At 40.6% G+C, this 268,181-nt stretch overlaps 19 protein-coding genes and 1 long non-coding RNA gene across 33 annotated transcripts; 10 read left to right on the forward strand and 10 right to left on the reverse strand.

Annotated features, from left to right (window-relative positions):
• Positions 1–6,155: 6,155 nt before the first annotated feature.
• Positions 6,156–16,486, reverse strand: nfil3-5 (nuclear factor, interleukin 3 regulated, member 5). The gene is made up of 2 exons (XM_042394028.1): positions 16,002–16,486; positions 6,156–10,312 (listed from the first exon to the last, which is right to left on the reverse strand). The coding sequence occupies exon 2, from the start codon at positions 9,653–9,655 to the stop codon at positions 7,802–7,804; it is 1,854 nt and encodes a 617-aa protein (XP_042249962.1). The 5' UTR covers positions 9,656–10,312; positions 16,002–16,486; the 3' UTR covers positions 6,156–7,801.
• Positions 16,487–20,373: 3,887 nt separating this feature from the next.
• Positions 20,374–23,565, reverse strand: LOC121881256 (NFIL3 like protein-like). Its single transcript, XM_042388956.1, has 2 exons — positions 23,452–23,565; positions 20,374–22,751 (listed from the first exon to the last, which is right to left on the reverse strand). The coding sequence occupies exon 2, from the start codon at positions 22,655–22,657 to the stop codon at positions 21,413–21,415; it is 1,245 nt and encodes a 414-aa protein (XP_042244890.1). The 5' UTR covers positions 22,658–22,751; positions 23,452–23,565; the 3' UTR covers positions 20,374–21,412.
• Positions 23,566–32,453: 8,888 nt separating this feature from the next.
• klf1 (Kruppel-like factor 1 (erythroid)) lies at positions 32,454–35,563 on the reverse strand. The gene is made up of 3 exons (XM_042391835.1): positions 35,229–35,563; positions 33,701–34,559; positions 32,454–33,598 (listed from the first exon to the last, which is right to left on the reverse strand). Exons 1-3 carry the CDS (start codon positions 35,298–35,300, stop codon positions 33,423–33,425), a joined length of 1,107 nt encoding a protein of 368 aa, XP_042247769.1. The 5' UTR covers positions 35,301–35,563; the 3' UTR covers positions 32,454–33,422.
• A 2,532-nt stretch (positions 35,564–38,095) lies between these two features.
• Positions 38,096–41,137, forward strand: c2h22orf23 (chromosome 2 C22orf23 homolog). Of its 2 annotated transcripts, none has more exons than XM_042433480.1 (7): positions 38,096–38,221; positions 39,340–39,433; positions 39,578–39,640; positions 39,810–39,983; positions 40,179–40,316; positions 40,473–40,573; positions 40,752–41,137. In XM_042433480.1, the coding sequence occupies exons 1-7, from the start codon at positions 38,156–38,158 to the stop codon at positions 40,866–40,868; spliced, it is 753 nt and encodes a 250-aa protein (XP_042289414.1). In that variant the 5' UTR covers positions 38,096–38,155; the 3' UTR covers positions 40,869–41,137. The 2 variants fall into 2 exon arrangements, with proteins under 2 accessions (XP_042289414.1, XP_042289423.1); XM_042433489.1 differs by having other exon boundaries at positions 38,097–38,221; positions 39,320–39,433.
• Positions 41,138–59,278, reverse strand: micall1a (MICAL-like 1a). Its single transcript, XM_042433429.1, has 16 exons — positions 57,742–59,278; positions 54,566–54,614; positions 51,793–51,934; positions 51,432–51,532; positions 50,068–50,216; positions 48,302–48,912; positions 48,152–48,212; positions 47,514–47,941; positions 45,070–45,461; positions 44,851–44,985; positions 44,629–44,755; positions 44,215–44,305; positions 43,548–43,621; positions 43,130–43,244; positions 42,979–43,025; positions 41,138–42,666 (listed from the first exon to the last, which is right to left on the reverse strand). Exons 1-16 carry the CDS (start codon positions 57,885–57,887, stop codon positions 42,527–42,529), a joined length of 2,808 nt encoding a protein of 935 aa, XP_042289363.1. The 5' UTR covers positions 57,888–59,278; the 3' UTR covers positions 41,138–42,526.
• A 74-nt stretch (positions 59,279–59,352) lies between these two features.
• Positions 59,353–68,402, forward strand: LOC121911685 (ADP-ribosylation factor-binding protein GGA1-like). Its single transcript, XM_042433440.1, has 17 exons — positions 59,353–59,431; positions 60,160–60,244; positions 60,659–60,734; positions 60,915–61,013; positions 61,536–61,659; positions 62,428–62,528; positions 62,744–62,824; positions 63,135–63,272; positions 63,373–63,454; positions 63,589–63,699; positions 63,817–63,960; positions 64,318–64,361; positions 64,580–64,770; positions 64,975–65,234; positions 65,370–65,539; positions 65,786–65,896; positions 66,656–68,402. The coding sequence occupies exons 1-17, from the start codon at positions 59,389–59,391 to the stop codon at positions 66,764–66,766; spliced, it is 1,971 nt and encodes a 656-aa protein (XP_042289374.1). The 5' UTR covers positions 59,353–59,388; the 3' UTR covers positions 66,767–68,402.
• LOC121911690 (probable ATP-dependent RNA helicase DDX17) lies at positions 67,905–78,116 on the reverse strand. The gene is made up of 13 exons (XM_042433454.1): positions 77,776–78,116; positions 76,664–76,823; positions 76,251–76,347; positions 75,805–75,938; positions 75,395–75,460; positions 75,121–75,262; positions 74,715–74,875; positions 74,429–74,601; positions 74,131–74,241; positions 73,938–73,999; positions 73,730–73,789; positions 71,251–71,484; positions 67,905–71,099 (listed from the first exon to the last, which is right to left on the reverse strand). The coding sequence occupies exons 1-13, from the start codon at positions 77,826–77,828 to the stop codon at positions 70,603–70,605; spliced, it is 1,950 nt and encodes a 649-aa protein (XP_042289388.1). The 5' UTR covers positions 77,829–78,116; the 3' UTR covers positions 67,905–70,602.
• A 133-nt stretch (positions 78,117–78,249) lies between these two features.
• On the forward strand, positions 78,250–83,139 carry ntan1 (N-terminal asparagine amidase). Its single transcript, XM_042433468.1, has 10 exons — positions 78,250–78,469; positions 79,290–79,392; positions 79,931–79,996; positions 80,094–80,202; positions 80,306–80,379; positions 80,473–80,526; positions 80,619–80,672; positions 80,765–80,862; positions 81,472–81,585; positions 81,749–83,139. Exons 1-10 carry the CDS (start codon positions 78,389–78,391, stop codon positions 81,917–81,919), a joined length of 924 nt encoding a protein of 307 aa, XP_042289402.1. The 5' UTR covers positions 78,250–78,388; the 3' UTR covers positions 81,920–83,139.
• A 149-nt stretch (positions 83,140–83,288) lies between these two features.
• On the forward strand, positions 83,289–88,502 carry LOC121911716 (mpv17-like protein). Its single transcript, XM_042433502.1, has 4 exons — positions 83,289–84,410; positions 85,128–85,198; positions 85,589–85,618; positions 86,164–88,502. The coding sequence occupies exons 1-4, from the start codon at positions 84,107–84,109 to the stop codon at positions 86,407–86,409; spliced, it is 651 nt and encodes a 216-aa protein (XP_042289436.1). The 5' UTR covers positions 83,289–84,106; the 3' UTR covers positions 86,410–88,502.
• A 1,739-nt stretch (positions 88,503–90,241) lies between these two features.
• bmerb1 (bMERB domain containing 1) lies at positions 90,242–102,857 on the forward strand. Of its 3 annotated transcripts, XM_042430583.1 has the most exons (8): positions 90,242–90,325; positions 90,450–90,539; positions 94,107–94,227; positions 97,017–97,090; positions 100,295–100,409; positions 101,761–101,843; positions 101,946–102,060; positions 102,564–102,857. In XM_042430583.1, the coding sequence occupies exons 2-8, from the start codon at positions 90,452–90,454 to the stop codon at positions 102,610–102,612; spliced, it is 645 nt and encodes a 214-aa protein (XP_042286517.1). In that variant the 5' UTR covers positions 90,242–90,325; positions 90,450–90,451; the 3' UTR covers positions 102,613–102,857. The 3 variants fall into 3 exon arrangements, with proteins under 3 accessions (XP_042286517.1, XP_042286536.1, XP_042286526.1); XM_042430592.1 differs by lacking the exons at positions 90,242–90,325; positions 90,450–90,539 and adding an exon at positions 92,622–92,695; XM_042430602.1 differs by lacking the exon at positions 90,242–90,325 and having other exon boundaries at positions 90,398–90,539; positions 101,946–102,857.
• A 1,194-nt stretch (positions 102,858–104,051) lies between these two features.
• On the reverse strand, positions 104,052–121,255 carry LOC121909810 (meiosis regulator and mRNA stability factor 1). 5 transcript variants are annotated; one of them, XM_042430572.1, is made up of 27 exons: positions 121,151–121,255; positions 120,322–120,532; positions 118,762–118,980; positions 117,753–117,915; positions 117,231–117,445; positions 116,855–116,972; positions 116,592–116,761; positions 115,740–116,270; positions 114,333–114,487; positions 113,652–113,813; positions 113,300–113,486; positions 112,937–113,115; positions 112,723–112,803; positions 112,367–112,606; positions 111,905–112,024; positions 111,623–111,801; positions 111,267–111,487; positions 110,981–111,123; positions 110,627–110,760; positions 109,999–110,201; positions 109,513–109,740; positions 108,926–109,162; positions 108,529–108,780; positions 107,900–107,960; positions 107,655–107,759; positions 107,301–107,477; positions 104,052–107,037 (listed from the first exon to the last, which is right to left on the reverse strand). In XM_042430572.1, exons 2-27 carry the CDS (start codon positions 120,475–120,477, stop codon positions 106,898–106,900), a joined length of 4,776 nt encoding a protein of 1,591 aa, XP_042286506.1. In that variant the 5' UTR covers positions 120,478–120,532; positions 121,151–121,255; the 3' UTR covers positions 104,052–106,897. The 5 variants fall into 5 exon arrangements, with proteins under 5 accessions (XP_042286506.1, XP_042286487.1, XP_042286479.1 ...); XM_042430553.1 differs by having other exon boundaries at positions 115,740–115,871; positions 118,084–118,980; XM_042430545.1 differs by having other exon boundaries at positions 113,300–113,429; positions 118,084–118,980.
• A 982-nt stretch (positions 121,256–122,237) lies between these two features.
• LOC121886235 (pannexin-1-like) lies at positions 122,238–128,137 on the forward strand. Its single transcript, XM_042396188.1, has 6 exons — positions 122,238–122,696; positions 124,904–125,025; positions 125,181–125,380; positions 126,449–126,950; positions 127,061–127,220; positions 127,319–128,137. The coding sequence occupies exons 1-5, from the start codon at positions 122,516–122,518 to the stop codon at positions 127,208–127,210; spliced, it is 1,155 nt and encodes a 384-aa protein (XP_042252122.1). The 5' UTR covers positions 122,238–122,515; the 3' UTR covers positions 127,211–127,220; positions 127,319–128,137.
• A 672-nt stretch (positions 128,138–128,809) lies between these two features.
• Positions 128,810–135,026, forward strand: LOC121886241 (nuclear distribution protein nudE homolog 1-B-like). 3 transcript variants are annotated; one of them, XM_042396208.1, is made up of 9 exons: positions 128,810–128,988; positions 129,407–129,502; positions 129,643–129,796; positions 130,280–130,428; positions 130,628–130,764; positions 131,548–131,718; positions 131,829–131,914; positions 132,006–132,160; positions 132,768–135,026. In XM_042396208.1, exons 2-9 carry the CDS (start codon positions 129,417–129,419, stop codon positions 132,859–132,861), a joined length of 1,032 nt encoding a protein of 343 aa, XP_042252142.1. In that variant the 5' UTR covers positions 128,810–128,988; positions 129,407–129,416; the 3' UTR covers positions 132,862–135,026. The 3 variants fall into 3 exon arrangements, with proteins under 3 accessions (XP_042252142.1, XP_042252150.1, XP_042252135.1); XM_042396216.1 differs by having other exon boundaries at positions 129,412–129,502; XM_042396201.1 differs by having other exon boundaries at positions 128,811–128,988; positions 129,375–129,502.
• Positions 135,027–135,370: 344 nt separating this feature from the next.
• Positions 135,371–165,148, reverse strand: myh11a (myosin, heavy chain 11a, smooth muscle). 3 transcript variants are annotated; one of them, XM_042396175.1, is made up of 43 exons: positions 165,046–165,148; positions 161,094–161,458; positions 160,677–160,833; positions 154,822–154,849; positions 151,283–151,382; positions 151,128–151,154; positions 148,885–148,977; positions 148,636–148,699; positions 148,226–148,324; positions 147,796–147,939; positions 147,222–147,317; positions 146,943–147,061; positions 146,645–146,797; positions 146,347–146,520; positions 146,026–146,199; positions 145,740–145,854; positions 145,206–145,399; positions 144,621–144,742; positions 144,418–144,487; positions 144,126–144,286; positions 143,786–143,894; positions 143,466–143,597; positions 143,052–143,258; positions 142,788–142,925; positions 142,556–142,679; positions 142,258–142,429; positions 141,895–142,107; positions 141,610–141,754; positions 141,283–141,489; positions 141,084–141,188; positions 140,801–140,953; positions 140,319–140,567; positions 139,877–140,089; positions 139,531–139,743; positions 139,259–139,420; positions 138,228–138,356; positions 138,054–138,142; positions 137,838–137,961; positions 137,542–137,750; positions 137,262–137,370; positions 136,978–137,150; positions 136,567–136,599; positions 135,991–136,077 (listed from the first exon to the last, which is right to left on the reverse strand). In XM_042396175.1, exons 2-42 carry the CDS (start codon positions 161,433–161,435, stop codon positions 136,575–136,577), a joined length of 5,832 nt encoding a protein of 1,943 aa, XP_042252109.1. In that variant the 5' UTR covers positions 161,436–161,458; positions 165,046–165,148; the 3' UTR covers positions 135,991–136,077; positions 136,567–136,574. The 3 variants fall into 3 exon arrangements, with proteins under 3 accessions (XP_042252095.1, XP_042252102.1, XP_042252109.1); XM_042396161.1 differs by lacking the exon at positions 136,567–136,599 and having other exon boundaries at positions 135,371–136,077; XM_042396168.1 differs by lacking the exons at positions 136,567–136,599; positions 151,128–151,154 and having other exon boundaries at positions 135,371–136,077.
• Positions 165,149–170,355: 5,207 nt separating this feature from the next.
• Positions 170,356–174,111, reverse strand: cep20 (centrosomal protein 20). The gene is made up of 4 exons (XM_042396229.1): positions 174,005–174,111; positions 172,294–172,491; positions 171,404–171,488; positions 170,356–170,960 (listed from the first exon to the last, which is right to left on the reverse strand). Exons 1-4 carry the CDS (start codon positions 174,063–174,065, stop codon positions 170,831–170,833), a joined length of 474 nt encoding a protein of 157 aa, XP_042252163.1. The 5' UTR covers positions 174,066–174,111; the 3' UTR covers positions 170,356–170,830.
• A 311-nt stretch (positions 174,112–174,422) lies between these two features.
• On the reverse strand, positions 174,423–196,910 carry abcc6a (ATP-binding cassette, sub-family C (CFTR/MRP), member 6a). Its single transcript, XM_042395430.1, has 29 exons — positions 196,824–196,910; positions 196,569–196,694; positions 192,110–192,247; positions 188,509–188,631; positions 187,342–187,403; positions 187,071–187,202; positions 184,343–184,520; positions 183,937–184,098; positions 183,728–183,820; positions 182,965–183,168; positions 182,230–182,376; positions 182,020–182,107; positions 181,379–181,448; positions 181,166–181,292; positions 180,900–181,076; positions 180,624–180,791; positions 180,213–180,396; positions 179,959–180,043; positions 179,739–179,856; positions 179,397–179,604; positions 178,927–179,237; positions 178,424–178,623; positions 178,069–178,195; positions 177,722–177,823; positions 177,462–177,608; positions 177,175–177,333; positions 176,849–177,015; positions 176,481–176,675; positions 174,423–176,087 (listed from the first exon to the last, which is right to left on the reverse strand). The coding sequence occupies exons 1-29, from the start codon at positions 196,848–196,850 to the stop codon at positions 175,979–175,981; spliced, it is 4,134 nt and encodes a 1,377-aa protein (XP_042251364.1). The 5' UTR covers positions 196,851–196,910; the 3' UTR covers positions 174,423–175,978.
• Positions 196,911–215,110: 18,200 nt separating this feature from the next.
• Positions 215,111–220,756, forward strand: coq7 (coenzyme Q7 homolog, ubiquinone (yeast)). 2 transcript variants are annotated; one of them, XM_042422759.1, is made up of 6 exons: positions 215,111–215,306; positions 216,273–216,451; positions 217,710–217,824; positions 218,206–218,345; positions 219,927–219,995; positions 220,436–220,756. In XM_042422759.1, the coding sequence occupies exons 1-6, from the start codon at positions 215,225–215,227 to the stop codon at positions 220,511–220,513; spliced, it is 663 nt and encodes a 220-aa protein (XP_042278693.1). In that variant the 5' UTR covers positions 215,111–215,224; the 3' UTR covers positions 220,514–220,756. The 2 variants fall into 2 exon arrangements, with proteins under 2 accessions (XP_042278693.1, XP_042278683.1); XM_042422749.1 differs by having other exon boundaries at positions 215,112–215,306; positions 216,270–216,451.
• Positions 220,757–230,781: 10,025 nt separating this feature from the next.
• Positions 230,782–238,162, forward strand: notum2 (notum pectinacetylesterase 2). The gene is made up of 11 exons (XM_042436380.1): positions 230,782–231,116; positions 231,300–231,352; positions 231,870–231,965; positions 232,083–232,143; positions 233,263–233,375; positions 233,485–233,587; positions 233,966–234,154; positions 234,329–234,429; positions 235,660–235,807; positions 235,936–235,983; positions 236,564–238,162. Exons 1-11 carry the CDS (start codon positions 230,794–230,796, stop codon positions 236,865–236,867), a joined length of 1,539 nt encoding a protein of 512 aa, XP_042292314.1. The 5' UTR covers positions 230,782–230,793; the 3' UTR covers positions 236,868–238,162.
• A 1,196-nt stretch (positions 238,163–239,358) lies between these two features.
• rps15a (ribosomal protein S15a) lies at positions 239,359–243,790 on the forward strand. Its single transcript, XM_042399596.1, has 5 exons — positions 239,359–239,459; positions 240,338–240,475; positions 240,629–240,708; positions 241,152–241,237; positions 243,658–243,790. Exons 2-5 carry the CDS (start codon positions 240,343–240,345, stop codon positions 243,749–243,751), a joined length of 393 nt encoding a protein of 130 aa, XP_042255530.1. The 5' UTR covers positions 239,359–239,459; positions 240,338–240,342; the 3' UTR covers positions 243,752–243,790.
• A 16,463-nt stretch (positions 243,791–260,253) lies between these two features.
• Positions 260,254–262,868, reverse strand: LOC121883772. Of its 2 annotated transcripts, none has more exons than XR_006092265.1 (4): positions 262,421–262,868; positions 262,261–262,342; positions 262,001–262,045; positions 260,254–261,807 (listed from the first exon to the last, which is right to left on the reverse strand). It is a non-coding gene; the product is annotated as an uncharacterized LOC121883772 (long non-coding RNA). The 2 variants fall into 2 exon arrangements; XR_006092264.1 differs by having other exon boundaries at positions 261,974–262,045.
• Positions 262,869–268,181: the final 5,313 nt, after the last annotated feature.

Here is a 268,181-nt window from a genome sequence, read left to right on the forward strand (position 1 = left end):
CGCGACAGTGTTTTCCTGTTCAGCTGCAGTGAAAGGATCATAACAAAAAGAGGGAATTTGGCACTAAAAATACTGTAACTTTGAAAGATATTGAGTTGATTTGATTAATTTGGTCAAAAGGAGGACTGCGGATTTTGGTCCCCATCACTTACATTGTGAATGTATATGAAGGGATCTTCTAATGGTCAGTATGAGCAGGAGGAATGATTACAGCAAAAAAAAACAAAAAACGTGTGTCAGTGTTCAATTGGGCTCCTGACTGTTGTTTTATTTCATTAAAAACCAAAACTGTCAACCTGATGGTGGCACTTGAGAAAAAGTGAAATGATTATCAAAGTCAGTAGAATTATGATCCTCTGGGGACCATGAATGTTTATACAAAATTTCATCAATCCATCCAATAGTTGTTTAGATATTTCAGTCTGGGACAAATTGTACCAACTGACAGACAGACTGACATCCTTTGAGCTACGCCATCGCTTTCATGCTACTGAGACTATTTTATACAAACAAATCCTCAGTTTTCCCACAGTTAAAAAAAATCCTTCTCTAACTTTATGCTTTTATCAACATCTCCACAGTGATTAGCAAACAGACACCAGTACTGGTCTTTACAGGTATTTGTTTTTCCACTGTGCTTCATAAAAGTATTTCACTTGTATTCAGCCAGGAGAGCTTACAGTAACTTCAGTTTCACATTACTGAACACAATTACTCAGGAATTTTAGGACAGATATGTAATGCAACCATGAACGATTTAGTCCAGACATGAAAGTTTCTGTTTCCATGTAAAATGATTCATAATTGTGACGTGTTTGTGTACGGTAAAAATATTTTACTGACATCAGTGGAGCACTAATGGATCTTGAAGACATTAGCTCAAGTGCGGTTTCAAATACAAGTTACTCCCCCGTGTTCCATAAACATCACTGGAGATCAATAAACATAACTGAACACAGAGAGGCAGGAGGCCACCTGCATTTATAAGGAACTCCAGTAATACTTTAGAGTAAGTTTTATGTTACTCTACAACATGCTCATTATCATTAAAGCGTTTGATAACTTAAGTGCAATAAACCTTTAAAATGCAAAATAAAGAGAGACTTTCAGCTGCCAGGTGTGTTTAAGTCAATGATGCCTTTGGTTCGATTGCAGGTTAAAATTTCCGTTTGATTTATGAGAAAATACTTGCAAAACTAACAATATATTCCAATCAGCCTCAGCTGTACTTTGTGTTTAGTGATGATTTGTAAATGTTAGCATGTTAACACTCTAAAGTAAGATGGTGAGCATGGTAAACGTTATACCTGTGAATTACTGCGCTTACATTAGCACTCAGCTTAACGCACAAAGCTGAACATGACTGTAGACACTTTACTTAGATTAATGAAGTATTGCCTGATAATTAATACTTGAATCCCTAAAGAATGTCTTAGTTCATCTCTAAATATTTACTATAGGCTAATCATGAATGATTTGTTTCTGACTAAAAGTGGACGAGATGATTTCTAAAAGCTTCCTTGAGGGATCCTGTGAAGGTAACTAGAAAAACAAAAGCAAAGCCCCAAGAACACTTTTCAAAAAGCTGTTGTGAAGCAAAAGTTTGAAAACAAGTGAACATCCAGGTGACAAATTCAACAGGCAGATAATGGATCGCTACAGTCAGACATGCCAAAAGGTGTATCGTTATCCACACCTTTCATTTGGACAAACACACACACACACACACACCACCAGGCTACTTCCTAGCACAGGAGCACAAGATATGGTAATGGGACCCAAGGGCGGTTTAGCATTGCATAACAGAGAGCTGATTCATCTCTCTCTCTCACTCTTTCTCTCTCTCTCACTCTCACTCACTCTCTCTCTCTCACACACACACACACACAGAGTTATTCCTACTGGCCTACTTTCATTTCCAAAGTGCACAACTTTCTTGTGGCCTATTTTTACATCGCGCTCTGAATGCATCGGTATTGTATATGTGTGTGTGTGACTGAAGTTAGCAGTCCTCAAATCATTGTTACACATCTGTAGCAGTGCACACACACACACACATGCTGACCTATTTTACAGTGCTGTGTAGGACAGAGGCAGCAGGGATTGAATGGGTCATGGCAGGCAGCATAACTCTCTCCTGAACTGCAGCCAACCAAACATGTTCAACAGAGGAGTCGTTTTTCTCTCTCTCTTTGTTTTCTCTCTCAGGTTTCCTGCTGGCGTGTTTCAAATCTGAGCCCCATTTCTTGCACTGGAAATAAAATATATATTATTTACTATTTGTACTAATATCACACTGACCAGCAGTACTGTATCCACTTTTATTCCTCACACGGATTTATGGCTTTGAAAATGTAAAAAACATCAGAACTTGCAGTCAGGCAACAGCACACTAAGACCATATATTCATTTAAATTATTAATTATCATAATCTACAAATAATAAAACACTGCAAATAAATGAAATTCAGAGGACACCACCTGAAGTTTATTAATTGCTCTTATGTAACTCCTTGAGGGAACTTGAGACTCTTGATCATTCGCCATGTCCAGCCGTGCTGGAAAGTGTTTAATAATTGATTAACTGCATTCCAGAGTTATTCTTCAACTAGATAACTTCCCAGTGTCCGTTATTCATGTGTCTAAAAAACAACATAATATCAGGTGTTATACTGAAAACTATTTGTCATCATGGTTAGCAGCATTTGGATTTATTTTCACAACAAACACGGCACAATATGTCCTGACTGATCTGGATCAAATCCAGACCTTTACTGGCCTTTCAGTGCATGCTGGTTGTTTGATATGATCACCAAATCTTTTCTTTCCACTTTTCACAAAACCATGTCAATATAAGTTTCAAAGTTTCTGAGGATCAGATTGTAAAAAACAAATATCAACTCTATATACACCAAGTTAATGTTTAAAGGTAGATCAGTCTGACTCCCTTGTACAACAGGTTCAAGCTTGTGATGATTTTCTCCCGTCAGTGTGTGAATTAAACGCTCTTTCAGCAGAAATTTCTGCAGTGAGTGATGGTATTTGACATCAGCTCAGCATGATAAAAACTGCACAAACAGCTCCAGTGACTCAAACCTGAAATACAGACGTGTGAACGCACACACACACACACATGCACACACAAACACTCCCTGGCTTCATCCTCCTTACCCCATCCCTGCCCCTCCCTGTGCTGCTGACCTACATACTGCAGCATCCTGGTTACATAACCAGCCGGGCTGTTGATCACTGCAGGCAGCACCCCCCCCAACCTCTCTCTCTCTCTCTCTCTCTCTCTCTCTCTCTCTTGCTCTCTCTCTCTCTATCTTTCTCTCTCTCACAGACACACACACACAAATATATCACTCGCTATGACCTACCAGCTTACATGAACTTTGTAGGAACACATTGTAGGAAATTCCTGGGTCATATCTTCACTGCCGCTGTGCACCCACCTGAGGGACAGGTGGTGGGTCAGTATAATGAAGGTGTGTGAGAGAAAAAATGAGACCAAACTTTCAAATGAGGTCAAACCAAAATTTCCACAGTTTGTTATCTAAGGGAAGCTGTCAGCTGCTACTATCACGAGTCACTCTCATGTAACTCTACCTGGGATCTTTTGAGTGACATTAATTGAAGTGGATATTTACAATTATCCTCGGAGGTATACATTTCTGCGCACCACCCACATTCCATTAGAAATGATCATCTATAATCATGTGAAAATGTCATGGAGCTTTGTGAGTGTAATTTTTAATAAATGTCAGCTAGATGTAAACTGATGCATTAGTGTAACCCTAGTGTGTGTGTGTGTGTGTGTGTGTGTGTGTGTGTGTGTGTGTGTGTGTGTGTGTGTGTGTGTGTGTGTGTGTGTGTGTGTGCTACTGACCTGCTCCCTCAGGCAGCAGCAAGATAGAGCTTCTTTCTGAGTAGTTTGCTCAAGTTTACACTGTAGAGGCAATATGACGTAACCCTCCCTCTCTCCCTCTTGCTCCCAGCCCTTCACTCTCAATAACCCCTCTCTCTCTCCTCACCCCCTCCTCTCTCTCCCTCATCCTCTCCTATCCCTCCTCACTGACCTACTTTTACTCTCATGGCCCGTTTTCACAAGCCTCCGCACAATACAAAGCAGCTCTTACAGCTCAGAAAGATGGGTTGGAAAAAAAGGAAAGGGGGCGTGGGGTGAGAGAGAAAACAAGAGAAAAGGAGATACTGTGAGAGGGAGGAGGGAGTGAAGGGGAAAAGGTGTAGGAGAGAAAATGAGGAGTGGATGGTGCACTATAATAAAGCACTGTGGTTTTCTCAGGAATGTCACCTTGTCACATGGCTGGCTGATGGGTAGCATGGAGGGCAGAAGTGACAAGACTTTACGGTTTCATATTAATAGCAGAAAGCAGCAGGTATGATCTGTGGTCAGCTGCACACATCCGTCCTCCATCCACTGACATGCAGCTTCTGCTTTTGCACACAGGAAAGTTAGTGCGGTGGAGGCATTTAATCTACGTCACAAAATCTCAAAATGTGAAGCATTCTTCTCATAAAACCGCCTTTGTTGATATTTTCAGACCAGTGCTTCTTTCCTGAGATTCTAGAGAAGTTTGGGCGTTTCCCTGAAATTGCAACACCTCTGTATCAGATAGGCTCTCTTTCCTGTAAAGGCTCTTATGTAACCCTTGTCAGTGGCACACTCAGCTCATGCCAGCTTGTTGTTCCCGTTAGCTATTGTTCCATTAACGGTTGGGTCAGATGGATGAAGCTGCACTCAGTGCAGTCTGACGCAGTTTTCTCCCAAGACAGTTGTGTAACTTGTTTTTGCTTGTTTCGGGCTGATACATTCGGTGATTTGTGATTTATTGGTTCATAGCATTGAGCAATTCTGGGCTAAATGGAAAGTAAACAGTTATAACTTTTCTTAGTACTTTGCTTATGTGGAACTGCTTTTTTTTCTCTTCTAGTTGAGTCACTGTAAAAGTGACGAGTTTGTTCATATTATTAGAGTTTGCATCAACTTCCTGATGCATTTAAAATACATTGAAAAACTCCCCCTTTTTCTCGTGCCTTTCATTAATTAAAGCTTTGTTGCTGAGCCCCTTAACCTTTTTTAGCACTTTATTGATTATTACACTTCTTTCTTGTTGCTTATGGAATTTCTTATGGACTTGTCTACTTCCACTTGTTTCTTACTTTATATAATATAAAAAACAAAACCTTCTGTTTAGCGCTCCTTCTCATCACACTTATACCTGGTCAGCTACTTGAGAATTTGTACCACGGCTCTAACACTTGATTGTTTTGTCTCACTTTGGATAAAAGCATCTGCCAAATGACAAAATGTGAATGGAAACAAGGTTTATGTGAGTGAACCAAATCTGTAAAGTTGCCATTTATAAAACCAAGACAATGAGTTTAAAGACCCTAAAAAATTTTACAAGATTATTTTCTATATTAAACATGTATGCATTGTAACTATATTGCTTGTCTATAACTGATAGTTATAATGTATTTTATTGCCATGTTTAGAGCTCTTTAAATTCCCTCTATGACTTGTTTTGCCCTGCTCACAAGCAGTTAATCGAAGCTATTATTGACTATTTATGTCATGTTTTATTCATTCAGTCCATTTCTATTTGAGCCAATTACTCAACCTTATTGTCAGGAGTTCAGTAAAGTGAAAAGTTTAATATTCAACCAATTGAATATACTCTTGCGTCTGAGCAGACGGCTTTTTTATAAAATATGAGGTGTACTTTGGAGTTCAAATTATATTTATGTGTATTTATGACTGTTAAATATAAATATATGACATGAATATTCAGGCTGAGGTTAAGTTTAGCCCACAGATTTGCTCCAGTGCTGCCGTGCCACACAGTCTGCGTGTTGTTCTGATGTTTCATGCCAGTAGGAAATGTGAAGTGATGACGTGGTGAAACAGTGAAGTTATTCTGGCTATGTCGGCTCACACTGAGCTGTACTGGCAGACTGGGATGTTGCTGTCTGACTGGTGTGAGCTGTGAATCAGCTAGTTGATCTTTTGTTAGAGACAGACTGGTCTGGATCAGTCTATGTGTGTGTGTGTGTGTGTGTGTGTGTGTGTGTGGGTATACGTGTGTCACTTTCAAGAAAAGAACAACACATAAAGTTTAAAAGAGACATCCATAAATTCAACAACCTTTTTATTTTTTCCCCACTTTCAATCTTTCACAATTAAAAATGAGTATTTTTTTTGTAACCATTTTGCATATCCACGTGAAGTATAGCAATACAGAATCACTTCTGGACAAGCCTTAATCAGTTTTTTTTTTTCTTCCATTTTCATAAAGCCTTTTGGCGAACAACAAAGGTTATACAGTAACACAGAGTACAAATGGTAACTGGGCATAGGGTAGCATGGGTAAATACACAGCACAACCAGGAAGAGCACAGAGCAAAATGACACAACAGGATGACAGAAAAATACATATAATAATAGCCAAAATAATAATCCAATATAATAGAAAATAACAATATTAATAAAATAATAATAAAATAATGACAGCAGTATACAAGAGATAGAGAGACAACTTTACATTTATACATAGTGGCCAGAGGCAGGCACCAGGAAGTGAAACAGTTAAACTTGTACAGACTGTATGATCTACTGCAGCTACTGTAGCTAAAACAACTCAGTGCGGAGGTGAGTGGGATCGTTAAGACATTGGTCTATGTGGGGACGAGGGACAACACAATAAAGAGGCACCTTATGAAGAGAGAGCAGCTTTGCTGGTTGCGACTAGAGAGCCATTTCATTTATTAGACAGACAACTTTTGTCTGGAAAATACAGATGTGTTGATTTTGTCAAAGGGCTGGCAAATGAGGCTCACCTTGTGCTTGTCAGGTTTTGCCAACAGCAATGTGTGACTGCATAGCCTTGACTGATATGCTCAGAACTGGCCTTGACTGTTTTAACAGTTTTCAGTGATGAAGAGCTTGGATCACCTGAACGAGGAAATGATCCATACATCTGAAAAAAGTGTACCTTTGTTTTAAATTTTTTTTTTTTTTTTTTTTTTACAAGTTGTGGCTCATACTTTCAGTTGAAAGAAAATCTTTGAGGCATTTTCTAGACAAAGAGGGACTGTACAAGGTGTCTCAACAAGAACAAACTGATCACCTTTAAATCTACGACTTCTGTATCCCATTGTTTTTTGTTGTTTTTGCCACATTTTTCTTCTTAAAATATATACTCCATATATGCAAATTTATATGTCACAGTAATATACAATCTAAGTGCTTCAGAAGTGAAAAGGACTTTTGTGCAGATGGTAAAGAGAGTGGAGGATTAAATCGCACAGATGTTTTCAGAGGGAGGAAGAATGTAACTGCGCCAAAAAAGGGAGACACTAAGGAAGGATGTGTATTCTTTGGTCAAAGAAATGTTCCCGTAATGCCACAATAAGCGTATATACGCTGGCCAGCCACCAAGGCAGTTTACAATGATGAATAATTGAACAATGTTTGAATTTCCCACGAGAGGAATATCCCAGACTCTAGCTCCAGAGAGTTTCATTCTGTTCCCTCACTCTTTAAGTGATGTATCATTTTAATCGGAGGGATGTGTGGGAGGTAGGAGAGAATAAAGGGAAAGGGGAAAAGGTGACACAGTGAAACTCGATGGTGAAATCACATCCTATCTACACCTCACACAGACCACTTGCTTCTTTACTGTTCTGTAGGGTGGCGATGTGACCGTAGTTGTAGTTGCCTGTCTGCTGTAGACAACAGAGAGGTGACAAAGAGTTGCTTAAGCTGCTCTTATTTGTCCTTAATCTCGCCTCTTATTGCGTCCACCCCTCCCGCTGCTGGATCCCTTTTTTCCTCCCTCCTTTTTCGCCTCCGCCCTCTCATTCATCTGAGGTTTGACCTCGTCCGCATACTCAGTCTCATTCTCCTCCTTGCTCTCCCCGTTGGCCTGGCTGTTGTGAGGGTTGTTGGGGAGAGCCAAGTAAGGGTGTTGGGGCAAGGTGGGGGAGGGGGACATGGAGATGCTGACCGGTCCCTCCACCTGTGATCTAGCTGCCCCATTTGAAAGAGCTCTGTACTTTAGGCGGAGCTTGTGGGGCAGGGCAGTGCCTTTGACCTCAGCTTGGCACTCACCGTGCAAACCGATAGCCCCCGCCGGCTTCTGGTGGTAGCTGCTGATGTCTGAGGAGGACGAGGAGGGGGACTCGTCATCTGTGGAGCCCTCCTTGTCAGAGCTACGGGGGTCGCCATCGCTGGATGAGGTGTCTTTAGCAGAGGAATTCTCCTGGTAGAAACCGTCAGCCCGGGGGCCTCCCTCGTAGGTGAGCACCGGGGGCTCTTCGTCCAGTGTGTTGAGGTAGCCGTTGTGCTGTGGGAAGGAGGACTTGCCCTCCTCAGTGCTGTGGATCAGATCAGGGGCAAAGGGGTTCTGGTGGCTTTCAGCATGATGATGACTGCTCTCCTGACTCTGGTAGCTGTAAAGTCCATTATGGTTCTCATGTTGCTGCTGGGCGTTGGGATTGTACCTGTGTTGCAGCTCCTCTGCTGACTCAGCATGACCATTGGTGTATTCATACTGCGGTGAGTCCATGGTCTTTGTCCTTTCTAGCTTCTCAGCAACCTCTCTGATAGTCACTGAGCAGTCAGAGAACTTGGAGGTCAAGGTGTGCTGGCCATGCTGTTGCAGTCTGCTCTGCTGGGATTGCTGGTCCTCTGGCCTCTGGCTCTCCATGGGGTAACAGCCACTGCTGGAGCGGTACAAGATGACGCTCCTCTGTGCAGAGGTGGCCTGAGGAGGTGGGCTGGAGGCCTCCATGTGACACTGCTGTTGGTGGTGCTGGTAGTCCATGGCACCATCAGCCAATGAGGAGCTCTGCTGGTGAGGAGAAACCAGAGCAGTGTGGTTGCCATGGTTAACCCCATTGGGCATCACATTAACAATGCCACTGGGAATCCCGCTGCTTTCCAGTCTGGCCATCTCCATACTTGAGGGCTCCTTCTTTATGCTGTAGCCCATTGGTTCAGGGCTGTCTCTGGAGGAACCGTCAGACATGTCAGAGACGGAGCCCCTCGGGGAGTACTTGTGGAGCGTGCTGTGGTGCTCACCACGGCTCGACTGTTCAGTCTCAGAGGAGTCAGAATTCAGCATCACCTGGGATGCACTGGAGTAGCCGCTGCTTGAGAGGTAGGCATTACTGTTGGGGGTGCCGTTGCTGCTCCCATTGCTACTAGTGTTACCACTAGCAGCACTGCTGGAGATCTGCTGACTTTTCTCCATGTAGGAGGCTGTGCTGATGAGGCCAAAGCGCAACTTGAGCTGAAGGAGTTCCGTTTTTAGACGAACGTTCTCCTCATTCAGTGCCATGACCCGGTTCTCTAGCACCATGTCATTGAGGCGACGCTTTTCCCTTGAGCGCTTGGCCGCTTCATTGTTCTTCCGCCGTTTTTCCCAGTAGGAATCATCTTTTTTCTCATCAGAGATGAACTCCCGCTTGCGACGGGACGCCACAGAGGCCTTGGGACCTTTAGCCTGGCGGCTGATCCGTGCTCCACCTTCTGAAGGGGATGGGATACTCCCATTGTAGGGAGAAAAACTGTCCACTTCCATGGCGTTTTTGTTGCTGGTGGATGGGAGGTGTATACTCAGACTCTCCATTTTTTCCCAGCTGGGAGCCAGAGTGTAATTCTGGCAAAGGGCAAAGGGGGGGAAGGGAAAAGATGTATAACAATATAAGCCAACCGCTCTATTACAACGGAGTTTGACCTATGTTGCGGGATCAGCAAAAACTTCTGGATGAGGTATTTGTGCTCCTCTAAGAGACAGCCTCATTGATTTCTGTTACTTATTTTTCAAAATCAAAATGTTCAAGTGTCCAAATTAGCCAAGAAGATTAAAAAGAGATGGAACTCCACAAAAACCTCAGACATACTAATAATAATAAATACTAATACATTAATTTATACAGCACTTTTCTTAGTGAAACTCAAAGTGCTACAGTATTAATAGAATAGAACTTTTTTAAAAGTTTTATTAAACTAGTCTTCTGAACGAAGAACTGAAAAAAAAGAAACAAGTTTGTATTTTGAGAAAAGAGTCTTTCAGCTGTCTTGGCAAATAGTTCAAAGCAGTCTCCAGAGTCTCGCTGGAGTTGATTTTGAGTTTCTCGGCGTCTTCCTCAATCTTCAGGAGAGCTGTGATGCCTGTCAGGCTGCTGCCCTGCTTTTCTGTGTCTTACAGAGGATGTAGGTCAGTCCGTTTACTTCGGGGCTCCCTGAGGATCCAGCTTCAGTGCTGCTGTTTGCTGACCACTAACTGGGTTATGGAGACAGAGAGAGAGAGAGGGAGAGAGAGAGTTAGATTAGTTATAAAAAAACACTGTGGCTCATTGTGGCATATATTCACATTTCAGTCAGGTCAAATTAGATTTATAAAGTGCTGTACAAAGGTGAAGTCCACTTGGTATCACCTGTAAGGCTTGAGATCAATATGCTATCAGTTTATCACAACACAACTTCTGCCAATGACAACTTCTGTCTATGACATAAGCCCCAAAGTTACACAATGTTTGTCTTTCATGTCTTTGTTTCCTTGACTTTACAGGGAGGAGGAGAAGGAGGGGGAGGAGGAGGAGGAGGAGGAGGGTGGATCAGAACAGAGGTGAACAGACAGTTCTGTGGCTGTGTGCCGCTACTGCAGAGCTGTTGTGTAAGACAGAGCGCTGTCATAGTCAGATAACGAGGACTGAGGCAGGCTGACCTGGTGCCAGCTCTGCAGAGACTGACAGATAAATGGCTGAGGAACGCAGGGAGGGTACAAAGAGGCAGCTGTGCAGAGCGCCTCAAACTATTTGTGGTTGACAAGTCTGACGTATCATCACACATACTCTGTGATACATTTAGTATGGTGTGAGTTGAAACGAATTATGTGTAATTATAATATCTGAACATTTAGTCTTTCAAAAGTTATCATGAGGGTCTACAAAGACAGTGGAGAACGCAGAAAATGTTATTGGCTGAGATGGGCCTGTGGGAGTCATCAAAGTTAGTGACACATCTGACAGCTGATAACATCGGTGTCAGGCTGCCTATGTGTGTACTGTATGTGTGTCTCCGTCACAGTGGCAAAGTCTCGGTTTCTCTGGTAGTCGTCACACTGTCTGTATTACACAACACTGCAAGCTACTGAGCTTCCTTATACAGTGTCAACATCGTAGCTCAACAGGAAGTCTTGCCCACCCAAAATGTCTTGCTCCATAAAGTTAACAATAATACTGAAGGCAGTGCGGATGTTGACGGCAGTCCCACGTTATGTAATAACTAGATCTGCTCTCGTTTTAGGCCAGATTCTTCTGGTTCTCTCACTGCACAGCATTACACAGTTGATATGCAGTAATTAATAACACGTCATTACACTGTGCTCTGGAGTCTGTTAAAACATGACAGCATCACAAACACAATGTAATATCTAGGTCACTGTGCCTGCGGTTAACAATGACTCTTATGGTGTCAATTTTCATTTTGCAACACTGAAATTCAACACAAATAGAAAGTTTTATCATCTGTGATGTTTTTATTTGTCTTTTATTGCTCCAATTTCTGCTATTTTTTAAGGTGCCCAAATCCAAACACCGAAATCATTGAAGCACAATTACAGTTTAATGGACATTAAGTTGTCTAAAGGAATTCAATTTCAATCTGTTCAGTTTTACCACAGTTCAGCCAATTTTTTATTCTTGAATCAATGCAATAATTGAAATGCAGAGTAGGAGCACAAGTACAAAAATAATAGCTTAGTACAAGAATAATGTTAAGAATTCATGTTATGCAAAAACAGAATTCCCGCTGAACGTTTTCTGCTTGTTTTTGACTCAGAAACAAAAATGTATATATTAAGCATCAGTTAAGGTGTGTCCTATAGGTGTTTCCCTCTTTGAAAACTGCAAAGGTGAAGTCTGGAAGGGAACAATGCAAAGGAATTTGGGGTTGCCGCTGATGATACAACAAGCAGCTCCTGATCCCCACTCATGTAATCCATCTCATGTTCTCTCTGTATAGTAAAGCCTGGAAAATGAGACCAGACATGGCGCGAGCAGCGAAAGCAGACCTGAACAAAGAAGCTCCACCGACTGTTGTTTGCTGACTGCGACGGCGAAAGGGCAAAAAAAAGCACAATCCAATCCCAAAAGGAATAGAACAAAAGTGCTCCGGTTGAATGAAACTGACTCACAGTGACCTTCTTTCACTGTGCTGCAGTGTATTGTCCCCGTATCAAAAACCACTTACATTATAAACCACTTATATTAGCCTAATTCGCACCAGCGAGCCAATGCCACATAACTATTTAATCTAGTGAGCCTAGTCTTCTCCAGACTGGTTACCGCATTTCTCTGCTTCCCCTGGAGACAATGGCCCTGTTACATAATCTCAAATTTAAAAAAAAACACAAACAGTGACCTTGAAACAGCTTAACTAACGCTGTAAATAATTAACCATTTATTTACTCGCGCATGTTCTGTCGTAACTCAGGGACTAAGTCTAGGCATGCTGCAGGCTGTTCTTCAAATTGAATTTTCCCTTCACTGGCAAAACTAGGTTTTTTTGCGATCTCTTGTTTGTCCCCCTTTTTTCAAAGAACTAGAGTAAAGCTACGCTGAACAGAAAGGGATTAGGACACAACCACCAACAGATGTGGAAAAATGTAGGGTCAGCCCCCCCCCCCCTTCTCTCTCTCCCCAGCCCTGAATAATTTTCATAAAGACTTGGAGGGGAGGGGCGGGCAGGGAGGGGGGGGGGCGTGAAACAAAGGCGGGCGGGAAGGAAGCATGCATACGTCTGCGCTGTCCCACTGACCTAGAAACGACGCTAAGCAGTAAACACTCCTCCTGTCTTTGACGGTGCGCCATAAAATAGGTCAGTGGGACTGCAAGGGAGGGAGGGCAGGAGAGAGAAACAGAGTATTAGAGTGCACTCTAAAAATAGAGCAACAGAAAGAGGTGAGGGAGGGAGGAAGCAGAAGAGGTATGGGGTGACGGGAGGAATTCAGTTGGTGGAAATGAGATTTCTCCTGCAGCGGGAGGAATAAAACAGACAAATGTGGACACGTCACCAGCCTAAAAATCAGATTACAAAAGCTCCCCCCCACCCCCCGTGATTTTCATGCAACATTAATTCCTGTACGCTCCAGAAACCCCTACGACACCTATGCTGCGTATATAAAAATATGCATCCGAAGCAGATGAAAAAACGGTAGTGAGAGATCGGGAGACGGCATTGACGTCAGAGCACACGCCCATCTCTGCAGCCAAATTCACACATAACAGCCTCTCTCTCTCTCTCAGGACTGCATGGGGAGGGGCTGCTGTTGTTGCTCGTAACGTACGTGCTCTGAATTTCTCTTGTTGCGGTGCAAAGCTTGTGTAACACATGCATATTACATAGCAGCAGAAGCTACAGGTTACTGCCCTGCAATCTCTCCTTTCACTGCCCTCTCTGTGCATGCCGTGCTCTGAATAAAAGCCAAGACTAACAGCTACAAAATACTTCAACCTAAAAGGAGATGATGGAAATGGCACATTGTGTGACAGGATTATTCCCCATTAAAACGAATGATTCACTGCAGCTACTGTGGGCAGTTTGCTCTCTGTGTTTAAGTCTGAGGAAAATGTAGCTGTGAATCTGTTCCCAGGCACTTGCTGCCCGGGAAGGAATGCTTCACCTCTGACCCCCTCTGAGGCAAGTGTGAGTAAAACACACGGCATCCTCTTTCCCCCTCCTCCATCTTTTAAGTGATCCAACACCACACACGTGGAGGGGCCCGAGCTAGGAGCCTCCATTTCGCCCTGCGGCTTTGTGTCACGAAAACAAAACTAGGAGACAGGAATCCAGACATTCCAGGTCACTTAGAGAGTCCTATACCAGTGCGTGCCATTTAACACTTCCTCTGAGTAATATGTGACTGAAAACATTCCGACCTGTACAAATGATTCGTGGAAGAATACTAAAACTTTCAGATTAAAGTGTTGAGAAACTAGAATTTATACATTTATAATATCCTGTTTACAGTTTTAAACTCCCTGCAAATGTTTTTGTAATTAGTCATACAACAGCATGTGACCTACATCTTTTTCACTTAGATCTGATTCCCTGCAACATCTGCAATTAATATTTATTATATATGGATACCGCAGAGACAGGTATGTATCTTTACTTACAAGGCTTTAGCTACTTACAGTCAGTAGATAAGTGCTGTGCAGATTCATAAAGGAACATTAGCAAAAGTTAAGAAACAAATGAATAGATTAACAGCCATTAAAGTTAATAAAGTCTGCATGAATCTGTGGTCTTGTATTCCTAAGAGTGACGGACAGAGGACAGAGTGGTCAAAGTAGTCCACGACTTGCCCCCTATACCTCATGTGTCTCCTCACCCAGATACAGGTCTGACCTATATTCAGAAAGCTGGCTGGGACAGAGCAATGCAGACGGCTCTGAAACCAGACCAGCTGGCAGCAGGCGGACTAAGAGCTCACCAGAACTCTGCCTGCCTCGCCAGACAGGGGTTTCCATGCATTGCATCACATCCTGGTTGTTCATTTGTTATTCTAATTTCACAACAAAGTCACGCCACAGCCTCGCCGGGAGCTGTGGAGGCGAGCTTTGTACCTAACAAGAAAGGTTGTTATACTGGTTTTGCCTCGATCGTTTCTCATTTTTCTGTTCTCATCTTTGAGGAGGAAGATGAGTTAAACATAGCTCACAGACACTGAGCAGCTGTATTACATCATTTATGAAAGCATTTCCAAAGTGCAACTTCCACTCGTTTTTATTCAATAGGCAGGTTCATGCAGACTTTGTGCTAAACATCTCTCTGCTTTAGAAATTAGGATTTGCTGTTAGTCTGCGTCTGAATGATGAGAAGAGAGCGCAGGGGTGTGAACGAGAATCAATTACAGGCCTCTGTGTCCCAGGAGAGAGCTGCTGTTTATTGCTTCTCCCTGCTGTGTGCTGGTTATGTCATACCCTCCAACTCTCTGAAAGCAAAGCTCTGTGCTTTACTTAACACACCTTACAAGTAAAAAAATAAAACAAATCAACTAGTGACTCACTTTTAATGGGAATCAGACATTTTGAGGGTTTTTTTTGTTTGCTCCTTTTCAACTTGAACATCTACTATGTGATGATGATGTCACCTAAAAACAGAGGCAACTAAATGATGTGCACATCTGGCGCAAGGGCAGTTAAATTATAAAAATGACTCATTTATAGATTATTTTAGCATACACTCAAGTTTTCCCCCTAATTTTTTAATTATAAAATTATATAATTGTATTTTTTTGCATATAACTTCTATTTATGTTTCCATAACATTCACTCTGACATGGATTTCAGACAGTTTTATTGAAAATATGCCATAATTAATAACCTTTAAATGAAGTAGTATCCATACTTTATTCCAGTCTAATATTTGCATCAGCCAGGCTGCTACACAGATATGAACAAGATATGATGACCTACATAAAAAAAAACAAGTTGCACATACAAACAGCAGCACGCCACGTGCAGCAGCTGTTAGTGCACTGTGTCTGCATTAAGCAGACAGCAGCTGCCCCCATTCCCTGGAAAACACCATGAGGGAAATTACCTCGCCTTGACATTGAACACGTAATGTGGGACACGGCCAACCACGTTTTCCTATTCCCATTATATGTTTCGTATCAATAACGGGACGAAAAAACCGCAGCAATGCGAGCATATTAGCTTCGTGCTTTGTCGGACAAAAACAGCAGCACACGTCTCAAAGTCACGGACGGGCGCGCGGGATCTGCCGGCGGAGCTCGAGAGTCGCCATGTGAACAATAACCGGCCATAAGCATCATGTCCTCATCTCAACACGCACTCACACACACACACGAAAATCCCTCTAGCATTAAAAACACACCGAGCGGAAACTAATAGACAGGCAACATGAAACAAGAGGCAAAAAAAGCGGCAGTCAAAACATACCTTTCCATGTCCTGGAGGAGAAGATTCAGGCTTCCCCGACACAAAAGCTGTCTCGCTCCCGTGTCCTCCTTCCTTGTCCCTTTAGATGAAACCTCCCAAAAAAACGAGAGAAAAAAAGTTGTGCTCCTTTTCCTGTCGTGTTGTGGTTGAGTCAGCCGGTCGGCTTGATGCTGTTTCTGTCTCTTGGCTCGGGCTGCCTGTGTGTTGCGCGCTGCCGGACACTTTGCTCCAGTTTCTCCGGCTCCCTTTCTAGAAATATGTGTTAGTAGGTCAGCGGTTGCATAACAGCTCTTAGGCTGCCTAGTCACGTTTTTGTCCTCTATCTCTCCGCGCGAGAGTAGGCTCTATGTGTGTGACATTAGGCCGTCTCCTCTCCACCCCTTCATCCTTCCTCCACCATTAATAACCGTGTCTTCTTACACGGGAGTGGTTAAGTTTATAACAAGTTCACACAGTCACCATGTTACCGAGAGCTCCATTAATAGCATGTAACAGCATGTCCTTCAGCTGCGTGAGTGCGGGGTCACTGTTACATATCCTCTCATTCGTCATTATTGGCCTATATATTTTCTCCTGGTGATACTCTTTTGTTAATGAAGCAAATTAAGATTAAATTAATGCTCATAATGCCTGGAAAAGATCTTCAGTGTGTCACTGTCTGGGTGTCTGACTTTCACAATATTTTATTACACAACATATAATAAAAGTATTACATCAGAGTGCAAAAAAGAACCTTTGGTATAAAAGACATTCATATTATTTATGGGTTTAAGGCTTTCTTGTTAAACAGTTAATAATGATATATGATATTAATAATAAGGTGGAATAAGGTTTTGCTTCTCATTCTTTCACCGTGTTCATTTCCTTTCTGCTTTTCCAAACTTACACTTGTTTTTGTGTTTCTGAAATTCCAACAAACTTTTCTTTTCTCGCCTCTTCTGTGACAGACTGTACAACAAAGTTTGTGATACACTCCATAGATAGATAAATAGATAGATAAGTAGATTACGGCTGCAGTAAATGATTATTTCCATCACATTTTCTTGATAATTGATTAATCATTAAGTATTAAATTTAAAAAAAAATAGTGAAAAAATGGCATTCACAATTTCTTAGAGGCCACATCGGTGTCTTCAATTTGCTTGTTTTGTCAGACTAACAGTCCAAAATCTTAAGATACTCAATTCACCGACACTTATGACAAAGAAAAACAGAAAATCGTCACATATGAGAAGCTGGAACCAGAAAATGTCGTTGATGATCGACTCATCGATTAATGGTTGCAGCTAGTAGATAGATACAATTAGTTTAGACTTTAATTAATGTAGACCTTGAACATATGTAATTGCACTAAATATGAGTTTTGGCAGAACTTTCACAGAACATCATGAGTCTTTTTTCCATCCTGTAATGAATGACTGTGAAACTTTATTAACACCATTTTAAGGAATATTCCCTTTTTTTCTCCCCACAATGAGGTCAGAGATCAGGGTCACACAGACACTCAGCGTCTCACTCAAGGACACATCAGCAGGCTGTCAGTAAAAAAAAACGCCAGTTAAATTTTCCAACAGTTAAAAGTTGCTGTGTCAGCTTACTGAACTCTGTATTAACAATCTTTATGTGCATATAAGCAGAAATTCATCTTTCTGTTCCGCTTTTCTTAATATATCCTGTTGCACTTGAGAGCAAAACAGAAGCACAGATTTGAAACTGAAAATTACATCAGAATGCAAACATTTTTGCATAATATTGATGAGTTATACAGACTGTGCCTCTTACTGTGGTGTGTAGGAGGGTAAATGTAATGATATGTGTAACCCGACTGACATCATAGTCTCAAGTAGGGCAGGATTCAGATTTTGGGAAGACATTCCTGCAGAGACATGCAGCAGGAGTGTTATGATCTGTGTGTATGAGGCAGAACAGTTTGTTGGAGATTTATGTTCTCACCAAAACATTAATTACACATATTTCATAAAACATAATAGATGTAATGGCTGTCCTCTATGCATTTTCTTTATTCTAGTTTTAGTTTTAGTTTTCTCTCTCAAAATCACACACTCACACGTAGTACAAATTCCCCCTGATAAGTGTTGCACTACATTCTTACTTTCAGTATGAGGTGTGTGTATCTGTAAGATCAGAGTATGTTACCAGAGTTGTGTTTGCAGTGGCAGATAACACAGTTTAACCCTTTGTTTACACATAACGCCCTGAAACTATACTAAAAACCGAAGCTGTGATTTAGTTTTAGTTTTCCTTTTTGCTGCAGAATATAAATTTCACATTAATCGCCATTTATTAGGCTTTTTATGAACATTTAAAAATATTAGATTTATATTAGATATATATTAAAAATAATGAATAATGGATTATATCCATCTCATCTTCCTGCAAAATGTAGCAGATTTTGTCTCATATATTTTTTTTAAAAAGATAGAAGAAGAAAAACACACACCTTGAATCCCTTTATGACTACCCATTTCAGATCAAATGAAGTGAAGGAGGAGAAAACTATTTTGAGTAAATATATCATTGCAACATTATTTTTCCCTCCATCTTTCTGTTTATCTGCAGAGGAAAAGGAATTGTATTATCTGCTTAGGAGATTTCCTGTTATCCCACAAAGCCCGTTGTCCTCATCGCCACCATATTTCATGAGCAGTTACGTCAGCCCTGCTTCGTATCAGACACGCAGCCACTTCCAACCCACTTTCTCACTCACATCCCTTCCCCCTGCTTTGTCTCTACTAACACATGTGCACCTATTCACCACACACACACACACACACACACACACACCACCACCATCATCACCACCATTAGACCATGTTAGGGAAACGGCGGCCTTGAACTTGTCTAGCTCCTCCCCCCCCTCCACCAGTCCTCTGTTAAAACCACCAACCCCCAACACACTCCTCCATCTCTCCAGCTGCCTCTGCATGCAGGCATTCCCTTGGCAACTGTGTTGTGGTGGTGCCTGCCTAGCAACCAGAAGGCTCTCACTCCTTCCTATTTGGCTTATGGCAGAGGGGGTTGCAGACGGGGCTGGATGAAGATTGATCACAGGCAAATGACCTGATGTGTATCTGTTGTTGTTGTTCTGCAGAGAGAGAGAGAGAGAGATTCAGGGCCTGAAGAGCAGATCTAACTTGACCTATTTCACCTCCATCAGCATAATTTGTATTGGTTTTCTTTAAACAAGGTCATGCAAATGCTTTTTTTAGCCCATGCCTCATGCATGCACTGCAATTTGTAAATGAAAACAGATCATTTGAAGGTGTGAGTCCAGCATTTCCAGCACAAAATGACTGTACATCCTTTGCTTATTCTCCATTTGCAGCATGTGCTACTACAGTAGGCACAAAGAGGAGGAAACGACCTCTGTAGTAACACTGTTGTGAATGAATGAATGGATGAATGAGAGTCAGTGATCCATGGTGATGAAGGCACTTGGCGCCACCTGGTGTTGATTTTTTTTAAAAATCACTGAATACTGTGAAAGGAAATATTCAGGGATGTGTTACTGTAATGCAGATTAAGGACATCCTGTTAAGTGAGTCACATTCTCTGACAAATATTAAAAATTCATTGCAGCTTCCTGCCCCCCCCCTCCCCCACCTCGCAACTATCAGAACATATTTCACAGCCACTTCTCTGATGTCTTTCAGCAGATTTGTACTCCTCCAGGTGTGAATGTATTCTGAACCTGTAGCCTTCACTTCCATATGAGCCAATCAGTCTCCACAACAGCTGCTTCAATGCTAAAAATAGCTTTCCTACCGCTGACGTGATAGATGACTCATGCATGAGTCTCGCCCTTCTCCCTGCATCCATACGCCACCCCTCAGTCCGTGGCACTGTCCGACAACCCATCGGCCCCCCTTCATTTCAGTAACTGTAGTTTAGTATGGGTGCACTAACACCAGGATGATATTTAAAGCGACAGACGATGTCACAGTGATGACAGGCAGGCTGTAAAGGACACAAATGACATCAGTTAAGCTGAAAAAGAAACTTGTGACATATTCATATTCTTGCGCAGTGCACCATAGCTCTCTCCTTTTTTTTTTTTACACAAGACACACTGAATCTTTCATCTAATGCAAAATGCAGTTTAAAAACACTTAAAACTGTCTTGCATGTTGCATGTTGAAGGCTGTATCTCTTAAAATGCGTGACCACCACAGTCTGTACGTTTTGATCATTTTTTAAATTAATTTCACTGTTGTTAACATACATATTAGAACCATATAAGAATCTGCAATGCAGAGATGACATATGTTGTGTTCTGTGATACTAAAACTAAATGTCAAATTTGTATGAGTACAGTTGAGAAAATCTTAATTTGACATAAAAGATTCACCAGTCTTTTATATAAAATGTACATTTATTTTCAAGTACAGTTCACAAAGCCGTACAGTTGATGAATACACAGAAGTTGGTCTAACTGTATTTTATGATATGTGGAGCTGTGTAGGCTACTGTATGTGTTTTCTTTGTGCACTTATGTCCTTTATGTTTGCACTGGTGTTGTATGTGATGTATTGTTACAGCTATTCTGTTTGTACTGAGATTAATTCCATCAGCCTAGACATGTTTTAATAAAAGAAACTTGACTTGATTTCAATTACAATTCTGAGCTGTGAAGAAATATTCACTTCTACGTACCTTGCTGTCGCAACATAAACCTGATACTGTACAGATGCAGTAACATCACACAAAAAGATCACAAAAACAAGAGTACACTTTTAAAAAAGTGTTTTTTGAAACACCAGTGTGTCGTCTTTGGGACTGTGTACATTTGTGTACACAGTCTTTTTAACACAAGATAATATTATTGATTGAACAGTATTCATGTTGAAAAGCATACAAACAGTATGATGTCCAAAAGAAGACTCAAATGTGTTAAAATATTACATCCACATCTGAGTCACGTGAACAAGGTGAGATGGAGGTGTATCAAATTATAACCATGTGCTTTGTGTTGTATTTAACATATTCTTCCAGTGTTTCTGACTGACCTGCTGAGTCAAGTATTCAGACATGTAGCGTCCTTCAAATCAGTGAGAATCAACATGATTGAAGGACATAAATCACACGTAAATCACTTTTAGTTTTGCAGTCATTAATCCTGATGATGTTGATGAAAGTTACATGTGTGGATGTTTTGTCTGAGCTGTGGTGTTGGTCATCACAAAGACAAACAGGTCACTAAACTAAACCTCTCCAGTGAAACAGGTGTCATGAAGGAACAAAAGCATCAGGTTTGTCATTTCACAGGTTGAGGTTTGAACTGGTTCCATGCTGCACTGTGGAAATCCGCAGTCTGTGGGAGCGATGGTTTGGAGAAAATTGTGGTGTGAAATCTGTCTGTTAGCTTTAGTCTGGTATTTTCTGCTCAGGTTTTAAGCGATCTTGGAGAGCAGCTGCTGAGAGAAGAGCTTCTTGAGCTGAGCTACTTCCTGAGACAGACAGCTGATCTGAGACCTGAGACTGACATCCTCTGTCACATTCTTGGTGTCCTTGGAGGTCTGCAGAGAGGAGGAGTTATAACATTTAGAAGACGGACTCTGATACTTCTGCCCAAGTTCACTGCAGGCCTCCTCCCTGGACCAGATAGCCTGACTCTCTGCACGACTGTCGCACCCCACCTGCTGGTGGTTCCTCACCTGGATGTTTGGCCCCACTGTGGCTACAGGTGGTCCACTGTGTCTGCTATCAGTGGACAGAGACATGTCCCCTGCATCGCTGCCTCCACTGGGGGCTTTGAAGCGGAGCTTGTGAGGGAGACTCCTCAGACCCTCAGGTGAGTCTTGTCTATTTACACACGGACTCTCGTTGACCTCCAGGGGACAGATGTTGGAGTCGTAGCCCTGCTGCTCCTCCACCAGCTCTCTCGGAGACGGTCCACCACGATCACTCAGTGTCTCGTCAAAAAACACAGGGCTGCCCACATTTGAGCTACATGAGGTGGAGATGCCAGACTCCTCGGACACACTGTGGCTTGACAGAGGCCCTGCTCCCCTCGGTCCATAGATGGCTCCCAGCTGTGGAGGGTGGATGTGATGGGTGCTGGAGCTGTGCTGTGTACTGAAGTATGGGGGTCCGTCACTGTGAGGCTGGTGGTATTGTGTTGTGCTGGGTGTTGGATGAGAACCGAGGGGTGCAGACAGCGGCAGGATGGACACGTCAGACGGGTCCTTGACCAGGCCAAAGCGAAACTTGAGAGCCAGCAGTTCGGCCCTCAGGCGGGCATTCTCCTCCAGCAGGCCCAGGACGCGCCTCTCCAGCACCATGTCATTGGCTCGACGCTTCTCTCTGGATCTCTTGGCTGCCTCGTTGTTTTTTTTCCGCTTGTCCCAATAGCCTTCATCTTTCTTCTCATTTGGGATGAACTCCCGTTTGCGGCGCACATTGTTGCCGTTGTCTTCATCGCAGCTGCTGCCAGCCTTATTTTCAGCGTTGACAAGGTTCTCTTTGCGTTTGAGGGCAAAGGTGTGACCCAGGAGGGTTCGGGCCAGCTGGCCTGTGGAGGTCAGGATGGAAACAGCCTCATCAGTGAAGGACCCGGCCCCGCCCAGAGGCCTGGACTCCAGTCCCTCCACGGCCAACAGGTCCTGGATGATGCCTCCCACAGTCTGACCCGTCATGTTCAAACACTCCTGATGTGACAGCTTGGGGAGCTGCAGGGTCTGAGAGGAAGTCACTGACAGTTGGTGGCTCTGGGTGATGTAATGGCTCCGCCTAGTGGCGAAAAAACATAAATATACGTGGTGAGGGGAAGATTTGTTTACAAGGTTGCAACAGATTAAAACAACATTATACTGTAACGCTGTGATGCACTGAATAGCAGGAAACACTTAAAAACATATGAAGCTCTCATACTAAATACATCCTTATAGAAATATCACTCTAAGATAAAGCTACAAAAACACTAGGCTACCTACTTTGATTTAAAAAAACAATTTGATTTACATTTCACCAGTTCATTTTGAATTCATATTTATTCATACATATTAGGCCTAAACAGTAATCACATTACTATACGCAGTTAATGAGTTTCTGGTAGCAGAAAATGTTCTCAAATGTTGTATTAGTCCTTTAAATTTTTGACTATCGATTTCAGGATCAATAAGATTGATTAAGAGGTAAACAATTTGGTAGCCAGTGATAACAACCAAGCATTTACAATCTGTGTTTTCACCACCAAAATGTTTTGATTAAACCCAAAATCCTAAATAGGTTTATAAGCCCGAAACGCTGCAGGCGATTTTATTGTTAACATAACAATAATTAAAAAAAAAAAAAAAAACATAGACCCAAATTTGTATCAAAGACTGACATATTTTAAAAATCGTTATAAACTTTCTTAACAAGTGCCTGCATGACAAGAACACATTTCGGGATAAACTATACTATAAACTATAAAGCGGATCTTACTTACAGATCAGTCAGTCGCTGAAATCTTGGATGAAATCTCAGTCAGAGAGAGAAAGAGGAGACATGTGGAGCTTCACAGGTCGTCTAAATGTTTCTGCTCCTAAGCTCCGCATCTGTCGTTCCCCCCCCCCCTCTCATCGGTTCAGCTGGGGTCGGATCCTCACCCCGCCTGACCCTCCTCCTCCTCCTCCTCCTGCTAACGGGAAGCCAGCTGAGCCAACCAGCGGAGACACGCAGAATAAACGGCAACAAAAACGAGCTGCTTTCAAAAATAAATCCTAACAGGTTGTTTAAATGATATTTGTACTGCTTTGATACAGTTGGCAGTTCTCTTGGTCGAAGGAGAACATTTAAAAATGAACTGTGAGCATGCACTCAAACTCAAACAGTTAACTGAGAATATGTTCAATTACAAATAATGAAGAAAAAAAACACATTACAGCAAAAAGACGGGCAGATAAAAGCCCATCTGCCACAGTCTTGGCACCTTTTTTTGTGTCAGTCTTTGATAATCAGCCACATAAAGGCGGCATGAAATTGGCTCAATTTCACCTCCACACATTCCCTGCTGAAGTTTAGACCAGTTACAATAAAATTCATTGTAAACTGAATACTGTTAACAGATTATTGTATTATGGTATTATGACATAATCTTGCTCTTGCTTTTGCTGTGTCATTGTCACAAGTAAGGCTCTTGTGCATTTGTTGCAAAAATAACTAACTGAAATTTGAACACGCAAAATATTGTAATAGTCAGTTTAAGCCACAGTTATTTTATACTGGTGACCAATGTGGTCACATGATCAGTGCCTTGAACCCCCAAGATGCCCCCTCAAACGACATCTTATAGACCCATACGTCCTTCAACAACAGTAGATCAATGGAAGAAAGCCACATACTTTTAGTTTCTCTGTGTCTCTTCATCTAACACACAAAAACAAATAGGCCATAAATTGATCAAATTACATCCATTGCATCCATTACAAGTTAAAATCCTGTATTTAAAATCCCACTTAAGTAAAAGTACACAAGTATTATCAGTTACATTTACTAAAGTATTAAAAGTAAAATTACTAGGCCCCTCTGACTGATATATTAAATACATTTAATAAAGTACATTGTTAATACTGATGCATCAGTGTGTGAGCAGCATTTTACTGTTTGAGGTGGAACTAGATTAAACTACTTTATATATACTTTGTACTTTTTACTCCACTACATTAATGGAGTAAAGCCTCTGAAATGTAGAGGAGTGGATGTATCAAGTAGCATAACATGGGAATACTCAAGTAAAGTACAAGTGATTCAAAATCGTAGTGTGTAGTACAATACTTGAGTAAACATACTTAGTTTCTTTTCACCACTGTTTCATGGTGACTTCTAACCTACATTTAGTTGTGTTTCCAAAAGAAGAAGATGTAATGTGAAGATAATATTTCATGTGTTTAACACCTTCTCCAGTAACAGGTTTCTATGCTGTCCATCAGTTTTACATCATAAAACTTGTACTTTTATATTCACACAGTTATATGAGGTCATCCAGTTCACAAAAAGCCAGTGCGAGCGCAGTCATGGCTTGAGTTGTCCTCAGTTGCTCTTTGCAGGTGAGCACCTGTAAAAGAGGAGTTCAAGGTAACACGGTTACATTTTGGTTACACAGCAAAAATTTTGCGTACATGCTCTCTGTGTTAAACTCACACACATACCTGCACAAAAAGAGCATGTGTATGATTGTTCTTAATACTATCACAGCTTTAGATATTAACACACTAGTTGCCATTATCAGTCTATTTTCTCCCTTTTTCACAGACTGTTGGCCTCACTGTGCAGGATCAAAAGAAGCTAATCTAATCGCTGTGTTACTGAATCTGTGAGATAATCTATAAATTATATAACCATGTACTGTAAATGAAGAATGTAAAGGCAGCAGGCACAGAGGGATATAGAGAGAATAAGTCTCTTGAATGCCAGTCGCCAGTGTGAATGGAAAAGAGAGCTGTTACGTAATACACACACGCACACACACATACATACACAGAGCATGTGAGGACTGCGCGGTGCTGGAAGTTCAGTTGGGGTGAGGTTGCACAGAAAAAAAGAACATTGTTCCATGAGCGATCTGCAGGACAGTGATACTTCCTCCACGCACATGAAAATGCCACACACTGGACCTCTCTGTCTCTTTGTCAATCTCACTGGTTCCTCCAAAACAAGGCAGCTACCGAGTAAACTTCTCATTCTTTCAATTATATATTCTCTCCGGATCAATTACTGACAACAATACCACTATTGACTTGATACTGTAACCTTGGACAGATCAGTTTGAACATGTTGGCGAATAGTTGTGACATGCCGAGGTTGGGGTGAGATTCTGTGAAAAGAAAACTGTAACACTGACCTGAGTGTCACAAGCTGCCAACAAACTAGATTAAATGAAACATTTTGATTTCAGTTCTTGCCTCCTCTTGTCAAGGTTAGCTATTCTTTGGAAAATATTTTCCCAGAAGTGCCAGCAGCTTCCCGGAGCATGGAGGGGAGGTGTAATGTGACAAAATTGTCTGTTTCAATGAGTCATTGTGTCATTATGAAGTATTCAGTCTTAAAAATCTCATTTACTTAAACAAACAAACAAAAAATATCACCTCAAGGCTGAGACTGTTTCACCTATTTCCAGTTTAAATCCACTTGTTTTTATACACTGAAGTGCAACAAACTGAATTATTCTGCTTTGAAAATTTTTTTTTTCTGCAATAATTTCTCCACAATTTCTGCCAAGACGTAAAAAAAGTTCTAGTTCTGGGTGCATTTTGCATGCAACTGGGCACAATCCATACCCATGCTTTAATACCTAATAAGTCTGCCTAAAAAGAATACACAGTGTACTATTTCACCATTGTGTGTCTTTCTGTTAAACACGTATGTATATATATGTGTGTGTGAGTGTGTACATACAGGCACTGAACAGACTCACCTTTGAACATCAGCTCTGACTCTCTCTCTCTGACTCAAGTCAAAACTCCATGTTGTTGAGTTGAAGGTTGATGCTGTAACAACTAATATTGGCCACATAACTGGACAACAATGTGTCAACTCTGTACCATGGCTTATGTAACTGAAATATTGTGCAAAATATGAAGGCAGCGCAGAGTATGTTTGTGTGTGTGTGTGGGTGGCTGTATATGAGTGTGAACCTTGAAACCTCAGGCAGAAAGCGACTGACTTCCAGCACACTGGATGAATAATGTGCAGAGGGGTGACCCCTCACCTTTTTTACTCTAAATGCAGTGATAGGCCCACATTGTAGATGATAGAGGTAATCATGTAGTCCATTTTCATGTCATTGTGTAACAAATTTTTACTTGTTTTTTGTTCCTGGGTAGTAAGTGTTATTTCCTACTTGCTCATATCTATAAAGTTTAGAAAGTGGCTATTATTCCCTTCAAACTTTGCTTTTGTGACAAAGACAGTGATATTTTGAAATATACCTATTTCCACATTCATATTCAAAGTCAGAAAAAACAACATATGAATCATCGGATACAATGATGAGAGACTATATTTGGGGGCTGATTTGTGTGTTCGTAAATCTTGAAAAACTACTCACTTCTAAATCTTTTGTGGTCACTTTTGTATAACTTTAGTATAAATGCATGTCCATTTTGATTCATAAGTTGTTTTTTCTGACTTTATATGAGTAAAAATGTGCATACTCACCCGTTTTCTCATTGGAAAAAGGTACATTTCATTGTCCAGGTCACAAAAGTAAAGTTTTTAGGGGAATAATAACCACTTTCTATACTTTTATAATTAGGAAATAACACTTATTACCCAGGAACAAATATTGTGTTACATAGTGTAATGTACAGGACATGAAATATGAAAATGTCTTTTATCTGTGTCCCCAACTGCCTCTTCAAGTATCTACTGTACATATATTTGATGTCATTACAGTGGATGCAGGCATTATATATTACTGTAATATTAAAGGATCATATAAGTAGTCTTGTATGCTTTTTAGCCCTTTAACTATTACTGCCAAACAATATATATTTTGAAATAGATTTTTGCTGGTTTCAGTTCATGCTATGAGCTTTTAGAGGCTTGAAAATTGCTCAACATACTATAAGTAATCCATTGAGAAGAGAACGTTTAGCCACTTTTGTTTTTAGAAAATCATTATTGCAGGTAACACTGTATATTTGAGGTCTCTTCCTTGTTGGTGGAAAATGTAGACACCAGTGTTGCCAAAAGGAAAAGATATCAGATTAAAGGTACTTTGTAGAGTTTTTGACCACTACTGGCACTATGGAGCAATGTTTTTATGAGTGGGCTGCTGTTTTGTTTGTCCAGCATGTGCACCCACGCAGCTAATTTAAGACACACATTGCTGTAATGCACCAAGACATGCAGAAAGGCAGCAAAAAAGGCATGAAAGAAGAAGATGCAAAGCTAGTAAACAACAATGCAGGTTTCAAAATTATAAATAAAATTATATTCACATTATCCTTCTTATAATGTCCTTTAAGGCCAATTGACATCTTTAACAGCTACTAGCTATAAGAAGACCGGAAGCACCTTTGCTTGTAAAAGGTAACAGCTATTTCATCATAGATTGCGTTGTAGTAATTTGTATTTATCTTTATTGCTCTACATGTGAATATCGTGTGATACTTTACACCCTGGTTTTTATAAACCTCATATAGATAACATCAAAGGGTAGCGTACTGTATGTTCAGAACTACTGTATGTGTGTGTGTACGTCTGTCTTCATTGAGTTTCAGAATGAAGACACGTCCTCACTTCATCAATAAGGTTACGGTTGAGGTTCAGGTTGAGGTATGTTGTTGTGATGGTTAAGGGGGCACACCATCAAGTTTACACATCAGAGTCACTTTACGAGCCATGAGGGGAAAACAGTTGTATAATGTCCTCTGTGGCTGTGGAGGGGCTTTGTCACATCTAAGAAATTTACTTATAGACATTGCTTGAAATGTTTTAGCTTTGGTCTGAAACTGTAAATGTTAAACTGAAAGTCTGAAAGTCAAAGACCTGGGCAGGGAGATTCTAATGAATTGACACGATCAATATGAAATATAGGAGGTGTTTTCTGCATTTTCACAATTCTTTTTTTAATCTGTCTCTTGTGAGCCCCCCAACTTTATGGAAGTGCATTTATGTCAGCGAGGGTCCTCAAAAGTATAGAAGTACAAATGTGTGTGCTTTCATGCGTATGTAAAGCTTCATTAGATCCTTGAACACAGAGGCAGAAAGTAACTGACTGCTCGCGCACAGTGGACAGTGGCCTTGTTTGACTTTGTGTGTGAGTATGCTAAAGTTCAAATCAGGAGACTCAACTCTCCCCCCTCCCTTTCCCTCTCTCCCTCTTTCTCTCTCTCTCTCTGTCTCCCACTCACTCTTTACATCCCTCGATCCACTTGGACTCACAGTTCCCCTCAACAGCTTCAGCACTGCAGCAGCTTTCACCACTATAATCCTCATCCTGCTTTTGGACATCAGGCCAAGATTCCCATTATGTGACGTTGTGTAATAGCTCAAACAATATGGTCGATAATTCCACACATTCATACTAACTTACTGTAACATGCATTAAATGAGTTAAATCAAGAGTGAGAATAGATCCTAACTTGTTGTGCTGGTAAAGTTCATGAGCATTTAGAAATCCTTACCTCTCCTATTACATGGAGGGTTGCCAGTTTGGCTCTGTTTGTGAATTTGCAGCCCCTGAAAAAGACAAATGGGACGAACCCTAAACTCTTAAAAAAAAAAAAAAAAGAAGAAAAAAACAAGGTTTAATAATGCAGAGAAAATCCAGTCATAGATGCTCTTGGAGAGACAGAGCTCCTAAAATATTAAAGCTACAACATACTGTACAGACAGTGGTGTCTAAGTGTGTGTTTCTTTGTGACTGCGTGTGTGCATTTGTGCGTGCAGAAGTTGGTTTGGTGAACTGAGGTGGCTCTGCTGAATCAAAGATGTCACTGCTTCCTCTCAGAAACACTGCTGTTCTGTGGAGTTCACACAGTGTGACCATTCACAGGATTTGCCTGCAAACAATGCCATGTTTGAAGGAAGTTAAAGCACAAGTGTTTGCATAGCATTGACTACAATGACTAAATTCCACAGTAGCTGTATGTTATTGTTAAAATATCATGTGATATGATATATATCCAGGACAAAAACATGTTTTTTAAGCAGAAGTTTTAAGTAGATTGAATTAGATAGTTTTGTGGCCTCTGACCACACAAGGTTTACAGAAAAGCAAACACAGAAAAGCTTGTTATTTATACCACAACAGCTTAATACATAGCACGCACATCACGATAAGTTTTTAAAAGCTCCTTAACAGTGTCCATAAATTCTTAAAAGTAGCTGTAATTGTTGTATATCTTTTCCCTTAATGACCTGATTAGGATTTGAATTGACTGATCTTATCACATGTGTTAACTGAAGATGGGAGCACTGCCTCATCTCTGCAGCTTTTCTCTCTTTCCTTTTTTCATCTCTCTACTTCCATATGATTAAATGTGTGTCCTGAAATGTTCTCTGGAAGGCAGAAAACTGATTAATCTGTATTTCTCCACAGAGGAAAACAAGAAAGACAGAGGGAGGCAATTTAATTACACTTCTGTCCTCACCAAACCTCTCCCCTACTTCTCCACATTCAAGATGTTTCTCCCGTGTTTCCATGTTGATGAAAGTCTGTCATGGAGGGTTTGTGTGTGTGTGGTTTTCCACACTTGGTCTGTGGGTTCCAGGGAGGGAGAAAAAATGATGCTTTGGTTTGTAATTCTTGGTCTGTAATTATTCTTTTTTTCACTTCTGTGTCTCGGTGGGATTTTACAGAAAATGTCATTTAAACTGTGAAGAAATAAGCAAAAAGAAGCTAAATGCAAGGAAACACTTTGCAATTATGAAAACCACATGGTATTCAGATTTAAAGCCTTGACCTGGTCACAAGGTCGTACATTATGATGACATTTTATAATATTTGGCCTGTTTATGCTGCTGTCCCTTGTTTAGATAGAGTGGAAAGTGGAAAATATTTTATGTTGTAATATTTGATCTCTTGCTTATGCGTCAGTGCTTGTTTTGCAGACTCTTAACACTTGAATCATGTCCTGAATGCGCAACACCCGCATAACACCCTCTTTAGATGTATTTCATGATGTGCAGGAACTAGATAGTAGAAGTAGAAATGGGGTTGGTTTAAGAGTTTGTTTGTTCTTTTATGGGGCACTACGGGTCAGAAATAAGCCTCTGTCTTCACATCACCACTAAATCCTGAATCATTTACCCTCAAACACATCTCATGACCATCACTAACCTGTTTGTGAAGTGTTGCGGATTAATATTCTGATGTGTAACATCTTTATGTGAGGAGAGTCTCAAAGGATAGCATATCGTTTCAAGTCCGTGGAAGATATCAGTAGCACAGTCATTATCATGTGTGTATATTTGGCTGTAAATTGGGCACTAATGTGTTATCATGCAACACTGGATGAGCAGGTTTCACAATGGGCAAAACTACAAAGTGCCCTCTGTCTTGTTCAACGAGAGGAATTGGTAGTGATATCAATAAAAAATAAACAAGATGAAATGCTATAGGATGTAATTCACCTTTTCAGATTAGAATTAGTCACTTTCAGAGGTTTGAGTGTGATCATTTTAAGTACTGTAGACTCTCGTCATATATCCAAAGTATACACACAAGTACATACAAGTGTACACACAAGGTAACTCCAGCAGTTGAATAAATCAGCAGTTTCTTTATGTGGGTGGATATTATATTCTGTGATCTGCCTATAATGACCCTGAAAATGGAAATCTAGCTATGGATCATCCTAGATGTAAATAAACCTTAAACAAAACCGCCTCCTGTTATTCTAACATTGCTCACTAAAGAGCATGTAAATACATTTCTCTGTGTGTGTTGCAAATGTTGGTAAGTGAGTGTGTATACATACATGCCTGTGTATGCGTGTGCGTGTGCATGACAGAGAGAGGGAGGAAGAGGGAGCTCCATAATGTGATGACGACCTCCATCATCTGACATAATCTGGATGAATCAGTGAGTGCTGAGTTACATAAGAAGATTCTCATCCTAACCTCATCCTCAACCAGATTACAAACATTGCAGACACAAGTGCCAACAGCCTGCTGATACCAGCCTGCAGGCATCATGGTCACTACAGTGTAATAATAATAGAAGGCTGCCCCCTACAGGCCAAACTACACTTTTTGTTTTCTCACTTTTAGAAACCGAGTTTTCATACTGTGAAAAGAAGCATGTGGACTTTTCAGAATGACTCACAAACTTGTTCATCATGGTCCAGATGTATTCAGTGATTAGAGTCACACAGGGAAAAAAACACATTTGATCCTGCTCTATGCTGGCCAGATTTATGCGGAGGCCTTTAGAGCTCAACAAACTGCAACTTAGAAAACATGCTAATAGACAAAACAAAATCAAATAAATAATTAAAAAATAAACAATACAAAAATAATTGAATACATCTTCACCAATTTGACAACAACACATGAGCTGTATTTAGAAAAAATGCTGCAAAGTGAGAAAATACAGAATCATGCTGCAAACACAGAAAACACAACTAAATCCAAATGTTTTCTGTATTTGGTTTGAGTTCTGTATTTGTTGTGTATTTTTGTATTTGGTTGAGTTTTCTCACTTTGCAGCGTTTTTTTTTTCTAAATGCTACACATGTATTGTCAAATTGGTGAAGATGTTTTTCTTCATTTGCTTTTGTTTTGTCTGTTAAGTTGCAGTGCATTGAGCTTTCAGGGCCACCATAGATTTGGCCATCAGAAAGACGCTTAAAATGTCTTGTCACATACAACGAGAGGCAGTTTTTACAGCACTAGAGGTCTTTATTGGAATATGACAAACAAAACATACTGCAATTAAATCATTTTAAAACACTTTTTATAATATAAAAAACATTGTAAATTATATAGTATCTTCTGTTGACTTAAAAGATCATGTTAATAAATATGTTGCTCACTTTGAGATGATGATAAACAACTGAGAAAAGTGTAGCTTATTTACAGCTATGAGACAAAAAAGCATACATATTTTTCTTAAATTAAAATTCCCCAAACAGACACAAATAAAAAGTTGACAAAAATTCACAGCCATAAATTTACTGTATAATCACATTCTTAAAGTTACAATCATTATTACAAAGGAAATCAAAGATATCATCTCAGCAGTAATGCAACTAAGCGGTCATGACTTTGTCAAGTGAGCCATGACTTCCTACAGGATATACTATTATAACCTGTTACACACATCTTTCAGTAGGTCTTTTGTTAGTGTTTAAGTTTCTGTACTCTACTGAAGGTCCTCAATGTAAAAACGTGTGTGTGTCTGTGTTAGGGTTAGAAAGAGAATAACTCAGTCCAGCATGTAGTCAAGTCCCGACACTTCACTGTGAAAATAACCAAAGTTGTGTCTTCATGATGTCCAATTAATCAGTCAGAGTTCCAGCAATCTGGACCCAATCTAATTAAAAAGAATATAATCTGTCACATTAAATGTTATTGGTTAATAAGTCACTATCTGATGGTCAGTCTTAATCACTGTGGACGTCAGTCATTTCATTTCATTTTAAAAAAAAATCTGAAATTGATATATAGTCGGCTTCTGAAATAGATTTGAGTCTTTTAAACTAAACAGACAAACAAATCTGAAAATTACATAATCAGCGCTGAAATTGTATTTTAACAGTGTACATTGACTGGCCTGTATAGTTAACCAACCAGATAATCAAGTACACATTTAGGGTTACATTGATGTCAGAGGTCATTGAGTCTCAAATTCGAGTGCTCAGCATACATGTCTGGGTTAGAGTCGAAGAAAATCCAAGTCATGATGTGTCGTTGGGATTGGAGTGCATTAAAGCTGGATTATTGGCACTGGTGTTAGTGTGTGAGGCATCAGGTGTGTCTCTTCATGTGCAGAGCCAGGTGGTCGGAGCGGGAGAAGGCCCTCTGACACAGCAGACACTCATAGGGCTTTTGCCCCGTGTGCTTACGGTAGTGACGCGTGAGCTCATCTGAGCGGGCAAATTTCCAGCTGCAGCCGTCCCACGAACAGTGATAAGGCTTTTCCCCTGATGAGTAAAGAATAATGCAAATGTGATCAACAAACAAATGAATAAAACCAAATGTGACAAACCTCTTTGTTGTTTCTGTGGCAGAGCCATGGAGTTTACCTGTGTGGGTACGGAGGTGAGCCTTGAGGTGTGAGCTCTTGGTGTAGGTCTTGCTGCAGCCAGGGTACTCACAGCTGTGGATCGCAGGCCTCTTTTTCCCCGTAGTCCTTCGACCACGCTTCCCCTCCAACCCACCAGGAGGCAGCTGGGGTCCAACCAGCAGGGGCTGCTGATGAAGGGGCAGGTGACCAGCAGCCTGGCTGTGGGTGTAGTCGCAGAAAAGGTTGGTGTTGTGGTTAAAGTGGGGCATGTAGCTGTAGTGTCGAGGGTCAGAGGTCACAGCTTGAGGTGGGATGAACCTGCTGTCGGGGAAGGTCAGCAAGGAAGGCTGCTGTTGGGAATAGTAAGGGTTGAATTCCCATGATGCAACCTTACTGAGGTTTCCTCTGCTGTGTCTCTCCACACTGCTCCCCAGGGGGAAACCAAACTGATCTACACTGTGACTGGGAAATGAAGTCCGACCTGTTTGGTCTTCATTATAACCACGGTGGTACAACTCTGGCTGGACAGATACTGTTGTTTCAGCGGAGGACAGGAGTTCAGCCATGAGGCTGCTACCACCCTCCATCTGCAGACGCTCCTGTACTGGTTGGTCCTTGAACATGCCTGCCTCTTGGTACACTCTGCTCGGGTCGAGCTGTGGGAGCCGTTGATTGTTGTTGTCCAGGGAAGGATTGAGGTCAGGTGATGGGCTGCTCCAGTCAGCCAGCAGGAACTCAATGTCCCAGGATGCCTGGCTGTCATCGTCCAGGAGCTCCTCTGTCATTTGTTGAGAGACCTGCAGCTGCTCAGAGCTGTTTGGCGACAGTCTGTTGTTTAGAGAGTCCAGAGGAAGAGAGCCACCCTCAGACTTCCACACCTATGATGTTGGAGAGTATTGAGAAGTGATGATAAACAAGGAAAACATAAAACTCATGCTTGTAGCAAGTCAGCACAGCTGGATTAACCTGCACAGGGCACTGGGTGAAAATATGCTGCTGGGCCCCAATTAACCTCTTCTTTGGGAATATGCAACAGAAAATAAGCACAAAACTTTTATAGTATAAGGTTAAAATTTGATTTTGACAGAGCAACCATCAAAATTAGGTATGAAAGCAGGCCTTTAGGCCTTTATCATGTAAGTATATGTTGTGCATATCGGTGCATATTCTCAAACAAATTTTCAATGTCACTAGCACAGTCAGTTGACACACAGTAAACCTGGAGCTTTTGGGGCCACAGGAATTCTGGGGCGAGTAGTTGCTTTGCCCAGTAACTGAGTGTTATTTTAGGACAAGTTCAACATCATAGTCCATTTTATAGACAGATACAATTGTCAAATAAATATTAAGTAAAATACATTTTACATTATCTGTAATATTACAGATAATACACACAATGTACAACAATATACTACTTTTCTCAGATATAAAATTACATTAATTGCTTTGGTTCCAGTTTAGATAAAGTGACTTGACCACAGTCAAATTAAACTTACTGCTCTGTCTTTGTGTAGTAATCAAACAAATAAAGTCAAAACAATACTTACTTTCATTCCGCCGGAGTGAGCGAGGTTAGAGAAGGAGCTGAAGGAAGGGAGCACAGCCTGAGTAACAGCCATTAAGCACTTTGATATGAAGCTGACTGACAGTGGTAGCGAGGTTTCTCTTTTCTTTTTTTCTTTTTTTTTGCTTTTTCTGTCTTTTTTTTATTTTTTATTACAGCTCAGCTAACAGAAAGTAACTCACAAGCTCACCAAGTCACTCATCCCAGTTACAGTCCGCTCAGTGCTAAAAGGCCGCAGAAATAGTTTCTTAAAGCTCCATTCCTCCCCTGCTATCTCTCCCTCCTCTCTCTTGTCTATCTCTGTCAGCTGCGAGTCTAACTTCAAATCTCTCTTTTTCATGTAGGTTTTGACCGTTAGGAGGTGGAGCGTATGATGTGTGTGTTACTTAGCTGGCTCCTTTTCTTTATGTCTTAAGATTGTTCATTTACAATCAATAAGAAACTCTACTATCTCACCTCAACTCACTGTCTTCCTGTTCTGTGCAAAAAGTCAAGCCAAGAGTCTTTATTCTGTTAATTGCATGCTTATATACAGACTAATAACTAAATATTAATGCAATATTAATGATATGGTCAAATCCCAAATAATATTTTCAGTGCAGAAGTCTTTTAATGAATCATTTAAGGAAAATAAGCTTCAACACTTGCTGAAACATGTGTTGGGAAGCTGCTTCCAAAGTACAGTTTTACAAGGGAATGGTTACATCACATAGGAAATAGTTGAAGTATAGCAAATACCAACATCTCTGTACAAGAGAGGAATCAAAAAAGAAATCATGTAATGATGAGGATGAATAATTGTAAGTTATTTGAATTAAAGTGCACACCAAGAATGATTTATGTATTTTTAATACCTGCACTTCAGACGGTTATATCCTAGAAATTCCAACAAACACACCCTAAACATCCTGTCTGGGTTTTTAACTGGAAGATGTGAAAGGAAATGTAACTTCATTTTGCACTTGACATAGATCAGTAAACATCCTGAAATGGGCAAACTCAAACAAAATAAGGAAGGAATGTTAAACTCTATTGTAGGTAAACTTTAAGACAGTGGTTTTGTAAATTTTTTTACTTGTAAATCCTTGACAGTTACACAAATAATTATAAACAACAACTGAAATTAATAATTATTTTAAAGAAAAATGCAAAAAGTATCAGGTAGCTGTAATACATTAAAAAGTACACTAAATACTAAGTCATACAAAGTTATAAAAACATAGAACTATGATCCACACGTTATTTAAACTAAACCAAACTTCTTCAAAAATGTAGTTAATCTGCTATAAAATGCAGTAAAAATTACACTCCACTAAGGCAGTCCTCTCTATGTTATTTTTCATTCACAAGTAAACAAGTCATCAGTCATTATCTGATGACTGGCCACTATCTAATAAAGCACGCTTTGGCACAGACAGCAGAGTGTGTGTGTGCATGTACAGAGAAGCATGTGCATGTTTCATGTTAATATGGGATGCAAAGTGTTCACAGAAACAAAACATGTTTAATTTTCTATTATCTTTTATTCCAATGCTGCTTTCAGTGTTTAAACATATAAAAATAACAAACACATAATAGTGAACAGGTAAGAAGATTGATAGATAAACATATACTCAAATAAATTCTAGATATGTAATACATTTCATGATTCAGGTTTCAAGTCTACAGTAAAACCTCATCCCTTTTATTGAGCCACTACTGCTAATAGGTTCTGTCTTCTCTGTGAGGACATGCTGCTCTGACTTCTGAGAAGACCTGTGTGTGAAAGGTGATTATATTCTGGCTAGTGTTTATCTGTGGACATGGGGCAGAGGCAGACTGCTGTCTTCTCACAGATAATGGACTCCTGACTGCTGCTGATCCGCGATGACTAGCCCACCACTGATAAAGACTCTCTCGTTCCCTCTGAGTGACGACTATACACAAGACATCATCTATGCAAGCTGAAAGCTGTGGTGGCCCGGCTCACAAAACAGCCTCTTTATTACCTTAAAGACATTACACAAGCATCTACATTTGCATCTACAGTTTATTTGATTGACAGAAGAAAATTGACCTCCAAAAGCCCCGGACTAACTTTTGTGAACTTGTGTGTGTATCCTGTTATTATAAGAAAATCAGTCAGAAGAGGGAGAGACAATGTGTTCGTAATGCACTTTCTGTAATTTATGAATTTTAAAGAGACAAATAAAAACCCTAAAATGTCTGGATAAATCTGGAACAAAACATGAAAACAGTTGAGCTTTTTAGGCTAAACATGCACACAGGGCCACACAATTTCAACTTTACTGTGAAAGACAAATACTTTTCAGTATTCTAGTTCCATGTCAGAGCCGTCCTCCCATACAAAAAATCTTTTAATATTCCAGTTGGATTTCATGACATGGTATGAATTTGTTTCATGATCCCTCATGGGGAAAGTGCACCTTTGTATCAGAAAAGCACAAATTAGAGAACTTCAATAGGCTATAGTTACAGGATGTAGTTGTTTTTTTTAATTTATTAATTTAATCTTGGATCATCAAAATAAAGACCAATCTTCAATGATACATCTGGTCTAGTGTGAATAATAAAATATTTTATGTTGTGTCACAAACAGGAACATATACAGTTTATCAACCCAAACAAAATAACCTTTGTGTCCATCTAGTGGTCACATGTTGTCAGTGCGCCTCTGGCTTTATAATAAAAACATAACAGGTGAGTACAAAAAAGAAGAAGAAGAAGGTTGCAGCCAAACATTAAGTGTTGGTGTAAAAATGAAAGTTGTTGAAATATGTATATATATATATATATATAAATCTGAAGTTAGGAACAAAAAGTCATTATTACGTCGCTTTAACAGGGAAGTGCTTGTTGCTACTTGGTTGCTATAGCAACAGGCTGTCGCACTCTGTTGGACTGGAGTGGATGTTTTCATCGTGGCTGAAATTAGCGATTTTACGGAGGATTTGTCTTTTTTTAAAAAGTGTTCGAGTAAGTCCTCTCTACTTTCTGCTTAGTTATATGTTTTCCTGTCATGAATTTCTTTCGTGTAAAGTCAGCTGGTTATTAAGCCAGCACTAACGACCGTAACGTAAGTGTATCGAAACAAGTTAGCAAACGATTTGAACGGTAACGTTAGTTAACATTTAGCATCACAATCATATAACTTTCTCCCTGCTCTCAGATGACACGTTAGAGCCGAGCCATGAATTATTATTTATTTATTTATTTTCACATTATATTAACAATACATTAAGTTTTATTTGTATGTTGACCTTACAGCTTTACTTTAAACCCCCCATATTTAGCATTTATAAACATAATTGTATAAACGATAAATGGTTCATAAAGTAGTTGTAAGAAGATATAAGTTTATTAATATAGCTATTTGTCAACAATTGTAACTCCTCCTGTGGTTACACATAACTGAGCGCTGGTATGTAAACAGATAATCAACGACAATATTGTTAAAAAACAAACAAACAAAAAAAAAAAACAACAGCAACAATAAACAGCAATAATAATATTAAATATGTCTTCAAATGAGAAGTTATATTTGTTGACAAATACAGTACATTACCGCTTTCCTTACAGTACATTTCCTTACCGCTGTCGCCAAGTGCTTGCTCATGGGGGAATTGTTGGGTCTCTGTATATTAAAGAGTACGGTCTTGACCTGCTCTATGTGAAAAGTGCCTTGAGATGACTTCTGTTGTGATATGGCGCTATATAAATAAAAATTGATTGATTGATTGATTGATTGATTAATAAATACTTTAAAAGTCCTTATATCTCTTTATAACTACATTTTAACGTGTTATAAACCATTCATTAAATGTTTATACACTGCTTATAAATGCTAAATAGGGGGGCTTGTGAATTGGAAATCTCCCTATATCCCATTTAAAGTATTAAAAAAATCTGTGATAGTGTTGTAGGAGTTCAACATTCATGTCTATGAAGTATCACCACAGTCTGTCTCTCTGCTCAGAGACTTGTTCAAATTCACAAATTGTGAATTGTGAAAACTGTATAATTTTACCTGGCCTGCGATGCATAGAGTGTGGTTATTGTCCCTCTGTGTGACAGATAACAACGTGGAGACACAGATGGAGACCTTCTCACAGAGTCGAGTCAGCGGGGGACTGTGGAACACCCCCAGAGCCCCCCAGTACAGCAAGGAGACCCAGGATATGCTGAAATGTGAGATGATGCTTTTGTTGGTGATGGTTGAGTGTGAATGGGACCAATACATAGTTGAAATTATATATATATATGTGTGTATGCAGATATACTTTCCAAACTCACTGTAATGTCACTGTAATCATTCTCTCTCCTGGTGTTCAGTAATGATGCAGGAATCAAAGCTCACCAACCTTCAAAGAAAACAGATCAACGAATGCGTAAAAAGTGAGTTTGAGGCCTAAGGATGACAAATCGCAATGCACTAATTAAAATACACAATTTCTCAATGAGCATTGAACTGACTTTGCTGCTGCGCTACTCCCTCAACACATTATCTGAAACATTTAGCAGTACTACATTTTATATGTTTGCATTAAAAACTTTTCCCTCACAGATGGAGCAGCTTTGCCACCGACTTCTGACCTCACACAGTCAGCTACTCCACCTCAGCCTAAAACCAGGACATCTGTCCAGAAACGCCTGCCAAGCAAGCCTCAGAGGCGCAGCGCCGACTCTTGTCGTTCTGGGAACAGCTATGTCAGAGAAAAATTCCGCCCTGGTCCCATACGTATGTTACTGAAGCTGACACTCTTAGTTGACACCCTACATTTATGTGTTCTTCTAACAGGCCTATATTTCAAATAATTCCATCACTAAATGTGAGTAAATGTGTAGTTTTTTTTTTGTTTGATTTTCTGTTTCTCCAAAGAAATATTCAGTCTTCTTGTCACTCTCTTTGTTTCACTTGTTTTTTTTAATGTAGGAGACTTAGAAAAAGAGAAGAGGAGGCTTCAAAATATCCTGGCAACAGGACAAGAAGAGCCCACAGCTGCATCTTCCCAGAATGATGCTGCATGTCGTAACCCTAAAGTGACGCAGGAGAGAGACAAATATCAGGAAGGTGAGGCTGACTGACTGCAGAGAAAAACATTTGTGGAGAAGTTACAGTGACAGCTGTAAATTGAGCTTATTCATTTCACCCTGACTTAAATTCTGCTCGACCTCATATATAAAGTGCCTCTTAAATAAGTCAAATGCTGATGTGTTTGTTTTGCAGTACTGGATGAAATAGAGGAAAGAAGACAGTTTCTGGCAGACATGGCCTCTCTGGGAAAGGAAAAGCAGTACATCAACATCATCAACACTGAGATATCACAGGTAAACAAACAACAGTATATACGTTGCTCAGTTCAAATCAGTCTACAGTGCACATTTTTAACCGCAGTGACTAATAATGACTTCAAATCTATTGGACACAACATGAGTGCACTGATGCTGTTAGAAAACCCAGCTTCATCTTGCATAAATATCAGATTGACATTTTACTCCCATCCAGAAAATCAGAGAGCTGGAGGTGCTGGATAAAACCCGCAGTCCCCAGAAGGCTGCTAAGACATCTGAGAGGAGGGTGGAAAACGCAGAGACAGGAGCAGAGAAGACTGACCGCTGCTGACCAGACAGGTTTTTGTCAGCTCCTTTGAACTCTTCACTTGAAAGTCAGGTTTAGGGAATACACCTTTGAACCCATTAAAGCAGCCTTCTGACTAAAATTGAAACTTTGCACGGCATGAGTCGGGTGTTATACGAGTGTGAAAATGATGTTTTTGCAAAGAGGTTACAGCCGACGTGTTGCAATGTGGTCGGATTGTATAAGCGGCTGAGGTGTGATAGCAAAGCAGTGTTCTCAGGCAGTGAAAGCATTAAATGTACAAGAAACATGAACTACTTGCATGAATTTATTTTATTCGTCTGTCTTCCAGTGTCAGTATTTTTTTTAGAATCCTGCTGCCGTTTTAGGACGATGAATAGCTGACAGAAATGTGGCGCTGCAGAAGCCCTTAGTTTCAGCTGGACAGGAAGACAGGCACAGAGCAGAAACACACAACAGATCTCAAATGGAGGATAAATACACTTAAGACGATCTAAACGACAAAACAATTACAGAATGAGCAAACAGACATTTACATGAGCTCGGACAGATGACATTAATCCACATGTACACAATTAAATTAATGGCACTCGTACAAAAAGGTTGTTCCTATCCACTGTTAAGGCAAAACATGGAAACACACAGAAAGGCGTAGTAAAATATAAATTAATGATTGCATATTCAGCTTTTCCCCAAAAGTTAAAACGCTTATAAACTGTTTTTTTTTCTACAGTTGTTAAAATATATCTGCCTTTTCTAATATTCACTATTGCATGTGTGACCTTTCATGTTAATAAAACTTTCTAGCAGTTTAATACTTTCTCTAACGCTTTCCTCCACGCCTCACATTTTCTAAAATCAACCGCTTTTTTTCCAGACACACTCATAAATACTGTATCTACGTTCATCCACGGTGTCTTTGATGATGAATTTATATACATGATACCGTTGCAGAACTACCGCTGAAGAGACTAAATACAAGGAGACCATAAATGACCGTATCATAGCAGCTAGAGGAGCTCAGGTATCCACTGTTGATTGATCATTTCAAGAGGTTGCAAAATTTAAAGCAACGTTTATTTAAAAAAAACAAAACTAAAAAAAAAACATTTTACTTTCACTAGTACCACAGGCTCAAGCAAGACATGGAGTAAAACCTTCTCACATATCCATCTGCTGACCTTTGGACACGAGGAGCAGACGAACAAGTCGGGATGAGAACTTGATGAGGAAGAACATGTTAAACCTAAATGGATATCAGGGATTAACTTGCATCCAGCTGATGAATCTTTGTTGAACTTTGATGAAGGCAGGGATAGTGAAGCAACGACATACAACAAATCAGTGCAGTAATTTAGAAACCTACTCTATGCTTCACTAGCTTGAATGGTCGAGGAGCTTACACGTACGAATGCATTCGCTCTTAAAGCACTTGAGTTGTTATACTGTCTCTTTCAAAAACACATAAAGGCAACTTAAAACAGACTTTTTTTGGAGGAGCATCAAGTAAGACGTGAGCAGGGTGGATTCTGGATTGCACTTCAAGTTATTAGTATCAGTTAGAGGAGACTTCATCTTTTCTCCTTGACCTGATGTTATTTCTTCTCTCACATCCTTTTCGTATTTTCTTTTTAAAATAGTCTCATATCCTCTTGGAGGAGAATGTGTCCTTTCTCAGCTGTTCAGCTTTTCTCCTTGCGGGGGCTGGGGCTTTTACCAGGTTCTCCTTTATGGCTCAGCCGCTTAAGAACCTTAATGGGTTTGAATTTTGCCCCTTTTTTCTTCTGCTGCTGCTGCTCGCTGTCCGGATCCTTATGGAAGTCTGATGTGGATGAAAAAGGAAAAATTAAAAGGTAAAATTAAGATATGCTTCACATGGCACATAGGACACATCTCTCTAGTGTGATTTTTATCTCTTGTCATTTTTTAGTTTAAATCTCTTGGTCTATAAATGTAAAAAAATAATGGAAAATGCTGATCATAATTTTCTTAAATCCACAGTGACGTCTCCAAATAGCTTTTTGTCCAACCAACAGTCCAAAACTCAAAGCTTTTCCATTCACTGTCACATAAGAATTAGAAAGGCAGCAAATCCCCACACAAGACTTAACAGATTGCTGGCGTGTCATCCTACCTTTTTTCTTCAACATGGCTTCCATTAGTTTATCCTCCTCTTCTTCCCTGTGACAGAAGAGCTGTTAGATTGCTGGTAGTTGCAAAGTATCACCTATTAATACACTCTGGTTCATTGCACAGGTACACTGTAACTGCCGCTTATTGATTACCTCTGTCTGTCCTGGTCCATGTTGTTGACAATTTGGTTTCGCTCTTCAATGATGGTAACGAGCTCAGCCATGAGCTCTTCCTCCCGGTTCTTGTCCTCACCAGTCCAGTCTTTCTCTGAGGAAGGAAGGGATGATGGAAGATTTAACATAGGGTTAAGATGTTGTAGAATATAATGAAGCAAATGCTGTGTAATTGTGTAAGTTTTATTGAACAGGTGTGGAAATGCTGTTGTTTTCTGTTCCAGATAATAAGACTATAGTGGTTATTGTTTAATGTAATCTGTGTGTCGATGTTACACACAGATTACATTACAATAACAGGTCAAATGAAAAGTGGATGTGGCGGTTTATTGCTTTGTAACATGAGTCAAGTATAACAAACAAACACATGAGGCCATTGAATCTGACTAGAACACACCTGGTTTGTTGAGAAGACACCTCAGCTCGTACTCCACATCAGCTTGCCTCTCCTCCAGATTCTGCTGCTTCGCCCTGCAGTACACACACACACACACACACACACACACACACACACACACACACACACACACACACACACACACACACACACACACACATTACAAACTGGTAAACTTTGATTTACTTTTTTGAAAACTACTTGTCTTTTTCCAAAAAAAATAATGATGTGAAATAAAAAAGGCTGCAGAGGAAAACATCTCATTCTCCATAAATAACTGAGCTCAATTTTTCCCCACAGTCTGGTGGTTATCTGCACTGAATATGTCAGTGCTGACTGAGCAACCCAAATTCACAGTTTTCAAGGAGCCCAGCACATGCAACATACTCGTGCATGACAGGATTTTCTGGAAATTTACAAAAATACTGCAGCAGTGTTTGTGATGTACTGACCATGCATGACTAGTCAGTTTTTTTTTATTTCTTGTTTTCGAACATTTTGATACTGTTTTGATACTAAAAGTAACTTCCAGTCAACATTGTTGTTTCAGGAACTGCTTCAAATTTGCATTGTCATAGTCATGCGGGTGGAGTGTTACTCTGATGGCTGACTGGTATTCAAGTCCCATGATTCTAATGTTTTCTTCCTGCTGCAGTCTGATACTTACGTGTAGACCAGCTCAGCTTCTCGTCGGACTAAAAGGTGTTTCTCATGAATGAGGGTGAACCAGTCCACCAATAGGTGCTCCTCATCCTCATCTGAAAGCACAGCAGAGGAACACACATATATACTTGAGTATAATACTCACATATAATTACATTTATAGTATTACCTGTTGGTCTTTCAGGCAAAATCCAATCATCTTGGCTTAGTGACATATTATCTCGTTAGAAATCTTATTATTTGTGTATAAGATGAACTAATATTGTAAAGTAATATATCTGTATTGTTTCAATTTTGCATATAGAGAAACTTTCCTCTGCACAGCATGTGGGGATAGTTTCATATCTTTGAGTTGTTACATATTAAAATGAAAAATTACAACCAGTACAATTCCCTTAGGAGCACTGTGATGTGATACCATTTGGGTTGTCTCTCAGCTTCTTCTCCAGCTCGACCCCCCTCTGCTCCAGCTCATCCAGCTGTTTCTCCAGCTGACCCATCTCTCCGTGGATGTCCTCCACTGGGATGTACTGATCTGACTGCACCTGGGTGAATGTTTGGATGGGGTTAACTATTTGAGTACTTCTTTGACACATGCTTTCTATTTTGAAAACATATATTCTGTCTTGAGTTTTTGTACCTTGCGTTTGATAAGTGGGAAGCCGTGGCCAGGGGCCGGAGGTCTGGCAGGACGAGGGCCTTTTGGGGGTCTGGTTTTGGATTTAGCAGGGGAGGGAGAAGCTTTCCTGTTGAACGGATTCTCCTTACAAATCCTCTAAAATGAGAAAAGAGACACAGCTGGAATATAATGTGTAAAGTTTATTGCTTTATATTGCTTATTTGGTGGTGGTCTTATTACCTTGTTGTATGCAAGGCCAGCCCCTGAGGCCAATGGACTGGGGGTCGTTGTGGGTCGTGGTGGGGGGGCCCCAGCCCCTTTGGTCCCCGAGCTGCGACTGGTCTGTGGGGTGGCTGGAGCTGAGCTGGCGTTTGACGGCATGGGGGAAGGGGAGGGGCTCGGGGAAGGATGAGGCAGACGCTCGGTGGAGGAGGAGGAAGGGGAGGCCGTAGAGTTGCACGGTGAACAGATGGAAGGCTCTGAGACGCTTTTGGTGAAGGAGTGTTCCTGGTCGCTGCTGGCACTGCCACCCAAGGGGGGCTGGGAGGAGCTGTGGTCTGAGCCAGAGGACAGACTCTCTATGCTGAGAGCTGGAGAGGGAGAGCAAGAGGAGGGCTGAGAGTGAATGAGAACTGAGGAAGAAAGAGGGTTCAGTGAAAAACGAAGAGCAGAAATGAAATCAGATTTAAAATAGTTGGAATAGATTGAAATGGAGATAGGATGGGGAGGGAAGAACAAAAAAACAATGAATATCTACAACCAAGATCTCACTCTTCCTGTTTTTAGTCCATCAGTGTTTTTGATGCAGGCAACGTTTTGTTCTGTTAGTGCTGTACTTTGAACTCCTGCACAGCTGAAGTGAAACAATATCTATGAGGTGGAAGTGCCAACTTTCATTTTTCGATTTGAGGTTGCAAGAATCCACATGAAATGTACCATGTAAGAACTGAAGCCTTTCAGTTATATAAACTGTACATACACTCACAATTACAGGGGAGTAAATGTAATTTTATGACTGGCTGCTAAATGCTAGGCAGGTGTAACTTGTTTCATAATTACTTCATGGACAATGCCAGTCATGCAGGCTTTTTAACAAATCAATCAGAAATACAGAAAAAAATGATGCAAATCAACTGTGTGGTACATTAGTGTGAAGCAAGAACACACTGATGAGCAGATGTGAAGAACCACTGACTACTGTAGTGCATCACAGAAGTAGGGCTGCAACTAATGATTATTTTCATTAACAATTAATTGTTCAATTATTATTGAACAATTAATTGTTAATGAATTATTATTAATCGATTAGTCATTTGGTCTTTAAAATGTCAGAAAATGGTGAAAAATGTCGATCACTGTTTCCCAAATCAGCAGATGAAACCTAAAATGTCTTATTATGTCCTGACCAACAGTCCACAACCCAAAGATGTTCAGTTCAGTATCACAGAAGACTAAAGAAACCAGAAAATACTCATATGGAAGCAGAGAATTTTACCATTTTTCTCTTTAAAAATTACTCAAAACAGTTGGTGATAAATTATCTGTCGATCGTTGCAGCTCTAGACAGAAGGATAAGAAAAACTTCAGTCAAGAAAACTCCTCAGGATGCACAGTAAGTGACGAGGCCAAAAACAAGACTACATCAGCATAACCTCAGAGGTTCACCACAGGAAATAAACCCCATGGTACGCCTCAAGAATTGAAAGGCCTGGTTGCAATTTGCAAAATAGTACAGTGAGTCTGTTATGAAACCAGCACTGTAGCTGTACAGCACCTAAAAAGACATTTTACCACAAGCAAATACATGAAAACTCATGGGACAGCACTCGTCACATAGCAGGACAATAATCCTTAAAGCCCAGTTCAGACTGAAGATTCATGACGAGACAAGTTGAAACTTGCAACTACTTGCAATGCACCGGTCTGAAAAACCTGCCAGTTTACACCAATGCGACTAGACGAGACAGTGTATCGTTCCCAAGGCAATAACTCTGTACTTCTGTTCTATCTGGCAGCTTTTCAGGCTTTTTTTTTGTAGCTGGATATAATTTGTAGCATCTTAAAATATGAATGATAGTGATAGTGAGTTACTTGCTACAGTTGCATTTCTAGTATTGATGAAACGGCAAAAGCATGAAAATACAAACAAACAAAAAAGAGGGTCAAGGCTCTCTTTTCCTCCGTCCAAAACTCTGCCATTTCAATCAGCTGACTTCGCTACAGGCTGATTGGCTGTTGAAACAGGTGACCTGCCTTATGTTCTAAAACCAGCCACTGGCAACGTGACAAGCACCGCCATCAGCCAGCTTCAGTCGAGCTGAGACGGACCGGTTCACACTGCTGCTGCTTTTCCCCACAACATTCTAAAACAGTTTCATCTCATCGTGAATCTTTGGTTTGAACTAGTCCTGACATACAGCCTTAACATTAAATGACATTATCTACTGTGTTTACATTCATTTCTCCAATTACATTTGCTCCAATAAACAGAAGAATGTATAAAAATAGCTATAATTCTCACATAAGATGGACAAAGTTGTGAGTACAGACTGACTGAGGTGAGGTGGTTTCACAGTACAGGTGACCTCTTTGCATTTTATTGCTATAGAGGAACAGAAGGCAAAATGAGGTATCTTCTCAGGGTTTGTACAATGCAATGCTGCGGCTAGCTGACATTTCCTCACCTTGGTTACCGGCAGGTGGCTGCGGAGCACGCGGCGCCGGCCGCTTCTTGCTCCTGCCGCTCCCTGGGCTGGCAGAGCGGGACGTGCTTCCTCCATTGGGGGGGGTGTCTGCACCTGTGGCCTCAGCTGCCTGAGTGATGCGGTACCACGGGTGAGTAGCCGCCAGTGTGGGTGGAATCGCACTTCCTTCACTCCCCTCTTCTTCCTCTGCCTCGTTTTCATCGTCGTCGTCTTCGTCAAATGGGTTGGAGGGCGGAGGGGGCGTGCTGGGTCTGGAGCCCTCGCCTTTGAGAGAGGACAGAGAGCCTGCATTGGGAGGTGTTGCCAGTCCTGCGGGGGGAGGGGGAGGGGCTTTCTTCTTCTTGTGTTCTGACTGGACCAGGGCGAGCCAAGGCGGGTCTTTGGGTTTATGGGTGCCACTGGACAGGCTGGACAGTGAAATACACAGATAGGGATGGAGGGGTTACAGAGGGTAAGACAGCACGATACATCCAAACAGAGGCGTGGAGGGTCAAATGATTACATGCTGTGACAAGATGCTTTTCAGTATTCAGACAGAAAGCAGATGATGATATGATTGAGGTAGATGAAATGAAAGAAATGGACAGGAAACAAGGTTTTAATAGAAATTCTGTTACCTTCCAGGAGACTGGGATCTTTCTCGAGGTTTGGGAGGAGTCGGAGGCTTCTGATGTTCACCTGTGATTCCAGATAAAATGTCAGGATGAATATCAACAAAATTCTATTTTCATCTTCACAATTGTTTACATTCTGCAATGAGAACGCACCGACTATGAGGCTGTCTGCTGTGCGTGGTAGCCTGACCCGAGGGCAAGGGCGAGGAGGAGGGGCGGGTTCAGACACCCGGCGGGGAGCCGGCACTGGCCGACTGACACCTTCCTGATGACTGACGGGTGCAGAAGGGATGTCCCCATTGGCCTTGTGTTTGTCTGGTGTTTGAGTGTCTTCCTCTTTTACGCCTTCATCCTCCTCCTCCTCCTCGTCACTCTCGTCAAAAGGGTTGGGAGGAGAAGAAGAACGTGGTTTCTCCTCTGTCTCTTCACTCTCTTCCATCTCTTTTGTGTTTTCTAAAGAGTCTGCTTTGTTTGTTGTAACAGGAGTGACTGTGACAGAGTTGTTGGCGGGCGCGTCAATATCATTTGCTCTGTTCACTGGGGGTGGAATCTTTGTCTGGTCCCTCTCAGAGGCCGAGGTGTGAGGGGTCGTGCTGCGACCAATCCTGACAGACTGAACTACAGCAGGTCTCTTACTAAGATCTGGCCGGCCATTCTGATCGGCTAAAATATGCCTTGTGAGGTGATGTGTACAGACCAACGCCCCAGAGTCGCCTCCTAATTTGTAGGATCCAGGAAGCAAAGTGCTATGACACTCGGTGCACCTGAGAGGACAATGACACAGGAGGACAGTAAGCTCTACAACAGGTGATAGATATTGTTGACACAAGATGATCACAAGCACAAATGTGACAAAATAATACACACAGTAATCTGGTATTCCTTTATATGTACAAAATCTAACTGTTGATTCATTTCTTTCTGCTGTTAAAGTTATAATCCTTAAGATTTTTATGACATCAACCCCATTTTAGATGCTGTTTATGGTTAGCATTTTTTAGGCAAAAAGCCATTCAAGCCACAGTGAGCAACAAGATAAATAGCTGCAGGTGACTGGCTGCACAACTCTAACTCCTCCACAAGGTAACTAATGCCTTTTACTGCTGTTGTGTGGAAAACCACTCACACAGTTTGCAGCATGAAATCAGATTGGGGTTGCTTATAGCATGCATGGATGTATTACATCCATGATGGCACAATGACATCTTTATCAAAAGAGTACTCCACTGTTTTAGCACTGCACTACTATAACACTGTCAGACTCACAATGGATGGTTTTATAAAAAGGAGAAAAGTCGATGCAGCTGAACCAGAGATATCATTCTTCTTCTTCTTCTGTGTCAAAACCTGCTGCCAGCATTACCCACACAACAACTCAACTCGATTCACTCGTGTGTACAGATTCAGGTGTGTTAACAGTAGCTGCTAATGTAGCCTTGCGCTGCTAGCCTCAAGCAGAGTTCAGGAGTGGGCTACAGAGGTCTGGTAGCTCACCTCTGTCCAACTCCACACCCCAAGATTTTTTTTTTTAATTTTCAAACTTGTAGTCTTCAGCGCCAACCAACACAGACTAATGGAAATATTTTAACATATGCAGTAATATTTCTTTTTAAACAGGCTTTGATGTGTAAAATCAGTGGAATTCCCCTTTAATATGACTGGAGTTTGTTTGGCTGCATTGTTAAGAGATACATCCGTTTCTCTTGTATTTCAGTGTTTGCTGCAGTGTTAAACCACACTTGCTGTTACCACCAGTAAACAAAGGTGTTGCCATATCAACCAGGACTGAAATTTCAGGGATTATAACTTCAAGAAACTTAAAAGAGTTTTCATTGAGTTCTTACGGCACCACAAAATAATTCACTCATGGTTAAAAACAGTGTGTGAGACACACACTAGTCAGTAGCTGCAGTGTTCACCTGAAGCAGTTGCGATGGTAGAGCTTGCCGTCCACCAGAAACCTCTGCACCAGATGGACGTGTTTTTGACAGGCGGCGCAGGTGCTGCTGAGCGTGCTGCGCTTCACCGCTGCAACCGCTTCTATACCTGCCTCGGCAGGCTTGTTCAGCTAGTGCAAGCGACCGGGACGTTGTTTGAAGGGAGGGGACATGGTGGAGACGTCGGGGGGGAAGGGGGGAGATGGAGAGCAATGGGGCAGGAGGGGGGAGATCAAACACGGAGTCAGGATTTGAGGATGTGGATTCTTCTGTTTAGCTTGCTACATCTACTTGTTATGGTAACATCTACTCTCATTGATTCATTACTGCATTTCTTTTTAATTTTAAAACATCATCTGATTGATATAAAAATGTAGGTCATGATAAAAGTTTTTATTAGTAAAAAATCCAAACAGCTTGGGTTAGTACATCTGGGAGTCATATATTTTAGATATGATGGATATATTGTATCAGGCATTTGGGCTTTTTATTTGAGTTGAATAAATAAAGGGGTTAGCAGCAGCATATTCAAAAACTTGGCACACAGTGTTAGGATAATACAATGTTAGTCATTTATGTACAAAAGGTGGTTAAAAAAGACTGACCTATCTGTTTTTGCTTTCACCTCCTAGCCCACCCACCACCCCCATCCTACTGCCTAGGCTCAGGACCAGAGAGTGGAGGGGGGATCAGATGTGAGGAGGAAGAAGAACAGGAAGAGGAGGGAGTGGAATGGATTTCCATCTAAAGAGGGGGGGGAGGGAGGGGGGGGCGGTTGAAGTTGAAGAGGAGGATGCCAGTACATGGGAGTACGGGGATGGAGGAAAGAAGTTGAGGGCATGCGAAAGAAAAGAGAGACAGGATACAGAGGCTATCTTTATAGACTTACTCTACCTCTGTTGTTTTGCTTTTCCCCTGCTGTGCAACACAAAGCCCACGCAGGGAAGTGGTAATTATAAAATACATTCGTGCTTATTGTACATTGTTGTACTGAAACGGCAGGATGGGATTTGTATTGTACAGATGTGTTGATTCAATACCCCCAAACAACACATGCAAAATTATACTTATATCTTCCAAGGCTTCGGATACACACCAATATAGTATTACAGCATGTGAGGTTTCAGTGTGCTTATCCAGTCCACTACAGGACTTCATTAATAAAATAAAACCTGAAGAATAAATTAACATGCAGCTGCAGTGGAAACTTCATGCAGAGCTTGTAGAGTTTAGTGCGGCCTTAAGATTACCAGGCTGCAGAAATTGAAGAAAATCTGAACACATGCATGAGGGTGATTCCTGCTGGTCTCTATGTACATTCTCCTGGTGCCAAGTCTTGTTCTTACCTCAGACTCAACCGCTTTTTCTTCTAAAGGGGTTGGAGGCCTTTTCTGGGCTGGCTCATTGTGACTGACCGAACTAATCCTCTTCATACAAGGAGGGTTTGCTGCGGGAGAAGAAGTCATCAATTAAATGATATAAACTAACTATAAACTATGTAAGTTAAGCTGCTCTATGTCAAGATGTGCGGGGGGCGGACAGTGTTTATGGCTCTGAAATTATTATCACATGAAAAACATACTAAATGTACATTTTAGTTAAGTAAATGAATAGATCTGTCAAATGTATAGTCAAAAATGTTTTGTTTTTTTTTTTTAAAGGGAGTTCACACTGCTGCAAGTGAAAGCCCCGATTCAGTGAACCAACCTTGAGACTTGTTATTGAAAAAGTTGTAGTACTGGGAGACGTAGGTGATGATGCTGAGCCTGTCAGGCACTTTCATGGAAACCATGTCCTCTGGATCCAACAGGGCTGGAATTCCCAGCTGTGTTTCGGCCACTTCAAACGCCTGCAATGTATCAAAGAGGGGAAAAGGAGGCAGGGCGGAGCAGTAGGAAGGGTAGGAGATAAGGAAGATGTAGATAAGTATGGAGCAGAGGAACAATAAGCATGCCAATACATGCATGCCAATGATTCTCAGTAAACCTTGGAGACTTAAGCAGACTATCAAACTATCCTTTAATCATGCTATCAAATAAATAATGCACACTCCAATAATTTGTCTCCACATAAACATACTGAAAGTGAGGATAGAATGATGCATGTGTGCAGCAACCAGCAGGTACACGACACCCTGAGTAACATAACTCTGCTTCCAAACTATTAGCGTGTTATACCATCATCACTGGTTCATAATGTCATGTTTTGTCCCTTTAGGATATCCATCAGTCACATGAAAAATTCCACTGAGGAAATGAGAATGTGAGTTAGGTTACACAACAACCCGGATACAATCCTTGGCCGTCACACGATACTGAAATCCAGCCAACAAATGCTACACACGAACAAGGTGGAACTAAATGAATCAAAATGCATTTTACTGCACTGTTTAGATAACACCTGCTTCATGGCTGAATAGTTCTCTCTTCTTGGTTCTCTCTTTGGTCTAATGACCTACTTTGCTGCAGTTCATTTAAAACAAATGAATGTTCTACACTAATGATGCAGGGTTTTCCCTGGATTTGTTTGAGACAAAGGTGGCAAAGGCTGGAGAACGTGCATGGTGTGGCGTACACAGTTTGTTCGCCCACCTTTAGAATGCTGTGCGAAAAAAATCATGATCCATAGGGATTTAAATTTTATACCAAGATATATATATATACAAAAAGATAAAAAATAAAGGTTGTGACAAAAGATGTTGATTTTGTAGGCCTGGGATGATATGCTTATCTCCTGGTTCAATACTATCATGAAACTTGGGTACAATTTCCAGTCTCTTGCTCCAGTTCCATGTTTGCCAAACCATCCACTGATGTCCTTAGTCCACTGAAGTTCAATATGAAACAGAAATGGCAGATAAGATAAATGGTCTGCAGAATTTTTATTTTAAAAAGTTAACTGCATTAATTAATTAATTTGAAAGCATCTTACAGTCTCCTGCCTGTATGGGAATAACAAAACTAGGTGGAGTCTGAGTGCTCTTAAGTGTTATTAACGTCCTGTCTCCAGCAGCCTCTCTGCTGCACCATTAGTTCCGGGGAAAGACATTGCTGTCCAAGACGCTGATCAGGCGCAGGGTTTATGAGGTGAAACAGACTGAGCACCGACTTATGTCCTTCACCTCAGAGTTGGTTTAAGATGTTTAATGCTGCAGTGTGCGTTGGTCAGCCAGTCTTGTTTGTTACTGCTGATCGCTGCTCTACTCTGCTAACGTTAGTCTCTGAGTGACGGCGTAGAAAGTTCACGATAAACTTCATGTTCGTCTCGCAAAAGTGATTATTTAATCAGTAAATCAAAAAAATGCTTGCAACCGCTGCATTTTTTGAAGATAAGCTACAAGATCATTCTAGTGTGTAAAAGCTGTAGACTGTCCAGGTGCTGCACTGCCCTCACAGTTGCGTTCAGCCTTTTTCGTTCCATCAACATCACTTTCAAAGGCGGTGGCCAGTAATGCAAAGGCAGCCCGCCTTTGAGTTTGATAGGCAGGGAAAACCCTATGGAGGGAAGTAAAACTTACAGTGGCTTTATTTGTACCTCTGTAACACAATTCATTGAGATTCTATTGTTAGCAGCAGTGTGTGAACTATAGTAGCAGGCTAAGAGATTAACATGTGAAAGCAGTCATATGAAAAGGGTCAAACATGGGTTGAGTGCCCTTGTATATTTCTACAGTATGAAAGGGGAATTAGTAAACCCTGGAGAGACAACCAGGAACAAATCTGAGGGGTAAAACCTGACATAGGAGCTTTGCATGCTCTCTACATTTACAGTCATACCTTATTGATACAGTGAATTTCTTGCTTTATTTAAAAACCTACAATGACAGCCAGCAGACTGGGAGTTTGTCTCTGGTGCTACCACCAACTGCTTCACTTCCCCTGAAAGCTGCATGATAAAAAAGAATGTCAACAGCAGCAAAGACCTGCCAAAGCTTAGCTCAGCCTGAAAATGAGGAGACTCCCATTTCATCCCTCAATGTCCTGTTGGCTTACAGATGATGTGGAAAAACCCAACCAGAGAAACATGTTTTAAAAAGTTTTGAGCTGGTTTCAACCCACTTAGAATGTAAAGCTGCAAAATAAGCACTTTTGGACTTACAATCCCAGATAGTCTCTCCACAGGCTCATGTCAAGAGTTTTCTCCTCTCTCCTCACCCTGTATGCTCTTACTTATTCCTAGTCGGGATTCATCAGGATTAAGTAACACGGTTCTCCACACAGACAGTCAAATACACTTAAGTCACACCCGCCGTGGCTGCATGTAACAAGGGTTAATTATTTTAGGGCTGAGTAAAGCACGCGCATTAACAGATGCAACGGCTGAAGCTAAGTGACAGATAACAGTTAGGTGCACCAACAGGTGATTTAATTCAGCCACCCTTTAGGCGCAGAGGGGAAACACAGCATGGTGTCAGGCAAAATATCAGTATCATCCAACACAACATCAAACCTCAAAACATAAGGCTGTAAAATTGACTCACCAGTTGGTTGTTCTCGTAGACATTTTCTTTAGACAGCGAGCCAAAATCTCTGCAGTGACAAGACAGAAACAAATGTTAAAATTCAAAACAACATTTGAGATGAGGCTGCAGCTCAGCTCAGTACAGTCAGTGTACTGTCATACAGCTTGCAACAACCACAACTCATGGTATCTCCTTTTAGGGCAACACCATAAAGAAATAACTGTCCAAGCCATGCTGATACAGGAGAGAACTGTATTTAGCTCTCTGACCTATTTCCACTTATGTTATGAACCATCAAAACGCTATTATTGGCTTGACAGCATGACAGATGGAATTGGTGAGCAGTCATGCTTCACAACTGGTCCAGTAGACAACGGTCCCAAACCACACATAAATGATGACTGTTATGAAAAACCCGCAAGGACAAAAGGGAAGAAGCAGCGGCACCAAACAGGAGCGATGGGGTGATAATTACAAGGCTCGGCTTTGAAATGCCTGGAGCGAGGAACTAAAGCCAGGCTCTCGCCAGTAAACATCCTGCAGTAAAAATGGAAAATGTCTGAGGTGTTTCCAGGATGACATTGTGTTTGTTTGCATAAGTGAAGGTATGTTGGCAAAAGTGTGTGGTAGTTTGAACAACAGTATGGCGGAAAAAACAGCACCATGTGGAACTCTCAAGAAGGAAAAACTCTCTGAATGAGCTCCGTGTTGGGAGTCGCACAAAGAGAGAAGTGTTCTCTCTAATCTAGTTCCCATGGTCACAAACACACTGAGCAGCGGCTCTAATATCAAGATCGTGTCAAAACAGGTCCGCTGTGTCAGATTTACTAACATAGCCAGATAAAACAGTGGCAACTTTTAAAAAAAAAAGTTTATTTAACTGTTGTTTGGCATTTCGGACCTCACAGAACAGAGGAACCTGCCGACATTCACAAGGATGATGGAGTGTAGTGTGTAATCTGAATTGCGAACTTAATCCACTGTGACTCGAGTCTCACTCCAAGGGTTTATTTTGGGAAAGAGCACTGCTGACGGAAGGTGTGTGTGTGTGTGTATGTGAGACATTGAAAATCCACATGATCAAAACCTGGATGGACCAGTATATCTGCTAAATCTGGTTCAGTCAGATAAAAAAAGGTTTGCGCTTACTTGTGAATATAGAGAATTGGGATTTGATCATGTCATGACAGTTAAGTTTATAAATACCTCAAATACCAAAAATAGTTTTAGTCGAGGAGCAGGTGAGACAAACATGTGCCTTCTGTAAACGTTTTAAGTCACTGCGGCAAAATGATCTAAAGTGTCTGATAAAGTGTGAACAAGAGCTGCATATTAAGCACTATTGAATTTAAATGTGATTCTGATGGCACTGTCTCATGCACTTTGGATAGCTAGGCCACAGACTATGTCCTGCAGTCATAATATCAAGTCCCTCTTCAGTGGGTTGAGTGACAGTTGGTCTCAGCTGAGGAAATTCAGATGAGGCCATTGCTGTACTAACGTCTCTCCGCTGCATCTCTGTAATGTATTTTGATGAGAATACATTGGCTGCAGAGCGCAGAGCAGCACTACAATGGCCGAGCCCGGCATTAGAGCTAAATCCAGTTTGACAGGCGGAGGTCTCAGCTGCAGATTAGCCTGATGGACTGTCTGTCTGGATCAGAGCGAGTTCGACTGGCCGCTGCAGCTACTGTACACAGAGAACTGAACAGGGAGGCATGCTGGGGCACAAATTGAAGAGGCAGAGCTGAAAAGCTTGGGTGTTTAGGATTTGTCCACTCTTGTACTTTCAGCTTTACTGCTGTGCTGTGTGTGTGTGTGTGTATGTAGATAAATTCCACTTCACTGACTTGTCCTTCAGTGAGTGGTCCAGTGAATGTTTGCTCCAGTACCATCCAAGCGTAGTCCAATTTGCTCACAAAAGTCGGGATCATCTGAGCGGTAGACAGCAGCATGAGCAAGACGCTTATTGTCTGAAATCATTCCGTCGCATCACATTTCTTCTCCTCCAGGACAGAGGAGGGACATAACATGCCATTTACTGGATGATTTACACAATCCTCCTACAACAATAAGGGTCGTTGAGTTGAGCTGTTTGCAGTAGGAATCAAACCACTAATCCTGATGCTGTCAACATCATGCTCTACCCACTGAGCTACACACAGAGCCACATTATGCTACACAGGAGGACTAGTGCTTTTCCACGGATTTGCATGTCTAATGTGAGTCATGTGAAGGTCAGAGTTTCTGTGTGTATTTCCTGTCACACTGCAAATAATGGAAACGCTTCAAATTAAATGATTCACCTGTCTCGATCAGCACTGCAACACCCTGCCAGCCCTGGTGAGGATCTAATACATGATGGCCCTCTTATATAAGAGATGGAAGTGATGAGAGTGTCAGGCTGTGCCTCAGTAAACAACACATACCAGCAATGTCTGGTTGAACTTACGGAACTGTATGTGAGACTATCTATCATTTCCTCAACCCTGTTTTCATTTATTTTAATCACACTGAAACTGTGGCTGTGTAGAGACTGATCTGTGTGTGTAGGTGTAAAATGCCTGGAGGAGGGGTGTGTTGTTACAGACATGTTACATGGCTTGTCAGACTGCGTTAATTACAGCACACTGGTCTCTCACTCTGTAATGTTGTATAAAAATATTATTACAGGTGCTTTTGGCTATGGTACATATGCATGCACATTACTAAAACATACACACACATAAAAACACAAATGGCAAAGTTGTTGCTTGTGTGTTTATGAAAAGTTATCTAACCACTGACAGAATCAGAAATCTAATCTCATCTTTGTTGATAGGAGTCTTACACAATCCCAGTCCTTATAAAACTTACCATGAAATAATTTGGAGCATGATGTTCATGAGTTCAAACTGAGTGTGTATTTTGACTGGATTATCATTACAGTCTGAATACAAGTTCAAAGACAACAGTTAGCAGCCAGTCACTCCTAAAGCTGCATCTTTTGTGCAACATCAAGGTTGACATAAAATCATAACCTAATGCAGCTATCATCAGCACCATCCCTATCAGTAGCCCTTATGTTATTGTGTTATGTACAAAATCCGTTGTATTATTAGTAACTATAACACAATTAATAACTATGACAGTATATTATCACAGTGTTATACTATGAATAACAGTGTTATACAATTAGACGTCGGGTTACTTACATCAGCTCTGGTCTGTAACGGTGTATTATGGCACAGAATGCCAAACCGTCCCGAAAGGACGTTGACATGTCCTTTATTTCCACCTCATTGTAATTTTCACACTGTATCCGACACCACTCCTGCAGAGCCTTCAGAGATCCCATCATACTATTGTCATAGAATTCCAAGTATTCCTGTTAAATATAATCGATGGTTTTGTGTCCCAGGCGTGACAGGAGACAATACAAAGTCTCTTCTCCGGTCATACACGAGACATCGGCAGCGTTTCGGTGGAGGGACGACAGCCAGGCAACACCCGATGTCGGGATAAGTTACGTCACATTCATTTACAGCCAGTGAGTCACGTTAAAAACTTGTATGGTTTGCAAGCTAGCAAGATGTTAGCTTACTTTTGCAACTACAACGTGCATTATGCCCCCATTGTATCTGCTGTACGGAGGTATTCTGACAGCAATGGTTGTAATGTTATCCAATACCTGGAACTTTGGCCAGAACCCAGCAGATTAAAAACACAGCTGATATCTAAAGTAGATAACGGTATCTTGCCAAAAAAAGTTCTTGCCGTAGCCAACTCAGCTAAGTAGCTACTGTAGCCTGCTGCTAGCTTCTCTTTCCCGTTTTCTAGCGAATGAAGCTTGTCTTTGTCCGTTTAAAGAGACGATACCGTTTCGGTCGAAGCAGAGGTTACAATTTACTCCTTGTTTGAGATGAGCCGCCACACAGCTCTTGTTTGTTGGTGCAATGACGGTGCTTCGATTTAATGAGTGACCGTGTTATCTGGTGACTTTCGGCCGAATGTGTCCGTGGTTGTCGTAGTGACGGGCAGAACACGTAGGTGTCCTTCTATAAGCCTTAAATTCTCTTAAATTCAATGTTCAATACAATATATATTAGTCTAGTCCCTTTTATCCTACAACAAGAATCATACACCTTTCGTAGTTTCTTTTTATGTGGAGAAAAATATAGATAAGCAGAGCAGCTAGCATCTTATGAGAAATTTGACACTTATTATACAGGTTAATTAGTTGAATATGTGGCCACTTTCCGATTGAGGATAACTGTATAAAATCCCAAGATAGGCTAGAACTGCACTGCCAATTTATAGGCTAAGTTACACTTTGTTTCCCACATTATAAGAAACGGTGAATGCGTCTTGCTGAATACAATTTAATTTATGTAAACGGTTAGCGTAGATAATAAACACGGATGAGTATGTATTTAAAGTTGGTTTAAGTAAAACTGAAGACTGTTGAAGCTGCCGTCACCACGAGCAACCACGACTCATTCTGCTGAGAGTCACCAGTTAACTCGGTCACTCGTTAAACCGAAACACCTGCAATGGCGGTTAAAACTGCATTTAAAAAGTCTGTTGCTACTCGCGACGACACAATTAACTTAAAGCACACTGCAAATAAAATCATCACGGACGATCGAAGTTAATCAAAGCAGGCCAGCCCCGGTGCCAAGCTATCCCTGTTGCATTGATTGAAGCGCTGGCAGCCTGCCGACTGTCCTCCCCCATGGACACCCTGTCATGTTGTTGTTTCTCTTCACGCCCAACAGATGGCTCCAACCACTGTCCTCCACTCACGCGATATGTTACAAAAATCACGCGATAGTTGAGTACTTGTTTAGAATTCCCGAAAGATGGCGGCGCCTCCAGATGAGGCTAGCCTGCAGTCTCGCATCAGTAAGTCATCATACATTATGATATCCCATTAACGTTTGAACGTCAAGCGACAGGCGATACTCTGTTAAGAAATATAGATGAGAAATTGTCAGTTTGAACTTTCCGCTGTCGGTCACAGCGCTCTCCCCAGGGAATAGATTTATTTTTTTGCGAGTGTCATCAAATCAAAAAGTGCAGTTGGTGACGAGGAACGAAACTCATTCAGATAATGTGTCACTTTTGTTGTAATGTGCTCATATGCGCTCTCACTGTGTTACCGCTGATAGTTTGAAGTTAGTGATGATACATGAACATGGTATTTGAATTAAAAACACACAGGAATGTCCAGCTGAGTGCTAATCACATCGACTAGCTAGTTTAGCTGCTGACTGCTGACCAGAAGGACCAAGTCAAGCCACTTGAACGAAAGCTAAACCGAAACCTTGAAGTACTTCTTGTGCTACAACCGTAGGACACCGCCACATTTTCTGCAAACATGAGAAAGCTGTCTTCCTCTGCTCGAAACCACACAACTCATTACATATTGTAAACAACCAGAGCTTACAGCTGCAGATAGAGACTCACAGGCGTAATATAGGACTTGAGATTTAACATTAATCTTTTGCTCTTGTGAGTGTGCGAAGACATCACAAATCTTTACAGAATAAACCGATTAAAGAATAATAGGAGACTCGTGTGTTTTGTTGTTGCTGAATGTAAGGTCAGAAATAAATTTTCCTTTTACACAGACAAGGCCACCAACCCCCTGAATAAGGAGACTGACTGGGACTGTATCAAGGGTTTTTGTGATCAGCTCAACAATGAACCAGAAGGGTGAGGAAATGATGAAGAATGTAATGATGATGTAGATGATGAAGAAACATTTTAGAGTAGCTATTCTCACTGTCAATATAAAGGAAACGTGTAACTGATCAGCACTATGCTTGTGTTTGATGTACACAAATTGCTTTCATGCAGTTTAACAGCTTTTACAGCTGTACAGGATTTGCTTGGTAGAAAACATCCTATGAGCTGTGAAATATGTTGTAACAGCATGAAGCATGTCTGACCATTCTCATGGTTTTTTTTGAATGTCAAGGATTTTGCCTCACATGTTGCTAAATCATCTCTGTATGTTTGTAAAAAGTGTTTTTTTTGGCATATTTCAAACTCACTTCATGCATTATTCTTGGCTTCTTTTTATGTCTGTCAGTAAATTTAAGGTCACAGTTTGTTTTTATTGGTCAGTCCCCAGCTTGCAACCAGACTTCTGGCCCACAAAATCCAGTCTCCTCAGGAGTGGGAGGCTATGCAGGCGCTTATGGTAAGAGATTGCCCAAGACCATTTTTCATCAAAACTTGTATGTTATGTGGCTAACAAGTGCAAAGGCCTACAAAAGACCACATTAAATTCCAAGTGTCATTATTTTAACAATTTAGGGTTTTTTTTTGTGAAGGCTTGTCTGTAAAAAGGTTAAACCAACAACCTTTGAAAAATTCCCAGGTTCTTGAGACGTGCATGAAGAACTGCGGAAAGAGGTTTCACAATGAAGTGGGAAAATTCCGCTTTCTTAATGAGCTCATAAAGGTGGTCTCACCCAAGGTAATGATTCCTGTTTTCTATGCTGTCAAACCAGTTTGACTGCCACTGTATGTCTGTAATACTGTAGTTCTTTTTTTGTAGTGTTTTTTAACTAGTGGAAATAGGATTTTAGTGGCTGTAGAAACTTTAAGAGGATAGTTGAAAGTCAACTGTCAGTGTATGAATCTGCCTTCATAGCTCAGGCTGTGGCAGCTAATGATATCCAGTTTGTAGTAATACCCTGTGATCTTCAACACACGACATAGTTCTAACAAGCATTAAAAACACACATGTTGTATTTAAGCTGCCAGTTTGTTTTAATACAGCCAAATCTCTGACCACAAGACTGGCCACCTAAACTAATGTCTGCACATCAGTATAATTACCTTTATGTAATTTGTGACAATTAAATCACTTTCTCTTTCAAATATTTGATTGAAGATGATGAAGATGTCAAAGAATTACAGTATTAATCATTCTTTACTTAACAAATACCTGAAATATTACTTTATTTAACCATGGTTAATCTCCTATCCTCTTCAGTACTTGGGTACTCGGGCTCCAGAGCCAGTGAAGAAGAAGGTTTTGGAAATGATGTTCAGTTGGACAGTGAGAATGCCAGAAGAGACCAAGATAGCGGACGCCTATCAGATGCTGAAAAAACAGGGTGAGTGCTCCGTCCTATGAGGACATGAGTAACCGACAAGACAAAGGACTTTCACAAGTTCTTAAGCTTGAAGGTTACTAATTATCTTAATAGTTAGACATATATGGTGTGTTACTCCATACAGAGTGGTTTGTGCTTGTGTTTTTTAGTTCCCTGTACCCCACTTATGTGTTTTGTGGTTCCCTACGTTTTCCTTGTTTTAACAAATAGTGTTTTGTACAAGTTTGTATCAGTTCTTCTTTTTCTGGTGATGATGAGTCACAAGCATGAGACTTGATGAGAGTCCTTAGTCATTCTTAGTTGAATGCAGTGCAATCTTAACAGTTGAGTTTCCACCAAAGTTACAGTTATCTTGAGTTACTTTAGTAGAGTCGTACTCATGCAGGGTTGCGTACTGTATGAGCAGTGCCCATTTGTGCCATATTGATTATTTCTTTCTGTAAAGATTTAAAGTAATCCGAAATCTTTGAAATATTGGATTTTCTGACTGCAGTTTGCATTAAATGACAGGTGAACAATTTTGCAAGTCTGTCTTAAAACAGTCATGTGACTATATGTCTTTTAATCTATGAGAAGTCTCAAGTACAGTGTTATAGCTCCAGTATCACCAGTATCTTACGTCATTGGACAGTACTCCATGTGCCCTAAAATGTGACTGTTCTTTACCAGGCGGAGGTGACCTAGATGCTGTGAGTAAGATCTACGTAGTGTGCTGTTGGCAGACAGTGTATTCATATAAGGTTAATAGGTGTCCTTGTACCCTTCCAGGCATTGTCAAGCAGGATCCTGTGCTTCCTGATGACAAGCCCCTCCCGCCACCTCCACCCAGAACCACAAGTGCCATCTTTGAGGATGAGGAGAAATCCAAAGTATGTAGTATGAGTGATGACGAAGTGCCAACCACCTTGAAAAGACGTCCAAAAGGACATAGTTGTATATTTTATCACTGTCATGTCAGTGATTTAAAAAAAAAAAAAAATCTTTTATTGAAGTGAAACTCGTGGGAAAATCATTAAACAGATTACAAAAATTCTCTTCCTCTTGTCTTTCCTCTTCCCTCTCATGTCCTATCCTGTTTTTGTAGATGCTTTCTCGCTTATTGAACAGCACTCAACCTGAAGATCTAAGAGCAGCAAACAAGCTAATTAAGGAAATGGTTCAGGAGGTGAGTCATCGGCTTTGTTTTTACCCCAGGTGGTGTACAGTATGTGGTCTCACGTGCAGCTGTATTTGTGCTTGCCTATCATTGTGCAGAAACACCCAACTTACTTTCACCAATTGAGATATTTATTGTCTTTCACTGTAAAAGGCCTTTATCACCATTATATTTTCCTCGTATGGTGTCACTTTGGTCATAATCACATTGATGAACAAATTTAGTCAGGAAATAGTGCAAAAGTGCTGCAATTTTGAGATTTATAAAGGTTTTTATTGATCCGGGGCAATGTGTGAAATCCTGTCATTCTTTTTCCTAGGACCAAAAGCGAGTGGAGAAAGTATCAAAGCGGGTGAATGCCATCCAGGAGGTGAAGGAGAGCGTGAGCCTGCTGAGCCAGCTGCTAGAAGGCTACAGCAGAGAGAGCTGCTCCCAGAGCAACCAGGAGCTTATTAAGGTCATCACAGCTCAGCACATTAAAACAAGCTTCAGCTACACGTTTACACTCCTGCTGGTAACACTCAGTAGAGGTGTTTTAAACATGTGTCTGTTTACAGGATCTTTACCAGCGCTGTGAAAAGATGAGGCCTACACTATTCCGATTAGCTAGTGATACAGAGGATAACGATGAAGCCTTAGGTAAGTTCGCTCATAATAAAAGGCAGAACAAAGCTTTCATTAAATCTTTTCCTCTTATGGTGTCAGCCTGACTCTAATGCAGGAGACTGGAAAACCCCTTTGGTGTTGCTAATACGTCTGTTTCCTGCTTACAGCGGATATCTTACAGGCCAATGACAGTTTGACGCAGGTCATCAACCTGTACAGACAGCTGGTAAAGGGGGAGGAGGTGACAAGTGATGGCATAACCATGTCCTCACAACAAGGTTTGTCCACGCATTTGTGTTTTCAAGGTCATCAGTGCTTAATAATCTTTATTATTTTACAAATTCAAACATTTCTGTAGACCAAGATCACAGATGGGTATTCTCTGTTCACATCAGGCAGCAGTAGTTCAGCACTTGTTGACCTGGCAGGGCTTAACGCATCAGCCAACACAGCACCGTCCAATCCAGAGCCCTCCAGCCTACAGATCCTGACTCAGAATATGGGCATCAGCCTCTTGGATGATGAACTCATGTCACTGGGTAAGCACAAAAAAGCTCATCTGGCTTGTAAACACAGAATTAGATTACTGATCTAATGTTTTCAAGAAGCCCCGAAAAGGTTGTATCAGCAGTTTAAGCACAGATCTGTGTGCGCAGCACAGTTTTGCCTTTTTTCCATTGCTAGGTTGTAGCCCTCCTGTTTCCTGTGTCTGGCTAAAACCCAAAATCTGCAGAGACAAGCCACACCTGGCTAGACCACAACAAAGCCAGACACATTCACAGCCTTCCTAGATTTAGTCAAACCTGTCACAACAGATCTTAGCAACAAATAGTTTTTGATTTTAATATTAACTAGTAATAACCACCAATTAACCTTTTTTGTTTCTGCTCTTTTAGGACTGAATGTAACTGAAAACTGTGATCCTCAGAACACTTTCCAGGTGGGACTTGTAAGATAATAGTGCACACACTCACATTAAAGTCACTTTGAGTAGAATCTGAAAGTTTCCGACTTTGCAACACTTTTAGACGCAAAAACTGTTACAAAAACACAAATTCGACACAGTGGCTTTAATACTGACAATGATATTATTTTCGGTCATCTCTTCCATCATACAGTCACGACATGCAAACTTTAACCCTTTGTTTGTTCTCCCAGTCCTCTGAGGGCACAGAATCATACACTTCATCAGTCTCAGCCACAGTGTTGCTGCCGGCTATGGCCCAAACTCTGCAGGCCCCACCAGTAGGGGGACCCACAGCTGCTCCCAAAGCCATGGATGAGCTAGACTTGCTGGGGAAGACGTTGTTACAGCAGTCCCTCCCTCCAGAGAGCCAGCAGGTCAAATGGTAAGATCAATCTCAGGGTTTATAAGGGACAAAAACAAGAGACAAAATTAAAGCGTTTTTAATCTCTAGGTTCTTTCCTAATGGAAGTCTGTTTTTTGTAGTGCTAGGAATTGACAGAACTATCATGTAATTCTAATGAAGATCCATATTTTTCTCATTCTTTAATGCTCCTGATCACTTTCCCGTTGTTACTCTTATATGCAGGGATAAACTCCAACCTCAGTCAAGAGTCCCCTTACGAGATCTCCAGACAAAGTCCAGCACCAATTCTAGACCTGCTGCTACTCCATCCACATCCTCCTCCGGGCCGACATCCAGCCTGGCTGCGCATTATGAACAGCCTGACTCTCTCCTCTCCAATCCCGGTCTCACAGCTGCTGAGAAATGCTCGTTACCTGCTGCTGACCTCCACAACAACATCTCTCTAGCTGACGTTACAGTGCCTCTGGAATTAATCAAACCAAGTAAGCACAAGTCAATCAGAGCAGTCACTCTGGGTGTGTAAATAAGTGTAACAAAATGTCATTTTTAAAGTTAAAAAAGTCACTTTCTCTTCATCATGTTCTGTTGTTTTGTTTTTGTCTGCATATGTGTTTCAGGTAGCTTGTTACCAGTGACTGTATTTGACAAACACAGCCTCCGGGTTTTGTTCACGTTTGCCCGTGACTGTCCACCATCACGGCCTGACATTCTGGTTGTTATCATCTCCATGCTGTCCTCAGCCCCCATTCCTGTCACCAACATCCGCTTTCAGGCAGCTGTACCCAAGGTAGGTTCATGATGACAGACGCACGTAGCGGTCAAAGATACCATCACGTACCTGAAGGGTTTCCAGTCCAGTCAACAAATATTTGACTTTTCCAAATGAGCCTCTGCCTACTCTGTTTATCTCAGTATTAGAGTGTCATGTCTGAACATTCAATCAGGTGGAAACCATATCTGTTGACTAACTGATTAATTGTGGATATCACTTGTTAATGTGGTTTTCATGTGTGTGGTTGTCTATGTTGCCTAGGTGATGAAAGTGAAGCTGCAGCCTCCCTCTACTACTGAGCTTCCAGCCTTTAACCCCATCCTGCCTCCAGCCACCATCACACAGATTCTGCTATTGGCTAACCCTCATAAGGTACTCTGTCACATGACCACTCCCAGTATCATATGGCCTGCCTGTCAGAGTAGGGCTCAGTTCAGGACAGTTGTTGTGTTTTACTACAGTTCCATGAATGTCTTTGACAATAGTGGATGAAGGAATTTAAGGAAACCATAGAAACACATAAGATGGATAATAATCAAATCTGAGGGTCAGACAGCAACTTTTTGTACTTTAAAAAAAAAAAAAACATTTTAAAGAGTGCCTGTTGATTTCTTGCTGGCATGAACAGTTTTGGTATCGCTTGTTCCAGCTTTTTATTGAAGCTACGGCATATGATGTTTACACTGAGTGAAATATTCAAACCCAAGACTCCATGTTGTTCATGGCTGCACCTTCATTTGGAAATATTGTAGATGCCTTGTGCATCATTTTAAACATATTTCCCCAAAATTCAGATAAACATGTTTGATAACATGTTTGTCTGTAAACTTATGGATCTCCAGTAAAATTTAAAATGAAATCTGCTGCACAGCATGAGTTTGTCATGACTCATTACAGTTTTTAATGACTCTAATGAGTTTTCAATGCTGTTGCTTTTTCATTAAAGACACTGAAATAAATAAATACATTGCATCTAATTAAATGAGCACTTGACATATACCAGCTCTATGTCATCAGTGCATGTTATACACACCGATAAACCTCTAATGACCTTATAAATTAAGCATCAACTGAGAATCACCCACCACTTGTGATGTAACATTGTACTGACACTTGTTTCTTGTGTTTCAGGAAAAAGTGCGTTTGCGATACAAGATCACGTTCAACCTTGGGGACAAATCTCATGATGAATCTGGTGATGTGGACCAGTTCCCACCTCCAAACACCTGGGGGAACCTTTAATGAGGAGGAACCACCCTCCCGTCATCTGATCTGCTGCTTCCTTTTAGATTTAGGTTGAAGTTGTCCGTTATCGCTGGCTGAGGCAAGACGGCCTCATGACACTTCAGTGGTTTCATACTCTGGCTTGGTGATACAAACTGACATGAGACCAGTTGTGGGAAACGGCTTCTACCTTGTGCCTTCCTGTCCTTATCTGATCATCTCCATGTTCCTGTGTTTTGTAGCTACCTTTTCTTCTTCCAGCCAGTCCAACGTGGTGATATAAAGCAAACTGGCAAAAACATTGATTCATTGCAGTGACTTTTGGGAAAACAGGTTGAGCCTTTTAGAAACCGAATGTGTGCATTTGGCTGATTTACATACTGTTTAACATTCTTCTTAAATGTCTTATGTGGATTACATTTAGAAGACATAATTTCTGTTTTTACAATCACTCAAACAAAAGCAAGTGTCATATGCACACAGAGTCGTATACAACAGCCAAAAACCCAATGTGTTTAATTTAGGAGATGCAATAGACGGTATTTTACTTGATTAATCTGTATTGAAAGTCATTTCCTATCACATGATAATCAGTTTCAGAGCTGCTGTTCAAGAAAGAGGTGCAACAGTGAATTTAACAGTTAAATGGTATCATGCTTAACTTACTAGCAAACCAGTTAAATGTACTGTGATTTAGTCAAACACAGATCTGCATAAGGAAATGATGAATCTAAATGTATTCATGAGAATCAAATTGGCGTATCTAAGGAGCCGACCAACATAACGATTTGGTTTTATCACTTGTGTTTTGGCATAATTCCAGTTGTGTTGTGTGTGTCTAAGATGTGACATTAGGGCTTTTTCACAGCAGATGTTTTGATTTGTCATAGAGGGAAAAGCACAGGTGTCACTAATAACATTAACGAACGCTCTGTTCTATTAATTAAGCTGTAACAGCGTGACAGTGAGGCAGCATGTACTACTCCAGGACTCTGATACTGAAGCAGCTTAATGGAATTCAGCATTCATTAATTTTATCATTGACACCTGTGCTTTTCCTACTATGATGTGTCAGAATGTGTTCAGTATAAAAGGCAAATGAAGGAAGGGCACTAAATCTCTGCCCCTTTACAAATGCTGATTTCTTTTTTCTCTTTTGTTTATTCTTTTTTTTTTTTCAAAAGATTTGTAACACTTTTCTACATTATGTTTCACTCAGGATTATGATTTATTTTACACAACGTGAACTATCATGCACTTATTTTGTTTAAATTTTGCACGAGACATTCCCTTTCATAGTATGTTTGTCTTTTCTCATTTGCTGCCTTTCTGCTGTCGATTGACCCAAAGAGTGGACCAGAAGTCCTCAGTTGACATTGCTGACATCCGATTTGATTCTACCACATGTGCCTGAGATGAAACTCTTAATTTCCTTTTGCTTTGTACATATACTGTATGTAAACAAATGACCTAATCTTTTTTTTCTGCTTTAATATGTTCATGTCCTTATCAGAAAAGACTTTGTGAAACAAATGATGCATCAAATGATGGAATAACTGTAAAAATCCATGTTCATTGAGTTAATCTGGAGCACGGGTCTATGATCACTTCTTAAATTATACAGACTAAAATAAAGGAATTGGAGGCAGACTGAGCCACGTGAGCAGTGCCATTGTGTAACTACAGTAGGGATAAAGCTGGAGAACCAGTGATATTAAGTTTTAAATAGCATGAGGGATCAATTTAAGAATGATCCACTGAGTAATATTGATTCAGTTATACATCTACTTGAAAGCAAGTGTTAAATATGTGGTACATAAACCTACGTCAATAAACAGTCATCAGACAGAACCATTAACCATTCTGATAGACTGTTTAGTACATACTATAAATCAGCTATTTCAGTTCTGTAGAGACGTAAGATTTATTTATTTATGGATACATTTACATCACTAACTTGTCAGGATTGGCAGGAGGAAAGAAAGCAATCATGAGACAAAAAAAAAAAAATCCTTCGGTCCTTCCTGGCCCAAGCAGATTGTAAATGAATGAATGTTCCCATGATTCACTGTAAATTATGCATTGAGCAGGTAACAGGTTTGACAACATGGTCAGATTCAGATTAGGATAATTACAGGCTTCATCTTCTTCATCAATACAAGTGTGACATGGAAAGCAGCACATTCTTTGACTGGAGTGGTTGTAATGATTGTGACTAAAGCTTGCTCTTGTTGACTTGACAGTGGTCCTGGTTTAAAGAATTAACTCAGCGAGTCATCTGTGATTTGGGATCCACATAATATCATACAGACAGATTCACTGACTGCGCCTGAGCTACCTGCTATCGCACCAGGAAAAGTGTTATGTGCTTGAAACATGAGACAGGTGGCCTTTGTATTGTAGCCTTCCCGTTTAATGTCTGGGTTTAGTTTTCATTAAGGTGCCCTTAAAAAAGCAGTTACAGGAACAAATTCCTCCACTGTCTTTGATTTAAATAACATCTATGCAGTCACTGCAAGAGGTCGTTCACACATGATCAAACACTGTGCAATGCCGTCACCCTTGTCCAGATTAAAAATCTGTATATCAGGCTGAACCTGGTTTAATTGACAAGACTGGATCCACATTTATAAATTAATACTTTTTCTCTCTTTATTTGTGCTCTGACAGTAAATAAAAGCTTCATGCCATATGTATATTTTCCAAAAGTAGCAAAGTGCAAGTACATGCCACTGGGTATAAAATGAGAATGTATTACAAATGTGTCTTTATGCAAATAAAGGTATTTGTATGAGGAATTCATCCGGTGAATCAATAGAGAATACAGCTTTACTTCAATTGCTCTTTATTGAGAAATACAGCACTGTAAAAAGAAAACAATGAGTAAAAGAGAACAAACAAGCATCGACTTGCAATTAAGTCAGAGATCTGCATTGAAGGCTCAACACATGCTCAGTACACCCACACAGGTATTTACACTTATTTTGCCGAATGAGACATTTTCTGAAGACTGTGTGGGTATGTACACTCTGGGCTTGACTGGCATGTTAACTTGGTTGCACCTGTGTGGGCTAAGATATTACCCCTTTATTATTATTTATTCTGGTTCAACTACAACCTGGGCAGACGTGAAATTACCCTGAATAAGTGAAAACACTCTTGTGGGTGTGCAGAGCCTTTAAAATGAGTTTGTATCAACTGATCTGCTTATTAAATCAGTTAGAAGTAAACAAAAACAAATGTTTTTACTTGCTACAAGATAGAGAAAAGTAAAAACATGCATATTTCCATTATATCAAAACCTAGTATGACAGTCCATTACAATGCACTGCTTCAGTGTTTAAGATAACACACAAACCCCAAATCAAAACAAAAACTAATAATATATAATATGGTCCCTGTTAGAAATCATTTACTTTTTCCCCCATAGACCAGTACTCTAAACCACAAACCATTGACGTGTCATTGGATGTAAGCTACTTTTCATTCTGACCAAATCCTAAAACAGCTGATAAACTACATGAAGCAGGATTGTCAAATCCACTGCTGTAGTGTTTGACTGAAATGAAAACACAGGACACTTGTTCCTAAATGTGTCATATTTGAGAGAAACTTGGAACGCAAAGAAAAAAAGATGAAAAATGAATGGTTGATGTTCAGGGTTTCCTTTTCCATTTCTAGAGGATAAGTTAAGTTCCACACATGTAGGCTGTATTAAAAATATGAAACAAATAGAAAATATAAGCCCTTACCTCCTCAGATAATTCCCTGTTCATTCTCCAGCCTCTTTGAGTTGAGTTGGAGAGCAAAAATTAAAAATTACACACTAACTATTACAAGTTAACTCTGCTTTTCTACTTCCGGGGAGGTGGCGGACCAGGAGGATGAGGGGGAGGAGAGGCAAAGGAGTATGGTGGTTGTGCTATGAAGCCCATTAATGGAGGCTGTGGTGGAGCAAACTGCTGAGCCATCAGATGCAGTTGCCCCCCTGATGGTGGAGGTGGAGGAGGCTGACCAAACTGGCCCTGCGGCTGGCTAGGCTGATCCTGACCTCCACCGGCACTGGACTGTGCTCCGCTGCGGGAGTTGTAGCTCCCGCTGCTACTATAGCCCTGGTAGTGATCTGAGCCGGAGTTGTAGCTGCCCTTGTGATCCCGGCTTCTGTCCCTGTAGGAGGAAGAGGAAGAAGAAGAGGAGCGGTCTCCATCACGGTTGTTGTGGCTGTCGCGGCTGAAGCCACTGCGGCTGTCTTTGCTGCTGCCTCTAGCAGAGCGCATGCGGCGATCACACTCTTCCTGGTACATTAGGTTAGGGTTGGTGGAGTTGTTGCCACGGTAACGCATTCTGCCACCTGTAAGAAAAAAAAAATGGAAAATCTGTATAATTTTTACCTGTTGATTACAACCTCTCCTCTTCAGATCTTAAGACATATCTCAAATATTCAAATCCATTCTGCTTTATGTTTGACTGTGAGGTGAAAAACCTGTGACAGTCCTTCTTACCGCCTCCTCCACTGCGGACCGAATCCACAAGCTGAAGCAGTTTAGGATTGATGGCCTGCCGGGCCTCCTCCAACACTCGGACAAGGTCCCGAGCCTGCCGCAAGTTCCCTGGGGTGAAGAAGGTGTAGGCAGTGCCCTTGTTGGTACTGCGGGCTGTACGTCCAATACGATGGACGTAATCCTCAGAGGAGCTGGGATAGTCATAGTTGATGACGAACTTGACATCTTCCACATCTTTTGCATTAAGAGCAAAAACACGATCATTTAAACACGATCTTTTGAGGACAGGATAAAGCTTCATGAAAGGACTGATTGTTTGAGAGCTGAAAGTTTCTAATTAAATAAAGACATATTTGCAATTACATTAAATATTTAGTTGTTAATATTTTAAGTTAGAAATCAAGAATCTACTCAAATAGTTTTACTTACCTGCAGACACTGTGCAAATATCCAAGATTTGTTTCACTTAAACACCATGGTAACTCATTTAAATCCGAAACAACTGTACCTGAGGGTGATTTCAGGGTTTCATGCTCACTTGATATACACTGAGCATGACATAGAGGTAAATAAACCATGTTTAGGCATCATAATCTTCACACCATTGTGATTTCTGGCCAAAATATTTTAACAAGGAGTCTGTTTCTCATTACAGAAGACGTGGGGCTCTGACAGCACTGCTGAGTCTGATCAATAAGTCTCCCTTCTCCCCTCCATCATGACAGACAGAAGCCACTTCATCAACCAGAACCTGCTACATCACAGATTTACGATGTGCCATGATGGATTTTTTTTTTTTTTTTACTAAAATATGAGGACGATGGAAGTACCTGCATGTATGGTGAGTTCATGGAGGAGGTAAAAGACAGGGGTGGTGAGGTACTTACCCCCTTCATGTTGTTTTTACAAAGGTAGTCAGTCCCCCCTGATCAGTCCTGGTTCATAGGGAGGGGCTGAGGGGGAGGGAGGCAGGATTCATCCCTCACCTGCTGCGCATCCCAGCAACGACAGGCGGGAGCAGAACCGTTTAACCTCAAGAGACACACGCAACGGCTGGTTCTGTTGCTCTCGCCGCATTGCAGGACCCTCCTCAGACCCTGGCCAGGACTGGATCCAGACGAGCCCGTCTAACTTTCTCTCCCCTGTCTGTCTGCTTTTTTTTGGACGGACCGATGGGCAGACATACAGGCAACTCGGGTTGCTCCCAAGGAAGGCTCGTTGGATTTACAAACTCTGACAATACTGGGCAGGGGGGATCTTAGTTACCCAAGAGGAATAAGAGGGGCTTTAATCCCTCTAAAACTAGCCGAGCTTCTACTTTAACGTGACTGAGGGGGCAGTGACAGCAGCACAGACTGTTACAGCTGCCGTGTGCTGCCAAACCCTGAGAGGAGAAGAGGGGAAAAAAGAACAAGAATACAGTCATAGGAATTTTGGCAAGTCAAAGACACTTCACTTATCCCCCCTTCTCAGATATATCCTGCCAACAAATTAGAGGTCATATCCTGCCTTCCTGCTGTCTCTGTGAACACACAGAAAATAACTCAGCTGTCATTGTCCTGCACTCCAAACACATCTGCAAAATGTAACAGTATATAGAATTTTGCAGAATGATATCAATAGAACAACTACACAATTATTTTATATGTGGAGAAACGAGTAATATGAGCAACATCTGCATTTAATTTGTACAGACACCATAAAGAAGACAGAAGAAAAGGTGCACAGGAGCATCTGCCCCACACACCTCTCCTTTCAGGCAGCGTGCCAAAGAGCCCCGGTTGAAGGAAGCTTTCTAATTGCAGTAACAAGAAACAGACTATAAACCCAGCGGACCAGAAGGCCAGCAGCCTCCATACTGGACGTTACAGTTCATTAAACTGTCAGGTTATAATAATGGGGGTGTCCTAATATATGTGTATATATATGTAATGTGCTGATTTCATTTCATTGTTCACCACTAAATTCAAACTGATTATACCTTTGTGGTATTTTTACACTTTCAGGTAACAGCAATACTACGTATTTTACCAGTTTTATATTATGGACAATTCATAGTGAAATACAATATATAAAAAGGAACACACTGTCATAATATTAATATTTAAATAGTCAAAAGAAGACAACTCTGTCTTTAATGTTGTGAAAGAAATTCATAAGGTTTTAGGCAAATTCATGAGCTGGACTGATTTGCAGCAATAAATGGTTATAAATGGTTCTTAACTCTGCCAGTTATAGCCGGTGTCATCAGTAGTATACTTACCTATTGGTTAGGCCAATGTTTCAAAAAAAAAAAAAAAGTCCAACTTCATTTTTGAATTCACATGAATTTGACTGTGGCAACTGCACTTGTTTTATTCTATCATGTATAATAAACTTAATATTATTTACAGACAGATATCACTCAAATATTCACAAATAGATGAGACAATATTTAGAGAGATTAAGGAGCATTATGTGTAAGTGTGAAGAGACATACCCAGACCACGAGAGGCAACATCAGTGGCAATCAGAATGGGAGCTTTGCCACTTCGGAATTCTGTGGGATTCAACAAAAAATTGCAAGAAAAATGCATTAAAAATTAAACTGCACTGATCATATTCTACACTGTCTGCTGGCACTTCAGGTATGAGAGATATAACTAGAAAACGTGATCAACAATAACAAACGGCTATATTTATCTTACCTGTGAGTACCCAGTCTCTTTCTGGCTGGCTCTTGTCTCCATGGATACACATTGCTGGCCACCTAGCAAGAAAAACAACAGCGATGTGTAAGTGAGGAGTCTGAGTGCCTCCTGACGATGAACTATTTCCATAGCTCATTGTAGGATTGATGTCATCACAGTGTAAATATCTCTCCATGTCTTGCTTTCTCACCCATCCCTCCTCATCTTCCTTGTCAGATCATCACAACGTTTCTTGGTCTCCACAAAGATGATGGTTTTGTTCTCCTTTTCTGCCATAATCTCCTCCATCAGCTGCAGAAGTCTGTAGACAGGGAGAGGCAGAAAGTCTGTCAGGACAGTTAAAGAACAGCAGCACTACTGAGCTCAGTTTCAAATGTGTCAAAGGATGAGTTTGTCTTGTAACAATATCAGAGTGGCTGATGACAAGATCACAACAAATTGTCATGTTGCTGCCATAGGAAATATATTGTCACACTGGCTTTCCTTACTTGTGGTCCTTTTCGTTCTCCATGCAGACATCAACAATCTGCAGGATGTTGTGGTTTGCACTGAGCTCCAGGGCACCAACGTTTATCTGGACATAGTCCCTCAGAAAGTCTTCAGCAAGCTGCCGAACCTCCTTCGGCCAGGTTGCGCTCCACATCAGGGTCTGTCTGTCAGGCTGAGAGACAGAAACCCGAGGAAGAGAAAGCATACAACTCAAAAGCACTTCTACACTGAAAATTCAAGATTACCATATGAAATGCAGTCATGGTATCTGAGCCTTTCTCCTACCCTGATCTGTTCAACTATCTTGCGAATCTGCGGTTCAAAGCCCATGTCCAGCATGCGATCAGCCTCATCCAGCACTAGGTAGGTGCAGCGACGCAGGTTAGTCTTCCCTGCCTCCAAGAAGTCAATGAGGCGACCAGGTGTGGCAATGCAGATCTCAACACCTGAAGATTTACAAAATCATCATGAGACCATGTAAAATCAAACTAAATAGACATATTATTAAGTGGTCAGGCAGATCATTTCAATAATGCTCTGTGTGTTTGCTGGCTTGTCCAGACATTCTGCCACAGACAGTCTTACAATTACTGCATGACAATATGACCACACACAGTTGTTTTATTGAAATGCTGAATTTCAAACTGTTTTGAATAAACCATTAGGTGTTCCTGCCTACAACCATACCCACCCCTCTCAAGGTCTCGAATCTGCGGCCCTTTGGGTGCTCCACCATAGACACAGGTGCTTTTGATTCGAGAAGACTTGCCATAGTCATATGCCACCTGCTGAACCTGCTGGGCCAGCTCTCTGGTTGGGGCCAGCACCAGACACTGTGGAAAGAGGACAAAGGGTTTTACAGACTGACTGAAAAAAGAAAAAAAAGTTTCACGTATACTTTCACACATCATTTTTAGATAAGACACTTCACCTAACAGAGTGACATGTTTAGCATATGTACTTACAATTGGACCATCTCCTCTCTCTAGATAAGGCTGATGATTGATGTGCACAATAGCAGGAAGAAGATACTGCAGAGGACAAAAGACACAAACGACAGCAAAATAGTTTACTTTCAGGAACAATAGGTAACCCAATTAATTCTCTTTAAATCCCTGAAAAAATAACAAAAAAACCCCATTATGACTCTCTCATCTAAATTATCTAAATTTTCTGTCCTGCTGTGGAAACTTCATTTCTTCTTGTATTCTTCTTCTTTATATTGTATTTCTTGTGGTTTATGTATTACTATTCAGATTTTATGTTTAGCTTTCTGAACATTCTATATTGTGAAATGTGTCATGTAAATAACGTTAAAATGAACTTTCAAATTAAAGTGTGATCGTCATGCAGGATAATAGGCAGGCATCCTTACAGCCAGTGTCTTTCCAGAGCCGGTCTGTGCAATCCCCACCATGTCCCTGCCACTCAGGGCCACAGGGAAACCCTGAGACTGGATCGCTGTGGGTTCCTTGAAGTTCTGCTGCATCAGCACATCAATCACATATTCTAGTAGGAAGACAATCATCAATCAATATCTCTCGATCATTCAATCAGAAGAACAATCACTGAAAATATTTTCTTCTTCTAAACAGAACCTTAGTTATTGTACAACACATTTTACTAACAACACAACTGGTAATTTAGATTAGTTGTACTGTTCTGTTTAGATTAACCATGTAAGTAGCTTCAACAAAAATGCTGACATTTTGAAGTCACTGGATGCTGGAGTGAGTGAATGAATTATGTATTGTATTATATATGTCAATACACAGATTAATTGTGCAGACATTATCATTCGTGTAATGTATGTTTACTGACGTGGAAACTGCGCCTGGTGAAAAGCAGTGATCGCCTTTGGACAGCCAGAGCCTCTGATGGTGATCTCCTTCTTTCTGCTAAACTCTTCCAATTCATACTGGATATGGCAGCAGAAGAAGAAGAGGAGAAGAAAGAAGTCAAAACATACATGGTTGGACATTGGTGTAATAACTCTGACCTAGTAAAGAAATGTGATTATGAGGAGGCATTACATCACACATGACTGTACCATAACTGCAACAAAACTGATGACAGCAACCATGATTTCAGTGAAAATTTAAAAAATGAGGAAAATTAAATGAAACACACTCAAATCCAACACTTTTTCATGATCTCTATTTGATATGTAAGATCTATGATCCACTCGAGTTTTCAACTTATTGACTGAATGAAACAGAAATATATTGATTTACCTGACTCATGCGTTGGATATCAGGATGTTCAGTGTAGAAGTTCTTCTCAAACTTTGGCAGCTCGTCCATGTTCCACCTCTTCTTGCGGAGATGTTCCCCTGGATTCCCAAACTTCATGGGTGGGGGGCCACTGCGACCACTCATGGCTCCAAACCGTGGCCTAAGAGATAAGGGTGAAGAGACAAGGAGTACTTGAAAATCAACAAAACGGGGTCCAATTTTACCAGAATGATGTCCTGTATGTTTTGTTACATGTTTGCTTCTGTCATGCCAATGAATGGCTATCAACATTTGCTGGTTCAGTACATGTTCCTATAGCTGAATCCAAATGCCCAGACTTCCTGAACTTGCAGATTTTTTTATTTTCATGATGTCAAGAGTCCACAAGGGGGCTCATGCAGACTAATGCAGACTGTCTATATCAGACCTCTACTGATGTCAATCTGCTGATGTAAGTTATGCACAATTTAAATAACACTGGTGTGTTGTTGTATTGAGGTTTGATAATTGGCATTTTTTTGCTATAATGTGCAGAGACAGACTGGAAAGTGTTAGTTTTCATAAAACTAAAGAAAAAAATTAAGAGTGATGATTTTCAGATGAGTCGAGTGAGTTTATTATTATCAGTGTGCTCAGCTCAGTCTGCAGGTTCAGATAGTTGACAACTGAATTCAGCTTAGATATAGGCTATAACAAGTGATATAACTGTGGTGGTCTGCGGTGACTGTGACCACAACATTTGCCGAGAGGTGTCACACTTCTGAAGAGAAAACAAATCTACATGTTCAAAAGACTAATTATAGTTTTATGGCCTGACCATGAGCCATCTGTGCTGCAGACAGTCTACTGCCTTTGTTGACAACATGACCTTTACCTTGACGCCGCCCTAGGTCAATTTTAGCCTAAAGGCTCACTTATAAATTAAATATATCATCTCTCAATCGGCGCAGTGTTTACTGTGTTGCATGTATCGACCTATTGCTATTGAGTCTCCACCCTGCCGTGGCCCCCAGTCAAACTTCCTGTGATGTCTTCACATTGTGCAACACTTATTCTGTGCTAAATGTGTTTGTGTTGTTTTCATTACTGTTAAATTAACTAAAAAAAGTTACCTGTCCCGTCCACGGTCCCTGTCTCTGTCCCCATAGGAGGAACTCCCTCTCATATTGGCGAAAACAAACTCCTCTCCGCTGTAACGTTATTTCGTTAATGTTGGCTAGTTGTAACGTTTGACACCAAAGTGAACTGGAAAAAAACACAATTTATGCTTGCAAAAAGCCGAGAGACTTCCTTCGCTTATAACTGCATGTATATTAGACGACAATTACGATTAAATAAGGATGATAATAAACAATTGTCGTATGCGTCACGTCAACGGCCGTTTCTGCTTCGCCCCTCTTCCCCCGCCCTCTTTACCGACGTAAATTGAACTAGTAATTGTGCGTAGTTGGAATTCAACAGAACGGACGCTACGTACAAATGTCCGCTAAGTAATAATGGTGAATTTGGTTTCCCCATTTGTTCTTCTTAACGGTTGGTGGCGGTGTGTTACAACAGTAAAGTCATTAACAGAGTAGAGGAAGAGATAGCCTTTCAGGAAGTGCAAGCTGTAACACAACACTGCGATATGTGTAGCCTAGAATAGATATCAAGCTATAAAAAATATGAAGTTACTGGTCTTTGTGTTAGCATGGTAAACCGTTGAAGTGGACGTCGAGCAGGGAAATGCCTTTGTTTGTTCAAAAAAGAGGAGTTGACTGCTTAAGCTCGACAGCGGAACTGTTCGACAGATACCCACATTTACAGGTTTGTTTTCCAGGGATTGTGGCTAAAATTAGCTTCCTGAGAAGCTGTCACCACCAGTTAACAGTACTACTTTTCTTTAAGCAATGGCTCTATGGCAAATGGACAGTTAACCTTGCAATGTTGGTACATTTTAGGTACAAGGATAGGCTGTGACGTGGTGATGGCAGACGCATATCAGTCAGGAAGTTAAAACAACTATCTCAGTGTAACTAATTGTTAATTCATTGCATGTGTCCTGGTCGCAGGTAACGTGTAGATAGATATTGCAATATCGATATTGCGACAATATTGTAAAGATGACTATTGGTGTTTTCATAAAATATTTACACAATGAGATTTTTGATAAATAATCATAAGTACTGTGGATATAATTACTAAGTGGGTAAAAGCAAATAATAAATCAGCTAGAACCGTCTGGTAAGTTCAGAAAATTACATCACTGTACTGAAATTCAGCCTTTAACACTTATACCATATGACGATATTACGATATCCAAAATCTAAGATATCCAGTCTCATATCACAGTATCAATATTTAATCAATATATTGCCTAGCCCTGCTATCTCTATATGACAGCCACATGACTTCATTGTACAGTTAAAATGATCTGTATTAAGACCAATCAGATCCCAAAGTTTAAATTATACAGTCTGGATAATTACCACTGCTACTCATATGTTGTGCTTTATTTCTTGACCCACTTGTTCTGTAAATTAGTTTGATAATTATGAAGTTGATCGAGGGGGAAATGACCTGTGAATCAGCACTATGGATTATCCACAATTTGTGTTTGGTAATACATTTTACTCTCGGGATACAGGAAAATGCACGAGCATTTCGTTCCAAGCCACTCGTTGACGTTGACCCAAAGTGCCTCCTGTATGTCCAACAAAGAGAGTTTGCTGCAACAACACCAGCAGACAGTAAGTAAAGCTAAATGGTTTGAAGGTTTATTGTGAATTATCCAGTAATTCTTATAAAAAAAAAACAATCTGGCATAAAAAATGTATGCTTTAAAAAAATAACAGCCATTGGTAATGGTTTGGAAAAATATTCTGGACAAATGTACTTCATTCACTGTAATGTCACATCACAACATGATATTTACAGCAACTTTAAGCACACTGAACTTCAGGAGTTTTGACGGTCTCGCTAAATTAAAGTGAATGGACTTTACCATTTTGTAATGATACTCAGTAATCTGACAGGGTGAAATCTGTCATGGAAGAAGCAGAGACAGCAATGTCTTCATCAACAGAAGCCTCAATAGTCTGTAATGCAGTGAACATAACCACTAAACATTTATGAATGTATAGCAATGGCTTTTTCCTGACTGACTTTTTAGTATGACACCTGTCAGTTAAACATTTGTTTGCCTCTAACAGACTCCTAGATAGTACTCCAGTTTAACCAGTCTGGATCATAATGATAATACATGCTTTCTTGTCTTCTCTATTACAGATTGTGTCTCAGTCATTGGATCTGATGATGCAACCACCTGCCATTTGGTCGTGTTGCGACACACCGGTAACTTTCCTTTTACTTGGTTTATACTTTGTGCCTGATTCTGCCTGTTTATGAAGTTAGATCATGTTTACCATGATTTCATTTTATTATGTCTCAGGTAGTGGAGCTGTTTGCCTTGCTCACTGTGATGGCTCCAGCACCTGGTCTGAAGTCCCACTCCTTGTGAAAACTGTCACATCACTGAGTAACGTCAGTAAGGAGGGAAGGTATGAAACACACAGACAGACACACATAGGCAGTTGCTCAATTTGGGCATCCGATTCACGTATCCTTTTTTTCTTTTCCTTTTCTTTGTTTTCCACTTTGCAGACTTGAGCTCCATCTTGTCGGGGGATTTAACGATGAGTCGAAGACATCCCATAAACTCAGCCTTAACATATTGGGTAAAGTCCTTTAAGTTACCACACCTCTTACTGCAATATTATGTTGACAGAGTTGGGCATCGTTATACTAAAAGGACGCCTTTCATTATACAGCAGCATTTCAGAAACAGAAAGAGGACATTCATCTGGAAACATGTTGCATCACAGGTAACTTTGATATGACTTGTTTCATATTGTTTAGAAATATTCCAGCAGCCCTGCCTTCATCTAATCAACCCAACTGCTCTCTGTTGTTGTAGAAATGAATGACATTGTTGTCGATGAAACTCATAGACCTGTAGTATATGGAATAGGTAAGTGATAAAGATAAAGATAAAGAGATGCTACACTTTTATGGCATGCAACCTCTAATATGTTGTATCTTACTGTGTCTGTTTCTGCAAAGGTATAAATGTTAAAACAGGAGAAGTGTTCCCTGCCTCATTCCCTCATAAAGGACCTGCAGAGGAGCTGCGTTCAGCACGGACCTTCACTGGGGGACAGGTACTATAAGAAGAGAAATGTTGTTTTCTTTTTCTGAATGATGCATGTGACACAAAGATATTTTTATTAATTTCTAAGTTCAAATGCAACACTCATTATTGATTTATTTGTCCATTTTTATATGAATCGATTATTGTTCAGTCTATTAAATATCAGAAAATAGTGAAAAATGTTCATCACAATTTCCCAGAACCCAAGGGGACATGTTCAAATTGTTTGTTTTTGTCAAAACAAACAGGCCAAAACAAAAATACATGCAAATAACAAAGACATATAAAAAAGCAACATATCATTACATATGAGACATTCGATTATCAAAATTGTTGTAATTAATTTTCTGTTGATCAATTCATCAACTAATTGTTTCAGCACTAATTTTAAGTCTCTCCATTTCATGCCATGACCCCAAAAGTTGTGAGTTGTTTACTGTCCCATGATTGGCTCCAAACTAGTTGTGATGTCACAAATCATGCTTATAGGAAGGCCCCTTCAACTTCAGTTTTTTAAATAGTTTTCATACGCACACAGGGACACAATGTCATTGCTGAGAAAATGAAACGAATGTCAATGTCTATATTATTAATAAAGTAAATGTGTTTCCTCCTGCAGATGGCTGAGATATATGACTCAAGCCGGAGACTTGTTAAAATCGGCCCTTGCAAGTGGTCTCCCAATCTGGATATTGCCTTCTGGTTGGCACAAGATGATGACACAATTTTAAAGGTAAAGAAACTGGAAAATAACTGCCCTTAAAAAGTGATCTGCTTCATCTTCTGCTCTATTTCATTATCTCTCATGTTTTATTCAAGCACATTTTGTTAATGAAGTGTGTGCTGCGCTCCATTAAGCGGTGTACTACAGACTTGTTTTTCTCTCTCCTGCTCAGTACCTGTCCACCTCTCCAATGGCTGAGCCGCCGCACTTCGTCCAACACATGAAGTCCACCATCCAGTTCCTTTTACAGCACCCCAACTCTGACAGTCTGTTCCCCGGCGGTCAGCCACAGCTCTACCACAGGACTGAGCGGGGTGACTGGGAGAGGGCTGTCCAGTCATAGAGCCCCAGTCCCACCTTCCACTAAACCTTAACATGGAACGTGACTGTTTTTGCCTCTCAACTTAATGGATACACTGTGATCCACCCTCCCACTGTCTGTTTTTTGTTCATCGTGTCTTAACATGGGGTTAACCCCCGACTGGATCTTACATGTAATGAATAGCTCTCCTGACTCATCTGGCTGGCCCAGTAGAGAGCAGAGGAGGTGCAAGTGATTCTGTTCATGCCTGTTACATTTAATTTTTCCACTCTTGTGAGGTGGTATAAAGTCTGCACATTACATCACATACTGTGTTGCAGAAAGTCCAGGTTATTGTCCTACCATGCTTCACTGTTTTGATTAACGTTGTTGTCTAATGTCCGCTTAAAAGACCATACTTATTGTTTTGTACATTTTTAGTCCATAAACTACAACTGCTGGCTGCAGAGTTTTTATATTGATTTCCTACTTTACATACTGCCATTGTTCTCTTTATACCCATTCAAATTGAAAATTAACTTTCAAAATTCAAAATTCATTTAATTCCCTTTATAGTTTTTTTCAGCTACATACTATTGTCTGTTGCTGTTTTGCCAGAAAATCAAACCTTACCTATTTCAAGCAAGTTTCAAACTCTAAATGATCTTACATTTCTGTGAGGTATGAAATCAAAAAATAATTCAAAATAACCTAAGTATGCTTTGGAAATATATGCACAATATGTAGTTAATGGGCTAAAACATTCAAAATCATCTGTATGGCCCTTTTTAAATGTAGAGTTTGGCCTACTGAAAATAACACATGGGGCACTTAATGCAGCAACCATAAGGAGTAAATGTATTTTGACACTTTGTTTAACACAGTGAAGAGAATACAAACTACTCAGCTCTGCTCTGTTGAGTAGTGAGTGGTATGCAGTACTTCATCACATACTCTACATACTGCTGTATACTCGGCTATGAATGTGTGTTTAGAATCTGCATGTGTAAATGTGTACAGTGCTCTTCTGCAAGGAATGATATGGGTTCTTGACAAATGCAACAACATGATTTTACTAGTTATGTCTTTTTTTTCAAACTGTAAAAAAAAAAAAAATAGATTTCTGAGCAGCATCTAATACAGTATAAGGCCTTTTCATCAGTTGTGTTAAGGTTGCAAGGTGCTTAAAGCATTCAATGCAACTTGTTGCAACTTGTGAACATACAGTATGGGATGTGAAATAAATGTAAATATCAAATCTAGTTTGAAAAGTTTATGTCTATATTTATTGTTGTTAAAGGTCGAGTGAATCAAGTTGAGGGTGGAAAATTGAATTTTGGAGTTAGACACTTTAATAGAAGAATAGAAGGTTTTATTGTGCCAACTGTTTAGTCCAATGACATTTGAGAACATTGTAATTAGTGAGTTTCACTATATCACATTACACATTAGAGCCCCACCGATATATCAGCTGATATAAGCTTATCACACATATATCAGTATCAATGTGTCAGCCGATAACAAGGAATAGCAGCGCAGAAATGCCAAAGATATGTCTGATGTTATTTTGAAACTCTGCATTGTATTGTTTGTCCATCATGGAGCACAGACAAGTTTAGCTGTAAAATGCCCCACTCAGAACACTTCTTGGCCATAACCTTCCCTTTAAATTCACTCATTTTCACAGCTTCCACTGAGGTATCACGGTCGGTTTAAATAAGGCTCCATTTCAAAACTAAACAAGTCATTTGAGATGAGACTCCTGGGTGTAGTCGTCGTGAAGTGGTACTCTGTCTAGATGTACTTGATCTTTACTGAAGGTTTTCCGTGTCGCTCCTCCCTGCAGCTGTGCTGTGATTTGTTACGTATGAAGGGGCGTCACGTCAGTTTTTTTACGCAGAATGAGCAGGAGCTGTCCGGCCAGTGAAAGCAGACTCTCAGGGCCCGCGCCGGGTGACGGATGGTACACCACTAGCAAGTATCTTGTCTAAAGATTATATGACTTTATGACACCCATTATATGAGAGGCATAACCTACACTTTTGTCGTTGATAAGAGTTATTGGCGCTTTATATGGAAAACCGGACGGACATGCACAGTACCTATGATGCCGTGAAGACCGTCAGACAGACGACGCTCGTCCAACCGTTACCGTAGTTACATTTGACGCCGGCTAAGCTCACATTACTTAATATTAAAATTTCATTGGGCGACGTTAAACGTAAAATAATGCGCAAGGCGTTTTTGAGACACGTCCGTCGGTTTCCTTGGGTCACCAACGTCACCCTGTACGGCTGCCTGTTCGCCGGTGGAGACTTCGTCCACCAATGGTTTTCTCACCGGGAGAAAATGGACTGGAGCCACACGCGGAATGTCGCCGTGGTCGCTTTCAGTTTCCATGGCAACTTCAATTTCTTCTGGATGCGGTTCCTTGAGCGGAGGTTTCCCGGGAATTCCGCCGGGATGGTGATGAGGAAGCTGCTGCTGGACCAGACCACGGCGGCGCCCTTGGCCACCAGTGTCTTCTACACAGGTCAGCTGACAGCTCGGTTAACACCGGGGACAACACTGAAATCCTCCCGGACAGTTAATGGTTAACTTCCAAACACACATCACATATCTGTCAATCTGTAACTTGAGCTCTCTTTGTGCTGTTGTCATATAACTTAGTGTAAAGATCAGCATGACTAGCAGAGGTCACATGAAAGACACACCAGAGCAGAGGTGTTGAGATTGATTATCCACGGAGATAAACTTCAAATAGTCTTTATACAAGTTAAGAACAATTATAAACACCTACATAGTAACAAAGTGATGCAAGACAGCCAATAACTTCCTAGTTCAGTGGTTGTCAAGCTTCTTCATGTAATGGACCCCTAAACTGACACAAATTAGACCACAAACACCCATTTGATAAGAGTTTGTCCCAGGTTCTCCCATCTGGTAAGACTTTTGCTTTTAGATGCTTTATTACAGAACGTGTATGAAACCCATGACAAAAATAGTCATACAGTCTGTCATTATGTTACTTATTGACGGAATTAAAGTGAAAATAAATGCTTCATCTTTTTGCTGGGGACCCCCTGGAAATCCCTCAAGAACCCCTGCACTGCACTTTGTGAACCACTGCCCTAGAACATTACAGGCCTGATCATGGAGGTTCCCTTATTTGACTGGACCACGCTTAGTGAATCTTTCTGCAAGCCTTCAATCAGAGAATGAAGTGTCATTTGTCTTGTGTGTCCGCCAGGCGTCAGCTTCTTGGAGGGCAAAGAGGACATCACGCAAGACTGGAGGGAAAAATTCCTGAATACATACAAGGTGAGTGTGAGCAGAGACAGTCTGTCACAACATGCTGCCAGCGTCACCTTCAAGTGCTCATTGTGAAAATATACTGTTGATTTAGCTGTGATATGTTGTGACAGTTAGCTTGTTGAAGTGTCCATTCATAAAACTGATGACTAGTGGAAGACAGTTTATGAACTGTACACCCATCATTCCGTGTATGCATGACAGTTGCTTAATTGATGATGTATTATTTGGTTTTGGGGGAGCTCTTCTGACAGCTGAATGATGAAGTTATCTAACTCTCCTACCAAATCACATGCCTCTCACTCACAAAAATTGAAAGTAAAGTAAACTTTAGAGATTTTCTTGCCTTTCTACAAGTCTAATAATGATTTGTGTGCTTTCTGTTTTCTCTCTTTTCAGACAGGGCTAATGTTCTGGCCATTCATGCAGGTAAATATTAAAATCTCCCATGCATAGATGTTAATTCTTACCACTTGACATTTTATGGTGAAGAGAATCTATGCTGAAAGGTCCACTAACTAATGATTCACAGCTGTCAACCTCATCTCACACCTCATGATAAACATGTGGGTTAGTAAGTGGACCTTTCAGCTTAGATTAAAATCTTCAATTTTCTCACATTTAATTTCTTTAATTCCTTTAATTTAATGGCTGGTATGATATTGAAAGTGGCCTAATCTCAGTGCTTTTTGCATTGTGATAAAATTTGAAAGACAAAGCTGTCTTTTCAAATATTAGACCGATCCCAATTATCACAGTACTTGGGATAGGTCTAATATGACAGAAACTGACACAGTATATAGAGTTTAAATTTCATGAACACATTTTTGTAGACTGAGGAAACTGAGTTACTGTGTGAGAGCTTAGAACATAAATGATTTATTTTTTTGAATCTAGTATCCAGATAATAAATCCTGAATTATTCATACCAGTGTAAAAAAGAAGCACAGTATAACTCTGTCTGTCTCCCTCAGTTTCTGAACTTTGCCTTGGTGCCTCTGTACGTGCGGACCACCTTCACCGGCTGCTGTGCCTTCATCTGGGCCACGTTCCTGTGCTTCTCCCGTCAGAGCGGCGACGGCACGGCCGCTGCTGCCCTAGCTTGGTTGTTCCCCCCCAAACAGGATGTAGAAGAACCCACACAGGAGAAAGTAGACTCCGACGATAAGGCAGATGCTCCCAAAGAGGGAACAGCAGCATCTAAACCGACACAGAACTGAAACATGCAGAACCAGGAGGTGTAATGGAGGGAGACACACAGGAAAGCCCCTCGTGGCACTCGTGCGTAGCTCAGTGGTTGACGTTGCAGTAACACTACCGGGGTCAGAGGTCGGAAGTCTCACTGGGATCAAACTAAAAATGTGCGTCCTCATGATGCTTTAAAGTGCTTTGGGAAACAGCATGCAGCAAATGGAATGTATACAGCATATTTTTCAGTATTCAAACAACATATCAGCTGCGGAGGAAAATATAATTCAGTCCTATCTTTCCATCTCATCAGGTTTTACTTGTTGTTTTCATAAATGCAGTCTTGTGTTATCACATTTACAGCAGGAGAGTGCCCCTTATTTTATTGGACCATGCTTAATAATACTGGAATGATTTATTCAGATTTCTATGTCTGGGACTGAAGCTGTGATGATGGAGAGATGAATGAAGTGTTTCCTCTGCTTTACGTCTAAATGAAAAGAGTTATTTCCACTATGTGGAGTGGCAGCTAACTTTCTAGTGTAGACTTTAAGCTTCATAAAATTTGAGCAAAATTAGAAATATTTAGATATCACATCATATCTCTTCTTCAGCAAGAGAGACTGCTGCGACTGCAACAGAGTGCCTGATCTCTGAGATCTATAGGACTGTCTGCTTTGGTTTCAGTTTACACTCTGGTACAAGTGCCAAATACAGACACAGACAGGTGTCAGTTATCTATGAAATTATCAAGAACATGACTATGTTTATTATCATTTATATCTAAGTACTTTCTACCAACAGATTAGTACGACAATTAGAATGACAACAAACAAGGACAATGATTCAACTGAGCTACGCAAACACAAAGCAACCAGAAAACACTAAAGCATATCTGACAATACATAGCATTTTAAACTATTTTCTCTTCACAATTGAATATAATAATAATAATGATAAAGCACTACTGAAGATTACTTTAATGCCTAATGGAAGTCATCTAAAAACATCCATTTACTTGAACATTGAAAATGCTTCCTGCATGTCTTTGTGCTTTATGTTAATGTGATAGTGTCTGTGTGTGCTCTCTTTTCTCTCTTTGCACCATTTCCTTAGTTTTCAATATAGTTTGCTATTTCTAACCATTTAAAAAAAAGTACCTCTTAGTGAAGATGTTAGTTTATAGGTTTCCTTGCCTGCAGTGATTCTTGAAATTTTAACGTCGGATGCCTCCACCGAGTAGCTCTCTGCGGAGGTCATTTGTATAAATAGAGTACAGCTCAGCACAAGAGTTGAATGTTATTCCTATATATAGAATTTAAAGGATTAAGGCAAACTTCTTTCTTCTGTCTCAGACAGATAAAGACACTTAAACCTTTGCATTAAGTTGTGTTCCCATTTATCCTTAAAATTCCTGGTGTCACAATAAGAGCTGTCTAGTTTTTCTAATTCGGTTGAGTCGAAAATGTAGTTTGCATTTGGAAGTAAATTAGACAAGTGTGTTTATTTTATTTGATCTGCCTCACAGAAGTGAATTAATGTTATGAGTAATTTTTATAATATATTTAATTTTTTTGTTTTAATTGGGGTCTAGAAAAACTGTGTAATCACTACAGTTGTTTAATCCTGTTTATTGGATATTTTTTTGAATTGCATACTGAAGTATATTAACTTAATATTAATGTACTGTTAGTGTTTAAGTTGCACGTTTCTATCAGATTAATTTCTGTTTATTTGTAAGCTGATGTACTACACTGAAACTGAAAGGTCAAATCAGTGAATATTCCCTTTTGTTCATATCAGCCATGTGCAGTGTTTGAATTGAATACTAGAGAACGACACTAGTCTATTTACTTCAATATTTAAACACAAACTGAGATTCTGTCTCAATTGTTTTCTGACTGGTTTTGATATCACAAAGAACAACAAATTGACCAGCGTTATTGACTGTAATGAATGGAAAAACATGATTTGATCACATTTTGCACTATTGTTGCACTAACTGTGGTAGAGATAAATTATATTTATTGTTTGAATAAATTGAAAACATCCGATTGATTCATTGTGTGAGTGTTTGTACAAGCATATCACTATAGCAACACAATAAATATCTGTTGTTACTAAACTGGGGTGACGCACTTGTATCATGTATAATACAAATGATAAGCTTCCATTATAATGTAGTAAAACTTGATAAATCTGATAATGTATATGAATATATTCAGTGTTCTGCAGCTGTCTGCATGTTGGATGCAGAAAAAGCATTTGACAGAGTTGAATGGTCATTTATGTTCAACAGTTTTATTTAGTGGGTTTGTTTGTTCTACACAAATCCAAAAGCATCAGTAAAGACTATTCAACAAATTTATAGATCGTTCGTTTGCAAGACTTTCTGGCATCTGCACTAATATTCAATCTCATACTTGAACTGAAAATTTTAAAAGATATTATACAGTCATTGTCATTATCACTTCTCATCAGATGTGAAATCATCCCTTTTTCAAGTGAATCAAGTCATAACGAGCATCAGCAGACTCTCAGGGTACAAAGTCAAAAGGTCTTTTTCACAGAACACAGTTTGACATGTCGCAGCAGGGAAAAGCACAGGAGTAAATAATGAAGTTAATGGTGGCTGAATTCCACTGAGCTGCTTCGGTTTCAGGCTCCTGGTATCATCAAGGCTTTCTGAACAGATCACGCTCATCATTAATTAGTAACACCTGTGCTTTTCCTGCAATGACAATGAAAGTGCAAATGTCTGCTGTGACCTGTAGAGGTAAATCAGAGTTAATTCCCTGAAATAACCCATCAGTTGTATAAGATACTCATATAAAATGGAAACAATCTGAGATTACCAGTTTTATTGTTATTATTTCAGTTTTGGCTAGCAGCAAATCCAAAATTAGTTTGACTTATAAGCAAATATTTGGATTGAACAACTGGACTGAATGGATAGAGATCACGGAAATACTTAATACCAACAACTGTTTGAAGACTCTCAATCAGCTAATTTCAGAATATGATAAGTGAAAAGCTGAATATCTGAGTAGTATTCAAGTAAAACTATATCCATAGAAACAGTAAAGTAGGCTACAGTAAAGCACATACATGACAATTACTATTCAACACTCAGTCAGAACACTGATTTGGATGTGAAAGCAGATCAAATTTCATTTGCTGATCTGATCTTTGGAAAAACACGAGGCATCCTTTTCATTCAAGAAAAATAAATGAAGACAATTCAAAGTATCTTTATGTTATACACCTTCTAATAGTAATTTCCCAAAAGTGAGGGAATGGTTTGCAAAGAGAGAAATAGATATCATACATAGATTTTGCTATCAGAGGTGCTTGTTTTCTGCTTAAAGGTACACATGGGTGTGTTTTGGCTTGTGGTCAGACAGAAATATTACTCACCACTATGTATTACTCATCGTTTAGATTGAACTGCAGCTCTGTCTTCATCTCTTGTGGGAATATTGAGCACAACATGTTGTTCCAAGGGCCTGCCTAGTGCTGTGTGGCTTTGTTGAGCCTTAAATTCACAGTTTTCACCCTCTGTGGCATCTGTTTTACTCACTCAGACCACCTTAACCTGCCTCCAAGACTTTAAAAAAATGCCTATTAATAAAGTTGTTTCTAAATTAGTAAAAGTCTACTTTCAAAGAGCTATCTCCAGTCTGACTTTTTCATAACAAATACATCAAATGTGTACAAGAATAGCTTTGACATAATCAGGTAATCTAAAAACAAAACTCTGATGCAATTGTAGGCCCGTTGCTTTATTTTTTAACGTCATCTCAGCGCCAGTGGGTGTCTCCCAAGTCTTCACCTCCCTGCCAGCACTGCGCATGCTCCCTGCATCCTCGTCTCCATCCACACGTCGAGGGACTTGAAAGCCCGAATGAAGATGCTCAACGTCTCGGGTCGCTGGAGCCTTGTCACCGGGTGAAACGGAGTTCTCTGGGAGGACGCACACACACACACACACACACACACTCTCTCTCTCTCACACACACACACACTCACAGGACGTGTGTAGATTTAGCAGACGGGTCGTTTCTCCCCTCAGACATGGAGCTGAAGAAATCTATCTCGGACACTGAGCGCGCACTCCGGAGCTACGGCGCTGTGTCGGAAACGGCGTGGACGACGGACAAAGGTGAGCGTCATGCAGGGGATGATATGATGTTGATTTATCACCTGGAGTCTTTTTTTTTCAACATATGTTTCACTCTCAGAAAATCCAGGCAGCAGCTTGCGTTGAAACGGTCCATGTGTGAGTCACAGGGGTCTGGATATAGAGCTGCTTTGCTGCTGAAAGGCCTGTTAAATCCTCTTCATGCACACTACGGGTGTTGTGCGGTTTGTTATAATAAACAGCAAGAGCAGCGCATTGTCAAACTTGTGTGTGTTGTTTGCTTGAAGCCTGAGCTGATGCAGGATCATGAAGCATGAGGGTTGAATCGATACCTTGATCCTCTCCAATCATTATATATACTCTGGGTGTCACTTTTGGAAGAATATTTGAGTGTTTATGTAAATATCGAGTCGAAGTTGACAATTTCAGCTCAAAATTAAGTATACTCCTCATTTTTAATGATTCTTTTTGAGGATTTCTTTAAACTGTAGTGATGTGAATCATGTGAGCACAATAATAACAGTTTCTGTTGACATGATAAAATAGACGTACAGCCTCAAAAATGGTGACAGAGCTGAACACACAGTTTCAGCTAAAAATGACACATTTTAAGCTGCAGGGCCATTGAATTAGATGGGTTTTTTCTATTATTTTGCCCTGCATTTATTTTATTTGTTCTATTCAGAGCTGAGAACAATTTTCTCAATTATTATTATTATTGTTTGGTCTATAAAAGTTAAGAAAATAGTGAAAGATGATGATCTGCTGGTCTTTAAATTGCTTGTTTTGTCTTGCTATCAGTCCAAACCCAAAGATATTCCATTTAAACTGATATAAAACAGACAAAAGCATCAAATCCTTACATAGGAGAAGCTGGAACTCAAGAATGTTGACATTTTTGCTTTATAAATGATGATAATTGCAGATTAATGTTCTGTCAACCGATTATTCGTCTAATCGTTTCAGATTTAAAAACTACCACAAACTACAGCCTCAAAAGATGAGCATGAAGCTGAACAAACTGAACAAAACATAATGAACATTATACGCAGCAGAACAGTTATATTAGATGTTTCTATCATTTAGTCCTGTTACCAAAGCTTCAGTGATAAATGACGCGTGTTGACAGAGGCAACAAAGTGATGACGTCCCTTCAGACGTGTCCCTCCACTGGGGATAACTCATCACATGGGAGCAGGGTGTGAAGAAACTTCCAGATTAAGTCAGAGAGAGAAAGGGGGTGAGGGGGGGGGAATGCAGTGGATATTTTTAGAAACAGATCCAGCCATGTCTACAAACACACACACACACACACACCCACACCCACACCCACACACACACACACACACACACACACGGTAAGAAAACAAGACAGAGGTAAAGCAGAGCGAACACTCCCACAGACTCATCTCTTATTTCCAAAATAAGGCCAGATACTATTTGTCACCATCAGTTTTTTTGATATTTCGAGGGGGAGGGGGTTTGGGGGTGTGGTCCAGAGGCGGTGTGTATACAGTGTGACTGCAGGATGTGTCAGGGGCGTCTGCATTGGATGTCACACAGATCCTGACATTTCCCTGTTGTCGAGCCCCATGTGGTTGCATGATCCAGGCTCTCCAGGCTGTTTATTCCTCATTAAAGCATAATCCTACACCGATGAGGTTTGTTTTAATCAAACTAATTATAAATTCAAGCTGATTAATTAGGAGGAGACTGGTTTACATCTGCCGGTGATGCTTGTGCTGGCCTGAAACTTTGGTGTTTACCTCACTTATCCCTGATGAACGAGCAGCTTTTAATTAGTACTAGCTCATTCTTTGTAATGTTTTTAATGCTGAGTATGTGTGTGAGTAGCTCAGAGGGGGGAGCTGTTAAGACATTATCTTGCTGGCACTTTGCCACTTTTAATGGTCCGGTCGGGACGTAATGCAGCTGGGTCTCATTGATGGCGAGCATGTGGCTGTGAGGGAGGAGGAAAAACAAAAGGAGAGGAGGAACAAATTAAAGAAAAAACACATTTTCTCAAACTTCACATCCTGCTGCGTTTTGTATTGTGCTGCGGTTCACTTGGTGAAGAAACTTTGTTGTTATTGTCAGCAGACATGTTCGGGTGATGATTCAATATCAGCAAGGCACAAACAACCCGGGCCCTCCTGTGCAGGCTTCTGTCTGCTGTGGTGAGTCAGCTCCGTCGCCAGCGAGCATCCGTGGAAAGCAGTAAAAACTGCAGTTTGTGTTGCTGCAGGAGGACGAGGAGCAGATCCAGTCCTCTACTGTTACAAGACACACTGTGGATCGGATTGTCACATTTGACAGCTCAGGGTTCAAGGATCATGCATGCAGGTCTTTCACTCGGGTGCATGAAATCAGCTAGTCACTCAAAATGTGAGCTTCTCCTTTCGTGCATTCCTGCATCTTATTGAATTCTATTTTTACAGGACACTGACAGCAGGCATCAGTGTCAGCTGGGTGTGTGTGTTTGCTTCTCTTGTCTCCCCATGGTGCATTTGCTTGCATTGTGAAATATTCATGTTCTGCACAAAAGTGGAAGATAACAGTTCAGGCCTTTGTCTAACGATTTTCAATGTAGATAAATGGTAGGAGACAGGATGACATAAAACAAAGGTCCTAAAGAGGAGGAAACTAGGACACCTTTTATTGATGCAATTAACTTCCACTTAAAAATCATGGAATATATCTTAAGTGCTATTAAGGTCACGGGGTGGTCACTGTTGCCACAGGTGTTGCAGCATTTGCAGTGGTCAGTGCAGTGATTAGTGTGATGAGCGTTTGGTCAGTGTAGTAAGTGTTTAGTGGCTGCAGTGTGTCTGCCTGCTATTGGCAGATAGGGAGTGTGAGGTCAGTGGTCCAGATGAGGGAGAAAGGAACCCATTTAGCATAAAACCACAGCTGATTATCAATCCATATCAAGGTATTTTCTCTCTTACACATCATCGGCTACTGGAGTAACCTCCTTCTATTACGAAATCCTGCTTTTCTTCATGGCAAGCACATATTTTCACCACATCAGTGATTGTTAGCGATTTAGCAAACAACAACAACAAAGAGATTTACAGCAGTCATTTGTGTCTGAAGCCCTGCTGCAACTTTAAACTTCAAATCACCTCCCTGAATTACACACACATGCTGCTTTCTGTCCAAATATCATGTTCTTGGCTGCTGTGAGACGACACCTTACGGAGAAACGACGTGACAAATGCCAAGAAACTGACACTATGAGAAAGTTTGCACAAAGTAAAAAAAAACAACAACTAAAAATCGACTCATGAGAATCTGAGAATGAATGTATTTCTCACTTGATATCAAAAGAATTTCTGATTAATGTCTCAAATTAGATGCAGGTGTTGTGCAACTGGATTCTGTAATTCGGCCATGTGTAGTGCTTTTTTTCATCTGTAATTTAAACTAGCCAACAGGCCTCAAACTGAGCACCGGGTTGCATAACAGACAAGTATAAAGCAGAGCTGTCCTTGTGGAGGAAAAACACCGTCACTAGGATGTTTTTAAGGACTCATGTCTTTCTTTCTCATTCCTGCTTATTCATGTTTACCTCCATCTGTCTCTCAGGGCACTCAGACGTGTCCATGGCAGAGAGCACCATGTCTCCAGATGAGATCGAGGTAGAGATGGCTCGTATCCAGCGCCTGCGAGAGGTCCTGGTGCGCCGGGAGTCAGAGCTGCGCTTCATGTGAGTTTTCTGAATTGTCAATTTCTGTATTTTTGTAAAACTACACCGAATAGAGGATGACAGATTTGATCAATACAGTGTCATTACAATTCCTACTGCTGCCCTGACTGGATAACGAGGTTTACTCTGTTGCCATGGCGCTTTTTCCACTCTCAGGACGCATCACAAAGACAGTCGAGTGTTATTTCCTTGTGATATATGTAAGCTGCCCATTTGTCCATTGATTATTCAGAGGGCTGAACATGCCAGTAGCAGCTGAATGAGTCGCCATGATGAACTCATTGGCTCCTCATTAATGATGATAATAACTGATGATGCATTTCTGTAATTATTTCCTCTATCTAAACCTTTGCTGATTTCATTGGAGGAGTTGGTCTCATGAATGTTGTGTTTAGCCTTTTTGTGCAGTGTCCAAACATGGATGTTGATAAATGAATCAAACAGACACTGAGTAGAAGACTGGCTGCTGTAGCAGAACATTATGTAAAGTCATAATCTGTGTATCCTTGTACTGTTCAAAACAGACTCACTGTACATGCGGAGACAGATTATATGACAATACTGTATATACTGAGTGAATTTATCAGCCATCTGAGATTTTTCCATAGCATTTAATAATAATGATAATAATAATAATGAACTTTATTTCTAAAGCACAATTCATGCATAAAATGCAACACAAAGTGCTTAGAAAAACATTGGAAAGACAAGATAAGACTAGATTAAATAACCATTAGTGAAAACACTTTAGGAGAAAGCAGTGGTAAAAAGATGTTTCTTAAAAATGTAGTTTAAAAGTGTCGACAGATTTAGAGTGAAGTGGTAACTTAACCTGAAATATCTCCAGCTGTATCACAACATTACAGGTAATGTTACAAATCAATGAACAGGATACAGTATGATTTATGCATTAGTGAAATAAAACACCATGTGGTGGTTATTTTATCCACAAAAAGTTCAACTGACCTTCCACAAAATGTACAGCATCAGGATAAATCATGATATAAGAATTACATATATACTGTGATGGAATATTTTATACATATTTCACACTCATAATGAATCAGACTCTTTCAGTATGTTTCAGTGTGCAGTTCTGTTGTTGCTGAGCTGACACGATGTCTTGTTTTGTCACCATATCAGGTTGATTTTGTTATAATGTGAAGAACATACAGTATGTATTAGTTTATTAGTAGTTTTATAGTAGTTTTTGTTGAAAGTGCGCTTATGGCATCTGTATTGACACAGTATTAAACTGTTTCACCACTGTAACTTATCGAGCTGAACAGTGTATTTTGTGGGTCATTACACCTCTAACGTCTGCAGTGCGATGGTCGAGGTGTCGGGTAAAGCTGATACACATTTCAGATCTCTCCCTCGGTTGATAATGTTAGTTCACACGCCCACTTGACAGGCTTCATTAGGCTGCCACGCTGCTTATTGCTTACGTCTCTGTTGTCAGGCTCTGTGTGGCTCGAGACGGCACATAAACACACACGCATGCACACACACAAACTGGCAGATGGAGTGTCAGAGTGCAGAAGCTGCTGGAATCCACAGATAGCATTGAGAGAGTTGAACACAAGGCAGAGGAAGAGAGACCAACAGAGGATGGGAAGGGAGGGGTCAAGGGGGATGAAGAAAGAGGAGGGAGGTGTGAAACAGAGCAACGTGGATACATGCAGAGAGAGGAGGAGGAGGAAGGAGGCTGTGGATGAGTCATCGGGCTGATCTATCACAGGGAGAATTAAATCTGTGGTAGCTGTCACTGCTCGCAGAGAGAGAGAGAGAGAGAGAGGCAGGGATTTAGGGAAGAAGAGGGGAACATGTCGAGGCCCCGAGGTTGAGATGTCAGGGCTGCAGGAGGCTCAGAGAGCAGCGTGGATTGATTTATGTCGCATGTTTTCCATCTGCACAAACACACATCCTCCTGTAGTGTGACGGGGGGCCTGAGGTTGTGATGTCTTAATGACAGGTACAATAGTGGATTGTACTCAGCAGCTTGTGAGTGTAAATATGGAGATTAATGCTGGTTTGTCGATCAATAAACTGAGCAGTTTTCACTTTTGATAATCGATTAAAAAATACCAAATTCTGAAATATGAGGATTTGATGCTTTTCATTTTTTAAAATATCATTGAGGATTCAATGTCTTTTTAGTTTTAGACTGATAGATCAGTGGGTCTATATTATATTAGCCGATATTAATTTATCACAAATATATTATATAGACATATATCCATAAGAAATTGCAGTACAGAAATGCCAAATATACTGTATATTTGAAGTAATCTGGAAACTGTGTTGCTATTTATAGTTGAAATAATTAGTCAATTAATTGACTGGTCGATTAACATAAAAATAATCAGCAGCAATTCTGATAAAAAATGTTTCTTGAATGTGACTATTTGGTGGCTTTCCTAGGTTTTTGTTGTTTTTTAATACTATTTTCTTACTTTTTTTTTTTTAAATGATGAAAATAATCATTAGTTGCAGCCCTAGTTGGGATTTGGCATTTTACATTTTATCTGTGTTTGTATATATGTTACAATATTTTCACCTCATCAAGACTGAATATTTAAAAAAAGATAGTTTTAATATCATTTTATTGCTAGAAATCCTTTGCACAGATTTTTCAGCCATGACTGCTCTTCTTCCAGTTTTTATTCTGTGATATAACTCAATCTAACATCACTGCAGTCAGATAAAGATTCTCAAAGTGGAAGCAGCCAATGATATCTGTTGTTCTTTAATCTGATGGAAACCAGTGATTTGATTTTTTTTTCTAGGATGGATGATATTCAGCTCTGCAAAGACATCATGAGTTTAAAGCAGGAGCTGAGACAGATTGTTGCAGTACCAGGTACAGTTCAAACACATACACACACACACACACACACACACACACACACACACACACACACACACGTATACCTTCTGTCTCTCAAACAACCATCATCAAGAAAACCATAATGTAAGCTTTTCAGGAAATAAACATTCAGAATTGATCCTCCATTTGCAAAACTGTCCACGCTCCCAGTTCGGACTCGACCAAAAATAGAGTTTTTGGCAGAAAGTGCTTCTGTTTGCAGCTCGCCAGAGTCCCATAACCTCAGCAGGCATCATGGTGATTTATAGGAAGTGCCGTTACACTAAACTACACAGGATTGATCGTAAGTCTTCGGGATATGGAAGAGTTATGACGGAGAGATAAACACACACAAACACACATGCATCATCACTGTGAAGGTAATATGAGCTGATGGAAGCTTTCCAGGTAAAGGTGACCAAATGAATTCCTGTAAACACTCGTTTTTACTCCCTGGATGTTTATGTGGTGTGTTTGTGGTGCAGATGACCAAATATTGGTTTAACACAGTCAATTCCAGTGCTGGCTGTATCTGAACTGCAGCAACAACATACTGAGATGGTTCACATGTATCACATATACACATACGTCAGGCATACATACAGAGGACCTGGCGGCAGAAGGACACACGCCTCCTTATCATGTGTCAGTGTGTGTGAGGAGCAGGAGGGGCCGGGTGTCGTGTTCAAGGACTCATATGCAGCGACAGGACATGTGGACATTCATCAGCTGATTTAGGAAACCAAACAGTGACATGCCAATCACAGTGTTTTTTTTAACCACATGGCAATTCTGCGATGTACAGAGTGTGGACAAAATAACAGAAACACCTGATAAACTGATTCAATCTGGTTTAACAGCCCTGCAATAAATACTGCTGTTATGAAGCTCATGTTAGATTTAATGTATTTAATTTTTTTGTTCAGACTGAAAGGTGTTGATTCACTCTGTGGTCATTTCTAATGTCTTGGTTTACACCCCTGACACCAAAAAGAAAGTTTCTACTATTTTCATTTATTCAGTTAACTGTTCAATGACATTTTCTATTATTTTCTCTTATTTCTCAACATGAAGGTCTGAATGTTGTTTCAAGGCCTTCTCCACCCCACTAGGAATAAATTCTAGCGGAAAAATACTGAATTCTCTATTTTTATTTATTTATTTATGTTGCAGTTAAAGTGGGGTAAAAATAATGGACTATATTCAATTATGGAGTAAAAACTTCCCACAATTTACTAAAACTACCAAATTTCCAAAAACACGACTCTGCTAAGTGCTAACATGTTCACAATGACAGTGCTGATGTTAAACAGTTATATGTCCATCCTTAACATACTTAGTTTAGCATGTTAGCTTTCTAATGTTTGCTAATCAGCACTAACCACAGCTGAGGGTGATGGGAATGACATCAGTTTTACAGGTATTTGGTAAATTTTTGACCTGATAGATTTGGATCACCAAAGCGATTACAGTACATCCTGTGGGGAACACGAACGTCTGAATCAAATTTCAGGGCAGTCCATCGAATAGTTGTTGAGACATTTTACTCAAAAACATAAATGTGAACCTCATAGTGACACTAGAGGGAGAGTTGAGTCAACAAAGTCATTAGGATTCATCCTCTGGGGACAATGAATGTCTGTACAACCTTTTTACCCATTCATCCAGCAGATGTTGAGATATTTCCTAGGATGAGTGAAAAGTCTGACCTGCTGGTGGGGCCAGATGAAACATCAGGGGTTCATCAGAGTCAGTAGGATTCTTCCTCTACCTTGAATATATGCACCGTATTTCATTTCAAGTTTATTTGTACAGTCCTATATCACAAATTTGCCTCAGGAGGCTTTACAATCTGTACAGCAATACAACATCCTCTGTCTTTGGACCCTCAATTTAACTGGGAAAAAATGTAAGAAACCTCAGGAAGAGCAACAGAGGAGGGATCCCTCTCTCAGGACGGACAGACAAGTAATAAGATATTGTGTGTACAGAATAGACCAAGAAACATAAGTCACAGAAATACAGCATGAACAAACATGTCAAAACTATAACGGATTTATAATATAACTGATGAATGTGATCAGCAGGATGTCTGCAACTTCCAGGTGCAGCCAAAAACAGAATAGGACCTGAGCCATGCAACCTCCATCACCATGGAGACCTGGGAAGAGGACAGACTACACACACAGAGAGGAAGGAGAGACACATTTCATGGCGATCCCCCAAGAGTTATTGAACCAAAGTGGTGGACCAACCAACCGTTATCCCTAGCATGGCTAAACATACAGACAATCTGACCTCTCTGTTCTCATTGGTTTGCTTGACTAGATTACATTATATTGCAAAGTGTCCCTATTTTTTTGTCCGCCTCCCATCCATGTGGGATTACTGGCCACACACGCTGCACACCGTCACGCAAAAACTGCTCTCACTGACATTCCCATGAGCCACCGAGGGCCTCATGAATGCATTTGTCGGGGGTTTCAGGCAGCCCATGACTTCACTCCAGCACAATGAGAGTCACGTGACAAACAGAGCCCACCGCCTCTCCCGCTCCTCTGACACTGGGATTTATGTGCCGCAGCCATGCGCCCCCTCAGATTGTCCTGCCCTCGGGGGGGATACACAATATAGCTGCACTGCTCCACTTTATTTCCATATGGGAGAAAAAGCTGATGTTTGCAGTCATTTTTCAAACCATTTTCCTACAGTTTAGATATTTTCTGTAGTTTAGATACCAGCAGCGTCAGACACAACCTACCTCTGGGGCTCTGTGCATGTGTCAGTGTGTGTGTGGATGTACTTTGGTTGGTCTGTTTATGTGTGTCTTGTTCTGTACTTTGGAGTTTTGGAAAGTAAAGCTAAGCAAAGTGGATGTCTAACTGTGAATGCAAATTCCTCCATCAAATGAAACAAAACACAGAGCTCTCTATGATTTGCATAATTAAGTCAGAGCCTTATTTACTATAAATTATGCATGAGGGGAGAATTAAGGGTCTGTTTGTGATGTGACTCAGTGTTTAAGAGCCAGCTGACTTTGCTGTAAGGTCAGTTTGTTCAGGTCATTTACAGTTAACTGAATGCATGAAATCTGCTTTGATATTTTAGTTCTGCCAGCTTTCGTCTCCCTCCAGGTATCTATTTATTTGTTTATGACTTTGCCTTCCTTTCATTTACTTTCTTCCTTTCCCCCTCCAGAGAAAGAAAAAAACAAGAAGCACAGGCAGCGGGAAGAGGAGCTGATCCTGAAGATTCATAAACTGGTGCAGAAGAGGGATTTCCTGGTGGATGATGCTGAGGTGGAGAGATTAAGGTAGAGCTCGCTCCTATACACCGGCACAGTTAATACCCAGGAGTGACGTCTCTGTGTATTCACTGTTTACAGACAGTGTTGGATGAAGCAGTGTCCACTGTTTGTTTCTCCATTTCATACACATAGGAGGAGACTCATTAGAGTAAATGTGTGGAGCGAATGTGAGCCTGACTGAAGGCGGGAGGATGTGGGTCACTTCATCATCACAGCACTGCCTGATGTGTGCGTGTGTGCATGTGTGTGTGTGTGTGTGGGAGGGAGGCTGACTGATGGCCGCGGCTCTGCATTGTCATTTTCTACTTCCTCCGACTCTGCACCCAGAGATAACCCACAGAGAGACAATTCACAAGATAGATATAAAATAATATAAAATCGCAGGCTGGATTTAAATCACCAGTGTTGAGATGTTTATGGGCAACTGCAAATGATCATTTCAATAATTAGATATGCTGTTATTATGGTTTATTTCAATTAGAGCGATTCTTTATGACACACTGTACTGTGTCGCAATAAAAAAGTGTCTCAGTTTGTGCCTCTCATGTATTATGATTCCATTTTAGAGCTGCAACATTTAGTCCATTAGTTGATCGACAATGACTTTGATAATCAAATCATTGTGTTTTTTGTAGCAAAACTGGCAAAAAGTCACTGATTCCAGCTTCCCAAATCTGTGTATTTTCTTGTTTTCATACTTCTCTGTGATGACAAACCGATTATCTTTGCCTTTTGGACTACAGGCTTTGGGAGCTTGGAGTGGACATTCCTCATTTTACAGACCACATGAAATAATCTAGAAAATAATTGGTAGATTAATTGATAATGAAAATAATCATTAGGTGCAGCCATATTGCATTTAAGTCACAGACTTATTTGAGCATCAGTTTTGCTGAAAGCGACCCAGAATGTCACTCAACATTTACCATAGTTGTTCAGTCCAGTTCAGAGTCCACAGCTCAGTGCTCTTGTGAAATGCAAACATTTTGTCTTTTTAGAGTTTTGAACAAGGTTTAAAGTAATAAAATAGGTCAAACGCTGCTTTGAAGATATTTCCAGAAATGTTCAAAACTTACATCCATGTGTAGTGTAAGTTATTCAGTTTGCAGCACAGTAAAAAAAAGATTTTTAACCATTTCCCAAACTGTGAACCTATTCCTAATAGAAACAATGATTGTAGCCAGAAATAACGTATCTCGTTGCTCAATTTGTTTGATTGTTAACTTTCCTTTATTTCACATTTTTATACACAATAAGATAATTTTGAAAAACACTTAAACTCAGTTTTGACTTAAAACCAACCTGGTTTGATTACATTATATTCAAATGGCTGATGTGTGACTCTACTGTGACTCAGGGAGCAAGAGGAGGACAAAGAGATGGCCGAGTTCCTCCGACTGAAGTTGATGCCTCTGGAGAAGAAGCTCAAAGTCACACAGAGTGAGTGACGAACAATCACAAACAGAGAGATGCAGTAGTATTGTGCACATCCGCTTACATGTTGTAAACATTTCTCTTCCCTATTTTTTTTTATATGATTAGATCCTCCAAAGCCCAAGAGACAAGTTCCGGAGCCACCTCCCAACAAACCATCCATCACCAAGTCAGGAGTGGCCATCATTAAGGACTGCTGTGGAGCCACCCAGTGTGCCGTCATGTAACTGACAGAGACGTGTGCCCACACACTCATTATCATCACATCACATGCCCTTCATCACTTCCTGTGAATCAGAGAACCCTGTTTAGCCTCCCAGCCCAAACCAGTTCAGGAGTCAGGTTTGTAAATACAGTTTCAGTGACAAGGTTTCAGCTACAGGCCTGGAAACTGATCCCTAATCAATACTGCAGGAGCTTTTGTAAGTGAACACTGCTTGTTTTCACAGAGAAACATGGACATTGTGAATTAAAAAATCAAATAAATATGTGTTAAAGAAGACAAATATTGCAACATTCCTTCTCAAGGTGGCAACATGGTCTATGATCATGTATCAGAAGTAAAACACAATGTCCACAAAGTAAACTTCATAAATCCTGGGGTTCTCTGTTCAACAGGAAAAAAACAAACAAACATCTGTTACCATCACATCATGTTTGACAACGGGTATTTATTCCTCCATTTCAGACCTTTAACACCGACCAGTGCACCTCTTTCACTTTCAGGAGACCTGCAAGTCAGCATTTTTATTGTTGTTTCTCTCAGCTGGGATGAACACGCGTGGTTCAAACAAACAACATGGCTGCCGAACAATGAATACTGGCCCCACACTGGTGTAACTGAAGAAGAAAATATGCTTTGTACTGGAGCTGAGTGATATTTTTGACTCTGTGCTTTGGCTTGAACAGCGGTGTACTTCTCTTATCTTTGATTCTACAGTATCTGCTGTTCTGGACATGAAGTACAGAGTCAAACAATGTCTGACTAAGCTGACACAGATATGTGACTAAAACACCACTGCAAACACTGATTCAAAGTTGGGTCATATTAATTTGTTTGCTTTAAAAAAAAAAGGTCTGGCAAACATTATGTCTGGCTTCTTAAAATAATATAAGACAATGAACAGAGCTCCAAAGAGGCCAAATCATCTGTATCCAAACTGCAGGTGCACCTGTATCATCAAAAATAAATCAACAGCTCCTTTCTGTTCCATAAAAATGCACAAACTGCATAGATGAACCTGTAGGAATATGATGAACATAGTATACAGTGCTGTGCAAAAAGACAAATATTCAGTGGGATGTTTTGATGAGTTCTTTTTCTCAGGTAGTGGACACTGAAAAGTTCCCCGTTTGTTTTCAGATCAAGCAAGCGAAGCGTGATCATTTTGAAATGCTGAGACTCAGATTTCAAAGTCATTCACACTTTACACCATGCTTATGTTTTTTCAAACCCATCCAGTAAAAAAATGTGCATCATGTCTTTGTAGTTTTGGTGGTTAAAAAGGCAGAATCCTCCTAATTTAGTTATTAGGAGGTAATTGCACTCTATAGGATCAAGCTAACTGACCTACATGACTCATCTTTGTAGCAGTGTTTTCACTAGTGATTTAGTTAACTTTCATTATTTAGGTTAACCCCTGTATATATCAACACTTTACTCATCATGGGGTGCTTTTTTTCCTCGTTTTTTAAAAATGGTCTACTCTGCTTGCTCATTCCCCGAAGTCACCACATCACCGGCCATACTAACGTCATCTGACATCAGCTACCGGGAATAATTGACTGTGGTAGTACAGTATGACATCATGTATAGTTATTCTGGATATTGCTGACAACACCTTGCATCCTCCGATTTTAGTCTTGCGTTTTTTTGAGAAACACCAGGAAAAGAATGCAAATCTCTTGTAAATGCCTCCAATAGACGATGTATGTTTGATTGTATTTAGGACTTTAGTGACTCCTGTCAAGCAATGCGTTGCTATTTGTCACTTTTACCTTCCTTCTGATAACTTAGCGTTCTGTAGTAGTAGTGAATTTATGAAGGTCCTAATGTTGACTATTGAACAAATATGCAGAAAATAAGCTGAAACTACCTGTACATATATGTTTAAATAAAGAGCATCTTTCAGGAACAGGCTGGCTGATTTTGTCTGATATGATCAATCAATCCCCCCCAAAAAAGAACAAACAAACATTGAGGCAAGGCAGAAATGATGCTTGTGAAATTTATTAACAGAAATCTTTTTTGGTCCCTTCAACAATGTTAGACTGTTACAGCAACTTCTGGTACAGTGAGGTTTTAAAACGCAGGGGGAGGACACAGTGACACAGTTGTCGGGCAGCTTAACAAAAACTGATCACAAGGCAAGACGTTTTAAAGACACTGTAGTCCTGACTAAAAGATTGATAATATTTTCCAACAGTACATAGAGTGTAGAACAAATAGTGCAAACAAAAACATTGGATAAGGAAGATAAAGTGAGGTACAGTACAAAGAAACACGGGCCAAGAAACAACCGTTTCTCCATCCAAGCCCCGGCCACTAACTAATTTCACATTATGCATTTCATGAACCTAAACTATGCAGAAGTGCATATTTCAACTGGTACAGTAGCTTCTCACTGATGTAACCAAAACAAAGAGAAAGCTAAACGGGGAAGTTAAATTTATTTATCCGAGTTAGATGTCACTGTGATACTGTAGAGGGAGAGCTGGGGATTCTTCGAATAGACAAAAAGTAATGCTGAGTAAGTTAAATTTAGACATTTTGTGACTGATCCTAAATGAACTATTCTGACCTGCTTATTTCTTGATCCAATAGGTTTCCAGAACATCAGTAAAATATTGCAGGAGAGACCTGAGCTGCAACAGCCATAATTAAAAACATTTTGATTGGTATTTTGGTGAAAGGTCAAAGTCGGCAGGTGGAATCTCTCTCAGCTTTAAAGGTTTCAGTCAAAATCAAGTCCGACACAGAAAACTCATGTAACAACACTGCTAACACTGACTAAACAGGTAAACACTGAAACTGCACAGAAACTGATGGAAATGGGCTCTTTACCCATTCTTCAAACCTTTTCTCTGAACACAAACAACAGCAACCCTTTGACTTCCGTGGTGCTAAACTTGACGGGCAGTTGACGTCATTTGATGGCAACTCAGCAGCCAGCAGTCTTGTAGACACTCTCGACTGAGGAAAACGGACAAAGCCAACACGCATCAGCAAGTAAAAACTCTTTAACATGAGACGTGAGGGGCGGGGAGGTACGATAGCGATTCCTTTGGTGCCGTGGCAAATACAAGCCATTGTAAAAGCCACGCAGATCCCAGAGAGCCGCAGAGGGTCCTCTATGTGGACGTCAGTCTACTCAGGAGGCTTCCCAAGCCCCCGTGCTGCTCCGCTAACAGCCTACCGCCTCCCGTCCCCTCTTTTCCCTAAAACCCTCACAACCGTTCACCTTGTCATTAAAAATCAAAAACTAAGGAGGGCTTACTGCTCCCCTCGAACCCATCAACTCATCAAGTGTGGCCGCTGCCGCAGATGGAGCCTACCAGCAACAAGGTTAACTCAGAAAACCTTGACAACTTTTTGCGGCAACTGCGACAGGGACGCCACCTCTAAGACCCCTAAAACATGGTGGAAATAAAAAGACTGATCTTAAAGAATGTCTTGACATCGTCTGATCCTGTCTGCTCCTCCTGGGCTTACACCATGCATAAAACTCATTTATGCACTCCATGCATATTTCACACCACCTACTCCAGTGTAAACCACACGCAGACAGAATACAGCTAAAAGCACACAAACGTACTGGCTGCTGGCTAAAGACGAACAATGAAAGTATATCTTCAGATCCTGCTGCCTAAGCACACGCCTGGCCGGAGTATTTCAGAGCCCCCCTTCCCTTTCAGGCCTTCATTAGTGGCCACAGAGAGACGAGCCAAAATCTTTGCTATAAATTAAGTCGAAATACTACAAGAATAAAAATTCCTGAGAGCAGTGCTAGTCGCAACGTCAATCAAACCTTTCAATCTGCACTTTAACTGTTCAAAGACTGTCGGCTTTCAATAAAGAAAGACTATCTGAACAGTTAACACTGGTTTTTCTCTTCTGTCCAATCATTGAATTGCCACCAAATACACCACACTTTTAGGCAAAACTCCTCCACAGACTACTAAATACTCTGCATAACACAAAAGAAACTGAAAAGCTGTCCTGTCCTTAGGCTACTTTACAATGGAGACAAAAGATGAGAATATCATCAAAGACAAGCTACCTCTTAAGAAATCTATAAAGCTTTAGTCTTAGGAGTGAAAGAATGAAACAGCAGCCAGTTTGGCTGACATGTCTGGGGCTTCCTACAAAGCAGAATATCTGATATTTGAAATGAGTTCAAAAATGAATGAATGTAGTAAATGAAATTCTCTCTTTGGGGATACAAGAAGTAAACATGAAGGTTTCTAAATATAACAGATGACAAAGCATCTCTACAAACTGAGAATGTGAGTAACTAAATTTCTTGGATTTAATGTAAATAAAAGTTACTCATCCTTAGCTTTTCTCCCAATGTTAACCAATACTCTACCGTACACAGCGACAATTAACTCATTTTTAGACTCTACACTGATTGTTGTCTGTGAGCCGGAAAGTGTTCTTTGACACAAAGTGGCTGAAGATGCACTTTCATGGAAATATAATTTAACTTCCCTCGAGATGAAATCAAACATATGTCACAGTGAATGAATTTGGCAAATTAGAGAATTGCAGAAAATCTGCAAGAAGTAAATCACAGCTTGGTGAACATCATCAGAGCAACTCACTGATTGTGAAAGAAAACAAATAGAACAAAGATGGCCGATGAGATTAAGAAGAAAGCAGAAGAAGAAAGCTAACAGCCTGTTAGGATGTTGAGGGGACAAAGGTCAGTGCTCTTCTGGGGTCATTTCTTTGTAGTGTGTTTAGTGTAGCCGGTCAACTCTTCTATTTAGAGTTACACTATGTGTGAATGCTGTGGCTTTGTGTGCGTGTGACACTGGATGTGTATGTGTTGAGAGGATCAGAGGTCTGCTGTGAACGAGAAATTGGCAGCTAGCTTGATTCTGCTGCGTGTAGCTCTTCTGCTGGGACTGTCTGTGGACAAGGGGGGCGGTGGAGGCTTGGCGACTGCGACGGCTGCCGCCTCGGGTTCATCACTCTCTGAAAACACACAAGTACAGACTGAGCTTACACCTTGTGAAAGACAGGAAAGGTGCAAACAGAAGTGTGATGTGCTCATTAAAATGTATTTTTGTTCTTTCTTGCTTTGACTGTGACATGATTTCTTAAGCAAAAAGACTCTAATCCCTTAACAGGGGTAAGGGTGCAACAAAACAATGTATTATTAACAGATATCTTCCAGTTTCAAATGCAATAAATGCCAAAGGCCTTTAAATTATGGAAGGAGGACGATAATAACTGACCTGTAGGTGGTTGTGGTGGTGGAGTTTTCTCCTCGAAGTGAATCAGGTCTGCCTGCTGGAGGAGGACAGGGTCTGGGTGCAGCTGAGGTGACGGTAGGCAGGATGGCACAGGACCACACAGCAAGTCCATCGGGGATGTCAGACACAGCAGCTCCGACTCTGCTGCTACATCGCCACCTGGTAGGTAGAAGAGAGAACATGAATTATTTTTTGTCCTTTTAGTAAAACATAAAATGAGAAGTAGTTGAGATAAATACATGTATCAGATCTCTGTGGATGGTCATTTTAACATGAACTTCCCCTTCTTTATAAAAAAAAAAAAAAAAAAAAAAAAAAAAAAAAAAAAAGTGTTACCTGGACTATGGGCTCCAGAGTCTGTGTTGCTTATCGGGCTGTCTCTTGGGCTCTCTGTGTTTTCTCCTGGCTGGGGGCTGTTAGGGACTGAGGAGCTTACCCTTGCTAAAAACACAAACACACACACGCACACACACACACACACGTCAGCCTTAGGTCATAATTTCCAGTCTGTGTGTAAATCAAAGGTGTGTCATGACTAAACAAATCAAACATCCTGTGAGAAAGATGCCCATCAGCTTTACCTTTCATATCGTTCTTCAAAACAATAATCCTCTTGTGACCATGCCCTTTGATCCAGACCACCTGATGACACGCCACAAAATAAAAATAAAAAAACAAACTACGAGATTTCATGATGCAGTATGATGTAAATAAAAGCTGTGGGGGTGTCCAGGAGCTAATCAAACAAAGGAAAAAAGATTTAAGCACTACTAATACATTAGCAGATCTCACACTTATACCCCCCACTGCAATCTCAGAACCCATCGGCTATTTGTCTGACAACAATTAAGACGATCCAGACATTTTGGCTAGTCTCTATAAACAGATATGTGCATATGAATGCAGATACATTTTTTTGAGAAAGTTAATAAAATGCTAAATTGTTGTCAGGTGACAGCTGATGGATTCTGAGATTGCATTTCAGCCAATGTGTTTTGCCTCTTGCTTTCCATACGGACTGTTTACCTGCATCTAACCAAAGCCCGCTCAAACATGATTGGTCAATACTATTCAGACTACAAGTGGACTATAAATGGAAACCAGAGGGCTTCCGGTACCAAAATCTTGTCCCATTGCCTACCTAACCTCAGTGTAATCAAAGTTCTAGAGGTACTACTGTAATAATATATTTATTGAAATAAATCTCCACCTGTGGAATGGCGCTGAGCAGCTCATCAGTGCTGGTGTATCCATAGGAACGCGGTTCGATGCTGCAGCCTGTGAATTTCTTATAAGCTCCCTGGAACTCCGTCAGGAAGATCTGGTTGTAATGGTAGGTGTGGAGCAGCGCGCGTACGTTACGTGCAAACAGGTAAAGCCTGGTCAGCCTCACCCAGTCCTCACCACGACCGCCGGCAGTGTTCTCAGATGTAGCACTTTCATCGGGTTCTTCATGGTACAACTGTGAAAGTAGAAAAATCCAACCGTCAGTTCTGCGTATGTGTGGGAGGAGACTTTAAGTATAAAATAAGAATGGAGACACAATGTGACTGTACTTCTGGAAAACGTAGAAAGCCTGCATTAAGATGATTAACTCTTCCACTCACCTCCACAAGGTAGGGCAGGCTCTTGAGCAACTCGCTGAGGGAGAGGAAGCCATATTCACAAGGGTTGAGTGGGGCTCCGTGGACAGCCAGGTAATGCTGACTCAGCTCCTCCACCTTAAGACCCCTAGTGACCTGCTCCTCTTGGGACATGAGTAGTGCAAGTAGCTGTGAGGTCAGCGAACGCAGAGACTTCCTGTTGATCAATAGCACTTCCCGACCTTCTGAGCCATCCACCACCTTGAAATGGAAAGAAAGTGGCAGCTTTTATGTTGGTAGTTAGTCAGATAGTGTAAAGCGAAGCACTGAACAGACTCTTGTGACAACAAAACAGACATGAACTCTATGTGAGGGATGCATAACCACAGTGCTAAATTAACTAAACAAGATCAATTTAGGATTACATGTAGTTTGTTTGTGGCAAACTTAACAGGTGACTTCTTACCAATTTATTTCTAAAATGGCAGTGATATTATATTTTTAGAAGTCATTTCCAATGACTTGAAGCTCTACAAATGCTATTAAGAAACAGTAAAAGGGCAATACAAACAAACTGAAAAAACATTAATCCTGGTGGAGGTGTTCTTTACCTTGACAACATGGCAGAGTTTGGCCAGCAGAGCAGGCAGGGAGCTAGCATCATAGTCCTGCAGGCGGAGACCATAACCAAAGGTCTTGCTGTACTCTGTGAGCAGCTGGTTGACAGGAAGGCTGGAGTTTTTCTGAGCTCGCAGCAGCTTGACCAGCTGAGCTGCCAGAGCCTTGATACGCTCCACTTCTGTCAGAGTCAGCACTTTCTCCTCTCCACACTCCAACACCTGACGAAAGCAGGGCAACACGGAAGATGTCAAATGTAGGTACAGGAAGACGGAACTGAAAATGCATCTATACTTTTCTTTGCACAGAGAACCAGATGTCAAAATCTTTACATAAAAATATTAAGCTGGATTTAATTACCCAGGTCTAACGAAGGCATAACAAAGGAGAGTTCAGCTATTAGTTATTCAGTTTGAATTAGTGAGTCAGTTTAAAGAGACAGAACAGAAAATTCACGTCACACACTGTGTCCTACTCACCATTAGTACTTCAGGGATTGCCTCGAAGAGCTCGATGAGCTTGGTGAAGCCATAGTAGCTGAGCTTGCACTGACGACCAAAGTGGTGGTGGTAGGTGGGGATGAACTTACTAAAGGGCATTCGGCAGTGAGGCTGGTGACGGAGTAGGTCCACCACCTCCTTGCCAAACTGCTTGGTGCGCTCCATTTCCTCCACAGTGCGCTCTGTGGGCAAATAAGAGGGAGTTCATGGAAATATAATGGATGAAACGTTAAAACTATCTGTGCAATTCTTCATGCTGTATTCAGGGGTTATCAATTTTCAACCTGTTTAATCAAATGTTATAATCACACAAATGTTTGCTTCAAACTAAGGAAATACCACCATTCCTATCAGTTACAATAACATTTTATTAATTTACTCACTACATACAACTTGACCATGAAGAAAACAGCTCGCTGCAACATCAGCAATCAGACCATCCAGTTAAATTTAACTAAAACAATTTGGAATATTTATTTGGAGTAAACAAACTAACAAAACTGTGTGTGTACACAGCTACAGCAGTTACAGAAGGTTGTTGCTCAACTAAGACATTTACAATTCACTTTCACTTCCAAATGAGTGTTTAAATAACCAGTAAACAGACCTCTCTTGGGAACAGAGATGACAGTGTCTGTGTCCTGATGTGTGATGGTGATGGTAGTATCAGGGATCTCAGTCAGCAGGTCCATTAGGTCACATACGCCATAGTCAATTACCTTCCAGTCTCTGGAGAAGCACCTAATGCACAAATTGTAAAATAGATTATTTTCAACACAACACTGATATAATCTAATCTTTGATGTCTTCAAAATATTAATACGGGTCTTTGTTGGATCACATATGTGGCTCAAGCAGCAAAGCCTCAGGCATTCAAAAAAATAAATAAATAAAAAAATCCATGCAAAACACAAAGGTGATGTGACAACATAATTTGCATCTCAATGCAATGTTGACTGACCAATGGTATGCTTGCATGAAGTCCCTGATAGCAACTTGTTTGCTGGCTTGAAATTTGAGCAGTTTAAGCAGGTCTTGAGTGAAGCGCTTCACTTGAGCACGGTGGGTCAGGGTCAGTAGGCGCTTGGTACCCATGCCCAAGATCTGTGGGTAAAGAAAACTAGAATTAAAAACACACAATATGTATGCATAACAAAAAGACAAACCAACAAAAGTTTAATAAGGATTGGTCAAGAGGTGAAAAAATATTTTACAATTTAGCACACGTGCAATCTTATTACAAGTACCTGCAGGACATGTGGCACAGCTTCCAGCAGCTCCAGCAGCTTAGTGTAGCCGTAGTCAGAGACGCGGCACTGCTTGGCAAAGTGATGGTGGTATGAAGGTATGAACTTGCTGATAGGCATGATGCAAGATGGCTGACTCTTCAACAGGTCAATAATCTCTCGGCTGAATTGAATGAGCTGCGGGTTGCCGACCGGACTCTTGCATCGCTGAATCCACGGCTCTACAGGTGTTGAGTGGTAATTATAAGCACTATGATATGGTAGGCACGGTATTGTCAGGAAATTCACAGATTTGAGATTAAAAAAGGTTAACAAATTATCTCTAAAGCAACTTTAAGATTCGTGAATTTTCCCACCTGAGTTTGGTGCTGGTGGTTTGTTGTGGATCCACTTGATGACTTTGAAGCCATTCTGAGCTGTGACTATTGTGATACTGGGGACACAGGTAATGAGGTGCTCCAGAGGAACACCACGCTCCAACGTCTCATTGCCCACCTTCAGTGGGCTGAATTTGGCTTCATAACAGTCCGGAAAACTAAAATAACAAACAAACACTTCATTATTGACTTTATCATGTGAGGAAAACATGCTCTGTTTGACCCAAAATGTTAAATATAAATTAAAGAATCGTTTGTCACCTGAGTAGTGGAAGGGTTCCCTCATGTGACTGCAGCAGACTGTGGACCTCAGAGGCTAAGGTGCTCAGAGACATCACAACAAATGGGATTTTATACGAGTCTGGGTCAAAGTCAGCCTCACTATAAAAGAAAGGGTAAGCCATATGGTCAGTCATCTGAAGTTGTACAGCCTAGAGAAAGGCTGATGGTTCAACGCTTTATAGCAGATAAGCAAATCTTGATTTATGAAAGAAAAATACTCCCAAATGCCTGAACAAGAGCAAGTGAGGTAACTGGCAGATCAATCTGAGATGCTGAGAGGAGGTGCCAAGTGGCCAACAAGACAAGCCGTCTATTAAACTGGGCTACTGCTGGAGTTTGTCAAGAAGGAGCAAGCAACTCTTTCATTGCATATTTAATTAAATAAGCATTTAATCACAGTATCATGTATACTATGTGCATTTTATGCAAGATTCTAATTACCTGAAGTCCTGCTGTGCATAGTGTTGTCTGCAGACAGGATCATGGTAGTCCAGCTCCTCAAACACCACAGGGCTACCGCTCGCTGAAGAGGAGCCCTCCTGGGATTGGGAAGATCCCAGCGGACTCTGACGGATTTGGCTGCTGGGCAGAAGGCACACAAGCCTGGAGCCTCCCTGTTCCCGAACTGCCACTACGTCTGGTAGCCTGTACAGGTCGCCTATCACAAGCTTACGGGAATATCTGTAGGGGAGAAAAATGCATATCTTATAATTTTGGAATTGTTATATTTCAAGTACAAAATATCTGAGTGAAGTTGCTCAAGTTTGAATGCCATGTGTTAAGACAAAGCTACTTACTTTTTCTCATAGATCTCAGTGAACTTGAACAGAGGAAGGCAATTGGCAGGTGCTTCCTGAAGAATGCTGATGATCTCTGAGCTGTATAATGACAAGAAAAGTTAAAGAAAATATGTATTCACATATCTGAAAATTCCACTAACTCAGTGAAAGCAATCTATGACTGTTATATCTGCCAAGCCTCCAATGAAATCTAATCTAAGTACAACTGTACCTGAGCATGGCAAGGGATTTGCTGCTGCCGCCAGTGATCAGAGACACCTGAATACGCTTGCCTCCAATCTTGTAACGGTGCAGCCCACTTACAGCACTGATGGCTTGCTGTAGAGACAACATCTGGATTGTGGCCTTCAGCTGATAGTCAGTGTGGGGGCTAAGCTCCACAGCTTTCACCTACACAAAACAAGTTATACCACATTGAAGATGGTTTGAGACAGGGGTTAATCCTATTGCAAGCAGAACGTTACATTATTATTAACTTTGTTCTTTTGGACTGCCAATCCAACAAGAGTATACAGGCTTATTTTATCTATATATCTATACATCAGTGCAGCAATACCACTGGTGTAGGCCCTACCCGTCCGTATCTGGAGAAAGTGTCATGCAGTGTCTGCTGCAGATCCTTGCGGGACATTCTGTAGTCCAGGTTGGCCACCTGGACTTCTGCCCCCTCTGAGAATGGCTCAGGAGGACCTTCAGGACGAGGGCTACGAGGAGCAGAAAGCAGGGGTGAGGAGCGGCTGGACAGGCAGGGCGACGTACTCCTTTTGTCGGAGAAGGGGGAACACAACTTTAAAATAATAACCAACATTACATAAAATGAAGGTCTGGAGAATTTATATGTTGCATTAGCAGTGTGCCACCACTGGAAAAATGAATGCTCTCAGCCAGCTTAGTCAAACATGTGTGAATAAAACCAAATATGTCACCTGGAGGACCAGGAGCCCTGGGACAGGACGAGGGGACTGAAGCTCCTGTGCAGGTTCAACTTGCTAAAGGCTGACGGTGTGCTGATCTGGAACTCCGCTGAACTCCTGTCTCCTTGTTCTAAAGGGGATTCAATTGCACTGCGAGGACTGGAGCCCTCTCTTCTACATGGAAAGATGGGAAAAAAGAGAAGGACACGTGTAAGGGCAACATCATCGAGTGTGCAGGTACTCTAATTCAATTATTTCCTTCATTGTATTGTTGCTGGCCAGTATAGTCATGCTGCTTGTTCATTTAATCCCTTTTATACATTTAGATAACTATTTAAGACTGACAATTTGATGGTGTTCACAGGAATGTTTTGTTTTAGAACGATATAATAAAATAAGTTGGTGCTCAGTTTGCTAGAACAGAACTGCCTGCAGGAGAGGAACTGCCCCCACTAGCTGATATTTTTGTTTAATATCAAACTAAAATATTATTTGTAAGATCACCAGTACCCCTATTTTTTTCCAGACTAGAAATGATAATTAGATTGATATTTAAAATTCCCAAAAATTAAACACTTGCACACCGTAAAATAAAAAAGGTAAGAAAAATAACATGTTGCCAGCTACCAGACTTTTGATTGTGTCATGAAATCAAATTGTTCTCAGTCTAATGTCCCCTCTCCCTGGGTTTACCTCCTTCTGTACATGGATTCTCCAGTGAGGCCAGGCTTGGGCAGCTGCTCCAGGGATCCTGTCTCACCATTACTGTGGGGTGAAGAGGAAGCTGGACGCCCTTTATCCAAGTACTGGAAGCCCATCTTGGGCTTGCCCTCCACACTACCCAGCTCCTGGACCAGACAGAGGCAGCAGATGTTAATAGATATTGACTGGCTGGATGCTGTTGGTGTATGTATGTGCAAAGGTGTAAAGATGGGTTAATTTGTTAGTGCAAATGAAACAAACATGAAGTGATGTTCTGAGGTTTAACTAAGGATGTGCATTTAAAATCAACTATTTGATGATAATGGATTTCTTTTGTCCATCTTAGCTCAGTGGAAGGTTCTTATTTGTGAACTTACTGAATTTGTTGACATTGAATGTACTGTGTTATACACAATGTGAGCTGCTCTGATTGAAGAGCATCATGACATAAATGCTGAGAAGCCCAAGGCCAGGTTTAAGCAGCCAACATGACTGCGACAGCTGCAAAGACAGCTTTACAACTCAGATTTGTGATAGTTACTTGTCATCGTGTTATAATAAACAAATGCTGTACTTCAGACCCATAGCACACAGCTGATTATATAGCAATTAGAGCCTGAACTTTAACTATAAATGTTTTTGATAATGAACCAGGCCTGTGATGAATCATTACTTCAGTATAATCATAGTGCTGTTTAATTTGGACCTCCATCTGTATAGAAATCTGTAAGTTACTTTTATATTTTGAAAGTTTTAATGCTTTTAATCAATTTTGGTGCTGAATGAGAATAATATTGGATAAACTTGAAATTTCTCTTTACTATAGAGAAAAGCTTAAAATGCCCATCCCTAGTTCAAGTCTACTGATACAGAAATCTATTTATGGGTAATTCTTCAGTCACCCACTAATGTCTGTTTGGTTACAATCAAGCAAGAAAAAGCCAAGCCAGAACAGTCCTTCCAGCCACCAGAGGTCAGGTTTTCACATAGTGAAGAATTGCATGGACCAAGTTCAGCGACAAACAAAAAGAGGCATGGAGCAGAAAGCACAAAACACAGAAACTGGCCACTCACATGAAGCTGTATATCAGCACTGATATACTGGACAAAACAGTTGGAAAAAAGCACAAAAGCTTTGCGCTATTAATGCATTAATATAATGAATGATGAGTCAACATGCAGGGCAATAGGAGATACCCAAAGCACGAACCACTGATACATGCTACATGCTAGCACAGGCAGACAAATGACACTTAGCAAGCAGCTACAAACTGTTAGTCAAGGCGGCAATTAGAAGGACACTGGGGGGGAAAAGCTATTGTGATTTACAAAGCAGGCCAGGCAAAGATAGAGGGCAATGGAGGTTAAGGGGAAGCAGGCACTGGCGAGTCTGCTGACCTGATGGGGCTTGGCTGGAGCACCACCGGGAGGCCCACTGCACCCCCTCTTGGGGCTGTAGGGCCTTTCAGGCACTGGGCCAGGGGTGTAGCATGGACGGGATGCTCGCCGTGGCCTCCTGGGTGACCTGGGCTTCTCCAGGGGCAGAAAAGAGAAGGAGGATATGGATAGGGGTGGGGCGAACATTGAATCCTGGGTTTGAAAGGGCTGGGGCAGAGTCTGAGGGTGAGGCGCAGGCAAGTGATGGGGCTGAGATTGAAGCTCAGGCTCAGGACTTGCATCGTCTCTGGGCCGTGGGGAGAAGGAGAGGCTGATTCGGCGGCCAAACACATCCTCATTTTCCATTCGCTTGCGGGCACGTGCAGCTGCCTCAGGGCTGCCAAAACGGAGGACTGCTGTGCCCTGAGTCATGCCCAGCACCTTGCCACCACAGTTGTCTGACAGGCGGCGGAGCCTGAGCTTCACAGCGTTCCGCAGGCTCTTGTCACAGTTGACAGGGAGGTTGTGCACATAGAGGAGGTTGAAACTGGGCTGAGGGAGGGGAGGAAGAAACAGCGCGCCTGTCTGGGTTTGTATAATTTACACTTTAAAAAGTTAATGCAGTAGTCCTCCTCCTAGTCGAAAAACAATTTGGAGGATGGCTGTGAGTGGTTTAGATTAGATTTTAGATTATAATGATCCCCAAAAGAAAATTGGGTAAATAAATAATTGTGGAGATGCTCAGACTCACATTCCAGCTGCCCTCCTGGTAAGTCCACACTAAAATGAGATACTATGTATGCCAACATTTACTTACCTTATTAAAAACAAAGTGGATCAAGAAAGTACCAATGAAACATTTATGAAGCCTACCTGTGCTTTGACAAGCATGCGTGGCAGATCAGCTGTGATCTCCTGAAAAGCCACGTGGCGGTGGGCGTGCTGCAGCAGGGCTTGAGATGTATGGTTGCCATGGACCAGGATTACCTGGAAACCGTGGCGATGACGCAGGTCGCTCAGTTCACTTGCAAAGTTCACATCGGCTGTCAACAATGGAAAGATAAAAGTGGTTATCACAGAATTATTTATGGTAGCAAGGCTTTAATTGATTACTGTGACTCTGAAGTTTAACTCACATGATACTAGAACGACAGTTGCGGGTGCAGTGTGGGTCTCAGCAAAGCGTCGTAAGCTCTGGCGAAGCTTGTCATCTGCAGCATTCTTGGCTGTGGCGTTGATATGTGCAACAGTAACCTGGTGAAGCAAAAGTACATTTACATGTTGTCAGACTTCCCTATTCCTCACTTTGTTAAGGTTTCCTTTTGCTCTACGTATAATATGGAAGTGTACTGTATGAAATAAATAAACATACATACATACATACTATACTGCAAATAACTACTTTCCATCCCACTCTAAATGAACAAGACCTTCAAGTTTTGTGTTTCTTATCTTAAATGAATACATGCTCACAAACTGACTATTTAACTAACAAATTGTCATTGGTGGTACCTGGCAGTTGTTGAGCTCTTGGATAACAGCTTTACTCTCCTTGCTGATATCACAGACGCAAATGAACTCTGCCTCACGGTGGCCCTGGAAAAAGCGGCTGCGAATACGCTGGACCACAGCTCCAGCAGAGCGTCCACTAGGCACGCTGCAGTTCTCAATGTCCCAGAAGACGCCCACTGGAGGGATGTTCTCTGGACCACCGCTCTCTGGAGAACCTGACACAGTTCCCCAACAATTAAATTAAGTAAATATAGTTTTTTTTTAAATGAATTAAACAATTGTTCTGAACATAATCAGTTTTCAAACATTTAAACAGATTTGAATTAATTCAGTTATTTCATTGTGGTTGGAGTGTATGGTATAATTTACTAACTGAATGCTGTAATGCCTTGTCCTTGAGATCCTGGACGGATTTGGATGGAATAACATTTCATAGCTACTTCAGTCGAATAAAGGAAAACAATAATCTGACATAAAGTATCCACATTCAGTATTCATACATGAATTCAAAAGTCCACTAACCATACTTCTGTCCAGTCTTGCCAAGGCTGTTCTTTGGCATGAGCACCAAACTATCAGACGAGGTCCCGCAGCCATTACAAATGGGGATGGGGATAGGAGCAGTTTGGGGAATAGGAACATTGGGCCACACGTTGACTGACTCTGACACCAGACCATTCATGGGCTGCAAACAGGCACAAATGCATAAAACTGTCAGAGAAAATAGAGATAAAACTGACAACAGTAATACAAAAACAGCGATTCTGGTCATACAGAATATAATTACCTAAAGTGATGTTCATGGCACATAAATACAAAGAAAGCCACAGTGAATGAGCAGAACTCTACCAACCTTCAACACGCACTCCTGACAGTAGTGTGCCCCCTTCACACAAACCGTGCGTTCTACATTTAGGTGCATAGGATTAGAGCAGAAGTGTGCTGAGGTGGTTGTGGTGGTGATGGTGGTAGTGGTGGGGTCACCGAGTGCTGTGCTTCTCTGGGATCTTCTGGCTGAGGGACTGCAGTCCACACCACAGGTGTAGTAGCCAGAAGAGGCCAGGCAGGAGCCATGCAAGGAAGCAGGGAGAGAGGAAATCGAGGGGAGAGAGGAAGCCAAAGGAGCTAAGGAGGGAGACAGGCTGGGTTGACTGCATGGAAGAGATACAGCTGGGTAGGTGTGGAGAAGCCCTGAGCAGCAGGGGAGGTAGGGGTGTGATGAAACAGGCTGGGAGGTAGCGACAGAGGAGGGCAGCTGAGGTTTGCAACCAAGACCAAGCAAAGGATCAAGAGCTTCACCTCCACTGCCACAGCTCAAGATATGTTTGTACTGATGAACCGATGAGGCTACAGAGCAAGCCCCAGACCTGCTAATACTGTTGCTGCTGCTGATGGGTGCTTCCACAGAGCCTGGGGCCATGTAGAGTGAGACAACACCAGCAATATTGCTATTGCTACCAACAACGCCTCCATCGCCTAATAACTCATAGCCTTCTGTGCTGCAAAGGTCACAGTGAGTGCAAACGCTTACTTTGGGGCTAGCCCCCTTTTGTTGCTGCTGTTGTGGTGGCTGTTGTTGGTGGGAGTCTTGTGGAAGCTGAGGAGGAAGCAAGCAGGGAGGAGGCAAAGGGAGAGGGGCCAGAGAGAAGGGCTGGGATGATCGGGAGGAGGAAGTATGGTGCGGAGGAGGAGGAGGAGGAGGGACATCTTTCAATTCCAGCACGGCCTTTCTGCTTTCCATGTAATTGTTCTGGAACACAGAAGACCAGCAGATTATTTTACAATAAGTAAAAAAGTGGTGGATTATAGTTTATCATTATGAAAATGTTTTTGTGTATTATGTTCTTTCACCCCCTGTGTGTGTGTGCCTGTGGATCTCTGTCTCACTCTTTCTGGTAAACCTGCAGTGGTAGCTCTGTGTATAACAGGCTGCAGGTGAGCCTCTCTGATTGGCTGTGTAGATTGTTCCAGGAAGCTGACAGGTTACAGCCTAGAAGGTTGAGTTTTAAATGCTGGCTTCCTCCAGCGCCTGAAGGCTCTCCCTTTCTTTCAACATGTTCTGAACTGCACCTTTGTAAAATATTTAAATAATATCTTGCAAGTATGTATAGCAGCTCTGATGGGTAGCATTTTTTGTTTCTCTTCATCTGTGTTTTCTAAGTTAGGAGTTTTAGATAAGAAATTTGTATTTTTGTTTTAAGCAGGGAAATTTAGGATGATTATTTCTGTTCATTTTTTGTTGTTTTGCCATTAGCCCACCCAATAGTGAAAATGTCCCTAATCCATTGTGTGGAATAAATACTTTTGAGCGCTCTAATCCTTGCTGCTGGTGGTTCTTGGGAACACAGAAGAAGGGAGACTCACTTTCATGTTACGCCAGGCCAGGTCATAAAACTTGCTAAATCTTTACACTAATGTCATTTAACGTTACATCAAAATGATCTGAATGGGATGCAGCAACTGAATTTTAACAGCACCCTAAAGACAGTCCAGCTTGGGAGCAGGACAAATCAAAATACAACATGTACCAACAGCAACATAAACAATAGTATTAAAAATGTATTATTTCACATGGTTTGTCATGGCTTAATCCAAATAGGAAAAGTACTGCACTATCTCTGCCAGCACTTAAAAGCTGTGAATAGCTGAATATAAAGTTTATGTTTTTTGTTTTTTTTTAAAGAGTTGCCGTTAATTTTAAAATAATTTTGTAGCTCTGATGTAAAATATAAGTTGCTGAGATTCAGAGTTGACTTTTTCACTTCTTTCCTGTTACTTTTAGCTACAGCCGCAATGTTTTCTGATTCCCTTAACAAAATATATTTTCAGTGCTTTGTCACTAGCTGAATTACTTTACTGAATGTTGCAAGAGAGTTTCAATTCATGTTGAAATATTTTAAAGATGGTACATATGAGATAGCAAAATCTGTAGGCTTGTTGCCCAAAACAAGATCTCTGGTGGGCCAGAACCATTGTCCTTTTCATTAAGACTTCGGAACAGAAACCGATTCAACTTCCTCCACTCTCCTGTACATGTCTGTGTACTGCTCATGTGTACAGATATTTGGACTGCAAACAGGTAGATACCTACTTCTTTAAATGTGTGAGGAGGGGCGGCTGTCTCATTGGTGGAGAAGCAGTCTTTGAGTTTCCATAGTAGGGTCGAGGCCTCTGTTTTGGGGTGACTGAGCCAGGGGAAAGGTCTAGAGCTGCATATGGATCTCTCCTTTCCCAGTCCTTCCATCATACAACCCGAAGAGGTATTTCACCATACTTTCATCTCTCTTCTCTCTCATGCTTTCCTATCAGAGGAAACGAAAGTTAAAAGTTTACACCAGCTATGTTTGCGCTTACATCACCTATCAATGACCTCGTATTTCAAGTATTTCATATCACATCAACGTAAGACACAGAAGCCTTAGGGTAAAGTCTTCACTGACTCATCTATCATAGCACAGATGTTTGACTCCACACAGCTTCATAACGACTGTTGAAAATCAATAAAAGGGGGCATGTCTATATAGATAACAAGCTTGACAAGTTTGGACTGCTTTTCTGAAGCTGCCTAACGCAACAGTTATAATTTACCGAAGCGAACCATGTAACTCAACCGACGTCAACTTAGCTACCAGCTAACAAGCGTTAATGCCGTTACTCTGAGTTTATTATCTATTGTTTATGGCGGAACTGGCTCGTTAACTAGCCAGGCTGCTACCTGAACTCAGCTAATTTAACGTTATCGGTTTACCAGGAGCTAACTTAAGTTAGCGTTACATTCAAGCTAACAACAGGCACCGTCAGTTAGCTTGTTTAGCATACACATAGCTTCTTACACATGCTGCCCTTCATTGTCTTTAAGGTTAAATCAATATTATTTGGTAATGGTGAGCAATTTCTGAAACAGTTTGCTATTTAGCTACCTGAGAAGTCTCGTCTCTCACATCTTCCTCAAACGTCTGTTCCCTTCTAACCGTCTCCCTGGAAACCCGCACCTTTTTGTAACCTACATCTGCCAGAAAGCACTCAGAGCTGTCGCAAATGACTACAGACGTTGTTCCCATAGTTGTTGCTGCAGGATGATAAACAATAGACTGTCGCGTAGGATTGGCTGATATTTACGATATTTAAAACGTAGTCATAGACGTAATATACTGACTAAACAATAACTTACTTATTTTTTAGGTTTTTAATGATTGACTTTAAGGATTGTGGATCTCTGTGTATATAATACAAAATGTGCAATACATTTCACTCACTACTGTATCTGAAAAGGCTGTATATACTGTACATAACCACCTACCATATGTATATAAAGTAACGTATTTTTTATCACCATGTAATGTTTATCTCAGCACTCTTCACTTGCACTCTTCACTTCTTTGCACTATTTGTATCCAGTTTACAGTTCACAGAAACGGTTACACCTGTTTATAGTCATTCCTTGTGTTATATTTCTGATTCTGAAAATTGTTGTCTTGTTATTTTGTGTAACTACATTGATAGCCACTAAACCAGAGTCAAATTCCTTGTATGTGTAAACATACTTGGTCAATAAAGATGATTCTGATTGTGATATACACTGACCACATTTGGTACATTCAACTTTCATTTTATAGTTGGCAAGAAAATTTCCAAGCGAAAGAAAATTCTCTCACTTGCCATATCATTATTAAGCTCATTCATGTATTTCCTTATAAATGATTGATTTGCTGCTTTGCTGTCAGGTTTTCCCTAATGCTATGCAAATGGACACGTCTGTATTTTCAAGCAGGTTTTATTCTGTTCCATCATACATATATGGTATTTTACATAGTGGTATTGCTACTTTTATTTATTATGGTAATTAAGACATCCTACTTACATCATCTTTTTTTCTCTCCAACAATTACTAAAATGAATGAGGAAAAAAACATAAAACATGTAAACGTAGACCAGTACACCTACCTAAATGGTGACAGTTCACTTTAAATAAAATATTATTGACTACAATAGTGGACAGAGGTGTAGCAGCGCCTCCTACCGGCTGGCAGGCGGCAACACCGGCTCCCCCCTGTTGCCTGCGGTGAGTGGTACAGTAACGGGACAGACAGCAGGTTCAACCATCAGTCCCAGCTGAGAATGGAGATGGGTGAACAATAACAGCTCCGTGTTTTACACATTATTCACATTTCTCCTCTGCAGGCCAGGAGGTCTCTCATTCATTTAAAACTCACTCGCCTCAATTGAAAAGAGACTGAGACTCTTCTATCAATTTAGACAACACCGGCTTTTTGTTCCCGTCCGTCATGGCGATTGCCCACGTAGCCACCGAATACGTTTTTTCCGACTTTTTGTTGAAGGACCCCACGGAGGGGAAGTACAAAGGCGTGCGTCTGGAGCTGGCGGTGGACAAAATAGTCACGTTTCTGGCGGTGGGGTTGCCTCTGTTTCTCATCTCACTCGCGTTTGCCCAAGAGGTGTCTGTTGGTGAGTTGGTGAGAATTTGTAAGCATCCTCTGAAGTGTAGCCTTCATCATCTGAGTCTATGAAATCTTCTTCTCTTGTCATTTTGTCATTTTGACGCTCTCCTTCCCTCTGCTACACCATAACAATCGTTGTTTCTATTAAAAGAGCACATTATAGCTGTACAGCCGTGGATTAAGATATTTGATATGCTTATAGTCATGCATGAAGTGGATTTACATTCAGTAAATGGCCAGAAATAAAGAGGTGTGAATACCGAAGGTGTGGTTTATGTTTCCACCCTTCTCCTTATCTCACGCCCAGACAGAGAGATACATGCACACAGAGGACAAAATTATCATCAGTCAAATGCTGGTAAAATATGCAAGTCGCTGGTAGATTTGCTTCACTCACCAGCCAAAAACAAACAATGATAATCTATTGAGTGGCTGGTAAAATCTGGACATTCACTAGTCAGTTGTGTTAATTTTTCCACCCTGCTTGCACTGCTGCTGCTGGCAGCTATTCTGACACACTCTTCTACATGTACAGTCATCCTTAATAGATAAGCTGGGGCCATATGGACATTACTGTCAAGCTCACGTAGATAAACAGAGGGTGATCTGCAAAGTGTGCAACATCTTGCAACATTCTGTTGTTGTTCTCATCTTAAAAGCCCATTACTGTCAGTCCTGCCATATACTCACAGACAGGACAGTTCACTGCAGAGCCTTGAGAGAACTTTTATTGTGCTGCTAGGACAGAGTGGAAATGACCAGGGACAACTATGTTGATCATAAAATACTAATAAAGTGATTCCGTCCCTGTTATAGCCAAAATCCATGTTGTTTTTCTCTAAATCTAAAGGAATGTGTGTGGCAACATAGATGTGGGCAGGCCTTTTTCACAACAGACATTTTGACTTGTCTCAGTATGAGAAGCACAGGCGTTACTAATAACATTAACGATGGCTCTGCTCTCTTCAAGTGTCCCTGTAAGCCATGACAGTGTGATAGTGGTAGGATTCAGTCTGTTGTAATACCAAATGCCTTTTTTCTGAATGTACATTCACTGTGTGCAATACCATATATAGAATATATGTAATATATCAATGACGATTGACTGAATACTAGAAACACCTCTGAGTTTAACACAATACAGTTGGCATTTTTCAAAGCACACATTTTAACTGGTCACAGTTGTTACTAATAACTTTATTGATGGCTCTGCTCTATCTATTTGTCCCATTAAACCATCACAGCGTGACAGTGAGCCAGCTTTAACAACAGCAGAACTTTGAAACCAATCATTCATTTTTAGTTTTTACTTATGTGCATTTCTTATTGTCACATGTGAAAATGTCTTCCGTGAAAAAGGCCTTTTCTACAAAATGGGACGCTGCTAATTAAGTTTCGTAAATCAGACAGGATATCAGAATTCAGATTTCAGTGCAGATCCAATCATATCCATCTCATAGAAAACAATGCAAGTTAACCAAACCATGGTCTGAGTGTTGACGGCTAGTTGTTCTTACTGTCTTTTAAGGCAGCATTAAAACAACCCAATACTTTTTTAAAATGATGATCTGTAATCGTATTACGACTCGTAATGGGTTGTACTCTGTAAAACACAGCAGTTTTCATTTTCATTTTTTTAAAATGGTACCTTACATAATAAAAGTGATTATAGCTGTAATCAAATAATTGAGCATTTCATGTTGGATATTTTAATAAGGGGCAGTTTACAGAATTACCATTACGTGAAAGCCCCATTGCCACATGCACCAACCACAAAGAAAAGTTTACTTCTTTTATGTAAATAGCACTACAATATCAGATACTATAATTGATCAAAACTTCTACTAAAACGAATACTTGCTGGACTACATGTCATATATGAAAAAAACAGAAAATGAGAATTCTGCTGTGAGGATTGTCTCAGTTTGTTTGTTTAAAACACCAGTTTGTAATTTTAATATGACGGCCCCTATGCTGCCAAAAGCTTAGCTACTGTCTGTTAACTAACTGGGTCATCTATGTGAATTGTACATGCCTGACTGAACTTCCTATTGTACCCCCACCATAAAAGGGGATGCCATAATTACTGACACAAAGTATACTGAAAGCATAATTAAGAAAAGAATGAAGAAGATGGAGGGCTGACAATTGTTGTAGTTTTATTTTTTCTCTCTGCTGAATCTTCAAAAATGCCTCTTCATTTTCCTCATCCAGGTACCCAGATCAGCTGCTTTGCTCCCACTAACTTCTCCTGGAGACAGGCAGCGTACGCGGACTCCTTTTGTTGGGCAGCAGTACAGCAACAAACTGACAGTTCACCACTATGGCTTCACAAGGTACAGGCATCTTTATTTTCCCTAGATTTTCTGTGTCCTATGAATAAGAGATTTCTTGCATGATATGGTACTACATAGTACTAAGGTTTAATATTATTATTATTATATTATATTAATGTGGTTTTCTGTTTTCCTGCTCTCTGTGATTCCTTCAGTTCTTTCCATACATCCTGCTCTTGCTCGCCATCCTCATGTACATCCCTGCCCTGTTCTGGCGTTTCACTGCCGCTCCACATCTCTCCTCTGACCTCAACTTCATCATGGAGGAGCTTGACCGCTTTTACAATCGTGCCATCAGACTGGCAAAGAATCTGGCAGCCTTAGATAGCAAGGATGCACCTGAGGACACCCAGAGGTAAACACTGTGTAATTACCTGCCACCAATTCTACTCATTCTTAGACAAGAAAAAACTTGCTTTAATTTAAAGCCACTTTTACACAGCCTGTTCAAGGCGGGAATACTGCGCCTTTAATCTGCCTCGCTGTTCTGTATAAAAGATACAGACATGGAACGGGGGAGGCAGAGTTGCACCATCAATAAGCCAGCTACGGAGCTAGTCACAGAGCCGGATCGACTGTGTGTAAAAGGGACAGCCGGCATGGCGGGACAGGGAGCTGATGCTGTTGTGTTGCACGTCACGCCTCTGAATCTGGAACGCTGGCATGCTATGTAAAGCACACATGGAGGCAGCCTTATGCTAGCTTTATGTGGTTCAGTGTTAAAAAGCAAAGGGGGATCCTCTTTACAACTATAATGTGGTTTCTCTGTATAAAAGAGGCTTAAATTTATAGTTTAAAGCCACCATCTAGGACTCTAACTCTTATGTCTTTGATGCCCCCTAGGGGATATCAGAAAGAAAACTGTGGCAGACAGCAATAGACACTGCCACCCTTTTTTGTCTCCTCCCAACTTTCACAAGGATTGTCTAATTTTTCTACAAAACTTAATGCCATCAGAATCAATTGAAAGATACTATAATTTAGTAAAAATTCTACACAAGAGGTCCTTTAACTTGCATTATTTTTAGAAAAGTCTCATAGGAATTTCATGAAATGTGCATATCTGTTTTGTTTGTAGTCACAAATGATATCAGACTGGTTGTGAAGAGTCTTGGATGGGACGTTTTCAAGTGTTTGCCATGTGAGACGTAGCTAAAGGCTGATTTTAATAGAATGAAACAGGCTTAAATTAAGCTTAGGGGAATGTTTTGGTCATGAGGAAGTAAGAAAACTTTAAAAATGTTGTAAAACTAAGGATGTCTAGTAACGCCTGCTCATTTCTAGCTAATTTCTTTTCTTCAGATAGTCCTGTTATTGTGATGTACTTCTTTTATTTTTACATAGGACATATGGTATTTGCATTTCAAAAAACTGAGCTCATTTCACTTCCTGCTGAGTGTCCATCTGGCTTTTTCTGTCACAGTGCTCTGGACCTGACCGAGAGCTGCTTCAAATACCCATTAGTGGAGCAGTATCTGAAGACCAAGCGCTTCTCTCACTCTCTCGTGGTAAAGTACCTGGTATGCCGCGGCCTGACTCTGCTCATTCTCCTGCTGGCCTGCCTCTACCTGGGCTACTACATCCGACTGGCCTCGCTCACCGATGAGTTTCCCTGCGACATGCGCACAGGAGTGCTAAAGAACGACAGCATGGTGCCGTCTGCTGTCCAGTGTAAGCTTGTGGCCGTGGGTGTCTTCAGGCTGCTCAGCTACATCAACCTGGGGGTGTATATGCTTCTCACTCCGTTGGTGGTGTACACTGCTCTTGGACCGGCACGCCAAAGCTCCAGCTTCCTCCGGCCGTATGAGATGCTGCCGGGCTTTGGTGCTTTGGGTGTGGTCACGCCCTTCTACAATGACCTCAGTATCTATCTGCTGTTCCTGCAGGAGAACCTGAGCGAACTCAAATCATTTAAATGCCTTCAGGTGGGTCCCAACACAGATGCTGTAGCTCCAATGTGGTTGTAAAAATGTGTTAATTACAAAGAGATGTTTAATTTATGCTCAGAAAAAGAAGTAACATGACTTATTAATAGGTGCTGGAGTTGTTGCAAGAGGCTGGTGATGAGGGGTTCGACACCATGTGCCTGCTGCGAACTCTGGGACAGGTGAAGACAGATGTCTTGGACAGCAAGAGGACGTGCTCACGCAAGAAAGCCAAAGAAACTAATAAGGCTGAAGTATAACTCCTCTCAGGTAAGGGACAATATTTTATTATGGAGGTTGTTTAATTTCAGTGACGTGAATTGATTACATGGTAGATTTAACCATGAACTTGTTTTGTTTTCTCCTAGATCTCTCTGTCTTTTTACTGTACGGTTGTCCTGATGAGGATAAAACCTGCTGAGATGGAACAGAAGGAAGCAAAACCTGTGCACTTACTTTTGTCTGAACTGGTGTTGGTGGAGCGTAGTCTATATCAAAAATAGAGGAGGTCTATACTCATTCACACAGTCTGTAGTTCGGCCAATAGACGTTTCATCTCTCAGATGTCATTTTTTAAACAAGTGAATGCTTTATAACTTCAAGTACAAGTTCCTCAGGTCTGAGGCGACCTGCTGCTCACTGCAGACCTTGTATTTTATTTCTGAAAGGAAATTTCTATGTTTCTATTTTTTCTATAGTACATGCTACTTTTCTCAGGATCTGAAATGCCTTCCAATCTTTATTTGTAATGTAAGCCATGTTCCTGGTGCTGAAAGCTGCATATTAATTTTCCAGGTGCGACAGCCTATTTCCTGCCCTTAACTTTCTGAAGAATGAGATTAGATGTATTTAGTTGAGTGTAGAAAGGTGTTGTGATTGACGAAAGTTTGTCCATTCAAAGTAAGCATAATATAAATATGACTTGTTAGGTATTATAAGAACCGCTGGAGCAGCTCAGTCTGGACTGTGGAAGTTGAACTGTAAAGCATGTGATTCTTTATGTACTATGTGCATGTTGAAAGTAACACAAGACCTAAATTGTCCAAACCAATGGACTGATGGCGGCTCTGTATTTTACATGAAATATGAATGAATATTGTTTGGGGGAAATAAAATACTTCAATCAATTACTGTCAGGAGTAAGGCATCTTAGGCCGTCATGGGTCCTTATACAATTAAAGAATGTTATTCTCTATTATTGCATTGTGGGGTCCTTCATTACCAACCTTTGAATTTGAATAGAAATATGATAATACTTCACATCCTCATGATCAGTATCACATAATAACCATATAGTGAATATTTTTCTCCATAAACCTTGCATGGGGGTGAGGACTGAAAAAAATCAAAGGCAAAAGAAAAAAAGAAACTGAAGTGATTTATAAGGAAATTACCAACCTAATATCAACAATCGAAATCATTAAATGAAACCTAATACACGTTTAATTTAGGAATACTTATGTGACCTGAGAAATAAAAACACTGGTACAATAATGCAATACAAGGAATAGCGCTGCAATAACTACAACCTGTAATTACAGCCCTGGGGCTTTACTTTGTGGTGGGATTAGATTGGATTGGTGTTTCCAATATGAGCTTTGTGGAGTATGAAACACCACTACAAAATTAGACTTAATTTAATCAGCACCTGTCTGTCAGTGTCAGAAACAAAGCTTTAGTTTTAACTTCCTCAAGTATACGTAAAAACCTGGGTGGAGCCACCAGATACCACATGTTTGTCAAGAACAACAGAGATGGGACTATTTTGCTTTGGACTGTTACAGGGCTCCGCCCTCCGCGGCTACAAGTTCCTTGAATGATATGATTGGATAATATTTCTCTGTCGTCATCTGTGTTGACCAATGGCGTCCCAGAATCGAAGCTTGGTTTGTATTTGGTTGCAGAGTCGAGAAGCGAACTAACGTAATGAGAGATTAGTTTGTGCAAGTCACATTCATTTGTTGCACAAATCCGGAACATTTAGCCTGACGTTGAAATATATCCCCCACGTATGTTTTAATCATTCACTTGTATGCAGGTGAGTCTGTTTGGTTTGTCGTTTTGATTGGGTTGGGATAATTATACAGTCTACAGTTAGCTACGGTAACTCGCTTAGCTAGCTAGCTGTATTAGCTTAGCTTAAAATCATAGCTCACAGTAGATGCACTTTCCAACACTTTTAGCTTCTAATAGTAGCAAATGTTTTCACTTCCCGTCTTTACATGCTAAGAGTAAATGCAAAACATACATCTGTGGTTATTGCATAGCTCAGCCTTAGTATACAGTAACAAAATGCACGGCAGTGTTTATTATCATGAGCTAGTTAGCATTCGCTAAAGGTAACAGTTTTGTGGTTTGAATGGTTAGGAACTCTCTTATTGCAGACTAGGACAACGTCAAAAGCTCTATTATTTTACATAATAGATTGGTCTCCCACTCCCGTCATCCTGACTCAGAGCAGCAGACATGGTAGAGCCATCAACACAGAAGTTTGCGTCCTTAGAAGAGGAGCTGGGCTTCTGGAAGGAGCAGGCAGAGAGACACCAGCAAAGGTAACATTATTAGACAGTAACCTACGACTAACACGGCTCCTAACAGATTCTATAATAGCTAAGATGATGTACTATAGCTATACACATCATACAGCATGGTGAGTGAGTTATTTTGGTGGTTAACATTGTGTTATCATCAGGGCTGATGAGGCACAAGAGGAGCTGCAGGAGTTTCAGCAGATGAGTCGAGACTATGAGGCAGAACTGGAAACTGAGCTGAAGCAGTGTGAGGGCCGGAACAAAGAGCTGCTTTTAGACAACAACCGACTCCGCATGGAACTGGACAACATAAAGGTAGAGCACGTTGATCTTTATATCGTTCTCTTGACCCCTACAGAGCTGGACAAAACCCCCTGTTCCAGTTAGTGACATGAAGAAGATTTTACCTTCTCTCAGTCGAACAGACACACGCACAGCTGTTGCTGATGCAACCCAAATTCAGCATATCTTCTTTGCTACTGCCACTAAGAAAATTGCTTAAATTGCTGCCAAGCTATAAAGCAGCTGACTGCTATTTTTACTCAGTGGTCCATGGGGAAGGGAACATTAATGGAGGAAGTGGATGCAGGATGTGCTAAAAACCCCTGGTTGCGTTAAGGTTGTTGGGGACAAGGAGGCAGAGAAAGGACATCCAAAAAGATCTTTGTCTCGGTGAACGTCCACAAAACCACACGGACCTTGTTATTAAAATATGCATGCAGCTGCGTTTACTGTAATGACACATCAAAGCTTGAATTGCTAATATCAGTTCATTTGAAGTCAGTGTGTTCTTTGCAGGAGAAATACGAGTCCCAGCATTCTGATGCTTTGAGGCACATCTCGACCATGGAGGAAGATCTAGCAGAGACCCGAGCAGTCAGAGATCATCTACAGAAATACATCAGAGAGCTTGAACAGTCCAATGATGACCTAGAGAGGACAAAAAGGTCAGTGTCTTAAGAGGTCTTAGGCCATTATCTCACAGAGGGCTTTCATCAGCAATTTTAGCAGTTTGCATGTGGCTAACCCTGACCTCGATGCACATCCTACAAACAGAGAAAAGCTTTAGCATGCTAAGCCATTTTCCATAATGATCCAGTGTTGTTAACTTTAAATGCCCCTTCCGTCCCCTTCTCCCTGTTTCAGGGCTACCATCATGTCTCTGGAGGACTTTGAGCAGCGCATGAACCACGTCATTGAGAGGAATGCCTTTCTAGAAAGTGAGCTGGATGAGAAAGAGAACCTGCTTGAGTCAGTTCAGAGGCTCAAAGACGAAGCCAGAGGTACACACACAAATGTACACACACTGTGGCTTCTCACTGTTTACAAGAACAGCTGATTTCTCTACAAACTGGCACTTATGACTGACTCTGTGAATTTTGATAGCTGGGTTAATTCAACAAATCCTGTGTCTGTGTTATGTCCTGGCCTGTATATTCTTCCTGTCTATCCTAATATCTGGTAGCTGGTATCTGTTTTTCTGTATTGTTGCATTCTCGTATATATTTGTACTGTTATGCCTCATTAGAAAGATTTAATGGACTGTAGCAGTGTTTTTACATGGTTAAGCTCATTTTCTACTAATCAACTATACTTATCTTTCTTGAATTGCATTGTTTCCTCCTTCCAGACAGCCACTGTTTTACATTAATGTCATTGTGGTATAAAAGTCAACTTGGAGAAATGTGAAGCTTAAGTGTGGTAATTCATCATAGTGACATTAACTGTGATGGATCATTCGCTGTAGACTTTGTGGTGTGTTCAGTTGTAACTTAAGGCGATGCATCAGTTGGATCTCTGTTGATGAGCCCTACTTTGTGGTTTAGGGCCTTTATGTATCATTGTTCTGTAGAAATGCAGATTTTAGTACAGATTGAATTTAAAAATATCCTTTGAGCATTGCCACAAAGCAGATATGACATCACTGATATCATATCTTCGTGATTACGTATTGTACGGTACTTTCAAGTCTATGTTATTTCATTTCCATACTCTATGAAATGTAGAATGAAAATGCTTTTGAATCTTAAGTAATTTACCTTATCTGTTTCCCCTGTTTGTGGCAGACCTTCGTCAGGAGCTAGCTGTACGCCAGAAGGAAAGACGGCCCTCCAGCAGCCTGGGCAAAGACACAGATCGATCAGATCTGTCCACAGCTAGTAACCCAACCATCCCCGTCACACCCTCCAAACCTATTAGCTCATTTGTCACGCCCCCTGCTTCCAGCATCCGACGAGGTGAATAGAAAGACTTTGTTGATTACAATAATAACTGTACTGATATGTGAATATACAAAGTTTGTGTGAACATACTTTGTGTTCACCTGCTCATATGCGTTTTGTTTTAGGTGATGGTCTAACAGGGACTCCCCTCACTACGTCTGCTAGAATATCTGCACTAAACATCGTGGGGGAGCTGCTGAGAAAAGTTGGAGTAAGAGATGCTTTACTGAAGTATGTTAGTATCACTACAAGTTTGTATTTTGCAGCTATGAGCTGATTCGTTTTTTTTATATCTCCGTCAGAATCTGGAGACCAAATTGGCATCATGTCGAGACTTTGTGTACGACACATCTGTCAGCAGACCGGCACTTCCGGCTGGCCCTGGTAGTCCTTCTGCTTTAGAAGGAGCCCCTGAGGTCCAAGCTACCAGTATGAGCCCGCCTCCTCAGTACGACAGGTGAGGAAAACTACAGCAGCACAGTCTGAAGTGGAATCACTGGAAAAACTCAATAATTTCACAGAACTCTGTTTTTCTGGTTTAGGATTATCTAACTTGTATTTTATACCTGAACTGGTACAAGCTTATGTGTTATTATGATAAGCTTTAATGTTGTGGCTTATAATAAAACACAGTTCTGGTCATTTTCCAACCTGGGTCTATACTTGCTTTGCTGGTGTCAGTGTTTCCTAATCTTTACAATGGAGGTGACAAGTGCAAAGTCTAAAATGACCTACAGTCAGAATGGATACAATTATGAAAATAAGAACCAGGGTGTTATAAAAAAATTAATTTGAAGACATTTTCCTTTCAAATATGTAAATTAAGGCATGTTTACATCATCCGGCATCAAGGTGGATATTATTGATTTCATGACGTAATCTTACAAAATCTGCATACTAATAAATGGCAGACTGTGACTTCAGTCACTAAACCTGATGCCATTGTCATTTTGTTTTTATATTATATATGTATAAGTCAACAAATATTGGGAATAAGAAGTAATTTGACTTTTTTTAAATTTAAGATTTGCTCATGAGTATACGTGCGACATCTTTTCTTGCAGTTTAGTGAAGCGGTTAGAGTTTGGACCAGCTCCTCCGAGAGGGCTCTCCCAGGGCACCCAGTCTCCACAGGGAGGAGTCAAGATCCTGCTATGAGAGAAAAAAGGGCGAGCCACCTCCCTCCTTCCTTCCATAACCTCACCCGACTCCCTCTCCACCTCCCTCCTTAATAAACTGCAGCAATGGGACTTTTTTGAACTGAGCTGTCTTCCGTTGTCGCCACCTTGTCCTTGCTCCATGCCCCACATAAACAACACATGGACTTCTGCTGCCTCAGGCTAGCATCACCATATCATAGCAAGCAGCATTACAGCTTGTGTAAAATCAAGGAAAGCAGAACCTACTGCTTACACTTAATCTAATACTGTATGTCTGACAGTGTGGTGAGTAGCATCCAAACAAATCCTTCTGTGTCTACTGATTTGCTTTGCTGTTTGCTGTGATGGATCGAGCACAACAACGCTGTGATAACATTGCCACTCCCATAAAACAAATCTTGTTGCACTTGTCTATTGATAATGACGTAGGAACCCAGATAAGAACCAGTTAAATTATTTACAGGCACTGGAAGAGACCCTGGCATAGGGACCAAGAACCTGGGGTGTTATTTATAAAAAGGTTTATGACCAAGTTTAAACCAAAGCTGTGATAAATGAATGATAGATCAATTATATCAATTGTAAAAGTAAATCATTAGGTTGTTTTCTTTCTGTTTGTGTGTGGGGGGGGACGGGACATTAGGGTCCTAATGGCCTGAGGGTAGAAGCTCTTCCTGAGCCTCTCAGTGCTGGCCTGGTGTACCCTCCTCCCGACCACAGCAGGCAGAAAAAGACTGTTATCTAGGCGGTTGGGATCCTTAATGAGTCTCCTAGCCTTATTCTTGCAGCGCCTGGTGTTAATGATATTTTTCATTTCTGTTTTTGTTCTTTATGCATTGAAGTATGGGCTTAAGTAATATAGGACTAATTAATATTGTTGTCAATTAACTTGTAAGTTACTAGCTTAGCTATTAACTAGCAGTTAGCTAGATATTGTTGGCTAAAAAAGACGAGCCCCCATATATTTTTTTCTAGAAGAGACTCAATATTCTCCCCTGCTACAAAAATTTCAAGTTGATAATGAATTAGTTGCTTCCATGAAAAGGAGTTGGTGTTTAGTATTTTAGCCATCGCTGCCTTCATCCATGTTTTTACCTCTTCAGTTTGTAGGCCTTGCTTTGTTGTGTTATTTAAAATACAGAAATGGGTCATCTGTTCCTCATGCTGCCAGGCTTCATAGAAATGGGGGATGACACGTTCCTTCAGTCGGGCTTAAGAAGTCTCACACATTAGTCTTTTTTTTTAATTGAATTTGACTAAGCTCCATTTTTTATTACCTCCTTCCTGCCATTGCACAGACTTGTTTTCGCAGACTTTAATTATGTTCTGGTAGGCAACGCTTATTAGTGTGAGGAATAGGAACAGGTTTTCTGCCTTGGCGATTTTCATTTGTCTTGCTGCAGATTTATGATCACGTGTTACAAAGATTTCATTTTCTTACTGATTTTAGTTGACTGGAATTTAGAGCGGCACACGTGCACTACTGAATGTATAGAAATAAGTCTCTCATATGTCTGAGAGATGAGTTGTATGGTGGGCGGGCCGGAAAAATACCAAGCAATAATAGATTTTAACAGGTCAAAGATAAGCACAGTTCATAGTATATTTGTGTAGCTATATAGAGCCTATATTGAATACCCCTGTTTCCTGCCTTTTAGTAAGAGAGATTGTGAATGGGGAAATAGAATGATTAACCCTTTTAATGTGACGTTTACCCTGAGAATTTTCTGGTTAGAGTTGTCACTACTGCCATCCAGCAGCTCATGAAGCAGATATTACAGAACATATCTAAATCTCATCTTTATTAAGCAGTCGTCACTGTACGCTGCACTGTAGCCTACAGGTATGTGGTTCATACATATGAGAGTTCCTGCCCCCTCTTTGCTGTTTCACCTTCCTTGAACTAACGTGCTGACTGTAAATTGTAACCCATGACCACTGTGTACTGGCTGTTGTGTGCAGCATCTCTGCAACTGCTTCTGTGTATGGACTTATAACTGTATGTGCCTGAGGTACTATACCCAACTTTTATCCTGTTGGTTTGCAGTTGTTTTTCTATTGAACCAAACAGATGAGAATAATGTTCTGTTGTGATGATTCAGGTCAATCTTTGAAGTCACTGACCAAGATGGAAACATTAAAAGGGAGAAAGTCACAACTTTTTTTTTTTTTTTTAAAGATCTTTATTTCTTGTGCAGGTGGTTCAACAATTAATAGATACAAATTGTGTCATGTAAACATCAGTTGATTACATATAACATTATCAAATGCGAATTGGTTTAGGGTGATCAGGGGCTTTTAAACATGTACAGTAAATCTGGGCAAAGTGAAAAATGAAGATGTAAGTGCCCAACATAGAAATCTGGCTCATAATTTTATAAATGTGATTTTATAAACTTTCTCTGACCTCCAACATTCTGTCATTACTGGACTAAACATATCTGGGCACAAGAAAGGTGCGAATCATATAAAACGGTGACTTTAGAAAATGTTTATTTGCTAAATATTTGTTCATTGGGATACAAACGGCAGCACTGATTGGAGACAGACTGGATATAGAATCATCTACATTTCCAGTCTGACAACCACCTCAGTGCTGCTTTGAAACATTAACAGCAGTCACAGGCAACAGGACGACAGTCGCTGGTAACAGTTACAGATCTGTAGATTTACAGGATGTCTCTGCTTTCAGTCAAAAGGTGGCATATTGTGGAGACCCGAGGCTTTGCTGGCAGGTTAGTGTGGTAATTAGAGGCACCTGTTTTTGTGTACAAAACCTTGCATAAGGAAGTATCAGTCATTCAGTGCAGTACAAAACAGTGTAAATAAAAAAAAATAATAAAAGGAACAGCACATCACACATCAGTAGAGCCACTGAAACAACTTCCCTAGTTGATATCAAGTCCTTCTGATTGTTTTGTGTCAAGAAAATGTGCTCTGAAACAAGAAGATAGATCAGTACACTATTTGAAATGATGTGATGTGGAAGAACTAGATAGCATAACAGGCTTTGACGTTATTCTCTGTTTTAAGTGGCAGACCTGCCCTGGTAGGTAATTCTGATATCTGGTTATTTGACGTCCCTTACTCCGCGGCCTTGGTTCCATTGAAGTCGGTTTGGGAGTCTACCTCCTCCTCCGAGGCATCGTCGACTACTCTTCGGCCTCCACCCATACGCCGAGATGCGCTGCCAAAGGAGGGCTCATTTCCACGCCTATAATGCCACAGAGACACAAACACAGATACAAACACAAAAAAAACACAACCATGGTGAGAGAAGCGGTTGTGTGACAGTTTCTGAGCTGGTTAAGGTTTGTTTGAAAACCACTCGGGTGTTTCACACTATGAGTGGGAAATCAATGAAACGCAGAATGTACAGGTTGTGCTTAGGTTACAAGTAATGCACGCTGGTTATCTTTGTTAACTCATTTAACTCCTGGCTCAGGAAAAATGAGTTCGGTTTATGGCAATTAAACCAAGCACTGAGAAAAATATGGCCACCATGGAAACTGAATAGTGCTACTTAAAGTCACTTGCTATACATTAAAAATAAAAAAAATTGTAATCACTGGTAGCTAATGAGCCATATTTCTCTCAGTTAGGCTCAATGAAGAGATGATAGAATTAAGAGTGCACGGGTAATGAAAGGTTATGGCATGTTAATAAGAAATGGTGATGGGGTAACTTTCAGGCGCAGAGGTACCTGCTGCGTTACTCCTTGGGTTCAGGGTTGCTTCTGGAATAGAGATGGACACGATTGTTTTGCTTGTGCTCAGAATTATATTAATAAACTATTTAATCTTTCTGCTTTAAATGTTTGCTGACAACCTTCTAAAGAGGACTGTAGATGAGATGTTTAAAGAAAAGTGAAGACAAAGTGTAATTTGAATTTTGTTTTGTGTGAAAAGATGCACTTTTTATTCAAGTGTCCTTACTTCACATATACACATTCTGTATGCCTCCTTAAGATACTATTTACCCTTCTACTATGTTTCCTTTTCCAATTTTTTGTGCAGTGTTGTAGATTCACAGGATTAATAAATACTCCACCTGCCTGAGAGGAAAGAAAGGGACACATACATATAGAGAGAGATTCTTTGGCCCTTTTTGCTACCTGAGTTTGCTCTTGAGAGAGTTGACCTCACGACTCATGGCATCGTTGGCCTCGGTGGCTTCATCCAGCTCCCGCTGCAGCTTCCTGCGGGCGGCTGTAGCCCGCTGAGACTCCTCCTCCGACTCTTCCAACTGCCGCTTCAGCTGCTTCATGCGACTGCTCGCCTTTTCTGCCTGTTGGGTGAACAAGATATGCAAGATTAGAACAAACCATCCTTGCACAATGGCCCCAAATGTGCACAGAAACATGTTGTGTTTGTGCATAGTTGTGTTAAGTGTTCGCACCTGATCTTTGTACTGCTCTCCTTGTTTCCTTTCATCCTCCACTTGCATGATCAGGTCCTTGAGCTTCTTGTCCTTCTGGCGCATACTCTTGGCATTTGCCTGCTTCTCCCTGAGAAAAAACAGAAGAGTTCAGAGAGAATACTGGTGTAATTTTTAAAAAAACTGGTGAGAAATGGAGACCAAAACAATAACAATGGAGCTGGAAAGTGAACCATGATCACATAAAACCACCACATTCTTTCCAGCCACTTTAACTTTATTTTTTTAATTTCAGCCCGACCTGCTCTCTTGTTCCAGCTGCTCCTCCAGCTGTGCCACTTTAGCCTCCAAGGAGGTGATGGAGGACTTGAACTTGGACTTGACCTGGTTCTCCATCTCCTGGAGCTTGGACTTCAGCTCCTTGTTCTGGCGCTCCATCTGCTGCCGAGCGCTCTCGTTCTTCTGGGAGGTGGTGCGCTCCGTCTGCAGCTCGTTGGTCAGCTGATCCACCTGCAGAGGGAACGCACGCTGTTAACATGAAACGGAGGAGACCGCGGAGGAAAGAGGTATGAGGTCTAGCTGCTATGGTCTTGTCACCTGCTGTGTGCTCTTCCTCAGCCTGTCGTTGACGATCTCTATGTTGCTCTGCTCCTCCTCTAGTTCCTCCTCTAGCTGGGAGATCTTAGCTTCCAGGCGACGCTTCTCATCAGCCAAGGCTGACCTGCACACAAGTAGCACCGCAGAAATAAAATATTGTTTTGTTCACCACAGTCATTTCACAGACAAAGAAGTAAGAGTGAAATCTGCACGCACTTTCCAGAGGAGTTACTCGCCAGCTCATCAGACAGTTCATCTCTTTCAGCCTCTGCTTGCTTCCTTGCCCTCTCGGCTGCAGCCAGATCCTAGAAACATATTAGAGATGAATCCATTACTTCAAGCTGCTGCTCTCAAACAATTCGCTGCCTTGTTAGGAATCAACAGCGTTACCTCCTGCAGCTGCATGAGCTCAGCCTCCAGGCTCTTGGCCTTCTTCTCACTCTCCTTTGCGGTAGCCAGCACGTCCTCTCGGGCAGCGCGGGCATCTTCCAACTCCCTCTGGTAGTCCTTCATCTGAGCCTGGTGGAGAAAGAGAAATAGAGACAGACATAGAGATGAGAAAATTGGCATCAGAATGCATTTTTTTCTCTCTCGAACATATTGAAAACAGTAGAATTCAAAAAACAGTAACATATAAACAAGTATGAAGAAGAAAAAGAGGAAACAAAGTACCAGGGAATTCAATTATAACATACAATTCAATTTTAAAGGATTGTGCAAGAAACTTTTTACTTTCAATAAAACTAAAACTAAATAATACATAAGAGGAGGGGGAAAATAAATAAAGGGGTACAGATTAATATTAGTCAATAATTTATATGTTTTAAAAATTGTTTGGGTCTTTGTTGCTTTTTCATTTTGCAGCTTAACTAAAGAGTTTTAATAGAGCTCAATATCATTTAGAAAAAGACTGGTTTGGTTTTCTATTGGTCCATTTCATTTTATGTATGTGGAATTTGCCAAAAATTATAAATAGCTGAATTAAAAAGCTACCATTTTTGTCCATTGAGTTGTTTTCAAAGTAGATTAATGACCATGTGATCAGAATGCATTTTATTCATTCTGATCCCCAGAAACATCAGGTGTCATAAATACCAGTAGTTAAATTGTAGTTAAATATCGACTGTATTCAGAGTTGTGACATTTCAAGTCAGCAAAAATGGCAGAGAAAGCAGCTGATGAAAAAATAATTTGATTTTGTCACACATACTGTATGTTGTAACAGCCAAAAAAAAGAAAACAAAAAACAGAAAAAAAACATGTCAGCAACATAGAAATATAAAAAAAGGGTTCTGAGATTATCTGATATTTCTGACTACAGTACATAAAGGTGCATTTCAAATCAGTTATAATAAAACTGTAAAACTGTCTGTACAGTATTTTGATGTATGTAATCTACATTTATTCGACTCCATTCTCACCTGGATCTTGCGGAGCTGCTTGATGGCCTCCTCTCGCCCCTTATTGGCCGTCTCAATCTGTCCCTCCAGATCTTTCATGTCTGTCTCCATCTTCTTCTTGGCTGCTGCTGCCATGGCCCTCTGCTTACGTTCATCCTCCAACTCTGTCTCCAGCTCACGAACCTGCGATTAGTGTGCATAAACGCTTAGATTACTGAGGCAGCTGGTGCAACATTGATGATCAGATCTTTTTCTTCTGGTGAGAGAATATAAACGTCTTCATGGCTTTTTACCTGCTTGACAAGCTGTCTCTTCTTCTCCTCTCCCATTTCATCGCGTCCCTGGAGGTCCCTCTCGAACTGGGCCTTCAGAGCCTGCATGTTGACCTCCAGGCGCAGCTTGGCATCCTCAGCTGCCTGCAGCTCGTCCTCCAGCTCCTCCAACTGGGTCTTCATCTCTTCCACCTGGGCCTCCAGGCCACGCTTGGACTTCTCCAGCTCATGGACCTGCCATCAATATATTGTCAAATTAACAGCCACATTTTGGTCTAAATAGCATAAAGAAAATGCTTAATAGATTAAATTGTGACACATTCAGTGGCATTTTGAATGAAACAATGAAACAAGTTCTGACACTAACATTTTTTCCCACGTCATCCTTGGAGCTGATCAGGTCCTCCATCTCCATCCTCAGGGCCTTGTTGGCTCTCTCCAGCTCCTCTCTGGAATCTTGGGCCTCCTCGAGAGCCCTTGCCAGGGACAGAGCCTTTGTCTCCTTCTCTCTGGCCTCGGCTTCAGCACGGTCTCTCTCATCTGCATATTTGTTGGAGATACTCTTCTCCTCAGCCAGCATCTAGAGGAAAACAGATCAATTAATCACAGATAAATGGTTTGTGATGGTCTTGAACAAACATTTTGTGGTGAAATGCCAAAGTAATGTAAGCAGTGGTGCATTTGAATCCTTTTTGGGTAGCAATAAGTCAGTTCTTTATAGGTTTTCATGTCTAATTGTTGCTACCAACACTTTTAAAAATGATGGATGCAGTGAGTAAGTAGTCTGCAGTGAAAAAACTTCAGCTGACCTGGTCAAACTTTTTCTGCTTCTTCTCCAGGTTTGATACAATTTGCCTCTGGTTGTCCAGATCCATCAGCGTGTCCTCCAGCTCCTGCTGCAGGCGGTTTTTGGTCTTCTCCATCTTGTCATATGCTGAGGCCTTCTCTTCAAACTGGGTGTTGGCTGCCTCCAAATCTCTCTGCAGACGTTTCTTGCCTTCCTCCAGCAGCTCAATGTTCGCTGTCATTTCGTCCAGCTTTTTCTTTGAATCTGACAGCTTTAGACGGATAAAGACTGTGTTAAGACGCTGACTATAAAAAGCAAAAGCAAAATATTTGTTTTCAGGTTGCTTCTTTTCAGTTGTTTATGTTCCAAAGTCAAGATTCACTTTTTAAGATCTCCCACTCATCATATCACCCACAGTAAGACTCATTTTACTAACTTTTCTTCATATTCTCTTTATCATTCCACCTCCGACTTCAATTTACATTTAGAGACCCCAAGTCTGACCTGGATGTTGAGGGTGGACACGTGTCTCTCCACATTCCTCTTGGCCTCCATCTCCTCTTCAAGCTGCTCCTGTAAGCTGTTCTTGTCATCCTCTGCTTGCCGCAGCTTCGTAGAGAACTGCAGCTTCTGACGCGTCTCCTCAGCCAATAGCTCCTGTAGCAGCACATCAGGTCAAAGGTCAGAATATTTCATTGGCACAGGAAAGCTTACATGTTGACTGGTAATTAGGATTATAACATGCATTGGTTTAGCTGTAAAAAGTTATCTTTAAAGCCCAGGTTACCTGTGAGTCTTGCAGTTGGGAACTGAGACTGGAGACATCTTTGCTCAGTTTGATGTTCTTGCCCTCTGCTTCATTCAGTAGGTTTGTGACACTCTCCAGTTCAACCTGTATGAAGATAAAGATGGTGTTTTTGAAAAATTCATTTTCATTTTCTCACTTTTTGCTTAATGCGCACAGTATTGATAAAATTGTAATTTACTGTGATCTTGGAGCATCGTTCTCCCAGTTCAGTCTTCTGCTTCTCGCTGTCAGTGAAGCGCGACTGAAGATCTGCCACCTGACTCTCCAACTTCTTCCTTTTGTTCTCTCCGTCTTGTTTGGCTTGGGTCAGTGAGCGCACCTCTATGGTTAATTCGGAAGTCTCCTTCTCCAGAGCCTGTTTGGCCTTCTCCAGGTTTGACTTCACCTGGGCGGAGGAGAGACAATAATAGATCAATGAGTTTTTTTTTTTTCAGAAACAGTGTCAACTTAAATAAACAAGCTAAATGAGTATTTTGTAGCACTGTATGAAATGATGTAGCCCTACTCGCTTGGACTGCTCCAGCTGCTCTGTGAGCTCCTCCACAGCCTGGGTGTGTTTCTGTCTCATCTCCTGTATCTGGGACTCATGGGTTCGGTTTTCGTCTTCAATGGCTCTCTTCAGTAGGTTCACCTCCTGTTCACGTTTGGCTCTGCAGAACAGATGGATGGATTATCCAGATGTTTACTGGACAAACATGAAAAGTCTTACACCTCTATCTTAAATAAGCATTGTAAGGATTACTTGGTTAATACCTTGTATATTTGTATATTTCAGTGTAATATGTCTGACCTTAGTTCCTGCTGGGTGGCAGTGGTGTCCAGGGTGTCCTCAAGCTCAGACTTGAGAGCCTCCAGCTCCTCCCCAAGGTCACGTTTGATCTTCTCTGCCTTGTTCCTGGCCGCCCGCTCAGAGTCCAGGTCCTCTTGCAGGTCAGAAATGTGTCCCTCCAGCTCTCTGATCTTTTTTAGAGCGTTGTTCTTCTGAGCTGTCTCATCTTCTAACCTGAAAGGCAGAAGAATACTTTGAGGATACTGACACATGTTGATGTAGTTGTATATAGGAGGTGTGGCTCTTTGTGAATTTGGGTGTATTGAAGATAAATAAAAATACTCTAAATAATTCATAAAAACCAGAGTTGAAACCAGATTTTACCTGGCCAGGGCATTCTGTAACTCTTCCTCCTTCTTTGCGAGCTGTGCTTTGAGGTCAGCGATTTGGGCTTGCAGGTCAGCTATCTGCTCTTGTAGGTCATTCGACTCTGCCTCCAATTTACGCTTAGCCTTGTCCAGCTCCTGTCGACTCTTTTCTTCCTTCTTCAAGCGGACTGTAAGGACAGCACCCCGTTAGCATAAATCAAACTTTTTTCAAACTGGGCAGAATATTGCCCTCTTTATATTTTGGTGTAGGAAATCAAAATGGTCATGGGACATGAAAAATAAAAGATGATTACCTTCCAGCTCAGAGATCATGGACTCATGTTTATTTTTGAGCTTGGTAAGGTTCTTTGACTTCTCTTCTTCCTCAGCCAGGTTGGTACTGTAGTCTGCAATCCTCTCCTCCATCAGCTTCCTCTCCTACAAAACACCACAAAGTAGGTCATGTATTTGTGACTTTTTTTCATCTCTCTTGGTAAGTTATTCACCAATAAGCCTCTCTGATCAACACTGTTTATTGTCACTTACCTTCAGCAGCTTGTTGTTCTGGTCCTCCATCACCAGGATGTCATCCTCAAGCTTTTTGATCTTCCCCTCGCAGGTAACCTTCTCTAGCTGCAGCTTCTGACGGGCATCTTCCTCCTCTTCCAAATGCTCTTCCAATTCCTACATGAAAAATTGTACCCTCAGTTTTTGCCATTTCTACATTACATTGTTAGATTGTCAGTAACTCTTAAACAAAATAACAGCAACTATAAACACAACAATAAACAACTAAACTGATATTTAGACCTGCATCTGCTGTTGCATCTTCTTTTTCTCCAACAGCAGTGATTGAGAACGTTCTTCCTCTTCATCCAGTCTTGCCTCCATCTCGTGGAGGATCTCCTCCAACTCCTGCTTCTTAGCCGCCAGACGCACCCTCATCTCCTCAGCCTCAGCATACAGCTCAGTCTCTGCCTGGAGCTGTTCCTGCAGTGCGTTCCTCTCCTCCAAAATCTGGAGAAGACAGACAGGAAAAGATTGGGGTTAGCTTCATCATCAGTAGATCCCTTGTAGACCACTATAACTGTAGGGTTGCTGTTACTCCTGGATTTAACACAACCAACTGAAATGGGCATCCCAAAACAGTCTCTGATGGCAGCTGTGACATTAATTGAAAGCAAAAGAAAGTTTAAGAACGTGTTAGTGTCATTCATCCTTTACCGATGTGTGTTTCAAGGTGATCTCCTTCAGCTCAGACTCAAACTTTGAGGCAACTTCTTTGCATTTCAGCAGCTCTTCTTCCTTCAGACTCATCTCCTCCTCCTGACGGGTCACTTGCAGTAGAGGCTTGACCTGTTGATCAGGAGGATGGCCAACATCACATTTTTAAAATATGGTAAAGGCAATGTAAGGTTCTTCATTTCTAAAATGGTTCCAACATGAAGAATTAATTCTAAGACTGTACTAAAATATGAACAGAGCCTTAAATACAAGGTTGTATTATGATATTGTTGCATTAATATGTAGACTGATTAGTTGACCTTTGTGAAGAGCCTCCACCACTGCCAGTTCCTAAGTTTGAGGTAGGCAGCACAGTTCCTCTGGATCACTTTCATGGCTGTGAGTTGCTGTTGCCTCTTGGCGAATGCCCTTTAAAAATACATTGAAACCAATATATCATGCATAATATAATAAAAAGGTGCAATTTTTCAATAAACAGCAACTGAGAAAAAAATACAAAAGGTTCATAAAAGCCTCCCTTTACAGTTAAATCATAAAAGGTCAAAATACTGTCTGTAAGAAGAGATATTTGAATTTGTGAGCACAAACTGCACAACTTATAAGAGGGTGAATTATGTGTGAGATATTGTATGTTCATACTTTCTGGCCAGGAAGCCTCTAGCCTGGGCCTGGAAAGCGATGATGATCACAGTGATCTTCAAGTCTCTCTCCTCTTCCAGCTGTGCCAAAACTCCTGTGCGGAAAAAGATCTTACTCTGTCCGATCCTGTACAGGTTTGGGTCCAAGTCCAGATGCTTGATCTGCACAGACAGGAGATCAGTTAGAAAGACGAGGTGTTGATGGCTCAGAAAGGGTGAGATTAAATCCATGCCCACAAAAAAAGCTGTGACTGAACTGAATGTCATCTTTAATTGATTTACAATGAGTTTACCATGAGGCAGCAGGCTTGTTTGCCATCCATGAAACCTTTGGGGATAGCGTTTGCAGCCAGGATCTCATAACTGAGAGGAGATAGAGAGATGTCACATTTAATATAGTGAGAGAGGTTTACAGAAATATAATAAACTGGATTTGAATACATGACACATCTAGTAGCACTGTAGAAGTTAATGAGTCCCATCTGATCCCACTCACCGCTGGCGGAACTCCTGGAAGACGATTCGGTTGGGGAATCCTTGTCGGCAGATTCGAATCCCCTCCAACACACCGTTACACCTCAGCTGCTCCAGAACCAGGTGGGCATCCAACTTCCCTGCCTGAGGAGAACAGGATTTTCTTAAAGTATTTTTGGGGGATTTTTTTTTGCATTAACTAGAGACAGCTTACAGGAAATGAAGGGAATGACATGCAACAAGGGCCCGGGGTTGGATTTGAATTGGAGATGTTGCGGCTTATTGTCAGCACCTTAAACCTCTAGAATTTCAGTTTTATTACACCAGGTTTTATGAAAGAAATACAGAACTGGAAAGGTTTTAAATACTCATAAAGAACACAGCATTTCCTCCAAATCATAGATCTTTTTTTCTGCACTGCTTGTCCTATTCAGGGTCACAGGGAGCATGAGAGGTTGGGTAAAACCTGGACAGGTCACCAGTCGACCACAGAGCTTAATGTGTTTACATAGGCCACTAAACCACTGTCCTGCCTTCCGAAACAATATCAATACTCAAATAAGTTATTTTTTCACTTTTTGCCACAAGAGACTCTGCTTTTCTTTACCCTCTTCTCGTGGTTGGGGATGATGCATCTGACAAAGTTGGGCTGGGTGTTGTGCAGTGTGGTCATGAGTTTGGCGAGAGACTCCTTGTAGAGCTGTCCCACCGTACGGAACATTCCCTTCTTGGTCTTTGAGGCACTCGGCATCGAGCTGTCCGTCATCTTGGCTATTGTGTCAAGACCCACGACTCTGTCCGCTGAAACACACAACGCATCAGCATATTAATGGACAAAACACTGTGTTTTGTCTTTTGGCTTTAAATGTCCAAGTGTGTTTGAGCTAATGCAATCTTCAAAATGAGATATACACACTTTTAAAACCATAGCTTACAATTTAAGAAAAAAATTTGTTACTATCACAGCAATGAAATATCATTATATATATATAAAAATGTAGCCTCATGTGCAAGTGAGATAACACATGAGACTACATGAGCAAAGATGAAATTATATTCAGAACCGGTGTAATCGATGCTCACTGATGATTCCTTTACATCTAAATACGACCCATTGTTGTTAAGCTGTGTAAGATCTCACCGTCTTTCCAGAGGTCTTGCACAAACATGCTGGAGGAGTTCATGAGCAGCGATGTGACGTTGTCATTTAGAGGGTCCATGTTCTTTGTCAACCAGGCAGTGGCGTTGTAGTCCACCTATAAGCAAAAAATTTTGATTTATGTGAACACCCCCATTAACATCCATTTTCAAAGACATTTCAGCCATCAGCAAAGCATTGTTGTTTTTAATCCTGAGAGTAACAGAGGGTTTATATCTATAACGAGAGATATCATACCATGCTCTTATGATATCATACACTTCCTCACCTTTCCAGCATAGTGAAGAATAGAAAACTCTGTCTTGTCTTTGAGCTGTTTGGGTTTGGCAAATTTGATATGGTTTCCTTGTGTGTTCAGGAGTTTCTCCACAAAGGAGATATCTGTGGCTTTTGGGAACCAGCACTCTTCATCCAGCAGGGCCAGGATGCCTGGAGGGTTGTTCTGCAGAGAATATGCAGTGATTACTATACTGTCATTACTATGTGAATCATCCATAACACACACATCACACTATACCACAAAATACAGTATCTGTAATGGAACTATTTGCCTAAATCTATAAATTTACTGTGTTTCACGGCCACTTACCGGCCTCTCAATGAGCTCGATGCAGGGCTGCAGGTCGAGTCCAAAGTCGATGAAGTTCCACTCGATGCCCTCCCTCTGGTACTCCTCCTGCTCCAGGATGAACATGGTGTGGTTGAAGAGCTGCTGCAGCTTCTCATTGGTGTAGTTGATGCACAGCTGCTCAAAGGAGTTGTCCTGCAATGACCAAAACACAGAGCTAAGGACATATCATGAATGAAAGTGTCATCTGCTCACCTTGTAGTGCTTGACATTACACAAGAGGTGTCACATTACACATGAGAGAGCAACATATCCATACCTCAAAAATCTCAAAGCCGGCAATGTCGAGGATTCCCAGGAAGGAGGCTCCCTGGCGTTTGGTCTTGTCCAGGGCCTTGTTGACTCGGGACAGGATCCAGCGGAACAGTCGCTCAAACACAGCCTTAGCCAAGGCTTCAGTAGCAAAGTCAGCCTAAGTAACACACACACAGAAAATATCTCATGAGAGACCAGAGTGAGGAAGCTGATTTAAACTTGGATGACGGTTTTAAGAAGTGTTAAATGCAGTATTCATTTTCTAATTCTTATGGTTTCACACAGTGCACTTCTTGCAGTACCTGCTCTTTGGTCTGAGCCTTCTGCACCATCTCTCTGCCCACTTTGATTCGAGGGGTGAGCATGGCACGGGTAAAGTCTGTCACATTGATGCCCTGCAGGTGACACACCTTCTGAGCCGCTAGAGGGGGAAGAAGAGATACATGTATGTTGGTACACTTAACACTAGATATTATGTTCTTTCTTTTTTCTCTTGTTCGTATGTTTGTCTAAGTTTTGTTTCACCACAGATCGGCACTATTCTGTGCAGTATTTTTACTGATAGTGTAGCGATGTCTAACCGGTGTTGTCTGGCATAGTGGCCTGCTCCTGGTTCCTCTCTTTCTTGAACTCAATGTTTCCCAGCTGCATGACCGTGGAGCACACCTTCATGATGTCTGAAACACAGGATTAAGACAGTTAGTTCCACAGTAAAACTACAGTTGTAACACATGGGATAAACTTGTGGGTGAAAAATATTCACCAATATGTATCAGTGACTATCTTTGCATGTAGTCAAACTTCGCTGTTTCACATTCACAACAACAGGATCTCATATAAAACGACATTAGACTTGTGCCTTTATAATACTGGCAACAGGCACAAAATCCACCACAGTCATGTGCTAAGTAGAAAAAGACGCCAGCCTCACTGCACAAAAAAACTTGATTCTTTTGAAAATCACCTGTTACCATGTTTGCATGCTTTCTGCTCTCTTTATCAGTTTGACAGACAAAAGTAGACAAGGCAGGAATAGATGATACCAAACAAGAGCAGACTAGACCCACCCAACCAGAACCACCGTACCTAATCCAACTTCAAGTAGCCTATCCTATTCAAACCGAGTTGAGATTAAATCAGAGTTATCACTGATACCGATTCTCTCCTCCTCGGTGAAGCCCATGATGTTCATTGCCTCCATGGTCTCTTCATACATCTCATCGTCTTGCTGGCCGGGGATCTGGACGTGTCCCGCACTCAGGAAGCGGTAACTAGTGAAGGGCTCAAGAAGAAGCTCCTCTGAAAAAATAACACACATGGTTAAGTAGTTAGAGATTTATCTTCATGGCTCTGGTCTGTATTTTCAGTAAATACATGGAGCTTTGGGTTCAAAATTATTGTTTACTTTCAAAATCCAACTGGATAAAGTAAAAAAATGCATGACCTACATGACAGTGGGATGTTATACATGTTTATAAGTTTATAGAAGTGAGCAGAGATGTTATTTGAATTGAGATTTGTGATGAGTATGAAGCTATCATAATTATCATAAACTTTTTGTAAACATATTTTATATGTATCTTACCACGCAGCTTGTCTTTGGCACCAGCAATCATGTAGTAGAAAATGTGAAAGGCTCTTTCTATCTTTGCCTGTCTGATACAGCGAGACTTCTCCAGCAGGTCTGAGAGCGTTCAGCTGTTAAAGAACACAAACGTACTCTGTGCTCAGTTGATGATTTAGTATTTTCTGAATATTTTCTGATTTCTACTGTGTGAATATGATAAAAAGAAAAAATGTGAGTATAATAATCTACTAAATCAACAAAAAGTCATGTTTCTAAAGATTACTCATGAACCACAGGTTAAAAAAGAGATGAATAAGATTTTCACAGAAAAGTGGAAACTTCATATTTTGTGGATCGAGGAAGCCACTTCTCCATAGGGAAAAAAATGTTGACAAAATATCAGAATTTTACAAAGTAATTGAGGATACAAGTCTCAATATTGGCTCCAACAATGTAACCGGTCACATCAAAGTTGATACGGATGAATTTACCCTGTGAGAGAAATGAGGACAGAACATGTTACAGGAGGGACTGGTGTGAACTGCAAAACATGTATAAAATACAAATTATATCTGATACTCCGAATACAACTAAAGAGTTGCAGGGAACCTTGAATAATTATCTCACATCACAAAACAAGATATCAAAACATTTGCTTCTACAAATAACAAACTCACAAATCGAGAGGAGTTATCATTTTTGATGGTCTTGGCATTTCCGAAAGCCTCCAGGATGGGATTGGCCTGCAGGAGCTGTTTCTCCAGCTCCCCCTAGTGACGACAGTGATATACAGAAACATCTCTGTTACACACTGACTGGTGGTTTAATGACGCGGAGTGCAGTGGGTAGTGATAGGTGGGGATGTGGTGGTTAATGGTGGGTATGGGTTGGGGTTTATCAGAATATCATCATTGACGTGTGAAAATAAACACTCTAATGACAAGATGAAGCACTTATTTGGCTGATCTATGATCTTATCAACTCCTCAGTAATCAATGATTGTCCTGAAAAATACATCTATAACTACCTGTAAGAGGACAATATTATTCCTTAGTAATCTCCTTTGAGTTTCAGTATCTTATGTAACACAGACTCATGACTTCTCCAAAGACTTCTCCATCAGTTTTGATTTGATCAGGGGCAAATTGTTAAAATGAGGGGAAGCTGTTGTGGAAACAGAGATGGGAGATGGAAGAGTGGGGTTATGTTGGCTCAAGCAAGATATCTTCATTTTAAAGGCACAAAACATTTGATGAATCCTATCAAAGTATTTGTATTCAATGTGTTGGCAAATTAAAACTCATTCACAAACAGCCCTCTGGAGATGCGATTTGCTTCCAGCGTGACCACAGAGCCTGTGGGTTCATGGGTGGAGCTGGGTGATGGTCGGTAAATGAGGCAGACACCCTGTCACTCTGCATCGAGCTAATCCACCTGATCAAAGGGGTCTGTGTCAGGCTAGCATCAAGGTCAGGTGCTGTGGACCTCCACCTTAAATACTCTCCTGCTTAAAAACACACCCCTCGGGCTACCCTGTAAACGAGCTAAAGCCATGAAGAAGAGACTTGTGTTTATAGTCTGACTAAAAATGCAAACGATGAGATGACAACAATGATGGAGATAAATGCTCAGAGGTTTGCAAAATGTCCACAGGTGTCAAGTTTTAAAAAAAACAGCCTGTAATTTTACAGTCTAATAGAGTCATGAAAAGTCAAAGATTTTTTTAGAAATGTTTAAGGAAAAATAGAAAAGATACAGACCAGCTGTTGCAGATCAGAGTTGGCAAAGCAGAGAGGAAGGTCTTGTTCATTTAAGTCACTGGGGAGAAGAAAAAAGAGAAAAGAAGAGAAATAGAGCACAGAAAAATGGCAAGAAGGTAAAAAGGACAGCTGATGGGAAGGGTTGTTCTTTGGGACATATTTTTGAATAAAATACTAAGAAGACAGATAAGCATGAATCAAAATAGTGCCTGAGGAGGAGAGGAGGAAAGTGAGATCAGAGAAAAGACATTGACTCAAAGCTATTTTGGTTCAGGCGAGGTCCGTGGGAGCCCCAAGGTCCTACAGAGGACAGCGGCAGCATTTCCTCTGGGGAAAAGATCCTGAGGGCGAAGCTTTGACCCAGAAATTTTAACCTTCCAATATCTACATGAACATCAAACCAACACCTCAAACCACCAATATCTAGTAAGGCACAGGGACGCAATCTTACTTAGACGTGATCCGTTCTGAAGTACTGTTCAAAAAGAGTTTTTAATTGAGGCCTGGTGGGTGACTGAGCTCCTTTTAGCCCAGTGAGGGTGTTGAAAAGTCAATACAGTGTCAGAAACTCCACATGGTGCAAACCAGTAGGTCCAATAAACGCTACAGGACACAACAAACTAAACCCCACATCAGGGCAAATGGCAGGTAGGTAGGATGAGGAGGAGGGGGGAGGAGGAGGTCGGTGTTTGATAGACAAGAGGAGGAGAGGGGCATGCTCACACTGGTGCTCGTTGATCTGTGAGGGACCCTTTCACTGCCGGGGAGGCTGTGCAATCTTATCTCCGCGGGCAGTGAAAGGGTGTTTGTTGAAGATGGATGACACATAACTCAACATGATAAACCAGCAACACTAGATGTCCTTCACTAAACATTTTGCAGGTTTGAAAAGTGACTCTGAGTCAGTACTATGATGATGATCATGCAGTCTAAATCAGCTGTCGCTGGGTACAGAAATGACAAAAAGGGGGGAAACACCTTCTAACTCAAGAAAAGTAAGATTTAGGATCTTGACCTTTGGTGTAAGAAAAATAATTACAAACAGAAAAAAATATTTTGGTAACTCAGTGACACTATCTTCATGCACTTTTTTTAACCTAAGGAATGAACACACACAAAGAGCACACACAAAAACACTCCCGGCATTCTCCTTTACTCACGTAGGCAAACTGTGATCCTGATTGTTGCTATTTGGAGGAAATGGCAATATACAGGATTAAACTGGGCAGTGTCCTATATATGTTGAAGACTGAGGGAACTGACTGACAGATCCTGACTTTTAATACAAAAATTAACTCTTCACATGGATACTTACAGCATTGCTGTCCTTCTTGCCTTTGTGTGAGGAGGCCACAACAGCCAGATACTGGATGACCTTCTTGGTGTTCTCCGTCTTGCCGGCACCAGACTCCCCGCTAGAGAGAGAAAAGAGAGCAAAGGATTAAAAGATGCAAGGATAGAGATAGTGAGAGAGAATGAGAGAGAACAAGAAGATAAACAGCACTGGCAGGTACTCCGTTCACACTTCAGTAACCCAGTTTAATTGAATGCAAATCATGTGCAGCTGAGATAACTGCAGCATCGCCTGACACAAAGCACAATGTTTTTGTTCAGTCTGTCTGCTACAAACTGATCCATGTATGCCCAGATATTTTTAAAATTAAAACTACTAACTTTTATTTGTCACTTTCATATTCCATATGGCGGCTCGCTGGCGATATTCCATATAATACGCTGTGCAGTATATCCTCAAACCAGTCCAAAACCTAAAGGATGTACTGTCTTTAAAAGCAATTTATAGTATTTCGAACAATAGCAAGAACACATTTTTTTCCTCCAGTGAATGTGGCCCCTGATTTTCGATACTTGGAAAGACAAAGTTGAACAATCCCAGAGCCATCAGCCAGCAGCCCAGCACACAGACACGTCCCAGGCATGGGTCCATAAAAGGCATGGGATGCTCTCTGTGTTAGGGCTTGGCAGCTCTGAGAGGAATCTAATTGCTTCGTCCCGTTCAGGTCTGGTAAGGACACACGACATCCAGGCTCCTACTGTAGACAGCTGTTAGTGCAGAACAAATTCTGATGGGAATTTTTCCAGATGGTCTATCAAACTGTCTATTCCTGTACATTCTGCTTCCCATTAGCACAGGTTTCAGTAACTATCAGAAGAATGACAGCCAAAGAGATTTATGGGAAAATGACAGCTTGAAGATCTTGATGATCTGTTATGATTTTGTCAAATTTCTTTTTCCCCCTGTGAAATACTGACTATATTAGGACTCAAAAAAGGAAAATCATTCCCCTCTAAAAGGCTGATAATTTACAAGGAACGAAGAAAAACGCCTGCAAACAAAGAAGCCACATTAGGGGGATTCCTTCGTTAATACTTTTGATGCATTTGAGGCTGTGAATCTGGACTCTTCATCAACATCCTGTCACTTTACAGCCACTTATTTCATTCCATCAGTTCAGTTTTTCACACACACACACGCACGCAATGAATATAAGACAAAGGAAACTGGTGACCCTGCTGAGATGAAATGTCAACATCTCCAGAGTGGATTTAGTTGGCTCCCAGCTATTTCCCATGGCAAACTGCTACTGTGTGAAGGAATTTGAGGAATATAATCATTGATAATACTCAATTGCTAATACATTCCATTATCATAACTGTGCGATTAAAAAAATGCTACATGTTTACATTTTTGGTGACACTGTATTAGAGAGTTATCAGTTCAACTCAGTGGTCATTTTTGAGGCTTGTGTAGTATTGAATAGTCTTATAAAAATATTGGCAACATTTTTGGATATTTAGCTAAACAATTAGCTTGTTAATTAAGCTAATCAATACATTTTATAAGAAATATTTTTTATGTCAACATACTTACTTAATACAATGGGTGGAAGTTTGAGTATTAAATCAGTATGAACCAAAAGAAAGAGTTAGAATAGTTTGATGTTAAAAAATGTCACATTAAAATTCAAATATATGCAGTGAGCTTCTAAAAATCAGATATACTGTGGGAGAAACACGTTATATAAGTCTGAAATGTTTCTGTTGTGTCTTGAACAGACAGACAGAATAATTTCCTTCCAACCAAGTACCAGTGACAGTACATTAAAACAGCCTTTTATGTCTGCTTGACCACTCTGCATTCTGATCTTGTTTAAACTGTAAAAGTGTCATCTGTCTGTAAAGAACTGTCTAATCCTAAAAATGAAGTTAAAACAGGAAATCCCCCAAATTACAGTTACACAAGTCTCACATGACAACATATTAATAAATGATTCCACTAACATCACCCTAGATGCAAGATGCAAGGCCTCCATGATGGATTGCTGTAAAAACAATACTGACAAAGAACATACAGTACAATTTAACACGTGTATACACACACACACACACACACACACAGGAGGAGAATCCCATACATGACATTCCATGTTCTGCACCAGAAACATTTCTCCCATATATGGCTCCAGCAGCCTGCTGAGGTTGAGACCAGCTGTAGTTCAAACTAAAATCTTAAAGTGACTGCTTGGACATGACTGATGCTCCGCATAGTTTGTTTTTCATCTCTGCTATGTCATATCACATCCAGTTCATCACTTTAAAATAGTTTTAAATAATACTCCATCAAACAGTCAAATTTATGTTTTAATAGCTCATACAACAGAATGTGAACTGCTAACCTCCCCCCCCCACACACACACACAGAGGGATAAATACAACCAAACTTTCCCAAAGTTCCCTGATAAAGAAAGTGTGATAGTTGAGGAAATGGTCTGATGTGATAAAAGAATTTGCTGCATCCTGGCATCAGAAGATTTACAGTAAAAAGAGCCTTGAGCACATCACTGAGGAAGAAGAGCCCTTCCTCTCATTTCCTTTACTGGGATTAGTGGATGTTGAGCAGAAAAGGTGCTGCTGTTAACTCAAAGATAATAAAGGAAATATTGTTAACCTGTACCAGCTGGATGACGCTTATCAGACAATTTAAAATGCCTGTAGTAGACTTTGTATAGAGGTATTACTCAGCAAATAGAAGTTTTATTGAGGTTTTATTTTTTCTTTTCATATTTGGTGTATCTAAACTTGTTTTAAGTAGTGATAATTGCACATATTAAATACACCATATTTAAATTGAATCATGACCCAAACATACATTCAACATTTCTACAAAATGCAAATCCTGTTAAGCCATCTAAACACACAAAGGAAATGTAATTAATTGATCAAATAACTTTGTTTTCTATAAATTAAATAAGTTCAGTCCAAAGAACTACTACCAGACAAAAGGAGGCAGTTTAACCCTGAATGTCCCATCCAGCAGACAAAGTTCTCAATAATTAGTTTAAAACAAATAAACAAACAAAGTGGAGCCCAAACATTCAGAGAGCTAATCTGGTTCTCCCATCAGGATAAAGGCCATACTTCCTGACCGAGGTTTCTGAGAGGAGACCGAGGCCACAGCCCTCTGGGAGCACTGCAAGCGCATTAAAGCACATCCAGTTTGGCTCAATTTGAATATAACACAACTCCACAGCAATACATTCTGACAAACTAAAACACTAAAGCATCTATCCAGCAACATCTTAAAAAAACATCCCTGTTATATTACGAATGATTTGTTGCTGGCATAGCTGGTGGAGGCTGGGCACTGAGAGAGCAGAGAGGTATCTCGATTGTTTAACTCTGTTTATGCAAGCATTATGTAACTGTTCTTCCACACACACACACACAGACACATACACACACACATACAGCCCTCCTAGCATTTATGTGACGTTTCGGAAAAAAGTTAAGGAAAGATGACAGAGGTGATTTTGGAAGTGACAGATTTTCACTTACGTGCAGAGAATGGACTGGTCCTCACGATCTGTCGAGACAAAGAAAGTTTACAGTGTTAGATGACTTCAACACATTAAAAAATCTACGGTATGCAAGTGTCCTGATAGCTTATGGAGGCATTGAAAAATGAGCTGGTAAAACAAAAAAATCAGAAATAACTAAAGTACAAATATGTTTTATTTACTTTTTTATTACAAGCATGTATTATTTTATTTTTTTGTCATGCACAATTAGCCCAGTACACTTCTGTACATGCTGGTTGTGAAACCACAAGCTTTTCTCTTGGAATAAAGTTCAGTCTTGTGCTGAACTTAAAGCTGGAGTGCAGGACTTTTACATATAAATGAACGTCCGTTACATCCAAGCCCTTACTAAACAAGTTCACACATTGCTAATTAAGCCTATCACCACCAGGTAAATCTTGAGGTTTTAAATCTGGCGCCTGTGGCGACTTTCCCGCACTGGCGCACCAGTAGTGATGTGTTTTATGTCAACCAACAATGATTGGTTTGCAACTATCGAACATGGCGGACTGCATTGTTTTGCTTTTCCCACCTGCATTCTGCAAAGACCCAACCTACTCTGCCTCTGATTGGCTCTGACCCTGATATTCTCACCCTAACACCTAACCATCTCACTCCTTACACCTAAACCTAACCAACCTAACCAACGAAGGCAACGAGCACTAGCTAATCCGAGGCAGAGTAGAGCAGGTCTTCACGAAATGCGGGTTGGAAGAAGAAATAAGGTGGGCGTACGGTCTTCAGTGCACCCCAACTGCGTTGTGTTGCCAGGGTGGGTACCGGCTCACGAAAAAAGTGTCAGGGGTCTGTGGCGATGACATCGACAGTGTTTGTGTAATTACTCTCACTGCCAGAGGGAGGAGACAAAAGTTCTGCACTGCAGGTTTAAGACACCAGCTGGGACTCAGTTCAAGGCTTAGGGGAGGCCAAGTGATTTACGAAGGCTCCCCCATGCCTAAGGAAACATGTCAGTCTCACAAAAACTTAGATTTTTAACCATGAAATTCAACTCTCAATGTGCCGAGCAATGAGTCATTATACAATCTCCAAAAATACTCCTGGGAGAATACACCGAGTCCATGTAAGGCTATTTTGTAGTTCTATCCTTCAATACAAATCACTGCTGGGGGAGTAGGGGGCTCCCTGCTAAGGGAGAGATGACTGTTATCAGTTTTTGAGTGTGAATAGGTCAATTTTCATGTAATGTAGCCTCCCAAAGTAAATAACAACTTAAAGCTGTACTTCAAAAAATTACCCAGTGTGAGAGGAAGACTTAACACAAGGTATTCGTGCACAATTCTTCTCCCTCATACGGGGAACAGCATCTGTCATGTGCAGCTTTGTAATTTTCATATTGTGATTTATCATCTATCATCCATCAGCCTGCCTTGATCTATAAACTAGCGCAGATGCTGTTTCTCCGTTTAGGCTCGACTCTGGCTGCTGTTCCACTGGTCCCACACACACACAAAATGCAGGCCTTCTCTGCACTTCCTAATTAAGTCAGATAGAGAGAGAGAGAGAGAGAGAGAGAGAGAGACAGAGAGAGAGAGAGAGAGAGAGAGAGAGGTGGCCAGAGCTTTTGTAAAACCTCCAAAAACAACACTCACTCTTGTGCCAGAGACAGTTTTTTTTTCCATCATTACAAAATTTTAGGAATATTTTTGTGAGACTGATTCAGTCATGTACAATAAAAACTAACATTTGATTATTGAGTTTGTCATGATCTCTGCACCTGTCCATCATGCACTGTAAATAAACCACATTAATCATAAGCTGCAGGGAAACATTTCAGGGAACAGCAAACTCCAAATTTCACATTTTTATCTCCTGGACATCAAAAACAGAGGCACAATTTTGGAGGAATGGGAGCTCAGCCAAAATCACAGGAAGAATGTTTCAAAGCTTAGGACATTTATCTGGATTTGCTGTAGTTCTGCACCACTTGCACTCTAACATGCGAAGTGTTCATACTATGGCACTCAGTGTACAACATCCTGCATCATTAGTCACTATATCATGGGAAATCCTACTGAAGCATCAGCAATAACAACTCCCTGCCAGCCACTGTGTTTTTAAATGAGAGTTTAAAAAGGGCTTACTGCATTGAAGACTTTTTGAGACATAAACAAAAAAAACTAAAGTAACCTATCCTGGGTGCTTTTCTTTAGAAACTGGAACATTAACTTAAATGTATATATAAATATATAAAACAGGAGGTGATTGTATTTTACAGTCAGGTATCACAGACTTTGTGACGACCTGAAGAGGTTACGATGGTTAAATCTCTGGCATATTTTAAGTCACATCTTACAAGTCATTTTAAAAGGTTAACTTTTATCTGATTTTTTTAAATGAAGTGTTTGTTGCCTCTCTTTTATAGATTTTATACTTTCTTTTGGCTTTTACATTAATTGACATTGCAGTCATTATTATTTATTTCATTTGTTCAACTTGCAGTTTAAAGCTAAACGTGTGGTCCACAAGCTTAAATATCAATTCACATTTCATGAATCATGAACCAAAGCAAATGTCCGATTTGTTTGAAATAGATGCGGCAGATCAAAACACACTCTTTTTCCTGTACATGTAGTGTGCTGGGTGTGTGATTATCCCATATACTGATAATGGTCTCTGAGTTACAGCTGTATTTCGTCTGCAGCTGAAGAAGAAGATTCCATCAATTCTTGATGTGGAGTGTAATCCAAACACTCACTCAAACACCAATCAATCCTCCCCCTTCTTGTTTACTCATGACACTGTGTTTACACATCATAGCTGTGGTGGTAAATACAATAATTTCCTGTGTACGGGCCTGGTGAAACTTAACATCTTCCAATGTACACATACCAGTAACAGACAGTTACTGTAGCATTGAGCTACATTATCAGAGACCCAAAACAGATGTAGGATATTTATAATGAGAAGGGCAAAAGAATTCAGCAAATTGAAAATTATCTTAACAGTCCATCTAACGTTGCAGTATATCTACACACAGTCACACTACAGATGAGCGCTGAGTATAGTTGCAGTTAGATCGCTTAGACTACTCTCTCTAGGAGCTGCCAGATATGTGTCAGATGTAATTTCAGCACCGGTTAATGTATCCATTCCCTTAAAGGTATTCTGTGAGGTTTTTGACTACTGTTAGGACTATGGAGAAATGTTTTTACATGCAGGTCCTTGTTTTGTTAGCTCTCTGGTACACACATGAGAATGCAAATGACATGAGGTGTACATGAGGTGTAGGTGATGTGATACACATTCCTGCCAATGGATTCACATTATTCCACTGACCGACAAGTAATGGCAAGAAATGCAGCAATGTATCAGCAAAGGCAGTGAAGACAGCTGTTAGTGAGTAAACATGGATGTACACAATTCAAGTTTCAAACTTTTGAGAAAAATTGGCTTTGCAAATGTTTTATTATGCTTTTAACATGTTTGTTAGGCATCGCTGATACACACAATGCATATTGGTGAGTAACGGTTAACGTAAACATATCCTTAAACATGTAGAGCATTAGCTTAAACAGACTGCCATATAAACGGAGCTTGAAGCTCAAAAGTTATAGTTGCACTTGCGTGAGTTGTGTGTGTGGTAGCTTTTCTGCTTAGGCTGAAGATAACCAGAAAGTGACACCTGCACAGTAGACTGTTGGATTAATGATCCGTGTGAAATGAATAATAATGAAATATCTTCTCTTAAATGAATATATAAATGACTGTAAGGTGCTAGTGGGCATTGAGCTATCTATATATATCATGAAGTAAACTGAGAAAAAGTGAGTTTATGTTTTTCTTGATCAAATAATCCAAATCATCCTGATTGAGTAACATCAGTGAGTGAGCAGTTTTATTAATTTCAATAGTGCACAGTTATGGATGGACTGATGACTTAAGGTTGAAAACTGACAAACAGCAGATTGACAGCAAGCTTGTGTGAGCTTATAATTTGCTAAGCAGTGTTTTATCTGTTAATGGACTGAGAGATAAGTGACATCTTTGTTATAAATCCTCATACTGCTGAGACAGAGGCTTTCTATGCTCTCTGCACATTCTCTTGAGTCTAAAAATGTAATTTTCCAGTTGTTAAACCTGCTCTGCTGTATCTATGTATCAGCACAAAACATTACATTTAGCAAAATGTTATCATAGATTTTAAAGTGATCCATCCAATCCTTTCTGTCATATAAAACCGATGGCAGCTCTATCTGCAGCCAGAGAGATAGTAGGTAATTTGATAATCCCACCTACTTTTAAGATCTTTAAACAATTCCTTCCTAACATTACTGTAAGTCCTATCCAAACAACCAGTTTCATTCTGAAACTCTTCAAACCACAGGAGAAAAGTACAATCTCAAACCCCTTCAACAGGACCTTTAAACTCTCCTTTCTCGCCTAAGAAAAAAGAAGCTTATGTATTTACACTGACTAAAAGAGAAAAAAATACAGTTAGGAGGATTGTATGACGACGGGGAAGCAGCTGAGACAGGAAATGTTTTACTGCCCTCCACCCATCTCTTAATCCAGATGTCCCTCAGAGAGAACATCCTCACGTCAACATTAAATCCAGTGGGTACGACCCCCCTGGAACCACAAGAAACAGATTCTATGGGAAACCAGCCGCTCTAAAGTCGTACTACTGCAGGGGTAGTCAAGGGCCATTTACTGTAAGCACAACTCTGCCAACGCCACTATCGTCACCTCCACGAGACACTGACTCTCAAATAGGCCATCAAATTCGACGAGTGACTTTGAGATTTTATTAGATTGTATTTTTTATACTACTATACGTACTTTGTAATGAGCTTGCAGTAGACAGATGAAGCTCTGAGGTTGCTTTTGGACTGCACATAATTAAAAACAGAGTTCTGCATGTGAAACTATCACCCTGACAGCGTTGGTTAATTTGTGGTTTTTATCAACCAATTTGTCAACATGACAGAGCTAAAAGCCTGCCGGCTGTCATCACCCTGACAAAAGCGAGACGTCTAACAGCTGATCTCACAGCTCATCCACATGAAGCTCTTAAAGCGACCAGCCAAACACTTCAGTTTGACACAAATCTGTTGAAAAAAAAAAGGCAGCAGCTTGCAACTGCACAGGCAAACAGTTTGCTTCATTTGTGAGAGCTGTCAATGAGTTATACGAGTTATTGTGTTGCTTTGTTGTGCTTCAGTTTGATATCATTCATTTACTTAATTCATCTTCAACTTCAATTTATTTAAAGTGCATCACCGAGAGAGTCTCTGTTATTGACTTTACAAGTCAATAAAAACAACAACAGAAAAAAGAAGCACATGATATTACATGTAAAAGTAAACACGCGCTCACACACACTCATATAACCCTAACAGGGTTGGGATTGCTAGATGTCAAGGAGGAAAACAGTCAGTGATTTGGGTTTCCAGCCAGTGAAATTAGGAGAGGTCATAGTAAACAGAAAAAAGATGTGTTTTCAGCCTGGATTTAAAAGGATAAACAGAGCTTGCCTCCCGAATGTGCAGCGGTAGATTATTCCAGAGAAGTGGAGCTTGTTGGGCAAAGGCTCGACCACCAAAAGAGTTCTTATTAAATCGAGGAACAGTTAAGTAACCAGCATCAAGAGAACGTAAAGGATGTAGTGGAGTATATGGAGCAATAAGGCTGGAGATATATGAAGAAGCCAGTCCATTTAAAGCCCTATAGGTGAATCATTTTCAGTCATTGGAGGCTGCAGCCTATACCAGCATGTACTAGCCAACCAGAATAGAAATTGCTACTCAATCAAAGGAAAATGAGTGAGGCAGATAGGTCACAACTTTAATGTGAGTTGCGTAAAGGTCGTACCTTGCATCATGTTTCTATAGGCGTTGTCAGTGATGGAGTAGATATGAGGGGGCACTTCATGTCGTTTCTTCCCTTTGTACATGTCAATGATCTTCTCTGAGTAGATGGGCAGCATTTTATAGGGGTTCACCACCACGCAGAACAAGCCAGAGTATGTCTGAGAGCAGAGACAATGAGAAAGAGAATATGTTAGGTCTATTTGTACATCTTTGTGTTCTTGTATTAAGGATATACATTAAGGATGTTGGTAACATGGATGGAATCAAAAGAAAAAGACTGAAACATGAAAATCCTCTGATGTAAAGACCTTTTTGGTGTCTTGGTCCTTTAGGCAGCTAATCTAGAGTCAGGCCTTGCATTTAACATTTGTATGTAGTCATGTGTTTGGTTGTTGAGTGAATCATCATGTATACTTACGTAAATGAGCCCAGAGAAGTACCGCTCACGGAGATTGTGCAACACAGAGGCCTCGTTCAGGCAGGTGAGCTCAGCCATGTCCTCCACCTTGCTGAATTTGGGCGGGTTCATCTTCTGGATGTCATCCTTGTTGACTGTCAGCTTCTTGGCGTTGTCAGCCAGCTCCACCAGCACCTCGTCGCCGTGCTCCTCCTTGATGCTAGCCGCCTCGAAGCCATGCTTCTCCGATGGGACCCACACAAGCTTCTTGGCCGACCAGTCAGCCTGAGCCATAGGGCTGTTCAGGAAATCTTTGTCAACAAAGAGGAACTTTTCATCCTCGGTTGGGGCCTTCTTGGACATCTTGGATTAAGGTGGAGGGCCAACTGTTGGAGGTAACAAATGAATGGGACGTCAGAGAAGGGAGAACGATTAAAGGAAGCAGAGACGGAAAGCAGGCAGAAAGTAAGGAAGGAACTAATGAAGGAAAGAACAGAGGCAAGAGGGAACAAAGCAAAGCAGGAAGTCCGGAAGTAAATAAAGATGAGACGGCAAGAAAAGAGGTTTCGACAGAAAGTTAAGATCTTACAGGACATGATGTTGCAGTGATGCATGATTTGTAGATACACAGATCAGCAATCAGTGAAATATTTCTCTACAACTCAAACTTTACAACACACATCACAAATATAATCCCTGCTGCTACAATCCTCTTTTCTTTTTGAGGTATAAAGATGACAGGTTGTACACTGGGTTAACTAAACACTGCAGTAAATGAAAAGTAAAAGTAAAGTTGCCTCCTGCTTGTGGTCGTACTGTAACTCAAAGAGTTAACATGTTCCATCCATCGGGGAGTTCCAGGGAGCATTCTCACAGACCTCCACCCCCTCTCGACCCTATACTTTCACACACGCACACAAGGGAGATGCAAAAACAATTCTACTCCCTAATTTAGATAGAAAGATTGAGGCCGGGAAATTGATTTTAATTAACTCAAAGACAGAACAGAGACCAATCCATTTTGTCAACTGCTTTATCTGAGAAAACTCTCAAACTATTAATGATCTCTGGCTTTTATTCATACTCATATCATTAAGTCATTGCTTAATTGACAGCATCCATTTTTTTCCATGTCTATCCCCCTCCACCTCTCTCTCTCTCTGTCTGTCTGTCTGCTAGGAGGCTTCAGTCTCGTGCTGTGACCATATATGGACCCCTTCTCTGGAGCAGGACTCTTTTCTGCGGACCTAAACAGCAAGGCAAGTGAACTCCCTAACAAAGCCCATATAGGGAATAGTATGTCTCTTGCTGCCCTCGTCGTTTACTCCAAAATGATAACAGCGAGGCAGAGAGCCTGTGGTGGTGGTGGTGGTGGTGGGGGGGCTCGGGTCTTTAACAATCATGCTTCATATGGGACCCTAATGGCATTCATTTTTAAAATGCAACAGTCAGTGACTAAATTATGAGCAAGTGCCTGAAACATGCTAGCATTGGGAGTGTCACCTGTTAAATGTAAACAGAAATAGGTGCGCCTGCACTGCACTCTACTGATGTTTAAGTAAGATATACAGCTTGATAACAAATATTTCCAATATACACCATGTTCTGCAACATATGTCTGAATCTGTTTGGTCCACTGAGTCTAATTCTACACTTGAACTTTGTGTCAAACGGGACTGGCCTCTTAAGTCCATCTCTCAGTACACTGAGACTGGCACACGCTTTACGTAATTGAGTGGGAACTATGTAAAAAAGCCACCGAGCCTCCTGAGAAAGCCCGTGAACATGCCCCAGGGACCAGCCAAGGCAAACCACCCAGTGGATGAGTCCAGTGAGCCGACCATACTTCAGAGGAAACAAGGGAAGGGACCAGCTGATGTTTGATGATCAGCTATTTCTCTGGATGAAAGTAAACAGACTTTTCCTGGCAACGTCCCCCCCCCCCCCCACCACCACCATGCTAAAGTATGTGCAGCCCATCTAGTTCCTCCTCCTCACTCCCTTTAACTTTCCTCACCACTGAGGCTTAATACTTTTGTAAAGCCTCCTCTCTCTCTGTCTCTCTCTGTTGCGTCAACACAGATTTGTATTCAGTCAGTGAACGCCAAGGTCAGCTGTCTGAAGTGGAGTTGACAGGATAATAATTTGATACAGACTGACTGTAACCTTAAAGGATGACATAGAGCAGAGGGGCTCTATTTGTCAAAAAAACATCCGTCTCCATTTGCCAATAGACCTAGCAACCCTTATTTAATCATTAATAATCTGTGTTTCAATTTGAACTGACAATGACACTGGAACATCCTGTGACTCAGCACACAAACTCACTGATCTGCTTTTTATCCATTAAGTCAAAGCAGTATCTTGTTTCTGTTAAGATTATCAAATCTGTCACTATTATTAGATCTTGGCCACAATCCCTAAACTGTATTACATTAGAGCCGAGACGGAAAAACAATAAATACAAATATATGGTGGCTCCAATAAATGAGACAATTGCTGTATTTCATAGTCTCTGTCAAAAATAACAAACAAGTGGAAACATCACCCAAGAGAGTAAGTCAGCTTTCTATTCATGGGTGAAGGAGGTTGACCTATAGGGCCTGTGAATGATTTCAGTCATTTCCTCTCTTGGCTGTTTCACAAACATTCTTCCTGTTATCATCTTGTTAATAAACCCTTACACATTAGGATTTCCTTTGAGTACAGTTAGCATGAATGAATACTGAAAGGGATTAATGTCAACACTTGATTTGTCCTATTAGAGAAATGATACTGCTTGGGATGCAACTGCACGAATATGGCAGCAACATGCATGCAGGGTTGTCAATTTAAATACAAATAAGGTAGATAGATAAACACTTTGAGAAAAGCTTGGAAAGCACAACACATAAATCCCTTGTCTTTGAGAGAAACGATAAGTCATAAGTGCCTTCAGGTTACAGTCTTTGCCTTGGCATTTTGTTATACTGGGCATCTGTGTCTGAACCAGTTTATCATTTTCTGATGAGTGTGCTTTTTGGGTAATAAGAGTCCTTGTCTGTGAACTGAAGTTAAATAAGGGGAATGCTAATGTTGCTTTGGCTTTATGAAGATCTCCTAAAGGTCACAAAATGAATACATAAACTGTTATAGAATAGTTATTTATAGTTTATTTGTGGATATTACTGAACTATGCATTAATATGCATAATTATGGAGAAAACAGGCTATAGAATTAAATCTATCTGTTATAGAAAATGAAACAAACACCTTCAGCACCATCACTGACAGATTGCAATGGTTACGTGTGAAAACTGTGAGGAGTCTGTTCTCACCAAGTGTCTGCATCAGTCATCTATCATCAGCCACAATGTTCAACAGTTTGACAGACAGGCAGCTTTATACAACCTTATTTGGAAAACAGGAAACTCATGGTTGAATCATGGTTGCAGTCATGGCAACTTCTATACTGAGAGTTTCAGATTCCTCACTTCCTATACTGCTTTACGGTGCAGTGAATGCAGCATCAACGTTTTACAGACATTCACAAAGAACACCAGTTTACCAGACTGTATATAATGTAGAGTCTATGCAGTTTACTTTCTAATACACTTGGTCAGCATTAATGGGAAGTATTCATGCACTAGTTGCATAAACATGAGCACATGTCTGTGACCCAAACAGCGTCATTTTCTTTAAATAGTGAAAAATCATGAAAAGAAATTAGGCTAATAGCAAACAAAGACACTTTCATTTCAAATATGTCAACATTCAATGTAGCTAATTTTCTAAATGACGTTTTATACCACAAAATAAATAATTTTCCTAGCACTAGGTTCCATTTTACTCAATAAACGTAGAAAAAAACATGCACAAAAATAAATCCTCTTCCTAAAACGCCTCACACTATTGTTTGTTTCGTGTATGAAGGATGTGGTTAGACAAGTGCAGTCAGTGACAGCATCACCACTCATAAAAAACGACATACTTACATAGCCTTATATGAAGAAATTTCTGTTCAGGGGAGCTTTGGGTTTGGAAAGTTAGGGTTTGGAGGGTCCGGCGCTGACGAGGTACTCCCAAAAACAAACAGTCCAAATGACCCCCGTCAAATTCAGATCCTTACCATTTAAACTGCGCACAGTTGTATGGGGCGGAGCTGCACGAGCTCGACCCCCCTTCCCCTCCCCGCAGCATCGTTTAGGCGGAGGCTCTGTGAGACACCGGCAGGTTGACGACCAAGAATGATGGTGAATGAAGTGGTGCTGAATGGAGGAGAGAGTCCTGAGAGGCAGAGGATTAAAAAGTAAGATATAAGATCCCAACAATAAAAATAGAAACTAATTTAGTTTTTCATCCTTGTGCACACTGCTCTTAGTGTACCGGCATCTGCACAATTAAGGACATGATGTTTGTGTGCTTGTATATAAGCCTTACATGTGCAATACGGTGTCAAATAACATCTGTCTCCGTGTATGACAGTGGTGGAGTGTAACTAAGTAAATGTACTCAAGTACTGTACTTTATGCTACTTTATACTCCTACTAAAGTACATTTCAGAGGGAAATATTGTACTTTTTACTACACTTATCTGAAAGCTACAGCTAGTATACTTTGCAGAATAGGTTTTACATGTAAAGCATAACTTATAAAATATGATTTGTAGTATTACAGAGTAAATGACAACCCAACAGTGTATAAAGTTACCATGAGCCACTACAACATTAAATTGCATGTTAATATATCAGTAACAATAATCACTTCATAAAGAGTTTAGGCTACTAATATAACACAGTATGTTAAAAACAATTTGCTGATAATAATTCTGTATTTTAACTTAGCTAACACTTTGAATGCAGGACATATAATAGGACTTTGTCACACGGTTTTACTTGTCAGAGGTGGAAAAGCACAGGTGTTACTAATAACATTAATGATGGCTCCTTGACAGTGTGACAGTAGATGAGCATGACCAATACAAGGACTCTGACTCATTAATGTTATTATTTACAGCTATGCCTTTCCTACTGTGACATGCCAAAATGTCTTACATAAAAGGCCTACTGAGTATGTTATCAATACTTTTACTTATTAGTAAAGGATCTGAATACAAAAACTTTTGATTTCAATTTTAAATTACTTCAATGCTTATGTTACATTACAGCACTAGTGTATGACCTATCCCCACTTCTTTAACAACTCATTGAGAGGTTTATGTCCTCATACATGAGGTTGTATGCTTCCCTCTTGAGTCAAAAGTTTTGTAGAACTCATCAGGAGCTGTATGAATTGTGGTGCTTACTGTATTTTCAATTTTAGCATCTATAATTGTTTTTGTGGTGTGCTCAGGGGCATATCGGGTAAAATGTTGGGGAAAAAAAATTGGAAAGTCATCACAAATGTGTGATGGATCCACATCAAGGAAGACCCAGTCACTTTATACTCTATTCCCACACCCTGTAGGGTTTATAGATTATGCAATCAGCTCCCACTCCTCATAAGGCAAACCAGCTGTCCCCAGCACAGGAATCCCCCTTTACTGTAACCGCTCCAGAGAGATTCCCTCCCAATACAAATAACTCATAATGATTCTTTTTGTGTATATGTGCACATCCCACACATGTGCCTTGTATCGTTACGCACATCACATTCCACTACCACAAACAGCCCTGCCCCCTCCCATCTCTTTCCTCTTGCTGCATCCCTCCTGTTTCCAGCTTCTTTCCAATGGAACTTCCTATATAAGGACACTGTTCTATTGGCTCCAATAAATCAAGCTGCTGGTTGATAGCCGGGGCCTGTTTTGTGCCAGAGAGGCGAAGCACTGAGCCGGTGTGTGTGTGTATGTGTGTGTGTGTGTGTGTGTGTGTATGTGAAACCTGATGACAGACCAAAGACCAACATGGAGGACCTCCGGACTCCCTCTGGCCAACATCAAGGAGGCGGGGTGGCGTCCACGAAGGAGGAAGGAGGGTTGAAAAACTCAGGAGTGACAGGGTGAGAGACGAGGCAGAGGGAGGGATGAAGAACGAGACGAGGAGGAGGAGGAGTGGAGTGGATGGAGGGAGGCAGAGGAGGAGGGAAAGAAAGCAGGAGATACACTGAACAGAGAGGTTGCAGTGTGTGCCATATAAGGACAGTGGGGTCTGTATGGAATCTCAGCTGCTTTCCGTGTTACTTTCGAAGTCTAGCACAGACAAGCACCCCGAGCCCCAGTGACTAAATATGGTCCAGCAGCAATAGCATTGTTCAAACAAACAAAGTTGCCTCTATGGGGATAACTCTTATTATTTACCTGTAGTTAGCTGTGACAGACAACTGGTTTATGGTTTACCAGTAACCAAAGCAACAAGGGGATATCTGTTGTTAGTCCTTGATGAAGACTATATTCCTGTGTATATTTCTCTTGTTACTGATGAAGAGAGAAATAGGAAAGATGAAATGTTGAGTTTCATGCTCTCAATCTGATTAAACACAGACAGTCTGTCAGATGATTTTTGAACTGCATGACAGTAAACTCTATGCTACCAAGGAAAAGGTCATTCCTGAAACTATTTAATGTGATGTATGGTGATCCATGCAAGAAGAAGGGAGGACAGAAACCTAAAAAACGTGAAGGTTCAAATGGAAGTATGCAGGCACGCTGTGCTAACAATGTCTGTCCTAAACTTTGGCCAAAACATTATCCCTCCCCAGGTTCTTTGACATGGAGAATAACATTTAACTAATTCCTCCAAGCAATTAATAAACCTATGAAAAGTACACAGTGACAAGCAGGATAAGAGGTGGTGAGAGTGAGCATGGATTAAAAGTCTGCGTGAAGGATGGTTAAATCAACAGTCGTCAGTAAATCCATTTTTAAATGTGTATTTTGTACTGAAACATTGATGGTAGCTGCACAAAATGACACTAAAAAACAAAAAAAAGTATTTTTCTGTGTGTTTCATAAAGTAATGACTTCAGTTGCAAGACTCGTCTATGCAGATCACTACTAACAACTCAACCAACAGTTGGTGGCGTATATGTGGCGTGACAGAATAAATATACATTAAAACAACATGAACTGTAATGCAGAGATCTCTTACATACCGTATATTTAAGGTTTTTCTCCACCCTCATGTCCATAGATGGCCATCTATTAGGCAGAAAATATGTTTATGGATATGTTTGACCCCTTTGGAATGCAATTGCATTCTAATTTGAGCCCAGGGGCAAGCTCTGCTGCAGTCAAAAGACCACTGCATTCACTACTATTTAGACAGCTTTAAATACAACTAATTTATACAATGGAGGAGCAATGCTACCTATTAGAGGGCAAACTGCCAATTGAACAATCATGTGCCATTGTTCAACTTCCTTCGCTTATATAGCCATTTTCAAGAGTACACTCATATCTAGTGCCAATAAGTTGGGCGACTCAGGACCACAGCCATTAAGGGCAAATAAGGTTTGGTTCAAGAATGTAATGTAAGAATGTAAATTCAGATGGACTACTAATGTACCAGATGAAGCTCGCTGTGGCTCTATTTTTAGTGCCTGTATGCACTAAACAACACATTATCGTTCCTCACGGAACTGAGAAGCAATAATTAGGACACTGTATAAAGTTAAGTGTACATTACATCTTGTTATATAGCCTGCTGGGATGGTTAATGGTTACATTTCATCTTTAAAGCTACTTGCTCCATCAGAGGCACGGCTAAATTCAGCAAAACATGCCTGTGCGCTTAATATTCTGACCTCATTCCTTCAATGAACTAATTTGAGAGCGATTACCTCACCTATCAAAGCCTCTAAAATAAAAATTGGCAGATGTAGATGTGATGGAGGAGAATGGATAAATAAACTTCAAAATGGATTATGTTACAGTGGGTAGAAGGGGTGCAACTCAAGTGTTCAGCATCAGTAATCAGATGCAAAATAAATGGCTGGCTCTGAAGATAATCAGTTCCAGAGACTCTGGGCTTTTAAGTCGTGTGAGATAAGAATGTCAAGTTCCCTTAAATGGTGAGAGAGGAAGTCAGATGCAAAACGTACAGGCTTGTTGCAGTAGATGTTTGTGTGTCCAGCATGGGGTCTGGGCTTCATGTGGTGGTTGTTCTTGCTGCTGCTGCTGCACAATAAATACACATTACAGTTGCATAATATGATTATAGGTCATCAGCTACTGTACAAATAAATTAAGGATGGGAAAAGTACTTTGCAAGTTTCGCTCCTTCGCTGTGGACAACGTAAGAGGAAAAAAGGTGAACAAGCATGAGAGTAGCTAGAGAGAAAAGTCTGGAGGATGTCCTATTCAAGTCAGTATAAACATGTGGATTAGCTTATATGAGATAAAACAGACATTAAGATTCAAATTTAGAAAAGCAATTACAAGTGGAAGAGCAGGTACTTAACTACTAAACTCTTTTAAAATCTTCAAGTGAGATGAGAGTTAAATTTCTTTGCAGCTCATTCTTTCTGTAGGAAGCATGGTGTCAACTATTGCAGACAAACATGGGCAAAGTAGTGTTGGTGAATACATTTTGACCAATTCAAATGCAAGAGTGTAAGGGCATGGGTGGGTTTAGTCACACAGACCAACACAATGAGTGCCAAAATGTTAAGACAATAACAGGAAAGTGGCTGAATATAAATTTAGACAACTCTCAGGTTGAGTTATTCAGCACCAAGCACACTATCCTGTGATGAAAACTGCATAGAGAAAATGCTCAAAAACACAAACTCACAAACACAACTACAAGCAATGTGTCATCTATACATGAGAGGTGAGAATCTCTTTGTCTTCATGTTGTTGAACTGTTGAAAAGGGCAGGATGTAAGAAGTAAGATCATTTTAGCCAGTGTTAACGTATGCAGCTGAATTCTAGTGCACCCGTTGTATCTGTGAGGTATTTATGTGCTTTATTACCACAATCTCATCATTTTGAGTTAGTATCTGCAGGTTGATCAACCTTCCACTACTGTAACACATCTGGAAACAAGAAGAACAGAAGTGTTTTCCTTGTACCTTGTACTTGTTAAGATTATTACTAAAGCTAACAAGCATCATCTTATCAGGATTACTTTGATAAAGTTTCTCAAACCAGAGGCACAAAATCAGCTTCATGTTTTACATAGTAAATACCTTGAAATTACACTGTTCCTACGCACAATGCCGCAAGTCAGAGATGAACATAGTGGCTTTCAGGACACAACAGGTTACGAGTGTCACCAGTCAGTCCTCTGGCAGTCCCCAGCCTTCTCTTTGGTGAGGCTGCCACCATGTGGTACCCAGTAAGAATTCACTTCAACAAATTCTTCCTCTTTAAGTGGTGTATAAATATAAAACTTTTATTTTCAATATCTAAAAGACAGAATAAAGCATCAAACATTTGTAAATTCAAACAGAAAAGACATCAAAGAATGTAATCTATCTAAAACAGTTATTATTCTGAGATCAAGAAATTCGCCACTCAGGACAGGATTACTACAAACAGTACAACTCCAACTGATGCTTAACTCACTTTTAAAAGCCAGATATTAGAACTTAAACATAAAAAGGCAACCTGGGATCATTTGGCAGTGTACAGAAACAATACGAAGGCTTTCTGCATTTTTATCAGCTCAGAAGGATTCATATACTGCCCATAAACTCAAGTAAAAAACACAAACGTTGTGGTGAGCTCCAGCTTATTTCAATGGAATCCAAAAAGATGCTGTACGATTTCATGTAATCCATTAAAGTGTCAGCGCATCTTTTTTGTTCACAATGTGTATCCAGTGCAGCATCATCTTTTAGGCATCAGGTCCAGGTACTGTGTTGCTGGCAGTGGGACCAGCTGGCAGAGAGGCACCCCGCAGAAACACCTTCCCTCCATCATCACTGCTGTTCATGAAGTGGGACACCAAGCCATACAGAAGAGGTCTGGAAAGTAAAATGTTAAAAAAAACAAACACACTTGTGATTAACGCTTTTTTGTTTGTTTGTTTTTTCCCAAAAGAGACTGGGAGAAAAACTGGGTTGACTGATAAAGTCCTTTAGCCAGAATAAATCTGACATTATGTTAACATTGGTACATGCTCTGTCTAGATAACTCAGCAGTAATTATTTTAATTATGTGTTTTTCTGTTTTGTCTGATAGTATACAAAGATAACTGATTGGGAAAAAAATAAGACCCCCCAGAGAAATGCAGGCTTATTGAAAATCTCTAGTTATTTCAAAATGAAACTATAATGGTGACTCATAGAGCTTGTGAAATTACTTTGCCCGAAACTATTACACCACCAGAGAGTTCAGTAGATTTTTGAACACTGAGTTGGATAATAGACTGTACTGCTGTTTCACAAATCCTGGCTTACACACTTACACAGACTTGGAGCTTGTATCCTCTGTGACTCTCAGCTCGTTCGCCAGGAACTGTCTGTCCAAGGGAACTTCTGGTTGGCCTGACTCTAGGAAAACAAACAGTGCTGAGTTTAGAAGTAGTGCCCTTTGCTCTACACTAGTGATTGCTTCATCAAAAACAAAACCTGGAATCTGAAATCAAAATAAATCATTATCATGAGTAATATTGCTGCTTTCAAATGCAATACAACTTTATTGTCAGTTTACACTGAAATTCATTTTGCATCCTTGGGCAGTTCCATACAGATTAAACATACAGTTACACATATGACACTTTTCATAGACATACAAAACACATCAAGCAGTCATGACAATCATACATATCACGTGTTCTGCCCATTGCATTTAAATTGAGGGACTCTAAATTGCCTATTAAAGGGCAGAAGTTGGTATTCTCCATTTGAAACATGGGAGATAATGTTGAGACTACGAAGAAAGTAAATGATCTGCTGAATCTTACATATAAATTCTACATGAGGAGTCCATGAGAGGGTGGCATCTATCATAACACCCAAGTATTTGTATGAAGAGACTTGTTTAATTTCTACATTGTGGATTGTCACTGGAGGCAGCTGACAATCAGGAGGAAAGCCAAAAATAATGTCCTTTGTCTTTTTAGTATTAACAATAAGAGCTTTTTGTCACACCGTTCAATTAACCAATCAACGTTACACTAGTACAGTATAATGTAGTGGAAAAAAGGCCTTGCTTTTACTTATTGAGCATAAAAGAATCAACCCAATAGGCTTAATGATCTCAAATCAAAACCATTTAAGACACAGTTAGAGTTGTACATGTGGTGCATAACGTGGTGTGGTAATGTTACCCAGAGACTTTTATCTTTTCACCCACCTGCTGTCAGTACTGACGCAGTGTACCTGTACTTGTTGAACTCCAGGTACTCCCGGATGAGCTCGTTGATGAGCAGGTTTTCGTGGGACAGCGGCGGACGAGGTTCACGCTGGTCATCCAGGGCGCTGAACACCTCTGCCCGGATACGAGCCTTCAGCTGGCCCAGCACACCGCGGGACTCCAGCGTTTCCCTCACGGCTAAAACAACATAATATTTAAATGGATTCAAGAGTCCCAAAAACAATGAAAGGTTTTTATTACATCGCTGTTTTAAATCAAGAGTCAGGTATTATGTCTGGGAGCTTGCTGTGTTTTATAGGCCAGTAAATTCTCTAACATTTCCCGAATAATCTGCTGATTGAATGTTCCCCTACTTATTGACACAAATATAATTTTCTTCAAATATAGCTCAATAGCGAATCCAAACAATTAGGAAGCATTCCTAAAATTGTAATATTTATATTTAATGTTCTTTATTATACTTACAATCTTTGGCCAAAAGTACAGAAGTCCGGAACGGTAAATTATTTCGTTATCACGAGAAAATAAAAGGTCGTTTCCTATTATTAGTAATAATGTTTATCAGAGATTAGGAGTGTCATGCCAGCATTTACGATGGGAGAAACGAGGCTTTCTGAGGCAGTGAATCAAATGAAGCAATTGTGTTGAAAATGGTTCACTGTTTCGAAGAATCTGATACAGTCAAAATGGCGACACCTGCTGGGCAACTCTGACATTGCTTTTATATGTAAGAATTCAAGACTTGGCCTTGGAATTGGCCTTGCAGTAATTATCCAATAGGAGGCTCTTACCTATTTGTTTAGTTAAATCCAAGTGGCAACTTTTTTTTGGCCAGGCAGTGTATATATAATATTAGACTCACCGCTGTCATCTGTTTGATGCTTTCTGACATATTTTAATCAATAAAGGTAATTTACCAAAAATTGTCTCAGTGCGTAGATGTTCAAATATATATGAAGATAAATAGTAATTTGTTAATAAGGCTTATAGTAACCTCTCTCTACTATTACAAACTCTTTTAGGGTTGAATCCTCTGACGGTCATGACAGTGATCTCGAGGGCTGAAATCAGGTGTGATCAAATGAACCAGACACTCATTTTTGAGCTCTCCATAATTACCCCATGATCTCGAGAAAACTATCTCGGCCTTTTGTTGTTTGAGATAACGAGATATATTAACCCGTTATCACCATGGATGTATACATCACAAAGAAACACCAAGGCAAGTTGAAATGGATGTATACATCCATGGTGATAACGGGTTAATATATCTCACGAGAAAACGCGCTTAACGGCCGTTCTCGGCTTCCGTACAAAAGTGCCCTAGCTAACTTTAGCTAACTGCCGTTAGCAGCGTGAAACACATAAAAACCTATAATTATGTGGCTTACGGATCACATTAATATATGCCGAATTGAAGAGTGGATTTTAACAAAACAGAAAAACTTAATTTCTTTAAGACTCAAACCTTCTGACAACTAGGACCACTCAGCTGGCTTAATTGTCAGTTTTTTGAATGGAGGTTCATACAGGCAAGAGTATCGCATTATTGAAGTTAACCTGACGTTAGTTAGACTGTGTTATTAGCAAGCAGACAAAGGTGTTCAGCGCAAAGGCCAATCTTTACTCGTATAGTATTTAATTTGAGAATGAAAAAGCAACAAAATCACGAATGAAAGGTAGCGCTTACCACACTTCAGCTCAGTAATGGTCGCCATTGCAACAAGTGTAAACAAACGTTCATCGTGCATATAGCCAATGGGAATGACTGCACGTCTGCTGCCATCTAGTGGCTGAGTTTTTGAGAGCCCAAACATCCCCACAGTGCTGCTACTTTCTCCCCTACAGACCTTATTCCATATATCTTTCTCAGTTTAATATTTCAACTTCACCATTCAACGGTTTGGCATCCCTTAAAATGTGTATCAACGCTGTTCACTCTTAATTGTGCTTGATTATAAAGAAGATAATTCAGCATCAAAATATGGCCATCGATGCATCTAATTACCCTTTGAACTGAACTGTTAAAATCTTATTAAATCTATTTTTATACAGTCTGTGGTTAAAATCCAGTAATGCACTGCGTCACACATTGAGTATTTATTTGGCATAGCCATTGACACTGAGACTTACCCTGAAATTCTCAAGAATTGCTCTGACAGACTAAGACTTAATATTGATCTCTGATGTTAATACTTAGGGCTAAACCATTACTACAATGTCATTTCAACTTGCCTTGGTGTTTCTTTGTGATAAATCTATATCATAATTTTAATGTGTTTTTTAAGAGCTGCCCAGAAACGTTTTTTAATTAATTTTTTCCTGATACACACTCCCTTTAACATATATGAATTCAAGCATAACCATGATGTAGATTCAAATACATTTTATTGTCCAGCATGATGTATGGAACAAGACAGTACATCAACAGTAAATGGTCAGTGAAAAATGAACAAGCTTGTTATAAAAAGTATAAATATAATACAATCCTCAGAATTTTAAGGACACTTAATACATTTTGTCATATGACATAAATAAACTATAGGGTTTCTCTTTGAATATATTGTCTAAACCAGTAAGACAAAAACAGTAAATGCCTCTTCTCTTTGAAAAGTTCAGTTCTTTGGGTTCTTTGAATCAAGAGTAAAGTGTCAATTTGGTAGTCAAAGTAAAAAGAACAATACTGACTTCTTTCTTTTTTCTCTGCACATATATGCATGGCCTGAGTTGTGTGGTGGAGGCAGAGAGACAATCACACACAGAGATTTATCACCACTGTTTTGAAGAGGCATTCTCTTCATTCATGGTGGTTTTCACTACCGGCTTCAGGTTAAATCTGACCAGAAAGGTCTCTATTGACTTTTTATGTGTTTACTTTGACAGAAATAAACAACAGCCACAACATAGTTGGACGGATGCTAATGTCTTGGCTCACTTAATGTTTTCCTCTTTTCCCCTGACATATAAAAACTCTAAATTTGCAGCTTCAAGCTCAGATTTTGAAGGCTATGAAAACCTCACTTCCCCTACGTTTTCCGGGGTGAACCTTCTGAAGGTTAGTGTGTCAGAGTATTTCCTGTCCCAGTTCCTGGGACAAGAAGACAAAATAGATTTCAATCAATTTACATTTACAAAAGTGCCTCTTTTTTCTTACACAAGGCTAAAAAAAGTGAGTAAACATCATCATTTAAGCCTGAGACAACATCAAAAAAATATGTCATGTGCTTTATAACACTTACAAAAACTACAAAAATAATATAATTCCCATTCAAAAAGAGAATGAAAATCCTTAAGATTTGTGGTGTTTTATTCCAGCCTTTGGCTTAACTCTTCCCTGGAATAAACAGACTCCACTATTCTATATACAATATTTATAGCTTGCAGACTCTCAACAATCCATTGTAGCTTTCTGTTGAATGTTCATTATCTGAGGTTAACAATGTCTTTTCCTGATTTAGGACAGTATGTCCGTGTGTGTTATAAACCTACAAATAGGGACTGGGTCAGCACCTTCTCTTGAGATTCATCGACAATGCCCTTGTGGGGAGGCGTTTTGAGCTGCCACAAAGCTTGGAATGGCTGATTCAACATGTGTTGGAGATCCACACAACTACAGTGCCACATGTGTACACCAGGTAAACAGCTCCATGGTACGAGGCCCTGCCTAGACCAGCCCAGCTTCCCGGCACATTCGGTAGAACTGTCCCCGCTGTGCGATGAGGTTGGCTGGAGAGTCCATCTCAGAGATGTGGCCTCTGTCCATAACAATGACTCTGTAAAGCAGAAAGAGGAGGACGAACACAGGTTTTAGATTCAACATTTCTCTGGTGTAACATGTATGTGAAGGATAATGCTGGACATGTGATTAGCATGTGGTTAGATGTAATTAGTGGATTGTAGGGCTGCAATTAAGAATTGATTTTTTAAAAGGAAAATAATCAATTTTTTATGAATTGTTTTGTTTATAAAATGTCAAAAATATGTCCAGACAGATAAAACAGATACAAGCAGCAAATCCTCCCATTTGAGAAGCCGCAACAATTAAATATTTCATATTTTTACTTGACTTCAATAAACAATTCATTATCTAAACTGTCATTGATTACATTGCTGCCAGTTGAGCTAAATACTTTATTGACTGCGTAGTGTAGTAAGTAGTATCGTACTTAGTGTAGTCCATGATAGTGTTAAGGCGGTGAGCGATGGTCAGGACAGTGCAGTCTTCAAACTGTGTGCGGATTGTTGACTGGATGAGTGTGTCTGTCTCCAGGTCCACAGCAGCTGTTGCCTCATCCAAAACCAGGATCTTGGTTTTCCTCAGCAAGGCTCTGGCAAGGCACACTAGCTGGCGCTGACCCAGACTAAACAGACAAGGAGGAGTTGGAGAAGGAAGGATAGAATCATATCTTAGTTATGGACAGTATGTGTGCTGCAACTCTGTGCAGATATCTGTAATACTCTTGTGACTGACTGGGCTGGACAGGTGGTGGTTTATGTTCATTTCAATGTGTAATATCAGTGTACTCATCTGTACCTGAGGTTTTCTCCTCCCTCTGAGCATTCATGGTTGAGTTTGTCAGGCAGATTAGAGACAAAGTTCTTGAGATGAGCGAGCTCCAATGAACTCCAAATTTCTTCATCGGTGTAGGTATCAAAGGGGTCAAGGTTCATTCGGAGGGAGCCAGAGAACAGAACAGGGTCCTGGGAAAGTGGACAACAGATGTTATTCATCATAAAATTGACCACATTGGCAACAGGACAATTCAGTATGACTTGTATATTGGCCACGGGTTGCAACTACTGCAAACAGTTTATGTGAGAAAAGCCAGGGCTCAGTCTTTGTTAGTACTACTGTCGTACCTGAGGAATGATAGTAATTCGTGATCGGAGGTCATGGAGTCCAATGTCTGCGATGTTGACTCCATCTATAAAGATCTTTCCCTTTGCTGCCTCTAAGATCCTGAAGATCCCCAGGGCAAGTGAGGACTTCCCAGCTCCAGTCCTACCCACAATACCGACCTGGGAAAGGTTTGTTTTAAAGTCAGAATTTATGTGACAGAGTTCTGTGAAAGCCACAGTGAACAGAGCAATTTAAGAAATCCAGGGTTAAGACTGGTGAACATGTTTTATAACACAAGAAGACTCACCCTTTCTCTTTCGTGAATGTTCAAAGTAATGCCCTTCAGTGCCAACTCAAGGCCTTTACGGTACTGCAGCCCATAGTCGTGGAACTCTATAGTTCCTGTCTGGGGCCAGGCCTGAGGCAAGGAGCTGCCCTCTATACTCCAACTAGCCTGTATGAGACGACAACAAAGAGTGAGTATAGAACATAAAAGCCCTCTGGTTGTATGGTGTTGGATTGGTGTCTTGAGCAGCATAAAGTCTAACATGTAGTTGGAACACTGACCTCTTTAGCAGTTTCCGCATACTCATTTACTCTTTCCACAGACACAATATTGTTTTCCACATCGGTCCAGGCTCTCACAATCCAGCTTAGGATTCCAGTAACCTGCAAAATCCAGTGCAATGAGGTTTATTTTTTTCTCTTTTGCTCATAATACATTTACTTATTGTGGAAAAATACATTAATATTTCACATTGATCACCTCATGCTTCATGCAACTGGAGCGAATTCCCACAACGGTGTGTAATTTATAAAAAATGACTGTCTTTGTTGCTACACAGTTGGGTATTGGGACTCCTCCAGTACTACTGTATGACTGTGTGTGTGTGTTTGCGGGCACAACCTCTTACCTGGAGGGAGTGTGAAACAGCCAAACCAACTATGCCTGGGCTCAGGGTGTTTTTTCCCATCACAGAGAGAATGGCAGCTGCTAATACCACACCATTACCAATGAACTCCAGATTGACTGCCAGCCACCTGTGGATGTAACATTGATTTAGCTGTGGGCAGGCAAGTTCCAAAATGTTCAACACTTTCACAATTGTCCTCACTATTAAAGCCTGAAGTCATTTTGCTTAACCAAGTAAGCAATCATTGGTAATTGTTGCTTCTATGAACCATCGCCTTTCTTCATGAATTGTCAACTGAGCAAATAAATGAGTAAATTAAGTTAAAGCCTTTTATAATCATCACATATGATCTCACCGGGTGGCCACAAATCGGGGGAAGTACGATGTCTGATTGAAGTCTACCCTGTCATTGGCTTGCACAATGAACCTGGACTGCTCTCCAAAGGCCCGAATGACGCTGGCACCCTGCACCGTCTCATTGAAGTGGGTGTATATGGGTGAGCGGCTCACAGCCTCCAGTCTCCGCAGCTGACAGGATGTGGCAACATAGAAGCTCTGTAGACCACAGTGGAAAAGTAAAACACCGGCTTTAATGAGTGAAACCAAAGAGGGAGCGCTCAGGATTTTCCCATAATTCATAGTGAATGTGTGTAACATCTATGTCAGCAGGTAGGGAACAAAACACAGAAGTGAATGGCTAAATCAGCATGGTTGGTTTTGGAGCCGGGAGCTTTCCAATAACACTCTGTAATGGAACCCGGCTGTTGCTAAGCCACCTTTAACATAACGCTGTGTGAAAGAAAAAATGAAAGGTCATTGTCATCAGTGGTGAGTTTAAATGTTGAGTAGAAAATGTACCTGGACAAAGGCATAGAGGAAAGCAAGAGGCAGGATGATCACGGCTGCAAAGGGCGTCGCCATCAGCACAATGATGCAGACCTCCATGAGTTTAAAGACGTAGCTCAGCATCATCTTCAAGCCATCGGGCACCATGCAGTCAATGGCATCAATCTCTTTGGCAAAGCGGTTGAGTAGGTTGCCACTGGGTGTGCACTCGAAGAAAGACATGGGAGAGCGTAGCACGTTGATCAGCAGGTCCATGTGCAGGTGGCGAGAGGCTATGATGCCACAGATGGAGATAGCAACAGTCGTACCAAAGATAGCGACACCTGAAGAGAGATGGGAAAGATGTTTGATTAAACCAGAGCCAAGGATGATTCTATACTCTTCCATTTTCCCATATTGTAGAAAACAACTGCAGAAAAAAATTTCGTAGAGATACCTAAATCCATTTTCCATTCTTTTTTAATTCTATGATGGTAACTAACCTTGCGCAAAGCCCAGTGCCCCAAAGACGGTCAGTTTCAGGTCTGTATCAATCTGGGTGCCGTTAACAACTGGGTCGTCAGCCCACATGCTGAGCCAGTAGTTGTAGGCCAGTGAGGCGCCCTGCTGAAAGGCGTACAGGAAGACGATGGGAACGATGATGGCCAAGCCAATGGTCTTAAAGTACTTTTTGTACATCTCCAACCTCACCTGTTGTTGAAAACATGAAAAATACCATTCAGTTTGCGAAACTTACAAGATAACTGGATTTATCTTTTCAGTTGTGTTTATTAGAAGCGGACTGTCACTGGAGCCTCATTTAAAATCTTTAGAATCAATCTTACCCTTCCAGTGCGGGCCTTGTCAACCTCCATCAGCTTGCCCAAGTCCTCGGGGACCTGTTCCTGGTCTGTTTCAGACACAGGCTCCATATTCTGCAGGTTAGTATTAGTGGTGTCACCCCTGGAGGATATGGAGAGGCCAGAGGTCAGTTTAATTAGAAAGATACTTGGGATGCCAAATATCTTAATGACATTTTTGCTGTTCACAGGGTCGTTTACATACCCAATGAGCTGCTCCTGTGACAAGTCTCTGGAGAACGGCATGAAATCGACCATGCTGAGACGAGCATTGGACTTCCTGGAACCAGCTACAAGACGGAGATTTCTTTTTTTATTATTATAAGTTATAAATGCTTGTTTGTTTTTTAAGTGATGTTTATGACATATAATGTACAATAGAAATAATTAAACTAACTGACAAAAACTGAAATAAACAGAACTGTGTGTTTTGGATTTATAGCTGAAATGACTCCTCACCTCTCTGTATGGCACTCTCTTTTCGCTCTGTGTTGGCAAAGGTGTGGATGAAGTCAGCAAAGGCGCCATGGCGACTGAGGAGCTCCTGGTAGGAGCCACTCTCTGTGATTTCTCCATCTACCAGGACAAGGATGAGGTCAGCTTGCGGCAGGAAGCTCATGCCATGGGTCACCAGGACGCGGGTCTGTATAGCAAGTGACATGAGTCAGAAAAACAGGATGTATGCACAATCCAACACTAAATTGAGCCTTTTCTAAAAACAAAGTTGTCAGCAAAGTGTTGGTTTCTATATTATGATAACAATAATGCGGGTCATGTTCTTGGAAAGGGTTTAGGTATTGTGAAACTGTGTTTTGAGTCTTTGCAGCTGAATTGAACAGGCTGAATTACAGGTTTTGTTACGTGTATTACCTTGTCTCTGAGCACTCCTTTTGGTCCAATAACTTTGTCAAAGATGTGTTGACCAACATGTGCATCAACAGCAGACAGTGGATCATCCAGCAGGTATACATCAGCCTTCCTGTAGACAGCCCTGGCCAGGCTCACCCTCTGCTTCTGTCCACCTGAGAGATTCAGTCCCTACATGGACAAAGTTATTAGAAAACTTTGAGACATAACTCATAACAGGATTTAGAGACAAGACAACATCTCACATAATTTATTTTAAAAGTACAACAACTTTTATACCTTCTCTCCAATTTCTGTAGTATCTCCAGCAGGTAGGATGTCGAGGTCGGGCAGCAGGGCGCAAGCCTCCAGCACACGTTGGTACCATGTCTTTAGCTTCTCGCGGCCAAAAATTATGTTGTCCTGAACTGTGGCGTTCTGGATCCAGGCCTGCTGGGGCACATACGCCACAGAGCCCTGTGAAGACAGATGTCAAAAGAGAAACTGTCAGTATTTATTAAATTAAGCTATGAATAGACCTTGCACATGGAACGCAAGCTCAGTACCTTCACAGTGACTTGGCCGCTTCTTTTCTCTGTTTCCCCGAGCATGGCTGACAACAATGAGGACTTTCCACTGCCCACATGTCCAACCACAGCAACGAGGGAACCCCGTGGCACACGGATGCTGATCCTGTGAACAAAGACATGAATTGTCCAGTAAGTCTCTCTTGATTTTATTGGGGATTGAGTGTTTTTCTATTCTTTTTTTAGTCATACCTTTTAAGACATGGAGGGCCCTCTGCAGACCAGCTGAAAGTGCCATTTTCTATCACCACATCCTCCCCGTCTAAGTAAGAAAAGAAAGTAAGGTTAGATGAACAAAAGCTGCAATGAAAACTGAAGACAGGACACGTTCTTTCAACCTGAGAGACAAACAAAACTTTCAAAACAAAATTCCCCCTTGAAGTTACTCGTCAGAGTGTGGCCTGGGCACAATTACAAGTGAATTTGCTTAATCATACAAATTACAGAGCTGTTGCTTTCTCACAAACTGTCTTAGGAAGTGTTGACAGATTACAGACGGAAGAGTGCAGTACTTTTTGTTTAATTTCTCTATGAATCATATGTCTGAATTCATGCTGTGATTTATGTTCAACCACTAAATGGGAACAAACTATAATTACCCTGACTACCATCCAGCCCGGGACCCAGGAAGTGACAGTGCACATGATCCATACAAGGCTGTGGTACTCCACAGATATAAACAACAAAATCTTGTGGGCTGCTTATATTGATTATGACAGCCTATGATTTCACGCAGTATGGGAACCAAGTTCTGGAAATTGTTGAAGTTAAACAGCTTGGTAAAATAGTTTATTCATTCAATGCAATAGTTTATACATGGGTGGAGCTCTTACCAGAACTAAGTGGAGCCTTTGACACATTGTCCACTTTCAACTCCTCTGAGCACAGGTACTTTCCCAGACGTTTCAGTGAAACCACAGCCTGAAACAGAGTCAGTGGTTAATTCTCTGACCTTTGTCCATCACATGGGAACATAAGAATATTCCTCATCGGGCATCATAGGTAGAGAAAACAAATCAAATTTAAACTAAAATGCCACCTACCTGCATGGTTGTGCTTATTGCGAATGGAAGCTGACTAAGTGGGGTCTTCAGAATGTTGATCAGCGCCATTGAGACAAAAACTTTCTGTGCATCCAGGACGTTCCTGTCATCGAGCATTACGTAGACTCCAAACATGGAAAAGGCAATCTAGGTGGAGACATAAAATGTTACTTCTGCAGGCAGAAACTTGTGTGATGGATTAGCTGGTGTTATCCTATATTTCTCTTATTGTCAACAAATCCCACGAAAAAGATCAAAAGCAACAATGGCTTAGTCTGTCTCTCATTACTGTCTATCTTTCCTACGCAATCTTTAAAAACGGGCCAGAACAGTATGGTTTCATTTTTTTAAATGGCTGAGTAATTTCCTAAAACAGCTGAGCACTGTAGTTTTTAGCAAATGTCACTCAAACAGGAGTAAATAGTTAATTTGTTGGGGACTATTTTTAGCTGCGGAGTAATATACATTTGGTGCTTGAGTTGAGAATCTATGGCCGCAAAATGGTGTATGTGGGTTTGATCCAAAATAAACTTCAGTGCCCATATTCATGGTAATGAAGGGGAATGTCAGCCAGTGTAATGGTTCAGCTCACTGATGTGTTTTGATAGTTTTGGACAACACAGACATTACTTTTCAGTATGATCAGTGTATTGTTGGTTTTGGTCTTTTCATGGGATTTGTTGACAACAAGAGAAATAAGGAATATTACCAGCATGTTCAATTCAATGCTCTTACCAGGAATGAAGAGGAGTTAAAGGATGCAATGGAGATGGAATAAAGTATCTGAGACTTCTTCAGGGCCTTGAGCTCCTTTTCTCTGTATCCCAAAACCTGCTCCAGGAAGGCCTTCTCCCAGGCATAGAACTTCAAGATCTTTATTCCATTCAGGATCTCATTCATCAGTTTGATGCGGCCATCCATGAACTTCATCTGGATCTCCTGTTGACCAGACAAAGAGGTTTTTATGTTTTATTATCTGAAGAACAAGCTATCTTGAGCTGAAACTGGGGCACAGTGGAAAGACAATTACCAGACCAAAGCAAATACATGCATTTGTGAACATGGCTTTGTCTGCTCTCATTACAGCTGTAGTAGTTTTCCTGAACATAATAGAACTTGTTTAATTCAATAAGAGTTTATTGCTCGTTACATTTTAGTGATTTTTATGACAAGGAAACAACAAAGGACCAGGAATGCGGTCACTGCATTCAAGACCGAGTTCGATTAAATTGGCATCCAAATTTAAAGAACCGTTTGTTGTTTCTCCAAAGAAATGAAAAATTATGTCTTCCTACTGCCCACCCTTTCCTGTCATTGTTTTTTCAAACACATTATATGGGGCAGACATCAAAAGGACAAGAGAGAATGTACCATTCAGGCCAAACACCCACACGGCTCTTCAGCCACTATCTAAACCAGCTGTGGCATCCCTGACCCAACATGCCAGATGTCAGGGCTATGGAGTAAAAGTGTGAAGAATTCCTTTAACAGCTTTTACCTGCAGCTTGCTTCTTTTCTTTGCTATGAATCCGTTCAGTGGAAAAATGAGAATGACCGTGGCAATTCCTGCCAAAGCAGATGGTCCAAGATGCTAAAAATTAAAAAAAGAAGAGAAAAAAAAAGATAAAGTGGTGTCAAGGGCTTTTCAGTTAAAATGCAGCTGTGCATGAATGGGAGGCATTGTGAAAACACTACATTTCGACATACCTGCCAGAGGAAGAAGAGACAAAGGACAATTTCAATAGGAGCCAGCCATACAGCGTTGAAGTACACCACAAAGTCCATGAGCTTCTGAGTGTCTGCTGAAACCAGATTCACAATCTCGCCCACAGTACAAGTCCTCCTGGCAGCACTGTTTATCACTAAAGACTGAATTGACAACAAAAGAGACAAAGACATTTTAGCCTTCAGTGCACTGTGTGTGTACAATATAATTTTAAACCCTCATAAAGATTTCAGATGATCGTTCATCTTAGGTAAAAGCTGTTAATCATACACTGTGTACTGTTTTCCAGTCTGGAAAGAGGGAAAGCTTTTGTTTTTGCCATTTAGGACATAATTTATTGTGTCTAGAGGTTAGCAGCTACATGTCCGCGGATACAAATTTACCCACCTTCCTGTAAACCAAGCCCATAACAGCTGTCTTCACCCTCATTCCCACTGTGAAGCAAGTGTACATGTACTGATGGTTGAAGAGGGACTGGAGACAGGAGAGGAGGAACATAAGAGTGGCGTAGAAATAGCCTTTCCACAATGGAGCGTCCTCATCTCTCATGAAACCCAAAAGAAGACTGTGGATGGAGAAAAGAAGAAGATTGAGACATAATCAGGATCTTTGGTTGTTTGCAAGTGTTCAATTTTATATGTAATATATCAAAACCTTTTTTCTATGTATGATTTTTCCTGGAAAGTAGTGAAACACACAATTCAAAGCAGACACAGCTAGGTTTTTACTCTGTCAACACGTTTTTTTACTCTGTTTTTTCATTCAATCTTTTTTATTTTACTTTCATTGTGTGCCTTAAACCAATGGCATGGCCTTGAGCGCTGCTGTGGCTGCTGGCCGACTGGTCCACACAAAGTAGCTCGGGTTGCACAACAGTGCTCAGCTTGTGGCCAGGCTGCCCTCACACTTGGCCAGTGGCTTCCTTATTGTGGTCCGCCAGCATTTCTGCCATTTAGAGCCTCCTCTCCCTCTCTGCGTGTTGCCTTGCAGCGCCTCACTGTCCCCCATACTGGAGCACCGAGGACTGTGGTCTCGTCTACTTTTCTTGCTCACAGCTCTATGACCGTAATTAACACTTGCACTGATTCTGTGTTGTGCATCAACAACAACATTCCAGTCTGGCGGGTGGAATGGTGTGGCGGTTGGCGGTTCGCCATGACCTGCTTTCACTGCTGCCAGCTTCTGTTGTTGTTTGGTTGTCGATGTCACAAATCATTAAAGATAGATAGATGACATGTTTCTTTGAATGATCATACCAAGAAAATAAAATCTCTTTCACTTAAATCTCCAAATTGAATTGGACAGTTCATCTCCAAAAAACACAATAAAACCTATTTTTATTCTAGCCTGGATTGCTGTCCATCCAGGTGATTTCGGTGTGACTTGAGGTTTGGAAATACTGGCTGCAGCTTTCCTTAATACAGTGCATCCAATGCCATTTGGTTTGTGGGACTCAGAACACTGAAAAAGTTATATTTGACAAACTCAACAACAACATCTCTTTCCAAATATAATGACACGGTTACTTGTGATAATCCGCAGACCTCCTTATGAACACTTTTATTGAGAACTTCTTGTTATCAAAGCACAACTGTCTGATTTCTATCTTCATACAGAGTGAGCAAACTAGTCACTACAACATCTGTAGATTATCTTCGAAACAAGAATGTTAATGTTGGGGCTTTGGGCACCACAAACCAAATATCCCTGAGCTCCATGGTACTGGGTTGAGATACACGTAATAATTCCCAACAGTGGCAAATCACACCGCAGCTATTTATTGCCAGATGGCCCTGATGGTAAGAGCAAATTTAGGTTGTGGTGCTTTGTCCCTTTAAGTCTTACCTCAGCACCTGGGGGATGGCGAACATGAAGGCATCATGGAATATGATACACAGGGTACCAGTCAGGAAGTATGGACCGAACTTGCGTGCCAGTGTCCTGAGCAGGAAGAACCCAGAGCTCTGCTCCTTCTGCAGCTTCCTGAGGAGCTGAGCTTGGTCTGGCAGTCTGCTCCCCAGCGCCACACCCGACGCCAAGGCCTTCTCCTGCCTGCCAGAGGGAGAGAAGCGCATATGGTTACAGACAAGACATCTGTGTCAGAGATGCTCCAACATGACGCTGGCGCCTTTCAAGTCGTTAATGTAAAACAGACTATAAAAACAAATGTTGTTATTCGTGCCATCACTGATTGACTCAAGAATTCGCCAGGGGCCATAAAAAGCATTATTCCCTGACATAGTTATTAGACTTAATGACAAATCTTCAAAGCAAAGAATCATGTTAACAAGCCTTGAAAATGACACAGGGCTCTTGTCTTGACATTATGGTACTGGATGTCCTTAAGGGACTCTTTTGGACCTATTTTTGGCCCTGAATGCCTCTGGTGATGAGACATCCAGAATTTCAATTAACCGCAATCATAGCTAAGTCAAGCTCTGCTTGAAACATTAAATCAAACAGCACCATGCTGTCATTTGACCATAGTGCAATAAAATGGAATTGATTTCTTGGCTGTTAGCTATGACAATAGTAAAAACAGTACAGTGGATGACAGGCCTGTGTTAAAATAGCAGACCATATGAGCCAGAGGAAACATCAAACAACGACATGTGCACGTGCTGCACATGTCGTTGTTTCCCTGTGAAAATTGGTCCACTGCAGTGCATTCAAGCTAGCTACTGGCTAATACACATAGAAAGAATGAATGAATATAATGTCCTTTTTGGTTCTAGATGGAGCTTTCTAAAGTCTGAAAAAATAACCTTGATGATGTCATCAGGGTTATGATGTCATCAGGGTTATCAGTTATCAGTTTGGGCTTGACTACAAATACAGAACATTTGTGTTATAAACTGGGGGCAAGGAATTGTTCATAAGGCAAGAGGAGCCAATGAAATTATGCTATTGGTTGCATTATGGGAAATGTAGTGTTTTTGGAATTTGACGCATGCTGGACACTAAAAGTCACAATGTCTCGGCCTCTGTTTCTTCGATTCTGATCATTCTTTAGGTAGTATGTCTCTTGTGAGTCCCTCAATATTATGGAAGCACCACACTAAATCACTGGGGTTCCCCTTTAAATTACCAGACATCAATCATCAGGAAGTCTCACTTTTGAATTTTGGCACATTCAGCTGTCCAGTCCTCTTGCAGCTCAGAGATGATCTTGTGTGACGTGTCTTCCTCTCTCAGGGTCCACAGGTCCTCTGCTGCCAGTGGAGTGCGGTATCCTTTCACAACAAGCCTTAGGAGAGAGCACAGAGATGATTCACACTGATGATCATCGATAAAACACACATCATTATTGTAAACAAGTACAAGCTGTTCCTGTAGTGAGTCAACTGAAGGCTAAATATGAGGGGGTTTTTAAACAACCATCTTACCCAGTGAACCACCAGAAGAGGATCTTTGACAGGAAAGAGGCATCTTTTACAGGACAGGGATTCTGCAACAGATTAAAAACCAGACTCACTGTTGTTTTCCCAGTAAATCTCTCACCACTTAAAGGCTTTCGAAGCATACATAGCCTCACTTAGACGGTTGATTGGTGGTTGAATGGTGCACTTGTGAGGAGTGTATTTAACGCAAATGTGTGTAAACAGCATGATACAGTCAGGTGGTCCATTATAGTGAGCAGAGAACTCCCACAGGACAGAATAAATAGAGTTCAGTGTTAGCGCATGGTTAGATGACGTTTTGAGTTCTAGTACTGACTGAGCGGAAATATCTCATCACAAACTCTCCACCAGTGGATACAAACACGCAGACACACAAAAAAGTTTGTTCTCTCACGCATCCACCCTGCCACCCCCTCACCAGGGTGTTTGCTCTCTTCATTACCCGCACTCTTGCTCCTTATCCTCCCCTCGCTTCCTCTCTTCCTGTGAGTAACTCTAACCAGAGCGTGGGGCAGAGAGGCGGAGGAGGTGGGGGAAGAAGAGGACACACCAGGGAGCAACCAATGGGTGTGTCCACCACACCAGACTGTGGCTTATGTATCCTCAGCCTCCTTGCCACCGGCCAAGAATTCGTAAGGGACTTTTCCAGCTATTTTGATTGTTTATCACCAAGGAAATATGACATCACATGGCGGTTTGATTGATTAGAAGCTCATTTTCATTCACCTGTCAGCTGCTCTGTATCCGCTTGCTATTTTGAGCTTGAAAATGTTTTGTCAGCCTCATGATTGATGAGACAGTGAGATGTGGATTTGTATTAAGTAATAGCTTTGCTGTTGTGTGGTCACAGACACTAAGCAGTGGTTATTATGTTATCCAACACTGAAGTGAGTGACTCGTGTTCACGGTATGCAGGAAAAACAACAGCAAGCACACACAGGCTCATTCACACTCTCCTCATAGGAAGCCAAAGCGGTAAAGTGAGAGTGGGAGAGGAAGGAGGGAGGAGGTGAATCACATCATTTCCTCCAAAAGGGAGAGTGCCCTTACAACAAAAGTTGAAAACCACAAGATAACTGGTCAGGCATTTTCCTGGGTATTGGATTGGAGTGGACGTTTTGACGAAAGTGGGATACATTCTCCTCTGCTTACCTTTTCCAAGACGGGTTTTCCCTCTGGAGGTTGGTCAGCAAAACAGCACAGGAAGAGCTGAGCCAGTTGGATGGTGAAGTAAGAGAAGAAGGCGAGGTATCGAACAATATCAGAGGTGATGCCCTGTGGAAAAAGAAAACACAGACTAAAGAGACTGCTAAAAGGCTAAAAAAGTGACAGAGTTGTTTGAGTTTATTCGATTTAATCTATTCCAGACAAGTTTTGCAAGTCAGTCTTTTATTTTAAACCGGTGACAAAATTAATTGGCTTTGTGGTCAAGCGCGTGTCACAGAAAAATAACTTTGTTCTTACATCACGACATAAGGTTTTTCAATAGGATCAAAACGTCTTTTAGTTGCTTCATTTCTTTCAGCATTGCTTAACAAATCACTCAACATCCTGTGGTATACAGTGCCATTCATCTGCACTGTGGCTTTGTGTGCAGTTTCACAACAGTCACAGCACTCAAATCATTATGTTATGTTTCCCATGCTTACACATTGTATAGCAGAGGATATGGTTTATACACTAAGATCACAGACACAATAAAGTGTATTTTGGACCTTTAAGCCACATTGGGGTGAAAACCCAAAGTCTTTAATGGTGTACTTTATATAAATGAAACGATAGTTAAAAACTGCCTCTCAGTCACGCTAAGAGCCCGTATCTGTAAATAGGGAGATTGTGGTTTTACAAACCAGCACGCTTACTTTCAATCAAGGGAGCAGCTGCGATATTAACCACTCAGAGTCGACTTTTGTGAAATGTGGGACTTGCATGTTATTCTTGACATACAGAAATTGTGGGTTTTGGCAGAGGCATTGTTTACTACTGGGTCAACACCACTGCCATAGCCAGTCCGTTGTGCAGCAGTACGGGTATGCTTGAAAGTCAGAGCCATGGTAAACAGTAAAACAATTTTCTCTGAAAAGTGTGGTGTTGTGCCCAGAAAGGCGATATGAAGGGGCCAAATGGATCCGGCCACACAGTGAAAAACAGGGTCAGGATGGTCGGAGAGTGGGTGAGAAAAATGTAGGTCAAGCAACTAAGAATGGCCAAGGGTCCACAAACATGAACTCTGTCAACTCAAGCCTTCAACACTGTGATGCGAATTAGACACTTTCTTTATAAATATTTAGAAAATGTTTCAGTACGATATGTAAATGTGAGCTGTCACACTAGTCACAGGAAAACTATTGAGCTGCGCTGTGTAACTTTTGTTCTTTCACCTGGTTTGTCTATTATAAGGGGTCACTGAATTTGTTAATGCTTCCAAAGAAGAAAACTTTTATATTAGTAAAACATTATACAACACATACTGTAATATGAACACATAAGCAAAAACACCTGTCAAATATACTGAAAATCATTCAAATTTGAAGTTCAAAAAAATTATTCTGGTTGGGACAAATGGGGAAAGGATGAGATGGGGAATGGAAAGTTTTAGAGTTAGAGAAAGAGAGCTTGAACAGTACCAGCCTAGAAATCATAAATTGATATAATGTATGTATGGATGTAATATATGTTTATTGGGAGGAGGTATATTTGTCTTCGGTGTATCCTCATAAATTTTTCTTGTGCATGTGAGTTCCATTTCAGTTTTAAACTGATGATGGGACCCAGGTACATAATCATGAACTGTTTGTATTGCAACTGTATAGATATTAAAGAAATAGTTTGACATTTTGGGAAATACACTTTGCTTTCTTGTCAAGGGTTAGATGTTGTGTCTGTACAGTAAATATGAGAAGAGAAGTTAGCCTGGCTCTGACCAAAGGTACAGATTTATGTACAGGTGAAGCAAATGAGTGTTAATTTGTGAGCTTTAGAGGTGCTGGTAGGCAGATTTTGATACTTTTGTACAGAGCCAGACTAGCTGTTTTCCCTACTGGGCTATAAGATGGACGAGCTCAGCGTGCTGATCAAGACCCAGAAGGAATACTGTGAGTGCAGCATTTTGTATTTCTTTTTTTCTTCTTAATTAGAAGAAGAAAGCCTTCAGGTCTGGGGACTGGGGAAAACTGAAGACTTTACAACACAAATCTTATACCAGTCTGTTCTGACCAGTGCACTGTACTTCTCTGTAGTCTGCTGGGGGAGCAGCATTGGAGCCGGCCACACCAACAGACTTAAACTGATTAAGAAAGCCGGCTCCATATTTAGCTGTAAACCAGACACATTTGAAGTTGTGCTGGAGAAGAGGACACTGAACAAACTGTTATCCATTATGGATAATCCTGACCACCCTCTCCACCGCCTACTAGACAGACAGCGGAGCACTCTCTCTAACAGGTTTGTTCAGCTTTGCTGTCACAAGGACCAATGCAGGAAATCTTTCATGCCCAAAGCAATAACACCGTACAACACCTCACCTCTGTCTAACAGAGAACTCTCAGCTTTATAGTTTCTGTCTGAACTATCCAGTTTCCAGTCTTTGTGCTAAGCTAAGCTAACTGGTTGCTAGTAGTAGCTTTGTATTTACTGTACAGACATAAGAGTGGTATCGACCCTCTCACCAAACACTCAGCAAGAAAGCAAATGAGTGTATTTCCCAAAATATCAAACTATTCCTTCAACAGGTGTCTTATCAGTAGTTTTTGAGTGACTTCCTTTTTATTATTGGTTTTAGGATGCAGTGAGTAGTGCTTGTTCCATCTCATGAACTTCATAGTTATCTTAATCATCTCCAGAAGTTCAATTAAAACCTGATGTGTTGACTTCAATGACCAGGCATGGTCCAGGCATATGAATTAAGTTCATCAATATGCAGAGAAACAATGTGGGGAAGAAATATATCTGTGGTCACGTGTGCATCCTATGAGCACGTGTGCGGTTGTATGAAATGAAAACATCTGTGTCTAAATTCCAAATGGCCTCGCATTATGTGTGGATGCATAGATTTCCATCTGGCTGTGTTTACAGCAGTGTAGGCCCATAAACACAGTGCTGACGTTCCTCTGGTCTGACCCTGGGCTGCCATGTCTCACCAGCATTTATCCCAGGGCCATCATTATTCTCCCCCAAGCAGTGTGGGAATGTCACGCTGAGGACGATAAAACAGAAATATGGATGTGTGCGTGTTTGTGTGTTTTTATAGAAATGCAAACGCAACGGCCCCACGGCTACATGCGCTTAAATAGAAACTTACCCCATACAACAATGATTGCAGTGTCTGACAGAAGACACAGGAAGAAAAGGAAAACTTAAACACACACAGGCTTGACCAGAATTGGCAGTGTCATCCTCCAACACTTGGTTAACTTTAGGTTACCTTGGTTAAAATTTCGAGATGAAATAGAAACTCTTTGCTGACACAGGGTTTATCTCAAGCTGTGCTGCTGGAGTCGTGTGTCTAGACTATGGGTAGGACTAGACCTGATTAGATATCCCTGCATGGTGTTTTGACACTGTAGGTTCACTGAGTTCATGCCTGACAAACACATTCATTTTCGCTGTGACTTGATTTTCATGAAGAGGATGGTTGCGCTTTTGGAAGCTTGGAAGATATGGCATCATACATTAACATGTAGGATAGGGTAAAAATATTCATATTAAACGGTATGATATTAATACTCCTTATTAATTAGTAGGATAAGCATACCTCATCCATGGCCAGCTGGATCTTCGCTCTGAGAGGCACCAGGGAGCAAACAACAGCCAAGACCCAGAACAGGAAGAGGAATATAGAGGAACGGCAGCCTCTGATTCTTTCCAACTGGATGATGCATAAGGTCAGGATCTAGACAGAAACAGAAGAAAGACTTAATTTAAGAATTCACTTGTGAGTAGCCGAAACCATTCTGTCCCAGAAAGCAGAGAGCCAAAACTCCAATCTCTGGCGCCACAATTATGAACAGCTTGGAGCAACTCCTTTGACAACAAAGACAGAAAGAAAAGAATTTGAAGCATGAACTTCTTTTTGAACTCAAATCTTATTTATATATCAATGAGCTTTACATTATAGTTACAATCAGTTCTAAACCAACCAAAACAAACTGCAAGCCAAGCGTTTTTCTTTTTATGGAAGACTGATGATTTTATATAAGCTGCTGTGGGAAAAACTTCATTCCAAGTAGCCACTTAGTGCTACATCATTTTAATTCAATTGAAGAAAATAAAGCGCTATTTCTCCTGTATTAGCTGCAGATGTCACTGCCAATGTTTTCAACAGAGCATAGAAGATTTAGTCAGATCTAATGCAGCCGATGGTGGTTTCGAGAAAAGAACTTGGGTTTCTGGGATTTCCCTGGCCGCAGACACAGATGGGATCTGGCTGACTTCCTATTCCTATAAAAAGTGACATATGTACAGTATGCTGCAAGCCCTCCTCATATTGCTATTGCTTAATTTCATTTTATACTTTCCTCAAAGAAACCTCTATACTGTGAAGTTTTCTCAAAAATAGGACTGATTCAGTATTTGGACATGGCTGCCTGTTCGTCCTCAGAGGAGTCATGTATCTGCCGTTGAACCATTATAAGAAAGATTTTCACATCAACAACCTGATATACTTTATGGGCAGATGTGTGCAGAGGGTGAACATCTTTATCTGCCCTGTTGATATTAACAACATCCAGAATTCTCATACATTTTGTGTGTTGACACAATGATTATTTATTCTTTTCATTTCTTCTTTTTCCCTGAAAACCTGATATTTTTCAAGGGAGTTGTCACGTATCTCCGCAGACATCAAGAAGAAGTCTGGGGAACAGCTTGCCAGTCCATCAAGGAATGAATGTAGATAGACACTTTTTCATACCCATGGGGAATTTAGATTCTCCAGTCCACCTGAATTGAATGTCACTGAGTTTATTAGAGCTTTTTCTGCAAACAGTTGTCTGCTGCTGCTGGAAATTAGCTTGATGAAAGCAGAGATACTGAACCAAAACAGTAAATTTGGGGCAAATAAAAAACAATGAGCTGAAAGATGCTAAAAAGCTCTTTGGAGCTGAGGAAAACTGCAGTCGGCAGATAATTGTCTGCTACTTCTTTATTACGAGGGAGTCCTTTCTACTACTATATTTCTATACTGCACATAGATTTTTTCTCAAGGTGAACTCTATGGAAAGCACTGAATACTGTATACTAGTACTATAGGCAAGAACTTTATGTTCCTGACTGCTGGTACTTTGATTGAGGCTGCATCAGCCTCAGTCCAAATCTTAATATAAGTGAAGGAAATGTAAAGCTGACCTCAGGTCAGTATCTGAGGGCAAGGTCCCTCCTATTATAGCCTTCCGCTCTGACTCTGCCATATTGCTGTAAACCATCAGCCCATCTGTTTGTACAAGTCAGTGGGTGGAACTAAGTCATCACTAAGCCCCAAATCAAAACCCTACCTTATAATTACATGGGAAGTGTGCAGTGCCAGGGAAGGAATAGGAGATTTACGTCATGGTATTGCTGATTATAGTCAGTGTCATGTGTGGACTTTTCATCAATAGTGACCACGATTCATTCGTGGGCTGAGTGACTTGAGCAAAAGGGTTCCCATACATTAGCTTGAGTTGAAGGCCAACACAACAAGTTGGTTGGAGCAACAAGAGCACAGTGTTCCAGGCCTGCACTCAGGGAACGGGTGGTGGTGGGTGGCTACAATCAACATCTAGAAAATTATATCCTTTAATATAGATATGTCTGGCAAGTATATTTTAAAGATTGTGACATTCCTTTATATCGTTCAGTAGATGTTTGTTGTCTGCCCTGCTGCTGTGATAGATGATCCTCAAAATAAATAATCTTTTTTGAAATGTATCCCTAGATACAAGAGACGTCTCAGTGTATTTTTACCCAAACACGTGCCAGTATGGTATTTACTCAGGAGTCTGAAAAGACCACAGGTGGGCAAGGCTGTCTGACCTATAGAGAGTGAGACTATGCAGGAGCTGTATAAGGCTGCAGAGAGAGGAAGCTTTGTGAGTAAAGCTATACGGCTCTGCGGGCACACAAGCAAGCCTTCCTATCTGGGCTCTGCACTGTTGTGCTGCATTGTAAATCTTACATCACTCCTGCTCGGGATAAACAGCATTTTATACTTGCTGTGCCACCCATGTCGTGAGCTGCACCCCTCTTCTATTTGCTCCTACTCATCAGTTAAAATCTACAGAAAATGAGTGGGATCAATGTCTTGAGAAACGTTCAAGGCCATTATCCATCAACACAGATCACAGAAAAACATTTCTCTGATTGCACACCAGCCCTTATCTTCTCTAAATAATGTTCTGTAACCCACCCTACCCACCCTGATCCAGGTAGGGTGGCTATTATAGTTTGATTCAAGATGTTTGAAGGGAGAAGAGACAAACAACATTTGTAAAAATTATAGATCTCATCCAGACTGCATAAGTCTGCACTAGTCTTGCACTGATTTGGATCTAAACACTTGAGTTGTTTAAACTGTTTCTTCAGACTCTGACATACGATCTCCATTCTACTGATTTTGGGTATGGTTTCATTGTTACACTTGTTTATTGAGAGCTGCAGGTTCTTGTTCCAAGTTAAATTGCATGGTCATTTTTTCTCTTTTTTTTCTTCCTTTCTGCAGAGGCCTTGCAATTAAACATGTTGCACCTTAAAGAGGACCTATTATGCTCATTTCCAGCATATTTTTATTTTTGGACTCCACTAGAGTAGCTTTTCATAATTCACAGTTCCTTATTTATCTTATACTGGCCCTTTATGCAGCCTGTCAGTTCAGCCTCTGTCTCTAACAGGCATTCTTAGCTCATGTCTCTTTAAGGCCCAGAAAGAGCCACAATGATGATGATGTTTGATGAAGAGCTGCAAACGACCGGCACACCTCCAACAGGTAAACAACTTATTTTACTTTGCTGTGCATTTGCTCGTCTACCCCAAAACAATGGAAAAACTCCATAATGTTAGCGGAGCAGAGTAGTGAACTTGCACGCTGTGTGCGGAGCAGATGAACATATAAAGAAATCTGTCATGAATTGATGTCAGCTCGGGCTGAAAGTAGAAAAAAATGTTGGAAACTGAGCTTTCAGAGCAGTCTGAAGCTGGTGCTTTTTGCTCACAAGGATTACTTCTACATACGTTTACCAGATTATTTGACATGTTGGTCACTTTTCACATGAACATTCAACATTTTAACATTATATATATGATTGAAGATAAGGAAAAGCGTAATAGGTCCCCTTTAAATACAGTTTTGGTCAGAGCAATGGCACTCAAAAAAGGAGTTGGTGGAAAGGTATGCTATTGGACTTCCAGTTCAATAGCATACCTGTAGCCTACAGTATGTACTGTATAGGCTCAGCCTTTCTATGTAATTAAGTTTTTCATCGGCTACATTTCTGTGTCATTACCTTGTATTTGGCGGTTTTGTGTTTTTCATCAACTATAACTTGCAAGCTCTTGACTGGACAAACACTGACCGTCCACTTGATGTTCCTGAGTGAGTCAATGCTCACAGCTTATTACAGCTGGTTGGCTATGAATGAAATCTGTAAAATATACTTCTGAAAGGCTATTCTGAATATTAGCCAACAGAAAAAATAAGCATCATATAAGAAAAAACATTTCTTTATGACATTGCAGCACCTAACCATCACATTTTTCATTGCATTTAAACTTTGCTCATACTGACTCCACATCAAATAGTAATTGATGTCAGTACATAAGTGCTCTGCGCACTGATGAGTGATGGTCAAATACAGGCTGTGTTTACAGGCTACTGTGATATTTGCATTGCCTGCAACATGATAAATCTATCCCTGGTTGTGCAGCTTTGCACCTCAGTGTCTGGCCAACATACGGTGCATACACTATATATTCTTTCATGTGTCTGCACATTGACATGTGAGCCAGCAGGACGTAGGCTGAAATATTCCCAAAACCTTCCTGTTGCCTGGAGCAATGCTGGAAGAATGTCAGATGTGTGTTTTGGGCTATGAATCAGTGGCATAGCTCAATAGTTAAAGCTTTTTCCATACAAAAACTCTGCACATTTGTGTGGAATAATTCTCTATTTGGATGGAAAGCGCCTAACAAACAAATGAGGGGGAATTAAGTTAAATTCAAGAAAGATCCTCAATATTTACCACAGTCATGCTGCGTATGATGGGGCTGAGTAGGAAGACCATGTGATGCTCAATCTCCTGGCTCCTCTCTAGCAGGATGTAGAAGAACTCCACGAAGCCAAAGGAGGCCAGCAGGAAACCCAGCACCTGAGCAGGACAGGCAGATAACAGGAGACTGCATTCAGATTTGCAAGTATATTTGAGTTCATATTAAGAGATGTACTGCCTTTGTGTCTGCTTTCAGTCAAAGATCAGTCAAACAGTGTGAAGTCTCACCATCTTGGCGGTGCAGAGGCAGGACATTTGAATGCGTCCGCGGTCATGGCAGTAGAGGTGAAGGCAGTAGAAGGGAGCCAGCAACCAGAGATAGACACATGGGACCCACACCAGGATTGTGTTCTGAAAACACTGGGTCAGGTCTGGGTTAGCTGTGTACCACGTACGGTTCCAGTCCTGCAATAGAGAGAAAATAAGAAAGTTCAGGTCAAGAGAATATACCTAAAAGTCAAAAATGTAGATTAAACTGTGAGATTATATTCATCATCTGACAGTCTGTGCACGTGCAGGTCATACGTTTCATCTGTCAAGGCAGTGGAGAGTGAAACCACAGCGAGTCAACAGAATATGTGTGTGTGCCGATGCCTGACAGTGTGACTTGGAAGAAGCCTTCTGTTTCTAAAAAGCTGGGTCAGCCTTTGGATTTTTTTTCTGACCATGTCTCTGGTTTATTTCCTAATTGGAGCAGGACAAAGTAAACTGTCAACACATTAAATTGCAAGGTCAAAAATTATACTAATAATGAACGCCTATAAACAATAAAAGTCAGTTCAGATGAGGTGTGTCGGAGAAATGCAGCCAAATGTTTTGAGATTATGTAATAGCAGCAGAACCAGGATAGGTTGTTTGTGTAAAAAAATAGCTAAATGGCTTGTTGTTGTCTTGCTTCCCTTGTTTATCACCTCACTAGTCTAATGAGGGGCAGGGTGTCTGGCTTCGCTTACGAGACTGCCCTGCGGAGTCACCACACAGGAAGTGGTTTAAAGCTTCTAGCAGTCTAACCCTGCTGGTAGACTCCCAACTGGGATAAGGGAAAGTGGCCACAATTGGTGGCAGCTGCAGAATCATTACGTAATGATTGTACAGCCACAGTCTTGCCAGTGAACTGGAGCAGGTGAGACTCACTCAGACTTTCACAGGTAGATGCTGCAGCACGGAGAGGCATGTCTCAACATGGATAGTGATTAATTCAAGTTTACCATCAATCGCTACAGTTTATCGCCTCCGGAGCCACCAGTGTCTGAATCACGCTCTGACTGTAGGCTACCTGTTCCAGTTTAAATCAAAGCTGGTACGCATCTTTGACTACCTCACCTCAGAGTCACAAAAGTAATATTCTCACATAAATCCTCATAACATAAGTGGTTAGGGTTATGTAATGAAAGCACCTTTCTGCACGTACTGTTTACTAGTGGTCTCTGTGCACACTGATGTACCAGAGTCCATTTAAGTGATAAATCTCTTCAGAGTCAGTGAGTGGGAGGCTGCTTTCACAGACCCTTCTGACTCCTGTGGTCAATGGCAGTCAGATAAACAGAGCGCTTTTATGTATGAAATCCAACTTGTCAAACACACTCTAAGCTTTTTCTTGTGCATTTGCTCAATATTTATCCCGCGTGTCACCCTTGGCTGAAGTGGTTACAGTAAACTAGTAGATGCCAAAAGCTTGGATCTATTTTTATCTGACAAACACAGTGATGTGAAACCAGAGAATAGAGACTTTTACTGTACTGCAAATCTGCTTAATGTCCTTTTTACATCCTGTTGATTTGATAGACCAATTCAGTGCCCAAAACCCCCTTGTAATGCAATTCATGAGCTAATAATTGGCTAAAATGATCAAATCTTGCACTGGATTGTGAGGCAACACAGATTTTTATGTCAGGTTTTGAAAACTGCATTATCTGAGTATGTGGCATCGATAAACTAAGGTAACTGTAATTTTAGGGTGCGTCGACCACTGTCCTACTAGTTTCATCCAGGCTTTGTTCTGTTTTTCAAATTACAGGATGGGTTTATTTAAAGAGAAATGAAACTAAACACAATGCTAGCTCCTAAATTGGCCCCTTTCAAATTTGTCCATCCTAAAGAGCTTGCAAGCTAGGTGTTTCTGGATCAGACCTCTGCTGCTGAGCTGGATTGTGCATGTTCAGTTTAGCACATAAACCCCCATCGCTACCCCGGGGCTGTGACCAATGCGTTGCCAGTGAGGCAATTTCAGAAGTATTTGGAAGGTTGATTACTACAGTTAATAACTGAAGGGTACTTTGCAGCCAGTATGAGACAAAAACATCTGTTAAAACATCCTCCATTCTTTATGATGGATGTTCTCTAGCTAAGAACATTCGGCCTTATATCTTTACTTTGAACTTTCACTGCAAAGAGGGCTGCATGAAGTGACACACACTTTACTTTGTCAACAAAGTTTCATGGCTGTTGTTCTTTTTGAGGGTTTGCAGGAGCAAAAACTGAGAAAGAGCTGTAATGAGAAACAGAGACAGAGAGTGAGAGAGGGGAAGAGTGGGAATAAAGGCTAGTGGGGACTGAGCACATTCAATAATATTGGCATGCCAGCTGGATTGCAGCCATTCTTCTTCTTTCGAGCTAAGATACAGAATGTGGAGGTTTGCTAATATACAAGACGAGAGCCTTTCCAACAACAGCAGCTCACTCAGTGTGACACATCTTAGCATCTCATTGTGCTGAATCACAGAGCAGAGTGACGGTAAATGCAACTCTGACACTCATCAAAAGGTCATTCTCTCACTAAGACTCGCATTAGATTGGATTTCAAAGGCACTCACGTATATACAGGCTGCAAACTGAGAAGGTCAGTGTGTGCTACAGTGTTTTCCTTCCTGAGCTGCTGAGTGCTAACTTTTTAAGTAGCCACATGGCTCACCTCTTTCTCCTATATGCACAATCACACATGCTTGTTATTTCTCATTCTATTATTTAGTCAAAATCTGGGTCTGATCTTCAAAAAATGTTTTTAATGCTAATGAACCGCATAGTTAATGGCTAGTGTGACTAAAGCTAATGACATTAATTATTTTCTGGATTAAACCGTTTAATAAGTGCAAGTAAGCGAAAGATCAAAATGATCTTATTGTGTTATGTGTCTAAATTTCCATAAACAACAGTGGATGCTCATCATTCAGCCTCAGAAAGACAAAAACATGATTATTTAGTAACTGATAGACATGACTACTGTGTTGGCCTATCAAATGAACATGTATTATGCAACATTAAAAACAGACTCAGTCAGTCTGAGTCTGTTTTTAATCCAACTCTTTATATCTGATCTGGAGATGGTTTTAGATCAAGAAATGAGAGTTCAGGGTCAGTGAACGCATCTCAAACTCACCCACAGAGGGTCCAGGCCACTGAGTCTGCAAAAGGCATCCATCCACTCGCTTGCTCCTTCCTCCCTGATGCTCCACTTGTTGGGGTTGAACTCCTCACACTGGGCAGCACACTCAGGACCAGTGTGTTCTCTGTGTATGTGTGAGTTGGGATAAAGAGTGCAGCGTGTGTCCTTCTCAGACTTTTCCTCTCTAGCTAATGGTAGTATTTCTTGGATTTAGCCTGTTCCTGCTTGTCTGTCTGGGTGGCACACTCTGTGTTTATTAGTGCGCGAGTGTTTGAGTATCTCTGTGTGACTTTTCCTCCCCTTTAATAAAACATCTTCTCTCAATGAAACTCTGTTTCTGTCTGCCTTGCTGTGTGAACGACTGCTGCCCTGAGATCCTATGTCTTTCTGACTCTCTCTCCGTCTGCCTGCTGTTTATGAGTGTGTCTCCTTGTTGGGTGGGTGGAAATATTTCTCTCTCTCTCTCTCTCTCTCTTTCTCTCTCTCACTCACACCCCTCTTCTTCTCTCCCACATCTGCTGGATCTCGATCAAAACACCACAGCTACTCCCCTCAATGGGATGACAGTCCCACACCCAGACACACTCCTCCCACTTTCACTCACTGCCCCTTACCTCCTTTTTAGCTCGTTCTTTCCCCCCTGATTTTCCCCACATCCCAAACCACCAGTCGTCTGACCACATGGTGTCTGTTTGTGCAAACTGAGACTAGCAACGCTCAGATAATTGCCATGATTTCAAGATCTTCACTAAACTCAAATCCAAGGTATTAGAAACTCAAGTCACTGTAGTAGTGTGGAAACCCCTTTGAACACTATAACACACTGGATTGAATTATGTTTTTCAGTCCCGACACATTCAGATTTATTTGATTATTTGCTGTTGTACAACTGTAAAAAGCCTAAATTGTCATTGTGTTGTAGAAACAATGAAATTAGGAGTGCTACTCCTGGTTGGTGTATCAAAAAACACAGTAAAATTGTGTGGAAAATGTAAAGCCACCTCAATGGCGTAAAGCATCACATGTATTGCTAAAAACAACTTGCTGATATGGGAAGAAAAAGAGTTTATTTGGTTGATTAGTCATCTATGTCGGACTGAGAATTGCACTGTAAGTGGAAAATATGAAGTAATCAAGGAAACTTTGTCAGAAAGTGACATACTGAATTAGAGAGGGGGTTAAGTTTTAAACTCTGTGGCCCTTTTGTCAGTGAAGGAACACTAAGGGAAACGAGGGACTTGATTAATGATAGAAACATTAACAAGAAGTTATTAGTGCTGTTTATGTGTTGAAAGCCATGTGTGCAAATATATGAGTATCTCTGACATACTGACACACAAAGACTGACTGGGCTTTAAAAAATAATTATTAAATGAAAAATACCTCTAAATCTTTCTCCAGATATATTAGTCTACCCCCTATATGCACATAAACAAGTGTATTTAAAGCTCTTTGTAGTCTACTGAGAAGCATCATCAAGTGGTGTGATGATGGTCACTCTGGTCAAGACGCAGGGGAAAACTTCAGCACAGCAGCTGCGCAGGAAAATATGACACTGTCTTGACTGGGACTAACATCACCGCTGCCATCATCACCACCGCAAGAGAAGAAACATGGAAAGTTTGGCAGAGAGGCAGACCACCACCAGGTCCTGTGTCTCGCCATGTGCAAATATGAGATTATTATTCTTTTAAAAATGAGTCATCATTTTATGTTTCTCCTCCATGCTGCTGAGTGCTTTTATTCGACACTTCAGATCCTGTTGCAAAATGATGAAAATTATGTAATATGACACATGTGAATTCATTTGAATGTGAAATTAAAAACAAAAAAAAAGTTGAAGCTGTTGTTTTATGGTTCAACTGGAGGTGACATAAACATGAAAAACTGGAGCTATAATTGTGGTTAAAAATATTGGGTAGAAATAAATATTTTTGAAGTGACGTGAGTTAGGTTTGCTTTGTTATGAGGTGTGGTCAGAAGGTCAGAAAGTTTGAAATGACCATTTGCTGTCCCCAAAGTTTACTTTGCTGGCTTCAACGTTAACCAATGGAGATTCAAGAGTAAATAAAATGGAGATTGAAGAGTGAAAAAATTAGTGTAACTTAGTCTAATGTAGCTGTCAGACAGATCTAAACAAAAGAACATCCATGGTCTAACTGACTGTTGTGTTATGTCTCAGTCCCAGAGGCTGAGTGTTGCTGCTGCTGAGAAATGGTCCGAAACACCTCAGGCAGTGTACCACAACCAGTGGGGTGGGCGGTATGTGTGTGTGTGTATATATATGGTCTGTCATAGGCTACCTTTGGGGACAAATTTCAGACTTAGGACCAGTTAACTGGGGACTGCTTGTCAAATTGGGGACAACAGCCGTGTGCCCAATTGGGAAAAAGCTGATTTTTGGGTTAGTGCTAAGGTTAGGGTTAGGGTTAGGGTTAGGGTTAGGGGTTAGGGTAAGTCTCCAGAAAATGAATATAAGTCTATGCAATGTCCCTAGAAGTGACCATGGTCTGATATGTGTGTGTGTGTGTGTGTGTGTGTGTGTGTGTGTGTGTGTGTGTGTGTGTGTGTGTGTAACACTGGCTCCAGTGTTTACAGTCCACCAAATAATACTCAGGGTCCAAACACTGAGAGACTTTTGGCATGGGTTCCCTTTCTGTTTAAACTCACGTAACTGACATGCTTGAATCTCTGTGGCCGAGTGTGTTTGTGTTTTCTAATCAACACGAGACGAATGACAACATCTGGTGCTTGGCTGTAGGAGGACATTTTTAGGGGTGTGTGAGAAAACTATTCTCAAAAAAGGGGCCCTGTGCTCTGCGGTGACCAAGTTTACACGTGCTGTCTTGTGTGCGCTCAGAAATCGCTGTGTTGTCTATTTGTAAATGTTGTCCATTAATGTCAGTAAATGTGCATATAGATTCTATGGTTTTTCTGATTGGAGGAGAGCTGGTTTAATATTTCTCCTGCTGTTTGTAGAATAAAATTCATTGCAGCCTCTGAGCCAAGACTCCTCAGCTGATCGGTCCCAGACAGGAGCTTGAGGTTTTAGTGAAGTGTTGCAATTCATGAAGAAAAAGTAACAAAAACAACACAGATCTGTGCACATGCAATGAAGAGCAAGAGCTGTGCAAACTGCTGGTACAGGCCCAAGACGGGTTAATGTACACAAACATACACATGTCTGGCCTGTAAATACGACCCGAATGAGGTCCATGCCAGCCGATGGCTAGACTGCAGACTGTTTACACCAATAGGGTGAGAGGGAGAAAGCACCCAGCGTGGACCCAATGGGAGGCTGGTACTGGAGCTGGGCTACTTGTGGTCATGGCGTGTAGTAGTAGTAATGTGGACCTGGCAGTTGGTGGATGGAGAGGGTGCTGTGGGGGTGGCAGTTCCCCAGCCAACCCGTGGTCAAGCAGTGGTTAACCAGTCTAGGTCACCTACACTTCCTCTGGCCTCTCTCCCTGGGAGGAAAAACAGTCTAGTCAAAATAATGGTGTCATTTTGGCTTCTTACGTTTGAGTTAGGGGAGACAAATTTAGCAACAGCAAAGCAAAGGGAGGGGCCTACATCAGATTAAAAAACAAGTGAACAAAATATCTCCTCTGTGTTTTTTTTTCTCTCTCTTAACTCTTAAATAAGCAGTCTGAAATGAGTGGCGTAGCTCCAGTGTAGCCTGTAAATTCAGATGTGTCAGCCTACGCAGCAAGCAATTATAACTGGGCTCTGTCTTCCGCTTTTCTCCCTCCCGCTTTTACCCAAAGTGCCATCTTAATCTGTCCTCACTGCCTTGCTCTTTAGTTGAGACAAAGCTTGGACTCTGATCTGCTTCCTGTCTTTCAGCGGGACTGCTGCGCTGTGCTTGACAAGATGAGGAAGATGTGTTATATCAGACCTATTTCCTCTCAGCCTGCAGACTCCAGACCTGTCTCACATACCTCCGTGAGTGATATGAGACTTAAAGTATTTGCCACCCTGCTGCCCTGGCATCCATTGAGGAGCCACTCATTCACAAGAAGTCCAAAATTCACAGCTTGATTACTCACATACTGTTAAAGGAATAGTTGGACATTTGGGAAACACACTTATTCACCGTCTTGCCAGAAGTTACAGGAGAAGACTCATATTTGTCTGATAAATTTATGGCTATAACCAGCAGCCCATTAACAAAGTAGTCAAGTCTATTTCAAGTCAAGTCAAATTTATTTATACAGCACCAAATCACAATAGAAGTTACCTCAGGGCACTTTTCACATAGAGCAAGTCAAGAATGTACTCTTTAATTTACAGAGACCCAACATTCCCACATGAGCAAGCACTTGGCGACAGTGGAAAGGAAAAACTCCCCTTTAACGGGAAGAAGCCTCAAGCGGAACCGAGCTCTAGGTGGGCGGACATCTGCCTTGACCGGTTGGGTTGAGAGAGAAACAGTGAGGGGGAGAGAGGAGAGAGTAACAGAGAAGCACAGCAACAACAATAATAACAATAACAACAACAATAACAATGGATATATGACTAATAATAATTGTAGTAGCAGTGCGTGCCAAGCTGGACCAAGGGGGGCAGCAGGCGGTCCGCAACTGAACATCACCTGCAAGACGAGAAAGCGCAAAACTCCAGGGAAGATGCCAAGTTAGTAACATGCATTAATGGGGCATGAATGCATACAGATGGAGAGGGAGAGGAGGAGAGAGGAGCGCAGTGCATCATGGGAAGTCCCTCCCGGCACTCAAGGCCTATAGTAGCATAACTAGGAGCTGATCTGAGGCAAGCCTGAGCTGGCCCTAACTATAAGCTTTATCAAAAAGCAAAGTTTTAAGCCTACTCTTAAACGTAGAGAGGGTGTCTGCCTCCCGGACTGAAACTGGAAGATGGTTCCACAGGAGAGGAGCCTAATAGCTGAAGGCTCTGCCTCCCATTCTACTTTTGGAGACTCTAGGAACCACAAGTAAGCCTGCATTCTGGGAGCACAGTGCTCTAGTGGGGTAGTAGCATAAGACTGGAAAAAGACTGGAAAAAGGGGGAAACAACTAGCCTGGCTCTGTCTAAGGGTAACAAAATCTGACTACCATCACCTCTGAAACGAATTAACACGATCTTGTTTGTTTAATCTGTATAAAAACTGAAAAGCTTGCATCACCTTTACATGGGGTTAGCCAGACTATTTCTTGGCCGGGAGTCGTAACTTCTTTAATGATTACACAAACAAGGTATAATGTTTAATTCGTGAGCTTGAAAGGTGATGGCAGGCAGATTTTGTTACCTCGGGACAGAGCTAGATAGCCAGCTGTTAACCTCAGTTTTCAGTCTGTTGGCTTTACAGTAGATGGTAGTTGCCAGACAAAAATGAAAGTGGTATTTATCTTCCCATGCAACGCTTAACAGGAAAGCAAATAGTATTTCCCCAAATGTGAAACTATTGCTTTAACACCACATAGAGCGCCATGAATTTAGGATCATCAGAAAAGGCCTTCAAATGCTTCTTCTCTATACAAATGATATTTACTCCGAATTTTTGTTATCATGCATGCACATTACGCAACTCATCAGTTGCACAACCAATTTAGAATTAGCAAGGTAATTGCTGGGCTGCAGTCTCTTTTTTTAGCGCATCTAATCTCAACCTGACATCTCAAACCTCAGACACACAGTAAAGATGCTCTTTTTCTCCTCAGACAGCAGATGGCTTGCCATCACTTTCCCAACTGCCCTGAAACCAGAAGGTGTCTGAATAAGACTGAGCTGTGATTACCCTTCAGAGGAAAACCACGCGGGATGACAGCCAGCCTGAGGAGGAGAGGTGGAGCACTCTCTCTCATACAAACAGTGTAAATAAATGTCAGTAATATTTTGTATTTATTGCTTTAATGCATACCGTATATAGGTAGGATTGTATAGTTACACATAGTTTTAAATTCCTAATAAAAGAGTTTAAGCAAGGTCTCAAAGATGAACGGGTGCACAAACGGTATTCTGAGTCTAATGGCTGCTTATGACATGACGCAAAGAAACCCATCTCTGGAATTGTGGATGCAGCTCAAAAATAATGTGTTTTCCAGTTTCTCTTGAGCAACATCACAGATTCTCGGACTGACAGACCTGTATCAGCCATGTGCAATGTGTTTCTCTAAGTTTGTAGTTCAAATCTACAGGAATATTCAAGTTTCTACAGGTGTGAAATAAAGATAACTATCAATGTGTTTTGCAATCAGTCAACTGTCAACATTTACTCCTTGAATAAAATCAAAACAGACGATGCACCAAAACAATTCTAAAAGGACACTGTTTTATAAGGAGAGCCTGTGTTTTTAAGGACCAAAATTTAAGCCACATGCACAACTTTGGATAGTTGTGCTTTATGTGTCAGCCAGTGGTGAGTTTTGGTCAGGTCTGACCTGGCTGTGCCTCACATCTGACCCAGCCGCAGTCCAGCCGGGTTTAGACAGCTTTTAAACAAAGTGGAGACGCTGGCTGTGAGCCAAGAGGCCACAGAATGGCTGGACTCTTGCAGCTGCAGGCAAAGAATCAGGCTTATACTGCTCCATTTCAGATGCAATTGAATTTTTGCCCTCTAATTTAAATATAAAATGTATAAAGCACAGATTACGATACAGTCACTAATCCATGCATCCACAGCCAGTAACTTTGATTAGTCTCAAACAGCATCTGCAGAGACTCAGGAGCCTCGGTTTAACCACCTCTTAGTAAACACTGCTCAATTACTTTAACAATACTTAATAGGATATTGTGGCTTCTCTCTAAACTCAAAACAGACCTGCTGTTACCCTAAAATAGCAGCGAGTGGAAATCCACGGGACGGTCCCCCGTCACTATTTGCCCAATAACCTTAGTGACTGGCTCCCCCCTTAATAGAGCACGGAGCCTGACTCCCACTCAATCTGGCCTCTTGTGACGTATAGAGGCACCAGCTCATCACAAGTCACCACACTGAAGTGGTAAGACGAGCATCTACAAAAACAATTCCTCGCCTTCTCACTTGTGGATTGTTGACCGTGCCCCTCTAAAAATATCACCAAGAAAAACTGAGGGGGAGGACAGGATTGTGGTTGTGACATTTATTAGGGAATCATCCACTCCCATGCGCTCTGTAAAAACATTGTCTTTTTCAGACTGGAAAACAAATGGGATGAGTACAATGTGGTAAAACTATGAAGTGATTTTCTCCCACTGGCTTTTGTTGTTTTAATATAATATTTCTGTGTACTAGATTCCGCAGAATTCAGCCACAGTCTTCATTTTGGGCTGTTTCGCTTCTTGTTTTATGTCTTTTGGATTGCTGCCAGTTGTTTGACATTCATTCATTCAGTCATTTGAGTCATGGCTGTTACACAATAATAGTAGCAAAGATACTTAACATGTGTTTGTCAGTCAGCAGCACCTAAGTGACAAAATGACCTTGAAATATAATAATTGGCTTTATCTTGATGTTTTCGTGCTTGAACTTAGAGCTCCCTCCTGGAAACCAATAAAGTAGTAAACATAATCCCCAAGGATTCAGAAACATAAACCAATATTTCCATGAATTCATACTATCCATGATCATGTTCCTTCATTTAAATTCAGTCATAAAAGTGCTGGAAAAATGAGAAACATACGCTAGAGTAAATCATGTTTCTGCCCGTATGGCGGATCCAAAATTCGACAACAGCACGCATCACTCAGCTTCCTATTCCAAGGCCATTTGTACTACAGTATGTACTCATACATTGGCAACCCGCAGTTTGCACTCTATAAATCAGAGACTACAAACATAACTTCCGGAAAACCATATAGGAAAGCAGAGGCAGGGAAGGCAAAGAGAGCCACATCCTGTGGCCAACAGGAAATGCTGTTTAAATGACAGGTTTCATAAATAAAGGGCTGCTTTGGTCGCCATCACACCCTGTAAATGGATTGTTTCCCTAAATTTATCTGCCGCTGTGTTAGAAAGAAAATATGTAAATGTGAAAACTGTGATGACGCTGTGCTGAGCTGCTGTTCGTGCCTTTTAAAGACATGCAGGATGATCCTGTTATTCATAAATAAACACAATTTCTCCTCACAATGCAACGCCTTTCCTGAATAATTCTCATACTACACACATCTTTATATAAACTAGCTGATCTGCCTGAGCTTGCCAGCGAGGTAGATCTAGTTCCTGCTGACTGGGCTGTACTTTTGACTCATTTTCCCAAGCTTGCTTACATGCTTCCTTTAAACAGTCATGTGTCAGGTGGCCATTCCTATCTGAAATGGTAGTTATTATCTGACTGGTTCATTCAGAAATCGCTTTAAGTGTCTTGACAAGGACTGCCTGAACACGCATGAGTTTTCAATTCCCCCACAATAAGTAACATTATCTTTTATCCCTTTAGTGTAAAAACAATATCACTGAAGGAATAGTGCCAGACAGACAAGGGCCATTTAACGTCTACCAGACGAGGGTAAATACACTCTCCAGTATCCATGAAAACGGGCGGTTTAGAGTTTGATTTAACTACTCTGTATGGTGCACAAGATAGATTTCTGAGTGTAAACAATTCAATAGTGGAAGAGAAATCACTTTCCTCTTGTTTTAATCTCGTACAGCCTTCTATAAAAATGGTTAGGTGGCTTTTTAGGAGACATGGTAAATTTAAATCAGAAAATGAATCTCTTTTTTGTGCTATTTTATGAGACATCTTGCCTTTTCCAGAGGGATACCACCAAACCATAAAATTGTTGGCTTTTTTAAACAATGTTGCATAACTTTAATTTCTTTCTCAACCTAGTTTTGTAACAATTTGAGATGAATAACAACGTTGTAGTAAACAACAACTGGGGAATACCATGCAGTTAAAGAATTTTTATCACCATGGACAGCCCAACCAATGTATCTAAATATCAACAAAGGTCATAAATGAAACCAAGATGCCATAATATGAGAGCGATAGTGACTTAACTGGAAAGTCCGTATACAAATAAACATTTGCTCTGCTGAAATGCATATAAGACAACAACCACCACCTCTGAGGGTATTTTCCTGTAGCTGATTTTGCACTTTGACCTTCCAGTAGAGAAACCAAAACTGAAAACCAAGTAACAATGACTAAGAGATCAACCCACATTTTTCCTTCGCTCTCAGTAATGAGTAGCTGCAAATAAAGGAGACTGCGCAAAACACATAAAGGGCAGAGGCATGATATTTAAACACAATAAGCCACTGTTGTTCCTATGTTCGTATGCACTTCCCGTGGGTGCTCCAGTGTCCAGGTGTGAGAATGAATATGTTTTTCTCTTCTAGCCATGAGCCTGAATTAAAACTGCAGAATATAGAAATCTGATGAATGGAACATTTAACTTCACTCATGTACAGGGCTGGTCCACAGCATGTATTAGGTGAGCAACAACTGCTACAGGGTCCTGCCCTTTCCTGATGGCCCTCAACCATCAACAAAAACATTTGTTCATTCTAAATGGTTGTGATTTCAAGGCTCATTGGCTCAGTGTGTTTGTGTATTTTACGGTTCTTAATTTTTTTTGTGCTTATATTGTAAATATATATATAGTATATGGACCTTTTACGCAGGTTTTGGACACTTTTGTCACTCTTGAATGGGCACGGAAATGCTTTTTTTCTCTTTAAATTACATACCAATATCTTGGGGTTCAAAATTCAAAACAACAGTTTCATTGTTGTTTTAAAGATACGTGCTGATGTTGAAAGTGGGAGCACAGTGTGTCTGTTTATCCAGTGGATAATGAATCCTCCTTATGTGTCTAATAACCAACACCTGAAGTTTGACCTTATTTTCATCCATAGTTTACCGAATCTACTTTAAAGGGGCATTCCATCGATTTTACACATCAAGTTCAGTTTACTCGTCATTAGGCGTAATACTTAACTTGTGAAAACAGTTGAATGATGTCTTCTGTGGCTTAGCAGGGAGTGCTGCAAAACCTGAAAAAATAATTAGATGAAAATACACAGTTTTAACAAAAAGCCAGGGTTACAAAACGGGGGTGTGAGGTTTGAAAGAAGTGGCCATTTAGCAGACTGGGAAGATGAAAGATGCACCATGGGAAATGTAAGATACAGCACTTGTGGAGCTTGACCACAAGGGAGGAAATATTTACCCCTGCTCCTTCAAATTTGAATATTCTTTAAGGACTCCTTCTGTCTCTAATCCCCCAACTTTATGGTAGTGTAATGCTGTATTGCTGGTGTACCACTTTAAAGAATCAATTTCCACCCTGGGTCTTTTATTTTCAACAGTTTTGGCCATCATGACAGTTTAATATGTCATTGCTTTTTTCACTGTAGGGCTTTACGTAACTCATCCTGGGCCCAAAAAACCTGAGGTAGGCCCTTCGTATAAAGCTTCTAACAAAATAATCATTTCCTGTGTTTGGGGAGGGGATTGTCAAGAACCAATGTGACGTGTGGAAGCGCAGACGCTGACGCATGCCGCTGTCATATATATTCTACATCTGGGTAAATAACAAATTTTACTTAAAATCATGCGCATCACACACACACACACACACACACACACACACACACGCACACACACACATACACACACACGCACACATGCACAGACACACACACAAGCTGTGGGTGTCCCACCACACCAGTCAGGGACCAAACGAGACAAGACCTATCATGTCTCCTCTCGGTGAGAGCAGACATTGTTGACTCACTGTAGTCTAGAAGCGCTTAGCCTGCGTCCCACCACAGCTATGCACTGTCTGACCAGAGCCTCGGAGCAAGGGTGTGCAGACTCACACACGTCCATGGATGCATGCAAACATTACACAAACACAGTCAGACACACATACATACACATACAAAGACACATGTATAAGCCGGTCTCGTTCTTTTCTCCAGTTCTGTGGTTTGCTCTTTAATCCACTCATCAGTCACAACACACAAGAGCAAGAAAACATGTACTTTCTTTTGGTCTTTCCTAACTTCATTTGCTCTACTGAATTTCAGACCTAACCGCTGCTTACCTCATATATCCGTTATAATCTGAGAGACTGTTTGCGCTTTGGGGATAGACGGTACACCTGTTAGCTTTTCCTGAAGCCTCTTGTGTTAAAAGCTTCGGTTTTCTCTCCACAAATCCTCCAAAACATGTAGCCCGAGTGTGTCAGACACACTCCAGCATGGAACACTCAGGCTGCATAAAAGGCCCACTGGATCTGACATCATAGTGAACCAAGTGATGTCTTAAACCTGACTCTTCGCATGGATAGTTGGATTGACCTGTCAGAGGGATAATTTTCAGTTGAGCCCCCCCCCCCCCAACCTGCGCACGTACTCTTGCGCTACTCAAGTTCCCCTTACGTACAGCACACCAGCTTTTTTCCATATCACATATCATCACTCTGTATATAGGAATTAGTCAGTCAGTTTTATCCCACCTGCAGCTGCTTCAAAATGCAGCAGCGCGACTCCTCACTGGTACCAAAAAGAGAGACCACATCACTCCTGTACTGGCCTCTCTTCACTGGTTACCAGTGAAATGCAGAATTGATTTTAAAATTCTTTCATTTGTTTTTAAAGCTCTGCATGGATTGGCACCAGCGAATCTTTCAGATCTTCTCATTCCCTTTTCTAACGCTAGACCCCTCAGATGTGCTGGACAGCTTGTCATTCCACGCTCCCAGTTAAAATCCAGAGGTGATCGGATGTTTTCCATTGTTGTTTCCTGAACAGTTTGCCACACATTATTAGATCCTCTCCCTCAATTGATATTTTTAAAACCTGTCATCTCTTTTCCTCAGCCTATTAATAGTCATCATGAAGACATGAATGGTCACACTCTGTTTTTATTTAATTAATTAATTTATTCTCTCCATAACTTATTTCTTCTCTGTGCAATGCTATTGTGTTTTTAGGATTTAAATCCCATTTTTATGTATTTTGTTCCACATTTTTATAAATTTTCCCCTTTATGTCTGTGTTTTCATTTGATTGTATTTCCAAGTCTCTTTAAAGCACTTTGGTCAACTTTTGTTGTTTTTAAATGTGCTCTATAAATAAATTGACTCGACTTGATTTCATTATGAGTTCAGACACCCAGAAATAAACTAGTACCCCTATGCTGGATAGGCTGGCCGCAGGTTTTCTGTGTGTTCATCACAATTGAATTTGGAAATAAGCACCCTGTGAGCACAATATAAACTAAAATAATTAAGCCCTTTAAACTACATTGTGACATAGGGCCTCTTTACAACACATGGCCACAAAAGCTAGATCCGTCTTTGTAAATTTGTGGTGCAAATTCCCTAACAAATGTGCAGTTCATTAAATGACCAAAAACCAAATGACGCACAGTGAATTCAGGGTGTTTGGGACCCCTAGGGTTCTGGATCCTTGGGGGTAGTTACCCACTTTGCCCTGTTGTTAATCCAGCCTTACTCACACCTGTGACAAAAGCGTTCACCCACATGTGCTGATATACAGCCACACATGCGTAGCCATCCACAGTCAGACAGACAGATAAGGAAACACATAACCGGCGTCTCACCACAAACACACAAACACACACATACAGACAAAACCGACACACCCCGCCATTCACAGCCCTGGCCCTGTTTACTCATGACCATCACAGCTTTGCAGCACTCAACCCCATCATTCCATAGATTCCTGTGTCCCAGCACTATTTTATCTGCTTTGCAGCAGTTGTGTGTTTATGTTTTAATGTCTACTCATCAAAGGCGGGGGTCATACAGACATTACTAAATAATGCTGACTAATATAATGACAGTGATTGATGGTGACAGATGATTCAGAAGCTTCAAGCAAATACAGGAACTATTGCTAAAGCTAAGATTTCCTCTATTTTTCTCATTTGAAGAAGTAAAATATAATTGGTCTGCTTGCTGTCTTGTTGGGACACTACAATGACACATATTCTACTGAAACTCAAATAATACTCCAAACTAGGACCAACTTGAGATGACAAAGAAAAACTTGCCCCAGACAGCCTTTATCTGTGCAACACTGCCACCTGTAGACCATCAACAATAACTCTTAGCTCCCTCCGTCGTCGTTGACATGTTCTCTGAATACACACCAGACAGACCCCTGAGATCATCAAATAAAGGTCTCCACACAATACCAAGAATAAACTCTAAATCAGCTCATGGTGCCTTCAGTCATTATGGTCCTAATTCTCTACCACATGAACTAATCTGCTACAACAGTGTCTTCTTTTAAAAAAACATATCTTTTTTCACAAGCTTTCAGTTAGTTTAACAGGTAAAACCTTCATTTTAGAATCAGTAGTATTATAATTGTTATTCCTTTTTATTATTATTATTATCACCATTATTATTATTATTATTATTATTATTATTAATAATAATAATAATAATAATAATAATAATAATACCTTCTTACCCTACTCTCTTTATTGTAATACCTTCTTACCTTCTAATTTTATATGTTGTCTTATATGTTTTTATTATGTAATGTCTCCTTATTTTATGTTTTATCTTATGTGTTTTATATATGTAATGTTAATGTAATATTGTATGTTTTTGTCACGTATGACCTTTACCTATTTTTTTTGCTTTTGTTTTTAAGCACATTGAGTTTATGCCTGTCGTATGAAATGTGCTATATAAATAAATTTGACTTTGACTTTGACCTTGATTGCTCCACAAACTTAAAAAAACAAAACAAAACAAAACAAAAATCACCCATTTTCTTTGCTCCATTGCCTTGTTGTCAGGTTTGGTGTGTCTGGAGACTGTCTGGCCAAAAGGTAATTTTCTGTGTTTACTTTATTCGCTTAAATGCTTGGTTTCTTCCCACAGGCCAAAGATATAAGCCAGGTGAACTAAGTGAACTCTAAACTGGCAGCTAAGTGTGGATTTGTTTGTGTTAAGGGTTAGCCCTGCGACAAACCAGTGACCTGTCCAGGGCCCTGTGACAGACCAGAGTCCCTGTCACCCTGCATAAGCAGCTATAGACAGGATGTTTATACAGTAGATCCCACTGGGTCCCCCTGATTGATACAATCCATATTAAAAGAAAACACTGAAAACACTAAAAACATTTTGAGCAGAACAATGCTAAAAAGTCAAAAATATCCCTACCTTACTTATTGACCTCATAACTTTTAAAACGTCAGTTTAACTATTCTTCTTGCACCCTGCATGTGCCTTCATGCTGAATAGTTAAGACCTGATTCATTACTGACCTGTAACTTCTACTGACTAATATTACACATCTCAGTTTATTTTTAATTTGAGCAAATTTATTTTTTACGCTAAATATCTTTCTGGTCATGCCACCTAGGAACAAACCTTGGAGCTGCACAAGCTGTCGAAATGTGAAAAATTATGATTTTATGGGCAATTTCATTCGCAGCTTTAAGCCTTCAACATCTCAAAGAAAACCTCACCCAGCAGAGTAACCATATACACTCAATCTGAAGGAAGCAGAAGCTGTTTATAGTGTTAATTAGGGTACATTGTTTATTATTAGGTTAAATAAAGGGTTGTCAAAGGTTGGCATATCAGAGATACTTTGACATATATAGAAAAAAAGGGACTTACAATTCCAACACACACTTGTTTTGATAAACAAAAACTATAGGTGCCATAATTTCCTTGTTGACTTTTTTTTTACTTTATTGAGTAGGCTATAATAAAGAACAAGGTACATTCTAGTGACCAAAATGCCAGAGATAATCACAAATAACACATAAGAAACAGAATGGAAAAAAGGGAAAAAATACATAAAATAAATAAAACAGAATAGTTAAATAAAGACATTTGAAAAATGCACTTATTTACAGTTTTTACAGCCTTTTTTATTAGTGCAAGATTTAATAGTCTGTAAGTACTACTCACATTATTTAACAAACCTGAGAAGAGGGGTTTTTTTGTTGGCGAACTTACATTTATGAATATGAAACTTTGCTGAAATAATAATAAGATTGATGACGTACACTTGTCTCCCATTCTCTCTGTTGTAACTTAAAAACCCAAACAGAACTACAATAAAGCAAAATCAGCCATAAATGTAACATTAATAAAATTAGAAACCTTTTGCCAGTCTTTTAGTGTAGTAACCATAGTAACAACGCCAATGACGGGGGCTGGCCTGTGTGCGAGACGTAACGCGGTTACGTCACACGTCTGCGTGACATCCACCCCCTGACACCTTCAATGACAGTTTGCACACATTTTTCGGAGTTTCTTTGACAACAAAACGTAGTTAAACCCTAAATCCTCTACCATGCAAAGAGCCGCACATACAGCATTGTATGACTGGTCTCAGACAGTCAGTCCAATGATCCGACAGTGTTTGAAAAGCAGAGGTAAGCAGCGCGTTTGTAGCTTACAAAGACAGCTACGAGCTAAAATGCTAAATATGCTAAAAACACACCGTGTCCTATTTATTGGAGACTGTTAGCTTACATTCAGTTATGTTTTAATTTTATGACTTTATGACTTCTGTGCTCTTCTCTTTTTTCTGTAATGTATTTTTTATTAGTGTTGCATGCTGTAAGTCTTGTCTCAGGGAAAGAGGAGCTTCACTGGACGTTTCATAACTGACTTGTTAGCTAACTGACTCCTTGGGACTGTAACGTTACCTTTAGTCAGACTTTTTGGTATGACGTTAGTCTTTTTTAAACAGAAAATTAGGTACTCAACTTAAACTCCAAATTGTATTTATTTTATTTGTTTTTTTTTCTGATAAAAGGCCTGTCATGAAAATGTATCTTATTAATCTTATTTCTTTATTAGCAAAAATCCATATTCAAGCCAGCAAATTTTTAAAACAGAAATACAACCTTACTGTCTTCATTTCTTACTTAAAATCCTACCTGGACACACTGACATACTGCATAAACTCTAAAGCTGTGAAAACTAGAGCCTTATGTAATGAATATGACTTGTAATTGATTAAATTAAATTTTGTTTATGTTTGCTTTTTATTTTTATTTCTATATTGATGTATTATGACCCGTGCACTACCTCAAGCATACATTGCCTTGCTACTGTTGTTGGAATGGTAAACTTGTTGTAAGTCACTCCCTGCTGAGGTTTTTGTCTGTTGCACATAAATATCTTAACAGAAGAACATAAAGCCTCAGCAGTGTGGTTACAGCGTGCACTACAATTTTCTCCGAATGCTTGTGACATTTTGTTCATTTTAGTCTAAACTATCTAAGCTTGAAACTCAAGACAAATGTTTGAGGTTGCAGAAGGGACAAACCTTTAGAACTTGAAGTCCTTGAAATAGTCATATACTCGCTCTTTGTGTCACTGTGTTGTAGCAGGGCCCCTGCAGCTGAGCTCACGTGCGTACAGTGTGGTCCCGCCCCCACGCGACAGTGAGGAGAAGGAGATGTTGGACCGAATCCTGCGTGTGGACCATGCAGGTGAATATGGTGCCAACCGCATCTATGCTGGCCAGATGGCAGTGTTGGGTAGAACTAGGACGGGACCTCTTATCCAGGTATGAGACACATGGCTTTAAGTAGGACAACATGCCTGCTTTCTTTCTACACAGTTTAATTATTACTGTTCTTCAAGCTGTGCACGCTGATGGTGTCAACAACAATGACAAATTGTTTGAAAACTGCAGTGTCAAGAAGTTGAGCTACATACAGAGCAATGCTCTGTTTTCCCTTGGAGAGGAATTCCACCACTGTAAATATGATTATTTCTTAAAACTAGGTCACCTATGTAGTAAAAATGTCCAATTATTTTCAAAATTGGTGCCCTATGATAAGAAAAAACTGAGAAAAAGGCTGTAGATTTTCCTATCGCTCTAAAGATGGAAAACCTATGACAACCAGAATGCACTGTCTGCGTTCCTCTCCAAAGCTATTGGTGGTGTGTTTACGGAACGCAGGTGGCAAATACTATTCCCAGCAGAGTGGCCAGTTAGCAGGAGACAACGTTAGTAGTGATCAGCATTGTATCTCTTTACTGAGACTTATTTTCATTTACAAAACATTTTTTCCTCATTGAGTCTGTGCATATCATACCAGTATGCAAGATTTATAAAAACCAACAGCGTGCTGGAGTTAGTTATGGATCGTTGCAAACTTACCGAACACTGCACACAAGTCAAAATGCTGCCAGAGTGCATCAGTGCCGTTGGACAGTCAAAAAAACTCTGAGTCTGTATTCTCCATTTCAACTTGGTTTGGGAAACAATCATGGATGAAGGGGTGAAAAGTGCAACCAAATGCTGTTTCTTTTGCACTTTTGCAGCTGGATGAAGAGGGATATTTTAATACAGAGAAGACAGAGGAAAGTTCATCATTCATATATAGGTACTACCCACTTTAGAACCACAGGAATCAGCTTGATTCAGTTTAGGGATGCCACAGTGAGGAAATTTTCCCACCGGTGCTACCAGTTACACCGCACATTTAACAAGATGAGATATTTGTCGATGATACTCAGTTTCAAAGAGCACTTACTTTCACCTTCAGAAGATCTTAAGATCTTCCCTTTACTTAAGAGTTAGTGACGGTGAGCTTCAGGCTGTTTTAGTTGGTTGCAATCTGCAATCTCACCACTAGATACCACTAAATCCTACACACTGCACCTTTAAATTTATTATGATCCAAAAGGATCTTTTTTTTTCTCGAACAGAGAAACTGTAGTTTGTCTGGTTGCTGTATTGTGATTAAAAATAAAAAGTTCTGCATGAGTGTAATTGCCTAATATTTGACACTCTGTATTCATTTTGTTTTCTGTAGCACATGTGGGATCAAGAAAAGAAACACCTTGAGAAATTCAATGAAATTCTAGCAGAGAACAGAGTTCGGCCCACAGCCCTGTTACCCCTTTGGAACGTTGCTGGGTTTTTATTAGGTTGGTACAACTTGTTAACATACAGTGGAGTTCATAAAGTTAAATAATATTTAGCTTTGAAGAACACAATAAAGATGCATAAAAAGTACAATGGTTTTTGACGCTTTTAAAATGGTGCCTCTGCTTGAATCCTTGGATTCCTTGTAATGTAGCTTAGCTTGGTTTGGCTTATCATTCTTCATTTAATGTATCTAAAGTTAAAGTTGTATATGAAAATGCTAAAATGTCTTTGTCATCATGTTGCATTTGTCCACCCACATATCAGAACTTGTTGTATGAGTTGACAAGTGTATAAACAAGGTTGCTGAGCTTGGCGATATGTAGTCAGGTGTTACTTTATTGAATCTTTATGGTATTTCTCTTGTTTCAAATCTCCTAAAGGGGCATCCACTGCGATGCTGGGAAAGGAGGGGGCCATGGCCTGCACTGTGGCGGTAGAGGAGAGCATCTCAGAGCACTACAACAGCCAGATAAGAGCTCTGATGGAGAAGGACCCAGAGAGATACACCGAACTCTTACAAGTGAGTCAACTACTTATTTCTCTGTAGCTCTGTCACCTCAATTGGCAAAGTCCTCTCTGTGGTGACACATCAAATAAATCTTTGGTGTAATTTTGTCACAGACTGAATAGATCCTGAATTAGTTGGCAACCAAATGTTGGAAGGAACAGTAAAAAAATAATATATCCTGAGGAAGACATAAATAAGATAGATGAGATTGTATGTTTAAAGAGATGACCTGAAGGCTGGCAGTATTCACTGGACCAAATACTAATTGCTGTATTTGCACCACATTAAGCTTTGATTGCTGCAGTGTGTGTGGCCAGACTTCTCAAGATTTTTTGCACAACATTGTTCACTTTCCAGTATACTGTTCAAATGGTCAGCAGTGTTGTGGTAGTGTTTGGTGGTTTCCATTTACTTCCAAAGAGCGTTTTTTTCCCCTCCATTTTACATCCAAAGACAGCTATTGGCTATTTGTCGCAGGTCACAGTTTGTCTTTTCTAGTTTGGACACATTCCAAGCCACAGTAATGTCTTTGGCCTTGTTTACACCTGGCAGTAACATGCGTCTCAGATGATCCAATCACAAGTGGACAGCTCTAAGTACAGGTGTGAACACAGCCAAGACGCATTGAGGACGCATTGAAATCAGATCACTCAGACCACATTCGGAGGTGGTCTGGGCTACATGTGGCCACATTCTTTTACCAGTGTAAACGCAATGTGTCCTGGACCACATTGAAGGACCACCTACTCAACTGACGCCCTCTATTTTCCGGCAGACTAGGCACAGGAATTGAATTGCTATTTCCTGTGTTCAACTTGTTTGATAACAGGATAAAGAAATGCATTATTTTGTTTTTCCATTTTTCATGTGAATTAAAAAAATGTAATCCACCTCTCATTTTTTTCCTGTTTTCTCTGTTCACCTAACCTGTTTTCCTCATCAAATCAACAATCAGAATAACTTGTTTTTCGTTTTTCTGTCTAAAAAGAAATTCAGAAGCTAAACATTGCTGGATAGTTTCATCTGTCCTCTCAAGTTGATGACTACAGTTTTTAGTTTTGCTGCGCTGCTCGACATAATGGAGCTCAGGATTTATCAGATGGATGGCTGCTTTAATGGAGAGACGCAGCTGCAGGGAAATCGCTGCATATAAATGTATATATATGTATGTATGTATGTATGAAAATATATATATATATGTGTGTGTGTGTGTATGTGACCGAATCACTCACGACTCATGTTAATGCCAGGTGTAAACAGGGCCTTTGATTTGTACACATACCAACACATGACTGATTCCCTGTTAAATCATGTATTTTTCATTTTATTCACACTGTCAGAGCTCAAGTCTCAGGTCCTGCCAGCACAACAGCTTGGAACGCCATTTACAGCTGATCTGTATCAATAAATATGACTTACGGATATACAATACAATTCAAAAATCTTGTGCTCTTATACACACACATACACACACACACACACACATTTGGTCATTGTTGGCCTTTTACAATCAGTTCTGTCAGAATAATTTGAGACTTTTGTCTGGTTAAAGTTGATTTACGTAACGAATGATCTTTGTGCATATTTTAATAGGTAATAAAGGAATTCAGAGATGACGAGATGGAACATCATGATACCGGATTGGAGCATGAGGCTGAATCAGTAAGTGTATCTTTTATAACATTCTGTTTTAACAATAAACATATTCATAACAATATCATATTCCATCAAACTTGTAGTGTGTAGATCTATGAGGAGATAATCTCTGATCGAGCAGTAGATTTAAAATATTTATATAGAATCTTGGTTGGATATTTATGTTTGTGTTGCTGTGGTGTCATTCATTCATACTGGGTTTAGTTTATTGCAGTCTGTTATGTATTTTCTTACCCTGCACCTGCACAATCCACACAAATACTTTGGATTTCACAAAAACCTGATCAAAGAACACCTTATGATTTCAAAGTACACTGAAATAAAACCAAAACACATACATATCAATAGTTACATAAAGCAGTAGTGTGTTGTCTCTTGCTTTGTTTTTATCGAATATCATGTAAACCACTGTGATCTAAGTTTGTTTATCTTTTCTTTTGTTTTAGCTACCTGGATACTGGCTACTAAAAAATGCTATACAGCTGGGCTGCAAAGCTGCGATATATGTTTCTCAACGTGTCTGACTGTATTTAAAATAATTAAACTTTTCATTTATGTGTTTTGATACCTTGACTTGAATTTGAATTGATGTTCAGATTCTTCTCCACTGTAAAGGAAGCACTTTGTTGTACCTTTGTCAGATTGAAAGTGTTATACAAACTTTCACTTTCATACACATACATTTGATTGCTTGTACAGTGTTTAATACATGGATTCTGTTTTAAGAAGGTGGAGGTGACCCCTCCTGATTAAATTGCAGACCTCAACACTGTTTGTCATGTTTGTTGCGCTGCTGGACTGAAAAGTGATATTTGTGAGAAAACCAGTGGAACAACTGCTTTTAAATCAAGAAATTCTGATTTCACAAAAAATACACTTACAGTTACCTTCTCTGACATTGTTTTTTTTTTAATACTCTTTTTCTGCATGAAGACTCCTGAGTATGCCTTTACCTACCTACCAGTGCAGCTGTGGACAATGTTTACCTGTACGTGAAGATCTTACACTTGCAGTCGCTAAAAGATAAATACCTAAAATACATGTAATAAGGACATTGATACTGGCATACTCATGCCATCATACCCTTCAGCAAACTCTCCCCTTTCACATGTAATCGTTCATATATCAAGCTGAGCAATGACTTGTCATCCTGGCCTAACTGCTGAGCACCCTCACAGCTGTTCTGGGTACATTAGGTCACTGAAGAAGAAGGATGACAAGAGGCTTGTCCAGGGGCCCCTAATCTATTAGGCCTTTCAGCAGGTTGAGCAAAGTGTTCATTCCCCTCCTACTCAATATCAGTTTGTCCTCACTGTACATTGAGTACTGACCCAAGGCCCCTTTAGCCATGCTTTAGCCTTTTCATGCACCGGGGACATGATGATGCAGTGATTTATGGCTAGTGGCTGATAGGACTTCAGTGAAATCCTTCGATGGAAATTTGTCTCTAGCAGGCAGTAATGCCTGTTAAATGGAAAACTGTACAATATATGTATAATATGGATGGGTGACAAATTAAAGGAGAAAACAGCATACTGTATAATGTCTTATTGAGGTGTTTGACCACCACAAAACACCAGAACGGCTTCAATCTCCAAGAACCTGGAACTCAGTCTGGGTCACGGTCTTACATGTTGGTCCAAAGTCTCCCAATAGGTGTTCAGTTGGGATGTGGTGGCTGCGAAGGCCATACCTAATGATTTACATCATTTCATGCTTATCAATCTACAGCTTAACTGGTTAATCAATTAGTGAGTCAACAGAGAATTATTTGTCAACTGTTTTGGTAATCGGTAAATGATTAGTACTTTTTCAATCAAAAATGCTGAAACATTCCATAAATATTCTTCCTTATTTGTGAGGACTTGCTGCTTTTCTTCCTCTTTTTCATTTTTAAGACATCAACTTGTGCTTTAGGAATTTGTTATGGACATTTTTCACTATTTTAGAAAAGACATTTTAGAAATCGAACAATGAATAAACCAAGTAAGAAAATAATTGTTAGTTGCAGCCTTTTATCAAACCATTTGTTGGCTTTTTTCCCACTATTTCATTAAGGTTTTTCCTTTAATTTCTCACCCGTCTTGGAGGTGAGCCGTTACCCAGGTGCGGAGGCTATTTTGCCGAGCATGAGGTCAGAGGAGTTATTTTAGCTGGGGTGGGTTTACATATCAGACTTGACCTTAAGGGTTAATGTGCCGTATGGCCTCCATTCCTTAAAAATAGGTTCTTCTACAAGTAAAACAACTCCCTGCTCGCCATGTTTGTTATGATGATGGACATTACAAGACTTTTTTTTAAAGTGCATCTTGTTATGGGTAAATAACCTAAAACCTGAAATAAAACATGATTTGCAGTTTTAGTTCAGTGATCAAAAGCAGCGTTGTTACTTTTCCTCACACATCTGCACCCTATAAAATCACATTAGTTGTGATCAGTTAATCACAATTAATCAATACAACTCTATAAGGAGTGGCTACCCTATCATTACTGTAACTAATTTCCCAGCCCATCATTAACCTTTATACTGCTAATAATGTATGTTTTATTATATAAACATACTATAAATAGATCAGTTTAGCTGTTTATGATGAGACCTGATTATGATCCAGATGTGCTGCAACAATTATCTCTACGTTATGTAAATTATAAAAACTATCTTTCCTGTACTAAATTAACAAGATGACTATTTGTTTTGATATGACCTGCACAAAAAGTCATAAAAGTCACTTTACTGGTTGTAGGAGGTCACCTACTATACATGAGCAACATGAGACACTGGGCAGCTTTGCAAATCAAAGGTAGATCATCATACATTAACTCTGCCAATGATTAACAGTGCTGACAGGTTTATAGCGAGGTGCACCTGCTTAAATAAGGCAACAAATGTACAGCTCCATTTGTGGCACCATCTTGGGTGACGAAATCACCGGTAAATAAAAACAGGGGTGATGACTCAGTCACAATGTAGGTGTTAATAACTATAAACCATTAACTCTACATCTAAATTAACTGCCATATGTATCTGTATATATAGTACATTTTAAAGTAGTAGGTTACATAACACCTTTATATAATACACTCTGACTACATAATTAAAGGTACACTGTGCAGCCATCTATGTCCGTCAGGAGTTCATGTGAATTGTTTAGGTTCTTTTCTCAGAATCACATCCAAAGGAATCTGCTGAAACACTGAGTGAGAAATTGGCAACAAGAAATTGAAAAGGGCAATAAAACTCAACTAAACTGGGACTGTTTTGCTATCCGTGAATAATTGTGGTTGTAAATTTTGAGCAGCACGAATAATACAAATCGCTATCAGTCATAAAAGTTTTCGGATACAGATTGTATTGCCTCCTGGCTTGGATTTATGCAGACTGTCAGTCAGCAGGCCTTTCTGGAGTTTATGGTAGCTAATAGGTAGCATAAGGTCCATCTGTAGCACTGAGGAGCCATGAGGGATTAGATATTGTTTCACGATATGTCTGACAACTTTAAACGCTAACATACAGGATTTCATCTCACATTAGTCCCTTTAAAATGATGGAATATACAGAATCGACCTTTAAACAAAGATCTGTTCTGTGATGAGATTTGAAAGCCAGATGTACTCTGAATTTTTATCTGAATTCTCAGAGTTTTTATCAAACTTTGTCCTTAGCACAGATAAAGTAATTATAGTAGGTGATTTAATATTCATGTGGATGTTGACAATGATAGCCTTAGCACTGCATTCATCTCATTATTAGACTCAACTGGCTCTCAGTGTAAATAAACCCACTCACTGTTTTAACCGCATCCTCGACCTCATTCTGACATATGGCATCAAAATTGAAGATTTAATAGTTTTTCCACAAAAATATTTTATTAGACCATTACTTAATAACTTTTGAATTCCTATTACTGGACCACAAGCCATTAGACAAATATGTTTTCACTAGATGTCTGTCTGATAGTGCTGTAGCTAAATTTAAGGAAGCAATTCCATTAGCATTGAATTCAATCACATGTCTCAATACAACAGAGGACTCTTATGTTAATTTCAGTCCCTCCCAAATTGATCATCTTGTTGACAGTGCTGCAGGCTCACTGTGAATGACATTTGACTCCATCGCCCCTGTAAAAAAGAAGATAATATAACAAAAGAGGTTAGCTCCATGGTATAACTCCCAAACCCGCAAATTAAAGCAAACGTCATGAAAATTTGAAAGGATTTGGCGTTCCAGCAAACTGGAAGAATCTTGCTTAGTCTGCCAAGATAGTCTTAAAACATATAGGAAGGCCTTATGTAATGCCAGAGTCGCCGATTACTCATCATTAATAGAGGAGAATAAAAACAGCCCTAGGATCCTTTTCAGCACTTTGACCATGTATTCCTATAACTCTCAATAGTAACAAATTCATGAGCTTCTTTATCGATGAAATTCTAACTATTAGAGACAAAATTCATCAACAGGCACAAATTAATCCCCATATTATGTTTTGTCTTATGAGCCCAGTTGACCGTCTGGGGTAATAAAGGTAACACAGATGCTGACTGTCATTTCACCAATAATTTCAGCGTAGGAATCATGTATGCACTGCCTTGAACCTTTAACAAGGGGTTCCCAGAAGTGAGGGGCCGTTAGCTTGAACTGACTCAGTTGAGCTTTTCATGTACTTGTGGTTATCCAGGTCAACTATTCACATACAGCACACAGGCAACTCTATAAATAGTCAACGGTAAACATTTTTACTGTTCTGTGGTACTGTATGTCTATACATATAAATACCTGTAGAGGGATGTCACTGTGCTACACAGAGCAGCTAAGTTAAGATATCATATGGAATTTTTCCTGCTTTTTTGCTACTAAGTGAATATATGTTAACCTGCTGTGCTGAAAGATATACTATGCACTTCACCTGCATCTGACTACTTACACCCGTGATAAATCTTTTGGGTGATTGAGGCGTGTGTGGCCTGAAAGAGCTGTGACCACGTGTGCACATGTCTTCACAGTGTGAAGCAACAACACATGATGCAAAGGGCTGACATCACTTCAGCTGGAATCTCTGATTTACGGCCTGTCACACGCTGCCATCTACTAACCACTTTGGAGAAAGAAAATACACACAAGGTCAGTTTTCAAGGAAGGATCATCAATGTAAAATTATAAAATTTCATCTTATAATGAAACACTGTGTTGCACTATTTTCATCATATTGCCATATGTTGATTTTAATGAATCAACAGGAACACAGAAAACAATAACCACAACCACAGTGGTGGTTAAGGAACCCTGATCATGTTGTAGGTATTTGAAGAGTGCATGTAAAATTGATTTCTTTTAGCAGTTAACATATGTAAAACATAGATGTACATCAGACAGACCTTTAGGCTTCATGTGAGGTTACACTGTCATCATGCAGGCCTATGTCCTGTACATATGCTGGTGTATATTAACATATCATTGCCAAATCAATTTGAAAACTGATTTCTGGAGCATCTACACTACTAAAAATGTTTTTAGGGTGTCAATTTTATTTTTCTAATAACCCAAGTTATATTTAATAAAATAATGATCAAACCAAACCGCATTTTCTGCCTTAAACCCCTGATTATGTTGTAGATATTTTATGAGTGTAGCTTCTTTTTAGCATTTAAGTATATATGCAGACCTATGTACTGTACATGGTACTTGCAAGTAAAAAAAAAACATTGTCACACTGCCAAACTAAACTGATTTCTGGAGCATATGCAGTAAATTTTTAGGTTGTGTATTTAATTTGTATAAAGATCTAAGGTATATTTAATTAAACCATGACATTTAAGGGACATCAGGGTGACATTTACATGTATCTCCCCTTATCAGATGGGGCTTGCGCAGCTGTCTGGTGTTGTATGATTGTTGTATTGTCGATCAGGTGGGGGGACTTATGTGAAGGACCTATTGTCGAGTGCCGGTGTTGAGCATGGCATGACCCCTCCGCTGGTATCCATCACTGCACTGACAGGCCTGGTGGTTCATCCAGCATGACTCCAAGGCCACGTTGCTGCTCCACTCTGTCATGAGCCCCAAAGACACTTAAAGCTGTAAAGCTGTTCACTGAAGCACATTATGCCCCCCCCACCCCACTCCTCACCCCACTTCAGAACCAGTAGCCCATTTAGGCAAAGGCTGTGGCCTTTGATTGGCCTTTGAATTAAGGCCTGCAGACTACATGTAAAGTGAGGAATTTAGACTCTCTGGTGTGAGGAGAACAACAGGTCACTTAACCCCCATTTTCCAATATATATTTTTAATTTTATATTTTTTAATGTAAACTTTATTTGATCAGGTAGTCTCACTGAGATTGAGATCTTTTTTTCAAGAGAGACCTGACAACAAAAAAAACATTCATTATCAGACAGGCACACAACCAGCATACAGAAACAACACAAGGCCAGACAGCCTGAATCAACAAATAATAAAAACAGTTACAAGAGTCATAAAAACATTAGATAATAAAATTTTCAAATCTCCGAGGGCAATGAAAGAATCTATTTAGAAGTAGTTATTATTTGGTTTAATGTATTCTCATTTCCAGCAGTACATTTCGAAGCAACAAAGAGCAATGAGGTGCGAACCTGCAAAGGCATAAAAATGCAAGTCCATTAGAACAAGTAAATGTCAGGTTGCACAAATTTTCTCCCACATGCTCTATTTATTTCCAAATGTTGCCTCCACTCTGATGGAGAAGGCCACAAGTTGTAGCCAAAGTTGTTTGGGGGGGGGGAACATATGCAAGTTACGTGACCTGATGAGAATTACAATTTTACACTTTATTTTTTATGCAATGCTTGTCGTTCCCTAATTTCATGTGTCCTTTACACATCTTTGATTGTGGTTGTGGCATTCATACTTGGGGCTGAACATATTTTGCCTGGATGAAGGTGCGTCTGGCACGCCAAAAAGGTGGACAGCACGCATAGTTGGTTGCGAGGGGTTCAGCAGAATGAGCTGCAGCTTCTTGCAGCACACTAAACCTTTTCACTTGTCAGCTATCCTTTTCTACGCCTGTTACATCACCCACCTCCACCCCTCCTGAATCCAACACCTTGTATCCTTGCCATCGACCCCCCTCCATCTATCACACTGATGCATTGGCAGTTTGCAGAAGGTTAACACGCTAGGCCTCTTAACACCTGGTTTTAGGGATAGCTTTGCCCACCCCACCTGCTTGCCTCCTGTAGTGGCTCAGCACTTTACACCGATCCCGCTAAGACCCCGGCTTTTGTCCTCACTGATTGAATGGAGAGCTCTAGCAGTGTTACTCTGGCCAGGTCTCATATCTCTCGCCTGAGGCTCGTTTTCATGTAGCTTGTAAAGATGCCACTCTTATCTCCTATTAATCATGGGCCTCTTTCCCCAGCTATGCCCTCCACTCCTGGTGACAACATAGATTCAGAGTGATGCCGTTGCAGATTGTCAAATTACACGCAACGCGGCAAAGGTAGCTGCACGGCATGGTTGCAGTGTGGATCACAACCTTGCACACAGTTTTGTGTTTCATCCAACATTGTTGTTTCAGTTTGTATTAAAAGAAGAGTTCATTACTGGACCACTCTTTGCTTTGAATCCATTGCTCATGTAGTTGTTACCTGTGAGTCGCAACCTTTCTGCACCGTGCTGCGGACACAATAATCCAGCATATGATTGCTGTCTCTGGCTCGTTGTTCTTTGAAGCTATCAGCCGACAAATATTCTCGCTCGCGGCTGGGCCCTCAGCTCTAGAGGCTGGTGATGACACACATGCTCAGCAGACAAAGTGCCCGGACCACCCGGGCTTTAGGTGTCCTGACCTTGGAGGTTGGCTGTGAAAAATAACAACACAAGGGGAGAAAGAATGCCTCCTATGCTGCACAAGGGGTCAAGCTGCTGCCCCTGTCAGGGTGAAGTTCAACACGTCTCATGAGCCCCTCGCGCATTCTGTGGCAGGTTATGCAAAATGTTTGTTTTTAAAAGGTGAAGAGACAAATGTAATGGACTACAGGAGTGTGTCAGGTCTCACTTTTTGTGTTTAGTGGTGTGTGTGTGTGTGTGTGTGGGCGGGGGGGTTGTAGATGCTTTAAGGGACAATGTTTGACCCGTGACAGATTCTGGGAGTTGAGCCGGTTGGTCTTTGCTTTAATCCATTGATCTGAGTCCTGCTCTGAAAAACGTATCATTCTGTCCAATCTCATATCAAAGAAAAACAAAATAGCAGCAATGCCATCTCTCTGTTCGTGACGTTCTGGCGAAACGGTGATAGATTTACAGCAACTTCTTTCGTTTTTCAGCTATTTGAGGTATCTGTTAAACAGATTGTTGCATTGATTTCTGGGAAGACAGATGGTGGTGTGCATGCTTCAAGACAACTGAAGGAATGAAGAATTGTTCAGCTCGGTAGATCAAATTCCGTATAGTGATGTCTTTAGGGTACAGTTTTATTGCGCGTAGGTGCATACGATCTCACAGACATATTTTTGAGTAGCTTTGTTTTCTTTCTGGCCATAGTTGAAAGTAACTAAAATAGCATGAAATGCTTGACAATGAGACAAAAATACCATTTTTAGTCTGCCAAAGCAATAAGACAAACCTTGATAAATCTGTCTGCCTTGTTTATACTGTAAGTCTTAAAATGGTTTGGTGATTATTGCAGACAACATACTGAATGCTCTTGATGCTCACTCGCCAGAAGAGATAGATAATCCTCAACACACCCAGAATAAAGACAGACATTCTGCTACCGTTTTATAGTAGCACCTTTGACTTAATAATAATGTTTTTACATGTGCCTATAAAAGTGAAGTCATTGTAAAACCCTTCATCTGTCTAATATTTCAGATTTTTGAATGTCGAGTGAGTCTGCTGTTGTCAGTGTGTCTAGGGGGATAAGGACTGAATGTTTATTGCCTTTTTCTAATATATTTATTCTCAGTTTTTGTGCCTCACTCGCACAGACGTCCTGCCACCCTACAGCCCCTTCAGCCCCGGCAGCCCCTGTGCAGCCTCTGCAGCCCTGGCCTTCTAAAAGATCATTATTTGCCATGATTGACACGTCGGGATGGTGTGCATTTCATTGATGAGAATTTTAGAGCCCTGAGGCTCGTGATCCTTCAACGATCGGTGGTACGTCACCCTACAGCCATCCCAGAGGTACAGCCACAGATCAGTTTCAAATACTCTGTCTCTTTCTTCACCAAAGGCAAACTAACCTAACCTGCCACCCAGGAGAGCCTGCAGAGGCCAACCTGGACGGGGACACAGCCACAGGTAAACACCATATCACACACTGCACGAAACCTTTCAATCTGCAGAATGGAAATGTTTTAACTTTACTGTCATCTAATCTATCTGAACTATTGAGTTGATATTGCAGCTCACTGTTGGTGAGTTCTTTTATTGATTGATTTATATTCAGTGATGAACTTAAGAAAAGAATGGGAAACTGCATTTAAGAGCCTGAAGTAGCAGCATGAATTTAGCTTTATTTGCATCAGGTTTAAAGTTAATTAACATTAAGTCCTATATGTGTCCTATATGCATTAATGGAGAGTTGTAATTTTTGTCTCAGGTTTTTTAGATGATTTTTAAATTAGCCATCTCACCATTTAGCCATCTAGCCTAAACTGTATAAACAGTATAAACTGCATAAAGATGTATTTGACAATCAAGTATAGATACTTCAAAATCTGGATACAGCTACCTGGTCACGATACAGCTAAATGAAACTGTATTCACTGCAGTCATATGCAGTCATATTTCCTTATCATTAAACACACACAAACACACACATATATATATATATATTTACACAAACTCACTTATGTGACAGGAATTTTTTTAAATCATTTTTTTAATGTGACCTCAAAAACCAACACTTTCTATGTTATTACCATTTTCAGATGAGGCCTGTTAAGGAGAAATTGAAATTGAAAAATTAAGGAGAAAAATTGTTTAAGAAAATCAGGGAGAATGATTTTCTTGATGCCACAGCCAACCAGGGTGTCCACCACCTGTGCATTGAGAGTGTCCACTAAATTGTTGACGATGCGGGAACCTTACGGTACCATTCATTCCTGTGTCGGAAAGTGTTTGAGGTGTGTGCTCCAATGACCTCGGGGTCACATACCACGCAAAGGGGCTATGCAGTTATGCCGACCATGTAGATGTTTAAATCAAAACACTGGCAATCAGAGGCGGACGGTGGGAGGGAGAAGAAAAGAGAGGATGGGGGGAAGGAGAGCTTGTTCTTGAGCCACGGTCAGATGGCAAAATGCTTGGTGGTGGGTGTGTGCAAAGACTTGAAATATGTTGAGGAGAAGCGTGTGTTATCTTTTCTCCTCGCCACTGGTCATCCAGTACCTCCCCTTGCTCTGTGTCGTCAGCAGCTTATCTCAGGACCTGGCAGGAGCTGCGAGAGAAATGGGAGGAAATTTGATCCATATGGTAGCACTATAAAGCTCACCGCTGATTTGCAGGCTTCATCAAAACCTGGTCAAGGCTTCATCACTACTCATGACTGGCATCCTCCTCCTCTCACACCTGGTTGATGTGCTCTGAACTTCTCACTCTCTCCTCAGCAGCACCAGCTATCTGCCTGACCTCTGGGGTGCCTAAGCGACAGTCTTCAGAACGGATTTTTAAACAGGTAAGATTTCAAGTTTTCAAGATTTTGGACAATTTAAAAGATGAAAAAGATCAGGTTTTAGTAACAATGTTTTTTGTATATACATATACGAAGCCAGATCATAAATGAGTATTAATAAATTAACCTCTTGCCTTGCATGTTGTGCAGATATGAAGGTACTGGGCCAGGTTGCTTTCCTGCTTTTGCTTGGGGGAATCTGGTGTCAGAACAACCGTAATGCTAAAGCTAGCAGCAAGTCCACCAAGAAGGCTGGTGGAAACCAAGGAGGTGATGTTGGTCAGTCTCCCCCTGAGGCTGATCACACTCCTGGAAGCACTGGAGGCACTGGGAACAATCGAGGCACTGGAGGCACAGCCGAATCAGGACGGGAGGGCGCTGCAGGAGCTCGAGCAGCTGGACAACAGACAGATGATATGAGGCTGCTCTTCCTCAAGAACACCCAAGTCACATGTAATGATGGAACAGCAGCTGGGTGAGATGTTCTTGCACAACCTTTCTTGCACTTCTCTTACTGAAACTCTTAGCAAGAAATTAAATTACTCAATTTTCACCATTTGCTGTCTGTTGGCTTGTGATTTGAGAAGCTACTGGAGTGGGCGTGTCCATACATGGCTGCTTTGTCTTCACTCACTCCTATTTATTTGTGGTTCTATAGGTTTTACCTAAAGGAGTTCAGAGGAAGCCGCCGATGGCTGTTATTTCTGGAAGGTGAGTCTTTAAAAACCCAACTGGTTAATTTGGTCCCCAAAGGTCAGCTTGTTTTGGCGTGACGCCCCCATTGGAATTTTGATGGGGATGTCATCTTGTTCCGTCATCTTCTGTTTTTCTCCTTTTTTGGTTGCTGCCTGTCACTTTGATGGACTTAGCATAGGGTAAATTTATGTGGATTGGGCTTTGGCTTGACCGAGCAGTAGAACCGAATAAATTGGCTGTAGAAAATGTTAAATCCGATCCAACCAGCTTCCTTATGACATACTGTATTCAGAGCAAAAACACATCACACACACTGGAAGTCAATTAATGAATAATGTACTGACAGTTTGCAAATTAAAGGACTCATTCGTCTTTTTTGCCTTCTCTGAGTGTACATTCTCATTAGCAGACCAGGCCACACAGGTGCATTCCTTTCCCTCTTCATTCCTCACAGGCCTCTATAATGAGCTAACGAGGGTCTCCTGTGCTGTGCCGGATGTGAATGTCTAATATTAGTCTCTATTATTTTTAGGTGGCTGGTGCTGCTACAGCAAAGAGACCTGTGATTCCAGGTACCAAAATATCCCTCGACTAATGAGCTCATCGGGGTGGCCCCAAACAAAAAGAGGTAGGTCAGCTGGCCGTGTTTTAGAATGCATGTCAACATGTTGCCATTGTGTTACTTGTTTTACGTAATGTTCAGTGAGAAGGACATCTGTCTAATCTCTGATTGCTTGATTTGCAGGAACTGGAATTTTGTCTTCTCAAGCAGAGGAAAATCCACACTGGCATAATGCAAACATTGTGTAAGTACCAGTATATCTTCACTGTGTGTCTTATTGTGGCTACTGGTGGTGTCACATGTCCTTATTTGTAAAGGTTTGTTAGACCTGGACCCATTCAAGTTTAAGATAAAGTTAAACAAACAGTTCTGTAGATAGTATGATTGAAATTTTCTGGCAACTTGGGAGCAGCAATACAAACTGACACAGAGAGACAACAGCATTCATTTAGAATTATGTTTCTGACCATCTGATAAATGTACATCTAATATTCCCTCTCCTTGTAACGGACGGACCTTGTTTTGTCCGTCATCAACACTTGGAGGAAATGACTGGCTCTTAAGTTGCTAAATGCTCCACAATGTCCACTAGCTAGTTGTTAACTTTGTCTGCTGTTTGGTGCTGGGCAGGTAGTGAACAATGGGTTTATTGGAACCTTTTGATGTGGGCTGAAAAACAAAACAATGACAAGGAGACAGACATGATAATCCTCTCTAATAATCCATAGAGAGGAACTGCAGAGTCCAAGAATAATTCTCTTTTAGTTCATAATTTCAAACCATTTCGTATTACACTCAGTCATGATCCATTCTTAATAATAATAACACATCTTACACATTAAAAGTTGAATTAATACACAGGGGTTTTACCTCTGTAGCCTTGCTTGTTCTGGTGTGATCTTTGACTTTGGTGGCTAACATTAGAAACTTTCTCATTTTTTTTATCCTGACTTAGTATTTACTTTGTACAGTTTCTTTAGTGATAGATTGATAGTTAGTCTAGTTGACATTGTGGGTGTATGTGATGTGCTATTGTGTGTGGCTTTGTATTTTGTATAATGTGTTCTGTGTGTTTTTTTTGCTTTGTACTGTTTGTTATTGTGCTGTTATCTGTTTTAATTGTAAGGGACTGCAGATGAAAATTAGCTTGAAGCTAAATCTGGTACAGTGCATCATTTATGTTAAAAACCGTACACAGTCCCGATAAATAAATAAATAAATACAATTAATATATGACAAGAAGAAGCCAGCTGCAGCCTGAGTAGATTTTAATGAATGAGAGAAGGAATTGTCTTGATAGCATCAAACTGTGTGCATGCACACGCTTTAGACCAACAACTGTGAGTGTCTCCTTTTTTTGCAGATTCATCCCATACTGTTCCAGTGACGTATGGAGTGGCACTGGGCCTGCACCAACCCCTCCTCCAAGACCAAGACAAGGCAGAGAGAGAGAAAGAGACAGAACCGCAAACACAAGTAAGTTTCTTCAGATAGTTTTGAAATCCTTCAGCACATCAATAGCACACTTGGCCTTCTCCTTCATTCAATGTCTGTTATCTACATACATCTATATATTTGTTATCAGCTGAGTACACCTTCATGGGATCCCTGATCATCCGTGAGGTCATCAAAGACCTCATCCCTAAAGGAATCAAGCAGGCCAAAGTTGTCATGTTGTCTGGAACAAGGTAAGCTCCTTTTACCGCTTTTGCTCTGATGCTGACCACAGCTTTTGGACAAGTGCCTGCACCCTCTGTACACAAATACATATTTGGCTCAGTCCCAGGCCACTTCTGACCATCTCCATGTCTAATATGCCCTATTTTTGGTGCTTCCTCTCTTCAACAATAAAGATCTTTACAGTCAAATGTGAACAATGACATAATATCTATTAAAGGGCCTTGCACTGTAAGGACTAGAACAGAATCCACTGTTAGTCTGATTGTAAAGCTGCTAAATTTGAACTTATCCACTGTTAACTGGCATGTACCATCACTTTGATACCCCTAACTAAAATGTTGCTCTCAAAGCCAAATTATTCAGTGGGTTTCTCGGCTCCCCTGCAGTGCTGGGGGGACAGGTGTTTTGCTGAACATTGAGAGGGTGGCAAGTCAGCTGGAGCAGCTCGGTGCAGAGGCACAGGTCCGCGGTCTAGTGGATTCTGGCTGGTTTCTTGAAAGTAAGCAGCCGAGATCACCAAACTGCCCTGAGACTGTTTCCTGCTCACCTGAAGATGCTATCAAGATAGGACTCAGGTAAAGACTTGCATTCTTATATTGACCTCTATAGTTTTTCTTAAGATTTGATTTCAAAACCTGGATGTAGAACATAAAACAAACTATTCTTTACTATACAGTGCTATTTCAATTTGTGTTATAGTAATTAGTTTACGTGGCCAAGCAGTAGTTTTGTGTGTATTGTTTTCCCAGGCTGTGGAATGGGGTTGTGCCTGATAGGTGTCGACAGCTCTACAGGAGAGGAGAGGAGTGGCAGTGCTTCTTTGGCCACAGACTGTACTCCACCTTGACCTGTGAGTGTCTGTCAACTAAGTTTACCATCATATCGGATTTGACTTGAAGCGCTAAATATGGGACTTAAGGTGTTCAACAGTAATGTGCACTGAAATATGAAAGTCACTAGTTGTTAATTTACTCAGGAGCTTAAAAGTAAATTGATTCTGCAGATATGCAGAGTCCAGTGTTGGTTATTTTATCCTTTAACTTCCGTGGAAGAAGTATTTGATCCTCTACAAACTGGAAAACCTCTGCAACTCTTGGGCTCATAAAAGACTTCCAAAATTCCCTGGATAAACTACAAAAATTATTCATGGCAAACTAAAAATCAATACCTAGACAGCTTATATGTTGTAGGTCTGTGTAGCTACCTTAAAGACCGTATATGTAGTACTGTCTCATTTTTCTTCATACAAAAACATATGCCATCAGAGTTATTTGAAAGATGATATAATCACATAAAAATTCTCCACATGGGCTCTTTAAACCTGCAATAATTTTTTTTTCAAATATTTTTGGGGGCATTTCATGCCATTATTACATAGAGACAGTAGCAAGAGGAACTGAGTGTAGAGAGTTAGGAAATGACATGCAACAAAAGTCTGCTGAATCGAACTGTGGAGGTAGCAGTTATGTGGTGTTCGTCTTAAACTGTAGACATATGATTTCTTTCTTTGGCCACTTGGGGCCAGTGCAACAAGCTGTACTATAAACACTATTGACATATGACACCTTATGAAGTTAATGTGATGAATATGTTTGCAGACATGAAGCAACATTAGTATTTATTTGAAACTGTGAGCCCAATATTCACTCTCCTTTTAGCTTTTTTTGGTCTCCATGAACTCCTGCAGGAAATTTCTGGCTCTTTAGCTGCTAAATGCTTCACGGTGTTCACCAGCTGGTCGCTAACTTGCTTGATTACTGGGCAGGTATTTTACACTGAATTTAACAGAGGTTTTTTTTGTTTGCTAAAAACAGCTGCCTGCTACAACTGTAAATTATGCTAATGAGAGAACCAACACAGTAGGTTGCTGGCAGAGAAACCAAAACAAAACAATGAGCTTAAATGTGTTAGAAAGCTCCGTAGAGCTGAGAGGAACTGCAGAGTTGTGTGCTAATTCTCTGTGGGTTCATCACTACGAGTGACTGCGTTCATATTACACAACACCATCGTAACCATTGTCAATATAAAAACATTGATTTGAGCAGCTTTTAATAATGAACTATTTTCCTTTTCCCTGTAGCCCCTCTGTTTGTCGTGCAGTGGCTGTTTGACGAGGAGCAGCTGAGGGTGGAGAACATTTACATGGGAGGACAAAGTCTGTCCCAGGAGCAGTGGCAGTACATACAGAACCTAGGCAGGGAGCTCAAGAACTCCCTGAGAGATGTCACGTATGTTACCAACAAATATTGACCAGGCCAAATGATGACAAAACATCTAATATGCACCAGGTGATTAAAAAATGAAGATGGACTAAAGCCTAGAAATGACTGTCTTCTGTTGTTTGCGTGTTTTTCAGAGCTGTATTTGCTCCCTCCTGCCTCTCCCATACAGTGATCACTAAAAGGTAAGAATGGATATTTGACTCCTGTGGTGGTGATATACTTTTACGCTTTTCAGCCCTCTTTTTATTCTCGCCTCTCCCAATTGCCATCTCTACCTAGTGAGCTCATGCAGCTGTTTCTGCTCGCTCGTTCATCATGCCACATTCTTTGTGTCACCGAATGCCATTTCACACTTTCGCTAACCCCATGGTACCCCTCGAACATATTCATTCTTTTGCAGCACAGATGGACATTGATGGGTCAGTGCAGTCTAAGCTAGGTTTACAGAGTCAGGCTAAGTTAGGTATGTTTACTGAGGGTTATGTTTCTTGAAGGTCTAAGGTTGTTGTAGGTAATTTTGCAGTTGCAGTTCTGTGATGTAGCACCCTTGCAACAAGATAATGAGCCAAAAGTGGTCAAAGTGAATTACAAACCTTGTGATCAGACATAGAGCTCATGATAGAACTGACTGATTACACTTTCCTGGTCCTATTTACTAATCCCATCATCTCACCTATTCTTGACTTTCTGCCAACTTTTTCCCTCCACTTTTCTCTCTCTAACTTTGCCTCTCTGTCTATTTACTGCTCGCTCTTCTTTTAGCAACTGGATGAGTTTCCAAGTGAAAGGCACCTCTCTGCCGCGGGCTCTGCACTGCTGGGACAGGAGTCTGGAGGCAACCCGTAACAACAGGACCCCTGCCAAAGGTTGTCCATTCCACCTGGTGGACACCTGCCAGCGGCCCCAGTGTAACCCCACCTGCCCGGCCTTGGTGGACCGGGCCACCCAGCAGGAGCTCACCCTGCTCCAGATGCTGGTAGCCATGGGCCTTGACCTTCAGAAGCTGGGCCTGGATCCCCAGGGAGATGCAGATTCCCTGGCCAGCATGGTCAGCAATGGTGGCTAAGTTTAAAAGTGGAGAGCAGCTTATAAGCTAGGCATACAAAGGCATACTAGAGGAAAAATAATGTGTTGAAATTTTAATGTAACCATAGAAATAGTAAAGAAATCTGGTTACTACGTCTAGTGCTGCTCAGCATTCCATTATGCTCCATGTGTCTGTTAAATTGATGACTTGGCTGGTGGGTATGTCACTGCGTCTGGGTCTAAATGGTTTGGCTCTCCCTCTACTGGACACCAGAGGAAAGATCTTTAGGTCTAAACCGAAGGTGTTTTAAATTGTACTGGTTGAGGAGCTTTGAGTTTAAGCAGATGGCCAGACATACCTCCTACAATTCTCTTTTTTAACCTGATCAATCTACATCAAAATTCAACTTCAGAGCATGGTAGTCGAGTCAAACACTTTTAATGAGTAGAAAATCCTGCAAAATGTTACTTTCGCTCCATTCACAGTAGCTGTTTAAATAAATGTTTATTAATGTTATTTCTACCCAACAGTCATCTGTTACTGTTAATGGAACAGTTTGGCAATTTACCACAGATTTTAGAATTCAGATTATATTTTGATGATATCCCATATTTAATTCTAACATAATAAAACACAATTCAACTGCCTGTTCACCCAATCCAGGAAAAAACAAGCCCAAAAACTGCACTCACACTGACTCGATCATTTTTTTGCACACATAGTTCCAAAGACACTGATTGTGATTTAATCTTTTTTGTGAGTTACTTTTTGTCTCTAGCTCCTGATGCTATGCTGACTTATATATTACATAATAAACTGTATATACATATTTTATTTTATGCGCATGTAAGACAAGTGTGTGATTAGTTATTGATATTCTGTGTAGGCCAGGGAGAGATGATCACAGTCCTGCTACTCTCACTTGTTCTCATGTAGAGTGGCAGATCTATTGCAAAAACATGTTTCTCATTTAGCTATTTGACTTATAAAGTCTGCAATAAATGATAAAAATTCTATAAAACAAACAACGCTGTGGTTATTCACCACTCAGCTGTTAAAATAATCTATATCTAGTGACGTACAAAGACATGATACAGACTATGTATTGCAATTCTTCATTGTTTTCCGCTTTTAAGAGGCATGCTTTCTTTCATAATGTCGTGACAGTTTTGCAAAGCTATATGTTACTGTCACTGTATGTTTTCTTTTCATCTAGGTACTGTGATAACTATGTAAACTGATTGGACAAAAAGTGTACCTACAGGTAATAAGTATCAGACTGAGTTGTTGCACATGTTGAAATGGGGAATAAAAATATTAATTGGCTCTGACAATGTGGATCCTGTATTCTGTGCTTCATCTGATTCTGTTTGTTCGTTCTATTGACATATTTATTATAACATAATCATAATCTATATATGAGAAGGTGCAATGAGAAGACGCATTAGGGATGTCAGATTGAAATACATGTAGTTACTCAACACCAATAACATGGTATAAATAAAGTGACACAATCTAGAAATATTTTGGTCGAATCTCTGTTTGTCTTGAAGAGAAAGGTGAGATTTTCCTTCATTTGTTTAAATGGAAACAACCTACCAAGAGAAAGAAACAAATTTGATTCCTGCTTGATCTTGATATTTAATTTTAGAACTCTAATTTTTGATTTTTAGATTTGATTACATGTTAATCTCAGTGAGTGGTGAGAAATGCACATTCTCTTGAAGGGTATGTAAGTGCCACTGTTTAGCAGAAATTGAAAAAGTAGATTTTGTAAATTAACTCCTTGCATCACGCCTGCAAGCAAATCTGGAGCTGAGCAATAATGTTAACTCAGAACAGCAATACCCTAATCTATGATTATATCCAACAAATCATCTTTTAAAATACAATTTGTTCAACTTCATTCGCCCCCAAATCACTTTGGTCATATTCTCCCTGTCTTTCAATGAAAATATGTTGTGCATAAACAGACAAATCTTGGCCTCCTTGTTTATTACGCAGAAAACTATAGTGATTGATTAAACTTTGATAACAATGATTGTAAGACCCATTATGCCTGTATGGCACACAAAAAAAATCCCTCTGGCTTCCAATATTCCTACCAGAAGGTTTTTTCCCAACCATACACTGTATGCATCAGTAAGAATAGAGATATGAATGTGTGTAATTATTCATCCTCAACACCGGGTGGCGCTGCTTTAAATTTGACACATATTTACAAAGGATCCCGTAACCAATAGCAACACCTGATTGTAAAATTGAGATTTCTCTTATTTGTCCTAATAAAGGCTATTCAGGGAGCTCATTTTTTTTATAAACTTAACTAAACTCAATGCTGTAAATGTTTTGAAATATATTCAATAAAACTTTTCATATTAATTGAATGTAACCAGGTCATAAGAATTTGAAGCCACAGCGCATATTAATTTACCGAAAAGTTGGTAAATATTAAAACACTTTCTGTGTAGCTTTATTGATGCAGACGGAGTTCAGTTCATATCAAAGATATTAAATATCGGGATTTCGCGGTGGTGTGGGTCATCTCGCTTTATAAAACCTCTTGGGGTTTTTTCCCATATTGCATTGCGAAAGTTTTCTACTTCCTCTTTCCGCCATATTGCAGAACCGGTAAGATGTCTTTCTATACCTTCGCCTTCAATCTCTACAGTATCTAAAGCATCTAAGTATTAATTATAACATTTATAAGATCATCTTGAAGTTAAATGACATAGTAATGATTTGGGATGAGTATGGTCTCGAACAATAACACGAAATAAGCACATTTGGGCTTCAAAAGTCACCCTGAGGTCTCTCTGCTTGGGCCGGGCAGTCGGTGCGTTCGCGGCGCCCTGATAGCCGTTAGCTTTACGACCACTGACTGTAGAAATATATGTCCACTTTAAACAAATAAGACCTGTGAACTGTCTGTTAAGAATGTATTTAACACATTTTATACGCGGTCGACTCTCGACGGGTGTTCGTTGTGTCTATTGGTGTTAACGAGCTGCTTTGCTAACTTGATGCTACCGTGGCTGAAGTCGAGGTGTCGTTAGATGGACCATGCTTTGTCTTTATCACCATTTTATCCAATCTAAAGCGAAATTAACGTCACCTGCTGCGAGTAAAATTGTGTTAGTGAAAGAATTAACTCTCACTCACCGCGGTAATGTTAGAAAAGTTGCTAACTGGTAACAAATAAATGAACGGATCTTGACGTAATGGTGCTAATTGAATTATTCACATTTTCACACCCTTACTTTATGTGTTTGTGGATAATAGTTGTGAAACGTGTGTCCCAGTCAGAATGTGCCGCCAGTTTTAAGATTAAGCTTTCAAGTGTTGAGTTGAATGGGGTCATGATTTGGTGATGGGAGTCTCAAAGTGTGGACTGTGATGACATGGGTTTTGGGACAGTAGAAAATGAGAGCTGGAACAGGATGATATGTGGTACTTTAAACTTTATTCTCAACATTTGATGGTTTTATTGTCTTTGTGTGTCTTTGCAGGCATCATGGTGCGCATGAACGTTCTCGCGGATGCTCTTAAATGCATCAACAATGCTGAGAAGCGTGGGAAACGCCAGGTCCTCATCAGGCCCTGCTCCAAGGTCATTGTGCGCTTCCTAACCGTCATGATGAAGCACGGTGAGTGGAAGTTGTGTTTTCCAGATTGAGGGAATGACAAAGATCTGAGATGCTGAAATTTAGTTGTAGAGTTTCCTTTGAGCTCATAAAGAGACAAAACAGTCTGTGTGTTGTACTTAAATAACATGTCTGCATTGTGTTTTATGCTTCCAGGTTACATTGGTGAGTTTGAGATCATTGACGACCACAGAGCGGGGAAAATTGTCGTCAATCTCACAGGCAGGCTGAACAAGGTAAAGTTCTTCAAACTTGACCCACTTCTCCAGTTACCACTATACCACCTCATGTAAGACGCTTTCAAAAGATGCCTCAGATATGCTGGCTATTTGTTTTGAGTTAGCAGTGGTGACTAACTAGAAATATGAATTTCAAACCTTATCACAGCTGTAGCAATGCTTCCCTCATGGTCTGTAAAAATTGGTTTTCTTCTGAAAAGCTGCCTGATCGGAAATATTAATTTGGCTAAACATTAACTAGAATTTCACTGAATACTTCTGAATTTTTTATAAATGATGCGCCTTTGCATGTTTGCATAATGAGTTGCAGCCTTCCTTATACAGACTAACACAGATGGCGTATCATACTATATACAACCTGCAGCTTTCTGTTCCTGCTTGTTTCCTTGTGTGTATGTTAATGATTTGAGTGTAAACCAGTGTTGTTGTTTTTCTTGCAGTGTGGTGTGATCAGTCCACGTTTTGACCTCCAGCTCAAGGACCTGGAGAAGTGGCAGAACAACCTGCTGCCCTCAAGACAGTTTGGGTGAGAATCACTTACACGACTCTGCAGTACACAGCTTTGAATTGCTCGGTGTCATTCATGTTGATTTCAACTAGAAATCAGACTTTTGCAAGAGTGAAGCTCACTGATATCTAATGTCCTGATGCTCTTGATCAGGAGGTTACTGCAGTGGCCTGATTTTGTGCTCAGCTTGTCTGCTGTGATACTTGCTTTTAATCTGCCCTGCAGTCTAGTTGCTGTGGAAAATTGTTTTGTAATTGGTGAAGTTGATATTAGGCTGAGCATCCCAATAGACCCTATATCTGTAACAATTTCTTACAATGTTACTATACTTGAGTGTGTGAGGGGAAAAAATTATTTGCCCCTTTTCCTACAGTTGTCAGTGGTGTCTCCAATAAAGTTATTGCTAATTATTTTGATCAGCAGTTGTCAGACGAAGCCACTGAGTCGTTAGGTGCCAGTAAGAGACTGGAAGTAGATATGAATGGTGAAGCTTATCAGAAGTTGTGCACTAATTAAGACGATATGAGATAAAACCTAAGCAGGGATTTTCCCTTCCCAAATAACTACCTTTCACTGGTGACAAATGACCCTCTGTAGACCTTTCTGCTCTACAGCACCGCGTCTTTCCTTTCACTGTTGGTTGTTCATTTGTCTGCAGAGAATAGTTGTTCATGCAATGTTTATACCTGCTGTAATGCAACAAGGCTGATCTTTGTGTAGTCTGTACCATAGAGCGGCTTGAAAAGTTGGTCTGGTATGTTAATCGTGGAATTGCCATAAGTATGGGCATGATTGCATGTTAATAGTGGGGAGTTCAGATTATGAAGCTTTGGCCCTTTTCATTAACATGCATCTTGAGTGACCACATTTGATCAGATCTCACCTCCCCACTCTATATGCAAATAAACGTGTACATCATTTCCTTTTGCAAAGACCATATCCCTTTTTGTTTTTAACTGGCAGGATACAGCAATGCACTTCCCATGCCTAGTCTGCTAGGTATTAAAAGAAGTTTGCAAAGACCATGGCGCGCCAGCAAAATTAAAACTTATTGCCCAAATGGAAATCAGGCAGCGTGTTTTGTGTGAAGTCCATCCACGAGAATCCATTTTGCCTGTTGTGGCGGCTTCTTGTTTTGCAATTGAATATGAAGCCATTGGTGCACGAATGAGTGTGTACTTACGCAGAGGATGTCAGTTGAGTAGGCGGTCCTTCAGTGTGGGCCAGGACACATTGCGTACACACTACTAATAGTATGTGGCCCAGACCACTTCACAATGTGGTCTGAGCGATTGGATCTCAATGTGTCTGGGGTGCGTTGACACCTTACAGCGGTCCACTTGTGATCGGATCACCCAAGATGCATTTTAATGCCAGGTGTGAACAGGATCTTTGATAATCTATCAAAATCTGGGGAGGGGGGGGGGGGTTGTTTCTCTGCCAGTGTAGCAGCTAAGTTCTCTGCTTGTTGATGCTGCCCAAGAAGAATTGCTGTTTTTGATGATTGCTGGACTCATGAGTAGTAAAGAGTCCTTCGTTTGAAGTCTCTTTTGTTTGGTGAGAGGATTTATTAGAGGATGTAGCAGAATCCACAAGGAGGCATGTAGTGCAAATGCCATGAGCTGGAGTCCAGCTCACATCGATGATTGCAGCGTATATATTAGTCTGGTATTATGCTCAGATTTAGAATGAATCTGGGATGTTCTGTTGCATGATGAAAGTAGCAGGTTCTTTTTGGTTTCGATCTGTTTAGAATCAGCATTTAGAAATGTTCACACAGCTTTGTTCAGTGACTCAGTCGTCTTTGTTCTTCGCTCATCCAATTGAGTGATTTGTTTCAGGCTGCAAGTGAGTTATACCGGTTTGAATTTTTGCTTGTGATTTGTCTGTTTCCACTAAACCAAAATGCTTCTGCATCTGATGTGGACACATTAAATCAACCCTCAGCAGTTGTATTGAGCTCACTAGTACTTACCTGCAGTGTTGCATTTTATGATTAAGCTGAGTCAGTGTGAAATGGAGATCATAAAATAGATTCTTCATAGCATTTATTACTTTGTGGAACTTATTAAAATGTCCATTCATTTTAAATGGAGTAGAGTTTATTTCATCAGATTTAAATGTCAAGGTATTCAGGTTTTTTTTAAGTCTACAGTGTAGTGGAGATGTGTTTGGGAGGATTTTTTAAAATGTTGTTGCTCTACACTAGCAAGGCTTTTTTTGATCATATCTAATAGATGCTACATGTTGCAATTTTTAACTTTTGGCAAAATATATCATAATCCCATATTTTGTTTTTAATTTGGTGTTTCACTTAAAGAAATGGTGACCAATGTTGAATCCTGTATCACACTGACTGTGTACTAACTATCTGTCAGACTTGGCAGTGAGGTGGATTCAGTTGGAGCGAATCCTAACGTGTTGACTTGTTTCCACAGATACATTGTGCTGACCACCTCAGCTGGCATCATGGACCATGAAGAGGCCAGACGGAAACACACAGGAGGCAAAATCCTTGGATTCTTTTTCTAAAATGTAAAGAACTGCAAATAAAAAACGACCAGAGGGAAAGCTGGTAGTCTGCTGTTGACTTATTTCATACAAAATGTCTGTGGAGATTACTTTAAAATAGGCTGCAGCTCTCAGTGAATAACAGTCCTTTTTAAAAACACAAAAATCCTTAGAGAATACACTAGGTGCTGGTATTTTTTTTCTTTTGGTTGTCTGATAAGAACATAACATGCAATATATGTTATATTGCAATATACTGAAGCAACAGCATTTGATTTTGTACATGGATTAGACAAAATAATGGAAACTAAGTGAGGTAACTTAATTGCAGTCAAAATGTCAGCTATAAAGATAAAAGCAACACTGAACAGTTTTTAAAGCAGTGAGACAACAGAGTTGTGAAGCAGAAGAAGCCAAATACGTGTTCACAGTGCAGGAGCTTGTGACCAAAAACTAAAATCATACTGTAAATGAGCAGAAAAGATATAATGGTATTTGTGGTGCTTGTTAAACTTTTAGAAAAAGCATGAATGAAATATCAACTGGTTACTTGTAGTGAATGGATGATAGTTGGAGGAAGTCAATCTGTGTGTGTGTGTGTGTGTGTGTGTGTGTGAGACCTTAAACTGGAAAAGTGATCATACATCGATCAGCTAACCATCCAACTGCTGCTGTTCAAGTAAAAGGGTTCTGAGAAGCACGCGGATGTCTATTGAGACAGGAAACTATTACAAAAACAGTAGTGTGAGTGAAGAGCAATATATGTGACACGACTGGGGCTCAGGCCTCAGAGGACTACACCCATAAACGCTATATCGTTGACAGTGTAAAGAAGTTGCGCTCTACCTCCAGACAAACTTCAAATAAGCACATTTACGTCGTAGCTGTGCCCCTGGTGGCTTTTTTAGAGCTGCCACATCTTTGCAACTCGGTCGCCAGCTTGTAAAAAGCTCTGGCTCTCTGCCCCTGCAATCCTCTCACCAGTGTGACCTTTTCTGGGGGTCCTCAGTGTATTTTGCCTCCTCCCCAACCTCTACGGAGTCTGGCCGCTGACCTCGCATTAGACTCTGAAGAAGAGAAGTAACAGCCTGCTAATGCAACAGCTCTGTCCAAGTGCTCCTCATGGGCTAAGAGCGCACTGACTGACTGCCTCCCTCATGGCTTCACAGCACTTAAGCGCTGCCTTGTAAAAGAAAAAAAAAAACTTTTAGGCTGCTGCTGTTTTAAAGAGTGAGGATACCAAGTTCAGAGAGCTCAGGCTTTAAGTCTCTGCTAGCAGTGAGTATTTTGACATTAAATCATCTGGAGTGAGACTTCTTGGCAGCAAGAAATAAACCAATTGTTCACTTGTACACTGTTTGATGCCACTTGTAGTTTTTTAAGTAGGGAAGAGGTCGGGCAAAGTCTCCCAAAGAGCAACTTCCAGGCTAAGTTGGTATAAAAGCACTGACCTTGTTATGACTCTGAAACCTGTCAGGAACGTTGAAGCCTTGAACACTTCCTCCCATTTTTGCTGTCTTTGAACTTTCTAATTTTTTTTCTAAAAAAATAATCTCTGAAAAAGTACTGCCAGAAATACTGTCAGAAAGATGCTCCCCCAGGGAGAAAATATGTGAAAATATGCGTTTAAAACTAATTCCTGGTGAGCTTTGGATAGTGGCATTTACAAACCCTTTTAAAGGGGATGAAAAGCAGTGTACTGTTACTTTTCACAGCTCATCAAGATTGGTACATCATCAATTCTTGAAAATTATAGGTATGAAATGAAATGTCATAAGAAATTGACTTCAGAATATCAAATAGGAATTTAAGAAGAAGGTAGACATTTTTTTCCCCACAGAAGATTAAAATCACTCAACAATTGTAAAAGTGCAAATGACTGGAAATCCAGCCCTGAAACATAACCCTGCTTAAAAATAATATAAGCTAATATTGTTTAACATTTATGTTTTAGCTGCCTGTAATGAACACCGTTTCCCATAAACCCCTTGACCAGTGGTTTCCAAACTGAGTGTAGGGGTCGCCTCAAGGGGGTTGCTAGAAAATCTGAGGGGTTGCTAGAGGATGAACAGAATTGGACGACAGCTACACAAAGCTGTGTTTACTCAGCTTCTTTATGTGAACTACTGGATCATTTTTCTTTTTTGAACCTCTAAAAATAATTCAAATAGAGTCTGAAAAGGAAGAATCACTCTTTTGTTGAACCGCTCACAACTTCAAGCAAGCGTTGGAGTTGATTAAAATTAGAATATGGATAGTAAACCCTTGGATCTTGTTTCATTTTTTCAGAAAGACGGATGAAAGAAACACATTGAGTGAGAGAAGCTACAGTATGTGGAACAGAGACTATAGAGGTGACGTCAGTGAGAAATTGCTCAACTCTTTCTGGGATCTGAAGACCATTAAGGGTCCCTCGGCACACGGCTACTGAAAGCGAAGAAGCACTTTGAGAATGAGTTTAGCGGTTTGTCATAATAGATGCTTCTCGTCTCTTATTTGGCATCCAACAATTTAAGTAGCTTTGTTCCCCTGATGAATGAATGGTATTCCATGATTTATTAGCTTACATTATGTGTAGATATCACAGTATAACACATTTCAGATGATCAGCAGCAGCACTAACAGCACCTCTGACTGTAACATAGAAAGAAAGAAAAGTCCAGAGGTGCTTTAAAACTGAAGACTTACTGGAAGGAGGATATCACCTGAAATTAGAAAACACATTTTTGAAAAAGACTCTCGTACCTGCGAACCTCTCGGTGTATTCTGCCAGTGACAGGGTCTGTTTGAAGACAATATGCTGCCACACATCTGGGGATCAGGGTGCACAGCCTGGAAGCCAGCAACATGTTTCTCCAGTCTTCACCATATGTCAGCTGCATCCCTGAGATCTCCCAGAAGGGTTTAAAGCACCGCTGCGGAGGAGAAGAGGAGAAGTGCAGCTCTCAAAACAAATAGAATACATTAATACTGAAACAAAAAGTCTGCTGTTTGGCCTGCTTTGATAGAGAGAGCCGGAGGGAGCCGGAGAGCAACTTGGTCGTGCCTTTGTGGAATGTGTGAGAGTATTGTACTTCTGAAAACATGACATGCTTATATTATGTAAGTATTGAATATTTTCTGTAGCAAAATACATAAAAAGCTTTAGTAAAACACATAAAAAAAAAGCTGAAACATTTCCTTGCTGACAGAGCAAAGCAAATTTACCAAGTGAAACACATTTTCCTACTTATACCCTGCGGCATCTAGCCAACAAGATCATTTTGATTTTCCTGTTTCCTTTCCCTGTTTTTGAGATATCCACCACCAAACCCAACAGAAAGGTGAGAGGAATACATTATAAGCATTAGCCAGTAAAAAAAACCCCAAACAACTATACTATTGAACTATATTTCAATGCAAACAATGGCTTTAACTACACAGTGGCATTAGTGAATTGCAGCTAAAGCAACCAACTAAATGTCTAAAAGTTGCACAAAAAAAAAAAGTTTCCCAAGTAGCTCCGGCTAATCTACAGACATCACACTCAACAATTTTAGGAGCTTTTTCAAGTTCCCATGAGAAAGAGGACATCTTAAAACCTTTGCAAAGAAAATCACTTAAAATTGGCTATATTATAGGCGTAGATAAGGCAATATGTGTTTTGGCCACTTCATGGCAGCGAAAATAAACTGTAAACACAACACTGACACGTTATCACCTCTTCAGTTGATATGGTGAATGTGTCACAGTCGGCTAAATGTGCACATCCAGCAGATTCAAAGCATCGTTAGCATTCATTTGGAGTCGTGTTTCTGGTGAATGTTAGTACAGTGTTCACTCTCCTTTTTAGCTTTGTTTTGGTGGTGACCAACTCCAGAGAAAAATATCCAGGACCTTTAGCTGCTAAATGCTCCATTAATGTATAATATCATATAAAACAGCAGCCTGCTGCCTCTGGAACAGACGCTGATGCGAGCAGTGAGAGTGAAACAAGCTGAGGGCTGGAAAACCAAAACACACAGGTGACCTCATTCACATACAAGTATTCATGTTATAAAAATATAAATTATAACCACTTTAAAATGATTTTTTTTTTTGGTCTCATGCAGCCAGCCAACAGTGGTTAGGCTATATGCTGCAAATGTACTGCAGACTAAATTAACTGCTGAATTAAGTAAATATTATAATTGGGTTTCAACTGACGATTATTTTCATTGTCATTTATTTTATTGATTAACTGATTAGCTGTTTGGTCCATAAAATGTCAGAAAATAGTCAAAAATGTTTACTGTTTTTCAAAGCCCATCTTCAAAGATCTTGTTTTGTCCAAATTAGTCCAAAACCCAAAGATATTTAGTTTACTGTCATAGAAGACTAAAGAAACCAGAAAATATTCACATTTGAGAAACATTTTTTTTTCTTAAAAGGCTCAAAAAGATTAATTGATTATCATAATAGTTGGCAATTAATTTAATAGTGGGCAACTAACTGATTACATATATTTTCTTCAATGTGTCACCTGTGTGTGTGTTCATAATATGAAGCTGGGAGCTGTTACTGGGAGATGTTTCGCTATGTGCTGAAATAGTGCTGCTGCGTCCACATCGATTTTCATCCTACTTACTAACCCCTGTCATTCTCAGTAGACAAAACCTCAATTACCTTAAATAATTCTGTTTGTGACTTGAGAGTGCTGTGAAATAATTTGGTCTGACTGTGTTCTTTCTCACTGTGATGGAGTTTGTGCAAAGCAATTCAATGCTACAAATTCCTGGCAGGAAGACAACATTTTACTGTTGACACCGAGGTCCTTGTGCAAACATCACATCCATTACTGTGCAAAATGGACCGACTGGAGTCTGGAAACTTATTAGCTGCTTGTTATGGCATCAGTTTTCAACAAAGCCCCCATGTCCAGCTATAAAGTAGCCTAGGTAATAGATGGTGTCAGTGAGGTCTAATGCTGCACCATCAGCTCTCATTCTGCTCCCCTCATGCTGCTGAAGTTCCCCTACCGAACACTTGAGGGCAGTAGAAACACACCTCATCTTCAGTATTCCTCCTCCGGTCCTGGTCCTCATACTGCATTCAGGCCAGGCTGGTTGGCAAGCAGCAAGACTAATTATGATTGATTCAGAGATAACAGAATTAATATTGGAATAGCAGTTAAAGTATGAAACGTGGATTCAGTCAAAAGAGAGAAATTTCTTTTTACTCAGCTCTACATTGTCCTCTGCTGCCATAAATCACTTAGCAGGTCACAGTGAAATGAGGGAGAAAAACAAAGACGATTAGAAAAGTGGACGTGCAAAAGTGGATAGAAGCAATTCATTTTTGGATTGAAAATTTAAACATTAAATATACTTTTAATTTTGATTCAAATATGCTGAGAAACTAAGTTTGGTGGATTTTAAATTGGACTCTTTGACAGGTTCTTTACAAGAGTTGTTTCAAGAAACAATAGTGTGAGTAAAATCTCACAGTACACTTAACAAAAAAAAGAAATACAGCTCAGTCAGGTAAAACGGAGATAAAATGAAAGGAATTATTTCAACTTTGATCAGCTCTGTCTCCTGTTGCAATAAATTAGTTTTTAAAATGAGAGTCAGGGAAAGAAAAGTAGAAATTAAAAGCACACAACAATCTTTTCTTCAGTGTAAACAACATGGAAGTGATTCCTTTTTATAGGCAAGGCTGCTTCTGCACCAACCCAAACACATCTTGTTTTTGTAACTACACCGGTGTTGCATGAGATCATATTCTGCATTGCACTTCTACTTCCAGCCATGTGATTTATTCCACCACCCAACACAGCTCCGACAGACGCCGTATCTCCAAAGAGGCGAGGAAATTCTGGAATAAATGGGCGAACAGCTGAGAAGAAGATATGAAAATGTATCTTTTGTAGAGAGAGAGACAGAGAGAGATGAGGACTGTTGTCACCGCCAATGCGAATGAATTCAAGGTGAAATAGAGGGCTGTGCATTGTCATATGGTCATTTCACTGATATACTTATCTCATGTTTTTCACTCTCTGCCCTATCTCTGTCTGTATGCCTTATTTACTAGGGTGAACCAGCTAGGGAGGTAGGAGGAGTGGTGGGTGGGAGGTATGTGTATATGTGTGTGTTTGTGTATTCACGGTGCAGAGGAGTCTGGTGTGCATATGATGAATGAGATAGTTAGGAAGCAGTGAATTTATGGCTGTGAATGCAGCCATCCATTCTGCCCTGCAGTCCCTGGCTGTCCTCAAGGGCATCATGCTCCTCCGGGTCCCATCTTAGGTGGCTCACTGGGGATACCACTACTGCTGCTGATGCTGCTGATGCTGCTGCTGCTGCTGCTGCTGCTGCTGCTGTTGAGGCAACACCTGAGTCGTCCAGGTAAACAGCTTGTGTTCATTGCTTACTCATTAGCAAGCAATGAACACAAGCTGTTAATGTAAATATAATAACAGGGAGGCCAAGAGGTGCCAGCGAGAGACTGCCTTTATTAATCAGGCCTCTCATTTGTCCTCTGTAGATCACCTTGAGCATTACAGTGCAGTTTGGCCTCTTATGTGGATGATATACAGTATGCCCAGCAGTAAGTCACAGGGTAAGAAGTGATTACTGTTGTGGGTTAAATAATTAATGATGAGTGAGTGTGTAATGTTACTAAAGGCACAATTATCATGTCACATCACATCAGCATTTGAACAGACCTAATATGGCCTCAAACTAAATGAAACAGGCCTTTTGTCTTTGCCTTTCAAAACAACCCACATTCGTGTTTTCTGATCTGACCATTACAAAAATAATTCTCTTTAGTTAGGTTTAGGCACAATTCAACTTGGTATGGGTTAGGGAAAGACTGTGGTTTGGACTAAAGATTGTTTTTATAAACTGCAGTTTCCCAGTTCAAGAACTGAACCTCAGCTTTTAAGCCAGCATGACTGAGATGTTTATAAAAGTGCTCAGAAAAAATGGAGATTTGAACAATCTACAGTTCAACATCTGCTGAGGAAGATCATGTGATATGATCAGAAACTATTGAAAAGCTACTAAATGGACTGATATTATTTAAGCAGCACTAATCAAATGACTGTGTGTATTGTAAAAGAGAATTATCACCCGATGCTGTGGTTCCCCTCAGCTCTACAGAGGGTTTTTGCTTCTTTTAACTCATTGTTTTGGTTGCAACTACTCAGATAAACACTGTGCACTGCCTGCCCAGAACCAAACAGCAGAGAGATTAAGTTAACAGCCAACTGGTGAACATTGCGAAGCATTTAGCAATGAAAGAGACAAATTTTTTCCTCAGGACTTGGAGAAGACCAGACCAGAGCTAAAAGCAGAGTGAATACCTGACTTTCATTCATCAAGTGGACAAACACACGACTCCTCAACAGCTTTATAAGGTGAAAATATGTCATTGTTGTGTTTATAGCTTGTTTTTCTGTCCCAAAGGGGACAAAAATAATAATAATAATTAATGGCGCTTTAAGGTACAGTCATCATATTACATCACATATGATTACTCTGGATTCAACAAATCCAATTTAAACAACAACATAATGCATACGACTGTTTCCTGATCTGTCAGCACTGTGGTCAAATTTTGGTTAGCTTTAGGAAAAAATACAACTTGATCAAGTTTGGGGAAGAATTATGGTCATATTTAGAAGAAAACAATGTTTAGTGTTGATGGGAGACGGGATGCGAACACTGCTCTCCCCTAAAAAGCTTCGTGTGCCCAACCTTCAACCCCGATACTCTCCCGAGGAGGTTTCATGCTAATTTGCCACAAGAGGTCCTTGTCAGGCAAATGTTAATTAAGTGTGCGTCGTGCATTTGAACAAATGATCAAGGCTTTTTGGAGAGGACAGTCTCATTGGATCAAATTGCATCGCTTTGCATCATATCATATTGTTTCATATGATACCTATAGTACTGTATTGTATTGCATCACTGCATTTCATCAAATCTTTAAAGACAGAATGAGTAGGATTTTCCTAAAAAAAACAAAAAAACAATGTAAAGATTTATACAAAAAGAATCCCTCTAAATCATCACTTATGACCCACTAGAAGTGTATGCGGTGTCTGTATCTACAGAGACTCTGCCCTCGAAAACTGCAATCTCCATGGCGACTTTAGTAACACTACCCAATCACATTGCACAACAAAATATGACTGTGTCCGTGACATAACTTAATTCTCCAGGTGCGCGACATGAAAGGAAAGTGTGTAATGACACCTTATTTTGTCAAAAATACGTCATTTCTGTTGAGCGACATTTATCAAAAGTGTCGAGCGACCTACCATAAATGACCCTTAACGGTCAGGGGCCATGCACTTCTGGTGTTGTTGAGCCGGGGAGGAGGGGCCAACTTTGAATGTTGTGTTTACAAACTGCAACTGACAAATCCTGCTAATTCTACCTGTAAATACGGTGTTACAATCTATACTCATCTTAACTATTTTATTCTATTTGCTTTGTTCAAAAGTCTAGATGTCAAGTAATCAGCTTCTTCTTGTATCATATAGACATTTTCTGTGCAGTCACTGCTGCAGGCCCCCATCTGCCTACATCTGACTCAGTTTATTATTCGCAGGTGGTGAATCATCCTCTTTAAGGACGTGTATTCTCTGTATCTCAAAAAATAAAACCTTTTTTTTTCTATTATGCCCTCCGTACATGAGCATTTCGTTTACAAAGATTATGAAAATGCGTTTTGAAATAAAACACAGCCTTCCGAAACCCAAGGTTTTTTACTAAATATGTTAATAGTCTTCAGCATTCCTCTGAGCAATCCGGGGATTCAGGGCCATTACAGAATAAAAACCTTACTGCACATAAAATCTTATCTCAAAAGGCACCAATAGGGAAAGACCTATTTTCCAGCTTGGCATTCCACCTTAACTTCATTGTCTTATCTTTGCTTTAGAATAATCAGCCATGGGTGCACTTGTTGCTGTTTTGGCATTTACTGTATTTTGCAACAGTTATTGTAGAAATTAGTTGATGCTTTTATCAAGTTACACAGTGAGTTATACGGCTATACAGTTAGACTGACAGTGGATACACAGAAATTGAACCTTATGTTAACTGTCTCTAACCACTTAGCTGCACAGAGTAGAGCTGCTGAATCTATTTGTGGTAAGATTTTTCAGTTAGGATGCCTGTGTAATTTGGCCTCTCAACACTTTCAAGACTTTGCGAAATGACATCACTTCCAAATTACATCATCCTGCCTTTATGGGCAAAATAAACATATAAATGTCGCAGGCCATTGAAGTCGATGAGCACTTTGACTTTGTGTCTGATGAGAGTGAAGAACACTTGTGGTCTCAAGGCCCAGCTTGACTAGATGTGTGCATGTACGTGCATGCCAGCAAGCACGACTGGAAGGATATTAGTGTTCTGGGGTGCATGTCTGTACTTTTATGTGTTTTTATGGAAGTGTGTCAGTGTATATGTATTTGTGTGTGTTTGACAGAGAGAGAGAGAGAGGTAGCAGCTGTAGGAGTCGGGGGGCCCCAGGGCTCTAGAAGACGTCAGACCCAGCTGGACGCCTCCAGGGGAGGTCAGGATGTGTTGACAGCTTCCTGAGGCAGATGAGAGAACAGAAGTGGCTCTGCCTCTCATCTCCAGTTTATGTGGATGCCTCTGAAGATGGCACAACACAGCACATCAGATTTCTCTGTAATTAACACTTTTCAAGGGTTTGTTGAGGGGTCGGTGTGTCTGATGTGTGGGCACGTGTCATCAATTCATGTAAAAATGGCTGAATTTATTTGTGTGTGTATGCAGAACAGATGTGCTTCCTTACACCCTCCATGTTAATGACATTCATAGAACAATGCCCTCTGCATTCATGCTTGCATGTGAAAGTTACAAAATGGACAGCACTGCTATCAAAAATCATTAAAGGGGGCCTTTTATGCTAATTTTCAGCTCTACTTTTTTATTTCTGGACCCCACCAGAGTAGCTTTGCATGATTCACGGTTCAAAAACTCCTCATTCATCTTATACTGGCCCTTAATGCAGCCCTAACAGGTAGTCTTAGCTCCTGTCTCTTTAAGGCCCCCAAAGCCGGTGCTTTTTGCTTACAAGGATTACTTCTACATACAAGGGTAGTTTGGTACAGGTTAACACTGGAGATGATGATGCTGGTAGTTTTCCAGTCACCACTGATCTGCCACAGCCAACATGCCACTCTAAAATCATCACCCTGGTCAAGACCATAGGTTATACCTTATATCAGCTCAGGTCCTACTCACAATCGTATGGCACATGAATATACATGCATACATACTTCCGAGTCAGGTTATTATACTATATATTATTCATGTATTCTTGAGTATGAGTCCATGGAGCACCTAGCCCATTATCATATTCTATAAAGGACCAGTGTGTAAGATTTAGGGGGATCTATTGGCAGAAATGGAGTATAATATTTATAAGTATGTTTTAATTAGTGTATAATCACCTGAAAATAAGAACCATTGTGTTTTTGGGACCTTAAAATGAGCCCTTTATATCTACATAGGAAGCAGGTCCTCTTCCATGGAGCCTGCCGTGTTGCACCACTATATTTCTACAGTAGCCCAGGACAGACTAAAGAGGAACTTTCGTGTTTTTCGTGACTTTCACAGTCACCGTAGGCTCTCTTACATGCTTGAAAGGGGGGGGGAGTATTCAGTTGGTTGCAATCTGCAACCTCACTTCTAGATGCCACTAAAACCTACACACTGGTCCTTTAAGGGTTGAGGCTGCACTCTCCATCAATAATAAGTCCAAGAAGTCCTTCAGCCAGTTATGTTTATTATAGCAGTCCGGTTTACAGATTTTCCAGTTCATAAGTATTGTCCTCTTTACAGTGAGAAAGGCTAGTGCGACAATATGTTGTGTAGTTTGTGTGTGTATATTTTCCACTCTATTTTCCCAATATGCGTACAACATGACATTGAGGAATATGAACATTCATTATCATCTGTAAAACATCAATTACCTCAGTCCAGAATCTTTCTACGATTGGACAGAACCACAGCAAGTGCATGAGTGTGCCAATCCTACCGCAGCCATGCCAGCACAATTCAGAAGCATTTGGGTCCATTTTTTTTAACTTATGTGGTGTAATATAAGCCCTATGTGTGACCTTCATTTGGATAATTTTATATCTCACACAGTTGGAAATAGATGTTGAAGGTCCGCAGTGAGGGGTGAACCAATGTCTTGTTCCCATTGTAATTTGGTGGGCATAGTGCTGTCAGGGAGGGATAGACTTAATAACTTACATATAGCTGAGACAGTTCCTCGCCCAGTAGTAGCATCCCTCAGTTCGCCATCAAGGACACTTCTAGATCCCAGTATGATTCCTTTAGATGTGATTTTTTTAAAGATAGATATCAGCTGTAAGTGTTGAAGGAATGCAGAATCATTCAGACCAAATTGCATTTTCAGCTGATAGAATGGTATAATATCTCTGTCCCTTATAACTTGTCCAGTCTGAGTGATATTTTTGTGTTGCCAAGTGCTCTTTGCCAGTGTTATATTGCCTACAGTGAACAGTAGATTATTTCATATTAGACATGCCATTAATGAATTTGTGTATGCCTTTGCAATTTTACAAGAAATATCAATTAGCTGATTATCTATGTTAGCATTATATTAGGGGAGGTATCGTAATGACATTATAGAGATCGATTTGTTGTATTCAAATATGATCAAATATGAATATGATCCAGCCACTCCCAGCTACCTACTGCATATTGATTCTTTGTATAGCCATAATAGTGGGAATCTTGCATTGTATGCTAAATAGTAAAGATGAGCATTAGGAACACCCAGACCACCCTTGTTTATGGGCATGGCCAATTTTTTATGGTTGATTCTAGGCTTCTTCAAAAAATATTTTAAAAAAATGATCTTTATCACCTCTGCTCTGCCCTACAGGTAGGACTGTCCATCTCCATATATCCTCGCTAATTACTTTTAAAATGTTAGGGCCATTTAAGTTGAATATCTTGCTTATTCCAAGGTACCTCATACCTTGAGGTTTCCAGAGCCAAGGTGGGCTGCAAAGGTGTATTGGTTAAGAGGGATAACTTCACTTTTACTGCGATTGATCTTGTATCCAGAAGTTAACCCAGTGGTTCTATGAGTTTTAACAAGTGTGGTATTGAGTGAGTTGGGTTAGATAATGTTAATAAAATATCATCAGCATATAGAATGGCTTTGAAATCATATCCGTTCAGATTGATACCAGTTTTATTTTGATTGGTTTGAATGACACAAGCCAGCGGTTCTGGTGCTAAAATGAAAATGGCTGGTGAGACAGGACAGCCCTGCCTTGTGGATCTGAAAAGTTGGAGGGAATGAGATATTATACCATTTGTTTTAACACAAGCAGTTGGTCCATGATATAGTCCTTGATCCACTGCATACCTGTCGGCCCAAAACCAAATTTAGATAGTACATGAAATAAAAAGGCTGCTCTATCCGATCAAAAGCTTTTTCAGCATCCAGTAATATTGCTACCGCTGGATGCTGAAAAGTAGAGACTCTGTACATCACATGAAGCAGACTCCTCATATTGTTAGAGGCCAGGTGGCCTTGAATGAAGCCCACCTGGTCCAGATGTACTGAAGATGGGATTACCTTCTCCAGGTGCATCGCAAGGATCTTGGCAAGCAATTTATAATCATTATTTAAAAGACTTAATAATCAGAAATTGCTCATTTGAATGTGATCCTTGCCCAGCTTTGGAATTAGAGAAATGATAGCAGATTACATAGTCATTGGCATTGACTGGTCGGAGATAATATTATTGAAAATCATGGTGAGAAGTGGAGCCAATATGTTCTGGAAGCAGGGCACAAAATTAGCACCAGCCACCAGCCAAATGCTGGTAAAATATGCAAGTGGCTGGTAGTTTTGCTTCACTCACCTGCCAAAAAAACTATGGTAATCTATTGAGTGGTAAAATTTGAACATTCATTAGCCATTTGGCTGGTGGGCAAAAAAGTTGATTTCGCACCCTGCCTGGAAGCTTTTATAAAACTCTATGCTGTATCCATCATCACCTGGTGTTTTCCCAGTTGAGAGAACATTAATGGGAGATTTTACTTGTTTCCAGAACATGTCTCTAGTGTCTCCTTTTCATTCATCTTTAGGGTGGGTAGAGGTCATTAAAATGGTATCCATGTCCTCATTATTGGCATGGCATTCAGATTTATATAAATGAGAGTAAAAGAGAGTGCAAAGGCTAGATTAATTTGTTTTTGTTCACATGCCATGGTCCCATTACAACTGTATATCGCTGGAATAGAATGTTTATTTTCCATTTGTTTTAGTCGGAGTGTTAGCATTTTTCCAGCCTTGTCCAGCCAGATTCAAAATATTTCTTGCATTTTTGATACAGAGCAAATGATGCCTCCTCATGTAAGATTGCTCGCGAGTCCGATCTTATCAGTAAAAATGAATTCCTGAGTCCAGGGTTTTTTGGGTCAAGCATGTGCTTCTAAAATCTTAAGTTCAGTCATTAGATTTCTTTTTTGTTTAGCATTTTCTTCTTTTTTTGCATTGGAATAGTCCATTATCCCCTCTCTGCATATGGCTTTTAAAGCTTCCCATACTATTTGGACACATAGACCTGAGTTTAGATTAATGGCAATAAATTCAGACATTTCCTCTCTTATTTTAGAGAAATTCTTCATCTTTCAAAAGAGAGTGATTGAATCTCCATTGTTTTGTCTTGTGTATATTGACTAGAGGAGAGAAAATAACTGATGGAGGTGCATGGTCAGATATAATAGTACTATGTGCCTGAAAATCACAAACACATTCTCCATTAGAGCTTTTGATATGAACAGATAGTCTATTCATGAATATGAATTATGAACCTTGGAATAAAGGGTATATTCGTGTGTGTGGGGTTAGATAGGCACCAAATATCAGTCAATGGCAATGTACTTTTTAGTTCGTTAAAAGCTGCAGAAAGAGCTCCATCTGATGGAAGGGGGCGGCTTGAACGCTGCGGTCACGGTGGGGTCACTGACCATATATAATTCTCCTCCCATCAGAATGGGATCTCCAGTAAACTTTGATAAAAGTACATTCAGGAATGATAAAAATACAACTTGCCCAGAGTCGGGTGCATAAATGTTAACAAGGATACACGTTTTGATTTTGTAAAAAACCTGAGACTAGGATATATCTCCCATCCTTGTCAGCTATTTGTTCTATTAATTTAAAAGAAATTCTCTTTGCGATCAGGATGCTGACACCCCTAGCTGCTCCGCTGCCTGGGGCTGAGAATACTTGTCCAACCCACTTCTGTTTTAATTTAGGTATTTCAGCCTCTTTAAGGTGTACCTCTTGTAGCATTGCCACACTGCATGCTAATGATTTCAAATGTGAGATGATCTTATAGCATTTGACCTTATTTGGAACCCCATTTATGTTTCAAGATATCGATTTCATTGTGTTAGGACCCATATGTATTCAAACCAAATATATTCATCAGTGTAGGAACCTTGCCTGAGAGCATAACATTAATATTCTGTACTAAGGGGCGGGTTACACATAATAAACAAATAACATGCAAGATGCCACAAGGCAAATACACACAGAACAAAAAAGAGACCGATACCATATCCTTCTCTTATCCATGAGCAAACAACCATGGGTGCAGTTATCTGCAATATTCAGACCTTTATAAGGGAGATGGGTCATTCAGCTCTGAATGAGCTCTTCTGGTCACTCTCTTCTCCAGCTGCAACATTAAAGTGATATTACTATATTAGTTATATTACTAATTATAATCAAAATGTTTTGTTTTGTGTTCACAGGTCAATTGAATACAAAAATTCAGGGCCATACGGATCAGACACAAGTAAGCAGTCGATTCAGGTAGACGTAAAAGTGGCCAAGGGCGGGTAGTCTTGCTCTTTTTTGAGCTCTGTCAGTCCATTGGGGAGGACGTCTTGCTACTCATGCGATATCCGACCGTATCGAGACTAGCGACATGGCATTGAGGGCCATGGAATCGATTGCGAGTTTGCCTGACACTGGGTTGTTGTCCATGCTTGGTGGGGACCGAGTTGCGGAGGATGCAGTGTCTGCAGAGATAGTGGTGAATCAATGCCAGAGACTCAACGTTACCCTGAGTGGTTACAGGAGAGAGAAACTCAAGAGAAAACTCTCCACAGATTCTGTTGCACAGGAGGGTCTGAACATTAAGAGGCGGCTCCTTCAACGATTAGAGGTGACCAACCACGAGTTTGTGCAGACAGTGGGCCGGTGATCATCTACGATGGACCGTCTGAACTCTAATATCAAGCTGCTAGTGCAGCATATTGTGGGTTCAGGTACTACTCATTATATGACTCCACGCTCACCGCACACCACTCACCAGAACACCTAGTCATACATACACATGCCCACAAGAAGGCCCCTCCAATTCAGCTACGCATGGTGAGCACAGCAGTTCACTTGCACTGAACTGAGGATACAGAGACTATACACATCTACAAATGACCAAATATCTCCTCTGGCTGTAGTTCACACTTCAAAGCAGCATTCATGTTTGTGCCTTACTTATTCACACCTTTTGAATCCTTCTGTGTTTTGCTCTTTTATGCATGTTTATAGTTATTTGATACACATGTATACAAAGTTTTTGTCATATTTGTTTTTGTCACACTTTATATTGGACACTTGTTTTCATATCTCTATATAGTTGTTTTTTATTTGCTATTATATGTCACAGATACCAGGGCTGGTACCAAGACAACAGATAATAATTTTTCCTGAAAACAGGACAAATATGATGAGGCAGGGAAAAGTGACTGTTCTTCATAGAATCCTCCCGTATAATGCTATTCTTGATAAAACATACTCCAAATTCACATTTGATGCTTATAGCTTGCATACACATGTACTCTTTTAGTTGGGCTTTACACCAAAATCACTTTTTCTCTTAAACGTGTTATTACTATACCAAGTTACATACTTGAAGTAGATTTTGCTGATAATACTTACATACATTTCCTTAAGTAAGGTTTTGAATACAGGTTGTTTACTTGCAGTGGAGTATTTTCACAGTGTGGTACTGGTATTTTTACCTAGGTAAAGGATCTGAATACTTCTTCCACCACTGCAAATGGCTGAACAACAGCAGGCTAACCAAGGCTATCATATTTTAGCAAACTTTAAAACATTGATGCATCAAACAAATCCATTATCCACACACACACACACACTGTTTCCTTTTCTTACAGTCACATAAAACTGATTTGAGCATCTTTCTAAAGAAATAAAATGATGCTCAAATCAGTTTTGTGTGACTAAAAAGTAAATAGAAGTTTTCTAGTATATGGTTATTTTTACTTCCAATTGTACTTTCTATAATAAAAGGTCTTGTTTGATACTTAACCTAACATCTACCTCTATCTTGCTCACATATGCACTGTCACTCAAGGATGAACTTATTAAAAAAAAAAAAAAAATTCAAACGCAGTTACAAACATGGTTTTATTCACAGTAGCCACAAACAAAGATACTCCAATACAACTAGGCCGCTACTAGGGTTATTAGCCTAGGTCTTGCTCTATCTCTCTCTCACACACATCAAATTTACTTAAAAAAATTAAGAATTTTGGTCAACACACATCTCACTCGTTTCCTCTCTCCTTGTTCTTCACAAACTAGTAGCTCTGCTAGGTGGTTGGAAGTCCCTGTCGTACTGGAGAGTAGCATTTATGTTTTGTTTGTTTATAGTTTCTTTGTGAACTTCACAATAGTTGTGCTGAGCAAAACAAGCATAGATAACAAAATGAGAATCCTCCATGTTTATGTCCATTGTCCTTGAAGCCACAAACCATGCCTTCAAACATCCTAATGAACACTCGATTACCATGTGAGCCTTGCAAAGTGATAGCCCATAACACTGCTCCTGTGCAATAACTCCACCATTTGGGGTATTCTTTCATGAGGTACGTCATCAGGGGATAGACTGGATCACCCAGAAGAAGCAAAGGGACAAGGTACATTAAAAGAATGTTTCCCTTTCCTGTAGATGTAGGGTTATTTTACTTTGATGTGTGTGCAGTCAATGTCTCCCAAGCATTGTGGCATACTGTGTGTTTGGTAGAAGTTGACAAGAAGATCCTTCACTTTGGGTTTTGTGCTCAGTGAGGATGGTGATGGCCTTCAGACTTGTCAGATTATGACTGAAACAACTTGCTGGGATAGTCCAAATGCATCAGCGTTTTTTCAGTCTTCCCTCGTCACTCAGGTAATACAACGTGCATGCTACCTTTGTAAGTACACCCACAGGCGCCCTCATTTTTGTTGTACAGATGTAGTCTTTCACTGAGGTTCATCAGGGCTGATCTGGACATTCTAAAGTTTTCTTGCCATTCCTCAGGAACCACAAGTTCATTGATAAAATTATCCCAGCATGCACTGGTTCTTCCTGGCCTCACCCAAAACCAACACCCCATGTAGGGTTGATAACACTGCTGGACATGGGTCTTGTCACAAATCACTCAAATAATAGCTGTGCATGTTGGCAGTAGTGGCATTATAAAAGGTATAATTTAACTGCACAACAGCTGCTAGCAGAAACGCTTGTAATTCGTTATCTATGTTGAATGAACCACTGGTAGTCAAAGCTGATGTTTGTTTTCTTCCGGAAAGTGTAATAGAGGCATGACAAATCAGGGAACGGCACATCATGAATGATACTACCCAATCAGGAAGTAAATGTGGGTGTCTGCTTCATCGTTTCCAAAGGTATTTGTTTCTGCCCGTCCAGTCTAAAACGCAACCCTGAAACCCTGCAACTAAAACGAGATCCGCAGCATTTTCGAATGTCTCCGTTTTAGGTTTCTGAAAACACCAGAGTAGTGTGGATGCTAGGCGTAATCATAGCAAAAGTTAAGTGGATGTGGCCTCATATTGATTATGTGTATTAGTCAGTGTAGTTTGCCTGATACCCCTTCTCCCCAAGACCCTCTAAATTTCACACCCTGCCTGTATGATGATTTCACTTTGTGTAAGCATGTGCATGTCTCTCTCTCATGCTGCTGCAGCATTTCACCCATCTATGAGAGACAAAACAAAAATACAATCCATTAATTGAGAAAAAAAAACAAGCAAACATGAAGGTAAAAAGGCAAGTGGAACATCTGCATAAATACAGGTGAATTCACATTCTTCTAGGCATTTTCACAATGTTTTAGTAACAAAATAATCCACTACAGACTTTACCATTGTGCTGATAGGTGTATGTTCTACCTGACATAGATTTCGGCACATTTTGGAGAGGATCAGATTCTCATCCTTGGGTTGCAAAACAAAGGAAGAGGAAACATCTGTGTAACTTAAAGCTAGCTTGTTAACAGTTAGCTAACGTTAGCTAGCCAGTATGTTTCATCCAATATTTTCATGTCACATGATATGGGGCACATGTTATGACATTCTAATGTTAGCATGACTGGATAGTGGAAATTAAAAGTAGTAACCTACATTATTTGTACAAAATTAACGTAACTCACTCTCTCTCAAAACTCATGAACATGCACTCAGAGTACAGGCTGAGAGGGTCATGGAGCTCACCAAAGCGTGCACTGCTCCCTCCTGCAAAACCACACCCATCTGGGTGAAATACCAAGTTTTTAGGGAGTCCCCCCAGGTTTTATCCCTTGGTTTAATTACCTTCGCCACTGAAGCAGCTGGGTAATGCCAGACATCATTACCTCGCCTCTCTCAGAATCACTCAATCCCTCTCTCACAAAGAGATCTACCCACCATCGGCACCACTGGCCCTCATCATTCGTAGCCTCCAGCTGCAAAGGTCAAAGGCAGCTGTGATCCAGGCAGCCATCCCACGATAGGTGCCTTCCTCTTCGCTTGGCAGGCTCCATATTGATTTGATTAGTTGCTAATTAAAACTTGGCAGGCTGGGCCGGGCACAAAGGAGATCGCTCAATTAGCGGGGTGTCAGAGAATCTAATTGTCTCTCTTTCACCCTCTCACTCTGTCTTTCTCCCTCTGCCTTCCTGCTCTATCACACATCTCCATTCTGTTTAATGAGTATAAAGGATGAGTGAAAAGGGAGGGAGGATAACTCTCTGAGGCAAGCGACTGAGCACGCTCAAGGAGCTAAAAGCATCCAGCCCTGTAATCCTTAAACTAATCTTTGCTTAAAGATGCAGTTTGTAAGTTGTAAAGAATGCGCCGCCTGCCAGTGGACATTTGTTTGGGCATGTTGCCTACAGCACGCCTTGATGCCTGCTACCTTCTCTTCGTCTGGCAAGACATCCGAGTAACACACAAGCTGTTGCAGTTTTAGTGGTGCGCCTCTGGGAGAAGGAGTTATGAGCTCCAAGATCCTCTCTTTGTGTCTGTCAAGACACCAGATTTTCAAAGCACTGTTGACGGGAATAGTGTTCCATTACAAAGGCTGTTTTCACGAAGGAGTTTCATGTGTTGATCCTGCTCATTTCATGATGACATATGAGATATTTTTCTGAACTTACATCTTTTAAACTGCATCTCTGAGGAAACATCTCTTTTAGAGTAACAGGCTTCTGCTCCAGGTAGTGATGTTACACTAGGAGCAGACTACTTGACACTGTAGTGACCTTTCAAAGCAAAAGAATAGCGCCAAAAATCACATCACCACCCCAAACTAGGCCGCGTTACGTCACACTCATATCAGAGAGGTGCGGTGCTGGTTTTGAATACGGGGTGTGCCTCTCAATCTGCCACAATATCTAAAAACGGAGCTGTAGACTCTGTTTTAAAACTGATCCATTTTAATAACATAGACTTTATTGAATAAATAAACAATAAAGAAAGCAGTAAGGCCACTTATAATCTGACTAATTGTTTCATCTTGGCCTCATTTAATTCAGCCATACAAGTGCAATAACAATAGTTGCCCAGCAGATGTCGCCATTTTGACTGTATCAAATGCTTTGAAACAGTGAACCATTTTCAATGCAGTTGTTTCATATTGACTCAGTGCTTCAGAAAGCATCCCCAGAAGAGTCCCCCATCACTGGCTCCAGGTCCTTTTGGGTTTGAACGTGCTCCTTGCTGAATTCATTCTTTGATCCAAATGACTGACTGTCTGCTCTCTTAGATCCTGGTCTGTCTCTGTCTGCAGCCTACAGAGAGGAGATGACAAGAGAAGGGAGGTAAAATCTATAATAACATTTGTTGCTGCAGTTGCTACAGGTGGACACATTTTAGCACATATAGGCTCCATCAACTTTTTAAATGTTTCCTCTAATTCGTTCATTTTGTAAACCACATACAGTCGAATATAAGATGCAGAGAAGAACACAAGAGGGATGTATAACCGAGACTATTTGTTTATGTTGTTATCAGTTAGCAGCAGGAGTCTTGGCTTTTCTGATTCTTCTTTGCTTCTAGCGGCTCCGCGTCTCCAGAGTCAGCTCCCACATGGACCTCGGCTTTTCAATCAGCTCCCCACCAGCTTAACGGGGAAGTTACCATTGTCAAAACAGATTTAGATACTGTATGTGACTCTAATACATGTTGACATATGCAGGCACACACACGCTCACAGGCGATGACTTCCATAGGAAGAAAAGCTGTTAGAGATTTCCACACGGATAAGGAGAAATTCTGGAGACTATGTTAAAAGAATGAGCCTCAGAGAGCAAAAAGTAGCTGATTTTTAAAATAAATGGTCCACCATATCTGGTTTATGTAACATATGAATTTCATTTTGCTCTCTTTACAAGCCTGTAAGGCTGCAAATGAAGAACACCTCCCAAACTCACACCCACACAAATACATAACAGCTTTCCTAAATGTCCGTATTGTTAAGCTTGGCTGTCATCATCCTCCTGCTCCTGGCAAACTGGACAGGGCCTGCATTCATTAGTCAACTTCATACTCTTATATAATATTTACAAGCAGCAGTTTATGTGACTGCAGAGACCGGGTGCTTCCAGTGATGCTTGGTCGGGGCCCTTACTGCAGGAGAGCTGGCTAACCTCGAACCTGATTGACTGTGGCTTTTATGCTGTTCCTCCATTTACAGTACGGCAGTGCAAGCTAAAATGTCAGCACTTGCCAGCTGCGGGTGCCAATGGCAATCGCTCATAGACTGGCACTGATTAGCTTTGAATAAGCCTGAGTGGCAACCTGGTCTGTGGTGTACATAGTAGGCCATTGTCTGATGGCTGGATGCACACTAGGAGGATATCCCCTTGACATGCATGGATAATGTGAACAGATTAGTCCTATCATTCATACAAAAGGACTCAGATTATGCTACTGCCATGTAGAGCTGAGGGCAATATACCCATACTGTCTTATGAGACTATCTGGCATCCTGGTTAGTGTAATATTGAGATGTAGCATAAATGTAATGTTTTCTTATCTTAAAGGCCCTATAAAATGATTTTTTTCAGTCAGCTTCTTGCTCTGAGCAATGGGCTCCTACATAAATACATTTTTCTGCCAAAGTCTGAACAATTTCATGAGAGAGATTTCGTGTCTTCGTCTGTGGTACTCTCATGGGTTTGAAATGGGTGGGGCTCAGTTGGAAAAGTGACATCACATACTTCCTTGTCTGGGTTTTTGGCTCTTTTTCTTTTATTTATTTTTTTCTTTTTTTCTTTACAATCTTTAACTATGATTGTTGCTTATTTAGTCTTTACTAATCAATTTTATAAAGAAATATTTACAATTTGAGATCAAGTTTTAAAGGGCTTAGATGACCATAATTAGACCTGTTGCTGCTGTATAAAACCAATAATGTTTCAAAAATGTATTGTGTGCTAATCATGAGCTCTGCTATGAAAAAGATTTGTTGTTAAACCATTGCATCACAAAAGATCAGTTCACCCACATTGCAAATTTAGTCATTCTAGTCAATCTAGTATCTAGTCATTCAAATATCTTGGGTTTTATTTGAAATGTCTGCCCTTCAGATTTTGGCCTTCACCCCAAAACAGCTGAGATGAATGGAATTCAGTTTCTTTTGCTCACTGCATTGAAAAAACAAATCCACAGCAACATCTGTTCTTAGAAACAATGTCTCCTTTACTCTGGATAATCCCCAGAACATGCCATCGTCAAGTTTCACTGAACTATTTCCTTAGCAGAAAGCGGTTCCAATGAACACTGTCCACAGTGAGATAGATTTCTCTTTTCTTTTCTATTTTAGGCCAGTTGTGTGTAAATGGAATGAATCATAAAAACACAGAACACAGGCTCTGTAATGTCATTTATCTTAGTTCAAAAATACAATCTCTAAGAAAGTCAGAGTGCGTGACAGGGAACAAAAGGACATGTGAAAGGGACAAGGAGTCTATGGGTGTAATGGAGATAGTATGAGAAACGGCGAGCCACATACAGAAAGAGAAACTGATAACCCACACAGACTGTGTGTGTGCGTGCGCATGTGCGTCAGGTGACAGAGAAGGATGGGGACATGGGCAGGTCCTGGTAATGAAGGACTGATAAGTCCCTATTTCCTGGGCTTGGGTTAATTGTGCCTACAGATAAAGGGTAATAAATTGTCATGGGGTAATGGCAGGAGCCTGGGCTTGGCCCTGTTGCACATTCATCATGACTGGCTGGGCCTGTGAGCCGGGAGAGCAGGCAGGATTGAAGGACTGGTACAGCCTGGTGGGGGGGAGAAAGCAGGGAGAGGAAAGCTCAGAGGGCTGGAAGATGATATGTTGGTCTGTCTCACAGGGCTTCTGTAGCTCACTGTGAAATGTTGGAACAAGGACTAAGAGAGTGGGAAGTGCAGACATTTTTAGGGCAGTGGCTCAATTTTTTTAAAAAATGGGCACCTCTCGCCTACCGTATATTGTCCCCATGTTCCTGATGTTGGCACACTATATGAAATTGTATGCCCAAACACACAAATACACACACATACACATGCTTGTGTGCACGGGGATGAAACACTGATTTGATGATACACACATAGAATATGAATGCCCATTTCATTCTTATGTTAGAAATGCACCTTTTGTCAAAACTACATCCAACTTGAACAAAACATATGGAGGCAATCATACTCATTAGGTATACTAGACCTGGATGTTGGATATTTCAGTATTCATTCAGCTGTTGGCTGACTGCTGCTTTGAAACCACTTTTCAAAAGAACTACTTCCCTTTGCTGCCTCCTGCAGCTTTCTCTCCCTCTGTATCTGTCGCCTCTTTGAAGAGGGCATTGTCGCTGTAATGTGCGACACTCAATACGAACATGATTGAACATTTACAAAACTGCCAACTTGCTTCCAGGTAGATATCAAATAACATAACTATCCTACACTGGAAAGATTATAAAGGTCCATATTAGAAGGAAATCAGTAGTAAAGTAAGTACTTTCCTAAAGATGTGTGTGTTTGTGTGTCTTGTTTTATATTTTCATCAGTAAATTCAATCAAAATCAATAAATAAATCAATTAAATTAACTAATTAGATTAAATTAAGAATATTAAATCAAATTAAACTAAATTGAATTGAGAAAAATAAACGATACTAAAATAAACAGGAAAATAAAATAAGATTGATAAAATTAAACAAAATCAAATAATGAAATAATATTAAATAAATAGAATAAAATCTTGATAAATTAAATTCAAAATAAGATTAAACCAAGAAAAATAAATTATATTAAATGAATTAAATAAATTAAATTATTCAAATTAAATGGTTCCAGGTGCAACAGAGTGCTGTCATACACTGTGTTTAAGCCTAGTTACTCTTTAAGTATTCCTAATCTTGTCACTTTTCCAGACACTGCTTGAGACTTCTCTCTAATGTGGAGTCTGAATTCAAATCATTTTACTGGCACAATGAAGTCACACACTGGTTTTGTCCTGCTTTTGCTGTTGCAGAGATGTATTCACAGCATGACAACACGACACATGGTGCGACTGGTACAAAATAGAAAGCAATACACTACAACATGTTTATCTGTAGAGAATCGGTTGTAGCTTACTAGTTACTCTCATCTAGGATGTGATTGGTGTGTGTATTTAGGCAGCGGTATGTTTGCAGCTGCAGGGAAGGATAATAGGTATCTATCAGTTCACAGGATGCCATATAATGATGTCGCTGGAAACCTTGTGCTTCCAGTTTCTGTAATTGTTTTCAGGTTTTCACATGCTGTAGGATTTCTTGTAAGGAATTTATGCGACCAGCTGTGATCATTAAACATTTGCAAGGCTCATTTAATGTCAAAAATGCATTTTCATCCAGCTCGGTCTGATTCTGAGTTGCTGAAAAGTTGATTTTTGGAGACAATGATTAGGAGCTACACTTGTATTACATGTGCTGATAGATGATAAATATATTCAGAGCAAACAGTCACGCGTGCCTTCAGTGAGATGCAGTTCATCACGTAAAGAAACAATTCACAGTGCATGTTTAGTGGGACTCTATGTGCCACCTTGCCAGCATGACAGATCACT

This window comes from Thunnus maccoyii, chromosome 2 (genome assembly GCF_910596095.1).
Source record: "Thunnus maccoyii chromosome 2, fThuMac1.1, whole genome shotgun sequence".
Taxonomy (NCBI): Eukaryota; Metazoa; Chordata; class Actinopteri; order Scombriformes; family Scombridae; genus Thunnus; species Thunnus maccoyii.

What these genes read in the sequence shown, in the direction of transcription:
- nfil3-5 (XM_042394028.1), bottom strand. Translation starts at nt 9,655, where the DNA reads ATGGAGAGTCTGAGTATACACCTCCCATCCACCAGCAACAAAAACGCC.
- LOC121881256 (XM_042388956.1), bottom strand. Translation starts at nt 22,657, where the DNA reads ATGACGGGTCAGACTGTGGGAGGCATCATCCAGGACCTGTTGGCCGTG.
- klf1 (XM_042391835.1), bottom strand. Translation starts at nt 35,300, where the DNA reads ATGGCTGTTACTCAGGCTGTGCTCCCTTCCTTCAGCTCCTTCTCTAAC. An exon ending in CTCACTCCGGCGGAATGAAA is followed by an intron (nt 34,560 to 35,228) that starts GTAAGTATTGTT and finishes CCAACATCATAG; the next exon opens with GTGTGGAAGTCTGAGGGTGG. An exon ending in TCACCTCCGTACCCACACAG is followed by an intron (nt 33,599 to 33,700) that starts GTAAACTCCATG and finishes TTTACTCATCAG; the next exon opens with GGGAAAAGCCTTATCACTGT.
- c2h22orf23 (XM_042433480.1), top strand. Translation starts at nt 38,156, where the DNA reads ATGTTTTCATCGTGGCTGAAATTAGCGATTTTACGGAGGATTTGTCTT. An exon ending in GACCCAGGATATGCTGAAAT is followed by an intron (nt 39,434 to 39,577) that starts GTGAGATGATGC and finishes CCTGGTGTTCAG; the next exon opens with TAATGATGCAGGAATCAAAG. An exon ending in ATTCCGCCCTGGTCCCATAC is followed by an intron (nt 39,984 to 40,178) that starts GTATGTTACTGA and finishes TTTTTAATGTAG; the next exon opens with GAGACTTAGAAAAAGAGAAG.
- micall1a (XM_042433429.1), bottom strand. Translation starts at nt 57,887, where the DNA reads ATGATGGGATCTCTGAAGGCTCTGCAGGAGTGGTGTCGGATACAGTGT. An exon ending in TCTACGAGAACAACCAACTG is followed by an intron (nt 51,935 to 54,565) that starts GTGAGTCAATTT and finishes GATACATTGCAG; the next exon opens with GCGTTTGAAGTGGCCGAAAC. An exon ending in GAAGCTGAGCTGGTCTACAC is followed by an intron (nt 43,622 to 44,214) that starts GTAAGTATCAGA and finishes TGTGTACTGCAG; the next exon opens with GGCGAAGCAGCAGAATCTGG.
- LOC121911685 (XM_042433440.1), top strand. Translation starts at nt 59,389, where the DNA reads ATGGCGGCGCCTCCAGATGAGGCTAGCCTGCAGTCTCGCATCA. An exon ending in TAAAGGTGGTCTCACCCAAG is followed by an intron (nt 61,014 to 61,535) that starts GTAATGATTCCT and finishes TATCCTCTTCAG; the next exon opens with TACTTGGGTACTCGGGCTCC. An exon ending in TTAAGGAAATGGTTCAGGAG is followed by an intron (nt 62,825 to 63,134) that starts GTGAGTCATCGG and finishes TCTTTTTCCTAG; the next exon opens with GACCAAAAGCGAGTGGAGAA.
- LOC121911690 (XM_042433454.1), bottom strand. Translation starts at nt 77,828, where the DNA reads ATGAGAGGGAGTTCCTCCTATGGGGACAGAGACAGGGACCGTGGACGG. An exon ending in ATATCCAACGCATGAGTCAG is followed by an intron (nt 76,348 to 76,663) that starts GTAAATCAATAT and finishes TGCCATATCCAG; the next exon opens with TATGAATTGGAAGAGTTTAG. An exon ending in TCACCAGGCGCAGTTTCCAC is followed by an intron (nt 75,939 to 76,250) that starts GTCAGTAAACAT and finishes TCTTCCTACTAG; the next exon opens with AATATGTGATTGATGTGCTG.
- ntan1 (XM_042433468.1), top strand. Translation starts at nt 78,389, where the DNA reads ATGCCTTTGTTTGTTCAAAAAAGAGGAGTTGACTGCTTAAGCTCGACA. An exon ending in GGACCTTCACTGGGGGACAG is followed by an intron (nt 80,863 to 81,471) that starts GTACTATAAGAA and finishes TTCCTCCTGCAG; the next exon opens with ATGGCTGAGATATATGACTC. An exon ending in ATGATGACACAATTTTAAAG is followed by an intron (nt 81,586 to 81,748) that starts GTAAAGAAACTG and finishes TCTCCTGCTCAG; the next exon opens with TACCTGTCCACCTCTCCAAT.
- LOC121911716 (XM_042433502.1), top strand. Translation starts at nt 84,107, where the DNA reads ATGCGCAAGGCGTTTTTGAGACACGTCCGTCGGTTTCCTTGGGTCACC. An exon ending in CACCAGTGTCTTCTACACAG is followed by an intron (nt 84,411 to 85,127) that starts GTCAGCTGACAG and finishes TGTGTCCGCCAG; the next exon opens with GCGTCAGCTTCTTGGAGGGC. An exon ending in AATTCCTGAATACATACAAG is followed by an intron (nt 85,199 to 85,588) that starts GTGAGTGTGAGC and finishes CTCTCTTTTCAG; the next exon opens with ACAGGGCTAATGTTCTGGCC.
- bmerb1 (XM_042430583.1), top strand. Translation starts at nt 90,452, where the DNA reads ATGGAGCTGAAGAAATCTATCTCGGACACTGAGCGCGCACTCCGGAGC. An exon ending in ACAGATTGTTGCAGTACCAG is followed by an intron (nt 97,091 to 100,294) that starts GTACAGTTCAAA and finishes TTCCCCCTCCAG; the next exon opens with AGAAAGAAAAAAACAAGAAG. An exon ending in GCTGAGGTGGAGAGATTAAG is followed by an intron (nt 100,410 to 101,760) that starts GTAGAGCTCGCT and finishes ACTGTGACTCAG; the next exon opens with GGAGCAAGAGGAGGACAAAG.
- LOC121909810 (XM_042430537.1), bottom strand. Translation starts at nt 120,477, where the DNA reads ATGATGGAAGGACTGGGAAAGGAGAGATCCATATGCAGCTCTAGACCT. An exon ending in CAAGACTGGACAGAAGTATG is followed by an intron (nt 117,446 to 117,752) that starts GTTAGTGGACTT and finishes GAACTGTGTCAG; the next exon opens with GTTCTCCAGAGAGCGGTGGT. An exon ending in AACTCTGCCATGTTGTCAAG is followed by an intron (nt 109,163 to 109,512) that starts GTAAAGAACACC and finishes TTCCATTTCAAG; the next exon opens with GTGGTGGATGGCTCAGAAGG.
- LOC121886235 (XM_042396188.1), top strand. Translation starts at nt 122,516, where the DNA reads ATGGCGATTGCCCACGTAGCCACCGAATACGTTTTTTCCGACTTTTTG. An exon ending in TGCCCAAGAGGTGTCTGTTG is followed by an intron (nt 122,697 to 124,903) that starts GTGAGTTGGTGA and finishes TTCCTCATCCAG; the next exon opens with GTACCCAGATCAGCTGCTTT. An exon ending in AATCATTTAAATGCCTTCAG is followed by an intron (nt 126,951 to 127,060) that starts GTGGGTCCCAAC and finishes ACTTATTAATAG; the next exon opens with GTGCTGGAGTTGTTGCAAGA.
- LOC121886241 (XM_042396208.1), top strand. Translation starts at nt 129,417, where the DNA reads ATGGTAGAGCCATCAACACAGAAGTTTGCGTCCTTAGAAGAGGAGCTG. An exon ending in GCAGAGAGACACCAGCAAAG is followed by an intron (nt 129,503 to 129,642) that starts GTAACATTATTA and finishes TGTTATCATCAG; the next exon opens with GGCTGATGAGGCACAAGAGG. An exon ending in AGCTGCTGAGAAAAGTTGGA is followed by an intron (nt 131,915 to 132,005) that starts GTAAGAGATGCT and finishes TATCTCCGTCAG; the next exon opens with AATCTGGAGACCAAATTGGC.
- myh11a (XM_042396161.1), bottom strand. Translation starts at nt 161,435, where the DNA reads ATGTCCAAGAAGGCCCCAACCGAGGATGAAAAGTTCCTCTTTGTTGAC. An exon ending in GACCAGTCCATTCTCTGCAC is followed by an intron (nt 151,383 to 154,821) that starts GTAAGTGAAAAT and finishes TTCTCTCTCTAG; the next exon opens with CGGGGAGTCTGGTGCCGGCA. An exon ending in AGGATGACGTGGGAAAAAAT is followed by an intron (nt 139,744 to 139,876) that starts GTTAGTGTCAGA and finishes TATTGATGGCAG; the next exon opens with GTCCATGAGCTGGAGAAGTC.
- cep20 (XM_042396229.1), bottom strand. Translation starts at nt 174,065, where the DNA reads ATGCACGATGAACGTTTGTTTACACTTGTTGCAATGGCGACCATTACT. An exon ending in CATTACTGAGCTGAAGTGTG is followed by an intron (nt 172,492 to 174,004) that starts GTAAGCGCTACC and finishes ATGTTGTTTTAG; the next exon opens with CCGTGAGGGAAACGCTGGAG. An exon ending in TGCGTCAGTACTGACAGCAG is followed by an intron (nt 171,489 to 172,293) that starts GTGGGTGAAAAG and finishes TTGTTTTCCTAG; the next exon opens with AGTCAGGCCAACCAGAAGTT.
- abcc6a (XM_042395430.1), bottom strand. Translation starts at nt 196,850, where the DNA reads ATGTCCTGCCTCTGCACCGCCAAGATG. An exon ending in GAAAACCCGTCTTGGAAAAG is followed by an intron (nt 187,404 to 188,508) that starts GTAAGCAGAGGA and finishes AATCTGTTGCAG; the next exon opens with AATCCCTGTCCTGTAAAAGA. An exon ending in GGCCCTCCATGTCTTAAAAG is followed by an intron (nt 181,293 to 181,378) that starts GTATGACTAAAA and finishes CTTTGTTCACAG; the next exon opens with GATCAGCATCCGTGTGCCAC.
- coq7 (XM_042422749.1), top strand. Translation starts at nt 215,225, where the DNA reads ATGCAAAGAGCCGCACATACAGCATTGTATGACTGGTCTCAGACAGTC. An exon ending in ACAGTGTTTGAAAAGCAGAG is followed by an intron (nt 215,307 to 216,269) that starts GTAAGCAGCGCG and finishes ACTGTGTTGTAG; the next exon opens with CAGGGCCCCTGCAGCTGAGC. An exon ending in TGGAGCATGAGGCTGAATCA is followed by an intron (nt 219,996 to 220,435) that starts GTAAGTGTATCT and finishes CTTTTGTTTTAG; the next exon opens with CTACCTGGATACTGGCTACT.
- notum2 (XM_042436380.1), top strand. Translation starts at nt 230,794, where the DNA reads ATGAAGGTACTGGGCCAGGTTGCTTTCCTGCTTTTGCTTGGGGGAATC. An exon ending in GTCATGTTGTCTGGAACAAG is followed by an intron (nt 233,588 to 233,965) that starts GTAAGCTCCTTT and finishes GCTCCCCTGCAG; the next exon opens with TGCTGGGGGGACAGGTGTTT. An exon ending in ACTGTACTCCACCTTGACCT is followed by an intron (nt 234,430 to 235,659) that starts GTGAGTGTCTGT and finishes TTTTCCCTGTAG; the next exon opens with CCCCTCTGTTTGTCGTGCAG.
- rps15a (XM_042399596.1), top strand. Translation starts at nt 240,343, where the DNA reads ATGGTGCGCATGAACGTTCTCGCGGATGCTCTTAAATGCATCAACAAT. An exon ending in TCACAGGCAGGCTGAACAAG is followed by an intron (nt 240,709 to 241,151) that starts GTAAAGTTCTTC and finishes TTTTTCTTGCAG; the next exon opens with TGTGGTGTGATCAGTCCACG. An exon ending in CTGCCCTCAAGACAGTTTGG is followed by an intron (nt 241,238 to 243,657) that starts GTGAGAATCACT and finishes TTGTTTCCACAG; the next exon opens with ATACATTGTGCTGACCACCT.